Source organism: Rhinoderma darwinii, chromosome 5, assembly GCF_050947455.1.
Source record: "Rhinoderma darwinii isolate aRhiDar2 chromosome 5, aRhiDar2.hap1, whole genome shotgun sequence".
Classification (NCBI taxonomy): Eukaryota; Metazoa; Chordata; class Amphibia; order Anura; family Rhinodermatidae; genus Rhinoderma; species Rhinoderma darwinii.
Genome location: NC_134691.1, coordinates 91,394,168 through 91,682,525, shown reverse-complemented (window position 1 = coordinate 91,682,525; position 288,358 = coordinate 91,394,168). Strand labels below are relative to the sequence as shown.

Sequence of the window (288,358 nt, the reverse complement as noted above, 5' to 3'; positions counted from 1 at the left end):
GGCATGCCGGACAAGGATCTCTTCGCATCATGTCTCAGCCACAAGGTTCCATCCTACGTGGCCAGATCAAAGTATTCCCATATGCACTGATTTATTATTGTAGTTATGGTTGTTGAGGTTTACCAATTTTCTGTGTTTTTGGACTGTTTCCATCTTGTCCCTTTTGCTCTCTCATACAATTTTAACTTTAACTGTGCTTTTTGATATTACTACTCTTGTTTGATGATATATAATAAATATACTTGTTGGGCATTCTATCCTTTTTTTTGGATACATATGTAGGTTTTGCTGTTTGTTTATGAAGGGTCCTCTACGGTTTAGGCTAAGTCCACATCTCGTTTTGTATACACGTTTGTGGTATGCGACGACGTATGCGTTTTTAAAGTTATAAAAACTTATGCATTTGTAACATATGCTTACATTTTTTGTGGTATACGTCTTATACGTTTTTATAAGTTTATGTCCGTTCTTAAATATAAAAACTTAAGTTTTTTTTGTTCTTTATATACGGTTACAAAAACGTATACACTTTACGTATGCGAACGTAGGGTATAATATTGCATACGTCGTCCATTTGTCGCCATTGATTTCAATAAAAAAAAACGTATACGTTTTGGAAAAGTACTGAAAATCGTAGAAGAAAGGATACAACGTAAGCATACAAAACGTAAGCACAAACTACACTATTAGGGCATCCGTCCTGACCATAGAAATCAATGTACACGCTGTGGTACACATTTTGACACTGTTTTCTCATGACAAAATGTGTACGTCAGACATAGAGTAAAAACGAGACGTGAACTTAGCCTTAGGCCTCATGCACACGAGCGTGAATCATGGCTGTGTGACGGCCGTTAAGACAACGGCCGTCACACAGACTCATGCATTTCAATGGGGCCGTTCACACGACCGTTGTTTCAACGGAGCGTGTGAACGCTCCTTTGAAAAATAGGACATGTTCTATTTTACTGCGTGTCACGCATCCCTCCATAGCCTGTAGTCTGTGGGGGATCCATGACAACGCGTCCCGCACGGGTCCACCTCGGACGTAGAAAACTGCAGTTTTTCACGTCCGAGGTGGGCTACGCTCGTTTGAAGGAGCCCTTAGTTGGAGGTAATTTGTAGGTTATGCATTTATTGCAATCAGGCCCTGATCTGGGACTTGGATTGTCTTCGCTAAAGGGTAAGTTCTATGCTCTCTCCATTCTATCCCAGCAGGCCTTGGCCTTAAATAATCAAGTGAAAACTTTCCTGCAGGGAGTGGCCATCAATCCATTCAGACAACCCACTTAGCCTTAGGATCTCAATTTAGTCATGTATTGCTCCCTTTGAACCCTTGCGGGATGTTTCGTTTCTTTTACTCTCCTGGAAGGTGACCTTCCTGATAGCAGTCACCTCCATCAGAAGGGTTTCCAAACTAGCTGCCCTATCATGCAGGTCCCCCTTTTTGGTAATCCACAAGTATAAGGTGTTTTTTTTATCCTGTCCCTTCCTTCCTCCTGAAGGTTGTCTCGGCCTTCCATATCAATGAAGAGATTGTCCTTTCGTTTTTGATCAAAGGGAACAGGCTTCACATTGCTTGGACATGGTGAGAGCAGTCTGTGTCTATTTGGCCACAACAGAGTCGCTTTGCCGCTCCAACTCCTTTTTTGTTCCTGAGGGGCCAAGAAAGGACTCGGCGGTGTCCAAGACCATCAGTGCACTTTGGGTCCGGTCTGTGATATTGGAAGTCTATCTGTCCATGGGTAAAGTTCCTGTCCTTCAGGTCACTGCCCTAAGGGCTGTTGGTGCCTCTTGGGTGGTCAGGCATCAAGCTTCATTTGCTCAGGTATGCAAAGCTGCTACCTTGGCTTCGGTGCACACCTTTACCAAATTTTACCAAAACCGTTCTTTGGCCTCTGCTGATGCCAGTCTGGGTCTCAGGGTGATGCAGGTGGCTCACATAGCTGTACTTTTATTTTATTCATACCCTTGGGGACTGATTTAAGACATCCCATGGTGCTGTGTCTCCCAATGATATAAATTAAAAAACTTAATTTTTGTACTCACCGTAAAATATTTTTCTCGTCTAAATCCATGGAGGACAGAGATCCCACTCTCATTTTTGGTTTGTTCCAGGCCTGGGACCGGTTGTCATAGCTTTTCAGTTGTTTTTTTCTCCCGGGACCATGAACATCTTTTTGTAGGTTTTTTGTTTTCTCCTACTGCTTCTATACAAACTGATTTAGCCAGTCTCTGTGGGAAGGGTATGACCTGCCTGGGCGGAGCCAAGAATTTTCCTACCTAGTGCTGTGTCCCCCAATAAATTCAACAAGAAGAATATTTTACAGTGAGTACAAAAATCCTATTTTCCTCGCTCGTATCATTGGGAAAACAGAAGACCATGGAACGTCCTAAAACAGTCCCTGATGGAAGGAACAAAAGAACATCACCCACACAGCCACGAAAGCCACTGCAACCTGCAAATACTTGACGTTGGGAAAGAAACATCCAAGGATGCAAGTATGCACATTATAGAAATGACAAAGATGTAAAGACCCGATAGTGAAAGTAAAGGTACCAAGAGAGGCTACAAGGAAAGGGCCCCTGAAGTGTGGAAAATTTACGGAAATGCAAATGAATGAATATTGTCATTATCAGGGTGAAGTTAAGTGGTGTGACATAACAGGACTGATATCATTGCAATTACCACAGTTTCTGGATAGTCATAAGGAAGTTTATAGGCGGTTGCTTGAATTCTACTTGTGATGGCCGTGCATTACCCGTTTTGGGCCATTTTTTCCGGCCAGTTTGCATCCATTCCGGGCCGTGTTGCCGTTTTTAACGGCTGATTTTGACCCGTTTTGCATCCGTTTTTTTCCCTGTCCGTTTTAAAATGGATGAATTTCATTTAAATTTGTTGCCGCACACAGCCCTCTGTAGATAATGCCACAGCCCCCCTGGTAGGTAATGCCACACAGCCCCCTGTAGGTAATGCCACCCAGCCCCCTGTAGGTAATGCCACCCAGCTCCCTGTAGGTAATGCCACCCAGCCCCCTACAGGCAATGCCACCCAGCCCCCTGTATGTAATGCCACCCAGCCCCCTGCAGGTAATGCCACCCAGCCCCCTGCATGTAATGCCACCAAGCCCCCTGTATGTAATGCCACCCAGCCCCCTGCAGGTAATGCCACCCAGCCCCCTGCAGGTAATGCCACCCAGCCCCCTGTAGGTAATGCCACCCAGCCCCCTGTATGTAATGCCACCAAGTCCCCTGTAGGTAATGCCACACAGCCCCCTGTAGGTTGCAACCCCCCCCTTCCAGGAGAAGTCACTGAGTTCAATGTACATATATGGACAGAGTACTCACTGACTTCTCCTGGAGAAGAATTCCCGGCCACAGGGTCGGGGATTCCGCTTCAGAAGTGAGTGACGTCACTGTGTTCATATATGGACAGTGTAGTCACTCACTTCTCCTGTAGCGGAATCCCCGTCCACAGGGTCGGGGATTCCGCTTCAGAAGTGAGTGACGTCACTGTGTCCATATATGGACAGTGTACTCACTGACTTCTCCTGGAGAGGAATTCCCAGCCACAGGGTCGGGGATTCCGCTTCAGAAGTGAGTGACGTCACTGTGTCCATACATGGACAGTGTAGTCACTCACTTCTCCTGTAGCAGAATCCCCGTCCACAGGGTCGGGGATTCTGCTTCAGAAGTGAGTGACGTCACTGTGTCCATATATGGACAGTGTAGTCACTCACTTCTCCTGTAGCGGAATCCCCATCTACAGGTTCGGGGATTCCGCTTCAGAAGTGAGTGACGTCACTGTGTCCATATATGGACAGTGTAGTCACTCACTTCTCCTGTAGGAATCCCCGTCCACAGGGTCGGGGATTCCGCTTCAGAAGTGAGTGACGTCGCTGTGTCCATATATGGACAGTGTAGTCACTCACTTCTCCTGTAGCGGAATCCCCATACACAGGGTCGGGGATTCCGCTTCAGAAGTGAGTGACGTCGCTGTGTCCATATATCGACAGTGTAGTCACTCACTTCTCCTGTAGCGGAATCCCCATCCACAGGGTTGGGGATTCTGCTTCAGAAGTGAGTGACGTCGCTGTGTCCATATATGGACAGTGTAGTCACTCACTTCTCCTGTAGCGGAATCCCCGTCCACAGGGTCGGGGATTCCGCTTCAGAAGTGAGTGACGTCGCTGTGTCCATATATGGACAGTGTAGTCACTGACTTCTCCTGTAGCGGAATCCACAATACCCGGCCGGGGATTGGGGATTCCGACTCCTACAGGGAGCAAAAAAAGACCCTCCTCCTCCTCACATGCACTCTGCACTGTGAGAAGGAGAGAGAGCGCGAGCGACGGAAGACACGGCCATCACTCGGGACACATTCTGGTGATGGCCGTGCATTACCCGGTCCCATAGACTTCTATAAGAGCCAGGCGGCCAGGTAAACGGCCGAAAATAGGCCAGGTTTCCCGGGCTGTCAAAAAAATCCGTTGTGTGAATAGCCCCATTATGAATAGCCCCATTCCTACTGCAGCCGTGTGACGGCCGTTTTATGAACGGCCGTGACCCGGCTGGGAAACCCTGTCGTGTGAATAAGGGCTTATTCACACTACAGGGTCCGAGTGTCGGCCGACAAAATCGGCCGGTTTGCATCCGTTTTGCATCTGTTCCGAGCCATGTTGCCGTTTTTAACGGCCGATTTTGACCCATTTGGCATCCGTTTTTTTCCCTATCCGTTTTAAAATGGATGAATTTCATTTGTACATTTTTGCCACACACTTCCCTCTGTAGATAATGCCACACACTGCCCTCTGTAGATACTGCCACAGCCCCCCTGTAGGTAGTGCCACACAGCCCCCTGTAGGTATTGCCACACAGCTCCCTGTAGGTAATGCCACACAGCCCCCTATAATGCCACACAGCCCTCTGTAATGCCACACAGCCCCCTGTAGGTAGTGCCACAGAGCCCCCTGTAGGTAGTGGCACACAGCCCCCTGTAGGTAGTGGCACACAGCCCCCTGTAGGTAGTGGCACACAGCCCCCTGTAGATAGTGGCACATAGCCCCCTGTAGATAGTGCACACAGCCCCCTGTAGGTAGTGGCACACAGCCCCCCTGTAGGTAGTGGCACACAGACCCCTGTAGGTAGTGCCACACAGCCCCCTGTAGGTAGTGCCACACAGCCCCCTGTAGGTAGTGGCACACAGCCCCCCTGTAGGTAGTAGCACACAGCCCCCTGTAGGTAGTGGCACACAGCACCCTGTATGTAGCGGCACACAGCCCCCTGTAGGTAGTGGCACACAGCCCCCTATAGGTAGTGGCACACAGCCCCCTGCAGGTAGTTCTACACAGCACCCCCCCACAGATGGCACCCCCCCTACCTGTCTGTAGATAGCGGCACCGTTCCAGGAGAAGTCCCTATATGTCCATACATGAAGATAGGGTCGGGGATTCCGCTTCAGAAGTGCCTGACGTCACTGTGTCCATATATGGACAGTGAAGCCAGGGACTTCTCCTGGAGCGGAATCCCCGTCCACATCACCGGGGATTCCGCTTCAGAAGTCCCTGACTTCAATGTCCATATATGGACACAGTGAAGTCAGGGACGGAGCGGAATCCCCAATCGCCGGCCGCAGAATTGCCGAAGCTCTTACAGGGAGCAAAAGACATACCCTCCTCCTCACATGCACTTCACACTGTGAGAGGGAGGAGAAAGCGAGTGACGGAAGACACGGCCGTCACTTGGAGCACATTCAGATAGTGGCACACAGCCCCCTGTAGGTTTTAAAAATGGATGAATTTCATTTGTCAATTTTTTTCCACACACTTTCCTCTGTAGATAATGCCACACACTGCCCTATGTAAATATTGCCACACAACCCCCTGTAGATACTGCCACCACACAGCCCCCTGTAGATACTGCCACAGCCCCCTGTAGATAGAGCCACACAGCCCCCATGTAGGTAGTGCCACACAGCCCCCTTGTAGATAATGCCACACAGCCCCCTTGCACATAGCACCCCTGTAGATGGCGACCCCCCAGTGTGACAGCCGTTTTGGCCGAGAATCCCTGTCATGTAAATAAGGCCTAAGACTGCATGTTTATCATTATTTTACCGCTGTTCTAAGTTGTTTGCAATTTCTGCCTGAGTAAAAGGAAGGAGAACCGTTATATCTGCTTCTGCCTCCATTTTCATTTCTATTACACAGGCAAAAGATAAGGGCCACATGTAGGGTGTTTCTAAAACCAAGAAACACAGCATAAGGCCTCATGCACACGAACATATTTTTGTCCTCCCGTAAATACTGGCATAAATACGGGTCCTTGGTCACACGTATTCGACCCGTATTGCACCAGTACTTACGGACCTGTGCCCGTAAATACGGGTCCGGTGTCACCAGTATTCCCCCCGTATTTACGGGCACATTTTCGCGGAAAAATTGCACTGCACTAATCGGCAGCCCCTTCTGTAAAGGATCTGCCAGGCACAGCTTCGGGGTCAACGCCCATAGATAATCAGTCTGCACCTGCTTCTATGTCTGTGAGACTGACTCCATCTTCCACCACTCAGGGTGGCAGGCTTAGGAGTGGGAGAACCTATCACAGCCTGGCCAGACGGAGCTAGCTCCCGCCCTCTGTCTATTTATACCTGCCTTTCCTGTTCCTCCTTGCTTGTGATTCTTCTCGTTTGGTTTCCTGGCCCTGCTGCAGCTTCTTGAACTATTTGTCCTTGCTTCATATTGACCCCAGCTTGCTGACTACTCTCCTGCTCTGCGTTTGGTACCTTGTACACTCCTGGTTTGACTCGGCTTGTTCACTTCTCTTGTTGCTCACGGTGTTGCCGTGGGCAACTGCCCCTTTCTCCCCCTAGCTCTGTGTACCCTTGTCTGTCGTGCACTTATTGAGCGTAGGGACCGTCGCCCAGTTGTACCCCGTCGCCTAGGGCGGGTCGTTGCAAGTAGGCAGGGACTGAGTGGCGGGTAGATTAGGGCTCACTTGTATGTCTCCCCACCCCCGTCATTACATAATCATAAGCCCATACCTAGTCTACCCTGGTCCCTGACACCACTATGGTTCCCTTTGAGACCCTGGCTCAGCAAATGCAGGGTCTCTCCCTACAGGTCCAGGCCCTGGCTCAGAGGGTCAACCAGCCTGATGCTACCATGGTAGTCCCCCTCACCTCACCTCTTGAACCCCACCTCAAGTTGCCCGACCGGTTCTCAGGGGACCGGAAGAATTTTCTCTCCTTTCGGGAGAGTTGTAGGCTCTATTTTCGCTGAAAGCCCCACTCCTCAGGTTCTGAGAGCCAGCGGGTGGGTATAATTATGTCCCAGCTCCAGGAAGGGCCCCAAGAATGGGCCTTCTCCTTGGCTCCTGACGCCCCTGAACTTTCCTCCGTTGATCTTTTCTTTTCTGCTCTCGGACTCATCTATGACGAGACTGACAAGACTGCTTTTGCCGAGAGTCAGCTGGTGAACTTACGTCAGGGTAAGAGACCTGTTGAGGAGTATTGCTCTGACTTTAGGAAGTGGTGCGTAGCTTCTCGGTGGAATGACCCTGCCTTAAGGTGCCTGTTTAGGTTGGGTCTGTCGAACGCCCTGAAAGACCTGCTAGTTAGCTATCCCTCTTCTGACTCCCTAGACCAGGTTATGGCTTTAGCGGTACGACTTGACCGACGTCTCAGGGAACGACAACGTGAACGTTTATGTGTTTTCTCCTCTGACTCCCCCATGATGCCTCCCGAGGTTCCGTTACTTCGTTCCTCCCCGGAAGACTCGGAGGTACCTATGCAACTCGGGGCCTCCGTGTCCCCCCAACAACGTAGAGGTTTCAGCGGGAAGAATGGTCTCTGCTTCTACTGTGGGGATGACAAGCATCAAGTGAACAACTGTCCTAGGCGTAAGAATGCAGCCGGAGAACTTCCGCGCCTAAGTGATCATCGGGGAGGTCACTTGGGCGCACAGGTATTTCCCGTAAATATGAAACGTAATAAAATCTTGCTTCCCTTTCAGGTCTCTTTTGGTGGTAGGTCTGCTACCGGCAGTGCCTTCGTGGATTCAGGGTCTTCTGCTAATATCATGTCTGTGGAATTTGCTATGTCTCTAGCTATGCCTTTGATTGATTTGCCTAAACCTGTCCCGGTAGTGGGTATCGACTCCACTCCTCCTTGCTAATGGTTATTTTACACAGCATACCCCTGTTTTTGAACTCCTTGTTGGCTTCATGCATTTGGAGCAGTGCTCTGTACTGTTAATGCAAGGATTATCGTCCGATTTGGTTTTAGGCCTTCCCTGGTTGCAGTTGCATAATCCCACGTTTGACTGGAATTCTGGGGACCTTACCAAGTGGGGTAATGAATGCTTGACGTCATGTTTTTCTGTTAATTCTATTTCTCCCCCTGAGGAGGTGAACACGCTACCTGAGTTTGTTCAGGACTTCGCTGATGTTTTCTCTAAGGAGGCCTCCGAAGTGTTACCTCCTCATAGAGAATATGATTGCGCAATCATTTTGGTACCAGGAGCTAAGCTCCCTAAGGGTAGGATATTTAATCTCTCTTGTCCCGAATGTGAAGCCATGAGAGAGTATATCCAGGAATGCCTGGCCAAGGGTTACATTCGCCCCTCTACTTCTCCGGTAGGTGCTGGCTTCTTCTTCATAGGGAAGAAGGATGGTGGTCTTAGGCCATGCATTGACTACCGAAGCTTGAATAAGGTCACTGTAAGGAACCAGTATCCCCTTCCTCTGATTCCTGATCTCTTTAATCAGGTTCAGGGGGCCCAATGGTTCTCTAAGTTTGATCTACGGGAGGCTTATAACCTTATCCGCATCAAAGAGGGGGATGAGTGGAAGACTGCGTTTAATACGCCCGAAGGTCATTTCGAATACCTCGTCATGCCCTTTGGGTTGTGTAATGCTCCCGCGGTCTTCCAGAATTTCATAAATGAGATTTTAAGAGACTACCTGGGGGTATTTCTTGTAGTGTACCTTGATGACATACTTGTGTTTTCCAAGGACTGGTCCTCCCACATTGAGCATGTCAGGAAGGTGCTCCAGGTCCTTCGAGAAAACAAACTGTTTGTGAAGACCGAAAAATGTGTGTTTGGGGTGCAGGAGATACCATTTTTGGGCCAAATCCTCACTCCTCATTTATTCCGCATGGACCCTGCCAAGGTCCAGGCTGTGGCGGAATGGGTCCAACCTGCATCCCTGAAGGCGTTACAGTGCTTCCTGGGGTTCGCTAATTATTATAGGAGGTTTATTGCTAACTTCTCGGTCATCGCTAAGCCTCTTACGGATCTCACTCGCAAAGGTGCTGATCTCTTCCACTGGCCTCCTGAGGCTGTCCAGGCTTTTGAGGTCCTTAAGAAGTGCTTTATCTCGGCCCCGGTTCAGCCCAACCAAATTGAGCCATTTATCGTGGAGGTTGACGCGTCCGAGGTGGGAGTGGGGGCTGTCTTGTCCCAGGGTACCAGGTCCCTCACCCATCTCCGTCCCTGTGCCTACTTCTCCAGGAAGTTTTCACCCACTGAGAGTAACTATGATATTGGCAACCGCAAACTCTTAGCCATTAAATGGGCATTTGAAGAGTGGCGCCACTTCCTGGAGGGGGCTAGGCACCAGGTAACGGTCCTTACCGACCACAAGAATCTGGTTTTCCTAGAATTTGCCCGGAGGCTAAACCCGAGACAAGCTCGTTACCAGATTCAACTTTGTGGTTACCTATAGGGCTGGGTCTAAAAATGTTAAGGCTGATGCACTATCACGTAGCTTCATGGCCAGCCCTCCTTCGGAGGAAGATCCTGCTTGTATTTTGCCTATAGGTATAATCATTCCCGCTTCTGATTCTGATTTAGTCTCTGAAATTGCGGCTGATCAAGGTTCAACTCCCGGGAACCTACCTGAGAACAAGCTGTTTGTTCCCCTGCAATTCCGGCTAAGGGTACTTAGGGAAAATCATGACTCTGCACTATCTGGCCATCCAGGCATCCTGGGTACCAAGCACCTCACTGCCATAAACTATTGGTGGCCTGGGTTGCCTAAAGACGTTAAGGCCTACGTCGCCGCTTGTGAAGTTTGTGCTAGATCCAAGACTCCCAGGTCCCGACCAGCGGGCTTACTATGTTCTTTGCCCATTCCCCAGAGACCTTGGACCCATATCTCCATGGATTTTATCACCGATTTGCCTCCATCTCAAGGCAAGTCGGTGGTGTGGGTTGTAGTAGACCGCTTCAGTAAGATGTGCCATTTTGTGCCCCTCAAGAAACTACCCAATGCTAAGATGTTAGCTACCTTGTTTGTCAAACACATCCTGCGTCTCCATGGGGTCGCTGTCAATATTGTTTCTGATAGAGGGGTACAATTTGTTTCATTGTTTTGGAGAGCCTTCTGTAAAAAGTTGGAGATTGATCTGTCCTTCTCCTCTGCCTTCCATCCTGAAACTAATGGCCAAACTGAGAGGACTAATCAGTCTCTAGAACAATATTTAAGGTGTTTTATCTCTGACTGTCAATATGATTGGGTCTCATTCATTCCCTTCGCCGAATTTTCCCTTAATAACCGGTTCAGTAACTCGTCAGGGGTCTCCCCCTTTTTCTGTAATTTTGGGTTTAATCCACGGTTCTCTTCCGTTTCACCTGGTAGTTCCAACAATCCCGAGGTAGAGGTCGTTCATCGAGAACTGTGCACAGTCTGGGCTCAGGTTCAGCAGAACCTAGAGGCGTCCCAGAGCATACAAAAAACTCAGGCAGATAGAAAACGTTCTGCTAACCCCTTGTTTATGGTCGGGGATCTGGTGTGGCTATCATCTAAAAATTTGCGCCTTAAGGTCCCGTCCAAGAAGTTTGTTCCCCGGTTTATAGGGCCGTACAAGGTCATTGAAGTCCTCAATCCTGTCTCCTTCCGACTGGAGTTGCCCCCATCTTTTCGAGTACCTGACGTGTTCCATGCCTCCCTCCTTAAACGCTGCTCCCCGTCCTTCGCTCCCTCGAGGAAACCTCCGGTCCCTGTTCTCACCCCTGAGGGGGCAGAATTAGAGGTGGCCAAGATTGTGGACAGCAGGATGGTCCAAGGCTCCCTCCAGTACCTGGTCCATTGGAGACGATATGGGCCTGAGGAGAGGACTTGGGTACCCGCTCGGGATGTTCACGCTGGGATATTGGTCAGGAGGTTTCACCTTCGTTTCCCCAGTAAACCAGGTCCACTTAGAAAGGGTCCGGTGGCCCCTCAAAAGGGGGGGTACTGTAAAGGATCTGCCAGGCACAGCTTCGGGGTCAACACCCATAGATAATCAGTCTGCACCTGCTTCTATGTCTGTGAGACTGACTCCATCTTCCACCACTCAGGGTGGGAGGCTTAGGAGTGGGAGAACCTATCACAGCCTGGCCAGACGGAGCTAGCTCCCGCTCTGTCTATTTATACCTGCCTTTCCTGTTCCTCCTTGCTTGTGATTCTTCTCGTTTGGTTTCCTGGCCCTGCTGCAGCTTCTTGTACTATTTGTCCTTGCTTCATATTGACCCCGGCTTGCTGACTACTCTCCTGCTCTGCGTTTGGTACCTCGTACACTCCTGGTTTGACTCGGCTTGTTCACTACTCTCCTGCTCTGCGTTTGGCACCTCGTACTCTCCTGGTTTGACTCGGCTTGTTCACTTCTCTTGTTGCTCACGGTGTTGCCGTGGGCAACTGCCCCTTTCTCCCCCTAGCTCTGTGTACCCGTCTGTTTGTCTGTCGTGCACTTATTGAGCGTAGGGACCGTCGCCCAGTTGTACCCCGTCGCCTAGGGCGGGTCGTTGCAAGTAGGCAGGGACTGAGTGGCGGGTATATTAGGGCTCACTTGTCTGTCTCCCCACCCCCGTCATTACACCTTCACTCTATCAGTGCAGGATAGAGAGAAGGGGCAGTCCTTTCCAAGGTAAAATTAAAAGAAATTCATACTTACCCGGCCGTTGCCTTGGTGACGCGTCCCTCTCTTGACATCCAGCCCGACCTCCCTGCATGACGCGGCAGTCCATGTGACCGCTGCAGCCTGTGATTGGCTGCAGCGGTCACATGGGCTGAAACGTTATCCGGGAGGCCGGACTGGAGGAAGAAGCAGGGAGTTCTGGGTAAGTATGAACTTCTATTTTTTTACATGTTGATTTATATTGTGATCGGAAGTCACTGTCCAGGGTGTTGAAACAGTTACTGACGATCGTTTAACTCTTTCAGCACCCTGGACAGTGAGTATTTACTGACGTCGCCTAGCAACGCTCCTGTAATTACGGGTGCACACACGTAGCCACCCGTAATTACGGTGGGCCCCATAGACTTCTATGGGCCTGCCCGTGCCGTAATTACGGCCTAAAATAGGACATGTTCTATATTTTTCAACGGTCCGGGCACCTTCCCGTAAGCATACGGGGAGGTACCCGTGGCCAATAGAAGTCTATTACGGCCCGTGATTACGGGCGTTTTTACGTTCGTGTGCATGGGGCCTAATACTGTATTTAGAAAGCTGTCTTTTCACATTGGCACACGCTGGGCAAAACATATTAGGCACCAAAATGGCATATCTGTGGAGAAATGGCAATTTTCACTTTGCACCATCCGCTTCTTATTAATATTAGGAAAACATTTGTGGGTGTCAAAATACTCACTGCACCCCTTGATAAATTCTTGGAACTTTTTGACACCACAGGAATTTACCCGAAATAAATGCCCAGTGGATGAAGCAAACTAAAGATTGCCATTTTTCCACTGATATGCCATTTCAGTGCCCAATATGTTGTGCCCAGCTTGTGCCATAGGCGACACACACCCCATACATGGGAGCAGGTATGGGGGGTGCAGAGGTAGCAGTAGCTCCCGGGCCCTGTAGCTTGAGGGGGCCCAAAAGCCCCACAGCCGCATAAGTAGACATCAGTAATATAAATAATATATCTGTAGGATCTGTAGGACTCCGTAAGGAGGGAGCACCATTTGACTTTTGAAGCATGGATTTTGCTTGGTAGTAAATTGTGCGTGGAGAATATTACTAATGGAGGCCCTTAAGTTCTGTCATCTTTGTCCCCCTATTAAAGTAAAACTTAAATAAAGTTTTTTGTAATCCCCAAAAATTATTAAAGTACATTTTTTTCCCCTACAATGAAAAAAATAAATATAGATGGAATCACTGCATCTGAACTATTCTAATAAAACTTTATTTATCCCACATAGTGAACCGTTAGATGCTGTAGAAAAAAAAAAGGTCAGAATTGCTGTTTTTTAGTCACCTTGCCTCCCGAAAAAAAATGAATAAAAAGTGATCAAAAAGTTACATGTGATCAAAAAGTTACATGTACCCCAAAATGGTATTAATAAACACAAGTCCTCAAACAGCTCCATTGAAGGAAAAACAACAAAATTATGGGTCTGAAATATGGGACACAGAACAATTTTTTTTACAAATTGTTATTATTTTATAAAAGCAGTAAAACATAAAAAAACTATATACATTTGGTATCGCCGTATTTGTATTGATCCGCAGAATAAAGTTAACATATCATTTTTACTGCAGGATAAACGCAGTCAAAATTGAAACCGTTATTTTCTCATTTCACCACACAAAATAATTTTTAAAAGTTTCTTAGTACATTATATGGAACATTAAAGAGGCTCTGTCACCAGATTTTGCAACCCCTATCTGCTATTGCAGCAGATCGGCGCTGCAATGTAGATTACAGTAACGTTTTTATTTTTAAAAAACGAGCATTTTTGGCCAAGTTATGACCATTTTTGTATTTATGCAAATGAGGCTTGTAAAAGTCCAAGTGGGCGTGTTTAAAGTAAAAGTCCAAGTGGGCGTGTATTATGTGCGTACATCGGGGCGTTTTTACTTCTTTTACTAGCTGGGCGTTAGGAATGGGAGTGTATGATGCTGACGAATCAGCATCATCCACTTCTGTTCGTTAACGCCCAGCTTCTGGCAGTGCACAGACACACAGCGTGTTCTCGAGAGATCACGCTGTGACGTCACTCACTTCCTGCCCCAGGTCCTGCATCGTGTCGGCCACATCGGCACCAGAGGCTACAGTTGATTCTGCAGCAGCATCAGCGTTTGCAGGTAAGTAGCTACATCGACTTACCTGCAAACGCTGATGCTGCTGCAGAATCAACTGTAGCCTCTGGTGTCGATGTGTCCTCGCTCGTCCGACACGATGCAGGACCTGGGGCAGGAAGTGAGTGACATCACAGCGTGTTCTACCTACTCTTGCTACTCTCCGGCCACTGACTGACAAGGTGGTCGGGAGCTATGGAAACAGTGTAGCTCGCCATGCTACACTGTTTCCGTAACTCCTATTCACTTCTACGGGAGTTAAGAATCGGCTCAGTGAGATCGGCTGTTTCCATATTCCCGACCATCTCATGTTCAATGAGGGTATGCCTCAAGATATGCCTGAAAAAATGTTAGCTGAACACCTACAAACATCTGCCCGTTTAATTCAAAGGGAAAAATGGCCTTTCATTCAGAAGGGGCTTTTTTTATGCTGCCGTTTTAAAAAACCGGCGTGTAAAAAGAAGGAACATGTCACTTCTTGAGCCATTTTTTGGAGTTGTTTTTCATTGTGCCAATGGAAAAACGGCTCCAAAAAAAAGCCTCAATTTTTTTTTTCGGCTACAAAAACGGCTGAAAATCAGAGGCTGTTTTCCCTTGAAAACAGCTCCGTAATTTTCAGTCGTTTTTAATTTTGCGTGTGAACATACCCTAAGACTGCAAGAGGCGGTAGGATGGGAGTCAGGGGGCCCCGTTCTAGATAGGTCCTAGAGGTGGGGGCCCGCATCTAGTGAATATTGTCTAAGATGAGAGTACACCTTTAAAAAATAAAATAAAAAAAAGTTTCAAGCTTTATTAACACTAAGAATGTCAAAACAACTGATGAGGTTTTAGAATTACTATTCCGTACATGGAAAATCTCATAAAATTTACTTGGACTAAATATTAATTGAGAATTAAAATAGAGTTGGACTAAATATAATTAGTAGAGAATTAAAAGAGATTTTAACTAAATATGAATATTGAGCAAAGTAAAAGAAAACTCTGGAGAATGCGGGCATCGATCCCGCTACCTCTCGCATGCTAAGCGAGCGCTCTACCATTTGAGCTAATCCCCCTGCACTGCACGCAAGACTATCCCATACTTCCTTTACTTTAGTGCCTCCATTATAATAAAAAACCAAACCCTGAACATAATGTAACTTATTCACCGATCACACTTATAATGATCAGCCTGCATCCCGCCAGTCACCACTCTGCAGGCTCCGTGTAGCGGAGTCATCGCCACATTTTTCTGCAGACGGAAATGACGCCTCCCGGTAGAGGGCGTTGAACGTGCTGACATCAGCTGCGTGGGCTCCGGTGCTCGGCGGCGGAGAAGATGGCGGTGAGCACAGGTTGGTGGTGTAGTAGAGGCTGGGGAATGGTCTCAAATGCAGGAAAACTTTTAATGCTGGTCGGGACTCTCCATCGTGGTCTGGGCTGTGTAGCTGTCCCGGTGACCTCTGCTCAGTGCCTCGGCTGCGGTCGTCTCCCCGCCAGAGGTTTCATCATTCATTTCAATGCTCCGTCATGTCCGCTGTCACCTCTCCCTTCCACCTGTGAGCCCTCCACTGTCCTATATCCGATATATATCGTCCTGATCTCTATAGCTGTGTGTATAGTACTGTACTTAGACTGCCCATAGACATCCACATTTTAGGCCAGTCCAACGGACGAGTTCTTCTCATCCCAATGTCTTCATGTCCGTACAATGAGGTCTATGTCAGCCATGCTTCAGAAATATTCAGTTATTGCTAGTTGTACTTGCTGATATAGTCGGCCGACATTTCCTCATGTGCCCCAATACAAATATTCTGTGTGTTTGTATGAAGCTTCATGGAGAAGCGTTTTATTGTGTAGATCAGCGTATGTCATGTATTCATAGATATTCCATGTATTAGGCTACGTTCACACGAGCGTGACAGATTTACGTGCGTAAAAACGCATGTTAATCTGTCCATGTGCGTTGCGTTTTGCCTCCGTGTGCTTTGTGTGTGGTGTCGGTTTTTCACGCATATGCCACATTTTTTTTTATCCAATGTAATTGATGCGTGAAACACGGACAGCACATGGATGTGCGTCCGTGTTCTGCCAGAGAACATGCGGTGAGTTTCACGCATTGGATAATCGCTGCATGAAAACTCCCGCATGTGTGAATAGCCCCATTGCTGTGGGTTGTTTCAATGCACAGCACATGGACGAGAATCACACTCGTCTGAATGAGCCCTAAAACACCATTCACATTGGTGAGGCCTCCTGTTTCAGACCCCTTATTGTTTTATTTGAAGTGGGACTTGTTAATCTTGGGATATGAGGACACGCATAACGGCGGCTGAAAACCACGTGCGGTGGCTACGGATTGTAAATTGATCGTGTTTGCTGCACAGTTTTGCGGGTAAAACTGCGGTATTACATGCTAAATTGTGCACCCATTAACTATCAATCTGCAGCTGCCGCTAGGTGTGTCCTTGCCCTTAAGGGTATGTTCACATGTGGCAGATAGGCTGTGGGTTTTCCACCCGGAGTTGCGAATGGAAAATTTGCAGCGTATTACAACTGCAGCAAAATGGATGAGATTTTACCAAATTTGCTGCCGAAATAGACCTGTGGTGCAGATTTTTAAGTCAATTTATGTTGCGACTTATCGTGGATTTCATTCTTTTCAATGAGCGGTGAAATCTGCAATAAAATCTGCATCTCTAACATGCAGATTCTGCTGCGGAATTGTCAGATTTGCGGTGAAATCTACAGTTAAATTTTCTGTCATGTGGATGTATCCTAAAGAGGCAATATGAACTGTTGGCTCGTTCTTCCGCAGTTACTTCCTCCTATCTCCTCCATATATATATATATTTATTTCAATAGGGAGAGAACAATCTGCTGACCGTCTCCTCCAGCAGCAATTTATCTCCCGCAGGAACAGGAGAGGGCATGCAGAAATCCAACGTGCCGATCCTTTTGTCTCCCGACCACTCCATGTACATGAGATTGTTGGGTAATCCTTCTGAAATCCGAGGGTTCAGTCGACTTTTATCATGTCTTTCTAGCTTTAGATACAAGTGAGACGTTGACATTGGTGAAATCTGTGGCCTCGGACCAGCGCTGATTTCAAGAACGAATGTCCTCTATAGAGCTGTTAACCCATTTTCACACTTCTCATAAGTTATTGTGTAATCTGACAGAAAATTCTAAGCACAGAGACATTAAACCACTGACGTGTGCTGAGACTTCTGTCAGATTTTCAGAAATTGAGGCCAATAAGGGAAAATTGTAGCAAACGGACAGATTTTTGATGCCAGAGGCATGGCCGCATAGGTTGTCTATCAGTGTAATAATAATTTGGAATACTATATATTCTATGTACTATACATTCTATACTATATGGCTGAGTTCACATGGGGCAGATACGCTGCGTAAAAGCACACAGCGTATCCGCCCTGTGCGCCACAGAGAATTCCGGGTGGAAAACCCGCACCAAACTGTGGTGCAGTTTTTCCCCCCCGGAATGTCCGCTGCGGAAAACTGCAGCACATAGCCGGCCTGCTAGCATGACGTTTCATCCCAGGAGACCGCTGCAGCCTGTTATTGGCTGCAGCGTGGTCACATGGGATAAAGCGTCATTCCAGGAGGCCGGCCCTCTGACATCATCCAGGCTGGCCTCTTGGGATGATCTTTCATGTCATGTGACCGCCGCTACAGTCTGTGATTGGCTGCAGCGGTCACATAGGATGAAACGTCATCCCAGGAGGCTAGCCTAGAGGAAGAACCAAAGACTCCTGGGTAAGTATGAGGCTGGGTTCACACGAGCATGTTACGTCTGTAATCCCTTCATAAATACAATGGACTCCTGAATATGAGTCCACATGTATTCTTTATTCGCTTCTATTAGAAAAATGGCACTATATTTTTTTTGTGCTAATAGTACAGCGGATCGGTCATTCTACTATGCTGGCAGCAATGTATGGTGACATATATCTACTTTTAATAAAGTTTAATTAAAAAACAAACAAACAATGGCCCCTCCGCACAAATATATAATAAACCAATTATTCAGGAAAAAAATCTTTAATTGTTTAAAAAATATGGTATCGACACAATCGTAACAACCCCATAGTATAAAGTTAATATACTACTTATACCGCACATAAATCCTTTTTTTTTTTTTCACTCTTCCTCACAGAAAAACGTTTGTCAATCGTTAAATGATATGTACCATGAAAAAACTGTTACTCGTCTTACAGAAAAATGGCTACATCGATGGAAAAATTAAAAACTTATTGTGCAGATTTACTAAAAAAAACCAACATGCATACAAACTTGGTATCGCCGTAATCAAACTGACCGGTAGAATAAAGTTAACACATTATTGATACCAATCGTTAAACATTGAAAAAAATGGCAAATAAAATTGGTGGAATTTCATGGTTCTATTTTTCCATACGTTCCCCAAAATAATTATTAAACCAAAATGGTACCAATAAAAACTACAACTTGTCCCGCAAAAAACAGGCCAACTTGCAGCTTTGTTGACAATAAAATAATAATAAAGTTATGTTTCTTGGTATACGAGGAAGAAAATTCTTTCAAAAAAATCGCTTGGTCCTCAAGGCCCAAATTAGGCTGTTCCTCAGGGGTTAAAGGTAACCTGTCAGCAGCATTTCACCTATTAAACCAGCAATACCTGGTGGTAGTGGGTGAAATATAATTTCTATATAACCTATAATTGTCTTCATAGTCGGCTCGGTAGCTTTAGTATTCAGTCTCTTAGTGTTCCTACACCGTATGCAAATGAGCAGAAAAGAGTCAAATCTTCATTTGAAAAGAGTCAAATCTTCATTCCTCAAGTCTTTCCGAGTTTTTCCCGCCTCCTTACTTTTGATGGACAGCTCCTCGCCTTTACCCAGCACACTAAATCCCGCACTTGTGCATTGATGTCCTCTTCTGGTGTGTGCGCACAAAGGAACACCGGATTATTACGATAAAATGCGCAAAATGTTTGCAGACCGTTATTTACAGTCGGAGGAGGAGTTTAGGAGAGGGGATAACGGCAATGAACTTTTGATAGCAGCGGCCAGCGAGGGATAAGTAAAGTTCAACAAGTGAAATGCCGGTGACAGGTTCCCTTTAAACACTAACTTCTACAGCAAGAGGCCATTAGATTTTGCCTTTGTCATCCTCCTTTAGAGCTGGGTTAAGTTCTGATGATTATATATCTGCGCACATAACACACATAGCTGAAATACATCCCATTCCACAGCAGCCAGCCGTTACTTGCAGAGGCCTGATGGAAATCCTTACCTTTTCTTTACATAATATCTACAGTTATATTTGGTGCCTATCACAAATAGACAACGTATGCCTCCGTTTTATATACTTTGGCGCTAGACACCGCACTTCACCTGCCCAGCTTCCTCTCTAGTGCCCTCCGAGTCATTACGTTACAGACAGTAAAGAATAATGGACTATAGAACTGGGATGCTCTTTGGCAAAAAACGAATGGAAAGGTAAAGGGTGTTTTTTAAATCGTTGCGTGATGAATAGAAATACAATATTAGGTACATTGCTATAATTGAAGCCAAACAATGGGGCAGATTTATCAATCAGAACAATCTTTATGTATACAGTAAAAAGTATGGCATTTGAAACCTCCAGAATATTCTCCATTCGTGGTCTGTATGCTGTCATAACCGCTATGCTGGATCAGTTTTCGAGTAGATTCCTGCAAAGTCTTGCCTCACACGGCCATGTCCGGTCTATGAGATATTGACAGTCTGTCGGCCTATTTCCCGGAACGAACGCCATTCAGGGAGCCGGAACTCCTAGCAACGTAGTTGTCTATGATGACAGGAGTCCCTGTTTCCCTGTGGGATACTTTCCTCTACTGTAATCACGTATTCTGTACGGGACGGTAGTCCCACCGGGAAGCAGTGACTCAGTATCATGGCTGACTACGATGCTAGGAGTCCAGCTCCCTGAACTGTGTTCGGTCTGGGAAATATGTCCAACATACAGTCTGTATCTTACAGACCGAACATGGTCATGCGAAGAAAACCAAAGTCTGATGGATCTCTGACTAATTATGGGGATGTTTGGGATGCTGTATTTTTTTGATGGAAAGAGCGAATTATACTCAGTTATTATTGGCAACAAAAATACCAGAATCCCAGATGAAAACCATAAAATGCACGTGTGAACGAAGCCTTATTTGCTTGTTCTTTGTGTTCGTCTCTCCCAGGTGCTAATGGAATATTTTTGTATATTTACTAATCGTTCTGATGTCTGTGCTGGATTTTTTGTATCTATGAGGTGGTGGTCTGACCATATATATTGGCCCTCAGGTGTGAGAGTGACTGTTGCCCATAGCAACTAATCAGGTTCCAGTTTTTATCAAGTCATATGATTTGTTGTTTTTTATGAGGACACTTCTTATGCATAAGGGCCATTGTCCGGTAAAAACTGTTCCAGCTGCTTCTTGTTTTTAAGCAGCGTGATAATGTGACGTCCATAGTAATCTCCAATGAATGCTTTGCTGTGGTGATTCCTTCGTTGTAATCGCTATGGACATGTTGTAGTTTTGCTTTCAAAACAATAAGCAACAAATCTTAACCGGTGACTGGTATTGGCCCGTAAGTGCATTATCTTGGTATTTTCATCTTTTGGGTTAATTAAACCGTAGTTTTGCTCCTCGTGAACCCACAGCGATCTCCAGATCAGGGGTCTTCCAACCCCATCCCACCTGGTGAGGCAGCTACTGACTGTCACATCCAGGCTGAAGACGAATGGAGAGAGAGCTGGAATTTTAGAAACAGCCGAGATGACCAAGCTCTATTGTTTCTGTAACTCTCATTCACTTCTATGGGATTTATGGAAACCGCATAATACAGCGAGTTTGACTGTTTCTGTAATCCCACCCACCTCTCCATTCGTTCTCGACTGGGTTGGGGGATCCCCGTTATGGAGATAGTTGCGAGTCCTAGAGGTGGGACCAACATCAATCAAACATTTCTGGCAAATTCTGTGGATATGCCATACATGTCTGTGATGAGAATACCCCTTTAACTGCACATAGAGGATGTTTTGTATGATGCCTAACTTCTTCCTTTTTTTTTATTAGTTACAGTTCCTCGTAATTTCCAATTACTGGAAGAACTTGAAGAAGGGCAAAAGGGAGTTGGAGATGGTACAGTTAGCTGGGGCCTTGAAAATGATGAAGATATGACCCTTGCTAGATGGACCGGAATGATAATTGGGCCTCCTCGGGTGAGTTGCTATACACATCACACAAACCACTATAGATCTACTGGATTAAGGTTCTGAAGATCTGCTGTAAAAACCCAATAAGTGTTGGCCTCCAATAAAAAGAGCACCCTGAGCCTCGAGGCTTGGAGGGTGGAAGATGGGCAACCTTCCCTCCTGTCCACGCTCCTGTAGACCCAGCATGCCTTGTATTAGTTCAACACTGCAGAGTAAATTGTCCACTACAAAGTAGCCTAGCTCACCATATGCCTTTCGCCCGTCTACGATCAACGTGTTGCTGAGCCGGGTTCTAATTTATTCCTTATTTGTGTGTTTGTTGTTGACAGGCCTTCACTATGCCCACAGAGCTCCTGGCATTCATGGCTAGTCACTACCTACAGTTTCTTTTTTCCATACACCAGTTTGCTACTTCTGGAGGTTGTAATGACACTATTATATATTCAAATGCTTTTTTTCACACTGTGCTGACCAGTTTGACTGTGTGGTATAGCAATATCATTATCTGTATTCGTATTATGTTCACTTTTTTCAGACAAATTATGAAAATAGAATATACAGCTTGAAAATAGATTGTGGACCCAAATACCCCGAAGCCCCTCCGACAGTTAGATTTGAAACAAAAATAAACATGAGTGGTATAAATAGCTCCAATGGCATGGTAAGTTTTCACAATCTTGGTTGAATCTTTTGGGATGGAAATGTCTTTTAGACTCAATTATATGTTCAAAGTTAAAATCTACATTAAAGTGTGCCTACTGTAGCACGCAACGTAGAGGACCTTTTTTTATTAATGAAACCATTAGCCCATTAAAGAGGCTCTGTCACCAGATTTTGCAACCCCTATCTGCTATTGCAGCAGATAGGCGCTGCAATGTAGATTACAGTAACGTTTTTATTTTTAACAAACGAGCATTTTTGGCCAAGTTATGACCATTTTTGTAGTTATGCAAATGAGGCTTGCAAAAGTCCAAGTGGGTGTGTTTAAAAGTAAAAGTCCAAGTGGGCGTGTATTAGGTGCGTACATCGGGGCGTTTTTAATACTTTTACTAGCTGGGCGCTCTGAAGAGAAGTAACATCCTCTTCTCTTCAGAACGCCCAGCTTCTGACAGTGCAGATCTGTGACGTCACTCACAGGTCCTGCATCGTGTCGGCCACATCGGCACCAGAGGCTACAGTTGATTCTGCAGCAGCATCAGCGTTTGCAGGTAAGTCGATCTTACCTCCAAACGCTGATGCTGCTGCAGAATCAACTGTAGCCTCTGGTGCCGATGTGGCCGTCACGATGCAGGACCTGTGAGTGACGTCACAGATCTGCACTGTCAGAAGCTGGGCGTTCTGAAGAGAAGAGGATGTTACTTCTCTTCAGAGCGCCCAGCTAGTAAAAGTAGTAAAAACGCCCCGATGTACGCACATAATACACGCCCACTTGGACTTTTACTTTTAAACACACCCACTTGGACTTTTGCAAGCCTCATTTGCATAACTACAAAAATGGTCATAACTTGGCCAAAAATGCTCGTTTTTTAAAAATAAAAACGTTACTGTAATCTACATTGCAGCGCCTATCTGCTGCAATAGCAGATAGGGGTTGCAAAATCTGGTGACAGAGCCTCTTTAAGAAAGTAATACTTTACCAAATATATGTAAATAAAACAAATGTGTATATACAGACTTTCTTTATGTGAATGACCCATCTCTCCGCAGTAGTCCAGTCCCAAACTTTCTTATTTTGGTGCTGTCGGCATTCGCTGCGACTATCCACTCCAGTCTCAGAACGCAACATCTCGCATTTTGTGAAAAAGAGCTGTATTTACTGTGCAAATACAGGAGTTACCGATCGTTCTATACTGTACTAATATAGGACTTACTGATCATTAACTCCTGTATCCATGCTTACCGATCGGTAACTGCTATCTTAATACAGTATATATAGCTTTTACACAGGCTAGACTAAAGTGTGCCATGGGGAATTGTTGGTACTCGCAGGGGATGTCGGAAGCATCTAAATAAAGAAGTTCAGGACCTGACTCTTGTCGAGAATCGGGTCATTTGCATAACAAAAGTAGATCTATACTGAGGTTTATTTACATTTGTGTTAATTACATATATTTAGGACATTCCGATAATGCCGGAAGTGCCGATTCCGTTGAATGACGTACACCATCGGCGCCCGACTTAACCCATTGACTTTAATAGGTTCCATTGTGTTTCCATCGGGGTGTCCGTGGTTTTACTGGAAACAATAACGCAGAATGTTGCGCGATTATTTCCAGTATTTTTGTCTGGAGCTGTGACAGAGGCCCCTAACGGTGTCTCCAATGCAGATGTGAACTAGGCCTAAGGGGCTAATTGTTTAATTTTTTTTTCATTTAAAAAAAAAAAAAAAAAGACCCTTATGTGCCGTGATAAGTATACTTCAAATTTTGACAAAAGTTAAAAATATTTCTCTTTACTTAAAGGGGTTGTCCGACTATTAAATGTTATTGCAATATAATTCAGCATTAAAAAATTAATTTGTTTTGTAATTTACCTTCGGTTACAAAACTTCTCCAATTGCGAGAGATTCCCTTTACTTAATTATAATGGCACCCCCTGGTGTTCAATCCCTATATTAATGTGCACGTGCTCCTACTGAGCTGAATGAGGGAGGATGCACATGCTCTGTTCCACTCTCTACCTTCTCTACTAGTCAGAAAAGAAGTAGAGAAGAAGCTTCTATTCAGAAACACAGCTTGTCATCTTTAGTTATTTAGGGCTGGGCTCTCCCTCTAAAAAGACATGTAATGGGGGCATTTGTAAAGCTTCTCCTAGAGAGGAGGCAGGGGCTGTGAAACAGAACATCTGCCTATACAAGCTATGATAAAGGGGGAGGAGCTGCAGCAGAAAGGACACACCCCTGAGCTGCCAAGAAGAAAATCTAGCAGAGCAATGAATGGGAAGATCTCTAGATCCATGTAAGATACAGGGCTGATTCTAGTTTTGTTACATAGAGATTTGTATGCACTATTTATTGCCTGTTTTTTTGATTATTTATTTTTCATTCTGGGAGAACCCCATTAAACGACTTACAAAAAAAAGGGTCTCCCCCACCCCAGGAAAGGGCCATGAAAGTCCATTGACGTGTCTGATGTTGCAGTTCATTAACCAACTATACCCCTTGTTCCCTTTTTTTTGTACACCTGTCGGTGTACGTAATATGGAGCTTCTCTGGGTCTGTCCTGTTCATTACACAGACCACCCTTTGATATGAATTTGCACCCCTGTTGCAGTGCTCCACTGCAAATTGAACACTTACTGCCATGTGTCCCCACAGGTTCTAGGTCATCACTGTGGATCCCAGCAGGGGGACAATTTATTTTCAGCTTATTGTCAAGGGACCCTTCTAACAAGTAGAGATTGTACATAGCGGAGAACCCGTAACCTTTTTTTGATGTAACTCCCTAAAGAGGTTTTTCACTTTCTGAAAACAGATGATCGTCAGTATATGATCGGTACGTGTCTGACACCCGAACCCTGCACCGATCTGGCTCTCCGGCTGCCTCCAGGCGCCGGACGATGTTGCTGGAAGTAGATGGCTCCGGTCAAAGAATAGGAGCAGAGCTGCAAATCCGCCGAACGGCTGCTATGCAGTGGTCGGAGCCATCTGCTTCCGTCTCCAACTTAGCGCATCCCGTTCCAAACATCCGGTGCACGGAGGCAGCCAGAGTTGTGGATCGGTGCGGGGTCCAGATGTCACACGCACCGATCATATACTGATGACCTATCAAGTGGTTAGGTCATCAGTTTTCAGAAATTGGAAAACCCCTTTAATGACCAGACCTATTTTGGCCTAAATAAGCAAACGTTCTTTTTCATTGTCGCGTTCCAAGTGTCATAACGTTTTTAGGTTTCCATCTACATAGCTGTATGAGGGAATTGAAAAAAACAACTATTCTTTATTGCTTTTCATGTTTTTAATTTACGCTGTTCACTGTGCAGTGTAAATAACATGTTACCTTTATTCTATGGGTCAGTACGATTGTGGCGATACCACATCTGTAGAGGTTTTTTTTATGTTTTACTAAATATTAGTATTTTGCATCTGCACGTTCCAAGAGCCATAACGTTTGTGTTTTTCTGTGATTAGGCTGTGTTCACATCTGTGTCAGGGCTCAGTTACGACGTTCCGGAAATCAATGGTGATGGAAACGGAAACCTTTGGTTTCAGTTTGTGTCAGTCAGAGCCCTGACGCAGATTTAAACTAAGCCTTAACTGTATGTGGGCTTCCTTTTCGGGACGACGTGTAGTTTTCATTGGTATCATTTGGAAGTACATAGGACTTAATGATTAACTTTTATTATATTTTATTTTGGGGGGAGGGTGTGTTTTGTCCATGGGTCGTGTCTGGCATTGCAACTCGCCATCACTCAGTGTAAAAACCTCAAAATTATGTGCCAGAATGTACCCGTTGATATTTATGTAAAAGCCATTATCTAAGACTACCCCGTGATTAAAAAGGTATTCCAGCCTAATGCATTTTTCACCTGTCCACTGGATAAGTGATTAATGCTAGAACAGTGATGTCCTAGCAGTCGGACCCCCACCGATCTAGCATTTATCACCTATCCAGTGGATAGGTGACAAATGCTTTAGGCTGGAATACCTATTTAATCACGTGGCAGTCTTCGATCATGGCTGGAATACCCCTTAAAATAAATCTGATCCCATGTACTCAACAGAATATGAAGTCTATGGTAAATGTATGTCTTTTGTTCCATTTATAGTTTCCATTTCTTTTTTCCTTTTACTTTAGGTGGATTCACGATGCATACCTGTTTTAGCTAAATGGCAAATCTCCTATAGCATTAAAGTTGTTCTCCAAGAACTTAGACGCATGATGATGTCCAAAGAAAATATGAAGCTCCCACAGCCTCCAGAAGGACAAACCTACAACAATTAATTGGTGTGGGAATATTTCCATACTTCCTCCTAGCCCCCGCCACGAATTTCTAAAAGGCCTGCAATATGTATTGTTGCATGCCTTTTGCCTCTCCAGCTCTAAGAGGGAAAGCCCTTTCAGCCCTGACCACTATAAACTGGGCACAATTTGCACATGACTCCTCATTGTTGGCTTGGATGTCTCCTAGTTTTGACTCCCATTGGTCTTGGACATATTATGCAACGTGTTTTGCAGTAAAACCCCCATACACCTGCACAAAAGAAAAAACAGGAGTGTAGGGGCTTCAAATAAGTTGTTTTTTTCTGATGTAGTGTTGCTTGATCATTGGGATTTACACATTCATTTTATTTTTATGTCTTTAAAGGGTTATAGGGTTCCTTTCTCTGAGATTTGTAGTGTGACATTTAAAAGTGTCAGATACTCCTTAGCAACAGACTACATACTGCCAATGGGTCAGCATGTACTTCTATTACACAGTATGTAGACTGTTTCTAAGGACCATCTATCAGAATTTGAAATCTGTCTATTTATGAACACAATTCTGCAGGTAATATATAGATTTAATCTACATAAAGAGTACATTTGTAACCACATTTTATTACTTGTATTCATCCTGAGATGTATTTTAGTCCAGAGCTGCATTCACAGTTCTGCTGGTGTTTAATGGAAACAGTCAACATCCCTAACCGCTTACCTGAGTTACTATAATGGCGTTAGTTTTTTCTTGCATTGGGCAGCGCTTGATGTAAAGAATACACTTCCTAGAATGTAAATCACCAAGGTAAATTCTTTGCAGAAACTGAGCTTGAAGTACATGCCGGGAGATTTCAGCTCTGAAGCCTGCATAATTATGAATGTAGCTCTGGACTATAATACAAGCTGTAAAATAATTTTATATGTAAAATAGTGTTCACATTAAATGTCATGCAGGAAATCTCAGCATAAGGAAAGTTTTTCTAGGTGTAACCGTAAACATAGGCTTATAATAATCATGCCGAAATGATCTGAATGTACTTCTGAAATAAAATTCTCCTTGCTAGCGCCTGATATTCTCCCAGCTGTCACAGGAATGTTTCATTCAAAGGTGATTATATTCTGAGACGTGTATCTCAGAAGACTTTCAGCCATGAAGCAATGTGAATGTGTAAAGCGGGTCATAGCCAACTAGATTCCTCAACAACACTTACTGTCAGCAGATGAGACGTCTGTGCATCCCCATAGATTCTGTCTGAGAAAAGGGTGGGATCTCTCTATAGCTTAGAGACAAAATGCCCTATACTCCAAAAATACTCAGGCCCAATTATCGACCCTTGGATTGGGCGCATAAATTGTGCCGTTTATGACCAGCTTAAGTTCTTTAGCATGTTTTACAATCTGGCTAGCTCATCCATTTAAATAAAAGATCATTTTGAACAGGAATTCTTCAACTATTTTTGAAACATGAAAATGCAGAAAATTGCATCACTCTTTTTGCTTAACTAAATTCAGCTACTTCCCTCATAGATGTTATACGGGGCCAAGTATAGAATATTGTTTAAATGTTATTGATTTGGTCATGTTTGAGTGTGCAGTATTATACTGGGCTATGGTTGGCATTATTTGATGATGGGGGTCATTCGCTTCAAAGTGTAAAGTGTTACAACCCACATCGGGCATTTGCTGGTTCGTTTCTATGGGTAATTGCACTTCTGCACATTGTCAATAAATAAACCCTGTTGTGTTATATTCATTTACAGGGGCTTCGAGATGAGCACGGCATGAATTATTTCTCAATCTTACATGTAAGGGATATTTGTCACATGCAGGGCAGATAGCCAGGGCTGCACATGTTGATTTTCCTGTTCCTAGGGCAGTGTTAGAATGTGTTTTTTAATTTGCCTCAAACTGTCATGCATATGTCACAAGAGAAAAGCATGAGGATAGACTGTAGTCACACGGAGGTTAATATGGATCTCGCTGAGTCAAAGATCTGAGAATGAAAAAAAAATTCTCTATACACCCTGCTCGGCAAAGGGAATGCTATCTTAAGTACATTGCAGTGGGAACACATGCTAGCGTTTTTTTTGCGAGCGGCACAGAAGCAGATGAGGAGACTGTTGTGTCAAAGTGTGTTCAATTTGTTCATTGAATTTGACATGGGTAACTGTAAAGCAGCTCCTGTTTGTTACTGCTAACAGACAGCAAACACTTGTTTACAGCCTTTATTCCAATAAACTGCATTCTTCTACTGCAGATGTATATGAAAAGGAGATGGATAATGTGACCCGAGGCTGCAGCTAGTCTTACAATGTAAATAAAGTGTTGAAAGTGTTAGAAGAGTCTTGTGTTTTTGTTAAAATGAGGAAATCTTCTCATATGACCTATATATATATATATATAATGACCTCATAGAAGGGAGTCCTCCACTCATGACCCCCCTGTATGAGCCACAGCAAAGAGCTGTTAACAAGCAGCGGTTCTAGTTCTGGTGCCCCCAGTCCATCCGTGTATTACATGGACGGCCATGCATTTGAATAGCCACATGCAATGCTATATTTTTCCTCTAGGGGCTGATGAGCATGTGACGGCAACGTCCATCTTGGTAGACAGATGCTCATATTAAAGGGTTTGTCTGATTTGACAACTCCTTTTAAATATGTTGTCCGCTGTAGATCGTTCCTTGGACGATGTGTAAAAAAATAATGATATGGAATAGCGTAGCAGACTACACTATACCTTACAATAGAATCGCGTAAAATTATGTATACAGCAAGGTATATACTTTTTTTTTTTTTTAACAGCTGCTGGGTGACATGCCACTTTATGGCACACTTCACAGGCATCCGTATAATGTATATTTTGTGAGCTTATATTGACGTATACGTTAAAAGGATGCCACTGTTAAGCATACAGTACGTCACAGCCTCCACTTTACGTATATGTTGGGAGCTTTTCCTGATTGTATACGCTAAACATGCTAAAAAATGTGATGGGAATAGGGCATAAGGCCTCATTGACGTTGCATTCTTGAAGCCAAAACCATGAGTGAAACAAAAACAAAGTATAATAGAAAGATTTTCACCTCTTCCGTGTGTTGGATCCACTTCTAGTTTTGGCTTACAAATGCTGATACAAAATACTGACCAAAATATGCAAGTGTGGATAGGGCCTAACAAATAGAGAAGGTCCCTTGCTTTGTCTCGCTCGGTTAGCTGAACTTGATTTTAGCATGCCCCTTGGAGGATTGACCAACTTTCAATGCAATCAGTGGCTTCCACAATAGGCCCTGAAGATGGTGGCTTTTAGAGGTGGAGGTATTCAGGGTGTTTGATAATGACTTGTGCCTTCTCTCATCTAATGGGGGCAAAGACAAATTATTCAATGTTATTTAGTTGATGTGTAGGTTTTATCAACAATGTACACTGGGCAAGCACAGAATAACGGACTGCAGGAAGATGTTCAGGTCCCAAAACTTGCATAAGCAGGGTGAGCTTGAAGTCCTTCGGTAAGGGGCACAGGATAGATGAAGCCAGTCCAGTGAAGAGCAGGAAGATGGGTAAAAATTCTCTCACGTTTTCCCTGGTTTACAACTAGGCTGCAGTGGAAGGTAATGTTTAGTGGGAACAGATAATTGCTTTGAGTATGTCTGATGCCTGAGGTGAAAATGCAACTGTCTGGCCCCTTACATTTCTATGGGTGCTATATTACCGTTCTGTCGGAGGTTGTAGGGAGCCCTAATACGGTCCTATACATAAGCCCTTACATTTGCAACTTGGCCTTGAAAAATCATGATAGGAAAACAATTTAGTCAATCAAGTCATTTTCAAGGAACTTTTAACCCTTTCCAGTGTCAATACTTTGTTTTTGTTTTTTAAATATAATTTATATTTTTTTTTTCTTATTCAAAATTTTTATTGAGTTTCAGAACACAAAATTTACAAAACATAGTGGAGGGGAGGCCTCCACACCTTAAATAAAAACAAACAAGGTCAGTGGACCAAAGCAAAAACAAACAAAACACCAAAAGGAAAATCAATAATGTGCATCACATCTCAACATGAAAAAGAATGGTCGGTATAGAACAGTAGCATGAGTAATCCTAGAGGCATAACAACAGGAGGTACAGCGAGACCACTTAATTCAAACAGAGAAGAAGAGGCACATTACCCTAGACAGGGGAAGAGAAAGTATAGAAAAAGGCCCCAAGAGAGGGAGGGATAGGAGGGAGGGAGGGGAGGGAGGGGAGGGAGGGGAGAGGACAAGGGGATCCTGGACTCCAGTTCCGGCGTATTCTGAATGAAAATCAGCAGCGAGCAAAAGCCATAGTACATTTCACAGGGGCATAGGCCGACTCAGGTTACAGCCGTGAGGTAGGAAGGAGAAGAAAGAAACACTATCCAAGGAGACCATGTAGACGTGTATTTTACCACAGCTGCCGGGGAGTGAGCCACCAAGTGTTCCATTCGCTGTATCAAGGCAACTTCCCGAAACCACTCATCTAATGTTGGGGGTATGGCCGTTTTCCACTTGCGCGGGATCACTGACTTTGCCGCCTGAAGGAGATGTCTAGTTAGGGAGCTTTTATAAACGTGTATTGGCATCGGGAACATGAATAAAAGAGCTGCTTCCGGAGAGTTGGGGACATAGACTCCAGTAACCTCCAATATTAATTTAAGTACCGCATCCCAAAAACTCCTCAACAAGGGGCAACTCCACCAAACATATGACATGGAGCCTCCCGCAGCACCACACCGCCAACAATTGTCAGGCACAGACGGATACCATTTATGAAGCGCAGCCGGGACCCTATACCATCTAGAGACAATTTTGTAACTAGTTTCCTGGGCCCTAATGGCTATAGAGGCTTTTTGTGAGAGGGAGAAACCCCGCTTCCATTGTGCGTCAGTAAATGTATGTAATTCTCTCTCCCAGGCCCTGCAGAAGGAGGGGAGTTGTTGGGAACGCTGTGAAAGGAGTAATTTATATATTGTGGATATGGTATGGGTAGGGGGCTGGGAGGAGACACATAGGCGCTCAAAGTCCGTCAACAACCTGTGAAGATGTGCGCGTCGGTTAACTGTTCCATAAAAATGTTTTAACTGGGCATATTCATATATATGGCGAGTGAGGGGCATGGCATCGGGGCAGATGGAGGTTAGAGGGAGAAGAGAGGAAGCGGAGAGGACCTGAGCAAAATACATGGGGCCGGTGGACGGCCTGCCTAGGAAGGAGCGACCAGCTTTACCAGCAGGAAAGTCTGGATTATCTGTGATAGGAGTTAAAGGACCCAGGGGGTCTATAAGCGTACTTCCAGGCCCTAAGGACCTCAACGCCATGAGGGTATGGTAAACAACAAAGGAGGCTTGAGTCGGTCTGTTCCCGGACAGGATCCACGGCAGGGATGATAGGGTACTGGGACATAGTTGTTGAGCCAAACGGACCCATAATTTTGATTCACGGTTATGAAAAAAAATCTAAAACACGTGCGTGAGTTGATGCCAGATAGTAGAGCCGACAATCCGGCAGACCAACCCCACCCGTACCCCTGGAACGAGTCAGCAGAGCCCGGCTCAGACGTGGATGACCAGTTGGCCAAATGAAGGAGCCGAAGCATCGCTGAAGCCGCAACCAATAGGAGGATGGAATAGAGATGGGGATCGTCTGCAGGAGATAAAGTAAGCGGGGGAGGAGAGACATCTTAATAATATTGATACGGCCAAACCAGGAAAACTCAGTCTTATGCCAGGAATTAAGATCAGTGCGAAACTTGGCCAGTAGGGGGATAAAATTATTTGTAAACAATTGTGTAAGATCCCCACTTATACGGGCACCCAAATATGTAATACCTCTGGAGGGCCATGAAAAGGGGAAATTACTTTGGAGAAGCGATACTAACGGGCCTGGGAGAGAAACATTTAACGCCTCAGACTTAGAGAAATTGATTTTGAAATTAGACCATGTTCCAAAACGAGACAACTCGGACATCAGTGAAGGAAGAGAGACATGAGGGTCTGTGAGATAGACCAATAGGTCATCAGCAAATGCCGAGCACTTGTATTCCTTCCCTCCAATGTTAATACCCTTAATATCCGTGTTGCTCCAAATGGAGGCCATGAGGTGTTCCATAACCAGGACATACAACAGGGGGGATAGGGGACAGCCCTGTCGTGTGCCATTGTAAATAGGGAAAGGTGCCGAGAGGGAGCCATTTATTTTTATTTGGGCCGAAGGCGTGCGATACAATGCCATAATTTTTGCCAAGAGAGAGGGTCCTATTCCCACATGCCGAAGGGTTTGGTAAAGGGCAGGCCACGATATTCTGTCAAACGCCTTTTCAGCATCTAGGGACAGGATCATGAGCGGGATTCGGTTAGTCTGGGCGTGGTGAATGATATCGAAAGTTTTAAGGGTGTTGTCACGGGCCTCCCGACCAGGCACAAACCCCACCTGGTCCGGGTGGATTAGATCAGGCAGATATTTATTCAATCTATTGGCGAGCAATTTAGCGTAAATTTTTAGGTCTACATTGAGCAAGGAGATGGGACGATAACTGGAGCATAGTTGAGGGTCCTTACCCGGCTTAGGGATAACCACGACATGAGCCAAGGTGGAGCTAGGAGGAAACAGGACCTCCGGGGAAATAGAGTTAAAAGCTAACAACAAAAGCGGTAGCAACCGGTCCGCCAACACCTTGTAAAACTTGGCAGTGTAGCCATCTGGGCCAGGACTCTTTCCTCCAGGAAGCTCGGTTATAACCATGAGGAGCTCCGAGGAAGTGAAGTCCGTATCAAGTTCCTCAACTATCTCCCCAGACAACGGTGTGAAGGGAGATGAGAAAGAATCCCGGTCCGGCGGATGGGAGGGGGCGGGGGTGGGAGGGTCAAGGTTGTAAAGATCAGAGAAAAAGCTATGGAAGCACTCCGCTATCTCTGGGGTCGTGTGAACAACTTGGCCAGAAGGAGCCTTAGTATTTGGGATGTGTGACTGGGCAATTCTAGTTTTTAAAGCTCTGGCCAACATACGTCCGCTCTTATTGCCAAACTCGTAGAATTTACTGCGACAGACTTGGAGAGCGCACTGCTGGGCAGAGTCCAACAGCCGTCTGGCGTCCTGTCGGGCAACCTGTAACTCCCGTAAAATCGGAAGAGACAGCGCACGTTTGTGAGCCAGTTCAAGAGCGCTAATTTTTTGGAGAGCAATTTTAAAGGAGTGGGCCCTTTCTCTTTTAAGGCGCGCCCCGTGTTTTATGAGGACCCCCCCGAGAATGCATTTAAGGGCTTCTCACCGTACCAAGGGGGACGTGTCATCCTGGCATGATCAAGTGTGAAATGTTCCACCGTTTGAAGCAAATCAGCCTGGCACACCCCATCCAGGAGCAGGGACTCATTCAGTCTCCAAGTCCAGGGGCCTTTAGTGATGAAGGGGAGATGTAAGGTACAATATACCGGGGCATGGTCAGACCACAGGATACTGCCAATGGACGTAGAGGCTACCCAGGGGAGAGCATGTTGCTGAAGGAAAATGTAATCCAAGCGACTGTAGGTGCCATGCGGATGGGAGTAAAAACTATAATCCTTATCCGTGGGATGTTGAATGCGCCATGCATCACACAGTTGAAGTTGTAGGAGAGCACATCTCGCCCGCCTAATAGCACCGTATGCAACACTAGAGCGACCAGTAGAATTATCCACCGTCTGATCCAGAGTAAGGTTAAAGTCTCCGCAGAGCACCACAGTCCCCCGGACCACCGGAAGGGCGGTTTCTATAAGATGAAGAATGAAGGGCACCTGACCCTGGTTAGGAGCATAAGCGTTAATCACCGTGAATTCCCTCCCACCAATATTAAGCACTAAGATGAGGTATCTCGCATCGGGATCCACAACAAGATTGACAACCTGATGGGGGAGAGACTTGTGGAGGGCTATGGCAACTCCACACGATCTGGAAAGGGGATTATTACTGAAATGCCACGTAGTGTAGTGTTTGTGCTTGATAGTAGGGGTATGTCCCTCCTTAAAATGTGTTTCCTGGAAGCATGCGATGTGTACCTTACGCTTGTGTAGATGGTGTAAGATTTGCGCCCGCTTTTCAGGAACATTCAGCCCCTTCACGTTGAAGGAGGCAATAGTAAGGTCAGCCATGGATGCAGACTAAACGGCTCGCTGAGGTATGCCGGGTAGCGCACGAAGGATCGGAGTCCAGGATCTCCAGGAGGGAAGCAGAGGAGGGAAACAAGCTAGGAGTAAAGAACAGAGCATTAGAGAAAAACACAGACATAAAATCAAACAAAAAAGGCAGTACGAAAACAACTGCCGCACAAGCTAAGCGCACAATTGCGGAAGACCAAAAATTCGGTCCAAAACCTACAGGGGGAAGGTGACAACTACGCATAAGAGTTATCCGCACTCCCTAGCGTACAATAATATAAGTATTAACAGCTTAACATCATTTGCACACTTCAAATAACGAGAGAGGAAGACATTGGAAGGCATCTGAAGGAAATACTCAGAGCAACAAGCAATCTTGAAATCAGACAGCAAGTAAGTAAGTAAAAGGAGGAATTCCAGGAGCGGCAGTCCGGGTCATCATGCCGAACGGGCGGTCTCCATGGGTGGAGTAGGGTCACGTTCTTGTCGGCGTCTAGATCGTCTGCGAGGTCCACGCGGAGGACGACCCTCCACCACAGCTAGGGGCCCAGAGAACGGGCGTCTCCCCCGCGATCCCCCACCAGCAGAGGATAACAACGAGGGCCACTCCGGTAATGCAACATGAGGAAGGTTCAAGTCCTGCAAGAAACCAGGCAGGTCGGCCGGGGATCGCACAGTATAGGTACGGCCCTCCTGTCGGACCATCAGGGAAAACGGGAAGCCCCACCTGTAGATGATGTCCCGGTTCCATAATTTGTATTTTTAATTATATTACTAACTATACATACTCGATTTTTATAGTGGCATGAGCCCTAAAGGATATCTCACAAGTCACCACTCTGAATATAATATATTCATGACGTTTCTTCTACTCCTGCATATTCACGTTCTTTAGATCCAGTCATGTATTTTTATGTTGTACACAAGTCTGGTATAAGACTTCTCAAGCGCAATCAACCAAAAATTATTTACTAATTTTCCAAGATTAAAGAGCATTTCTGCCCAAAAATAATTTATGCATTGGTGTGTATGAGACTTTTTGGGGGAAAAAAGTGACTTGCTTTGGACAATCACTTATTTTTGTTAGAAGGGCCCTCGACAGTTAGGCTGGGTTCACACACACCCTATTTACGGCCGTAATTCGGGCGTTTTAGCCCAGAATTATGTCAGAAAATACGGCTCCAAAGCGGCAGCAAACATCTGCCCATTCATTTGAATGGGTTTTACGATCTTCTGTGCCGACGGTCATTTTTTTTTTACGCGCCACTGTCAAAAGACGGCGCGTAAAAAAGATGCCCGCGTCAAAGAAGTACCTGTCACTTCTTGAGATGTATTTGGAGCCGTTTTCCCTTGACACCATAGAAAAACAGCTCCAATTACGTCTGTAATGGACGCAGCGAAAAGCGCCTGCACATGCCATTACGTCTGAAATGCCTGAGCTGGTTTCTCCTGAAAACCGCTCCATAATTTCAGACGTAACGGAGGCTGCCGTGTGAACATACCCTTAGATTATCATAGGTTCTCCTCCTTGGATTTGTAGTGATCAACTATAATCTGTAGAGGAACCTGGTAGGTCGCAAGTGTTCAGCGCCTTGGCACCGCTGCACGGGAAATTAAACATTATGCTATGACCAGTGAAATCAATGGAACGTCTTTGTAATACGTGTTGTGTTGGGTTCTCCGGAGTGAGACTCATTGGAGCCACTCTCTGCTCTAGGCTATATTCACACTTGTCAGATTTGCCATAGGCAAATCCGAAGTGAATTTTTTTTAAAGAATCCGTGGTAGAAATCCTAGGCCTTAACTCGGGTTTCTTCTTCTTTTATATATATTTTTTTTTTAAAGGTAATGTTATTAAGACCTCATAACAAACAGTGGTACAAGTATAAAGGCCGAAAAGCCTGAATAATACATAGAGGAGATAATGCATTGGTACCAATAGTATAAGGTCAGTTATCAATTAAAACATACAATATAATTTTGGACACATCAATATGCATAGAGAGTAGAAAACAAAACCTTAACAAACAGTCTTTCCTCATCAAAAAACAAACATACAAGAAAGCATGGTGAGTACCTGTCAAGGGAGAAATGCAGTAGAAGAGTGGGGCACCCAAAGAGACGGCAGCAGCCTCTAGATCCAGATATCCTGGACAAAAACCATTTAAGAGCTAGTATGGGGGTTGGCCATCCAAGCGGTCCATATTTTCAGAAATTTGTCAGGACATCCATGCACTTCATGTGTAAGTTTAAAAAATGGCAGGGTAGAGTTAACCAACACAATCCATGCGCGTACCGTAGGAACCTTAGGATGTTTCCAGTGTAGGAGTATAGTTTATTTTTTTTTTTTGCATAAAATAAGTATCATGACAGATCTGACAACTACAGTAGGTATATTTTCTTCCACCAGCAATAAGAGATAAATTCTAGGGTTCAGAATATGAGGGAGTCCTAGTTTAAAGAATTTGGCAGGAGTGTAATAAATTTAATGGAAAATTTTTACATAAGTAAGCCTGTCTCTTGTAGCTATTGAGGGACCTGTCAGAGCTGATAGCATTTCTTTATGATCATCCACCGATATAGAGGGAAGAGTCTGAGACCATCGGTCCAATACTCTATCAAGTTTATTTGAAGATACATTAAGCAACTGCCGATAATGTATGGATAATGGTTTAGCCAATGCCTCCTGTGTCACCAAATCCTCCACCGGGGATGTACATAGTCTGACATTATATCCTGCAAACTGTGACCAAGGAGCGTGTCTAAGCTGGAAATATCAGAACCTGAGAGGAGTCAGAATCTGGTGTTTGGATTTAAGCTGTAGGAAAGTGGCAATCTTATCCTCCTCCACCACCACATCCTACAAGGTCAATATACCCAGGGCTGCCCACTCACTAGGGTTAGGGAATCTTCTGAGTTTTTGTAAAAGCGGGTTATACAAGAGGGGTGTCCTAGGTGACCAGGATTCCTCCTCTGACTTAAAAGCATTGATCTCTGCCAAACCTTTGGAGTAGTCTGCTTTAGGTGTGTGTGTGTAAATAGAATTCACTAGGGCTTTATAGGAGCCAAGAAGTGAAGCCTCCAGCTCAGTGCAAGGGTTAAAATGCATATAAGTAAACCACAACCAAACATACACCAGTTTGCTGGCGAGGAAGTAAAGATATAAATTTGTGAGAGCCAATCCCCCCTGCTCAGTGGAGATTTAAAATGTGCCCAGATCAATCCTAGGAGTACCCCCTGCCCAAATAAAAGATCTGAGGTCTTTATCGATATTAGTGTACAGAGATAGTGGTAGCCACACTGGAGAGTTATGAATAAATAAAGAAGCAAAAGGCACGGCGCCACATAGTGCAGGTCAATCAGACTAAAAATAAATGTATAACGTAGTTAATATGCTCACCACGTGGTAGTAGGTAAAGGCAATATATAACTCCACTGTGCTGCTGCCAGGATCCAAAACCGGTGAAAACGAATGGTCACCGCTAATTGAAGCAAACGAAGGAAGAAAAAAGGAGGATCCTATAGGGCGCTGCTACGTGGTTGTGGTGGAAAGTCAATGAAAAAATAGAAGATATATAATAATTATTTATTGAACAATAGATGGCTACGCGTTTCAACACTGAACTAGTGTCTTCCTCAGGCCATTAAAAACATATACAAAGGGGTTCCTTATATACCTATAGATATTAGACAAACAAGAGTCAGAGGTGGGAGAGGTCAGGAAGTTAATTAGAACGTCATGATTAACAGCTGTATCAAAGGGCTAACTTAGAAAAAATCATTAGCACATAAAATAACACTTGCACAGGGGAAAGAAAAAAAGCGGGAAGCATACCCGTATTAATTTCATAGAATAAATGAATGAATTAATACATAAATAAATGTTGAATCCATCATACACAACATTGAAATAGTGTATAGACAAATATACATGTAAAAATATCATTAAAAACAAAGAATGCATTACATTAAATAATGAATTGACAGAAAAATAAATATATATATATGAGCGCGTATAGTTTGATGCAGTAAATGTTTTTTAGTGTCTCTAATATTATTGTTAGATGATGTAAACAATAATAAAGAAAATAAAATATATAAAAATATATATTTTAAAAACCATCCGATGTATAAAACCGGTGTACAGAAACGCAAAGTGTCAATAGTAGCCAAATCAGCTTTACATACGATTTTATAATCAGAAAAAAACACAATAATGGTTAACCATTATTATGTGACAAAACGAAAAGGTAGGGACTATAAGTATAAACAGAATTTAACAAATATATATATATTAGAAAAAATAAACACCTAAGGGAATAAATAGACATTTTTTCTAGAACACATACATAAAAGCCGCAATGGTTTGATAATAAGGACAGTTCACATTACTAACCCCATTGGTAGCATGCAAACCGACCCATTCGTGTAAATCATAAGTCATTAATATTTGAAATATTACTGCAGAAATATCTGTCACTTACGAAGCAGAAATTTAGAATGTCAGACACAAGCGCTAAAATGTGCCGTATTAAAACGGCATTTATACATAGCAGTGTTGTCAAAGTGACAAAGATAAAGAAAGATTGACAAAATGCCAATCTTTTATTAGTAACAGAATCACAAAAAGCTATCAGCGAAGTGCAAAATATTAGAAGGAGTAAACAATATAACTATAAGCAACAAAGGAAATAATCAGATTATTAAAAAATGATCCTAGTATAATGCATAATATTTGTGTTTAAAATATAAATATAAAAAGAAAAAAAAGAATAAATAGATGACACATAGTCAGCCATATTTAACGGTATTTATGGATGTCTTATATTGTCCACCCATAATTTGAAAATATTAAATATAGTAGTCAACAAAGTCACAAAGGGCAATTAATGAAGGGCAAATTTTTAGAAAAATAGTTATTTAAGGGCAAACAAACAATGAATTTTCGATTAACCAACAAGAATTAACGGGTTATTAAAATAGTATGTGATATTATCTCCGTAGTTAAGCAACCAAAAGGATCGTCAACAATATTACAGAATCCCCAGGGCCAGTGTTCAAATTCAAAGGGGACACGTTTAAGGGGTCAACGTTAAATCTATTCATGTAAAACAAATGTATATATTCGAATGTATATCGAATCAATAACCTTTGTAACCTATAATAATAAGACTAAATATAAATATCTATATAAAATTAATTATTTTAAAAAATTTTTTTAAAAATTGAACAACATTATACGATAAAAATCTGTATGAGTTGAGAGGTCAGTAGGACATCAGTCCAAGGAAGATTCTGAAATATCATTAAGACCTCGTGGATTCAATGTCTGTAATTTAAAAATCCAATAGTTCTCCCTTTGTTTCAATTTATAAAATCTATTAGGGACATCACATGAAATGTGTTCAATAGGAATAATATTTAATGTGTCAAACTCTCTGTTGTGAAAAGAGGCACAATGTCGGGAGAGACTGTGTTTCAGAAAACCAGTGTTGACGTTGAATCTATGGTTATTCATTCTAGTACGTAGGCATTGCGTGGTTCTACCAACATATTGCAAGTGGCAAGGACATTCAATCAGGTATACTATATATGAACTGCCGCAGTTAAGAAAAGTTTTAATTTTAAAAAGTTCCTTTGTGACTGTAGATGTAAAAGTGGTTTGTCTATGAAGGATGTTATTACAACACAGGCAACGTGGGTGACCACATTTAAAAGCGCCACAAATAGTAGGAAACAATTTAAAACTTGGTAGTTTAGATTTGCGTACTCTGCTAGGCGCAAGGATGTTTCTCAAAGTCTGTGCCCGTCTAAAAGTAATTTTTGGCATATCTGATAAATCGTTAACCAGATGAGGATCATTTTTTAAAATATTCCAATGTTTGGATAAAATAGTTCTAATAATTTTGTTCTCACTGTTAAAAGTCGTAATAAAATTAGTATTTCTATAGGTAGACTCAGTTTTCTTACGGATATGGTTAATACAAAGCTCTTGAGACAGCTTAGCGGCTTTGCACCGTGCTCCCTTAATCAGATTAGTCGGGAAATTCTTTTCCCTAAATCTTTTTTCAAGGACCGTACATTCTCTATTAAAATCACTGTCCTTGGTGCAATTTTTCCTAACCCTTCGGAATTGTCCGAAGGGCACATTTTTTATCCAAGGGGGATAGTGCGCACTTTTAAAATCTAAATAACTATTAACATCAACTGACTTAAAATGTGTTTTGGTGTTAAAAACATGGTTAGTAAGGTCATAACTGATTGTTAGATCTAAAAAGTCAATTGATGTTACGGAAAAGGTGTGTGTGAAAGATAATCCAAAATTATTATCATTTAAAATCTCCATAAATTTAAAAGCCCCATTCTTATCACCTTTCCAAATAAAAAAGAGATCATCTATGTAACGTTTGTACAATAAAATGTTATCTTTAAAAGGGTGGTCTCCATAGATGTATTCTTCCTCGAAGGCTCCCATATATAAATTCGCATATGATGGTGCAAAGCGTGTGCCCATGGCACAACCCTTGATTTGATTAAAAAACTCATTCCCAAAGGTAAAAAGGTTGTGTGTCAGAATAAATTTAATACAGTTACTTAAAAAGTTAGCCTGCGCTGTTGGAATCGCCGTGCTAGTTGCTAAAACGGAATTAATTACTTCTAGGCCCTTGTTATGTGGAATATTACTATAAAGGGCATTCACGTCAGCTGTTAGGAAATGTATTGGAAATATATCTAGATCAGTGTTCAGATTTAGTAATTCTCTTATTAACTGATCAGAATCTTTTAAATAAGAGGGTAAGTTATGCACAAAGGGTTGTAAATGTAAATCTACAAAGTGGGAGAGATTACTTGTTAATGAACCGATTCCAGAAATGATAGGGCGTCCAGGGGGATTAGTAGGAGATTTGTGTATTTTCGGAAGGTGATAAATAAACGGTATGTTAGGAAAGGGAACATGTAAAAATCTTTTTTCTTTTTTTGTAAGTAACCCGTTATTATCAGCTGTGTCAATTAGAACTTTATATTCATGTATGTAAGATGTCAAAGGATTAAAAGATAATTTATGATAAAAAGTGTTATCGGTTAAAATAAGTGAAGTTTCATTCAGATATTTACTTTTATCCTGAATAACAATACCGCCCCCTTTATCTGCGGGGCGGATTACGATGTCTATGTTGTTACGTAATGATTTAACAGCCCTTCTCTCATGTCGTGTAAGATTATCTGTAGGAGTACGGGGATTATCCAATATTCTAAAATCATTACCCACCAGAGTGGAGAAGGTATCAATAAAAGAACCTTGGTGGTGTAATGGATAAAAATCTGATTTTGGACGCACATCTACTGGAACAAATACAGAAGTGGTATCAATCATATTCGGATCAATGCTATTAGAAGGTAATGAATGAGATTTTAAAATAGAAAAATGCCTCATTAGTGTTAGTTTTCTAACAAACCTATTAAGGTCCATGAAAAGTTCAAAAGAATCCGCTGATGTAGTAGGGCAAAAGGAGAGACCTTTATTCAATAAACTTTCTTCGTGTATACCTAGATTATAAGATGATAAATTAAATATTTTTATAGTTTTGTGCAATTCCTCTTTGTGTTGAATGATATTGATTGATTTACGTCGTTTCTTTCCGCCTCTTCGTCCTCTGTATCTAGTTTTCTTTTTGTTGAGATACGTTGGATTTTCGGAAAGAAATGAGTTATGGACTGAGCTTTGGGGCTCATGAGATAGGGGATCAACAGTTCTTGGCTGGTCACTACAGGTGTAAGAGGTGACATTAACAGCTGGGAAGGGAGCCCTAAAAAAGAGACCGTAGAGTGAGTAATATCCGAGGAAGAAGTGGGATAATCCGATTTGGGGTAAGTAGTTATACACCTTTGTTCTTCAAAATGAGAAAAAACTTGACTATTACTAGAATTAATGAACAATGGGTCTTTTAATGATGAAGATTTAGACAGGGGCGAAACTGAGAGAGAGGAGGTGTCATGTGTAGATAGCTGTAACAGAGACATCGAATTTGCTTCAATCGAGTCACTCAAGGGTGAAGTGAGTCGATTTATTATAGGGGTCACTTCCATTTCATCTGGTATTAATTGTAATCGGAGAAGATGAATTTCCAAATCAGACGATTTGAAAGCGTTCATGGGTATAATATGATCAAGGTGGGATGTTATTGGTAAGGTAACTGGTTCAATGGTAGAACATAAAGGGGGATTAGGACCCCTATATACAGGTTTAGGTTTAATCGGCAATGTAGTGATCAGACCGTTTTCCGTAACAGTATTAGGGAGAGAATTTACCGTTTTTCCCTTATTAGTTATATTAGGAATAGGTCTATGTTTAGAGCTATTCCTAAATGATCTACTATAGGTAGTCACATCATTCAATGGCAAGTTGGGTTCTGGATGACTCACTTTCTTGGGTTTTACGTAAGTATTAGATTTGTACGGAGTGTTAATATCTTTGACCAAAGTAGGACGTACATCAGACCTCCAATCACCCAGGGGGTTAATAGTATAATCCGCTCGATCTCTTCTTAGTTTATTCGCTTTTTTTATAATTAAATCCCTTTCATACTTATTCAATCTATTATTGGTGGATAATTCTAGTTGTGGAAAATCTCTATGATCAGAGAACAGGAGTAACTGCTCTCTAACTGCAGATATCTCCTCAATGAGTGATTGACTAAGAGAGGTTCTTTTGTTAAATAATCTCTCCAAAAAACCCATATGACACTGTTTGATATAGGTATTCCAATCAAGACTGAAAGCTGCATCCACGGGGTAAGGGTTATTGAAAAGTAATCTCAAACCTCTGGGTGCAATATTCTCCAAAATGTAAATCTCTAAAAAGCGACAGTCAATATTCTGAAATGCTTCTTTTTTGAGGGTATCCTCTAATGTTAAATAAAGGTCCGTCATTTGTTTCAACAGTTCAGGAGCATGATCAGTACTCACTGCTTCGGAAGTCCTCAAGGCTATGTCCTTTCCAATTAATTGTTGAATAAGAAGTCCACGTAGGTTATCTCTTTCATCGATGAAATCCAACATCTTGTATATTGAAAATGACTCAAAAAACGGAACTTTTGACAGTCAAATTACGAGAACGTAAAGTCTAATCTCGATGTTATGAAGGACGAAATAAATCAAAAGGACCTGTAGAAAAGCGGCTGCCACTGCAAGGGAGGCTCAGTAACCAGGATAACACATGGGAAATCGACCGGGAAACCACAGAACTCCCAAAGCGGAACAATATCTCCGATTGGAGAGGAAAAGGTCCGACCTATAAGTAAATAAAGAAGCAAAAGGCACGGCGCCACATAGTGCAGGTCAATCAGACTAAAAATAAATGTATAACGTAGTTAATATGCTCACCACGTGGTAGTAGGTAAAGGCAATATATAACTCCACTGTGCTGCTGCCAGGATCCAAAACCGGTGAAAACGAATGGTCACCGCTAATTGAAGCAAACGAAGGAAGAAAAAAGGAGGATCCTATAGGGCGCTGCTGCGTGGTTGTGGTGGAAAGTCAATGAAAAAATAGAAGATATATAATAATTATATAATAATTATTTATTGAACAATAGATGGCTACGCGTTTCAACACTGAACTAGTGTCTTCCTCAGGCCATTAAAAACATATACAAAGGGGTTCCTTATATACCTATAGATATTAGACAAACAAGAGTCAGAGGTGGGAGAGGTCAGGAAGTTAATTAGAACGTCATGATTAACAGCTGTATCAAAGGGCTAACTTAGAAAAAATCATTAGCACATAAAATAACACTTGCACAGGGGAAAGAAAAAAAGCGGGAAGCATACCCGTATTAATTTCATAGAATAAATGAATGAATTAATACATAAATAAATGTTGAATCCATCATACACAACATTGAAATAGTGTATAGACAAATATACATGTAAAAATATCATTAAAAACAAAGAATGCATTACATTAAATAATGAATTGACAGAAAAATAAATATATATATATGAGCGCGTATAGTTTGATGCAGTAAATGTTTTTTAGTGTCTCTAATATTATTGTTAGATGATGTAAACAATAATAAAGAAAATAAAATATATAAAAATATATATTTTAAAAACCATCCGATGTATAAAACCGGTGTACAGAAACGCAAAGTGTCAATAGTAGCCAAATCAGCTTTACATACGATTTTATAATCAGAAAAAAACACAATAATGGTTAACCATTATTATGTGACAAAACGAAAAGGTAGGGACTATAAGTATAAACAGAATTTAACAAAGGTTCTTTTATTGATACCTTCTCCACTCTGGTGGGTAATGATTTTAGAATATTGGATAATCCCCGTACTCCTACAGATAATCTTACACGACATGAGAGAAGGGCTGTTAAATCATTACGTAACAACATAGACATCGTAATCCGCCCCGCAGATAAAGGGGGCGGTATTGTTATTCAGGATAAAAGTAAATATCTGAATGAAACTTCACTTATTTTAACCGATAACACTTTTTATCATAAATTATCTTTTAATCCTTTGACATCTTACATACATGAATATAAAGTTCTAATTGACACAGCTGATAATAACGGGTTACTTACAAAAAAAGAAAAAAGATTTTTACATGTTCCCTTTCCTAACATACCGTTTATTTATCACCTTCCGAAAATACACAAATCTCCTACTAATCCCCCTGGACGCCCTATCATTTCTGGAATCGGTTCATTAACAAGTAATCTCTCCCACTTTGTAGATTTACATTTACAACCCTTTGTGCATAACTTACCCTCTTATTTAAAAGATTCTGATCAGTTAATAAGAGAATTACTAAATCTGAACACTGATCTAGATATATTTCCAATACATTTCCTAACAGCTGACGTGAATGCCCTTTATAGTAATATTCCACATAACAAGGGCCTAGAAGTAATTAATTCCGTTTTAGCAACTAGCACGGCGATTCCAACAGCGCAGGCTAACTTTTTAAGTAACTGTATTAAATTTATTCTGACACACAACCTTTTTACCTTTGGGAATGAGTTTTTTAATCAAATCAAGGGTTGTGCCATGGGCACACGCTTTGCACCATCATATGCGAATTTATATATGGGAGCCTTCGAGGAAGAATACATCTATGGAGACCACCCTTTTAAAGATAACATTTTATTGTACAAACGTTACATAGATGATCTCTTTTTTATTTGGAAAGGTGATAAGAATGGGGCTTTTAAATTTATGGAGATTTTAAATGATAATAATTTTGGATTATCTTTCACACACACCTTTTCCGTAACATCAATTGACTTTTTAGATCTAACAATCAGTTATGACCTTACTAACCATGTTTTTAACACCAAAACACATTTTAAGTCAGTTGATGTTAATAGTTATTTAGATTTTAAAAGTGCGCACTATCCCCCTTGGATAAAAAATGTGCCCTTCGGACAATTCCGAAGGGTTAGGAAAAATTGCACCAAGGACAGTGATTTTAATAGAGAATGTACGGTCCTTGAAAAAAGATTTAGGGAAAAGTATTTCCCGACTAATCTGATTAAGGGAGCACGGTGCAAAGCCGCTAAGCTGTCTCAAGAGCTTTGTATTAACCATATCCGTAAGAAAACTGAGTCTACCTATAGAAATACTAATTTTATTACGACTTTTAACAGTGAGAACAAAATTATTAGAACTATTTTATCCAAACATTGGAATATTTTAAAAAATGATCCTCATCTGGTTAACGATTTATCAGATATGCCAAAAATTACTTTTAGACGGGCACAGACTTTGAGAAACATCCTTGCGCCTAGCAGAGTACGCAAATCTAAACTACCAAGTTTTAAATTGTTTCCTACTATTTGTGGCGCTTTTAAATGTGGTCACCCACGTTGCCTGTGTTGTAATAACATCCTTCATAGACAAACCACTTTTACATCTACAGTCACAAAGGAACTTTTTAAAATTAAAACTTTTCTTAACTGCGGCAGTTCATATATAGTATACCTGATTGAATGTCCTTGCCACTTGCAATATGTTGGTAGAACCACGCAATGCCTACGTACTAGAATGAATAACCATAGATTCAACGTCAACACTGGTTTTCTGAAACACAGTCTCTCCCGACATTGTGCCTCTTTTCACAACAGAGAGTTTGACACATTAAATATTATTCCTATTGAACACATTTCATGTGATGTCCCTAATAGATTTTATAAATTGAAACAAAGGGAGAACTATTGGATTTTTAAATTACAGACATTGAATCCACGAGGTCTTAATGATATTTCAGAATCTTCCTTGGACTGATGTCCTACTGACCTCTCAACTCATACAGATTTTTATCGTATAATGTTGTTCAATTTTTAAAAATTTTTTTAAAAATAATTAATTTTATATAGATATTTATATTTAGTCTTATTATTATAGGTTACAAAGGTTATTGATTCGATATACATTCGAATATATACATTTGTTTTACATGAATAGATTTAACGTTGACCCCTTAAACGTGTCCCCTTTGAATTTGAACACTGGCCCTGGGGATTCTGTAATATTGTTGACGATCCTTTTGGTTGCTTAACTACGGAGATAATATCACATACTATTTTAATAACCCGTTAATTCTTGTTGGTTAATCGAAAATTCATTGTTTGTTTGCCCTTAAATAACTATTTTTCTAAAAATTTGCCCTTCATTAATTGCCCTTTGTGACTTTGTTGACTACTATATTTAATATTTTCAAATTATGGGGGGACAATATAAGACATCCATAAATACCGTTCAATATGGCTGACTATGTGTCATCTATTTATTCTTTTTTTTCTTTTTATATTTATATTTTAAACACAAATATTATGCATTATACTAGGATAATTTTTTAATAATCTGATTATTTCCTTTGTTGCTTATAGTTATATTGTTTACTCCTTCTAATATTTTGCACTTCGCTGATAGCTTTTTGTGATTCTGTTACTAATAAAAGATTGGCATTTTGTCAATCTTTCTTTATCTTTGTCACTTTGACAACACTGCTATGTATAAATGCCGTTTTAATACGGCACATTTTAGCGCTTGTGTCTGACATTCTAAATTTCTGCTTCGTAAGTGACAGATATTTCTGCAGTAATATTTCAAATATTAATGACTTATGATTTACACGAATGGGTCGTTTTGCATGCTACCAATGGGGTTAGTAATGTGAACTGTCCTTATTATCAAACCATTGCGGCTTTTATGTATGTGTTCTAGAAAAAATGTCTATTTATTCCCTTAGGTGTTTATTTTTTCTAATATATATATATTTGTTAAATTCTGTTTATACTTATAGTCCCTACCTTTTCGTTTTGTCACATAATAATGGTTAACCATTATTGTGTTTTTTTCTGATTATAAAATCGTATGTAAAGCTGATTTGGCTACTATTGACACTTTGCGTTTCTGTACACCGGTTTTATACATCGGATGGTTTTTAAAATATATATTTTTATATATTTTATTTTCTTTATTATTGTTTACATCATCTAACAATAATATTAGAGACACTAAAAAACATTTACTGCATCAAACTATACGCGCTCATATATATATATTTATTTTTCTGTCAATTCATTATTTAATGTAATGCATTCTTTGTTTTTAATGATATTTTTACATGTATATTTGTCTATACACTATTTCAATGTTGTGTATGATGGATTCAACATTTATTTATGTATTAATTCATTCATTTATTCTATGAAATTAATACGGGTATGCTTCCCGCTTTTTTTCTTTCCCCTGTGCAAGTGTTATTTTATGTGCTAATGATTTTTTCTAAGTTAGCCCTTTGATACAGCTGTTAATCATGACGTTCTAATTAACTTCCTGACCTCTCCCACCTCTGACTCTTGTTTGTCTAATATCTATAGGTATATAAGGAACCCCTTTGTATATGTTTTTAATGGCCTGAGGAAGACACTAGTTCAGTGTTGAAACGCGTAGCCATCTATTGTTCAATAAATAATTATTATATAATTATTATATATCTTCTATTTTTTCATTGACTTTCCACCACAACCACGCAGCAGCGCCCTATAGGATCCTCCTTTTTTCTTCCTTCGTTTGCTTCAATTAGCGGTGACCATTCGTTTTCACCGGTTTTGGATCCTGGCAGCAGCACAGTGGAGTTATATATTGCCTTTACCTACTACCACGTGGTGAGCATATTAACTACGTTATACATTTATTTTTAGTCTGATTGACCTGCACTATGTGGCGCCGTGCCTTTTGCTTCTTTATTTACTTATAGGTCGGACCTTTTCCTCTCCAATCGGAGATATTGTTCCGCTTTGGGAGTTCTGTGGTTTCCCGGTCGATTTCCCATGTGTTATCCTGGTTACTGAGCCTCCCTTGCAGTGGCAGCCGCTTTTCTACAGGTCCTTTTGATTTATTTCGTCCTTCATAACATCGAGATTAGACTTTACGTTCTCGTAATTTGACTGTCAAAAGTTCCGTTTTTTGAGTCATTTTCAATATACAAGATGTTGGATTTCATCGATGAAAGAGATAACCTACGTGGACTTCTTATTCAACAATTAATTGGAAAGGACATAGCCTTGAGGACTTCCGAAGCAGTGAGTACTGATCATGCTCCTGAACTGTTGAAACAAATGACGGACCTTTATTTAACATTAGAGGATACCCTCAAAAAAGAAGCATTTCAGAATATTGACTGTCGCTTTTTAGAGATTTACATTTTGGAGAATATTGCACCCAGAGGTTTGAGATTACTTTTCAATAACCCTTACCCCGTGGATGCAGCTTTCAGTCTTGATTGGAATACCTATATCAAACAGTGTCATATGGGTTTTTTGGAGAGATTATTTAACAAAAGAACCTCTCTTAGTCAATCACTCATTGAGGAGATATCTGCAGTTAGAGAGCAGTTACTCCTGTTCTCTGATCATAGAGATTTTCCACAACTAGAATTATCCACCAATAATAGATTGAATAAGTATGAAAGGGATTTAATTATAAAAAAAGCGAATAAACTAAGAAGAGATCGAGCGGATTATACTATTAACCCCCTGGGTGATTGGAGGTCTGATGTACGTCCTACTTTGGTCAAAGATATTAACACTCCGTACAAATCTAATACTTACGTAAAACCCAAGAAAGTGAGTCATCCAGAACCCAACTTGCCATTGAATGATGTGACTACCTATAGTAGATCATTTAGGAATAGCTCTAAACATAGACCTATTCCTAATATAACTAATAAGGGAAAAACGGTAAATTCTCTCCCTAATACTGTTACGGAAAACGGTCTGATCACTACATTGCCGATTAAACCTAAACCTGTATATAGGGGTCCTAATCCCCCTTTATGTTCTACCATTGAACCAGTTACCTTACCAATAACATCCCACCTTGATCATATTATACCCATGAACGCTTTCAAATCGTCTGATTTGGAAATTCATCTTCTCCGATTACAATTAATACCAGATGAAATGGAAGTGACCCCTATAATAAATCAACTCACTTCACCCTTGAGTGACTCGATTGAAGCAAATTCGATGTCTCTGTTACAGCTATCTACACATGACACCTCCTCTCTCTCAGTTTCGCCCCTGTCTAAATCTTCATCATTAAAAGACCCATTGTTCATTAATTCTAGTAATAGTCAAGTTTTTTCTCATTTTGAAGAACAAAGGTGTATAACTACTTACCCCAAATCGGATTATCCCACTTCTTCCTCGGATATTACTCACTCTACGGTCTCTTTTTTAGGGCTCCCTTCCCAGCTGTTAATGTCACCTCTTACACCTGTAGTGACCAGCCAAGAACTGTTGATCCCCTATCTCATGAGCCCCAAAGCTCAGTCCATAACTCATTTCTTTCCGAAAATCCAACGTATCTCAACAAAAAGAAAACTAGATACAGAGGACGAAGAGGCGGAAAGAAACGACGTAAATCAATCAATATCATTCAACACAAAGAGGAATTGCACAAAACTATAAAAATATTTAATTTATCATCTTATAATCTAGGTATACACGAAGAAAGTTTATTGAATAAAGGTCTCTCCTTTTGCCCTACTACATCAGCGGATTCTTTTGAACTTTTCATGGACCTTAATAGGTTTGTTAGAAAACTAACACTAATGAGGCATTTTTCTATTTTAAAATCTCATTCATTACCTTCTAATAGCATTGATCCGAATATGATTGATACCACTTCTGTATTTGTTCCAGTAGATGTGCGTCCAAAATCAGATTTTTATCCATTACACCACCAAGGTTCTTTTATTGATACCTTCTCCACTCTGGTGGGTAATGATTTTAGAATATTGGATAATCCCCGTACTCCTACAGATAATCTTACACGACATGAGAGAAGGGCTGTTAAATCATTACGTAACAACATAGACATCGTAATCCGCCCCGCAGATAAAGGGGGCGGTATTGTTATTCAGGATAAAAGTAAATATCTGAATGAAACTTCACTTATTTTAACCGATAACACTTTTTATCATAAATTATCTTTTAATCCTTTGACATCTTACATACATGAATATAAAGTTCTAATTGACACAGCTGATAATAACGGGTTACTTACAAAAAAAGAAAAAAGATTTTTACATGTTCCCTTTCCTAACATACCGTTTATTTATCACCTTCCGAAAATACACAAATCTCCTACTAATCCCCCTGGACGCCCTATCATTTCTGGAATCGGTTCATTAACAAGTAATCTCTCCCACTTTGTAGATTTACATTTACAACCCTTTGTGCATAACTTACCCTCTTATTTAAAAGATTCTGATCAGTTAATAAGAGAATTACTAAATCTGAACACTGATCTAGATATATTTCCAATACATTTCCTAACAGCTGACGTGAATGCCCTTTATAGTAATATTCCACATAACAAGGGCCTAGAAGTAATTAATTCCGTTTTAGCAACTAGCACGGCGATTCCAACAGCGCAGGCTAACTTTTTAAGTAACTGTATTAAATTTATTCTGACACACAACCTTTTTACCTTTGGGAATGAGTTTTTTAATCAAATCAAGGGTTGTGCCATGGGCACACGCTTTGCACCATCATATGCGAATTTATATATGGGAGCCTTCGAGGAAGAATACATCTATGGAGACCACCCTTTTAAAGATAACATTTTATTGTACAAACGTTACATAGATGATCTCTTTTTTATTTGGAAAGGTGATAAGAATGGGGCTTTTAAATTTATGGAGATTTTAAATGATAATAATTTTGGATTATCTTTCACACACACCTTTTCCGTAACATCAATTGACTTTTTAGATCTAACAATCAGTTATGACCTTACTAACCATGTTTTTAACACCAAAACACATTTTAAGTCAGTTGATGTTAATAGTTATTTAGATTTTAAAAGTGCGCACTATCCCCCTTGGATAAAAAATGTGCCCTTCGGACAATTCCGAAGGGTTAGGAAAAATTGCACCAAGGACAGTGATTTTAATAGAGAATGTACGGTCCTTGAAAAAAGATTTAGGGAAAAGAATTTCCCGACTAATCTGATTAAGGGAGCACGGTGCAAAGCCGCTAAGCTGTCTCAAGAGCTTTGTATTAACCATATCCGTAAGAAAACTGAGTCTACCTATAGAAATACTAATTTTATTACGACTTTTAACAGTGAGAACAAAATTATTAGAACTATTTTATCCAAACATTGGAATATTTTAAAAAATGATCCTCATCTGGTTAACGATTTATCAGATATGCCAAAAATTACTTTTAGACGGGCACAGACTTTGAGAAACATCCTTGCGCCTAGCAGAGTACGCAAATCTAAACTACCAAGTTTTAAATTGTTTCCTACTATTTGTGGCGCTTTTAAATGTGGTCACCCACGTTGCCTGTGTTGTAATAACATCCTTCATAGACAAACCACTTTTACATCTACAGTCACAAAGGAACTTTTTAAAATTAAAACTTTTCTTAACTGCGGCAGTTCATATATAGTATACCTGATTGAATGTCCTTGCCACTTGCAATATGTTGGTAGAACCACGCAATGCCTACGTACTAGAATGAATAACCATAGATTCAACGTCAACACTGGTTTTCTGAAACACAGTCTCTCCCGACATTGTGCCTCTTTTCACAACAGAGAGTTTGACACATTAAATATTATTCCTATTGAACACATTTCATGTGATGTCCCTAATAGATTTTATAAATTGAAACAAAGGGAGAACTATTGGATTTTTAAATTACAGACATTGAATCCACGAGGTCTTAATGATATTTCAGAATCTTCCTTGGACTGATGTCCTACTGACCTCTCAACTCATACAGATTTTTATCGTATAATGTTGTTCAATTTTTAAAAATTTTTTTTAAAATAATTAATTTTATATAGATATTTATATTTAGTCTTATTATTATAGGTTACAAAGGTTATTGATTCGATATACATTCGAATATATACATTTGTTTTACATGAATAGATTTAACGTTGACCCCTTAAACGTGTCCCCTTTGAATTTGAACACTGGCCCTGGGGATTCTGTAATATTGTTGACGATCCTTTTGGTTGCTTAACTACGGAGATAATATCACATACTATTTTAATAACCCGTTAATTCTTGTTGGTTAATCGAAAATTCATTGTTTGTTTGCCCTTAAATAACTATTTTTCTAAAAATTTGCCCTTCATTAATTGCCCTTTGTGACTTTGTTGACTACTATATTTAATATTTTCAAATTATGGGTGGACAATATAAGACATCCATAAATACCGTTAAATATGGCTGACTATGTGTCATCTATTTATTCTTTTTTTTCTTTTTATATTTATATTTTAAACACAAATATTATGCATTATACTAGGATAATTTTTTAATAATCTGATTATTTCCTTTGTTGCTTATAGTTATATTGTTTACTCCTTCTAATATTTTGCACTTCGCTGATAGCTTTTTGTGATTCTGTTACTAATAAAAGATTGGCATTTTGTCAATCTTTCTTTATCTTTGTCACTTTGACAACACTGCTATGTATAAATGCCGTTTTAATACGGCACATTTTAGCGCTTGTGTCTGACATTCTAAATTTCTGCTTCGTAAGTGACAGATATTTCTGCAGTAATATTTCAAATATTAATGACTTATGATTTACACGAATGGGTCGGTTTGCATGCTACCAATGGGGTTAGTAATGTGAACTGTCCTTATTATCAAACCATTGCGGCTTTTATGTATGTGTTCTAGAAAAAATGTCTATTTATTCCCTTAGGTGTTTATTTTTTCTAATATATATATATTTGTTAAATTCTGTTTATACTTATAGTCCCTACCTTTTCGTTTTGTCACATAATAATGGTTAACCATTATTGTGTTTTTTTCTGATTATAAAATCGTATGTAAAGCTGATTTGGCTACTATTGACACTTTGCGTTTCTGTACACCGGTTTTATACATCGGATGGTTTTTAAAATATATATTTTTATATATTTTATTTTCTTTATTATTGTTTACATCATCTAACAATAATATTAGAGACACTAAAAAACATTTACTGCATCAAACTATACGCGCTCATATATATATATTTATTTTTCTGTCAATTCATTATTTAATGTAATGCATTCTTTGTTTTTAATGATATTTTTACATGTATATTTGTCTATACACTATTTCAATGTTGTGTATGATGGATTCAACATTTATTTATGTATTAATTCATTCATTTATTCTATGAAATTAATACGGGTATGCTTCCCGCTTTTTTTCTTTCCCCTGTGCAAGTGTTATTTTATGTGCTAATGATTTTTTCTAAGTTAGCCCTTTGATACAGCTGTTAATCATGACGTTCTAATTAACTTCCTGACCTCTCCCACCTCTGACTCTTGTTTGTCTAATATCTATAGGTATATAAGGAACCCCTTTGTATATGTTTTTAATGGCCTGAGGAAGACACTAGTTCAGTGTTGAAACGCGTAGCCATCTATTGTTCAATAAATAATTATTATATAATTATTATATATCTTCTATTTTTTCATTGACTTTCCACCACAACCACGCAGCAGCGCCCTATAGGATCCTCCTTTTTTCTTCCTTCGTTTGCTGGAGAGTTATGAAAAATGTATAAAAACCTGGGCAGGGACTTCATTTTGAGGGAGGTGTTTCCGTCTATCAAGGTCTAAAGAGATTGTACCAATGGAGTGATATTATCTGGTATAAAGCTACAAATATTGGGCCTAATTATGTAACTGGTAAGGAAGTGCAACCCTCCCAGCATCATCATCTATCGCCATCACCAAGGACTTTGACCAATTCACATGAAGTCCAGAGAAGGACGCAAATAAATCAAACAAAGATAACATTGCTTGCAGAACTGGACCCGGATTATTAAGGAATAGAAGCACGTCGTCAGCATAGAGAGAGACACGCGCCTCCCTTCCACCCATCTCAAAGCCTTTAATGTGAGGAGAAGCCCTTACAGCTAGCGCAAGAGGCTCAATATCTAGTGCAAAGAGGGAAGGCGAAAGTGGGCAACCCTGTCTAGTCTCTTGGGCTAGTGTGAATGAGGGGGAGATGTGACAATTAGTTTCAATACTGGCTATAAGTTGGGAGTAAATAAGCTGTATCCATCGGATAAATCTGGGTCCAAACCCAAATTTACCAAGTACAGACCACAGATAAGACCACTCTACCGAGTCAAACGCCTTTTCAAGATCTAAAGAGACAACAATTCTGGAGCCTCCAGAAACCAACAGAAGGGAACATATTAGTAAATTGCCTTCGAAGGTTAATATCAGTGGCTTTCCTGGGCATAAAACCAGACTTATCTGGATGGATAATATGTGAAATAATTTTGTGCAGACGCATCGCCAAAATCTTAGCCATTATTTTTATGTCACAGAAATAGGCTGGTATGAGCCACACTTTTTAGGATCTCTACGGGGCTTGGGGATCAGTAATACATGAGCCTCCCTCATTGAGGGGGGGGGGGTATAGCCCCCATCAAAGGATTGAAAAAGGTTAAACAAATGAGGGGCAATTAAGTCAACATGCATTTTATAAAAACTCTATGGGCAGGCCATCCAGACCCGGGATTTTCCGGTTCGGAAAGGAGCTAATAGCCTCTGTAATTTCTTCTAGAATTAGATCAGCTTTGAAAATACTAACATCCCCTCTATCCAGGGTAGGGAAAACAATATTATCTAGATATGTCTCTAGATCAGAAGGGGTAGTGGAAAACTTAGAAGAGTATAGGTCAGAGTAAAAGGGAGCAAATACTTCATTAATGGCCAAGGGGTCACTAACAGAAATCCTAGTACAGGATGTTATTTCCAAAATAGTGTTCGGGGTAGTGTCCTCTCTAGCCAGATAAGCCAGAAAAAGAAAATTTTGTCTCCATGTTCAAAAACTCTCTGCTGAGAATACAGTGGTTTTTTTTCTTAGTAAGTTCAGTTAATAAAAGATTATATTCTCGTTGTTTTGCTGAGAAGGTAGTAAAGGCTGAAGGTTCCTTAGTCCTGAGATAGTCTTCCTCTACCACAACCAACTCAGCTTCTAAAACCGTACGCTGCTGAGTTAGCCCCTTCCTATACGAGGACTGAACTAGGATTTCTGCTTGGGATGTGCCAGCGGATCCACATCCAGATTAGTCACAATGAATTACAATCGTGGCTCTTTGAATGCAGAAATCATACAAAAAATGAACATGCTGTGGATTTTAAAATCTGCAGTATGTTCATTATTCTGCACTGATTTTTTTCTGCTGCATGTGAAGGGGGTTACAAAAACCCCATTCTCTTGCACTGGATGGGTAATGTCAGCAAATTTGGTGCGGATCTTCGACAAATCCTGACCGTGTGAACATGACCTAATAGATGATCTGAACAGCAGAACTTCCTAACAGTGATTTAAAATAGGTTTTCCAAACCAACCACGTAAATGTGACATCGGCTTTACATTATAGAAAGATGCATGATTCCAATTTTTTGGCAAAGTAAATTAAAAGGATTCTCTAGTTCAGGCAACCTTACTTCAGATGGCCTATTAGGGCATTTTGAGATAATAGGCAGGGCAGGGACCACCCCATTTGAGAACCCCCTCTGTTAAGCTTTATTCAGATGAACGTGTGTGAAATCGACCGTGAAAAACACTTTTCACTGCCGATCTGCACCCGTGTGGGACCCATTTTCAAGGATCCCTCATAGACTCATAGTCATGTATTTTATACACACAGATAAGTAGCAACATAGATGAATATTTAACGCATATTATGAACCAGAAAAAAACAAATTAATACACTCGTGTGGTGTTTTTGCCACAAAAGTGGCATGTCGACTCGCTCCTGACATCAAAAAAACCTTGGAGCCCACGATTCAGGCCTCCTTCTCAAGACTTCAAAGTGAAGTGAGCCAACAGGGTAGTCGTTTAGATGAAATGGAACAGAGGATTGCTCTGCTGGAAGACGAAAACAAAACGTAGATCATTGGCGGAAAATAAACGCCTAGAAGACAAAATGGAGGCTGTGGAAAACAGGTCCCGCCGAAACAACCTTAGAATGGTGGGCCTTCCTGAGAGATTTAAATCATCTGACCTGCAACTACTATGCGAGAAGGTACTACCAAAAGCCTTGGGTTTGGAATTTTACTGCCGAGTGGAAAGAGCTCATCGTAGAGGTCCTGACCCCACGTATCACATGGACAAACAGGTGGCTCGCTCACAATGACCGAGACAAGTTATTAGGAAATTGTTGGATTTCAACGATAAGGTCTCACTGCTAAGAGCATACTGCAAGAAACTACAACCACTGGAGCTTCGGGGTTCCAAAATCCTACTCTTTGAGGACTATTCAGCTGAAGTTGCGAAAAATAAACGAACATTCAGCAAATTCTGCTCCATCCCCTACCAGCTCAAACAGTGTTTCCAGTTACAGTACCCAGCTGTCCTGCATGTCTTCCTTCCAGATGGACGAACGAGAAGATTCTCCTTCCCAGAAGAGGCCGAGGAGGCTCTAACTAAGTCACATTTACAGGGCAAGAATTGTAACCGGTCTCCAGAGGAAAGGCAACGGCGTGAAGATGGAGAAGAAGGGAGTGGCCCAAGGAGACACAGGGAAGGTACATCATCCGAGCCAGCACCTAGAGAACGGCGATCGCCACGTTCCTCTCGGACGCTTAGGTACCCGGACTGATTTCCTCTAAATGGACTATTTGGACAATTGGTGCTGGTGGTGAGTCACGGACATGACTATGATCACAGCACTGACACTCACATAAGCCAATCGCCACACATAATAATCATACACGACCAAAATAGAAACTGTCGTTATAAGGGTATTGGGTACAAAACACACTCTATTCCATAGGCTTAGGGGCAGAGGAGGCGTTGCTACGCAGGCGTCACCTCTCCTGTTAAGTTCCCAATGCCTCAAATACAGGGGACGACGATCTCCTCTATATGCTGTAAAAAAATGAAGTCCAGATACAGAAGGGAGTGTGATACATTTGATTTCTTTATTAAATTCACTGATGTGCAGGCCCACAAGGGGCAACATTAACAAATGTTTCTACAGTTACTGTATTGGAATGTTCACAGTTTCCAGTAATTTTTGCCATTTACGATAATGATATGTTGGTGTACAGATGCAGTTTGGGACCTCTCAGACATGCTCACTCTCCTATTATCACAATGGTTCCCCTATTGCTCAGTTATTGTGAGAATCCAAAACACTCAGACCATTCTTGTAATTCTCTTGTAAAGGATCTGCCAGGTACTACGTCTGTGTATACTCCCGGGATTAATCAGTCGACACCTGAGGCCAGACCTCTTAGACTGACACCGGCTCCCACCAACCAGGGTGGCAGGCTCAGGAGTGGGAGAGCCTATCGCGGCCTGGTCAGTCGGAGTTAGCTCCGCCCCCTGTCCATTTATACCTGCCGTGTTCTCTTCCTCAGTGCTTGTTATTCTTCTTGGATTCCTGGCCCCACTGCTGCCTTGCTCCAGCCTGCTTCTGCCGTGCTTCTGCCTTGCTTCAGTTCCGCTGATCCTGCTTCGCTTTGCCCCTGGCTTGCTTCCTGCTCCGTGCTCTCGTTGGTATACTCCACTACATCCTGATCCTGACTGGCTCATTCACCGCTCCGTTTCCTCGCGGCGTTCCGTGGCCTACTGCCCCTTTCCTTGCGTGTTCCCTGTTTGTACTCCCTTGCACTTAGACAGCGTAGGGACCGCCGCCAAGTTGTACCCCGTCGCCTAGGGCGGGTCGTTGCAAGTAGGCAGGGACAGGGCGGTGGGTAGATTAGGGCTCACTTGTTCCCTTCACCTCCTTCCTGCCATTACATAATAACAAGCCCATACCTAGTCTACCATTTCTCCTACGCTGACGCTATCATGGACCCCCTTGAGACCCTGACCCAGCAGATCCAGGGCCTCTCCCTACAGGTCCAGGCCCTGGCTCAGAGGGTCAACCAGGCTGACGCTGCCTTAGTAGTACCCCTCACCTCTAGAACCCGACCTCAAGTTACCTGACCGGTTCTCAGGGGACCGTAAGACTTTTCTCTCCTTCCGGGAGAGTTGCAGACTTTATTTCCGCCTAAAACCTCACTCCTCAGGTTCCGAGAACCAGCGGGTGGGTATCATTATATCCCGACTCCAGGAAGGGCCCCAAGAGTGGGCCTTCTCCTTGACTCCTGACGCCCCTGAACTTTCCTCCGTTGATCGTTTTTTCTCTGCCCTCGGACTCATTTACGACGAGACTGACAGGACTGCCTTAGCCGAGAGTCAGCTGGTGACCTTACGTCAGGGTAGGAGACCTGTTGAGGAATACTGTTCTGATTTTAGAAAGTGGTGCGTAGCTTCTCGGTGGAACGACCCGGCCCTAAGGTGCCAGTTTAGGTTAGGATTATCTGACGCCCTGAAGGATCTGCTGGTTAGCTACCCCTCTTCTGACTCCCTAGACCAGGTTATGGCCCTAGCAGTACGACTTGACCGACGTCTCAGGGAACGTCAGCTTGAACATTTCAATGTTTTCCCCTCTGACTTCCCTGCGATTCCCCCCGAGGTCCCGTTTCCTCGCTCTTCCACGGAGGACTCGGAGGTACCTATGCAACTCGGGGCCTCCATGTCCCCTCGACAACGTAGAGAGTTCCGCAGGAAGAATGGTCTCTGCTTCTATTGTGGGGACGACAAGCATCTACTGAACACCTGTCCCAGGCGCAAGAATAAACAGCCGGAAAACTTCCGCGCCTAAGTGATCATCGGGGAGGTCACTTGGGCGCACAGGTATTTCCCGTTAATATGAAATGCAATAAAATTTTGCTTCCCTATCAGGTCTCGTTTGCTGGCCGGTCTGCCACTGGCAGTGTCTTCGTGGATTCTGGCTCATCTGCTAATACCATGTCTGTGGAATTTGCTATGTCTCTAAAAATGCCTTTTATTGATTTGCCTTATCCTATCCCGGTAGTGGGTATCGACTCCACTCCTCTTGCTAATGGTTATTTTACTCAGCATACTCCTGTTTTTGAACTCCTTGTTGGCTCCATGCATTTGGAGCAGTGCTCTGTACTGGTGATGCAGGGATTATCGTCCGATCTGGTATTAGGTCTTCCCTGGTTGCAGCTGCATAATCCCACGTTTGATTGGAATACTAGGGATCTCACCAAATGGGGTAGTGAATGCCTGATGTCATGTCTTTCGGTTAACTCTATTTCTCCCCGGGAGGAGGTAAACACGCTTCCTGAGTTTGTTCAGGACTTCGCTGATGTGTTTTCTAAGGAGGCCTCCGAGGTGTTGCCCCCTCATAGAGATTACGATTGCGCCATCGATTTGGTGCCTGGTGCCAAGCTTCCTAAGGGTAGGATATTTAATCTTTCATGTCCTGAACGTGAAGCTATGAGGGAGTATATCCAAGAATGCCTGGCCAAGGGTTTCATTCGCCCCTCGACTTCTCCTGTAGGTGCTGGCTTCTTCTTCGTGGGGAAGAAGGATGGTGGTCTTAGGCCGTGCATTGATTATCGGAACCTGAATAAGGTCACCGTAAGGAACCAGTATCCCCTTCCTTTGATTCCGGATCTTTTTAATCAGGTTCAGGGGGCCCAATGGTTTTCTAAGTTCGATCTACGGGGGGCATATAACCTTATCCGCATCAAAGAGGGGGATGAGTGGAAAACTGCGTTCAACACACCCGAAGGTCATTTCGAATACCTGGTCATGCCCTTTGGGTTGTGTAATGCCCCTGCCGTCTTCCAGAATTTTATTAATGAAATTCTGAGAGATTACCTGGGTAATTTTCTTGTAGTGTACCTTGATGACATACTGGTGTTTTCCAAGGACTGGTCCTCCCACGTGGAGCATGTCAGGAAGGTCCTCCAGGTCCTCCGGGAAAATAATCTGTTTGCGAAGACCGAAAAATGTGTGTTTGGGGTACAGGAGATACCATTTTTAGGTCAAATCCTCACTCCTCATGAATTCCGCATGGACCCTGCCAAGGTTCAGGCTGTGGCGGAATGGGTCCAACCTGCCTCCCTGAAGGCGCTACAGTGTTTTTTGGGGTTCGCTAACTATTACAGGAGATTTATTGCCAACTTCTCGGTCGTCGCTAAGCCTCTTACGGACCTTACTCGCAAGGGTGCTGATGTCCTCCATTGGCCCCCTGAGGCCGTCCAGGCTTTTGAGACCCTCAAGAAGTGCTTTATCTCGGCCCCCGTGCTGGTTCAGCCCAACCAAAGGGAGCCATTTATTGTGGAGGTTGACGCATCCAAGGTGGGAGTGGGGGCCGTCTTGTCCCAGGGTACCAGCTCCCTCACCCATCTCCGCCCCTGTGCTTACTTCTCTAGGAAGTTTTCGCCCACGGAGAGTAACTATGATATTGGCAACCGCGAACTTTTAGCCATTAAATGGGCTTTTGAAGAGTGGCGTCACTTCCTGGAGGGGGCCAGACACCAGGTAACGGTCCTTACTGACCACAAGAATCTGGTTTTCCTAGAATATGCCCGGAGGCTTAATCCTAGACAAGCTCGTTGGGCACTATTCTTTACCAGATTTAATTTCTTGGTTACCTATAGGGCTGGGTCCAAAAATATTAAGGCTGATGCACTGTCACGTAGTTTCATGGCCAATCCTCCTCCCGAGAAGGATCCTGCTTGTATTTTACCCCCTGGTATAATCGTTTCTGCCACTGATTCTGATTTAGCTTCTGACATCGCGGCTGATCAAGGTTCAGCTCCCGGGAACCTCCCTGGGGACAAACTGTTTGTCCCCCTGCAATACCGGCTAAGGGTACTCAGGGAAAACCATGACTCCACACTATCTGGTCATCCTGGCATCTTGGGTACCAAACACCTCATTACCAGAAACTATTGGTGGCCTGGGTTGCCTAAAGACGTTAGGGCTTACGTCGCCGCTTGTGAGGTTTGTGCTAGGTCCAAGACCCCTAGGTCCCGACCTGCGGGCTTACTACGTTCCTTGCCCATTCCCCAGAGACCTTGGACCCATATCTCCATGGATTTTATCACCGATTTGCCTCCATCTCAGGGCAAGTCGGTGGTGTGGGTGGTAGTAGACCGCTTCAGCAAGATGTGCCACTTTGTGCCCCTTAAGAAACTACCTAACGCCAAGACGTTAGCTTCTTTGTTTGTTAAACACATTCTGCGTCTCCATGGGGCCCCAGTCAATATCGTTTCTGACAGAGGGGTACAATTTGTTTCCTTATTTTGGAGAGCTTTTTGTAAAAAGTTGGAGATTGATCTGTCCTTCTCCTCCGCCTTCCATCCCGAAACTAATGGCCAAACGGAAAGGACTAACCAATCCCTGGAACAATATTTAAGGTGTTTCATCTCTGACTGTCAATTTGATTGGGTCTCATTCCTTCCCCTCGCCGAATTTTCCCTGAATAACCGGGTCAGTAACTCGTCAGGGGTCTCCCCGTTTTTCTGTAATTTCGGGTTTAACCCAAGGTTCTCCTCCGTTTCTCCTGGTTGTTCCAATAATCCCGAGGTAGAGGACGTTCATCGGGAACTGTGCACTGTCTGGGCCCAGGTTCAGAAGAACCTAGAGGCGTCCCAGAGCGTACAAAAGATTCAGGCTGATAGTAGACGTTCTGCTAACCCCCGGTTTGTCGTCGGGGATCTGGTCTGGTTGTCGTCCAGGAACTTGCGCCTTAAGGTCCCGTCCAGGAAGTTTGCTCCCCGATTTATTGGACCTTATAAGGTCATTGAAGTCCTCAACCCTGTATCCTTCCGTCTGGAGCTGCCCCCATCCTTTCGCATACATGACGTCTTCCATGCCTCCCTCCTTAAACGCTGCTCCCCGTCCTGGTCCCCCTCGAGGAAACCTCCTGTTCCCGTTCTCACCCCTGAGGGGGTGGAATTCGAGGTGGCCAAGATTATGGACAGTAGGATGATCCAGGGCTCCCTCCAGTACCTGGTCCATTGGAGAGGATACGGGCCGGAGGAGAGGACTTGGGTACCTGCTCGAGATGTTCACGCTGGGGTATTGATCAGGAGGTTCCACCTTCTCTTCCCCACTAAACCGGGTCCTCTTAGTTAGGGTCCGGTGGCCCCTCATAAAAGGGGGAGTACTGTAAAGGATCTGCCAGGTACTACGTCTGTGTATACTCCCGGGATTAATCAGTCGACACCTGAGGCCAGACCTCTTAGACTGACACCGGCTCCCACCAACCAGGGTGGCAGGCTCAGGAGTGGGAGAGCCTATCGCGGCCTTGTCAGTCGGAGTTAGCTCCGCCCCCTGTCCATTTATACCTGCCGTGTTCTCTTCCTCAGTGCTTGTTATTCTTCTTGGATTCCTGGCCCCACTGCTGCCTTGCTCCAGCCTGCTTCTGCCGTGCTTCTGCCTTGCTTCAGTTCCGCTGATCCTGCTTCGCTTTGCCCCTGGCTTGCTTCCTGCTCCGTGCTCTCGTTGGTATACTCCACTACATCCTGATCCTGACTGGCTCATTCACCGCTCCGTTTCCTCGCGGCGTTCCGTGGCCTACTGCCCCTTTCCTTGCGTGTTCCCTGTTTGTACTCCCTTGCACTTAGACAGCGTAGGGACCGCCGCCAAGTTGTACCCCGTCGCCTAGGGCGGGTTGTTGCAAGTAGGCAGGGACAGGGCGGTGGGTAGATTAGGGCTCACTTGTTCCCTTCACCTCCTTCCTGCCATTACAGCTCTCTTTATGAAAATAATTTCCAGGAATGTTAAGGGCCCTTTAATCGCCCAATAAAATGATCAATATCCTGAGACATGTGAAACGGCTTAAACCAGATCTGGTCTTAGTGCAGACATGGGGATGCGTGAAAATGGACAAAAATAGGACATGGCCTCTTCACACGGTCCGGTAAAACAGCGGCCGTGTTAATAGCCCCACAGAAATACATACAGCCATTAAAAAAAAGGCCAGTCACACGGACAATTTACGCGTTTGTCTGAATAATGCGTAACCAGAGTAGATAGCAGATGAAAAAATCAGCTATCGCTGTAGAGGACATTCCACATCTGTGGATTACAGATGGGCCTTTTATTTCAATAGGTACTTTGTTCCCAGACACCATTGTTGCCACAGGTTTATTTGCGTTTTTTTTTTTTAAATGACAGGAACATATACCCTGTAATTTCTGCAAAAAAAGTAAATGTGGCAAAAACACCACACGAGTGTATTAATTTGTTTTTTTTCTGGTTCATAATATGCGTTAAATATTCATCTATGTTGCTACTTATCTGTGTGTATAAAATACATGACTATTTTAAAAATGCAGCATGTCCATTGAAGTCTTTGGAGAGTGTATAAAATATGGATGTACCGAAATGTTATCCAGGTTGAATCAATATGGCGTCAGCATTCCAGTTGTATTTCAAAGAGGCTAGAGGATGGCCCATCAGTATTACGAATCAGTAATACGATGCATTATGATCCATAACATAGATGTATTGCAGATCTGTATTACGCATGTTTACAAATACGCTTGTGTGAAACTGGCCAAAGGTCTTATTCACGTGAAGGTATTACTCATCTGTATGCTGTCCATTTTAAAAATGAACAGCACACTGACCCATGCAAGGTAATAGGGCTATTCACACATCCATTTTTTTCAACGGCGTGTGTGTCTATTGCTAGAAAATCACAGCATGCCCTATTCTGGTCCGTTTTTGCAGAACCAGACTTGCCCATTGTAGTCTATGGGTGCGTGAAAAACTGGACAGCACACAGACAACACGCGTGTGCTGTCTGTTGTTTACGGATCAGTTTCTGAAGAAATGCAGATAAAAAGAGGAGAAAAACGCAAACCACGCAGACACAATGCGGAAATTTATATGGATGAAAAATGGTCTGGTTTTTGCAAACGCACGCATTGGACACGCTCGTGAAAATGTATAACAAACTCATGGATGTGTCTACACATGCTCGTCAAGATACTGTGTACAACAAATTTAGCTATATTTTTGTGCCACTAATTGACTCCGTTTGTTCTAGAGAGCAATATTAAAATTGAAGCATTTCCAGTAGTAATATTGCACATTTGATGCTTTTCTTGTAGCATGGTCAAGCCTGAAAAATTATAAATGATCTCTTGGTGTGATATCATGTCCGCTTGTAATGATTCCAAATATTGTTAGGAGAACAGATAAAAAGCAATTAATGCAATTTAAAAATAAGTAGAGACAAACTCTCATAGGGTGTATTCCCACGAACAGGTTTTTATCAGGTTTTATTTATGCAGTTTTTGAAGTCGAAAGCCAGGGATGAATTCAAATAATAGGAGAAATAGTATCTGTCCTTTATCATTTCGTTCTCTTTATGAACCGCACCTTGTTTTGGCTACAAAAACTACAAAAAAAACCCTGAACTAAATCTGATCAAAACCTGCATGTGTGATTACACCCAAACTCTTGCTTGCAGACAGTGACATCTAGCTTTCAAATTAAATGTTGCACTTGTCTTTTACAGACATGCCAAGTCTAGTTACTGTATAGGCTAGTATTTATTATGTATTTATTTCCCATTGCTTATATAGTGCCAACATATTATGCAGTGCTGTATAGAGATTCGGATCACTCATGGGACAATCAGGGCTCCCAGTAAGGGCTTATTCAGATGAACGGGATATACGTCCGTGCAACGCGCGTGATTTTCACACGCGTCGCACGGACCTATATTAGTCTATGGGGCCGTGCAGACATATGCGTGATTTTTACGCAGCGTTGGTCCGCTGCGTAAAAGTCACGACATGTACATTCTTTGGGCGTTTTTCGCGCATCACGCACCCATTGAAGTCAATGGGTGCGTGAAAACCACGCATGCCACACGGAAGCACTTCCGTGCGACCAGCGTGATTCGCGCACCAGCTGTGAAAAGGATGAATGAAAAAAGAAAAGCACCACGTGCTTTTCTGTTTACAAACATCCAAACGGAGTGTCATAATGATGGCGGCTGCGCGAAAAGCACGCAGCCGCGCATCATATGCTGAGGCCACACGGAGCTGTTAAGTACCTTTTGCGCAGGAAAAACGCCGCGTTTTTTGCGTGCGCAAAAAGCACACGCTCGTGTGAATCCGGCCTAAGGCTCATTATCTAATTTCCCTATCAAGTAGGCCACATCTCAAGGCATGTTTGTCTTTAAAATGTTTGTCTGCCAGCATCCAGCAACCTCTTCAGCCTTCCCATTGTCCTTCCCTGAATGTTCTCTTATTCCCACAGTAACGTCAGTGCCTACTTACCATATAAATACATACACTGTTCAGTTTATTCATATGTAAATGTGCCTTTTTATCAAGTACCCTCCCCCGGGACCACTAATAGGCAGAGGCAGAGGGGTTTTTCCATTAGAGACATTTGTCACATATCCACAGGATATGTTATAAATGTCAGATAGATGCAGGTCTCACCTCTGGGACCCGCACCTGTCTCTAGAACCGGTCCCCCTAAACCCCTAGTACTCTGTGTTTCTACTGCTCTGTGTTTTGGCTGAAGCGCGTGATTTCTGACCATGAATTACGGAAACAGCGTAGCTCTGCATCACAGGCTTGCTTACTGCAATCACTGCCTCTATTGTCCCTATGTACCGTTACCTGCTGCGTAGCAGGGAAAAACCAAGCTCTATTAGCAATACTGCTGACATGGCGGACATGGTACCTAACAGTCCAGCTTCACAAATGTGTGACTCCATCCGGAGAGACCTGGATCTGGATCATGGGAGGGAAACCCAAACCAGGACGAAGCCTCCCTGATAGACTATAGAAAGTTAACCATAGAAGTGTCATGTCGACTCGCTCCTGACATCCAAAAAGCTTGGAGCCCACGATTCAGGTCTCCTTCTCAAGACTTCAAAGTGGAGTGAGCCAACAGGGTAGTCATTTAGATGAAATGGAACAGAGGATTGCTCTGCTGGAAGATGAAAACAAAACGTAGATCATTGGCGGAAAATAAACGCCTAGGAGACAAAATGGAGGATGTGGAAAACAGGTCCCGCCGAAACAACCTTAGAATGGTGGGCCTCCCTGAGAGATTTAAATCATCTGACCTGCAACTACTATGCGAGAAGGTACTACCAAAAGCCTTGGGTTTGGAATTTTACTGCCGAGTGGAAAGAGCTCATCGTATAGGTCCTTACCCCACGTATCACATGGACAAACAGGCGGCTCTCTCACAATGACCGAGACAAGTTATTAGGAAATTGTTGGATTTCAACAATAAGGTCTCACTGCTAAGAGCATACTGCAAGAAACCACAACCACTGGAGCTTCGGGGTTCCAAAATCCTACTCTTTGAGGACTATTCAGCTGAAGTTGCGAAAAATAAACGAACATTCAGCAAATTCTGCTCCATCCCCTACCAGCTCAAACAGTGTTTCCAGTTACAGTACCCAGCTGTCCTGCATGTCTTCCTTCCAGATGGACGAACGAGAAGATTCTCCTTCCCAGAAGAGGCCGAGGAGGCTCTAACTAAGTCACATTTACAGGGCAAGAATTGTAACCGGTCTCCAGAGGAAAGGCAACGGCATGAAGATGGAGAAGAAGGGAGTGGCCCAAGGAGACACAGGGAAGGTGCATCATCCGAGCCAGCACCTAGAGAACGGCGATCGCCACGTTCCTCTCGGACGCTTAGGTACCCGGACTGATTTCCTCTAAATGGACTATTTGGACAATTGGTGCTGGTGGTGAGTCACGGACATGACTATGATGACAGCACTGACACTCACATAAGCCAATCGCCACACATAATAATCATACACGACCAAAATAGAAACTGTCGTTGTAAGGGTATTGGGTACATGACACACTCTATTCCATAGGCTTAGGGGCAGAGGAGGCGTTGCTACGCAGGCGTCACTTCTCCTGTTAACTTCCCAATGCCTCAAATACAGACGACGACGACGACGATCTCCTCTATATGCTGGAAAAAAATGAAGTCCAGACACAGAAGGGAGTGTGATACATTTGATTTCTTTATTAAATTCACTGATGTGCAGGCCCACAAGGGGCAACATTAACAAATGTTTCCACAGTTACTGTATTGGAATGATCACAGTTTCCAGTACTTTTTGCCATTTACGATAATGATATGTTGGTGTACAGATGCAGTTTGGGACCTCTCAGACATGCTCACTCTCCTATCATCACAATGGTTCCCCTATTGCTCAGTTATTGTGAGAATCCAAAACACTCAGATCATTCTTGTAATGCTCTCTTTATGAAAATAATTTCCTGGAATGTTAAGGGCCCTTTAATCGCCCAATAAAATGATCAATATCCTGAGACATGTGAAACGGCTTAAACCAGATCTGGTCTTAGTGCAGGAAACTCACTTGTCCGTCCCAGATTTTTAACGCATGGGTGGGATGTGTCTGTGGATCCCCGGCAGCCAAGGGCAAGGCAGGGGCCATGATTTTGCGCCATAGAAACTTTAAATTTAAAATCATCTCTCAAGAAGTAGACGCGTAAGGCAGGTGGATACAGTTGCTCATAGAAAGCAATGGGGAAATTATGAGCTTATATAATATCTATGGGATAATAATGCCTTCTATCAGACCTTGGGTCTGAAAATTCAACAAGACCAAAATGTACTGAAGATAGTGGGTGGGGATCTTAATATGGTGCTACACATGAAAAACAGATAAAAACAAGGACATTTATACAAAACCACCGAAAAAGGCCATACTTACAAATGGACACAGCCAGGTCAGAAACGCTGATGAAGGCGAGTGAGCAAGTGCTTTAAATAATAATAGCCACTCCCACTAGTCTTAAAGGGAGTGGTATGTGGTGCATGGGATGTGTAGTAAGAAATAATAAATGAATAGTGTATGTGCAAGTGTAATAATGTAAGTGAAATATAGGGGGCAGTAATGAGTAAAGTGCCTAAAAAATAAATGAATAATGGGATGCAAGTGTGTGAAACATGGAGGGATAGTGTGTAAGTCATGAGGCGCAACGTGTGTAGCCAGGTAGAAGCCTATTTGTGACGCCTTGATAATTCATAGAGCGGGCTACCCTGCTTGCTAGGCCAAACAACAACACACCATGCTCTCCCAGCATCAAAGACCCGGCTGTGTCCAAAAGAAGCGAATATAAGTAATAATGAAAAATACCTGGGGTATTAGTGATCATTTTGGCCAAAAGGACGCAAGCTCGCAATCCACGACAAGGATCCCCAGACTTGCGAGTCCCTAACTCCCTAACTGGAGCGAAAAGCTCCTAATGTACAGACAAAACAGATAAAAACAAGGACATTTATACAAAACCACGGAAAAAGGCCATACTTACAAATGGACACAGCCAGGTCAGAAACGCCGATGAAGGCGAGTGAGCAAGTGCTTTAAATAATAATAGCCACTCCCACTAGTCTTAAGGGGAGTGGTATGTGGTGCATGGGATGTGTAGTAAGAAATAATAAATGAATAGTGTATGTGCAAGTGTAATAATGTAAGTGAAATATAGGGGGCAGTAATGAGTAAAGTGCCTAAAAAATAAATGAATAATGGGATGCAAGTGTGTGAAAACATGGAGGGATAGTGTGTAAGTCATGAGGCGCAACGTGTATAGCCAGGTAGAAGCCTATTTGTGACGCCTTGATAATTCATAGAGCGGGCTACCCTGCTTGCTAGGCCAAACAACAACACACCATGCTCTCCCAGCATCAAAGACCCGGCTGTGTCCAAAAGAAGCGAATATAAGTAATAATGAAAAATACCTGGGGTATTAGTGATCATTTTGGCCAAAAGGACGCAAGCTCGCAATCCACGACAAGGATCCCCAGACTTGCGAGTCCCTAACTGGAGCGAAAAGCTCCTAATGTACAGACAAAACAGATAAAAACAAGGACATTTATACAAAACCACCGTGTCCATTTGTAAGTATGGCCTTTTTACGGTGGTTTTGGTGCTACACATGGGAGAAGATAGGAAGCGAACCACCCGAGAATCAATCTCCCGAGAGCTTCGGACGGTCTTACTCTCATTTCTACAAGTAACGAATCTGAGGGATGTCTGGAGCGAAGCCCACCCAGATTGCAGAGAATACACACATTTTTCGCATGTACATCATTCCTGGTCACGTATTGATTATATTTTCAGCAGGGCCCAGCAGTCGGGGAGGGTGGTGGAATCCGACATAGGAGAAATAGTAAACACTGATCATGCCCCGGTCTCTTCTAGAAGCTCACCTGAGGGGAAGTGATTACCTGTTTCCCTCTTTTTTGACCAAGGATGACGCCTTCTTAGGAAGCATGAGGGGTTGGTTGATAGAGTTCGAACACACTAATGCGGTACATATGGATAACGGCTAAAGCGGTTCTGCGAGGTAGGCTGTTAGCATACTTACGCACACATAAGAAGAAGGTGACCCAACAATATGAGGCAGCTAGTGAACGCCTTAGAGCTACATAAACCACCCAACTGGCGTCACATCTGGACTCAGATAGGGAAACCTGGAACGCGGCCAGGCAATATTTTGATGTCTAGCTGGAGAAAGGAGAACAGATGTCTAGAACAAACTTTGAAAGTGAAGTGTTCCAATATGGAAACAAGTCGGCCAGTCTCTTGGCCACACTGGCCAAGGGCAGAATCACGGTCTCTCACGTCATAGCCATAAGAGACACTGAAGGTAGGACCCAAAAGGACCCTAAGTGTATCAACTCTGTATTATGTGACTGCTATAAAAAACTGTATAAGGATGACAATCGAGAATCTCGAGAAGGGGGGGCTTCCCTTGACCTCGTCAATCTCCCATTTCTTACATTAGACCAACTAGACCAGCTCAATGCAGATATCGCTCTGGAAGAAATTAGCAAGATCATAAAGAATCTTCACAATGGCAAATCACCGAGGCCAGATGGGTTCACGGGGAATTCTATAAGGCCATGTTGGAACAAATTACCCCTTTATTGCTGAATTACTATAACACAGTACTGACTACTGGCACTTTACAGGCAGGGTCAAATATAGCATACATAAAGGTCCTGCCAAAACCGGGGAAATATTTGCTGAATCCAGGCTCGTAAAGGCCCATCTCACTCATTTACCAGGACTTAAAGATCCTCACGAAAGTTATGGCGGATAGATTGGCGATTCTGATGCCTGCTCTGGTGGGTTTGTCGTAGGTAGGATTCATCAAGGGGAGGTCTGCGGTGGATAACATCTGCAAAGTACTGACGGTTCTCGATAGGGTTAGGCATTGTCCACAGCCAGACGAATCAACAGCTTTACCTACCTTAGAAGCTGAAAAGGAATTTGACAATGTAAAGTGGCGCTGGCTGGGGATGGTAATGGACAGAATGAATATAGTACGAACTTTTAGAGTACTCCTGAAAGGCCTTTATGATTCTCTGAGGGCTAGGATACACACCCCAGGCTTTGTATCAGAGGCTTTCACACGAAAAAAAGGAATTTGTCAGAGATGCCCATTATCCCCCCTACTTTTTGATCTAGCGCTAGAACCCCTGGCTGGACTATGGGAATCAGGTACCATTTTCAAGGGTATGAAGGTAGGGGACCAAGAGGTATGGCTCACACAATTTGCCGATGATATCCTGATCTTTATGTCACATCCAAAGGGTCAATTAAGTCAATTGCTAGATAAAATCAATGCCTTCGGAGTGCTCTTGGGGTATAAAACGATATCACAAAGAGTGAATTACTGGAACTAGACCATCCCCATTCAAATGAATATTGGTCCGACATAGGGATTCCCATAAACACAAGCTGCACACCATATCACCTACTTGGGCAACAAAATTGGGAGGACACCGAATACACTATACATTTTGAATTATAACCCCATCATAACTAAGTATCCCTAGAACTACAGAAGTGGCAACATTTCCCACTTACAATTTTGGGTCGCTGCCTTCTAGTGAAAATTATGAGCTTCCCAAATCTCCTCTACCCATTACAAACTCTCACAATCCTGTTTTAGCACGCAGACACGAGGCGACTTAACACGGCCTTCTCACACTTTATCTGGAATGGACAGAATTTATGTACTGTGAAGCGGAGGGCAGGATAAACTTCCCCAACATAAGAGGCTCCTGATAAGAGGCTCCAATAAGTGCCTGTTCTGTCACTTATTGGACTGGATGCATGGCACTAGTCATGACTGGCCTAAGTTGAGTCATGTAATATTTTACCTACTAAACCTATTCACCCCCTTTTCCTGCCCATCTCCCAATAACGACACATGACAACCGAGGTTGGATATGAAATGGCCACAGCAGCCGTTTATTTATTTACATAATTTAAATGCAATTTAATCCGAACCATTCGGATAGCTCCACCTCTAATTCACATGACCCAACATGGGTCAGAATCAGAATTAACCATAAACATTTTTTAATACTTTAACAGAGCAGGGGAAGTCCTTGAAGCCATTTTAACCCCTTAATGACCGCCGATAAGCCTTTTGACGGCGGTCATTAATGGGCTTTATTCTACAGCGCCGTCATTCTACGGCGCTGCTGTAGAATAAAGTAAACAGAGCAGGGAGCCGTCAAATCTCCCTGCTCTCAGCTGCCAGAGGCAGCTGAGGGCTGGGGGCGTCCCTGCTCTGCCGGGTGAGATCGATATTAGTATCGATCTCACCCATTTAACCCTTCAGATGCGGTGCACAATAGCGTGCACCGCATCTGAATGGTTTTGGAGAGAGGGAGGGAGCTCCCTCTCTCTCCCACCGACACCCGGCGATAAAATCTCCGAGTGTCAGTGTCTTCTATGGCAGCCGGGGGTCTAATAAAGGCCCCCAGGTCTGCCTGGAGCGAATGCCTGCTAGATCATGCCGCAGGCATGACCTAGCAGATGCCTGTCCGTTTTAAACGGACAGGCAGTAATACACTGCAATACAAAAGTATTGCAGTGTATTATAATAGCGATCGGAGGATAGTGAAGTCCCCTAGTGGGACTAGTATAAAAGTAAAAAAAGTTTAATAAAGTTAATTAAAAAAAAAAGTGAAAAAAAAATAATGAAAAACCCACTTTTTCCCCTTACAAAATGCTTTACTATTAAAAAAAACTACAATAAAGCAAAAAAGTTACACATATTTGGTATCGCCGTGTCCGTAACGACCCCAACTATAAAGCTGTTACATTATTTAACCCGCACTGTAAACGCCGTAAAAAATAAAATAAAAAACAATGGAAAAATTGCTGTTTTCTGTTAATCCTGACTTAAAAAAAATGTGATAAAAAGTGATCAAAAAGTCGCATCTACTCTCAAATGGTACCAATAAAAACTGCAAGTCGTCCCGCAAAAAACAAGACCTTATACAGCTATGCCGACGCAAAAATAAAAAAGTTACAGCTCTTCGAATGTGACAATTGAAAAATGTAAAAAATGGCTTGGACATTAGGGCCCAGAATGCAAGCAGGGGGAAGGGGTTAAGACCGGATTTTCCTTTAAGTTAGCCATCTGCAAACCACCACCAACTCTTTACCTCCAGCCGTAAACCAGCTCGGAGGCACCGCTCACCTCTGCAGATGGCTCCAACCATCAGAAGACCACTTCAAAGGGATAACACCCTATGAAGTCTTCAAATGATATACCTTTTTGGGGGACGCATACCCCCGATGCGAACCCCCCACCATTTTGTACTGACCAACCTCAAGGACTCCCCCCGCCACAGCGAAACAGGCCTTGACTACCTTAAGCCTGTGAGTTCCTCCAAACCACCACCGCCCTCTCAATTCCTTCTGCTAAGGCCAAGCTCCTGAGATCAATTCCAACCTCGGTCAAATGCACCCCATCACTACGTCAATAGTTCCTAACCCCGGACTCCAGATCCCTGTGACGAACACAAATGCCCCCATTCTTGGCAACGAATCGTGACACCGCCCGATTCACCTTAATGCGGGCCTTGTTAACCCTCTCCACCGACCTTGCCAGGCACCAAGCCTTCCTCGGAACTATGTCCGACCAAACAATCATCAAGGACGGATGAGACGCCCACAGACACAGCAAATCATGCTTTATATCCCGCACTAGCTCACGAAAGGGGCGTACCCCTAGATCGTTCCCCCCAACATGTAACACCAAAACCTACGGGACTCTATCCAGGCGAGCATATGTTTGAAACTCGGCCAATACCCGGCTCCATAACATACCTCGAAATCCCAACCAATGTAATACCGCATCCCGACGCGGAATGCGAAGCTGGCGGCCATCCGGGCGCACGTCCACCCGCAGTGCCCCCCAGTGCACAAAAGAATGTCCTAACAGCCAGACTAAACATGGGTGATGATCTGAAAGAAAGGACAAGAAACTCACAGAAAATCATAAGAAACAACGTACAACTCATAACAAATGAGGGCGCACGTAAGACCTAAACCTATTGGACTCCCAGCGGCCAATGCGACGCACGCCCTCGTCATCCAACCCCCAACGCCCAGCTTCCGTAGCCACGCCAATTCTAAACGAGTGAGACGAGTAACACCCGTCCCCCACACCAACCACAGGCAAGCATTTTTTGAATATTGCATCAAATCGACACTTAGACAGAAACGCGCCATTCTCATGACGGAGCAATGGCGCCTCCGGCACCTCGCCCAGTGGCCTGAATGCACCCATGCAAGCGACCGGACACATCGTCGATCCCGGGAGAGCAAACAACACTATCCGCTTACCTCGGCCCAACTGATCGGTCTTGGACCGCCGCACCAACAACTCGAGTCTATCCCCGTAAAGACCAACATCCGCCTGTCGCAACCCCCCAGCCTTAGCCTTACTAGGGGAGACCAACTCCCCAATTCGGAGTGCCCCAAAAAACGCGAGGGAAAAGGCCAACCTAAACAAATCTACCTCATAAGGTGAATTACAAACAGCCCCCAGCGATGCGCCCAGTGAACCAAGGAGGGCAAAAGACACAGGTCGCCTCTGATCTGCTTCGGCCCTACCTCTACGCAATCCTTTCAAAGCTTGCTTTACTAGAAAATGCTTGGATACATCCTGGAAACCCCGTAATTTGAAACCGAACGCCAAACCAGCAACGAAACGATTCACCTTAGCCAGCGAAAAACCCGCCTCCCACGCATCACCCAACCAATACAACAATGCTACCAACCTGTCTTGCTCCGTGCAGACGTTGCCCAATACTCTTACCCAATCCTCCCATTGCTGCCAACAAGCCGAATAAGCGTTCCAAGTCGCCCTAGCCAGCGACCGTTCAATCAACCCTTCCACGTCACCGAAACCAGCTCCCAGAGATGTTCCGGGCAAGCCAAGCCGGACGCATCCGCTCCCGGTGCCAATTGACGAAAACGATCCCACTGCGAGCGAGAAAGAGCATCAGCAATACAGTTGGACACCCCTGGCACATGCACCGCCACCACCCACGCGTTTAGCGACAAACACAATAACTAGGTGACGCAGCAACTGAACCACCGGTAGAGATGATGCCGATAAGTTGTTAATTGCTAACACCACTCCCATGTTATCACAGTGGAAACAAACCTTTTTATCCCTGAGCCTGTCCCCCCAAATGGTCGCTGCAACCACGATGGGAAACAGCTCGAGCAGGGCCAGATTTCGCGTAAGGCCACTGACCACCCAGCTGTCCGGACAGCTCCCCGCACACCATTGACCCCCCGCATATGCGCCAAAACCCCCGGACCCCGCCGCGTCAGTAAACAACTCCACGTCACTCATTTCTTGCACCGGGGACATCCACAACGATTTACCATTATACTGCCCGAGGAACTCGTCCCATACCTGCAGATCTGCCTTGTGTTCCAAACCAAGCCTCACAAAATGATGGGAAGCCCTGATACCCGACGTCGCTGCCGCCAAGCGCCTACTAAAAATTCTACCCATTGGCATAATCCTACAGGCAAAGTTCAACTTCCCCAGCAGCGACTGGAGTTCGCGCAAAGTGATCTTTTTTAGTCGGCAGGCCCGCCTCACCTCCTGTCTCAATGGTAGTAATTTATCCTCAGGCAGCCTGCACTCCATAGCAACCGAATCAATTGCGATCCCTAAAAAACAAATGGTGGAAACTGGGCCCTCAGTTTTACCCGGCGCCAACGGAATTCCGAAATCCGACGCAACCTTCTGCAAGCAATACAATAGGTTACCACAAACAGGAGAACCGCTAGGGCCGACACACAAAGAGTCATCCAGATAATGTATCAACGAGTCCACCCCCGCTACACCCTTCGTCCCCATTCCACGAAGCTACTAAAAGCCTCAAAGTATGCGCACGAAAGAGAACACCCCATTGGAAGACAGCTATCGACATAGAACCCCCCGTTCCAGAAGCAACCCAACAGCCGTTGGCTTTCTGGATGTACAGGCAGCAAACCAAAAGCCGCCTCAATGTCTGTCTTCGCCAACAACGCCCCTTGTCCCGCCCCTCGCACCAACGCCACCGCTTTATCAAATGACGTGTAAACCACTGAACATAAATCGTGATCTATCCCTTCATTTACTGACGCTCCCCTGGGAAAGGACAAATGGTGAATCAAACAGAATATATGGGGCTCCCGCTTCGGCACAATTCCCAAGGGGGATACAACCAAATTCACAACAGGCGGCTCGACAAAAGGACCGGCCATGCGCCCCAGCGAAACTTCCTTTAACAGTTTTTCTGACACAACCGCCGAGTGCAAATAAGCCGACTTAAGGTTACGTCGCGTAACCGGAACCTCGTACGGAGGAGGGGGAATAACAAAACCAAACGAAAACCCCTCAAAAATTAACTCGGCTGCAACCCTATCCGGATATTCAGTTAGATACGGTGCCATTCTTTCCACCCTCACCGGAGACCGACCCTTGGCCAACGGAGGAGGACTGAGGACCTGACCGCTTCCCTTTCCGCATACATTTTGCAGCCCCATGAGAGGAGCCGTTACACTCTGAACAGACATGTTTAAATTTGCATGAGGCCCCGAACTTACACTGGCCATCATTGAACTGCCAGCAGAATCCAAGTTTTGAACCGGAACCCTGTCCGGACTGACCCGACTGACCTTCTTGGCCAACACTCCCGGGTAAGGACTGCTTAACCGGGGCCGTAACCCTTAGCGCAATATCTTTTTGATCCCACCGAATCGCCGGTCGTACCGCTTTTCGCTGGCGAAATTGCTCATCATACCGCAACCACGCCTGCCCACCGTACGCTCTATATGCCTCCCCGATGGCATCTAAATAACAGAACAACGCCGAGCAGTTTTCCGGCGCCTTTTTTCCGATCACGCTCGCCAAAATAGCAAAAGCTTGCGACCAGTTCACGAACGTCTGCGGAATAAGCCTATACCGCCGGCGTTCTTCTTCCTCTTTTTTACTCTCATCCCGCTTGCCTTTATTCAGATTGAACTTAGCAAGCGGCAGAAGAGAAAATATCTCCACGTATTCATCTTTCCAAATACGGTCCCTCACCTCCTGCTTCAGGTGAGCAACTAATGGACCCTCAAAACAGACATACACCCCCCCCCGAGCGCGATCATCCAGCCTAGTTCTATCCCCATCCTTCTGCACCTCCGTTTGAACCGACACTGCTACTACTTCTCTTGAAACCCCCGAAACATTACCACCCACGGACCGCGGCAATACATCACGATGACCTTCCCATACCACCGCCGGGGACACCGCAGGAGCGCTTGCTACCCCACCCTCACAACCCGACATGAAAATTGCTGGATACGGTAACGTGGTTGTTACACACTCACCAGGCTGCCCAGGCGCTGTATTCCCGCCTTCTTCCAAATCCTATCTTGGTGCCGACTGGTGCTCACACCGACATCTACGACATGGGGGCCCCGACATGCTGACCGAGGGGCCGGCCACCTGCCGCCCGAACGTAGGGATCCAAACCTCCGACCGGACTTGTTGCCTCGACGTCGGCGTTGATCTTGTCGTCCTCCCCGACGATCTCGAGGAAGCCTGCCCCCTTGCCGGCACATCACCATGCGGAGCGGCCGTGGATTGCACACTGCATACTGCGGCTGACGGCGGGGGTGTGATCGGGAGCCCGGCCTGCGACTCCCTGTTAGCCGCCAAGCCCCGTCGCGGCTGGGGATTCCTGCCAGGACGCAGGCCCTGGAAGGAGGCGCCTGTCCCAGCAACCTGGCCTGCAGCGTCCTTGGAAGGGCTCCCCCTGCGACGCCGGGCCTGCGGGGCCATGTCTGGGCTCAGACGCTCTGGTGGACGGGACTGCCGGGAGCGGCGGGGTGACCTGGCCTGAGCCACCGCTCCCGACGACGCCCCCTGCTTTATTGTAGCAGGGGCCGCAGGGATCATCTCTCCCCCTGCTGCAGAAACACTAACGCCCGTGAAGAGGGTGGGGGAAGGGGGCGCCTCTATGCCGGCTGCCGACACAGAGCACGACGGGCCTGCCTGAGGGATCCGGGCTAGCACTGCCACTGTTTCCTCCAGCCAGCCCGGATCGTGAAACGCCGCTGCAGCCTGCAGCTGCTCGAACATTGCGGCCAGGGAAGCCATACTAACACTGCCACGGGAGGTAAGTAAATCAATTCTCACTGAGCAGCTCAATTTGCTACCTGTTGTTCCTCCCGCTGGTTCCGGCTCAATGCCGAAAACAGCGGGAGGAACAGATAACTCCCCCCGTCCCCTCCCCTATACGTCCCCTCCCTTTCCCCAACTATCCCTTCTCCTATTGGTTCTCTTCCCTCCTATGGCAGTCATGGAGGCTTCCCCTTAAGCCCTCCGCGCTGCCGTCCAGCCTCGTCTTTTCTCAAACTAGGAGTTAGAAAAACAGCTAACAACTCCACGGAATCCGCTGACCTTACTGCACACTAGATATGCCAAGCTTCCAAACCATGCAAAATGTCTCAATTTTACTCATACCATAATAACATGGAAAAGTTCAAATGGAGAGGCAGCACAAAGATCCCATTGAGACGGATCGAAACGTTGCCTGCCTGTGGAGTGAATAAAACACATCACATTTTTTCACCAATTTCCTTGGAGTGCTGCCTCTTCATTAGAACTTTTGTATTCACAAGGGTTCTTAGCCTCAACCCAGGAGGTTTGCACCCACTGCTATAGATGTGCTGCTTTTCTCTTTTTCTCTTTTTTTCATAATATCATGGAAGATCAGAAAATTATTCAGATTACCATTCTTACTATCCAAACAGATGCTGCTTTGGGACCATCCAGAGTTTTCCCAGGGTAGGGACAACAGTCTTTTCAAAGAATGGAAGGATAAAAATATTATGGTAGCCCAACACTTGATGCACTCAGACCACCCGAGATGGCTTACTTAATATAAATTCACTGATAGAGATAATTTCCCCATTGTACAAATTATGACATTTTCTAAAAACAGACTGCAATCATTCCACACAGAGACGGGAGACCCAGACATAGGTAATGTCATACTTAAGGGTTGGGAGATAGTACATAAGGAAGTACATAAGGAAATCATAGTACTTAAGAAAATCATGAATGAAAGATGGAGGGAATCTTATTTCAAACTTTTTCATAATGCAATATATGGATTCAATATACCAGTCTCGACCTCAAATCACTGCGTGCCCTGTAGTGTCCACTGCCGTGGACTGTCGTGATTACTCACCCCCCGACAGCCGCAGCCATGGATCTGTGAGCGCTGGCCCGCATCTCTTCCCCAGGAGACGCCAGCGCTCACTTCCGCTCCATTCTGCTGTGTCCCGTAGGGTGCGTGTGCACGCTCGTGTCCGGCCTTAAAGGGCAAGCGTGCGCACATCAAGATATCGTCAATTAACCCATGATCACCCTGGACTATAAAAAGGGGCTCTGCCATTTCTCTCATTGCCTGAGCGTTGTTGTGTTTACCCATGCTAGTCTTAGCAAATGGTCCCTTAGTGTTATCCTGTTCCCGTTGTTCCCGTGCCCTGCTACCTGTATCCTGTATCCCGTGCTATATCAGTTCCTGTGCCTTAACCTGTTGGAGTCGTGTTGTGCCCCAGGTCACGCCTGCTGATATACACCACGTCTGGTGTCTACAAGTTCATCTGTGCCGAACCTCCATTACTGTCTGGACTATTAAAGGTACTATTGTACTAGGACTGTTGTTTGGCTAGCTGCTACTCTGCTACGGTGGTGCGGCCTAGTGGGTCCACATACCCACAGATCGTGACATGCCCTAAATGTAACATGACCCAGTCTGATATGTGGCACGGTAGCTGGGAATGTCCGGCTACTCTAAAGTTTTGAGAAGCAACAGGCTGATTGCGTCCTTCTGGTCGTACACCCTACCATCATCACAGTGAAGTATGCTATTTCACCAGGTGAGGCCCTCTGATGAGGAAACCTCCATTACTCCAAAAGGAGTACCCTTGATAGTTCATGTCACCCTAATGGTGGCAAAGAGATGTCTGTTGCAAAATTCCGGACGGTCACAGAGATAATTATCCAGCTGAAAAAGCTCCTACATATAGATCGCCTTGACACTGAGAGACATAAGGAAAAGGTGGCAGACCGCTTTTTTAAAAAGTGGAAACAATTTATCACAACTCATTTGAACAGAGCGGAGATCAAAGACTTGGTGTCTTCTTTTAGACATACAACATGGTATGCAAAAGAGTCACTGAACGGATCCCTGGGACCACTGGATATTTCAGGGAGGGGATAAATCCTGAAGGAGATAAGATATAGACAGATCTCTTGAGCTGATTGCCCGAGGGCCCAATAGGTTTGGTTGATATCTATAATTAGCAAGGTGACAACAAGTATGGGTATATACATCCTTTACTCTGTATATTACTTGAAACATGTCATTATTGTCTAATAATGTCCTGTATCCTTGGGCTGTGACCCAGCGGAGAGACGACACTGAATAGTATGTACACCAAATGGATCGTCTGCATTATAATTCCTGTGTCTTTGTCACATATGGCAATAGTGTAATTTGGCAACGTTATTATGTTTTGTTTTTTCTTTTTGTTTGATCAAAAAAGCAAATAAAAATTATGTTTAAAAAAAAATAAAAAAATAAAAGAGGTTAAAATGCACGTAGCCCTCTTGTGGCAGACAGAGCAAATGCATATACAATTTTCTGAGTTATATAAACAGTAAGGCTGGGTTCCCACACAGCTTAACCCATACCTCCCAACTTTTAAGTATTGCAAAGAGGGACAACCAATTTTTTCCCCTTTTAAGCCACTCCTCTAACCCCGCCCAATCCCCGCCCATACACACCCGGTTCAGTCCACACAGTATCATTCTCCCATAGTGCCTCCCTTCAGTACAATGCCCCCATAGAACCCCCACACAGTATAATGCCAATTATCTGCCCCCACACAGTATAATACCCCTATACATTATAATGCCCCCATAGATGCACCCCGGGCCGGCCTTAGGATAGATGGTGCCCCGTGCAAAATGAACTTTCAGCGCCCCACCCCCATCATTAAAAAAAAATGCCCCATAAAAAAATTATAATGTCCCTTTAGTGCCCCCGTACAGTATAATAATATTTAATAATATAATATATTACAACCCCTTCAAGGACACAGTATTTTGTCCTCTAATTGTGCCCACAGTATTATGCCCCCTGTAGTACCCCTACACAGTATAATGTCCGCTTAGTGGCCCCCACACAGTATAGTGCCCCCTGTAGATTTTGCAATACAGCCTCCCTGTAGACAGTGCCATAATCCCTCACCTCCTCCTTGTAGATCATGCCATACAGCCCCCCACCTCCCCCTTGTAGACTGTGCCATACAGTCCCCCACCTCCCTCTTGTAGACAGTGCCCCCAAACAAAAACAAAAATTTTACTCATCTAGGCCCCGTTCCCATGACGAACTAAGCTGCTCCACAACGGGATCCTTGCATAGCACGGTGTGATCCTGTAGCGTAGTACAGAGTTTCCCAACCTTTTCGGACTTGTGGCAGCACTGGAAAAATAAAATTTTCTCAGGGCACCCCTACCAAAAATTGTTTAGAGAAAGACTAAAAACAATCACTACACTCGTAGGGTATGTTCATACACGTATTTTGTAAGGCAAAAAAAAGTCTGCCTCAAAATTCCTTTAGGAATTGACAGCGTTGTTTGACCTTTTTTTTGTTTTTGCGTTTTTTCTTAAGCCATTGAAGCGAATGCAGAAGACGCAGGCAAAAAAAGCTCCAAACAGGCGATGCAGGTATTTTCTGCCTCCTATTAAATTCAATTGGAGGTCAGAGGCGGAAACCACTTGAAGACCATCAGCCCCCCACTCACAGTAAAATGACCATCAGCCCCCCACTCACAATAAAATGACCATCAGCCCGCCCCTCACAGTAAAATGACCATCAGCCCGCCACTCACAGTAAAATGACCATCAGCCCACCACTCACAGATTCCCCCTGAAGGTAGTGCCACACAGCCCCTTGTAGGTAGCGCCACACAGCCCCTTGTAGGTAGCACCACACAGCCCCTTGTAGGTAGCGCCAAACAACCCCTTGTAGGTAGCGCCACACAGCCCCCTTGTAGGTAGCGCCACACAGCCCCTTGTAGGTAGCACCACACAGCCCCTTGTAGGTAGCGCCAAAAAACCCTTGTAGGTAGCGCCACAGATCCCCCTTGTAGGTAGCTCCACACAGCCCCCTAGTAGGTAGCGCCACACAGCCCCCTTGTAGGTAGCGCCACACAGCCCCCTTGTAGGTAGCACCACACAGCCCCCTAGTAGGTAGCGCCACACAGCCCTCTTGAAGGTAGCACCACACAGCCCCCTTGTAGGTAGCGCCACACAGCCCCCTAGTAGGTAGCGCCACACAGCCCCTTTGTAGGTAATGCCACACAGCCCCCTTGTAGATAGCGCCACACAGCCCCCTTGTAGATAGCGCCAAACAGCCCCCTTGTAGTTAGCGCCACACAGCCCCCTTGTAGAGAGCGCCACACAGCCCCATGTAGAGAGCGCCACACAGCCGCCAGTAGAGACCCCCCACAGCCCCCTGGTAGGGAGCGCCACACAGCCCCCTGGTAGGGAGCGCCACACAGGCCCCTGGTAGGGAGTGCCACACAGCTCCCTGGTAGGGAGCACCACAAAACCCCTGGTAGGGAGCGCCACACAGCCACCTGGTAGGGAGTGCCACACAGCCCCCTGGTAGGGAGTGCCACACAGCCTCCTGGTAGGGAGTGCCACACAGCCCCCTGGTAGGGAGTGCCACAGCCCCCTGGTAGGGAGTGCCACACAGCCCACAGCCCCCTTGTTGGTGGTGCCACACAGCCCCCTTGTAGGTAGCGCCACACAGCCCCCTTGTAGATAGCGCCACACAGCCACCTTGTAGATAGCGCCACACAGCCCCCTTGTAGATAGCGCCAAACAGCCCCCTTGTAGTTAGCGCCACACAGCCCCATGTAGAGAGCGCCACACAGCCGCCAGTAGAGAGCCCCACACAGCCCCCTGGTAGGGAGCACTACACAGCCCCCTGGTAGGGAGCGCCACACAGCCCCCTGGTAGGGAGCACCACACCGGCCCCTGGTAGGGAGCACCACACCGGCCCCTGGTAGGGAGTGCCACACAGCCCCCTGGTAGGGAGCGCCACACAGCCCCCTGGTAGGGAGTGCCACACAGCCCCCTGGTAGGGAACGCCACACAACCCCCTGGTAGGGAGCGCCACATAGCCACCTGGTAGGGAGTGCCACACAGCCCCATGGTAGGGAGTGCCACACAGCCCCTTGGTAGGGAGTGCCACACAGCCCCCTGGTAGGGAGTACCACAGCCACCTGGTAGGGAGTGCCAGACAGCCCACAGCCCCCTTGTAGGTAGTGCCACACAGCCCCCTTGTAGATAGCACCCCCCTTCCTGTAGATAGCGCCACTGTAGCGCTTATGGACAGTGACGTCATTGGCTTTTCCTGGAGTCGGCAACGCTGTGGATGGGGATTCCGCTGTGGATAGGCCACACAGGGATTCCGCTCCTTCAGGGAGCTACAGTGGCGCTAGTAGATAGCAGAGCAGGGAGATACCTCCCTGCTCTGCTATAGTGCCATCGCTACTGCTGTAGCAGCCGCAGCAGCTGCTAGCGGTGCCACTGCCCTCATTCCCGGTGTCGCCGCTAGCAGCCACTATGGCTGCTACAGCGGTAGCGATGGCACTGAGTGAAGAAGCGCCCGGGCGGAAAGGCGACTGCTGCGTGGGCGCTTCTGAAACAAGCAAGGGAAGGGAGCCAGCGCAGCGTCCCCCTTCCACCGGCTGGAGGGATGCGACCTGTGCGAAGTGAAATCATTTCTTGTTTTTTTTTATTTTGCCAGTGAGTATGTATGTGCGGCTCACTGGCAAATTAAAAGACAAGAAATTATTTCACCCCAATCAATGTGCAATGTGTACTTTGTTTTCTGTACTATTGATCTGGGCCCCTACACGTGCACCCTACAATTCCTGGTGCTGACCGAACTGACACAAAACACATACCACCTCAGTGCCCACAAATTACGACAGTGCCCACATATAAAGTGCCAGTGCCCACATAGTGCCACAGTGCCCATGTAGACGGTGCCCATATAGTGCCACAGTGCCCATGTAGATAGGTCCACAGTGCCCACATAGTGCCACAATGCCCACATATAAAGTGACAGGACCCACAATTAAAGTGCCAGTGCCCACAGTGCCTATATTGATGGTGCACATATAGTGCCACAGTACCTATGTAGATAGTGCCACACCCCCTTGAAGATAGCACCACATTCCAGGAGTGGAATCTCTGGCCAGATCGTCGGCAACTCTCTGGCCGGGTATTCCACTTCAGGAAGAGGCCATGATGTCACTGGGTCCAAATTTTGGGTTGCCTTTTATTCCTGTATTCCTTCTAAAAATGAAAAATGTTGAGCTAAATCTATATATTATTGGATAAAATCTAGATTTAAATTTTCACTGCCCAATTCTAATAAAATTTATAAAACACCTGTGGGGTCAAAATGCTCATTACATCCATAATTTAGTTACTTGAGGGGTAAAGTCTCAAAAATCGAGTCACATCTGGGGAATTTCTGCTGTACTGGTACCTGAGGAAGCTCTGCAAATTCGACATGGATCCCAAATTCCAATTCAGCAAAATATGCGCTCAAAAAGCAAAATGGCACTCCTTCCCTTATGAGCCCTGCCATATGTACAAACGGCAGTTTGCGATCACATATGGGGTATTCCTGTACTCGGGAGAAAATTCTTTTCTCCTATAGTCCTTGTGAAAATGAAAAGTTTTGAGCTAGAACTACATCAAAATTGTATTTTTTTTTTATTTTCACGTCACAATTCTAATAAATTCAGCAAAAACTTGTGGGGTCAAAATGCTCAATATACTCCTAGATTAATTCCTCAAGGGGTGTAGTTTACCAAATGGACTCACCTTTCAGGGGTTTTCACTGTGCTGGTACCTCAGGGGCTCTGCAAATGCGACATGGTGTCAAGAAACCAATTGTTAGGGATCTGCCAGGTACTACGTCTAGGTATACTCCTGGGATTAATCAATCCACACCTGAGGCCAGACCTGTTCGACTGACACCATCTCCCACCAACCAGGGTGGCAGGCTCAGGAGTGGGAGAGCCTATCGCGGCCTGGTCAGTCGGAGTTAGCTCCGCCCCCTGTCCTTTATTACCTGCTGTGTTCTCCTCCTCAGTGCTTGTAATTCTTTTGGATTCCTGGCCCCACTGCTGCTTGCTCCAGCCTGCTTCTGCCGTGCTTCTGCCTTGCTGCTGTTCTGCTTAACCCGCTTGCTTTGCCTCCGGCTTGCTTCCTCCTCCGTGCTCACTTGGGTATACTCCACTTCATCCTGGTCCTGACAACTCATTCACCGCTCCGTTTCCTCGCGGCGTTCCGTGGGCTACTGCCCCTTCCCTTGCGTGTTCCCTGTTTGTTCTCCCGTGCACTTAGACAGCGTAGGGACCGCCGCCCAGTTGTACCCCGTCGCCTAGGGCGGGTCGTTGCAAGTAGGCAGGGACAGGGCGGTGGGTAGATTAGGGCTCACTTTCCCTTCACCTCCTTCCTGCCATTACATAATTACAAGCCCCTTACCTAGTCTACCATTTCCCCTACGCTGACGCTATCATGGACCCCCTTGAGACCCTGACCCAGCAGATGCAGGGCCTCTCCCTACAGGTCCAGGCCCTGGCCCAGAGGGTCAACCAGGGTGACGCTGCCGTAGTAGTTCCCCTCACCTCACCTCTAGAACCCGACCTCAAGTTACCTGACCGGTTCTCAGGGGACCGTAAGACGTTTCTCTCCTTCCGGGAGAGTTGCAGACTATATTTCCGCCTTAAACCCCACTCCTCAGGTTCCGAGAACCAGCGGGTGGGTATCATCATATCCCGACTCCAGGAAGGGCCCCAAGAGTGGGCCTTCTCCTTGGCTCCTGACGCCCCTGAACTTTCCTCTGTTGATCGCTTTTTCTCTGCCCTCGGACTCATTTACGACGAGACTGACAGGACTGCTTTAGCCGAGAGTCAGCTGGTGACCTTACGTCAGGGTAGCAGACCGGTTGAGGAGTACTGTTCTGATTTTAGAAAGTGGTGCGTAGCTTCTCGGTGGAACGATCCGGCCCTAAGGTGCCAGTTTAGGTTAGGATTATCTGACGCCCTGAAGGATCTGCTGGTTAGTTACCCCTCTTCTGACTCCCTTGACCAGGTTATGGCCCTAGCAGTACGACTTGACCGACGTCTCAGGGAACGTCAGCTTGAACGCTTCAATGTGCTCCCCTCTGACTTTTCTGCGATTCCCCCCGAGGTCCCGTCTCCTCGCCCCTCCACGGAGGACTCGGAGGTACCTATGCAACTCGGGGCCTCCATGTCCCCTCGACAACGTAGGGAGTTTCGCAGAATGAATGGTCTCTGCTTCTACTGTGGGGACGACAAGCATCTTCTGAACACCTGTCCCAGGCGCAAGAATAAAAAGCCGGAAAACTTCCGCGCCTAAGTGATCATCGGGGAGGTCACTTGGGCGCACAGGTATTTCCCGTTAATGTGAAACGCAATAAAATTTTGCTTCCCTTTCAGGTCTCGTTTGCTGGCCGGTCTGCCACTGGCAGTGCCTTCGTGGATTCTGGCTCATCTGCTAATATCATGTCTGTGGAATTTGCTATGTCTCTAAAAATGCCTTTTATTGATTTACCTTATCCTATCCCTGTAGTAGGTATCGACTCCCCTTGCTAATGGTTATTTTACTCAGCATACTCCTGTTTTTGAACTCCTGGTTGGCTCCATGCATTTGGAGCAGTGCTCTGTACTGGTGATGCAGGGATTATCGTCTGATCTGGTATTAGGTCTTCCCTGGTTGCAGTTGCATAATCCCACGTTTGATTGGAATACTGGGGATCTCACCAAATGGGGTAGTGAATGTCTTATGTCATGTCTTTCTGTTAACTCTATTTCTCCCCGGGAGGAGGTAAACACGCTTCCTGAGTTTGTTCAGGACTTCGCCGATGTGTTTTCTAAGGAGGCCTCCGAGGTGTTGCCCCCCCATAGAGATTACGATTACGCCATCGATTTGGTGCCTGGTGCCAAGCTTCCTAAGGGTAGGATATTTAATCTTTCATATCCTGAACGTGAAGCTATGAGGGTGTATATCCAAGAATGCCTGGCCAAGGGTTTCATTCGCCCCTCGACTTCTCCTGTAGGTGCTGGCTTCTTCTTTGTGGGGAAGAAGGATGGCGGTCTTAGGCCGTGCATTGATTATCGTAACCTGAATAAGGTCACCGTAAGGAACCAGTACCCACTTCCTTTGATTCCGGATCTTTTTAATCAGGTTCAGGGAGCCCAATGGTTTTCTAAGTTCGATCTACGGGGGGCATATAACCTTATCCGCATCAAAGAGGGGGATGAGTGGAAAACTGCGTTCAACACACCCGAGGGTCATTTCGAATACCTGGTCATGCCCTTTGGGTTGTGTAATGCCCCTGCTGTCTTCCAGAATTTTATTAATGAAATCCTGAGAGATTACCTGGGTAATTTTCTTGTTGTGTACCTTGATGACATACTGGTGTTTTCCAAGGACTGGTCCTCCCACGTGGAGCATGTCAGGAAGGTGCTCCAGGTCCTTCGGGAGAATAATCTGTTTGCTAAGACTGAAAAATGTGTCTTTGGGGTACAGGAGATACCATTTTTAGGGCAAATCCTCACTCCTCATGAATTTCGCATGGACCCTGCCAAGGTTCAGGCTGTGGCGGAATGGGTCCAACCTGCCTCCCTTAAGGCGTTACAGTGTTTTTTAGGGTTCGCCAACTATTACAGGAGATTTATTGCCAACTTCTCAGTCGTCGCTAAGCCTCTTACGGACCTTACTCGCAAGGGTGCTGATGTCCTCCATTGGCCCCCTGAGGCCGTCCAGGCCTTTGAGACCCTCAAGAAGTGCTTTATCTCGGCCCCCGTGCTGATTCAGCCCAACCAAGAGGAGCCATTTATTGTGGAGGTTGACGCATCCGAGGTGGGAGTGGGGGCCGTCTTGTCCCAGGGTACCAGCTCCCTCACCCATCTCCGCCCCTGTGCTTACTTCTCTAGGAAGTTTTCGCCCACGGAGAGTAACTATGATATTGGCAACCGCGAACTTCTAGCCATTAAATGGGCTTTTGAAGAGTGGCGGCACTTCCTGGAGGGGGCCAGACACCAGGTAACGGTCCTTACGGATCACAAGAATCTGGTTTTCCTAGAATCGGCCCGGAGGCTTAATCCTAGACAAGCTCGGTGGGCACTATTCTTTACCAGATTTAATTTCTTGGTTACCTATAGGGCTGGGTCCAAGAATATTAAGGCTGATGCCCTGTCACGTAGTTTCATGGCCAATCCTCCTTCCGAGAAGGATCCTGCTTGTATTTTACCCCCTGGTATAATCGTTTCTGCCACGGATTCTGATTTAGCTTCTGATATCGCGGCTGATCAGGGTGCAGCTCCCGGGAACGTCCCTGGGGACAAACTGTTTGTTCCCCTGCAATACCGGCTAAGGGTACTCAGTGAAAACCATGACTCCGCTCTATATGGTCATCCTGGCATCTTGGGCACCAAACACCTCATTACCAGAAACTATTGGTGGCCTGGGTTGCCTAAAGACGTTAGGGCTTACGTCGCCGCTTGTGAGATTTGCGCTAGGTCCAAAAGCCCTAGGTCCCGACTACGTTCCTTGCCCATTCCCCAGAGACCTTGGACCCATATCTCCATGGATTTTATCACCGATTTGCCTCCATCTCAGGGCAAGTCGGTGGTGTGGGTGGTAGTAGACCGCTTCAGCAAGATGTGCCACTTTGTGCCCCTTAAGAAGCTACCTAACGCCAAGACGTTAGCTTCTTTGTTTGTGAAACACATCCTGCGTCTCCATGGGGCCCCAGTCAATATCGTTTCTGACAGAGGGGTACAATTTGTTTCCTTATTTTGGAGAGCCTTTTGTAAAAGGTTGGAGATTGATCTGTCCTTCTCCTCCGCCTTCCATCCCGAAACTAATGGCCAAACGGAGAGGACTAACCAGTCCCTGGAACAATATTTAAGGTGTTTCATCTCTGACTGTCAATTCGATTGGGTCTCATTCCTTCCCCTTGCTGAATTTTCCCTGAATAACCGGGTCAGTAACTCGTCAGGGGTCTCCCCGTTTTTCTGTAATTTCGGGTTTAACCCAAGGTTCTCCTCCGTTTCCCCTGGTTGTTCCAATAATCCTGAGGTAGAGGATGTTCATCGGGAACTGTGCACTGTCTGGGCCCAGGTTCAGAAGAACCTAGAGGCGTCCCAGAGCGCACAAAAGATTCAGGCGGATAGTAGACGTTCTGCTAACCCCCGGTTTGTCGTCGGGGATTTGGTCTGGTTGTCGTCCAGGAACTTGCGCCTTAAGGTCCCGTCCAGGAAGTTTGCTCCCCGATTTATTGGGCCTTATAAGATCATTGAAGTCCTCAACCCTGTATCCTTCCGTCTGGAGCTGCCCCCATCCTTTCGCATACATGACGTCTTCCATGCCTCCCTCCTTAAACGCTGCTCCCCGTCCTGGTCCCCCTCGAGGAAACCTCCTGTTCCTGTTCTCACCCCTGAGGGGGTGGAATTCGAGGTGGCCAAGATTATGGACAGTAGGATGGTCCAGGGCTCCCTCCAGTACCTGGTCCATTGGAGAGGGTACGGGCCGGAGGAGAGGACTTGGGTACCTGCCCGTGATGTTCACGCTGGGGTATTGATCAGGAGGTTCCACCTTCTCTTCCCTACTAAACCGGGTCCTCTTAGTAAGGGTCCGGTGGCCCCTCATAAAAGGGGGAGTACTGTTAGGGATCTGCCAGGTACTACGTCTAGGTATACTCCTGGGATTAATCAATCCACACCTGAGGCCAGACCTGTTCGACTGACACCATCTCCCACCAATCAGGGTGGCAGGCTCAGGAGTGGGAGAGCCTATCGCGGCCTGGTCAGTCGGAGTTAGCTTATTACCTGCTGTGTTCTCCTCCTCAGTGCTTGTAATTCTTTTGGATTCCTGGCCCCACTGCTGCTTGCTCCAGCCTGCTTCTGCCGTGCTTCTGCCTTGCTGCTGTTCTGCTTAACCCGCTTGCTTTGCCTCCGGCTTGCTTCCTCCTCCGTGCTCACTTGGGTGTACTCCACTTCATCCTGGTCCTGACAACTCATTCACCGCTCCGTTTCCTCGCGGCGTTCCGTGGGCTACTGCCCCTTCCCTTGCGTGTTCCCTGTTTGTTCTCCCGTGCACTTAGACAGCGTAGGGACCGCCGCCCAGTTGTACCCCGTCGCCTAGCGTGGGTCGTTGCAAGTAGGCAGGGACAGGGCGGTGGGTAGATTAGGGCTCACTTTCCCTTCACCTCCTTCCTGCCATTACACCAATCCAGCAAGATCTGTGCTCAAAATCTAAATGGCGCACCTTCCCTTCTGAGCTCTGTCGTGTGCCCAAACAGCAGTTTATGACCACATATGGGGTATTTCTCTACTCTGGAGAAGCTTTACAAATGTTGGGTTACTTTTTCTCCTTTATTTGTTGAGAAAATAAACAATTGCGAGCTAAAGCTACATCTTATTGGAAATTTTTTTTTTTCATTTTCACTGCCAAGTTCAAAATGCTCACTACACCCCTAGGTGAATTCCTTGTGGGTGTAGTTTCCAAAATATTTGGGTATTTTATATGTATTTTCTTTGTTTTGGCACCACAGGACCTCTTCAAATCTGACATGGTGCCTAAAATATATTTTAATAAAAAGAAGGCCCCAAAATCCACTAGGTGCTCCTGAGGCCTGTGTTTCAGTCCATTAGCATACTAGGGCCACATGTGGGATATTTCTAAAAGCTGCAGAATCTGGGCAATAAATATTGAGTTGTGTTTTTCTGTTAACACTTGCTGTGTTACAGAAAAAAATGGATTAAAAAAAAAATTAATTTGTAAATTTCACCTCTACATTGCTTTAATTCCTGTGAAGCATCTAAAGGGTTAAAAAAAAAACTTTCTAAATGCTGTTTTGAATACTTTGATGGGTACAGTTTTTAAAATGGGCTGATTTATGGGGGTTTTCCAAAACATAGGCCCTTTAGCTGGCTGTGTTTTTACGGCCAGCGGTCAGGGTCCTTAAAACCCGAGCCCTAGACTTTTTACGGCTCGGGTTTTAACTTGCTGCCCGCGCGATCGGGCAGCTGAATGTCGGGTCTCCGGCTGTCAGTGACTGCCGGGGACCCCGAGGAGAAGATAGAAGCAGCTTTCGCTGCTTCTGTCTTCTCCGATCACTTGTACACAGCGCTCAATGAACACTGTGTATAGGAGTAGAAGCAGCGGCTGATCACATGATCGCCGGGTGCTGTTACTGACTGACTGCTGCTGGGTCTTACTAAACCCTAAATCATTGTTGTAACGCTAGCGCTGACCCAATTACCCTAATATAGACATGTAATATATTAAAATTTACGGTAGACAATGACGATCACAAATAAAAGGTCTATTTTAGGGTAAAACTATGTTATTACCAAAAAAATAGCTGAAACTTAAAAAAGCTTATTTTTTTACTATTATTTTCAAACTTTATGAATAAAAATTCTAAAATAGCAAAAAGGATGTGTATAAAAATGATAAAAAAAAAAGAAACCTGCATTGTCTATGGAAAAAACGTCGCAAAAATCACGTCGTTAGCCCAACAAATAAAAAAGTTACAGCCATTTAACTAACACGTGCTAAAAAGGGCTAAACGGTGTCTGGTCCTGAAGGCTCAAAATAGCCCGGTCCTGAACTGGTTAAAGCTACTTCAGAACTTAACCGGACACTATAAAAGTAGGTTTTTTAAATTTTCTTGAAAATGTGAGAAATTGATGCTAAATTTATGAGCCTTGTAACGTCCTAGAAAAATAAAAGGATGTTCAAAAAATGATGTCAACATAAAGTAGACATACGGGTAATGTAACTATTTTGTGGGGTATAACCATCTGTCTTACAAGCAGATATATAAAAATTTTGAAAAATGTTAAATTTTTGCACATTTTGGTATTTTCTCTACATTATTGACCTAATTTTACCCCTGACATAAAGTACAATTTGTCACGAGAAAGCAATCTCAGAATCGCTTGGATAGGCGGAAGAATCTCAAAGCTATTACCACATAAAGCGAAACATGTCAGATTTGAAAAATTGGGCTCTGTCAGGAAGTCCAAAAGTGGCTGCGTCGAGAAGGGGTTAAATATTGCAGAATTTCTGCATCCGTATTTTGTGCTAGAAAACCGCAAGTGCACAGAAAATTTGCTATAATCAATGATTTACACTAAATTTGCAGGTAAAACCACTGCGGAAAAGTTGCAGTGTTTCTTCAGCAATATGCGCAGTGAAAATTAGCTATTTGCGGCGGATTTCTGTGACTGAATTGCCTGTGTTTTTTTTAAAGATTCCGCTGCAGATTTTCTGTTGCAGAAAATCTGCAGTGCATCCTGCCTGTGGGAACATGAAATGGTTTTATTTTTTCCACCCCGTTAATTCTATATAGTAGTTGAAAAATCAGTGTGACAGTGCAGTTCTGCATTTCTATAGGTTTTTGTTGGTGATTTGCTGCAGTGCTTTCATTTTGCTACAGATAAGTTCAGTGGGGAACATTGCACAACTAGTAGAAGTGACAACATCTGTCACTGAGGGACCTGAAACATGGCATTTACAGTAAACATATGGTGATTTTCCTGTTTTTCCAGATTAGAAGAGATTTATACGATAGTTACAAGAATAGGGCAGCATCAGGGGCGTAACTAGGAAAGACTGGGCCCCATAGCAAACTCTTGACCGGGGCCCCCCTAATAAATAGTGCTCCCTGTAGAATGTGCCATACAGCCCCCTGTGGACAGTTCTATATAGCCCCGCCTATAGACAGTGTCACACCCCATTTGTAGATAACGCCCCCACCACCCCCTTGTAGATATGGCCCTACAGCCCCCCTGTAGATATGGCCATAAAGCCCCCACTGTATATAGCTCTATACAGCCCCCCATAGTAGATAGTGCAGCACAGCCCCCCCTTAGTAGATAGTGCCACACACAGACCCCTGTAGATTGTGCCACACCCCTCCCCCTTGTAAATAGTGCCATACAGTTCCCCCATGTGTATAGTGCCACACAGCTCCCCCTTGTGTATAGTGCCACACAGCTCCCCCTTGTGTATAGTGCCACACAGCTCCCCCTTGTGTATAGTGCCACACAGCCCCACTTTGTGTATAGTACCACACAGCCCCCCCTTGTGTATAGTGCCACACAGCTCCCCCTTTGTGTATAGTACCACACAGCCCCCCCTTGTGTATAGTGCCACAAGGCAATGGCGCATCTGAGAAAGTTGTATCAGCCAGGGAGATGTCAATCAAACATGGAAAGGTGGGTTTGGAATCAGTACTATGTGACTCTTCAGGATATAAGATTAGGAAGGGAAAAGGGATTGGATAGGTATGTGGTCAATTAATATATAACTTTTATTATTTAGTTAAAATGAACAAATTTTATTAAAATGCCTAAAGTGCAAATAGGTATGTGTGAGTGACCCCAACCTCACTTACCCTAGGGCCAATGAAGTAGTGTAACAAGATTGTAGTAAACCACAAGAATTATTGAGCTGCTGCCTGCGTTAGTTGAGCTGCACTGTCTATGAAAAGTTAGTCTCCTAACGTGGCACACTATAGTTAGAGTGTGGCAGCATATTGGTGAGTCTCGTCTAGGGCTGGTGTGTGTTATCACTAGGACCTTATGTACACTGCAGCGGTGCCTCAGCAAAATAACTGAGGCAGCGATGCAGGACAGCCGTGCGTTGAACAGCTGTGGTCCAAATAGTACTACCTGGCTAATGCGCTCTGACTAAATGAGCAAAGCGAGGAAGCGGCTAGCTCCACCCGGCTTGCGGTGTAGAGCGAGACAACCTCGGATTGTCCACTGACCAGATGGGCTACTGCAACGGCGTCCCCGGTTGTCAACGGGGCGGCGAAGCAGGAAAGACCGTCCCGTGTAGCGAACAAAGAAGCGTCCACAGGCGTGTAGCCAGTGAGCGCTAAGTCTCACTCTGCTGTTAGAGCGAGGCACAGCGAGGTTGCGAATAGTTTTCGCGATACCTCGCTAGTGCACTCGCGATGCAGCTAACAGCCCTCGATGTAGGACGAGTTCAGCCACAGGTAAGCAATTGTTACACTGCACATATAATGGCCATTGTATTGCACCTAGGTAATTTGAAAAGTACTAAGCACCCGACGCGCGTTTCGCCAGCATTCTGGCTTCTTCTAGTACTGTTTGGACCACAGCTGTTCAACGCACGGCTGTCCTGCATCGTTGCCTCAGTTATTTTGATGAGGCACCGCTGCAGTGTACATAAGGTCCTAGTGATAACACACACCAGCTCTACACGAGACTCACCAATATGCTGCCACACTCACTATAGTGTGCCACTGTAGGAGACAGTGCAGCTCAACTAACGCAGGCAGCAATAATCAATAATTCTTGTGGTTTACTACAATCTTGTTTCACTACTCTATTGGCCCTAGGGTATGTGAGGTTGGGGGTCACTCACACATACCCATTTGCACTTTAGGCATTTTAATAAAATTTGTTCATTTTAACGAAATAATAAAAGTTATATATTAATTAACCACATACCTATCCATTCCCTTTTCCCTTCCTAATCTTATATACTTATCTAGGTGGTGCACACCATTGTGGTCTACTTTTCACACATTATTTGTGTGATAGGTGGCCTCTCATTTATTACTGACTCTTCAGGATAGTGGCACCGCCCCATGACCCTCTAATGCAGGGGTCTCAAACTCGGCCGGGTAAGTGGGCCGCATATAGAAAAAATGGGAAGTTGACGGGCCGCATTACTTTCAAATTTGATACAATACAAAATTATTGTTAATCAATTAGTTATTTGAACTACTATAACACTACATTACTATAATAATACCGCTAGGTTTAAAATTTGAGATATTTCTCCACGTGCTTATTTCAACAATCCAGCTTTCCAGTTTAAGTGTCGCCAAATGCAGTCCGGCGGCTCAGTTAGCACACATGTCAAGATTGGGCAGCCCCTTTTTAGATAGTGCCGCAGTGCCCTCTGTGGATGCTGCCGCAGTGCCCTCTGTGGATAATGCAACACACCCCTAGATAAGGCCACAGTGCCCTCTGTAGATAAGGCCACAGTGCCCTCTGTAGATAAGGCCACAGTGCCCTCTGTAGATAAGGCCACAGTGCCCTCTGTAGATAAGGCGACAGTGCCCTCTGTAGATAAGGCCACAGTGCCCTCTGTAGATAAGGCCACAGTGACCTCTGTAGATAAGGCCACAGTGCCCTCTGTAGATAAGGCCACAGTGCCCTCTGTAGATAATGCAACACACCCCTAGATAATGGCAGTGTCCTCTTCAGATACTGTCACACACCCACTTGTAGATAACACCACAGTGCCCTCTGTAGAGGCTGCCACAGTGCCCTCTGTAGAGGCTGCCAAAGTGCCCTCTGTAGAGGCTGCCAAAGTGCCCTCTGTAGAGGCTGCCAAAGTGCCCTCTGTAGAGGCTGCCAAAGTGCTCTCTGTAGAGGCTGCCCCAGTGTCCTCTGTAGAGGCTGCCCCAGTGCCCTCTGTAGAGGCTGCCCCAGTGCCCTCTGTAGAGGCTGCCCCAGTGATGTCAGGGGCTTGCCCAGAGCTGGAGTCCCAGGCAGAGCGCTAGTAGGCTCTTCCTGGGACTCCAGCTGTGCTCCTGACATCACTGGGACTCCTGCTCTGGGGAAGCCCCTGACATCATTGTCGACGTATGGACAGCGATGTCAGAGGCTTCCCCAGAGTCCCGGAGCAGAGCCAATAATAGCGCTCTGCCCGGGACTCCGCTCTGGTGAAGACCCTGACACACTGTCCATATATGGGCAGATATGTCAGGGAATTCCGCAGAGTCCCGGAGCAGAGCCTATACTAGCGCTTTGCCCGGGACTCCGCTATGGGGAAGACCCTGACACACTGTCCATATATGGGCAGCGATGTCAGGGAATTCCACAGAGTCCAGGAGCAGAGCCGACACCAGCGCTCTGCTCCGCTCTGGGCAAGACCCTGACACACTGTCCATATATGGGCAGCGATGTCAGGGAATTCCACAGAGTCCCGGAGCAGAGCCTGTACTAGCGCTCTGCCCGGGACTCCGGCTCTGGGGAAGCCCCAGACATTGCTGTTCATATGTGGACAGCGATATCAGGGAATTCCACAGAGTCCAGGAGCAGAGCCGACACCAGCACTCTGCTCTGCTCTGGGCAAGACCCTGACACACTGTCCATATATGGGCAGCGATGTCAGGGAATTCCACAGAGTCCCGGAGCAGAGCCGACACCAGCGCTCTGCTCGGGACTCCGGCTCTGGGGAAGCCCCAGACATCGCTGTTCATATGTGGACAGCGATGTCAGGGAATTCCACAGAGTCCAGGAGCAGAGCCGACACCAGCGCTCTGCTCCGCTCTGGGCAAGACCCTGACACACTGTCCATATATGGGCAGCGATGTCAGGGAATTCCATAGAGTCCCGGAGCAGAGCCGACACCAGCGCTCTGCTCGGGACTCCGGCTCTGGGGAAGCCCCAGACATCGCTGTTCATATGTGGACAGTGATGTCAGGGAATTCCACAGAGTCCCGGAGCAGAGCCGACACCAGCGCTCTGCTCGGGACTCCGGCTCTGGGGAAGCCCCAGACATCGCTGTTCATATGTGGACAGCGATGTCAGGGAATTCCAGAGTCTCAGAGCAGAGCCGATACTAGCGGCTCTGTGTCCCGCGGGCCGCAGATGACAGCCCCAGGGGCCCGAATGCGGCCCGCGGGCCGCGTGCTTGAGACCCCTTCTCTAATGAGTAATTAGCATATAGTGTGTGCCGTTTCAAAAGTTGATTTTAAAGATTTTGCTGCATCTGAAAAAAACATACAAGGGAATGTTTGGAAATATTGTCAGGTCATGTATTACCGCATAGTGTCGGTTCAAGGGGTTAAAACTACCTGATAGATTCCATTAAATATACAATAAATTGAGAACAATTCCATCTGCCCTGCATAATCCTATATAATTACAGATCGAGAACCAAGCTCTGACATATATACAGTACCAGAACCAAGCTCAGTACATAAATACAGCACTATGTAGATAGTGCCCCCATAGCCCCCTGTAGATAGTGACCCCCAAAGAAGTCCCTGTAGATAGTGTCCCACATACAGCCCTCTGTAGATAGTGCCCACATATGGACTCCAGAGCTGCAAGGGAATAGTGCTAACCACTGAGCCACCGTGCTGCCCTACATATAGCTTCCCCTATAGATAGTGCCCTACGTATAGCCCACCTCTATAGATAGTCTCACATATAGCTCCCCCTGTATATAATGTCCCACATATAGCCCACCCCTGTACACAGTCCCCTAAATATAGCCACCCTGTAGCTAGTGCCCCACAGGGAAACCACCCCTGTATTTAGTGTCCCACATATGGCCCAGCCCTATAGAAAGTGCCCTAAAAATAGCTCCCCTATAGATAGTGCTCTACATATAGCCCACCCCTGTATAGTGTCTCACCTATAGCTCCCCCTGTATATAGTGCCCCACATATAGACCCCCCTGTAGATAGTGCCCCACATATAGACCCCCCTGTAGGTAGTGGCCCACGTATAGACCCCCTATATATAATGGCCCGCATCCCCCACATATAGATCCCCCTGTAGATAGTGCCCCACATCCCCACATATAGACCACCCCTGTAGATAGTGCCCCAAATCCCCACATATAGACCCCCCTGTATATAGTGGCCCACATATAGATGACCCCCCCTGTAGATAGAGCCCCCACTATAGATAATGCCACTCACAGTTTCATTAGGAAAAAACAAAAAACTTTACATACTCACATGATCTCGTTCCCACGTAGTCCGATGGCAATGCAGACCTTCGCTCTTCTGACGCTGATTGGCGGGGCAGAATGACTTGCCCTGTCAATCAGCACCTTTCAAGCACAGAAGCGGCGCGATGACGTCATCGCGCCGCTAGTGTTGTTGAAAGGCGCTGATTGGTAATTACTTGCCCCGCCAATCAGCGTCATTGTAAGGCGCTGAATGCATGTATTTGGCTGTCGGGGCCCCCTCCGGTGCTTGCAACGGTGCGGGGCATGAGGGGGTCTTTGTCGCCCGGCCCATACTTGTTGGAGGCTCGACGGCGCGGGCCCCGTAGTAGCGGCGCTACCACTGTAGCAGCCACAACGGCTGCTAGCGCCGCCACCGGGCATATGGGGGAGGGTCGTGTCGGCTGGAGGGCACGAGCCCCCTCGAGCCGCGGGTTGCTACCGCGGTAGTTATGCCACTGGGCAGCATGTTGTTCATGAGGAAACACATACGGCTAAATTATCTTTGGCCCAATGACAGACTAGAGCAGAAGATGTCATGTCAGGTTCTTCAGCCATGTGCTGCCGTACAGGCTCGGCCGGACTCCATGTATATGGAAATATTCTCCCTTAGAAGCAGTGATTCTAAGGGAGAATACCTCACTACATACAGAGTGTAGGAGCCTGTTCACATCAGTGTTTGCCTTTTATTTCTGTTCTATCAGAGGAACAGATGAACGGATAGACAAACGGAAAGTATAATTTCCGGTGCAATACCATTGTTTTGAAAGGTATTTTTTTGGTTTCAGTTTGTTTCAGTTTGTCACCGTTTCTGTTTATTTTTTTCACTGGAACAGTTGCGCAGCACACTACGCTATTGTTTCCATGAAAAAAAAAAAGAAATTTAGCAGAACGGAGACAAACTGAAACCAAAATAATACCATTGAAATCAATAGTATTGCAAATGGAAGCGTTACTTTCAGTTTGTCTTTCCGTTCATCTGTTCCTCTGATGGAACAAATAACGGAAAGCCCAAACGGAAGGCATGATGTGAACAGGCCCTAAGGGAACGTGTCATTTTTTTCTCTCGGATTTGGATGGAATCTGAGAAAAAAAACCTCTGTATGACTACGTATGAAATCTGAGGCTTACGGAGGCACAGTACAGTAGAGGGCTTACGCACTAGAATGTGTGTGTTATTATGGCTCCATACAAAGTGGAGCAGCGTGACGGCCATGTACATGAGCCATTATACAAATCATGTAGATCACCATATCTATCAATTTTGACGAGACAACTATGCTTAGCCTGATGCTTTATTTTAGTCCTTATGACTCACATATGCAGCAGAGCTGAGTTTTTCGAATAGAACGACCTGCAGTAATAATAATGTTGATGTAGTTTTGTGCAGGTGATATCTGATTATGTTCTTTTTTTGCTACTTAGATGTGATAGTTTACAGGTGAATCCTGCGTGACTGACGGATTCAGTAAATAGGATACAGGTCTGCGGGACTGATGCATTCAGTAAGTAGAAAATGATACAGCTGCTCTGTATTGAGAACACAGAGCAGCTGTATCTAAAAAAGTAAAAATAATTTTTAATAAAAAGTATTGACAAAGTTACACAAAACACTCTGGGACACCTTTTTGACAATTTTTTTTTTTGCCTTTCAAAGATTGACATAGCCTTTAAGATAAAGATGAGGCAGGGGGAGTGTGCTGTAGTTTGCATTAGTATGCTGGGGAGGGGAGTAATTGCACGAGTGCAGGTGTTTCTCTCTGTCTCCTGTTATGACTGTAAACAGGACAAAATAAAACTTAGTTATTTTTTTTTACCCAGGAGAGCTGCTGTTGATGGAATAACAGAGTGGGCTACACAATACTGTTTTCAGAGTGGACAAACACATCATCTCACAAGGAACGCTTCGAAAAAGTATTATTGCACAGGGAAAGGGGTCATTTTAATTTATCCTACACATCATGATTTCAGGTAATGATTATATCATATAGCATGTGGAAATTAAGTCAAGCTTTACTATCCTTTACAATGGGTTACAATTCCAAGATGTTGCTCCCAGTGTGAGTACTTGTGGGGGGCACAGGTTGGGTAAGTATATGTTGCCAAATATATGTGACTGTTCCAATTCACGTATAATATCTGTAAACACCTGTATATTTATTTTTTATTTATTTAATGTACGAATCATACTATCTTATCTGTAATATATACAGTGTGAATCAGACAAAGCTGAATTTGTTGTTATTTTTTGGGGTTACAATTTTTGTGCATCATGATAACGAGTAGGTTTTCCTGCAGTCCAAATGTAAAACCCACAGATAACATATACTAATGTCACAATGAGTTGTGCTCAATTACAAACTCTACATCTGTATATGCGCCTTTTCTGTATGTGGGTTAGAAAATATCTTTAGAAAGATATATTTTGATGATTTTTATAAAATCTCTTTTACATATCATATGACCATTCTGGTTGAGGGAATGAAAGCCACTATAACAAAAAAAACATAACCAAGCCCTTAACATACCCATTGTCATTTAAAACATGTTCAGTGCTAGAAAATGGTCAGGTCAGGAGAGTAACTTCACGTGACATTAGGGTGACCAGTACCTCATTATCTTTGTATACTGTGGAGTCAAGGTGAATTACATTGAGTATCAGTAACTGGCTGCTGTGTTATATGTAATCATAGGTGTGTCAGGGCATCGAAATCGATTACACAGATCTGTTGTGTTTGAATACATACGGATATTGATAAATAATACGACCAAGTATGATTAATATAAAGAGAGATTGAATAAGAACAGACATATAAAGAACCTTCACCAATGCACAAAGTTAATATGATAACATAACTAGTAGAAAGCAACAACTAGTTTTTATGTGTAAACCTTTATTTTTTGGACCCGAGTGTCCATGAATTGTTCTAATTTTAATTAACTTGAGCTTTAAAATCCACACTAAATCCCTTTTCACTCCTACGCGATGCTTTTTGGAAATGGTTTCTTTCCCCCAAATTCAGAGAACATGTTCCTGGTGACAGGGATGAAGCTATGATTTATTTATTTATTATTTATTCAGTGCAAATAAAAAGTATGGTGCCCCTTCCCAACAAACAAAAACATAACTACATGCTTTCTTTTTATGTGGCCAGGCAAAGTAACAAAATCCACCCACAACTGACCAATTATCGGTCCCACAGTACGGATTAAATATTTCCAATTACCAAAGTTCCTACTAGTGCAGTTCCCATACAATAGTGCCAGCAGTGTTTCTATGCCCATAAAATAGTGACAGCCAGAGTAGTGCCCATTAATGGTGTCAGCTACAGTACTCATTAATACTGTGAGACATACATACTCAATGTATACTTTCACGTATAATGCCCGTATTGATACTTCCATCAACATTGCCCTTAAAAATGCTGCATACTCTTTCCAGCAGCTCCGGCTAATGGAGCGGATGTAATAGGGCATATGGACAGGGTTGTCCAGTTGGGTTATACCCTTTAATGCATCCTGCTGGTGCCAGTGGTAGCGCCTCACATTTTGCACACCGGGTATATGCCCCGTCAGCCCCCACTGCTGCGCCCCTGGCTGGTGTTAGGTTGCTGTCTGGGATCAAGTTAAATGACCACATGTTTTTGGAAATGTTTAAACAGTGTAATGTAGAGCCATAACATGCTGTGCAAGGTGCCTTATATAGAATGAATAGAATTGCATTGAAATAAGAATAAAACGTTTGTTGACATACTTACATAGGTTGAAAAAAGACACAGGTTTGTCAAGTTCAACCTTTCTCAATAAATTACATGTCATTCATTGCTAGATTAGTTATAACCCTCAATGACATTCGTCAGTAAATAAACATCTATCTTTTTTTTAAAAATGCTGACATAGTATCTGCCATCACTACCTGTAGAGCATTCCATAGTTTGACTGCTCTTACTGTAAAGAACGCTTTCCTATATTGATGTCTAAAATGTCTTTCTTCCACATGCAATGAATGTCCCCTGATTCTTTGTAAAGTCTTTGTAAAGAACAAATCATGTGCTAGTTCAATGTATTGACCACACATATACTTATACATGTTAATAAGATCACCTCCAATGCATTTATTCCAAGCTGAACAAGCCCAATTTTTTTTAGCCTTTCATTGTAAGAGAGACCTTCCATCTCATTTAATAATCTAGTCACCAGTCATTGAACCCTCTTCAGCTCTTTTATAGCCTTTTTACAATGTTGAGCCCAAAAATTAATCCCATATTCAAGATGTGGCCTTACAAGGGATTTATAGAGGGGTAATATTACATTTGATTCCTGGATTTTTATCTCTTTTTTTTTTCAAATAAAACATAAAATCTTATTTACTTTTGCAGCTGCTGCTTGACATTGAGTACTGCTGCTTAGCTTACCAGAGTACCCAGGTCCTTCTCTTGTTCTGTTATCCCTAGTTTTGTTCCATTCAAGGTATATGCATTAATACTATTATTTCATCCTAGGTGTATTACTTTACATTTATCAACATTAAAATTAATCTCCCAAGTGTTTGCCCATGCTGCCAGCTTTTCTAGGTCTTTCTGTAATATTTTACAATGAGTTTTAAGTATCCTACAAAGTTTTTTTATCGTCAGCCAAAACTTGTTGATCAAAAAAATGTTGATCTATTGAATACTCCTGATTTAGTAGCAATCAGTACTCCACATTTTGTAAAATCTCTCCTTGATCTTGTGGTACTTCCCTTATATTATTAAAATGGTAAAGGTCTTAAAGGTGGTTGTCTCATTAATCTTTTATAAGTCTGGCTTCTCTAATCACATCTAGGCATACATTTAAATGGTCTTTCATGACATTTCCATATGATACCCATAATCCCTTAATAGGGTATATGGACAGAGGTGGTCCTCGTGAGACAACCACTTTATATACTATGCAGAGTAGATTTCATTAGATAACAATTACTTATTACTTATATACAATTACTTATTTTCCATTGCTAAATCAACTGTAGGAAATCGTGGAATGCTGAACTTATGGTTTTCCCCTGCAGCTTGCTGGAGGTCTGGATATACTCGAATAAAAGACTCCTACCCATCAACCCAGTAAGTTTAGTCTAGTACTATAACCCAGTAGTTAGGGTAAGTGTGAGTAAACTCTTTCTCTCTAAATGTTCTTCCCGCGGTTACCATGTCTCTTATCTTATGATCAGTCACATCCGTCCCAGTTGTGCCACTTGATTGAATAGCAATAATATATTTTATATTAAGGACTTTGACATTGATAATTAATAACTTTTATATGCTAAAGCTATGCTCTGTGACTAGTTGTCACTTTGTTTTGCTTGGCAGGTGATAGAAACTGTATAACTTACCAGGGGTGATAGTGAACACAAGAGAAACACATCACAGGGTAAATATAATGTGAAAATTCTAGTTAATCCTTAGGCATAATAGGAGTGAAATTCTAAATAAAATGTTATTATCAATTTATGACTGTTCTTTAAAGAAATATTCTCATCTCGACAACCTCTAGCTGGCTAGGTCTGGATAGGGAAACCCCTGGTGATTCGTTTTTATTGCCAGGTAAAGTTGCTGTAGTAAGGGGTAGTCTTTATGACATCCATGTGCCCTAATAGGATTATCCCGATGAGTCAATCCATTTAACTGTGGAAGGAATTAAAATTTCACATGTGAAACTATGATCTTTAGTAAAACAATTTATGATATAGTATTTTTACATAAACTTTTTCCTACTTTAGATGGCAACATTTCTGATTCAGAGCAATGTGCCCAAAACGGTGCTAATGTGAACAAAGCCAAAAAGGTTTAAAAACATTATAGTATGAAAGGACTTCAGCAATGTATGAACCAATGTATGCCTTATATTGTATGATACACAAACAACACCAAGATAGTTGAACACACACACACACACACACACACACACACACACACACACACACACACACGCACACACACACACACACACACACACATCCTTACAGTAATGTGTTGCTGATGCAAAGTAAAGTGTCAATGTAACATAACCGGAATGTATAACTAGTTTCATACTTAAAAACCCATGCCTAATATTAGGAAGAACTGTTTATGTTTTGTAGTTCTACTGAAAGAAAGAAAATCATAATGTTCTTAATGTCTTATCCATTCACACTAAGAGGGGTTTTCCAATGTGATTTCTGAAATTCTACATGCATAACACATCTCCATTGGTACCACCAACCGGGACCCACTGGGGATCCAGGTGTCAGACCGATAAAAGATAAAAGTCATTAATGGAAAAGTTCCTAAAGCCTTTTGCTTTGTACCTTCTAAAGAACATTTCTACCTAGAATAAATAAATAAGTTGCTCTACACACTTGAATTGATTGTCCATTGACCTGAGTAGACGATCATTTTGGGCACCCTGCTCAAAAAATTAAAGTAATACTAAGTGTTTCAAGAAAATAACTATAGTACTCACCTGGCCTCTGCTCCCTCACAGCTCTTCTTCTGGGCCGCTTTATCAGAATGGTGTGGGTGGGCAGGCACTAGAGAGTGGCATCATCAACTGTGCCCATCCACTCCATTCACTTAGGCTGATGTGTATTACAGGTGCCATCACAGTCTTAGACTACCATCTCCCCATATTGCCACTGGAGGGAAACAGTAGACAGAAAGTCAGGGTGACATACCTTACCATGATTACCACCAGGATCCTAGTGAATAAAAGATGTCAGGGCTGAATATAGCTATTAAGCCCTAACATCATATCTAAAATGTCTGTCCCAACATAAAGTCGCTTTAATTTTTTTTTTGTAATTTCTTAGTAAGAACTGATTCCCATGATTACCTACACTGGATAAAATTGTATTCATTTATAAACTGAGAGCAGGACTAAATATGTACAGTTTTCTTTGGATTTAAACAAGATTGGTTTAATCCACTGACAGCAAAGTCTGGACAAAGATTAACAATTGAAACACAAAATATATTAGAGAGGTGCAAAATTTTTAATTATACCGTTTTCTCCACTACCAACATTTATCACCTATCCAAAGAAATGATGATAAATGTTACATCCCTGGGGGACCCTCAGATAAGACCACCACGATCAGTGGTACAGACGACCCCTGCTCCTTCTCACTTTTACATCAAAAGTCAGAAGGGCTTGCATGGGTGTTATAGGTATCTCCCATAGAGATATGGGAAGCAACAGTATGAATGGTTGACAGCCGATCAGAGATTCTCCTCACCACGATCATACTGGCTTGAATCCCACATACTAGTGATTGGTGGGGCGCCAGTGATCTAACATTTGTTAGTAAGAAGCACCTTTTGAGCTTTACTTGCATAATACTGAGAAATCCCTTTAATTGTTTTTAAAATGATTACCTTTTTTTTCAATATATCTGTTACATTTCTTCCTTTGTTCTATGAATTTGCATTTCTGGACAGGGAAGCACATCTTACTAAACACAACTCACGAGGTGAGCCAGCCGGTCTGGGTGAGATATACATACATTTTGGGCTTGTTACATACGAAAGCAAAACAATAATTTCCTGGTTTACAGTAAACAGTCTGTATCCTTTTATGTTGGCAGTATGGTGACTATACTGTTAAGTGCCATTCTCTGCAGAAACTGCATAGTTAAACCTGAATTAGAAAAAAGGCTGTACAATAGTAGCAGCGTAATATGCAGAAGATGTAAAAACGTTCACGTTATAACTCAATGAGAGATAGGAGAGAGAGTATTAATAGAAATATGGGTAAGTATCAGAAGATAAGCCAGGAGCCACGGCTTTTTTATCTGAATTAAAATTTGTGTTAAGTAGAAATGAACACATTTTAGATACAGGCATGGGCAGACTAACATTTATCTAGCACAATGCAAGCAGAAATAAAAGAGGGCTTGAGAAAGCGTTGTACGCGAAACGGCTGTTGCCTGACACTGTCTTGGTTTTCCCCCACACTATTTTTTTACAAAGCATTAAAGAATTTTTCTACGTCAGACCAGGTGAGTGTGGCTTTTTTTTATCTCTACTTGCATTGTGTTACATATGATCTTACCTACGAAGCCCAGCACCTCCCTAGACTTATACCGCAGCCCCTGTTGCGCCTCCATGGGCAGTGTACTGACGAATGTCCAGAAGAACTACTGGTCCCAGCGGTGCCGACTGATTCTCTTGTACATAATAACATTTACCTAGCTACCACCGTCTGGTGGTACACGGACCCCCTATAACTTTGCACTACAGAGCCGTAGGCACTCCATTTACTGCTGTATTGCGTCCAGCGGAGAATATCTAATACAGCATCTGATGGAGTATGTCATGATTTTTTCCTGTTGGTTTCTGTATAAATCTGACACAAAAAACTCTGCATATGCATGCAAACTATCAGAGGCATATTGAGGTACAGTATAGATGCTGTATTATGGCTGTATTTTGTGGCAAATCGGTTGTACATCTGGTAAAATAAAAAAATAACAACATACAGTAATTCTAACATAATAAAAGTAATAACTGTGATAATAACTTTACCGTAATATTAGGTCCAGTAGTGCTGCTGTACAGAGTCCATGCACATACATTTGTTGTGTGAATGAGTCCACACGGGACCACGGGACCATCAACTCTGGAGTGGCAGTGGGTATAAGAGGGGGTATAACAGGCGAGTATGGGATTTTTTGTTATTTTGACAGATATGCCACCACCAGAATTTTTGTATGCATCAACCCTGTACGGCGGCACACTGGGCCCCTACCAGTTCGTAATATGGTAGCAGTATTATAACGGTTATTACTATTAACATGTTATGGATTCTAATAAATTAGTTATTAATTTGTTACGCTGTTTTCGTAACTCCCATAAAAGTGAATAGGAGTTATGAAAACAGCGAGTTACGTAGCAAGCACGCCTTTTTCTGAAAACCGGTCCTGCTGGGCACTGATGCCAGTTGACGCCTCATCAGGATGAACATAGGTGCGGATCCCAAAGGTTGAACCTGCATCTATTAGACATAAAGGTCTGTCATGATACAACCCCTTTAAGCCACATTAAGAAGTAAGGGCTTGTTTAAAAAGAACCTTGTCACAATTACAGAAAGGAAAACAAAAACTTAACAGTAAAACCATTTTATTTTAATGAATTACATGCATTTTTTTCCCATTGGAGAAAAGCAAAACTAAATACCACACATAGAACATGTCACAATTACAAATAAACAAAAAAGGAAACGGAATGCGACATGCAAAATGTAGTTTGTGATTGAAAAATCATGTTTTCTCATTAACTCAGAGCCAAAGTCCGACCCCTACAGTTTTTACTGTTACAGAACACTGTACAGAAATATGCCACCACAGAGCCCTTTGTGAGCCAGACCTAACAAAGCATTCCTATATATCTGTTATTGCCATGTTACTATTTCTCTAATAACTTTGCAGCCTGTGTCTAGTTATTTTAAAATTTGTGACTACTTTTATTTGCTGAATATAATATTTTTTTTCCTACTATGATTGATGTCACAGGATTGTTAACAAAACTTGAGGACAAAATTATGTGTGTGCCTAAGGTCTCAGCTGTAGGTCTCCATAGGGAGCAAATACTTTAAGGTAAAAAATATTATTCCAACATCAGACCCTGATATAGAATAGCGGTGCTAAGACTCAGCATGACCACCAGCATATTACAGTCTAAACAATAATGAGATACAGTAGTGTTCAAAAAAATAGCAATGGGTTTAAAAAAGCAAATAAAGCACGAAATCCAGGGGCGTAGTTAAAGGCTCATGGGCTCTGGTGCAAGAATTCAGCTTGGGCCCCCCTACCTTTCCCCAACACCACAAGACCCCTGCCGCGCCTATGGCCAGCCGCCTTGCCCAACAGCCCCCTCAGTATAATTCCCCCCATAGCCGCCCCCAAACAGTATAATGATCCCCGTAGCTGCCTCCATACAGTATAATGCTCCCCATAGCTGCCCCCATACAGTATAATGCTCCCTGTAGCTGCCCCCCCCACACAGTATAATGCCCCCATACAGTATAATGCCCCCATAGCAGACTCCATACAGTATTATGCCCCTCATAAATTCCCCCATGCAGTATAATGACCCCATAGCAGCCCCATACAGTATAATGCCCCTCATAGCTGCCCCCACACAGTATAAAGCCCCCCATAAAGTATAATGCCCCCATAGCAGCCCCATACAGTATAATGCCTCCATAGCTTCCCATACAGTATAATGCCCCACATAAATGCCCCCATACAGTATAATGCCCCTCATAGCTGCCCCCATATAGTATAATGCTCCCTTTATCTGCCCCCACACAGTATAAAGCCCCCATAGCTGTCTCCCTACAGTGTAATGCCCACATAGCTGCCACCATATCAGCCTCCAGACAGTATAATGCCCCCATAGCAGACCCCATATGGTATAATATCCCTCATAGCTGCCCAACACAGTATAATGCCCCCATAGCAGGCCCATACAGTATAATGCCCCTCATAGCTGCCACCATATCAGCCCCACATACAGTAAAATGCCCCACATAGCTACTACCATATCAGCCCCTCATACAGTATTATGCCCTTCATAGCTGCCACCATATCAGCCCCCTCCTTATACAGTATAATTCCTCCATATGTGCATAATAGAAAAATAATAAAGTTACTTACCTATCCCCGTTCCCACGACGGGTAGAGGAGGAGATCCTTCTCCACCTTTGCCCTGTGTTATGAGTGACTCGGCGCAGACAGGCGCGATGACGTCACTAAATCACGCCTGTCTGCGCCGAGCCGCTAGTAGCTCACGGCACAGTGAATGCTGGAGGAAGGAGCCGTCAGCTCCTTGCTCCAGGATTAAATTCAACTGGATCTGCGTCCTGAGGACGCAAATACAGTTGGAAGCAGGACCTCGGTGAGGGGTTCGCGACCCCCCGGAGGTCTTCACACGACCAACACAGGGGGAGTGCGACCCACAGTTTGTAATGTATTGTGTCATGCAGTTTGTGTTTGCGGTGGAGAGAGGAGAGGGGAGGCCTGTAATTTAAAGCCCCCCCTCTCCTCTCTCCACCGCAAACACAGACAGTACAATACAACATACAGTACAATACAATACAATACAACACACATACATTACGGGCCCCCTTTGCAGCTCACCTGCAGTCTTCCATGCTCTTCCGCATTGGCTGCACAACAGTGGCTGGAACGCCCCTCACGTGACATCATGGTCACATGGTACACTGAGTGTACCATGTGACTGTGACGTCTAAACAAACCATGCCCGTAACCAGGTAGTGCCGGCATCACAGCACATACAAAGTTTGTATTAGCGCGCTGCGTGGCAACGAGGGCCATGTGGGCCCCCCAGGCTTGGGGTCCCGGTCGCAACTGTGACCGCTGCGACCCCTATAGCTACGCCACTGATGAAATCATTATAATAACTTTTATTTGCCTAAATGTAAATGCACTGGAAATATTACACATTCAATTCCAAATCAAATCCATAACAAAATGTATCCAGTTTGTGTTAATCCTTTACAGAAAGTAAAGAAATAGGAATATTAGGCTGTTCAAAAATATAGCAGTGCCAGCATTTTTCTTTAAAAAGCCTTTAAAAATGTGTAAAAATGTAATGTATAAACTGAATTTTTTTTTCAGATTTCACTTTACTGAACTAAAATTTAGTGGCATAACCATTGTTTCTGAAAACTGCTTGACATCTGTTTTACATGGCGTCGACCAACTTCTGGCACCTGAAAAAGTATCCAGTCCAGGAAGATTAGACGACATTCCACAGTTCTTCTGCATTTTTGGGTTTTACCTCATAAACCACATTTTTTATGTCACCCCACAAGTTCTCTATGGGATTGGGGTCAGGGGATTGGGCTGGCAACTTCATTATCTCAATCCTATTTGTCTGTAACCAAGATGTTGTTCGCTTACAGGTGTGTTTTGGGTCATTGTCATGTTGAAACAACCATTCCAAGGGCATTTCTTCTTCCACATAGGGCAACATGATCTCCTCAAATATTTTGATATATTCAAACTGATCCATGATCCCTTGTATGCGATAAATAGGCCCAACAGCATGGTATGAGAAACATGCCCATATCATGATTTTTGCAGCACCATGCTTTACTGCCTTCACAGTGTACTGTGGATTGAATTCAGTACTCGGGGGTTGTCTGACATACAGTCTGTGCCCAGTAGACCTAAAAAGACAAATTTTGGCTTTCATCAGTCCACAAAATGTTGCGCCATTTGTCTTTGAGCCCGTCAATGTGGTCCTTGGCAAGTTTTAACCTATTCAGGACATGTCTTTTTTTCAACAACGGGACTTTGCGGGGAGTTCTTGCTGGTAACTTGGCTTCACTTAATCGTCTTCTGATTGTAGCAGTACTCACTGGTAACTTCAGATCTTCTTTGATCTTTCTGGAGGTGATCACTGGCTGAGCTTTTGCTATTTTGGATATTCTTCGATCCATTCGAACAGTAGTTTCCCCGCTTCCTTCCGCGTCTTTCAGGTTTTGGTCACCACTTCAAGACATTTGAGATAATTTTAGCTGAGCAGCCTACAATTTGCTGCACTTCTCTATATGTTTTTCCCTCTCCAATCAACTTTTTAATCAAAGTACGTTTTTCATCAGAACAATGTCTGGAACGACCGATTTTCTCCAGTATTTCAGATTGAAATGCACTATAACCAACATGTGCAGCATTTGCCACCCTCGTACCTTAAATAAGGGCCACAATTGATACCTGTCATTCCACAGAATGAATGACTTCACCAATTTAACTCCTTTAACTCCTCACTGCTATTATTTTGAACAAGCCCCTTTCAATTCATGATTCAATTACTCAGAATGAGCATGTATGGCCTAATAATTGGCTCTCTTTTTTTTCTACTACACTTACAGGTAAATTATTTGCTATGTAGAAGTATCACTTCTACCAAAATCATTGATTTGAACACTGCTGTACATACCATTTACCTTGTTATGTCTAGCTCTGCCTTTTTCTATTTCATTTTGCTTACCATGTATACTTGGACATTTACTCTTCCTGTTAGTTAGATTATTATTGATCCTTCTATGTAAATTTACATTATTTTCAAGATATTAGGCACTGTTCACATCTGCATTGTGGCTACTGTTTATAACGGAAGCCACAACGCTGTGACGGGGGGCCATCGGGAAGGCAAACCAGCAGCGCCTGATAGGACCCCTGCAACACTATTTTTTACTATAAAAAATTACAGAAAATGCAACAGAGGCTCTGATTGGAACCTCCAACGCAGATGTGACCACAGCCTAAGGGTATGTTCACACGTAGTCAACAAAAACGTCTGAAAATCCAGAGCTGTTTTCAAGGGAAAACAGACCCTGCTTTTCAGACGTTTTTTTACCAACTCGCATTTTTCGCGGCGTTTTTCGCGCCGTTTTCGCGGCGTTTTTTACGTCCGTTTTTGGAGCTGTTTTCATTGGAGTCTATGAGAAAACAGCTCCAAAAACGTCCAAAGAAGTGTCCTGCACTTCTTTTGACGAGGCTGTATTTTTACGCGTCGTCGTTTGACAGCTGTCAAACGACGACGCGTAAATAACAGGTCGTCTGCACAGTACGTCGGCAAACCCATTCAAATGAATGGGCAGATGTTTGCCGACGTATTGGAGCCGTATTTTCAGACGTAAAACGAGGCATAATACGCCTCGTATACGTCTGAAATTTGGCCGTGTGAACATACCCTAAGGCCGGGTTTACACGAGCGTGTGCGTTTTGTGTTTCAGCCCCGTATGATGAACGGCTGCGTGATTTTCGCGCAGCCGCCATCATTATGACACTCAGTTTGGATGTTTTTAAACAGAAAAGCACGTGGTGCTTTCTGTTTTCGTTCATCCTTTTCAGTGCTGTTGCGCGAATCACGCTTGTCCCACGGAAGTGCTTCCGTGTAACATGCGTGGTTTTCACGCACCCATTGACTTCAATGGGTGCATGATGCGCGAACAGCGCACAAATATAGAACAGGTCGTGAGTTTTTCGCAGCGGACTCACGCTGCGTAAAAATCACGCCCCTGTCTGCACGGCCCCATAGGCCCCATAAATCACGCGCGTCGCACGGACGTATAACACGCTCGTGTAAACGAGCCCTAAGTTTGTAGAGTGAAAAAGAGCATTCTCATTCACAGAGGCTGCAAACCGTACATACCTAGTCCCCCTTTCAGTTGATAAGTGGACACAGTTAGATCCAAACTAGGCAATGCTCTGCAAGCTAACCATCCTAGACTGGAGTGTATCTATTTCTCAGCTGAGAAAAGGAGTAGGAATATATCGGTTTGCTGCCCCAAGTATATTCTCATTCACTGACAGCAAATAACTATCTTGAAAATGGTGAGGAATTGAAACACAAAGTATATTAGAAAGTTGTAGAACTTTTTTAGTATAGAATAAATTGAATGGAAAAAGAAGAAAAAATAAAAATTATTTTACACCTTGATTGATGAATTTGGGAGTATGTGAGCATGCACTGAATACGGCTAAGTCAAGGTTACATCTGACAGAAGCCATTAATTATCGTACTAATAACTATTTTACATTAATAGTATAAAGCGCTGATCAAGATAAAACAGAAATGGCTGGTGTGTTCTAGTAACACGTAATGAAAACAAATGTAGCCAATCCCTGTGATGAGTAAGACTTCATTTTTGGTTCTGATGTTCTTCTTCTGATTGCTAGTCTAGGCAGCTGGGACTTTGGGGTATTTTCTTCCTTAGTTGTGACCGGCTTGGATTCTTCCATGCGGATCTGCTAGCCAATTCATTACTGCTACACGGATCAGGACAAATAGTTCTCTTTTTTTTTTTTTTAGTAGCCTTGCTTGTGGCATTAAGAAAATTATGTCTTTGAAATCCAGTAGAAAACAGAAAGAAAAACCAGAAGATGTTGAAGATGGAACAAATGACAGGCTTCCCTCCAGGATGAAGAAGGACCTCTCGGGAATACATGAAAGCCTGGACTACTTACCTTCCCATAGTGAAGTCTATAAAACATGGCGAAAACTGAAGCCCCACAGGTAACATCAATACTACAATAAGCTGAATTAGAAATTCCCACGGTATAATTGCATGTTTTTTTTTTTACATGAAACATTTTAGTACTACTAAGTTGACTGAATGAGAAGCATTTCCTTCCTTTACTATGGTATATTTTCTTATTATAGTAATTTTTTATATTAACAATTGAACAGCTATGTCACGTAGACACACTCATATTCAAGCTAAAGTGAACTTTAATTTTTTTCTCTAAGTCTGAAGTCTTCATTATTATTATTATTTTATTTAATTTGAGCAGTGAATTAAATGGAGGGGGTTCAACTGAACAGGCCAAAAAAATTGTAAAATTGTCATTGTTTTACTGTACAGAACTTCTTATGCTACAATGTATGTATCTGCCCATTTATCCTTTACACCGACCTCGACTTAATAAAAAGATAAAAGTTAACTTTATCAAATTCAGTATGATAGTTGTTTACAGATGATTCTGGTGACCACAGTCTTCCTGAACTGCTGTGTATGGCTCATAAAACGAAAATATCAAAATTAGAATTCTTACAAAAAAACAATTGTGATATTATGCTCATTATCTAATTCCCAATACTATTCTGCTCATACAAGGCCTTGTTCACATGGCGCTAAATAAAAACGACATGTAAACGCGTAAAAACTGCTGGCGTTTTTGCAAATCGCATATAAAGTACAGGCGTTTTTTGTGATGTTTTTTTATGTGTTTTTGGCACATTTTTGGCTGCGTAATTAGGACTCCTATTGACTATGAGAATTAGGCGAATTTTTGGTGCATTTGACACTCCAAGAATTGACCGGAATGCTTGTTTTTTACACTACACGTTTTTTAAACAAGCGAGCGTAGGAAAACCACGTCGTATACACTACAATGCGTTTTCCCATTGATGTCAATGGGAAGCTTAAAACAAGCGTTTTTGATGTGCGTTTTTCAGCGCACAAAGTGCGACAAAAACTAATCAAATACACGCCGTGTGAACAAGGTCTTCTTAAAAGATATATGGACATCATGGAGGTGATCCTCTGCTTGAAGTCTTCTATTATCTATCTAATACAACCCCATCCGTATAAGAAATCATTGTACTTGTTGTGGACTCCATTTCTATTCAAAATAGTGTCGACTTTGAATAACCTCTATATACATGTCCTATTAGGGTATGAGGAGTTAATGGAGAGGGGTCCCCAGCTCTATCTGGTGTGGAAAACTTGGAATAAGCCTGATGAAGATGCTGTTAATTTATACAAATAATGATACTATAATTCATAACGCATAGGTGGAAGGTACCTAACAGTCTTTAATGATAAGTCACATCCCGCAGCTCCATGTCTGGTATTCTTTGTAGACCTATAAACATCTTATCATTTACTAGTATTTACATAGTATTACCGGCTCCCTTTCTATATGTGCAGGTAAAATGCTCTTGTAGTATGAATTACTCATACTAATTAAAGTCTATATACAGCTTTGAAATTGTTATTTTTTTATTTTTCTAAAATTGTGCATCAGTGTAATTGGTGCTACCTCCTCAAAACATTTTAACAAAAATAATTTTTACTTTTTGAGATACAGCTGCTTTGTTTTCTGTATACAGAGCAGCTGTATCTTGCGCTGAGACCTGAATCTGTGAGGTCCGTGGAACTGAGGGGTTCAGTGGCAGCGGATCCTGCGTGGATCCACCTGTAATCGATCACATCTAAGTTATGAATTTAGATCTGATCGATAGCAAATTGATCCTGTGTGTCAGAGACACGCAGGATCCGCTGACACTGAACAGGATTCAGCGCAAGATACAGCTGCTCTGTATACAATATACAAAGCAGCTGTATCTCAAAAAGTAAAAATATTTTTTTATAAAAAGTATTTAGGAAGTTGCACCAATCACATTTGTGGACAATATTATTAATTAAAAAAACACGATTTCAAAGGCGTACATAGCCTATAAGGATAGTAAACTATTACAGTATATGACAACATAGTGAGATGTTATTACACACCTTGATTTTTATCCATAGGTCAGACTGGGATCGCTGGGTGATGATGGCACTTATTGGGATTGTAGTGGGCACAGTGGGATTCTTAATGCATCAAATAATAGATACCTGTTTTGAAATGAAGTGGGAACTTGTAGAAAAGTATATCAGGGTAAGTTATTTCTCATTATATAGGACTAATATTTACATGTGACTTGTATTAATAATTGTACTTGCACTTTATCCTTTGTATGTACTGTATATACTTTAATATAATGAATTCACTAAGCTACAAATTATCAAATTAATCAATTACTGATCCAAAGTATTACTCAAATCACTTCAGTTTGGATATGTCTATGGACTTATGTAGCCTGCAACCAATGCTGAGACCCGGGGGCGTAGCTAAAGGCTCATGGGCCCCGATGCAAAGGTTCTTCTTGGGCCCCAACTTCTCATGGCCCATAGCCCGCAGCTTTCAGTTGCATCTCTGGTTCTCCTAAGTGACCCAACGATGCAGCTCTAGCAGCCAGGGGCGTCGCTAAGGTCTTGAAACGTCAGGGGAAATAGCCCCAATACATATACCCCCCCAAAAAATGTGTGTGCGTGTATCTATATGTGTATATAGGAGACAGCACATCTATAGCACTACGGCTCTATAGCTATGGATAGGATTAGATACGGTGGCTCAGCAGACAGTATTACACATGATAAGATTAGATATAAGACCCAGCAGACAGTATCACACATGATAGGATTAAGTTAAAAAATCCTGCTTGAGAAAGGCCCATGTGGGTTGAAACGTTGCACTGACGTATGAGTGAATAAACCTTTTTTTCACTGAATTGGAGTCCTGTGTAGCGCTGCCTATTCGTTTGGAAACATGATAGGATTAGATACAGTGGCTCAGCAGACAGTATCACCCATAATAGAATTAGATATAAGGCCCAGCAGACAGTATCTCACACGATGGGATTAGTTACATTAGCTCAGCAGACAGTATCACACATGATAGGATTAGATATAGGGCCCAGCAGACAGTATCACACATGATAGGATTAGTTACAGTGGCTCAGCAGACAGTATCACCCATAATAGGATTAGATACAGAGGCCCAGCAGACAGTATCACCCATAATAGGATTAGATATACGGCCCAGCAGACAGTATCTCACGCGATGGGATTAGTTGCATTAGCTCAGCAGACAGTATCACACATGATAGGATTATATATAGGACCCAGCTCGCTGACATTGCGGCTCCAGCGAAAGGTAAGAATAATAATTGTTTTGCTTTTTTATGTGTTACTAATTATTTTTGTGTGTTTGTGTTTTTTTTACAAGTTCGGTTGTTGCACTACCTCGGATTCGAGGACTACTTCGATGACGGCGTTTTTTAAAATCTCAATAAAATGGATAATGAGTGTTGTGTGGGATTTTTATTTCAATAAAATATATATTTTTTTTGTCTTTGTATTTTTCTAAACTTTATTACTACTACCTTAGTAATAGCTGCTGGCTGATTGACAACGTCCATTACTAAGGCGAGGTTTAATGTTAGACATGAAGAGGCTATCACTAACCCCCATTATTACCCCGGTACCCACCGCCACCAGTGGTACGGGAAGAGCTGGGTACGATCCAGTACCCGACCATCTGTAGTGATGGCATTATTAGACTGGGAAAGCCCAAAAACAGTGGCCTTTCCCACCCTGGTAATGCTAGCCTGCTGCTGCTATGTTGTATCTGGCTGGTTATAAAAATGGGGGAACCCCACATCGTTCTTTCCAATTATTATTTTTTTCTTTTTTAAATGACGTGGGGTCCCCCCCATTTTCGATAACCAGCCCAATACAACACAGCAGCAGAAGGCTAGCATTACCAGGGTGGAAAGGGCCACTGTGTTTGGCCTTTCCCACCCTAGTAATACGAGCCTGCGGCCGCCCTAGTGGCCGACCATCACTACAGATGGTCGGGTACTGGATCATACCTGGCTCTTCCCGGTACCCCTGGTCGCGGTGGGTACCGGGGTAATAATAGGGTTTAGTGTTAGCCTCTGCACCGGCTAACAATAAGCCCTGCCTTAGTAATGGACGCTGTCAATCAGCCAGCAGCTTTTAATAAGGTAGTAGTAATAGTTTAAAAAAATACAAAGACATAGAAAAAACAGGTTTATTTAAATAAAAAACCCCCACACAACCCTCATTAACCATTTTATTGATAATAAAAAAAAAGTCGTCATCTAAGTAGTCCTCGAATCCGACGTAGTCCAACGACCGAACCTGTAAAAAAACACAAACACACAAAAAAAAACATTAGTAAGGGCCTGTTCACATCACCGCTGCCCTTCCATCGGAGGTTTCCGTCGGGTAACCCCTCAACGAAAAGGCAAACTGAAACCTCAGCTCCCGTTTCCCTCAGCATTGATCTCCATGGTGACGGAAACATTGCTAAAGTTTCCTGTTTGTCAACGTTGGGACAGGGTTCCGTTGTTTTGACAGAATCAATAGCGCAGTCGGCTGCGCTATTGGTTGCGTCAAGAACAACGGAACCCTGTCACAACGGTAACAAACGGAAACATGGAGATCAATGGTGAGGGAAACGGAAGCTGAGGTTTCAGTTTGCCGTTCCGTTGAGGGGTTACCCGACAGAAATCTCTGACGGAACCCTTCAACTGAAGGGCAACGGTGATGTGAACACAGCCTAACACATATGGTAGGCTTAGATACAGGGCCCATGTGCATGTGTGATACTATTTGTTGGAGCCTGTATCTAATCTTAAGGTAGGCTTAGATACAGGGTCCATCATAGAGTAATCTTATACAGTATAAGATTACGGTCTGCTGGGGCCCTGTATCTAAGCCTACCACATGGTAGGCTTAAAAGTGGTTGTCCAGTCCCTAAACATTGATGGCCGGGTTGGGGTCCGACTCCCAGGACCCCGACAATCAGCTGTTTTGAAGGGGGTGCAGCGCTCGTACATAACGTTGTGACGTCATGTGCTGCGTACAGCGCTGTGAAGTCAGGACCGCCGCTGCACTCCGGAAGGAGGAATGTAAGTACTGTCAGTTACCATAGTAACGGGGCCCATGTAGTTTATTACATAGGCCCCAGTTACTATAGTAACTTTTCATTGATGTGGTGCCTGGGGCCACGGGCCCCCTGACTTCGGGGCCTGGTAGCAATTGCGACCGCTGCGACCCCTATAGTTACGCCACTGCCTACACCAACTTCGGTGTCATGCACCGCCCCCTTAGGCTCTGCACTAGGAATTACACAGTGTAACATTTTGTCTAGAGGAACTAAATTTTAAATTATTTTCACTATGTATAAAGAAACCTAACAAAAGAGAAAAATATATTTTCTCATAAAATGTAATCACTTATTTTTTCCAGCACGGTGATTTCTTCACAACATGGCTTTTTATACTTGGTATTGGCTTTGGCATGGTCCTTTGTTCATCTGGATTAGTATTGGTAAGTAAAGTTTCTTTAATATACTGATGAGGAAAATGTTATTGTCATTGATGACTGAATATAGGTATAACAGTGTTTAGGTCCAAGATTACCAACTTTTTTTTGTTGTATTCTTAATTTTTTGCCGCCTTGCCTCAAAAGGGTGATATCAAGGCTTCCTACTAAATTGAAGAATCCGGTGCATTTTTCTTCAAAGTAAAGTGTTACTTTACTCTTCAAACTGTAAAGTTAAGGAACGTGCTCCCGCAGGAACTAGGATTAGCTTAGTGTGGAGAGATTTAAAAAAAAAAAAAAAGGGTTAGACATCTTTCTTGTAAAATGTTCAATATGAGTAACATAATATACATGAACCAGGTTACTGGGGGAACAATGTAGAATCTTAATTCAGTAATCTTTATGATTCCAGTAGTGGCTGAGAATGGGATATTTCACTCTATGACAAAATGGTCCATGACATTCACAGGTGTTTTTTAATTCTAGGAGATGAGATTTGCAAAAAAAAAAAATTCCTTGCATTTCCTAGCTTGTCTTGCAATTTTGAAGATTATATACCATGTTAGTCCAGCGGATTCCTTGACGTGATTCCTTTGTCCTTACTACTCATTTCCATTATATCAGACAGAAAGTCAGGGACAATCAGACAGAAAGTCAGGGACAATTGACACCTTCATTTCAATACCTCCCGGAGAAACCTTCAATCACATACATTTTTGTGCATTATTCTCTAGTTGAAATCCTTACAGGCTCTGCTGATAAGATGAACTTAGACTCCCTGTCACATTATGAGGCCCCATTCACACAGCTGTATAACAGATCCATACCAGTGTGGTACGAATCTGTAATACAGTGTTAGCCTATGGAGGTTTCCGTTCCACCTTGTGACATCATAATTTCACTTGGATGTCTTCTTTTAAAATATGAAGTCCTTGTACTGCCATATAAAATAAAATCTTGGCAGGCTCCATGAGATGCTGATGGACATTTATTTTCCCCGTAAAGTAAATGGACACGGGAAAAATCTGATCTGTGTATAGAGGTCCATAGGAAATCTATGTAGGGTACCATATGAATACAGTATTTTTTTAATTTGAAATAATAAGTAAATTCATAGGGAAAAAAAATTTGTGAACAATTTTTCTTTGTGTGTTTTTATATGGTACCAATATGGAACAAATACAGTACCCTTACTGAACACCATTCAGAATACAAAAATAGGGTGCACCCAGGGGCTAGCTAAAGGCTCATGGGCCCGGGTGCAAGAATTCAGCTTGGGCCCCCCTACCACTCCCCAACACCACCATCATCATCATCAGACCCCTGCGTGCGCCTATGCCCAGACACCTTGCCCAACAGCCCCCATAGTATAATGCCCCCACACAGTATAATGCTCCCATAGCTGCCCCCACACAGTATAATGCCCCATAATGTATAATGCCCCCCATAACAGCCCTATACCGTATAATGCTCCCCATATTAGCCCCCCATACAGTATAATTCCCCCATATCAGCCCCATGCAGTATAATGCCCCCCATCTTATCAGTCCCCATGCAGTATAATGCCACCCCCACAATATTAGCCCCCATACAGTATAATGCCCCAATATGTGCATAATATAAAAATAGCATAATTACTTACCTATCCCCGTTCCCACGTCGGGTGGAGGATCCTTTGTCTCCTCTGGTGTGTGCTATGAGTGACTCAGCGCAGGCAGGCGTGATGATGTCGCTACATCCCGCCTGCCTGCGTCGAGCCGCTCAGGGCACAGTGAATGCTGGATCAAGGAGATATCAGCTCCTTGCTCCAGGATTGAATGGAACCGGGACCTCGGTGAGTGACTCGCGACCCCCCGGAGGTCTTCACATGAACCCCCAGGGGGACGCGACCCACAGTGTAGGGATGTCACGATACCAAAATTTGGACTTCGATACCGATACTTCGTTTACTTTGCCAACAGTAATAAAAAAAAAAAGTTCTTTCGTTTTCTGATGTGAGGCGCGAGGTATGATGATGAATTTTGAATGTGCCTCATATTAATAGTAATTAACCCCATCATGTTTCTCAGTCATAATGGGTTAATATGTAAGGTACATGATGGGGTTAATTACTATTAATGTGAGGCACATGGAGGTTAAATTCATCATCGCACCTCGTGCCCCACAATTTTATTTTTTTACAGCGTACACATCATAAATGATGCAAAAAAATTGTTGTGCAGGTTATTACGGACGCGCCAATACCGATTATGTGTATATTGTATGTATTGAGACTTATTTTAATGTTTATTGTAAAAAAGGTGTATGTGTATTTTTTTATTTAACATTACTTTGTTTTTACTTTATTTTTAAACTTTAATGTACTCGCATATACTGTATCTATACACTGATAGTACACAGGCATATATCTATATGCTAGTATATTAGCCTGTGTACGGATAGTACACAGGCAGTTGTTAGGACATACTTAAGTATGCCCTAACAACAGGAAATATGGTAAGACATCCCTGGGGTACTTCAATGGACCCTGGGCTGTCTGCCCATATATAGTATGTCCCTCAATCATGTCACAGGGATTCCTGTGATGCGGTCCAGGGGCATCCCTCCTTCTCATTTTCCCCTGAATGCTGCAGTCAGCTTTGATTGCAGAATTCAGGAGAATAGCGGCGGAGATGAGAGGTTTCTCTGATCTCCGCCGTTATAGAGCGGGGCTGCGGCTGTGTAATACAACCATTGTCCCGCTCCTGACAGGAAGTGCGCGTGCGGTCAGTATGAGGTGATGCGACCGACACTGCACTAATGAGCGGCAGGGGTGTTTTGTAGTGCGCCCGCCACGTTCTGTCTTCAGTGATTCAGTGAGGTGATGCGGCCGACACTGCACTAATGAACATGGGGGTGTTTTGTAGTGCGCCCGCCACGTTCTGTCTTCAGTGCCGCAGATCATTAGTGCAGCGCCGGCCGCATCGCATCATCCTGACGGCGCGCACATGTCAGGACTCAGGAGTTGGGCAATGACTGTATTACACAGCTGCAGCCCCGCTCTCATAGTCATGTGTTACTATACAGTATTGTGTTGTATTGTGCGGTTTGCGGTGGAGAGAGGAGGGGGCTGTGATTTAACGGGCCCCCCCTCTCCACCGCAAACAGCACAATACAACACAATACATTACAAGGCATCACAACACAACACAATACATTACATTACAGACTGCAGCTTACCTGGAGTCCTCCGCACCGACTCTTCCACTGCTCTGTCTGGAAGACGTGTCACGTGACAACAAGGTCACATGGTACACTTAGTGTACCATGTGACCGTAACCAGGAAGTGCCGGCTTCACGGCACAGAAGATTTATTTAGGAAGCATGCTGTATGGCAACGGGGGCTCGTGGGCTCCCCAGGCTTAGGGGCCCGGTCGCAACGGCGACCGCTGCGACCCCTATAGCTACGCCACTGGGTGCACCATTCAGAATTTCTTGTGCTAGTGTATTTTTTATTCTGTCGTGTGCATGAGGCTTAATGGTGTCATGAATGGGCTAAGTCCCACTGTGGTCACATGTCATTTATGGAAAACAAACCGGGGCCATGCAACATGGACATGGATAACAATAGAAATATCCCTCCAATGAAAGCAAATATTTCTACATTTTTTTTGTATGTTTACTGTCGTGGTCAAGTTTGGTATTATTAAACAATGCAGAAAGGAGAAGGATTACAAGCCCCTAAAATCTCAGTAGCCTGAGATATTTATAATAGGAACACTTAACATACTCCTACACATAGTACTGTAAAAAAATCAAATAAATGTTTCATTGAAATATTTTTAGAATATTTTTTTGCATGTTCATTCAATAAAGATTATGTCTGTTGAAAGTAGTTCATCCTTTTCTAGTTTTTATGTCCAGCTGGATCTCCAAGTGGCCTTCCTGAAGTCATTGGCTATTTAAATGGTGCAGCAATGAGACACATCTTCAACATAAGAACATTTATTGGAACTTTCTTTTCTTGTGCCTTAGCTGTGTCAGCAGGACTTTTTTGTGGACCAGAAGCACCAATGATCCATGTAGGGTAAGATTATCTATAGATACAGTTCTGGTTTTAACATATTGCGACACATTTTAAACCTAAACACTATAGTGGTCAGATGAGATTTTCTTTATTGTATATTATATATTGGTAATGTACCTGGAATCTGCTACTCCTAGACTATCATTGCACCATAACTATCAGGGTATGTTCACACGGCAGCGTCCGTTACGGCTGAAATTACGGTGCTGTTTTCCCTGAGAAAACAGCACCGTAATTTCAGCCGTAATGGCATGTGCAGGCGTCTTTCGCTGCGTCCATTACGGACGTAATTGGAGCTGTTTTTCCATGGAGTCCATGGAAAACGGCTCCATTTACGTCTGAAGAAGTGACAGGCACTTCTTTGACGCGGGCGTCTTTTTTACGCGCCACCTTTTGACAGCGGCGCGTAAAAAAAATGACCGTCGGCACAGAACATCGTAAGACCCATTCTAATGAATGGGCAGATGTTTGCCAACGCTTATGAGCCGCATTTTCGGACGTAATTCGGGGCTAAAACGCCCGAATTACGTCCGTAAATAGTGTGTGTGAACCCAGCCTCACTCTCAATATTTTATGTCTTGAACCTGTTTTGTAAAACCTATTAACTCAGATTCAGAAACACTGTAATTTGCTGCTCTCTACAATTTTTATCTTCTTTGCTCCTTAAATCCACCCTCCGGTCCCAGGACTAAATTATAAATTGTGATGGGGTATATAGCGTTATATTTATTGGTGCCCTCCAGTTGCTCTCCTCTGCTGTGGATCCGCCGCTGTGTGGTCCACCCTGTGTTGTCCTAAAATGGCCACAGCGCTTCACAGACGGAGTCTAAGACACTCTCTATGTTTGTGGATTGGCCAGAACTGCTCATGTGAGGATCTCTGGCCAGTAAAGGAACAGTGGGAGTGTCTCAGACCCGTAGTCTAAGAAGCGCTGCAGCCGTGTTGGGACAACACAGAGAGAACCACAAAGCGGCAGATCCACGGCAGAGGGGTGCAAATGGAGGGCACCAAGTAATGTAACTCTATATACACCGTCATATTTAAAATGTTGTCACGGGACCGGAGGGTCGCTTTCAGGAAATATATATTGCACGTATAACATTGATGTGTAATATCGGAATCACATTTTGTCTACCACATTTTTCAGGTTATACAGTGCAATATGTACACCAATAATTGCTGTAAATATTCTAATCTGAAAAACCAATTATTTTCCAGAGCTGTGGTTGGATATGGTTTGAGCCAGTTTAAGTCTGACACCCTGCGTATAAATCTTCCATTCTTTACAAGGTTTCGGAATTCAGCAGATAAGTAAGTACAGCCCAATTATTTACTGTCTGTGGTGGGGAAAACTGTAAATCACATATTAGACCTTGGGATAATATTAGTATGTACACTCCCTGATATGTTCTTCTCTACTTTTGGTTAGGATGTTATCAATGATAGTTCTGTAATGAGTGATTGCACTTTTCAGGTGTTTCAAGAATACTCTCGGGGGGCTTACAGATTAGTTGGTGTTGTGACCTAGGTCCTCAGGGGATGGAATTGTGAGGAATTTGCATACAAGCTCAGGTGTTAAGCACACAATATATTTGTTTGCTGTGTTAAGGCACTTTTTCCTGAAATCAACTTTGCAGTTGCCTATCAATGATGCTGATGATGATGAACAGTCCCACCTGTTTCAGAATAGTCCACACATTTACACCTGTAAAATCCTGAAAATAATTGGCCTAATTAGACAGATGTCACAAGATGATAAAGCTATAATGCCTCATGCCCACTTCAGTTACTTTTTTCAGGGTCTTAACCATTTTTTTAACGGATAGCACACTGACACATTCATTTCTATGGGGCCTTGCACACTTCTGTTGTTTTAACGGAACCTTGTGGCCGTTCTGACAAAAATAGGACAGGTCCTACTCCTGTCCGTGTTTGACAGAACAGTCTCAGCCATTCCATACATTTGGTCTGGTGAATCGATGGACTGCACACGGAAGCCATTCATGTGCGATCTGTGTTACATGGATCCTTCATTAGTGGCCGTACGACGGGCAACGGATGTGTGCATGAGGCCTAAGTTGTCTGTACCTGTGGTAGAAAAATCAGTCAGTGAAACAGAAAAACTCAATTTTTGGATATATATAATGGGGGAGATTTATTAAGACTGGCGTTTTATATACCAGACTAAATATAAACATCGCTGGAGTGGGATGCACCTAATTTAGTGAATTAGGTGATTCTTTGACTGTGCATATGCCAGAAAGTCAACCTTGCTACACCCCACAGAGTGAAATCTACACCAGCTAGGAGGTGCCATATATTTTCCCTATAATTTAAATTGTAATACATTTATCGGACCGTGTTGACCACACCCCTTGACAAGCCACGCCCTTTCCCCAAAAGTGGCAAGGACCATGTCAAATGTCCAAAAGTGGAAATTTTAACTCAAATTGCTACTTTTGGGCCCTTTTCTAGGCCAGAAAACTGTAGTAGATAGGTTGAGAAATTCCCTATGTTTACAGCACAAACTGTTAATACATTCAAGGAAATAAAGACTGAATGCATGCATATATACCGTATTCTACTTTTTAAGACAGAGGCCCCAAACGTTATCTATGTGAGAGCCCCTTTCAAATATGACAAATGGTATTGAGCCACCATGCATATTAAAAGGTAGAAGGTGTAATAAATATATGACTTAGTCACATGGCTCTTACCCCATGGTTTTGACCCTAGTGCCAAGCTTCAGTAATAATATCACATACATGGTGCCAAAAGTGCACAATAGTAGTTAGAGCTGCCACCAGACTGGGAGCCACATGCAGGGGGCCTGAGAGCCACATGTGGCTTCTGATCCACTGGTTGGAGAGCACTGTTTTAAGGGACCAGCTTAGTCTAACAGATGTATTATATTACAGGCGGCAATTTATTACAGCTGGTGCGGCAGCCGGTATAGCTTCTGTGTTTCGGGCTCCAGTTGGCGGACTTCTCTTTGCTCTAGAGGAGGTGGCATCTTTCTGGGACATTAAGCTTGCTTGGCAGACATTCTTTTGCTGTCTAATAGCATCCTTCACTACAGAGGTTTTCTCTTCTTCATTTGGCGGATTTATATATAACGGTTATTTTGGATTTTTCAAAGCTGAACAGAGAATCATATTCTGGGTATGTATTGATTTATACAATCAAAACAAAAGAACCATTGCTAAAATGACATAGCTGTGATATATTTGACTTCCTATTATTTTATCTATATATTAAAGGGTTTCTTTGGGTCATAATAAATAAAGTTTAATAAAAAGAGTATTGGATGTGCTTACACTTTGTGACTTATTATCTGTAGAAATTCAGCCCCAAATGTTAATCCTGGAAACTACCCCTACAGGTTTTTCTGGGTTGTTACAGAACAGACATGAAGATGAAATGCGTATAAAGCTGTGTACACATTCTTAGGACTCCTAACGTGCCAATTAATTGACTCCCCCAGATTACATACATGTTTTTGCAATGCTAATTTGACAACTAGGACCCTTGGGCCCTGTTTGCATGGATTTGCTATAGGCAAATCCGCCGTGGATTTTCTAGAAAATCCACGGCAGATAACCGCAACTAAAACTTGGATTTCCTCCAGAGATTGGCCAACGGATCCGTATTGTTTAACCTGTTCCTTATGTCCTGCCAACATAATACTGCTGCTGCTCCTCCCATTTGCAGACACTCTTATTATACTGCTCCTCCTTCCCCACTTTCTCACCAGGATAGACCCCTTTAAATAAGAGAATCTACCCAATCAGTCTGAGAGGCTTAGTTGCCAATTGGCACATATTAGGTGAAAAAAAGTGGGAAAGTGTACATCAGGCATTTATAGCATGCCACAGCAATATTATGACCCTTAAAATAGTATCTAATGTCTCTATAACTGAGCCAGCCACATTGCCCCATAAAATTTCAAGCCAGTATGCCCCCATAAACTCCCAGTGTGCCTCAATATAAGTCTTGCCAGATTGCCCTCATAAACGCTGCTTCTTCTAACATCTGAAGACACTACTATCATGTTATTCTCATTTTACTGGATCTTAAGGGGGTTGTCCGGGCATGGGGTGGTTTTTCAGACTGATGACCAAACCACAGGATAGGTCATCAGTATATGATCGGTGTGTCCATGCCAGAAGCAGATGGCTCTGGTCACAGTATAGCCGTTTAAGAGAATCGGAGCAGAGTTGCAGTTCTGCAGCACGGCCACTATGCAGTGTACTGAAAAATTTGCTTCCAACAGCGGCCACTGCATAACATCCGGTGCCCGGGGGTAGCCGGAACAGCTGATCGGACCCTCCGGACCCCCACCGATCATATACTGATGACCAAACCTGTGGATAGGTGATCAGTATGAAAAACCGCCCCATGTCCGGACAACCCCTTTTATTTACAAATAGCACCTATTGATGTGCTTCCTATAGAGCATTTAATAGATTAGCTTACTTAAAGGAACACTTAATGGAAAAATGAATGATAAGTAAAGATTACATAATCTTGCTCCCATTGTTTTTCAGTCTGCAGGATTTTCTACATGTTCCTGAAAAAACAGTCTGTAGAAATCCAGCAGAGAATGTCTGAGGGGCTTAGCAAAGGGGATATTACAAGAGTCTGCGGCAAAGCCTCCTATATACTCCACTGCTTCTACAATAAAAACGTATTTACTTGCCAGATCTTTGTACTGACCATTGAGATGGCTGATTAAGTAAAATTGTTTATTATGAGAAGACTAAAGAAAGCTAAATACACTATCTGGCCAAAAGTATGTGGACACCTGACCATCACACCTATCTGAACTTGATGGACATCCCATTCCAAAGTCTTCACTCTTCTGGGAAGGCTTTCTACATGATTTTGGAATGTGTCTGTGGGATTTAGTTTCCCTTCAGCCAAAAGAGCATTTGTGAGGTCAGACACTGATGTTGGACGAGAGGGCCTGGTTTCCAATCTTTGTTCTAGTTCACCCTAAAGGTGTTTGATGGGGTTCAGGTCAGAGATCTGTTTAGTCCTAGCACCAATGTTTGTTAATGGAGATTGCATGGCTGCGTACTAGGGGTGGACACGGACAACTGAGGACCTCTGTGCTAAAACCAAACATGGGCCTTTTTTCAATAACATGCTCACAACTTACATTCTCATATTTCAAATAAATAGTGACTGTAAAAAATATGTTGTTTATTGTTATCTATCTGGAAATCAAACAGATAGTCTTATTTTTCCCTGCAGCGATGGGTAACATCCCTGGTGGTCTATGGCAGTGAAGGGGTTACTTATAACATCAATGGTGGGCTAGGGCACTGAGGAAGATAATGGTAACAACCCAGGTGGTCTAGGGCAGTGAAGGGGTTAATGATGACATCCTTGGTGGTGTATGGTAGTGCAGTGTAAGGGGTAACTACCTACTAAACTTACCTACTACCTCTTGCTAGATCTCCTCTTACTACTCCATCTGTGACTTTCCATACACACGGGTACAACATCATCGGCCAACAGCCAATCACAGAGCAGCTCGGACATGATAAAGTGTCTGTGTAATCAATGAGAAAGTGTGATTGGGGGAGGTGACACAGGAAGCAGAATACTTGTTTTAAACCCTCTATAGCCAGAGTGGACACCCCCCCCCCCGAGCAACTGTGCAGCTAAACAGTCTGCACAGGCTATAAGTACGCCCCTGCTGTGTGCTTGATTTTTTTTGTACACGTGTCTGAAAAACGTACTCAATAATTAGGAGGAGGGTCCACATACTTTTGGCCATATAGTCTATATTGTATACTTTTATGTGCCGGCAGTTTAAATAAAAATAAATAAATAAATCTGTGTTTTGTGAAATAATTGCCTACAAAGCATATCTAAAGTTAAGAAGGTTGCAGACCTAGAGCTCTGCGATTTAATATTACACAGGTCTATTGACGTTGGAGTAACAGCCTTTCTTTTTGTTCATCTGAAGGTGAAGGACCTATTGGATTTGAGTGTTCTGGCCTTTATCCCCTGTATTATCATTGGCATTATTGGTGGTTTACTGGGTGCCCTGTTTGTGTGTCTGAATGTGAAGATCAATAAATTACGTCTGAAGCTATTTAATTCAATTTCTCACAAACTTGTGAGACAGCTGAGCAAGCTCCTTGAGACTTTGTTACTGTTGGTAAGTAGAATAAGATACTTCAAAAGACATTATGTGTGTGCTGTTAAAGTTAAACTAAGGAAAATTAAAGGGGTTGTCTGGTTTAGAAAAACTATTTTCAAATATCCTGTTAGTGTATTCTGAGTAAATTCATGGGATCCCCCCGTTCAGGACCCTCAACTATCAGCCGGATTGTGGCTAAAAATTGAACCTCTCTCTTTCTTTGAAGTTCCATGCATTACACGAGCAGCTCGTTGATTTCAATGGAGACCATGTAATACTTAATTTATCCTGTGGTGGCACTGCAGGAGTTCCACAGCACATTACAGTTGATCACTTGGGTGCTGGCTGTGAGACATCATGTGATCAGCTTATTTTCAAGGGACCCTTCTGGATGTGATCTGGTTAGGGTCACTAAACTACAAATTGTATAAAAAGAAAACTTATAATAAGAATTGCTAGTATAATTCACAAATATGTACAGTATGTAGGTTTCTGAGATCTTAAAGATATGTGGGTAGACTTTTTCTAGACTCTCTGGACTCAATTATTTCTACAGGAACATTTCAGTCAGGGTAAGTCATGTTTTCCTAAACAGGTGTTAGGCTATGTTTACATCTGCGTCAGGGCTCCGTTCCGACCTTCCGTCTGAGCTTTCCGTCGGAATGGAGCCCTGACTGACACAAACAGAAACCATAGGTTTCCGTTTCCATCACCATTGATTTCAATGGTGACGGATCCGGTGCCAGTGGTTTCCATTTGTCTCAGTTGTGCAAAGGTTCCGTCGTTTTGACGGAATCAATACTGTAGTCCATTTGTGTAGTTCCGACAGAGCCCTGGCGCAAATGTGAATGAAGCCTTAGTCGGCAGGTGCACACAGTTAAGCTCCTTGCACACATTTTTGAGGGTTTAATACATTTCCTTAATGGGGTTATCCAGGACTTTAAACTGGCAGCAGGGCAGGGGATGGTGTACACTACGCTAATGCACTGTGCGAACACCAACCCCACGCATTTCACTATTGCTTTGTCAGGAGGAGTCTATATGTGTATCTGCCCCATACAAATGCAATAGACAAGCTACAAATACTAGAAGGAAACCATTAACAATTGGTAAAACTTATAATAATAGCAATGCAACCAAACAGCAATGATGATCATTGTTTAACTACTGCTGTTTTGTTTATATACTTTAATATACATTTCCATAATGGGCTGGGTCATTTCATTGCCACCTCTTTGTAATGTACATGAATGATAAAACCAATGCTAATTAAGGCTTTTATTATTCCAGGTAATAACCATGAGCATAACAGTCTATCTGCCATATTTCTTCTCATGTACTTCAGATCCAACATTCTCCCATCTTACAAACTCATCTCACAAGTAAGTATATACTGTTATTTGCCATTTATTATATCAGAAAAGTAAACAAAAATACATTCAGACTTGTTTAAGATATACACACATGAACAATTAACTTGCCTAAATAAGTGCCATGTACAGGCCTCCCATGTGCAATTTCCAAACTACAATTTTTTTGTATTTCAAAAAGCTTTTGGAAATGTGGGTATAACTGATCAGACTGTGTCATGTTTGGGGTAAATTGTTGGTAGATCTAAGTCCCAAGTTTCCTACACAACATGGATATATTTTACAGCTAACATTTTGTCTCTAATGACAAGAGCAGGACCTGGGTTTTCTGGTTACAAATAAGCTAAGTAGCAGTACTCAAGGTCAAGCAGCAGCTACAAAAGCAAATAGGATTTTAGGGTATATAAAAAGAGTGCTAAAAACCTGTGATTCATATGTAATATTACCCTTCTATAAATCCTTTGTAAGGCCACATCTTTAATATGGGATTTAGTTTTTGGCTCGGCTCCAAATTGAAAAAATGATATAGGAGAGCTGGAGAGGATTCAAAGGTGGGCGACTAGATTATTAAATGGAATGGGAGTTGTCTCTTACAATGAAAGGCTAGAAAAATTGTGCTTGTACAGTTTGGAAAAAAGATGTCTTAGAGGTGATCTTATTAACATGTATAAGTATATGTGTGGTGAATACAAAGAACTAGCACATAATCTCTTCTTTCCAAGGACTCTACAAAGGACATTGCATGTGAACGTAAGACATTTCAGACATCAATATAGTAAAGGGTTCTTTACAGTTAGAGTAGTCAAACTATGGAATGCCCTAGAGGTAGTAAAGGCAGATATTATGTCAGCATTTAAAAAAAGGCAAGATGATTATTTACTGACAAATGTCATTGAGGGTTATAATTAATCAAGCAATGAATGATGGGTAATTTATTGATAATATTGATAAAGGTTGAACTTGATGGACTTGTGTATTTTTCCAACCTATGTAACTAAAAGATGAAACATATCTTTAGTACAGCTTTTCTTATAGTTACATAGTTAGTACGGTTGAAAAAAGACACATGTCCATCAAGTTCAACCAAGGGATGGAAAAAGGAAGGGAAAAATGTATACACATTGACATAGGAGCTGATATTTTAATAGTTCAAAGGGAAAATGTAAGAACAGACATAATTTTTTTGCAATGATCCCCTTTTACATTGAATGCATTTGATTTTGTTGATATGACACTAAAAATAACAATATTTCATGGCATTTACATGACTTGCTGTGATATTATTCTGATCATTTCCTTCAGGTCAGCACAATATATGTGCAATACCACAGCTAACCACTAGTGGGCAATGTTTGACAGCTTTTGACATTGATATACCATCTCTAGAGTTAGTTTAAACAGCGATGTACAGAGATAGGTTTGAATTTTTTTTTTTAAAAGTGATGGTCATATAGACTGTCTAAACTTTCAGAGCTTAAAGAGAAATACATTTATTGAAATAAATGTGGTTTTAGTATAGTATTTGTAATTAAACATTATTTATTGAATATTTCCAAATTCAATACTGTTATATGGGGGTGCCCCTCATACATGAGAAGACAACAGTATGAAACAATGGCACATTCAGTGGCGTAACTACCGCTGTAGCTGCCGTAGCAGCTGCTAAGGGGCCCGCAGCATGAGGGGGCCCGCTTCGCCCGCCGGCACGGGTCCCCCCTCCCATGGCCGGAGGCTCTGCTAGCAGCCGCTACGGCTGCTACAGCGCGACGCCACTTAAGAGGTTGTTCAGATGTGGGATCGCTGGGGCGCCTGAGATCAGGCATTCAGCGATAAGGAGAACAGGGGACCAAAAGTCCCTTGAAGTTCTCCATGACAGACCTCGGACTTCCGGAGTCTGTCGGCAGCTCCATAGAAGTGAATTGTGCACCGGTCGCGCTTGTGCGCGTGCGTGACCAGCGCTCCTTTAATTTTTATTGAACTGCGCAGACCCTGGAAGTCCGAGGTTTGTCATGGAAGAACTTCGGGGGACTTTCGGTCCCCCGTTCTCCTTATCGCTGCCAGTGATCACACATGTATCTCCTGTCCTGTGGATAGGGGATGCATGTCTTTTGTAGGACAAGCTATAGGCCGTCTTTCTTTTTTGGGGGGGGGGGGGGGGGGGCGCTGCTTGGCGTTACCTACAGGGGGGGTTTAGGGCTGTATGGCGTTATCTCAAGGGGGGGGGGTTTGGGGCTGTCTGGCGTTATCTACAGGGGGGCTGTATGGCGTTATCTACAGGGGAGGCTGTATGGCGTTATCTGCAGGGGGCTGTATGGCGTTACCTACAGGGGGGCTCTATGGCGTTATCTACAGGGGGGCTGTATGGCGTTATCTACAGGTGGGCTGTATGGCGTTATCTACAGGGGGAGGCTGTATGGCGTTATCTACAGGGGGGACTCTGTATGCCGTTATCTACAGGGGGGCTGTATGGCGTTATCTACAGGGGGAAGCTGTATGGCGTTATCTACAGGCGGAGGCTGTATGGCGTTATTTACAGGGGGAGGCTGCATGGCGTTATCTACAGGGGGAGGCTGTATGGCGTTATCTACAGGGGGAGGCTGTATGGCGCTATCTACAGGGGGGCTGTATGGTGTTATCTACAGGGGGGGCTATATGGCGTTATCTACAGGGGGGCTATATGGCGTTATCTACAGGGGGCTGTATGGCGTTATCTACAGGGGGGGCTTTATGGCGTTATCTACAAGGGGAGGGTTGTATGGCATTATCTACAAGGGGGCTGTATGACGTTATCTACAAGGGGGCTGTATGATGTTATCTACATGGGGGCTGTATGGTGCTATCTATAGGGGGCACTGTGTGGCACTATCTATAGGGGGTGCTGTGTGGCGGAATCTATAGGGAGGCACTACCTACAAACGGGGGGGGGGTTGTGTGCTACCCAGGGTAGGGGGGCCCCAGTCAAAAGTTTGCTATGGGGCCCAGTCTTTCCTAGTTACGCCTCTACGTCTACAAACTAATTTCCTAATATATGTTCTGAGAATGAAGAGGTACATTCATGCAAATGATAATTGTTATGTGCCTTATATTTATGCAGCACACATGAATTCTGGGATGTCTCTGAATATAATTGTCCAGCTGGGTCTATTGTTCTTGGATCAGACGGGTTTTTGAATTCCAATCGTACTATTAATCAAGGTAATGCATTCTACACCAAACCATATTCTGAGTGGTATATTAGATCCATTAGGCTACATTCACACGACAGTGAAAAAATGGGCATTAAAAAGTGATCAACTGTCAATTTTTCATGGCCGTTTTGTATCAGTGTGTCTCCAAATTTTCATCCATTTCCAGTCCCTTTTAATGGCCATTTGTCATCCGTTTGCAATCCGTTGTTCATGGCCGTTAAAAAAATGGATTTTACGTGTCAGGGTTTTTTTTATCCTAACCCCCTGAAAACACCACAGTGCCCCTAGATAGTGCCACAGTACCCACTGTAGATAGTGCCCACATAGATAGTGCCACAGTTTCCACTGTAGATAGTGCCACAGTGCCCACATAGAGCCACAGTAGACATATATAAAGTGCGATAGAGCCCACATATAAAGTGCCAGTGCCCACACATAAAGGGCTAGTGCCCACATAGTGCCATTGTGCCCATGTAGATAGTGCCACACACGGTGCCCCTGTAGATAGCGCCACAGTGTCCCCTGTAGATAGTGCCCATGTAGTTCAACAGTGCCAAACCCGCCTTGAAGATAGCACCCCCCCGTAGCTAGTGCCACACACCCCACCCTGTAGATCACTCATACCCTAAACTGTAGATAACGCTACCCCCCTGTAGATAGCGCCATTGGGGCCCTCTAGGACATATATAGACAGTGATGTCAATGGCTTCCCCGGGCTCAGTGCTTAAAGTAGCACTGTGCCTGGAGAGTCCTCTTGTGAGGGCTAGGATCAGTTTTTAACAGCCGTCACAAGGATTGATTCCTGAAAAATGGTAGTTAAAGACTGATCCATTGAGTTCTATGGGGACCATATGGCAGTGAAAACGGACAAAAATAGGACCTGTCCTATTTTTTGATGGCCCGTATTCACAGAATACAGCCATAGAATTGTGAATACAGCCATAGAACTGCATTCTTCTGAAAACGACCGTGTGACCCAGTTCACACAGAGTATTTTGACGTGGAAACCGCGACAAAAATCATCCGAATCTGCCTCCCATTGATTTCAATGGGAGACAGAGGCGTTTGTTTTTCCCGGGCGTTTTTTTTGTCCTTTCTTGCCACGGTTCCACCTCTGACCACCCATTGAAATCAATGGGAGGCAGAAAAACCTATGGCAAGAAAGTGCAAGGAGGTCAGAACCTGCCTCAAAATTCTTGATGGAATTTTGAGGCAGATTTTTTTCTGCCTGCAACATACTCTGTGTGAACTAGGCCTTACTCAGGAACAACATAGATCCAGATCTCTGTGCTAGAGCATTTGAGAATCACAGAAGCCTAGAAGGAACATAGGGCTATATAACTATATCATTAGAGGCAACAAGTCCATCTTAAGTAGGTGCACTTTGGTATACGGCATACAGGTATCTTATGAAAGCAGAGGAACATTTTAGCTGATATTCCCCATTTAAACATATTGTGCCCAAGGATGCACTATTAAGGATGCACTATTAAAAAAAATATTTTTTAGAAAAACAATTGCACATTATAGCATATTTTATAGTCGTTTTATGAAATAAATGTCACCTCTCCTGACATGTCTATTTTAGTAAATACGTGTATTCCCCCGTGAAATGACAATTCTGGACCATCTTTTCCCAGAGCTTTGCGTTGTGCCGTTCTTCTGTTATTCCTTCTAGAAGTTTATGAATAAATTGACAACTGGGTGTTACCATTCCACTTGTCAAAGGGGTGTGTCCCTCCACAGTATCACTCTGTCACCACTGATTGGACAGTCTGAATCTGTGTAGGGACACCCCCCCAACTTGTAACACCCACTTGACAATTTATTCATAAATTTTTCAGAGGAATAACAAAGAAACGTTACGACGCAGAGTTCTTAGAAAAGATGCTCAATAATTGTTATTTAATGGCGAATACAATTGTTTACCAAAACAGACATGTCAGGAGAGGTGGCAGGTCCTCTAGGACTAGAAGCAAGAGGTTTGAGACGTGGAGACGGAGAGAAAGGTGAGGGGCGAAGAGAGAGCAAGGAAGTATGTATTTACCCTGAGTGACTGGGTGACTAACTCATCTGTATGACTTCAAAATGGTTGACTATGGTTACAACTTCCTGCCCTCAGTTATAATTGAAGTTAATGGTGCTATATTTCTATAGCACCATTATATGTCTTCAGTTTCCTGCCTCACCAAGCAACCTGGAACTGAGGAGGAAAAAGTAACTTGTTTGGCACACTGCCCTTTATCTGTTATTACCTGTTTTTACTGGAGCTAACCCTTGAGATTCTTGGTTTAAAACTGGGGTTCCACTGAACCAATTCTGAGAAACACTGTTATAAACGAATGATACTGATCCCGACACCTCTAGCAGTGACTTATTTGTCGCAGTAAAAAAGGTAAAACATGTTAAAATCCAACCGGTGCATTTTACCCCAGACATCTGCTCTCAGGGGGTGGGGGGGGGGGGACGGGACAGAAGGGAGACCACCATACACATAATGCCCAGTTCTACTGTAAAATAATTCAATGTATTTTATATTTATTTTATTTGTTATCTGTTGATGATTTGCATATTTTTTTTTTTGCTAAGGAAATAATATTCACTCCCATTTGTCTTGTTTTATAGCTGCTGCTCTGTTAGTTAAAAATGGGAAACAAGGCATCATGCTTCTGTTCCAGCGTGGAACTCATGAAAAATTTGGATTTCCTGCCCTGTTTATCACCCTGATATTCTATTTTACTATATCCTGCTGGACTGCGGGAACTGCAGCTGCAACTGGGCTTGTAGTACCCATGCTGTAAGCAAACTATAATTCGTATAATGTTATCTATGCTGTAAACCTTTAATTGTTGTCTAGTGAAAATCGGGGGTCTTCATGTTATATATAGCTCCACTGAAATCAATGGATCTTCTTAGAACTATAGCTGGATGTTGCTTCATTTGAGGAAAAGGTTCAGTTTGGTGCCTGTCCCAACCTAAAACTTTACAAGCATTCATAGGGGAGAGTGGCTAGTTGGCGCACAGAATCCCTAGATACACCCCTGGCTCTTCCAAAGATATTCCTTGACGACCCCCAAGAGAATTTATCTGCTGCCATTGTCGAGGTATATTGTTAATTGGTGGGGGTGCCAACTCATGGACCCTCAGCATTTGTTATCTTCTGACAATTTTCTTCGACATATCAACAGATAACTTTTGGATTTTCCCTTTAAATGTGAAATATCACTTTTGACCATCTCTGAGAGCCATTACATATATATCTTGAAAGGATTAACAGCTATGTAAAGAAACACAGTTTGACACGTTGGTTTATTCTTTTTTTAAATTTTTATTAGTGATGATGCATATGGTTTTATTGGGAACAAACAAAAAATAAATAAAGAAAACATTTTATTTTGAATTTTAATTTAGCTGATTGCAACTTAAAATATCTGGTTGCGCCTTGATCAATTTTTAAAAAAAAAAAACATCAGCCAATTTTATGTTAAATTAAATGGTAATGCAATAATTAAATGTTTCATGCCAACAAATGATTTGTAAAGTGTTATGATTTCTAAATCGACATAATTAGATCTTGGTCCTGTCAAATACTGGCATTACTAAATGTATTCTTAGGTTTATGAAAATTGGCAAAAAAAATACTGCTCTGAGATGTACGAAAATAATAGCTGCACTGATACATACAGTAATAAGGACAACAATTACCGGGGCAACGTGGGAAAATGTCATATAGTATATTATAGGCACAGAGCTCCAAATTATAAAATAAATATAGACATCGCATAAATTTGAGCAATTACATTTACTTTACAAAAAACATAAAACAATTTCACATATAAGCCTCATTTTGTTGGATCTAAATAAATACATTTTAGCTAATATTATTGTCTAAAATTATGTTAGTCTTGCATATTTTGTGCTCATACTTTGCCATAAACAATATGGTAAATTCAAGCTAAGGACGAAGGTAGAGAGGGAGCAACGACTGTAGGTAACAACGTCTGGGCTTGATCTACGAACAAAAGCAAGCAAAGATAGTGTCCAGTTATATCCGTGCTCATGACTCTAAGGGTATGTGCACACGGCAGCGTCCGATATGGCTGAAATTACGGGGCTGTTTTCAGGAGAAAACAGCTCCGTAATTTCAGACGTAATTGCTTGTCCTCGCATTTTGCGAGGCGTCATTGACGGCCATAATTTAGAGCTGTTCTTCATTGAATTCAATGAAAAACGGCTCAAATTACGTCCAAAGAAGTGTCCTGCACTTCTTTGACGAGGCAGTCGTTTTACGCGTCGTCGTTTGACAGCTGTCAAACGACGACGCGTAAATTACAGGTCGTCGGCACAGTACGTCGGCAAACCCATTCAAATGAATGGGCAGATGTTTGCCGACGTATTGGAGCCGTATTTTCAGGCGTAAATGGAGGCCTCGTTTACGCCTGAAAATAGGTCATGTGAACCCAGCCTCAGAGTTAGCAGCTCCATCCATACAGCCACAAGCTCTGCTCCATATCATTAGCTCTTCTCCTTGTATATAGTATTGCAGTCTATCTATCTATCTATCTATCTATCTATCTATCTATCTATCTATCTATCTATCTATCTATCTATCTATCTATCTATCTATCTATCTATCATCCCATTCTCTATTTATGAAATTATACAATTGATGCACAGGTTATCTCACATCACAAATCCTTTTTGCAGGTACACTGGTGCATTGTTCGGCAGGATTGTTGGGTTGATTATGGTGTACTTGTTTGGAGTCCGAACTGATGAGTATGGGGCATGGATTGACCCTGGGCTGTTTGCAGCAATTGGTTCAGCTGCTTATTTTAGCGGTGTTTCCAGACTGACCATTTCACTTACTGTTATTATGGTAAGTATATATAGGCTTTTGCTCTTTGCAAAATAAATTGATAATATACTATTCTGTCATATATTTGAAAAAAATAACTGTGATCAGTAATTACTTAAAATGTTTTAAATAAAGTGAAGTCCTGATTTAGGGCCACTTTTTATAATTTATATTTTCTACAGTGGCTCTGCAGACCAATGAGCAGAAAAAGTATTGGATGTACTCCTTGGAGGCCTATAAGCACAAAAGCTCTAGCGCCATAATAAAGCAACTCTAAAACCATAAATCATGACCCTAAGGAGATGTTCACACAGAGTATTTTGCAGAGTTTTTTGACGCGGAAACCGCGTCGCAAAACTCGGCAAAAACGGCCCGAGAACGCCTCCCATTGATTTCAATGGGAGGCGTCGGCGTCTTTTCCCCGCGAGCAGTAAAACTGCCTCGCGGGAAAAAGAAGCGACATGCCCTATCTTCGGGCGTTTCCGCCTCTGACCTCCCATTGACTTCAATGGGAGGCAGAGAGAGCGTATTTCGTGCTGTTTTATGCCCGCGGCGCTCAATGGCCGCGGGCGAAAAACGGCGCGAAAATCACCGCGAAAAACGGCGTGCAGGGAGAGGAAAATCTGCCTCAAAGTTCCAAACGGAATTTTGAGGCAGATATTCCTCCCCCAAAATACTCTGTGTGAACATAGCCTAAGGCTATGTTCACACAGAGTATTTTGCAGGAGGAATATCTGGCTCAAAATTCCGTTTGGAAGTTTGAGGCAGATTTTCCTCTCCCTGAACGCCGATTTTCACAGAGTTTTTCGCTGCGTTTTTCGCCCACGGCCATTGAGCGCCGCGGGCATAAAACACCGTGAAATACGCTTTCTCTGCCTCCCATTGAAGTCAATGGGAGGTCAGAGGCGGAAACGCCCAAAGATAGGGCATGTCGCTTCTTTTTCCCGCGAGGCAGTTTTACTGCTCACGGGAAAAAGACGCCGACGCCTCCCATTGAAATCAATGGGAGGCATTTTCGGCCCGTTTTTGCAGAGTTTTGCGACGTGGTTTCCGCGTCAAAAAACTCATTAAAATACTCCGTGTGAACATAGCCTTAGGCTGTGTTCACACTGAGTTTTTTGCAGGAGGAAAATTCCTCCTGCAAAAACTGCTCCATAGAGGTTTTTGCACAGTGGTTTGTCAAAAACTCGTCAAAACACTCGTCGAGGTTTTTTTTCCCTCTTTCTGACTGATTGAAATGGGGTTTTGGAGGCGGAAACCACGTCAAGATGGGTCATCCCGCTTCTTTTTACCGCCATGCGTTTTTTTTATTCGCGGTAAAAAAACTCGTCCAATTCCCATTGAAATCAATGGGAGGCATTTTCGGGCGGTTTTTGAGGAGTTTTTTGGCGCGGTTTCCGCATCAAAAAACTCATCAGAAAACTCTGTGTGAACAGGGCATTAAGCCAATTAACCTTCAATGGAAAAATTAGGATAAAAAGATGTTCCTTGGAACGGTCGCTCTGGCGTGAATGGTTCACTAATTCCACGTGGTCGTGGGTGTAAAACACAGATTTATATTAAGTACAAATATAAAAATGATAAAAGATTGTGCTGCAACGCGTTTCAACCTCGCACCGAGGTCTTCGTCAGGCATGTGAAATTTACTACAAAACATCCTCTTAAATAACCCGGTTGTATGGTTCACGTCCAGGTCAAACTGTCAGGGTTAGAGTTCGTTGTGGGAGTTTCATTACAGGTTTGTGTTGATTTTTTTCCTTTTAAAAAGATTCCGAGTTATCTAAGTCTGGTATTTCAATTTTTTTCATTCAGTTTGGTTTAAAGTCTACACTAATGGCAATGATAGTATTCACTTTGCCGTCTTTATTCTGACAAAAAATGCTTTTTTATATAAAATGAAGATTTGTATGAAAGATAACTGGAAGTATACTAGTGATATAATGTAAAACTTTGTTCACAATTGGTATCTCGCATTCATATCGTATACTTATATGTAGGTTTATATTATGTAATCCTTTTATTTTGTATTAAGATGGATTGCATTTTTATGTTGCTGTGAAGATCACAGCTGTCATTGTTCTTACTAGTTCACATTCGTTGGTTTTTAAATTGCCTGAAAAGTCGCTCTAGCATTTGTCTGCACATCAAAAGGAGGTGTTTTTGTTTAAACGTTCATAGTTTTATCTCTGCCAACTAATTTGGTTTAGTGTATTCTTCTTTTAGGATCTAGATGTTATTAGATAGTTTCCTTTAAAGAGCGGTATTTGTGTGTTAGTAAATATCGGTCTATGATTTTTATTTTATTCTGAACCATTCATAGATTCTGATTTTTTTTGTTCTAATTTTTCACTTTCTGCGAACACATGAAGTTGATTTTTTATATTCTACTATTTTGGTTTAAACCAAATCTAATTTCTCGTTAAGTCCATTTGGACTCAGAGATTCAAATTTGAAAATCCAGAAAGATTCACGTTTGTTTAAAGTGGACATTCTGTTATGTATTTTTGGATTTATTTGTTCAATTGGAGAAATTCTTATATTATTGAAATTTGATTTATGATTATATAGCAAATGTTTTGATAGACTATGTTTCAGAAATCAGTTTTTGGCATTAAAATGGTGACCATTCAATCTACTTCTCAATGTCTGTGTGGTTCTCCCGATGTATTGTAATCCACATTCGCTTTCGATCATATATATCACATGAGATAAAGGTGTCAATTTGAAATGTTTCTTTCGTTAAGTTCGACATAACTTCTGTCTTACCTGCATTTATGCTTAAAAAGCATAAGCAGTTTCTTTTTCCATATCTAAAAATACCTGTGGGTTTCGGTGGATGACTGGAGATGGAGATAGAGGTATTTGTCCTCAATCTGCTTGGTGCCAGTATATTTTTAATTGTTCTCCCTCGACGGAATGTTATACCTGGTTTTGAGGGTATGATCTTATTCAAGATTGGGTCATTTTGAAGAATGTTCCAATGTTTTTGTAATGAACCTCGAATAATATTGTGGTCATGATTAAAAGTTGTGATAAAATTACTGGAATAGTCTTTCATCGGGATTTCTTTATTTTGTTTTGAATGAACCTTTTCTATAAGGCATGTTTCTTGAGAAGTACCCAAATTTTTTTGGTATGCATATTTAATAAGATTTGAAGGATAAATAATTTCTATAAATAAACGGCCACCATTGAAAGTCAATAATTGTCTGACAGTAAAAGTGAAGTACAACTAAGTTTTCAAACTCTTTGATTGGGACTAGTCAGACATATTACAATATACATCTGCAGCATAGAACTATATTACATGCAGTGGCGTGACTACCACTGTAGCAGCCATAGCGGCTACTACGGGGCCCTCGACATGAGGGGGCCTGTGCCGTCCGCCATCACCAGCCACCCCCCATGCCTGGTGGCGCTACTAGCAGCCGCTATGGCTGCTACAGCGGTAGCGACACCACATTCAATGGTAATCCATAACATTTATGGGCCGGGCGGCACGCGCCCTCATGCTCGGTGGCATCGCTAGCATCAGAGGGGGCTCCGATGCTAGTGACAGCCACATTCACTTGTATCTGCGCCCTCAGGAAACTCCCTGTGCAGGCCGGCGTGATGATGTCACTGCATCTCGCTGGTTTGCGCAAGCGTCCCTCCCGCTGTATCTCAATTTACAGGGGGGATTGCTGTGTATCACTATATACAAAGGGGGGATTGCTGTGTAGCACTATATACAAGAATGGATTGCTGTGTGGCACTATATACAAGGGAGGGGGTGCTGTGTGGCACTATATACAATGGGGAGCTGTGTAGCACTATACACAAAGGGGAGATGTGTGGCACTATATACAAGGGGGGAGCTGTGTGGCACTATACTAATGGGGTGATGTGTGGCACTATATAAAAGGGGGGCTGTGTGGCAGTGCGGCACTATTCTAAGGGGGGCTGTATGGCACTATATACAAGGGGGGCTGTTTGCCACTTTACTAAGGGGGGGCTGTATGGCACTATAAACAAGGGGGGGCTGTGTGCAACTATACTAATTGGGGGCTGTATGGCACTATTTACAACGGGAGGAGGGCTGTGTGTGGGGCTATCTACAAGAGGCTGTGTATTGCGCTATCTACAGAGGACTGTGGGGCACTATCTACAAGGGAGGGCTGTGTGACACTATCTACAAGGGAGGGTGCTGTGTAGGCACTATATACAAGGGAGGGGGCCGTGTGGCACTATATACAAGGGAGGGGGGCTGTGTGGCACTATATATAAGGGAGGGGGCTGTGTGGCACTATATACATGGGAGGGGGCTGTGTGGCACTATATACAAGAGGGGGGCTTTGTGGCACTATCTACTAAGGGGGTGCTGTGTGGCACTATCTACTACGGATGGACTGTGTGGCACTATCTGCTAAGGGAGGGCTGTATGGCACAATCTACAGGGGGCACTATCTACAGGGGGCACTATCTACAAGGGGGAGTTGTGTGTGGCACCGAGTGGAGGGGGGCAGTCAAAAGTTTGCTATGGGGCCCAGGCTTTCCTAGTTATGCCCCTGATTACATGTATATAATGCTTGAATGGAGACCCACTACATGAACTATAATCTAATATAATTGGTCACACATAGACACTGGCCTTTTGTGCCTTATATTACCCACATAATTGCAGATTATTATCATAACCTTCATAAAGCTAGAGATAGCATTTGTCCCAATAATTATATTTGGGAATTGCTATTTATGCATGTGGATGTCCTTCCAATGCTGTTGTGAAGTCCCGTTCCATACATTTTTACTTGTTTCTATTTCTTATATTCATGGAATTTTAACAGGATTATCATCCTATATATATTTGGCAAGGACGTGGTGTCCGAGACACAGTTAGCTCCACACACAGCCCGACCTGCAAGAAGCCTGTGATGAAGGAGATGTGAGTGCTCAGTCTGTCTGTTGTTTGTGCCTCTATTATCTGTGTGTCTCTGTGTTTGTGTGTGTATAAGTTCCAGTATGCGTGTATTTGTGTGTGTGTGTATTTGTGTGCCTGTATATGTATCTGTATGTGTATATATTTCTGTGTGTGCATCTACCACATTATCTGTACTCAGAGTTATCATTGTGTGTTATCTGTGGTGTTACATAGGACTGCAGGTAACATCTACTTTATCTGTACTCAAAAAGTTATCACTGTGTTATCTGTGGTGTTACATAGGACAGCAGGTAACATCTACATTATCTGTACTCAGAGAGTTATCACGTGTTATCTGTGGTGTTACATAGGACTGCAGATAACCTCTACTACATTATCTGTACTCAGAGAGTTATCACTGTGGTATTATCTGTAGTGTTACATAGGACTGCAGGTAACATCTTCATTATCTGTACTCAGAGAGTTATCACTGTGTTATCTGTGGTGTTACATAGGACTGCAGGTAACATCTACATTATCCGTACTCAGAGAGTTATCACTGTGTTATCTGTAGTGTTACATAGGACTGCAGGTAACATCTTCATTATCTGTACTCAGAGAGTTATCACTGTGTTATCTGTGGTGTTACATAGGACTGCAGGTAACATCTACATTATCCGTACTCAGAGAGTTATCACTGTGTTATCTGTGGTGTTACATAGGACTGGAGGTAACGTCTACTACATTATAGGCTAACAAACGGAAGGAGGTCCACGTCCTTTACCCTGGGTGAATAATCTATTATTCAGCAAACACTTCCGCATTTTTCTTAGGTTTAAAATTTTTGTAATTAGGCTTTAAAATACACTTACGGTGTATGATAATTATCATCATTCCTTTTGCTAGCAAACCCGTGTAACGGGTTTTCTATACTAGTATAGTATGGTGGGTTTATTATTATAGAGATCAGGACAGATGTTTCTGGAGCAGAACATTCTGATACTTGTAGTTAGCTACCTTCCACAGAATCAGGAGGTTGCTCAATCCAAGCCTAGATGAAAGCTAAAATCACAGCTTCAGGTAGATATATTACAGGATGAATTACCCAGTTAAATTCCTAGTAGTCATATTGTTGCTTGCATTTTGCCATTGGCTCTACAGCTAGGTTCCAACGCTATAATAAATGACAGCCCCAGAGAAAACATGTGTTACTTTTTGGCTGAAGTGTAGAAGGTTGTGTTATGGGACAGAGGATTTAGATGTGGCAAACATCTCTTAATAGGACGTCTGGTGCATACATATTATCCATATTTGCTAACTGGGTCCAACAATCTAGTTATTCTTGGCTTTTAATTTATAATCTTCCATTTGGAAAGAACCAATGTAAACAATCTGAAAGACATTGTGTGAGAGGAAATAGTCAGATATTTATTATACGTGATAGATGCATTTTGTATGTGGTGTTGAAGGACATTTTTCCAAATCATACATAACTATATCAAAACACAATTATTCATGTTATTTGATTATAGTACAACACATGAGTAAAAGCAATGTCAATGCAATATAAACATAGTTTTTGCTCTGAGGAGCTTCTCTGTATTTTCTGAGCATTGTTTGGTGCTATGGCAATTCATAAGTTGTGCCTGAATGTAGGATTTAACTCTATTTATAATCATTGATGTTCTTTCATAGAGGTTAAAAGGAGAGATGGATGTTCTTTATTGCATACAAGTTATAGATAGCATAGAGACAACCCGTGCAAGTGCTTTGGGTTGGCATACTCTTGTCTAGGGGTGGTGAGAACAAACAAGGAGCTGTAGAACAGAGGAAGGATAAGATATGTTAATGCCCAAGGCAAAATTTGCCTAATTGAACTGTCCCCACATTGTTCCCCATAGTTAGCCTAACCTGTTAGAGTGCCTTAGACAGTGCTCTGATACCTTCAAGGTGTAATAGTCAGGCTGGATTCACACGAGCACATTACGTCCGTAAAGGACAGAACGTATTTCGTCCGCAAGTCCCGGACCGAACACACTGCAGGGAGCCGGGCTCCTATTATCATAGTTATGTACGACGCTATGAGTCCCTGCCTCACTGCTGGACAATTGTCCCGTACTGTAATCATGTTTTCAGTACGGGACAGTAGTTCCACGGAGAGGCAGGGACTCCTAGCATCGTACATAACTATCCCTGCACTGTGTTTGGTCCGGGACTTGCGGCCGAAATATGTTCCGTCCATTACGGACGTAACATGCTCGTGTGAACCCAGCCTAACAGTTTTGCCATTAGAGTAATAGTTTCACAAAAAGAGTGCAGTCCACCAGAAAATTAGTCAGTTCCCCCATAATTGTGTTGATTACAGTGCCCCCAAGGTATGTAAGTTACAGTGCTCACATAACTCAAGAATGCTATGTGAGTATATAATGAAATTGTACAAATAATAATTGAAAATAATAATGTGTGCCACAAAGACTCGCATTAAATTGCAGGTACTTTGACTAAAGCATACTTGCCTGCCTAATGCCCTGCCTTTGGCTTACTGAAATCTGCTGCTGTGCCCATACAGTTTAAGAAAGAAAGTCTACCTCTGGCATTATGGGTTATTTTGGTGTTACCCAATAAACAATGCAGCTGTTAGTGCATATCCCAATCTCTTTGAATACACTTTTAGTATTTTTTTTCACAATAGACTCCCCATCCTATCTGAAGATACAATCTGCCCCCGCCCCCGCGGATCCTCATAATATTAGAGTGATCAAATACCAACTTCTGAAGATGCTTATTTAAACAACAGTGATGATGCGGGTTGCTTTTAGAATAAAACAAATCTAATCTAGTGGTAACAAATTAATACAATAAATAAAACTCCCTGACGTGCCCAACTGTTAATATGTATGATTCTTCCTTTCTTTGTGGCAAGGGTATAACAAATCTCATCACTTCACCCTTTTCAGTCATGCTCAATGGCTACGCAGCATTATAAACCTGGGTGGCATATTTAGTAATCTATTTTTCTACCAATGATGTACCCGTACGGATTTCAGTAACAGCAAGTTCAACATGGCCTCTACTCCTTGAGGGCCATGCGTCACTATTACTATATAAGATGCAAACTGATGCAAAGAGATATTACCATTATAATAGTTACTATATGTAAGAAAGCATTTCTCAGAACTGAGCACAAGACTTTTACTTCATTTATTATTATTTGTATAGAAATTTCTATGGTTTCCAATTTAATTTTTTTTCATGAATTATGTTAATTTATGTATATATGATATAATCCGTTCAATCAGGATGAATGCAGATGGCACTGTGAAAATACCTGTAATCCTTAATAGGGAAATAAACAAGTGTCCAATCGAAATGGAATTCTATTAAATTCTCAAATTAGAGCAAAGTATGAATTAAATTTTCTCGTAAAAGAAACTGCGTACATAGATCTATTCTTAATTAAATGAACTTATCAAGCATATAAACCATTCTAATAAGACAGCAAAAACAAATAAATATAAATCTAATGAATACTTAAAATGATCCCAAAGCAATTTTAGTCTGCAAAGACAGCAGTGGAAGCAAACATGTTGGCTAAATAAAAAAAATAATATGTAAACGGCCATATTTAAAGGCAGCTTAGGAATTCTAAGCTCTTAGAGAGAAAAAATTTCCTCTGAATTCTGGTAGCGGGTGATTCCTTGTCTACTTAGGTCTCGTCTAGCATTTAAAGGGTATTTGACTTTTGATGAGTTCAGTAAAATCATGCAGAGACCTCATTGGGAGGTTTTCTATACCTATATAACCCTTTATAACCATATCTCGGGCTGTGTATAACCTAGATCACAGTTATAACTGTGACAGAACTAGAGATATCACCAGCTGAAACACACAGTCAGGTATGGAAGCTCTATACTATATGCATATACAGCTCCCATTCCCGACTGTGCCACCTGAACCACTGTTCTAGGTGGTCCACTGCCCGATATATAGTTATTTAAAGTGAGCCCTCTTCCCTCCAGCCTCAGTCTCTCACAGTCTGTCTCAGCTTCGATGCTGCTAAAGACGGATCTGCCTTAGCAACAGTGAGTGGACAGCAAATGACAAAGAAGGGAGACCTCTAGTGGCAGGGATTTCATCCAGGTTTTATAAATGGAAAATTAAAAATTGTTTAATTAAAGTGATTTGCTGATTTGTTCAGGATAGGGTTCACACACCCTATTTGCGGACGTAATTCAGGCCTTTTAGCCTCGAATTACGTCCAAAAATACGGCACCAAAGCGTCGGCAAACATCTGCCCATTCATTTGAATGGGCTTTACGATGTTCTGTGCCGACGGTCATTTTACGCGCCGCTGTCAAAAGACGGCGCGTAAAAAAGACGCCCGCGTCAAAGAAGTGCATGTCACTTCTTGAGACGTAATTTGAGCCGTTTTCCATTGACACAATGGAAAAACAGCTCCAATTACGTCCGTAATGGACGCAGCGAAAAACGCCTGCAACATGCCATTACGTCTGAAATTCCGGAGCTGTTTTCTCCTGAAAACAGCTCCGTAATTTCAGCTGTAATCGACGCTGCCGTGTGAACATACCCTTAAATATACAATGATTTCAGACTAAGTTGTCCCAAAAGTTAGTGGCCATTTAAAGACTTCACTACAAAGAAGATACAAGTAAACGAATGAAGCCTTCCTTGCATCCATAGATGCCAAAATCTACTCTTTAAAATCATATTTTAACAGCAGATTTCAAAGTAAGGAGTGTTTTTTTTTTAGCCCTATTCATAGTAACAAAAGTCTTTAACAATTGCTGAATTTGTGGCCTGGGAAGTCAAGTTTCTTTTATTCAGACCAGAAATTATAGGAATAATAGTAATTACTCAGGGGTACTTTTAGCCGTTTTGGAAAAAGTGAAATGGCATCACCCATGATGAGAAGGTACAGGGATGGATTGTATATCTGCCAAAATGCTGCAGTCAGGAAAGGATGTCGCCTTCTGACTTTTTGTCTGACATTATTCATGTATATTTCGCCCCAAAAGTTCTTTGGTATTACTTTCCACAAAACAAGGTACCGGCAATAACATTGGGTAACTCTCTAGTGTGTGGATCTCAAACAACCCTCACACCCAATCATTTTCTTGAACTTTAAGAATCTCTTTTTCAGATTTTGGAAATGTGGACAGAGAATGATGACCAAAATTTGTTTTCGGTCATTAGTGTATGGAATTCTCTGACTAGCGTCATTAGTTTTTTACATTTTGAATGCTACTTTTTTATGACAGTTTGTAGTTTATTGACAGCAGTAAACTGTGACTTCTAGTCCACAATCCCTGTATTCTGCACGTGTATTGTTGGTATGCTCCTGAGGATAAAAATATACAGTATTTGGGAAGTGCATATGTAGCAATTTGCAAATATATTCTATACAAAACCGTAGAATTCATCCGTAATTGCGGACGGTAATAACGGTCTGCAATTATGGACCCATTCATTTCTATTGACCACGGACACCTTTACGTATATTTATGGGAATGTGTCTGGGCCATAGATAGCCTCCGCAAAAGATAGGACATGTCCTATCTTTTGCTTTTTACGGACCGTGGCCCCATACTTTGTATGGGAGCACGGGCTGAAAATGCGGGTGGCTGTCTGCTGCCGCCAGTGGCGTGCCATGCCCGTAATCACAGACCATGATTATGGGCACGGCCGCGTGCATAGGGCCTAAACAAATAATTTAGAGCAGCTGTTAGGAAATCAAAAGAATATTCTATGCTATGCTGCTGCTCTTCCTTGCACCATCAACAGAATCCAGACACCATTTACAGTATTCAGGACTGGCTCCAGGTATATGTGAGCCCTTTGATAAGGGACCACCCTGACTACCCCATACTTGGCTTGATCACCTTGTGCCCACTAACCTCAGGGGGCCTAAAATGTGCCTGGTACTGACTTGTATTTTGTTTGCACATCACAGCATCCCCTATCCTCTCTGAATTGTTCCGGCTGTGAAAAGGAACAATTCAGGTAATAAGATTATATAAAGGAATTGTAGATGTATGTTTTATGTGATAATACATTTTATGGCTAGGCTTAGCCTAGTATTGTTTGTAGTTGTGCCAAGTCAAATAAAAATACATAAAGGAATGGAACCTTGACGGATTATATTTATTTCTATAGGACACACAATGTTTTTTTTCAGTCCAGTCAGGACCTGTTTTTGCGGATCCCTCTGAACTTATCATGCTATGTCTTTGGTCTTTGGGTTCTGGAAATACAACTGTGTAAAAACGGATGTTTTACATACAGTTTTTCGAAAGTGCAAACAGTGCCGCAATCAGGAATTTCTAGACCCCATACAGCCAAAATTTCCACTATTACCGAGGGTTGGGAAACGGAAAGTGTGGCACTCATGTTTGTACATTATACGGATTAACTGATTTTGGTGAAGATGTCAATTACAGTAAACGAAACCATGGAACAGGCAGTGACCGGTTAAAGGGGTTATTCCATGAGAGACATTTATGACATATTCACAGGATATGTCATAAATGTCAGATAGATGCGGGTCCCACCCCTGGAACCCGCACCTATCTCTAGAACGGGGCCCCGAAACCTCGTTCTAGCTTTGTCTGATCTCGCTGCCTCCCAGCCACTTCCTGGTTATATGGTCGAGAGTTACGCTACGCTGTTTCCGTAAGTTCCATAGTAGTGAATGGCAGTTACGGAAGCAGCTGTTTCCGTAACTACCATTCAGTTCTATGGGACTTATGGAAACAGCATAGCTCAGCAAGCTACGCTGTTTATGTAACTCACAACCATGTAACCTTTTTCATGGTTGGAATTCACCTCATTCAGCCACAACACAAAGCGGCTGAATGGGGTTTAGGGGGCCCCGTTCTGGAGATAGGTGCGGGTCCCAGTGTCACGTAGGGTTCGTGGACCCACTGGGCCGTACCACCTTGGCGGTATGGCAGCTGGCCAAAAGGGTGCAGGTCACAGTCTATAGTTCATATAGGGTACCTGTGGCAGCTCGGACAGTAGCAAGGCAGGCTTGGCTGGGACTAGGCAGCAGGTAGACGTCAGGCGTGGAGTAGCAGGACAGGCGTGGAATACAGCACAGCACGACCTCAGCACTGCACGGCACTTGACCAGGATAGCACGGGATACAGGATACAGGAACAGGGAACACTGGGAACTGGAAAACACTAGGAGACCATTTGCTTAGACAAACTAGGATACGACAAACAATGCTCAGGCATCGAAGCAAGGGGCTGGGCCCTTCGTATAGTCCAGAGCACTCATGGGCTGATTACACATTAAAGTCTGGTGCGCGCGCTGCCCTTTTAAGAGCGGGCACGGCCGAGGTGAGTGGAAGTGAGCGCTGGCGTCTCCTGAGGAGGAGACTGGGGCCAGTGCTCGCAGACCCATGGCTGTGGCCGTCAGGAGGTGAGTGAACCTGACGGCCTGCAGCCACGGACATGATACCTAGAGGTCGGACCCGTATCTATCTGACATTTATGACATATCCTGTGGATATGTCATAAATGTCTCTCATGGGAAAACCCCTTTAATGCTCTGGATTTTGATCTATTTAGCCAAAATGTATCCCACTGTATGGCATACATCGCCCGGGGAATGGCACTGGGGAAACTCCTGAAGTCACTATCCATAAATAGACAGTGATGTCAGGAGCTTTCCCAGGGCTGAACTTTCTCCTGGTACTCTGCCCAGGGACTCTGCCCAGTGACGTCAGAAGCTTTGCAAAACCTGAGTCCACAACCAGAGCATCGGCAACGCTCTGGCCAGGGATTCCCCCCTGAAGCCACTTTACATATATGGACATATATGGAAAACCCCATTCACATGAGTTAGGGTTTATTTAGATGAACGTGTTAATCGTCCGAGTGAAGGACGTTTTTTTGACGGCCGTCACATAACGGCATGTATTTCTAAGGGGCTATTCACATGGCTGTTGTTTTAATAGACCGTGTGAAGGGCCTGTAAAAAAATAGGACATGTCCTATTTTTGCCCATTTTCACAGATCCCTCAATAGACTCAAGTCTATGAGGGATCTGTGAAAATGGGTCCCGCATGTGTGTAAATCGGCCACAAAAAAGGGCCATTATTCACAGCTGATTTTGCAAACGTTCGTCTGAATATAGCTTTATATTGTAATTTGTAGAGAATTTTAAGTGCGCAATCCGCACCAAAAATAGCAGACTGTGTATCGGCCGTATTTCCCAGACTGACCACAATTGATGGAGCCGGACTCCTAGCATCACAGTTATCTATGATGCTAGGAGTCCCTACCTCCCCGTGAGAATACTGTCCCCAGTCCTGTACTGAAAACATGATTATAGTACAGGATAGTATTTCTGCGGGGAGGTAGGGACTCCTAGCATCATAGATGACTGTGATGCCAGGAGTCCGTCTCCATGAAATGTGGTCAGTCCGGGAAATACAGCTGATACACAGTCCATATATCACAGACCGAACACGGCTGTCTGAATAAGGCCTTAGTCTAGTTACACAGTGCGGTCAAATCCCATTTTTTTGCACAATTTTTGCAACATCGCGGCAAAAAAGTGAATTGACCGCACTTTGACAACATAGCCTAACAGCACTATTTTTTCATGTTTTGTATCCTTTTTGTATGCTATTTTCGTAACCGCAGCAAAAAATGCTAGGGAAACAAAAAAAAACAAAAAAAAACATTTTAACATACTATATTTTATATATTCTACAAGTGGGGTCAGAAGGAATGGGAAGCAGGATGGAGAGGGGGTGACACTCACCAGCCTGCAGTTCCAGTCGGCTGTCTAGAGAAGGACGCGTGTGGTGGGCAGAACTTCTGCTTTTATGCAGCATCTTCCCCTTCTGTAAGTCTTCAAAGGGCCCCAGCATAAGTTACTTATACAAGTGCAGTATAAGTATTACATTGCAGGGTCCATTCCTTTCTCCAAGTGACTAACGCTGGGGCCCTCATTCAAATGTTTAAAGTTCTAAGAAGCGGGCCCCTATTTTTCATCATTGTGGCCGGGGCCCTGACGACAGTACTAGTAGTACTGCCCTGATGGCAGCCCTGCGTGCAAAAAGCAAACTACTAACGTGAACCCTGCCTTATATATATTCTAACAAATATCTCCAGTGGGGAGCTTTACTTTAAGGTAACAGTAATGATTATTTGTGTGCTGTTGCCCGGGCTATACTGTAGTCCTGTACCCTCTTCACCACTTGGTTGTGCTAGAAAACCAGTATAGCAGCATTTAGGGCATCTTAACAAGGCAGTGTTAACAGGAAAAGAACAAAGACAACAATCGGCCGCCATCCTATAGTAAAGTGAACTTCAATCATTGAAGGTTCAGTGATTGAACTGATACAAATGTATTTTCTTTTCCTTGACATCTAGTGAAATGTAATGGAATACATGACCCATTGAGTTTCTTTTTTTAACACATGCTGAGAGAGCCTTGTGAATAGATACCTTGATTTACTGCATATCCAGCATTGTTTTATGGACAGCAAAGGTGGATGTGAGGAATGGCTGAGCAGAATAGCACAGCGAGGCACTTTATGAAAATCAAGTCATTTAAACAATGCAACCAATGATAGGAGACCTGTTATGGCTGAAATGTGTTGTCAAAGAGCTTAGATTTAATACTTTACAAAGTTTCATGTCGGAGAGAAAGCATGGGGCCTTCCAATAATCCTTGTAGTTGTCAGTTCAGGGTCCCCAACAAATGTCTGGCACGGGGATAGGCTGCTTTATATTACATCTGAAATGTGTTGTGTCTTTTTGTATATAGCATGTTAAGAATGACATTTTAGACAGGAATAAGTTTGGATTATATTGATTCAGGAAAAAAAAACAATTCAGCCCTCATGGTATTTGTGACTGTATCTATGCTTGTGTACACCCATCCTAAATAAGAATGCACATCTTATGGGTGTACCATTGAGATTTCTTAGTGAGATCCCAAATTGGTAATCTAGATGCAGAGGCAGGCACTTTATGGGTTGGCACAGGAGATTTAATGCGCACCTGTAGTTTCAGGTGACTTTTCAGAATAAGCTATGATATGTGTGTACATGAGGAATAACACTATTTCTGGCCATCATATCACTTGTATTCTGCATTTTTTTGTGGTTTTCCCTTATGCATGCTCTGTCTCTAATTCTCAGTTTTCTCTGAGCTAGTGAGAGGAGCCTAACAGCTATTATGTCTTCTTTACACTGCATACATAGAAGAGGAGAATCCTGCTCTCCTATCTCTATCTATCACATGTATATCATCTCCAGCAGCATGGAGGATATTATACAGCATTATGGACAGTGTAGGTGTGAATTTAGCACCGGGGTGAGATATAACACTTGAAGCTGCAGCAGCATCTCTGTGTGTCTCTCCCACTCTGCTCCTTCTACATCCTCTCCCTCCCCTCTCCATAGACTTCTGTGGGCAGCATGTACTGTAACTAGATCCTTCAGTGAGCTTAAAATTTGTCTTGTCTTGAGGAAACGGAAAAAGCAGTAAATTCAGAGTGAGTGAACAGTTAGGAAGTGGTGGAGGAAAGTAGCCTGATATGTAAAGAAAAAGGCATTTTACTCTACTAAAATATAGATGTTTCCACCCTTACATTTGCTTGAATTTAGTTAAGGGCTCCAATTTCTCATGAAACAAATTCAAAACAATATTGCAACATGCTAGTAAAGCCCTTGACAGGCAGCAACCCATACCACAACCACTAGGTGGCTGTACATACAGTATATAGCATAGACATCATGACAGAGTAACGCAAAATCCTAACTTATTTTCAAAGCTGGTCATCTCGGGCCACACATCTCAGGATATGTTGAGATATGAGGAAAGGTAAGGAAGGACACATTTGTATATTACAAAGTTTCTTATAGTAGCTTGTACTATTGATTTATGCAAAGTTTGTTCAAAGTGCAGTGCCAATTTAGGAATTCTAAATTGTACTTCAGGCCCTGGTTGTCATAGTGACATCTGTACCCAGCTGTAAACTTTATATGGTTGATAGGCTATTTTCTCCATAGAACATTAAAAAGCTAAATGTTTTTAATGTGTTTGCGCCTCAAAGACATTATATGGAAAATTGGCTAGACATACAAAAAAATCTGCCTCAAAATTCCTTTAGGAATTTTGAGGCAGATTTTGACCTGCCTGCACTTTCTTGCCGCGGTTTTTCGCTGCGTTTTTCGGCGCGTTTTTTGCCCGCAGCCATTGAGGGCCATCTGTTACGATTAGCAGCAGGACTGCTGCTAATCATTGATTTATTTTATGTCTGTGTTTAGTATCTCTGTATTTAATCGTTGCTAGGTAATGCCTTTGGTCTGAATCTGGATTTGGTTATTACAAGCCACGCCAACTTCTGGCAGCTGCCCATGCTTCTGAATGGACGGCACCATGGTTTTGGAGGGAGCTGCAATCCCTTTCCTGTTCTAGATGCTGCACCCCCCTGCATTACTTACATCACTTCCAGCAGATTTTCCATTTTACCCTGACTTGGATGCTGTACACATGTGTGTAGGCCCTTCTATCTTGTTCATTTACTACTAATATGGCACATATGTGTTTCACTTGCTGTCATTGGCCAGACCCTCCTTAGATATCGACCCATTAGAAATTATGGTTGAGACCCAAACGAAGCAGTGGTTGAAACACATGTTGGGGATCAAGATTCCCTCCTTGGGTCTGTATTCTTTCCTCCTATCTCTATGTGCCTATTTATGTGTGCTAATTTGCCCTTCATTGCAATATGTGTTTTAAGGCTGCTAGCTTTTTACAGATTGGCACTAGCACTTTAATTGACTGTTTCATGTTTATATGTATGTAGGAGGACTTTTGTACTTTTCTGGAAGGATTTTGTTTATCATTGGCCTGTTGTTTTACTTTATGTCTTATGTTATTACATTTTGATCCATAATAAAGATTTATATTATTTTTATCACATTGATTTTCCTACCTGTTTTTTTTTATGTTGGAGTTTATTATTTAGCTTTGCCTGGTTGATTATGGTGGAGTACCTTTCTTGGGCCTATATACACTTGAGGCCTGGATTACTCAGGTGCTGGTTATACTGTTTCTGGCATGTGTTAACTCTTTCCAGATACTTGTTTGTGACTATGTTCCTCGTCTGGCTATTTGTTTGTACTGTGTGACCTGTTGGTCCTCTGAGAGATCTAGTTTTTGTATAGTGGTTTAATGTCTATCCTGAGATCAGTAGTTCCACTAGTGGGTTTGCATTTCCTGTGTGTTTGGTCTGCAGCCAAGCAGTTGTCTTACCCTTCTGTGGGATAATATTCAGATAGGTTCAGTTAGTTCTGTATATTCTTGTCCACTATTCGTCTGTTAACTGCTTGCATGCTATTCATGCGCCATCCACTCCGTTTATGCATTGTCTCCAGCTTCTACTACCCTTGGTGTTCGTTTCGGTTCGTCCACTGGTGAGTTACTTATGCCTTCTAGTGAGACACATGAGATGTGGGCTAAAGAGGGCTCTCATACTAACACTGCGTTTAACTGATAAACCATTACCTTGAAACAAGCAAGTCGGGACCAAATGTTAAGTGTGTGCTACAAGGTCACCTAACGGTCCACTCTGTATTATTTAGCATGCTCCGGTGCGTGCTTCTCTGCCTGTGTACCTGATCAATGTGTTAACAGGTGTAACGTCTACCTTTTTTAACTTTCTGTTCTTGATGGGAAAGAGATAGAAAACATTATTTGGAAAGATATTTGGAGATGCATCTGTATTACAGTACTAATGAGGTCTGACAATCCCATCAAGATTATCTCTGACATCTTCAGAGATGCAAAATTTATGAGCTAGAATCCGAATGCGGTTGCTTCTTTCTTCTACTGACTGGTCGAGCTCCTCACAGACTGTTGATCATATTTATGAAGCCTTCTGTGGCACTTTTCCTACATGTGAGACTGTGTTGGGAAAAAGTGGGCGATGCTTCAGAGTCTTCGGCGATGTTAATATTTTTAAAAGTATCCGTGGCAGAAATCTAAGGACGACAATCAGATTTTATGCCATGGTTGTGCCAGAGGATCCACACATGGATTAGCCCCATTGTCAATCAATGGAAAGAATGAGCATGTGACTTATAAAATATACCATTCACTTGCATTAAATGTGGAATGTGAGTGGATTTGATAAGGGTTTAGGCACAAAATCTGAGCCAAAATACTCAGAAAATCCTAAACGTTTGTACATAACCTAACTGAGTGGAACTCATTTATTAACAATCTTCCAGTAGAAAAAGTGGCGGAAAACAACAGCAGATTTGACCTGCAGTTTTTAACCCTGTGCCACATTGATCTACAGGCTGCATGCTCCATTTGGCAATCGTGCCACAGGGGGGAGTTACAGCTTGCAGGGTGCGTCAGTATTAATAAATGTTTCCCAATATGTATACAAGGATTTACTGTAAGTGTACTTACATCCTCTATATTTCATTTTTTTAACGTCTTTTTATTGAAATTTGACATCTTTCATAGAAACATAAGACACAAAATACCATGATAATAGCAGGCATGAATCACAGTTTACAGAGGTAGTAACAGTGAAAACATTATATACAGTGCAGTGAGCGTTTCATGAGCCTTTATTTTTCGGCTCTCTAAACACATTTCACTTTTTCAAGTCCCCCAAACCAGCCCTCCCATCCCACGGATCTCATTTGGATGACGTCTATAAAGTATCTAAAAAGTCATACCTTTCAGGTAGCATAAGTGCTCTCATATATCTCACACTAGGGAATACAAAGTCTTCCTAGATCCCCTTGCAAATCAGAAGTCAGGTGTCACTATATTTTATTTTAATGCCTAACTCTTCAAACAAGCAACTCTACTTGGTTGATGTTAAAATATTGAGGATGAGGACTGATATTATAATGTACGGTCATGGTAATTGTTTTTTTTCCTATGGCTTTACATATTTCTTCCGTAATTGCGGTTTGTCAGTAATTTTCTATTATGTGTGAAGGAGATGAATCAAACACACTATACATTCTTATTGACACAAAAGGGTATTTAATATCTGAGGTCTTCTGAACTAACAGAAGGTCTTCTTGACTAAATGGAACATTCCCATAGAGTAACCAACCACACACAAAACTCTAATTTATTTTCCCACTGCACTTTTTATTCCTGAAATATTTCCTATTTCCCTCCCCATGTACTGATCTCAGACTCTATGGTCCAAGAGTAAAGTTGAAAACTCTCAGTTTCAAGGTCCTAAATAAAACTGTACCATACACCATCGAAGGAGATTTACTGAAGCAAAGATTTTTGGGCATTTTGAAAACCCACAATATTACTTTTTTATGGAGCTGATTTTGCACTGGCATTTTCCCAGCTGAATGTAAAAGAATATTTATGTTGTTAAATCAAGCTGTCTTTAGCTAAGGAGTAAAGCTGGAGAACATCTTTGATTAATTCTCCTAAACCTCCCCAAAAGAACAAGTCGTTAATTTAATTCATCTAACAGATGCTTGGGAGCTTTTTTCATTCAGAACAGCAGTTTATATGAATTTTAGCCTCTTACACGGTAGCTTTTTGCATTTATAGTGGCCACAAATATGTGGTTAATGAAAATCTGCATAGTAAATTCTCACTATAAAATTCGGATTCTGTTTTACACTTGTGCATAGAAGATATACCAAGCCTTCTCGTCTCCGACTTTTGAACACTTTCAGGACAGTCAATTTCTAGCATTTATTGGCACCGCAATGTGATATGTGAAATATATACAGGGTAATAGCACTGGTTGAGACTCCTATATTGAAGGTGTACAATCTTTACTGGTGACATTGTCAGATTATACCACTTCCCTGGGCTGCAATAAAACCTAAAGGGACATTCCCATCTGAGACATTTATGACATATTGACTGCATATGCCATAAATGTCTTATAGGTGGGGGTTCCACTTCTGGGACTTGCATTCATCAGGAGAATGCATGTCCCCTGCTCCCCTGTTTGCCACCCCAGGAAGAGCAGATAAGTAGGGCACATATGCACGCTGCTACCTCCATTCTAGTTTATGGGAGTTACAGAAACAGCTCAGCATTTCACAACTCCTATAAACTACAATGGAGAGAGCTGCATACATGCAAGGCCACCTTTCCATCTTGTCTCTTCCTCGCTGCAGTACTTAACCAACCAGGCATTTATGGTATAGCTTGTGGATATGCTATAAATGTCTCAAATGGGAATACCTCTTTAAATGAGCAATCTGAGTAAAATTGATGGTCATGGTCTGCACAGTAACAGTTTTGTATGGATTGCTCCTTAAAATAGAACTTTTACAGCCCGACAGTACCACTCATAACAGTGTCAGCCCCACAATATTCCCTACATTGGTGCTCGCCACACAGTGTCCCAACGACAATGCCAGCTACTCAGAGTCCCTATAAGAGTACCAACCACACTGTGCCCCCCATTAATACTTACCTGACCCTCCCTCACCACACCTCTTCTCTCTGACATAGAAGATACATGTAAGCTCCACTAGAGGGCCATCACATATATCTTTGAAGTTATGCATTGATATATCAGTGCAAGAAATAGAGAGCAGAAATGTACTCCATTCCCTGCATCAGTAGGACGCAGTTGTCCAAAGATAGCCTTGTTTTTCTTAACTACCAGGATACTGACAGGTGCGTCTGTGTCTTGATGGCCGCAAAGAACGGCATTGTGTAACAGTCGCAGACCCCTTTAATCCTGCCGACGTCTCCTCCCCGAGGATGCCAGCACATGCGAATGTCCTGTCCTGCAGTGACCACTAGGGTGTGCGCACAAGCTCATTCCCGGCTTTAAAGGGCTAGCATGCACACATGTTATGAATTGACTAATTACTCCCAGATCACCCTGGGTTATAAGAAGGGCCCTTCCCCTTCACTCATTGCCTGAGCATTGTTGTGTTTTCCTATGTTAGTGTAAAGGATCAGCCAGACACAGCTTCTGTGTCGACGCCCGTGGTTAGTCAGTCTGCACCTGCTCCTAAGTCTGATCGAGTGACCCCTCCTTCTACCAATCAGGCTGGGAGGCTGAGGAGGGGGAGAGCCTATCACAGCCTGGCCAGACGGAGCTAGCTCCCGCCCTCTGTCTATTTATACCTTCACTTCCTGCTCCTCCTTTGCCTGTGATTCTCCTGTTTCCTGGCTCTGCTGCTGCTGCTTGAACTATTTGTCCCTGCTTCATATTGACCCTGGATTACTGACTACTCTCCTGCTCTGTGTTTGGTACCTCGTACACTCCTGGTTTGACTCGGCTCGTTCAATACTCTCCTGCTCTGCGTTTGGTACCTCATACACTCCTGGTTTGACTTGGCTCGTTCACTTCTCTTGTTGCTCACGGTGTTGCCATGGGAAACTGCCCCATTTCCCTTAGCTTCTGTGTAACCATGTCTGTTTGTCTGTCGTGCACTTATTGAGCGTAGGGACCGTCGCCCAGTTCTACGCCGTCGCCTAGGACGGGCCGTTGCAAGTAGGCAGGGACTGAGTGGCGGGTAGATTAGGGCTCACCTGTCTGTCTCCCTTCCCCGTCATTACAGTTAGTCTTGATAATGGTCCCTTAGTGTTATCCTGTTCCCGTTGTTCCCGTGCCCTGCTACCTGTATCCTGTATCCCATGCTATTTGTTCCTGTGCCTCAAACCTGTTGGAGTCGTGTTGTGCTACCGGTTCTGCCTGCTGTGTAACACCACATCTGGTGTCTGCTGTCAAGGTCCCACCTGTGCCGAGCCTCCATTACTGTCTGAACCACTACAGGCATTCTTGTGCTTGGACTATATATATATTGACTTGGTACTCTGTCTGCTATCCCGCTACGGCGGTAACCCCTGTGGGTCCACATACCCACAGATCGTGACACATCACTTTGTGCATCCCTTTTTCTATAAGAACCCCATGCATGGTAACTTCTCTGTAGCCTGTGAAAAGGCTAGAAAGTTGATTTTTAGTGTGGAGAGATTGTCAATGTTCATGCAATGGCTGTTATATTTATTAACTCCATTTAAAGGCTATGTAAACCTTTGAAAGTGATTATATATATATATATATATATATATATATATATATAAATGGCAGTCAGTGTGATTGGTGCAACTTTCAAATTATTTTTTATTAAAAATGATTTGAACTTTTTGAGGTACAGCTGCTTTGTATCCTGTAAACAGAACCGCTGTATCTTGCACTGAATCCTGTATCCATCAGGTCCACCAGACCTGCAGGTTCAGTGTCAGCGGGTTTTACGTATCTCTAACATGCAGGATCGAGCTGTTACCGATCACATCTAATTTCATAACTTAGATGTGATAGATTACAGGTGGAGCTTGTGTGTCAGACATGCAGGACCCGCTGACACTGAACCTGTCATGTCCGCGGGACTGACGGATTCAAGTCTTAGCGAACTATACAGCTGCTCTGTATAGAGAATACAGATCAGCTGTATCTTAAAGAGAAATTTTATTTTTTTAATAAATTTAATTTAATAATTCACATCTACGTCAGGGCTCCGTTCATGGGTTCCGTCTGAGCTTTCTGTCAGGGGAATCCATGAACGGAAACCAAACTGAAACAATTGGAAACCATAGGTTTCCGTTTGCATCAGCATTGAATTTAATGGTAACGGATCAGTTGCTAATGGTTTCCGTTCGTCACTGTTGTGTAATGGTTCCGTTGTTTTGACGGAATCAAAGCATAGTCGACTACGGTATTGATTCCGTCAAAACAATGGTACCCTTACACAACATTGACCACCGTTTGGTTTCTTTTCGTGGGTTCCCATGATGGAAAGCTCAGACGAAACACATGAATGGACCCCTGACACAGATGTGAACGAAGCCTTAGAAAGTTGCACCAATCACACTGGCTGACATTTTTATTAAAAAAAATAAGTAAATCACTTTCAAAGGTTTACATAGCCTTTAATATACATGTAAGCAGTGGTTGCAGTAAGTATGGATGGCCATTTCATCCTGGCTTTATTTGGTTTGTGTTTATACTTTAACAGGACAAGCTCAGATATTCTTTAGTTTCTTACAACATATTGAACCAATTAAAACATAAAGGCAAACACTACTAATTGTTTACCTTTAGTTTTATAGCCCTGTTTGAAATTGGCCACATTAGTGATGTCAATATTTACAGCATGTGACAACTGCGTCCAGTGATTCACATGTCGGTATAGCACGTCATTGCAGCAGTCTAGTAAATAAAGACTGTTGTGGGACCATGTGGTCATTGGTTCTGGAGCAGCGGGTGATTTAAATGTTGTGTATGTGCAGATTTGTTGTTTTAGGCCATACAATTTTTATATGTGAAATGAAGACCATAAAAATGGTATAAACATTCTACTGTACAAGGAATAGAGCAGCTTCACTTGTCTGTATAGAGATTTTAGACCAAGCAAGCTGTGCACTGTGTGTGGCTGCAGTTAATTCTATTTACCACAATGAGATGAATGCTTTCACACTTCATCCAAAGCCACGCTTAGGTTAAATGTTAACTGCAACTCTTTACGTGTGCGTCTAGTCAATGCAAAGCTGATTCACATCAGGTTTTTTCTTCATCGAAGCAAAGCCAAAAAAGCACTTACTGTGAAAGAGGGCAGATGTTTTTGTTTCATAAAATCAGTGGTAAATGTTTGGATCAACTCCCTGTTTTGCTTTCCCAAGAGAAAATGCCAAAAAAGTACATTCTTCACGATTGTAGTTTACAAAAGTCTTATTGAAGTAAATGAGCCGAACCTTTAGAAACATAAATAGAAATTGAAGCTTTAGTGTTTTTCTGAATTACTTGCTGGATTGTATCTGGAGCACATATAAACACAAGACACAAGTGACATTGTAGGAAACAAAAGGTTTGTCAAAATTGTTCTTTTTTTTAAACTACATTGAAGTTTCGTAACAAAAATAAATCATAGTGGCTTGTAGTAAAAGATGGCATCAGATCCAAGTAAAAATATATTTTTTAAATACTATTTTTGAACCTTTAAGAATGCAAAAAACAACCTGTCTACCATAGGTGTTACTACCAGGGTAGAAGGCATAGCAAGGCGCCCAGAAGCCAAAGGAGCCCCCATCCATTCATCATTGAGTTATAGTTAGTGGTCAATGTGGATGATGGAAAGTGACAGTGGGCTCTAAAATATTGAATATAAGTCTTTGAGAAATAAAGAAGTAATAGACAAAATGGAGACTAAAATAATCATGTCTTGAATCGACATGATGCTGAAGGTGGTCTTGGTGAAGTGGGGCCCCATGTAAAGTTGTTACTCTCCTGCCTATGTAGGGGCGGATTAAGTGTACCATGGGTTCCGGGCAGTTCACAAAGTGTTCCCCCCACCGAATTCTGAAGACACTGTACCGTATATTTGCAGATTTCTGTTTAGGCGGCCACAGATCTGGCACAGTTTTGAATTCGCTGTAAAATCAGAATGAGTCATACAGAAGAGAAAAAGCCGAATACTGAGACCCTAAAGAGGTCAGGAGCTTTAAATGTGTGGTTTCCGGGGAAAAAAAATCTGCTGTGCGTGAATATAATTTTAAAGAATCTGTCTCTGTTGTTTAACCCCTTAAAGTCCAAGCGATTTTTTGTTTTTATTTTCATTTTCGTTTTTCACTCACCGGCCTTCCTACAGCCATAACTTTTTTATTTTTACGTCAATGGAGTGGTTTGTGAGGAATTATTTTTTGCGGGAGGAGTTGTAGTTTTTATTGGCACCATTTATAGTACCATATAATGGGTGAATTGGAACAAAAACTGTCATTCCTCCTTGTTTTTTTGGGTTTAGTGTTTAATGTATATATTTAACATCTACTTTTACCTTAAGACAAGGTAAATATATACAGCCCTAGAACCAAGCCCAGTACATATATATATATATATATATATATATATATATATATATATATATATATATATATATATATATATATATATATATGTATATATACAGCCCCAGAACCAAGCTCAGTACATAAATACAGAACCAAGCTCAGTGCATAAATACAGTACCAGAACCAAGCTCAGTAAATAAATATACAGCCCCAGAACCAAGCTCAGTACATAAATACAGCCCCAGAACCAATCTCAGTACATAAATACAGTATCATAACTAAGCTCAGTACATAAATACAATGCCAGAACCAAGCTCAGTACATAAATACAGCACCAGAACAAAGCTATGTGCAGAAAAATAGCCCCAGAACCAAGCCCAGTACATATAGTGCCAGAACCACACCAAGTACATATATACAGCATCAGATCCAAGCTCAGTACATATATACAGCAGCAGAACCAAGCTAATTACATATATACAACACCAGAACAAGGTTTAGTACATATATACAACACCAGAACCGGGCATAAACCCCATGAATTAAATTTTGTCAAACACTGTAAAGTAAAACACCACACACACTAACAAAGCCCCCTCAAGATAGCGGCAGTCACAATGCCCCCTGTAGATAGTGCTAGTCACAATGCCCCCTGTAGATAGCGCCAGTCACAATGCCTTCTGTAGATAGTGCCAGTCACAATGCCCCCTGTAGATAGCGCCAATCACAATGCCCCCTATAGGCAGTGCCAGACACAATGCCCCCTATAGGCAGTGCCAGTCACAATGCCCCCTGTAGATAGCGGAAGTCACAATGCCCCCTGTAGATAGCAGAAGTCACAATGCCCCCTGTAGATATTGCCCACAATGCTGCCCACTGAAAAAAACAAAAAACATTCTCACTTGTCCCCATTCCCGCGCCGTCCTCCAGCGAAGTAGGACTGGTCAGAGATGTCATTGTGCCGACTGCGTCATTACTAAAGTCCCGAATTGCGAGAAAGGGGACTGATAGTTCCCTGTCTCCCCAGCACTAGAGTAAGCAATTGTATCCGCATTCTAAGGACGTGGATACAATTGGGTGAGAGGTCCCGCTTCACCCCGTTTCTCTGAACCGGCTGTAATTTTAACTGCTGGTTCAGGAGAAGCGGGGTGTACTGGGCCCCCTTTCAGCCTCGAGCTCTGGGCATTTGAGCAGATTGCCCTCATTATAATCCGCCCCTGTACCTATGCCATATTGACATTTTTCTGTGGCGGCTGTAGGGCAATTCACTGCTGCCAAGGGTTGTTATGCCAGTGACATTTAAGCGGCTGCCTGTTCCACATTAACATATAGAGGAAAAAAATGCTTTGAGAGGTCTGTGAGAGGATAAATTGTTATTAGGTATAATGTATGTATTAAATGTAAAGGAGATATGGAGCAGACATTATAACAACTCATTAAACAAAGTTTGGGACTAAAATATGTAAACGATCCAACCCTTCCAGAGTTTCTGAACTTCTTTGATAGGACTCCAAACATATTGTAGAAAAGTTCAATGTAGTTGAATGTGTAGTTTTTCACACAGAGGAATTCCATGACTGAAGGATTAAAGAATTTCAGACTCATAAAGCCAAACTTGCAGATATAGTTTGCAGGTATATTTTTCTAAACTTGACACAAAGTATGAATTTCTATGGTTTTGAATGTAAACCATGGAATGAGCTAGTCTTTTATTGGGATCTTATATATTGAAAGTGGACATCCAGTAGAAATAAAAACATAAAAGAAAAACACCAGGTGTGTGTTACCTAGTATATGGTGAACGTGTAATGTTTTCTTAACCTGTATTTGAGTTCTTTGTTCTAAGTTGTCAGCTCTGCTCATTTTTGCAGACATTGTAATGGGAATTATCTAGGTACTACCCTGCTGAGAGGAAAGGGGAGGGGGTGGAGTGCTCTGACAACATGAGATAGTCAAGCAGATTTGTAATATGAAAAAAAAAATACCAGAAGACCATACTCCAGCTCACACCCTTCCTGATTTTGAATAAAAAGGCGTTGACAGATCTGGAAAAAAAATTAGAGCAATTTAAGAAAATTTAGAGCAATGGACTTTGTAAATGTAACTACACATGGATTCTGGAGCAATGTAAAATTTTAATTTGGGCCTAAGGCACCCCTTAACTTTTATATGCAACATGTAACATATTAGAGGGGATGCTTCACATATAATTCATGTAATAACCTCTACTGACTAAGTCCTACCATTTTTGGTAATACTGGTTTATGTTTCGTTCTAGGTGGAAATAACAAATGATGTGCAGTCTATCCTGCTGATAATGGTGGCTGTGATGATTGGAAAAACAGTCGGAGATTACTTCAACCATTCCCTTTTTAGCTCTTTATTACATCTTAAGTGCATCCCACATTTAGAGGCAGAGCCCTATGTTGTCCATGGCAAAAACAAGTAAGTGTTTGCTGCGTTGCTTATGTACGGTTATTCTAATGAAAAATACAAAGCAGTGTTGTCTCTATTACATCTCTATTACATCCATACCATTAAGCAGGAAGGGTGAAAGTTATTGTCACCAGTTTATATGCACACTGCAATATACCAGTAGCTGCACAGAAAAGTAGACAGGGCTGGGAGAAGGGTAAGCGATCTAGTGGGGTACATCAAAATGCCCCCCAACATGATTGACAGAAGCTTTCACACACACACACACACACACACACACACACACACACACACACACACACACACACACACACACACACACACTTCTTCAGTTTATGTTAATCACTATTAGAGATGAGATAATCAGTTATAATATGCTTCAAGGGCATTTCATTAACAAATTTCCTATTACAGAGCTGTATTTGCTGCATATAAGACAATGGAGACTGAAATATGAATCATCAGTTATAACCGCCATTGTCTTTAATTCGGCATACACTGTTCTGTAATAGAAATTTGTAGGTCGCTCATCTCTAGTCACTATTTTCTGGTTATTACTATTGTATGAGCATTATGGATAGTACTGTTTTAGGCCCGATGCACACGACCGTAGAATTCGTCTGTAATTACGGACCGTAATTACGGACCCATTCATTTCTATGGTCGATGGACAATTTCCCGTATATTTATGGGAAGGTGTCCGTGCCGTAGAAACCTTCCGTAAAAAATAGGACATGTCCTATTTTTTTTATTTTACGGACTGTGCTCCCATACTTTATAATGGCAGCACGGCCCGCAAATCTGGACGGCTGTCCGTGGCCGGCCGTGCCGATTACGGGCACCGTCGTGATTGAAGCTATGGATGGTATAAATTAGTATTTTAAATGATTTTATTAAATGAGAACTATGGCAGTATTCTGGGCTTTGATGTGAATGCTATTATAGGGACAGTGATTAGGCTTTACATGGAATATGGAAACTTTTAGGGCTGGTACAATAATAGATATACTGATATATTTTGTACCGACACTAATATGACTAGAATTATATGGGCACTAATTTGTCTGGTAGTATAATGTGAGTGGGGCGACTCAGTTTGCTAAGTTTGCCTTGGGCACCAAAAGGGCAATGAAAATGGACATATGTATACACTTCATATAGAGATGTGTCCACTCTTGCTTTTTATTTTTCTGCGTTGTTATACAATTTGTTATGCAATGTTGTGCAATCCTGTAAAAAAACATATATGTTAAACATATACATTTTTTAACATGGGAGTCTATGGGTAGCGGATGCCATCCATCGTCCATTCGTTGTTAAAAAACGTATACGTTTAACATATAAGTGTCTTCTCTGTCCACCAAGACAACATTTGAGAACTGACCTGCTAACAACTTAAGCGGTGAGCTGATTGCCAAACGCCTTGTGTGGGTTATGCATAATACTGACATACATAAGCCACACAATCACATGGCTTATCACATTGTCAAGTCCCATAGTGGGACTAAAAAATATTGTAAAAATTAAAAAAGTGTACAGTGTAAAATTGAAAAAAGTGTTCTGAAATAAAGTAAATATAACAAAAATACAAAACTGTTTTCCCTCCTACAAAATGCTTTATTAGGGATTTAAAAGAAACAAAAAACTATACAGAATTTATATTGCTACATCTGAAATGACCAATAAAATGATCATGTTATTTATCCCACACCGCTATAAAAAAACAAAAAAACAAAAAACAAATAATGGCAGAATTGCTGTTTTTTTTCTTCCCGCTTCCCAGTGGAGAGGTAGCCAGGAGTACGGAAACAGCTGAGCTTGCTGTGCTACACTGTTTCCGTAACTCCCATTCACTTTTATGAAAGTTACGGAAACAGTGTAGCTCAGTGAGCTTGGCTGTTTCTGTAATCCCGGGCACTTGGCTACTGAGCCTCCGCCAGGGTGCATCGTCCAGAGCTGGGACCTGCATCTTTCATACATTTATGGCATATCCTGTGTATATGCCATAAATCTCTGAGATGGGAATAGTCCTTTAAGGTCCAAAATATGCCTTGTCTTTAAAGGATTAATACATACACTTTTGTGCTCTGTATTAGCACATCATATAATTGTCATGCATTGTTACTTCTTTATTGTTATATGTTTTTTTTTTGGTTTGTGCTTTTAGGGTAGACCTGGAACTCTTTACAGCTAGAGATGCCATGCAGCCTTGTACAATTATTCACTTACGGGAACGTGTCTTCATGTTGGCAGAGCTTCTTTTTAACACGAGTCACAATGGCTTCCCAGTTGTCTACAGCCCTGCAGAAGGACAGGGTGAGGTGTTTTTAGGAACAATTACTAGGTATGCAGAAAGTGATTTCATCCATGTTCATTCAAAGTGTTTTTCATAAATATGAACTAAAATGGGAAAGCAAATATTGGGCCTCATGTATAAAATGTCTTTGAGAATAAATGGCCTTATTGGTTGCTGTAACCAAAAAGATACCTTTTTATTTGATCATACACTTATAATGTGTAAGGCCAAGTGTATGGGTTTTAACGCTAATAATTTTTTCCACGTTTGAATATATTTATATGAATTCATGTTAATATTGCTTATGATAATATCTTGAAAATCCTCTTTTATTGTTTTAGTTGATGATTTTGCCTACAGTTTCATTGCTTCACATGTATTTAAAGGTGATTAGGAAGCCATACTGATTGGAAACGCACACTGAAAACAGTAATTTTCCATTCTAAGCATTTGTTAGGGAGTTCTATGGAATACTTTTTTGCAAGCAAAAACCCTTCTAGACAGCGTCAATGAGCATGGGTAGCAGCCAAGCAACAGTCAGAGGTGGTCACAATATATCTGCATGCTCTTATAGAGACCATTGTGATGGTCTTCTATGTTATAGACATAAGTGACAGGGCTGCACGAACCATGAGATGAGGTGAGAACTTCAGAGAACATCCTTCCCTAAATTAAGGGTGGCCACAATTTGGTAGATATACTGTCCACCTCTGCACTTTCCCATCTTCAATATGGGAAAGTGGTGGGGGCGTCATTTCTCTTTCCACCTATTCTTACCATCGTATGTGGCACCACCTGAAAAGGCTAGTAGCACCCATGGTAGTGAATACCACCATAAGTTATTTTGCTTGTATTGTGCAGATGAAGGTGGCCCCCAAATATTGTGGAGATAATTTTTTTTAAATTTGTTTTTGTAATTTTTTAGCTGTGGCTAGTAATTTTATATGTAGCTTTAAAGGGTAACTAAATGTTCAACAAACTTCTGACATGTCATAGTTACATGTCAGAAGTTTTGATCGGTGGGATCGGTGGGGGTCTGAGTACTGAGACCCCCACCCATCACTAAAACAAAGCGGCAGAAGTGCTTGTGTGAGCGCTGAGCCACTTAGTTTCTGTTCGGCTTTTCTCGGAAAGCCGATGTAGTAGTGTACGGACTCAATAGAAAGTCTATGAGCCTGTACACCATTACATCGGCTGTCTGGAAAAAGCTGAACAGAAACAAAGTGGCTCAGCGCTCACACAAGCACTTCTGCCGCTTTGTTTAAGCGATTGGTGGGGGTCTCAGTGCTCGGACCCCCACCAATCAAAACTTCTGACATGTCACTATGACATGTCAGAAGCTTGTTGAACGTTTAGTTACGCTTTAACATTTACAGTATACGTTGACATCTTGACAACATTTAAACTAGAACTAAAAGATAAGTAAACTTTTCACACATGAAATTTTGCAAGTGTTTCAACCTCAATGTAACCAAAACATCACTGGTTGAATTTATATTTAAAAACATTACCCCTTGTGTACATGGCCCAAGACGTGGATTTACCAGGAAATGGTAAACATGAGCTGAAGTTAAATATTAGTATAAAGAAGCTCTTCACTTTTTTAGTATTTCATCTGTTTGCAGCTGCTACCACTGTCTATTTTCTGGTTATATTTCTTTGCATATAATCCTGCCTGCCACAACACAAATAATGATGGATTCTTACAGTACAGATTGTAGTAACAAAACCCATGTGTGAATCAATCTGTCATCCCAGAATGGGAAAGTTAAGTGATTTACACTTTGCATAGATTTTCAAATATGGTTCTGGGTGGTAGACTTCAAGACATTTGGCTGATGTTGTTGTGACATCACACAGAGTTACTTACTCATAGTCTTCTTGTTGTTGTATTATTTCACATACTTGTTGGGCCTATGAATATTTGACAGTGTGCTGCTTTTGTTATAGGCTTTAGTACAGGTTGCTGGAGAAAAATAGGATTTTGGTGAACCTTCCAAATGGCTGGCTGAAACTTTGTAAACTTTTCCACCTTTGTAAAAGGTGGAAAGACGCACGCACGCACGCACGCACGCACGCACACACACATGTCAGAGTCCTGCCAGGAAAGGATTTACTTTATTTGGCAAATTTGCTGCAATATCTAAATGCAGCAGCGGAATAGCTTAAAGTGAATGTCCACTCTTGAACATTATTTTCTTTTTAAATCAAAATAGGTCCAAACTCTGCACTGATAAATATCTGAATATATCTCTATGGAAGCCAGAGCTCTATTTTTCTGATACACAGAGGAAATTAAAATATCTCTGCCTTTAGCTATCACTAGGGGAAGCTGGATCATACTGTATATGAATTAGACTCAGCAATATAACAGTATGTAGTATGCTCCTAAGCTTCTCTAAAGGAGGCAGTCAGAACTTTAGCATACAGTTAGGTCCAGAATTATTTGGACAGTGACACAAGTTTTGGTATTTTGGTTGTTTACCAAAACATATTGAATATACAGTTATATAATTAATATGGGCTTAAAGTGCAAACTCTCAGCTTTAATTTGAGGGTTTAGGAATTACAGCTCTTTAATATGTAGCTGCCTCTTTTTCAAGGGACCAAAGGTAATTGGACAATTATCTCAAAAGCTATTTAATGGGCTGCATGGGCTATTCCCTCGTTAATCCATCATCAATTAAGCAGGTAAAAGGTCTGGAGTTGATTCCAAGTGTGGCATTTGCATATGGAAGCTGTTACTGTGAACCCACAACATGAGGTCAAAGGAGCTCTCAATGCAAGTGAAACAGACCATCTTTAGGCTGAAAGAAATGAAGAAATCCATCCGAGAGTTAGCGCAAATGTTAGGAGTGGCCAAATACACAGTTTGGTACATTCTTGAAAAAAAAAAAAAGAGCGCACTCGTGATATTGAGAACTCCAAAAGGCCTGGACGTCCACGGAAGACAACAGTGGTGGATGATCGCAGAATCCTTTCCATGGTGAAGAAAAACCCCATCACAACATCTACCCAAGTGAAGAACACACTCCTGGAAGTAGGTGTATCAGTATCTAAGTCTACCATAAAGAGAAGACTTCATGAGAGCAAATACAGGGGGTTCACCACAAGGTGCAAACCATTAATCCGCCTCAAAAATAGAAAGGCCAGATTAGACTTTGCCAAACAACATCTAAAGAAGCCAGCACAGTGATGGAAAAGCATTCTTTGGACAGATGAAACTAAGATCAACCTGTACTAGAATGGTGGGAGGAAGAAAGTATGGAGAAGGCTTGGAACGGCTCATGATCCAAAGCGCACCACATCCTCTGTAAAACATGGTGGAGGCAGTGTGATGGCATGGGCATGCATGGCTGCCAAAGGCACTGGGTCACTAGTGTTTATTGACGATGTGACTGAAGACAGAAGCAGCCGGATGAATTCTGAAGTGTTCAGGGATTTACTTTCTGCTCAGATTCAACCAAATGCAGCAAGGTTGATTGGACGTTGCTTCACAGTACAGATGGACAATGACACACAATATACTGCGAAAGCAACCCAGGAGTTTTTTTAAGGCAAAGAAGTGGAATATTCTGCAATGGCAAAGTCAATCACCAGATCTCAACCCGATCGAGCGTACATTTCACTTGCTTAAGACAAAACTTTAGGCAGAAAGACCCACAACCAAGCAACAACCGAAGACAGCTGCAGTAAAGGCCGGGCAAAGCATCACAAAGGAGGAAAACCCAGTGTTTGGTGATGTCCATGGGTTCCAGACTTCAGGCAGTCATTGCTGCAAAGAATTCTCTACAAAGTATTAAAAGAAAACCATTTTATTTATGGTAATGTTAATTTGTCCAATTACTTTTGAGCCCCTGAAATGAGGAGGATGTGTAGAAAAATGGTTACAATTCCTAAACGTTTCACAGGATATTTTTTGTTCAACCCCTTGAATTAATCATGAAAGTCTACACTTCAATTGCATCTCAGCTGTTTCATTTCAAATCCAATGTGGTGGCATGCAGAGCCCAAATCATGAAGATTGTGTCACTGTCCAAATAATTTGATTTGGAGTGGTATATTAGAAAAACAAGGCTCGTAGGGAGACGTTATGTTGATATATTAAGAAATTCGATTCAGCACAGAATATTGGACCTAAGAATAGCATAGTGTTAAGGTATGTGCACACACACTAATTACGTCCGTAATTGACGGACGTATTTCGGCCGCAAGTACCGGACCGAACACACTGCAGGGAGCCGGGCTCCTAGCATCATACTTATGTACGATGCTAGGAGTCCCTGCCTCGCTGCAGGACAACTGTCCCGTACTGAAAACATGATTACAGACGTTATGTTGATATATTAAGAAATTCGATTCAGCACAGAATATTGGACCTGTAAAACATGATTACAGTACGGGACAGTTGTCCTGCAGCGAGGCAGGGACTCCTAGCATCGTACATAAGTATGATGCTAGGAGCCCGGCTCCCTGCACTGTGTTCGGTCCGGTACTTGCGGCCGAAATACGTCCGTCAATTACGGACGTAATTAGTGTGTGTGCACATACCCTAACATTACTACAGTGTCCTGATAATGAATACACATGAAATCCAGCCTGGACGTCATGTGTACTCAGAATCCTGACACTTCTAACTCTTTTCTGTGAGGTTTACCTCGTAATCTCGCGAGATTTCTAATCTATGGCTCACATAGCTGTACTTTTATTTTATTTTATTCATACCCTTGGGGACTGATTTAAAGGGAATGTGTCGTTAGAAAAATTATTTTTTTTTTTTAGTTAAACAGTTTGTATATAAATGATTACACATTGTTATAATTTTTTTAATTTTTTCACAAGTCAGGAAATATTATAAATTAGATTCTAATTTATAACATTTCCATGTGCTGGTCACTAGATGGAGCAATTCCCAAAATTGCAGCATTGCATGTGGTAAAGCAACCACATTGCTTTATGCTGCAAAATTTGGGAAAACTCACTCGCTCTAGTGAGCTCTCAGAATCCCCCCCTCCTTTATCCTGGCTAGTGCTGGGAGAAACGAGGGGATTGAACGGTCAAACCTCCTACACTGTGTGTCGCCATTTTTTGAGCTAACACACAGTGTAGTAGGTTTACATACACTAGTAAACACACAGTAAAACACTTACATACACAGAAATCACTTACCTTTGCGATCTTCTGATTGCAAATATAACGCTTTGATATACTTAGTATACCAAAGCATTATTGCCTGTCAGTTTAAAACTAACAGGCAATCTATTAGGGGCATGGCCTAATAGGCAGTTGCTGAGGGCAGACCTCAGGGCCTTTGTTAGGGTATGTTCACACAGAGTTTTTTTTGCAGTCAGAAAGTTTTGATCTGCCTTCATGCCGTTTGGCGCGTTTTTCTAGGCGTTTTTCACTCGCGCCCAGTGAGCGCCACAGGCAAAAACGCAGCGAAATATGCTTTCTCTGCATCCCATTGATGTCAATGGGAGGTCAGAGACATAAATGCTCGAAGATAGGTCATGTCGCTTCTTTTTCTCGCAAGACGGTTTTTCCGCTCGCAGGAAAAAACGCCTCCGCCTCCCGTTGAAATAAATGGGAGACATTTTCGGAAGTTTTTTGGCGCGTTTTCCAACGTGCTTTCCGCGTCAAAAAACTTATAAAAAAATCAGTGTGAACTGACCCTTAGGCTCCCGGCTGCCATGGAAATCCATCTGCGCCCCGCGATCTCGTCGCGGCTTTGCCGATGGGGTGACAGAGGGAGCTCCCTCCCTCTGTCAAACACATTACATGCCGCTATCCCTATTAACAGTGGCATCTAAGGGGTTAAACTGCCAGAATCTGAGAGCTGTTTCATTACGGCATTTGCAGGAGGAGCCTGGCTATGTATACAGCCGTGCTCCTGCCTCTAATCTCGTGGGTATAGTGGCAGTGCCCATGAGATCAGAGTGACGGATATATCTGTCTCTATGCGATAACTAGCTCCTGCTTGTGACGGATATATACGTCATTTGTCTTTAAGGGGTTAAGTAAAAAAAAAAGCCTGGTCATTAAGGGGTTAAAGGAGAGGTTTAATATAGCTATATATTTGTCTCGAACTGCTTTATCTCTTTGATGTGATTTTGTCATAATCTCTCCATATTACAGAATCTGGTGACACTTGAATAAGTATAAGATTAATAATTTGAGTTTTGTTTGAAAAAGCAAAGTCTATTGTTTCTGTTGCAATCAATGTGACTTCAATACATGTTGTCACCTTTGTAAGGCTTCGTTCACATTTGCGCCAGAGTCCCGTTCCGACGTTCTATCGGAGCTTTCCGTCGGAACAGGACCCTGACTGACACAAACGGAAACCAAAGGTTTCCGTTTCCATCACTATTGAGTTCAATGGTGACGGATCCGGTGCTAATGGTTTCTGTTTGTCTCAGTTGCGCAAGGGTTCCGTCGTTTTGCCGGAATCAATAGCGTAGTCGACAAACGGAAATCTATGGTTTCCATTTGTGTCGGTCAGGGCTCCATTCCCACGGAAAGCTCCGACATTCCGTCGGAACGGAGCCCTGGCACAGATGTGAACGAAGCCTAAGAATGGCCACCACAACCCAACAAGACAGAAGAATTGAATTATATCTCTAAGTAAAAGAAACATAATTATTAAATCTTTGCTGCGGCCTTAAAGGGGTTGTCCACTACTGGACAACTGATGACCTATAGGATAGGTCATCAGCAGGGGCGTAACTAGGAAAGACTGGGCCCCATAGCAAACTTTTGACTGGGGCCCCCCCTCCCATGGGTGGCACACAACCCCCCCCTTGTAGATAGTGCCTTTTTTACAGCCCCCCCTGTAGATAGCTACAAAGGGGGCTGTATGGCGTTATCTACAGGGGGGGGGGGCTGTATGGCGTTATCTACAGGGGGGCTGTATGGCGTTATCTACAGGGGGGGCTGTATGGCGTTATCTACAGGGGGGGCTGTATTGCGTTATCTAAAGGGGGGCTGTATGGCGTTCTCTACAGGGGGGGCCGTATGGCGTTCTCTACAGGGGGGGCTGTATGGTGTTATCTACAGGGGGGACTGTATGGCGTTATCTACAGAGGGGGCTGTATGGCGCTAATGCCATACAGCCCCCTGTAGAGAACGCCATACAGCCCCCCCTGTAGGGAGCGCCATACAGGCCCCCCTGTAGGGAACGCCATACAGCCCCCCCCTGTAGGGAACGCCATACAGCACCCTGTAGGGAACGCCATAGAGCCCCCCTGTAGGGAACGCCACACATCCCCCCTGTAGGGAACGCCATACAGCCCCCCCTGTAGGGAACGCCATACAGCCCCCCCTGTAGGGAATGCCATACAGCGTCCCCCTTCCCAAAAAAAGTTTGACCTACAGTGTGTCCTACTAAAAGACATGTATCCCCTATCCACAGGATTGTGGTAGTTACGCCACTGGTCATCAGTACATCATCTGTGGTGGTCCGACACCCGTGAATAGGACATACAACGGCAAAAGTACCAAGTGAATAGGAGCAGAGCTGCAGTTCGGCAGCACGGCCGCTATACTATGTACAGAGCCAACTGCTTTCGGCTCCGTACATCGCATAATGGGCAATAAGATCCGGTGCCTGGAGGAAGCCGGAGCGGCTTAATGGTGCAGAGTCCGGGTTTTGCACCCGCACCGATTAAATACTGATGAGCTATCCGGCTGATTTACCAATATCTGGCAACGTTGTCAAGTCGTGAGTGGAAATCCTCTTTAAATGTAATTCTACCTTATACGTGTGTTAGAACGGTGTCTATGTATTTGAAAAATTAGCATATACAGTACATATACTTAGTTACAAGTCTTTTTGGATGATTAGGTTGTCACCATCAGTTGCGTCCTCCAGAAACCTCAATGCACTTATCATTTATACATTCTTGACCAAAGCAGAACAACCTCAACAGTATTGAGGTACAATCCCTGAAATATCAAGGCAGACAGCTTACAAAATGTAAACTCTCAGCAGCACCAGTCCATAGTAAAATAGTTAATAGTCTTTATTTGCCGGACACAGGCAACATTATAGTAACATACGACCGCTACCAAGTCAATGGTCCAATGTGGTGCTGTTAACTTTGTCAAAGTTGTTGTTAAGATATAATCATTCCGTATTACATATATTAAATACGGGAAATAATCGCATGGATATAGGTGAACTGTATATTCAGTGATGAAGATTAAACATTATTCATTCAGCAAAGATACATTACTTCATAGCTGAAAGAAAAATATCACATTCTTCAGATGTGTTGGTGCTTTGCTGTACGGAAGTTATAGAAAGACCAGTCAAGTGTTATTCTATAGATTGTGGCAGACCAGCCCAGCAAACACAGGGTAAAGCTTTCAGGAACTCCAGCCAGCTTTGAAATTGTCTGTTTCTTTCTTCATGCGCTTGTGACCTTCTTCTCATTCCTGAAAACCTCAAATTATATTGCTCCAGGGCTAGACTACAAGTCACTGAGGCAATGTAAAAGAGGAATAAATCTTTCATCTTTATATATTTGTGAAAATATATATCACAGAATGGAAACAAGGCAGCATCCAAGGATGTGAGAGCTTATTATATATCCAGGAGATTTACTGAGAACCTCCACATTGATTTCTATTCTGTTTACTATTTGTTTGAATAACTGCATACTTACACATTTTCCGTCTTTTTAACCCTTTTTTAACTAATCTTTTTACCTTTTTTAATAATATGTGATCACCTTGCAGAGAGAGATGGGGCATCAAGTGGACTGACTTTAGGAAATATGTTAAGAATCATCGTACTATTAAGACTAACAATTTATACCACAAGGGTTTCTAAGATGTAAAGGTACCTCAAAATTAATTGAAGTTTTTTTAGGCTATACTTTTCTTCCAGTAAAAAAAGATAAAATAATTTTGCAGGTAGAACAACTAACTAGGATATACCTCACATATATGTGCTCTCCCCGATGTGAATATCATTGAAATAGTGGTCACTACTTTTCTTTCATCATAAATTATTTTATTTTAGGTTGAATGTCTTTAGAATGTGGCTACAATAAAGTTCTGATGATTTTAAAATATGATCATAATTTGTTTCAGGAATATTTTATGTTTTAAAGGGAACCTGTCAGCAGTTTTGAGGTCTCACAGGGTGATATAGGGAAGGGAAAGGACATTTTTGAAATGCACCTTTTTTCTCGGTCATGCAAGTTGCATGACCAAGAAAATGATGTTTAAATCCCCCAGCCCGCCGATCACAAGTGCCACTGAGGCAGGACTTGATGTGCAAGTGCTCCAGCACTGCACACTACAAGCCCCACCCCTCTGTTCTAGCTGTTTCCTGATTGGCAGCTAGAGCTGTAACTCAGAGCAGAGAGTGGCACTTGCTACCACTGTTTCGGGGAGTAAAACATCGCTTTCTCGTCATGCAACGTCCATGACCGAGAAAAAAATCACCTTCAAACTGCTGACAGGTTTATTTTAATCCCTTCCCGCCGCAGCCCTTTTTCAGATTTTCATTTTCGTTTTTTCCTCCCCACCTTCCAAAAGCCATAATGTCTTTATTTTTCCGACGATATAGTACTATGAGTGCTTGATTTTTGCGGGACGAGTTGTAGTTTTTCATAGCACCATTTATTTTGCTGTATAATGTACCAGGAAATGGGGAAAAAAATATTTGTGGGGTAGAAAATGAAAAAAACAGCGATTCCTCCATGTTTTTTTGCGCGACGTTTTTACGGAATTCACTGTGCAATTAAAACAACATGTTAACTTTATTCTGTGGGTCAATACGATTACGGCGATACCAAATATATATAGTTTTTTCTATGTTTTACTACTTTTACAAGTAAAAACCTAAGTGTAAAAAAGAAAATTTATTTTGTTTCGCCAAATTCTGAGAGCCATAACTTTTTTATTTTTCCGGCGATTAAGTGGTATGAGGGCTTATTTTTTGCGGGATAAGCTGTAGTTTTTAATAATACCATTTTGGTGTACATGCGACGGTTTGATCACTTTTTATTTCATTTTTTGTGGGAGATTAGGTGACCAAAAAATAGAGATTCTGGCGTTTACGATTTTGTTTTTTTACGACGTTCACCGTGTGGGTTAAATAATGATATATTGTAATAGTTCAGACTTTTACAGACGTGGCAATACCAATTATGTTTATTTATTTATTTTTTTACTATGCTCTAGGGGGGGAAATGTTGTTTTTTTTGAACTTTTAATATTTTTAATTTTTTTTTCCACAAAACAAAACTTTATTTAACTCATTTTACTTTTTTTTTATTAGTCCCCCTAGGGGACTTCAACCAGCGATCGTTAGATCGATTGCACGATATACTGCAATACTAATGTATTGCAGTATATCGTGATTCTGACAGGCATCTATTAAGCCCTGCCGGAGGCAGGGCTTAATAGGTGCACAAAGATGGCGGATCTGGGGGCCTTCATTAGGGCGCGATGAGCTGTTTGAGGGGGTCGCCCCCCTCTTTCTAACAATTTAATACTGACCGCAGCATTTAACGAGTTAAACGAGAGGGATCGCGGTTGAGAGCAATGCCGCTTGTTACTCTGAAGCCGACACCCGCATCGTATGGAGCGGGTTCCCTCCGTGAGCCCGCTCCATACTTCCTCTACCCGACTTTGGCGTATGGATACGTCAAATGTCGGGAAGGGGTTAAAGAAGCATTTTTTTTATCTTTTTCTAGTGGGGCCTCACCAGCCAGAACATGATGATGTTTGGGCCTCCCCATTGGTAGTAGTCCATGCCAACATTTTTATAATCTATCTCAATTTATCTTAAAATTTGTGTAATGACGGGGGTGGGGAGACAGACAAGTGAGCCCTAATCTACCCGCCACTCAGTCCCTGCCTACTTGCAACGACCCGCCCTAGGCGACGGGGTACAACTGGGCAACGGTCCCTACGCTCAATAAGTGCACGACAGACAAACAGACAAGGGTACACAGAGCTAGGGGAAGAAAGGGACAGTTGCCCACGGCAACACCGTGAGCAACAAGAGAAGTGAACAAGCTGAGTCAAACCAGGAGTGTACGAGGTACCAAACGCAGAGCAGGAGAGTAGTCAGCAAGCCGGGGTCAATATGAAGCAAGGACAATAGTACAAGAAGCTGCAGCAGGGCCAGGAAACCAAACGAGAAGAAATCACAAGCAAGGAGGAACAGGAAAGGCAGGTATAAATAGACAGAGGGCGGGAGCTAGCTCTGTCTGGCCAGGCTGTGATAGGCTCTCCCACTCCTAAGCCTGCCACCCTGAGTGGTGGAAGATGGAGTCAGTCTCACAGACATAGAAGCAGGTGCAGACTGATTATCTATGGGCGTTAACCCCGAAGCTGTGCCTGGCAGATCCTTTAAAATTTTACCAGTCTAACATTAAAATAAACAGAAAATGAGTCAGTTATGTTGCTAAACCAGAGAAAGGTTTGTGCAGTATAAAATAATTTCTGTCAAAACTGCTGCGGCTTACCAACAACTGGGGGGGCCGCCTCACTGTTTGAGAAGAACTGTTTTAAAGGAATCCGCCACCATACAGACCTACTATAGGGAATCTACAATGACACACAATAACTGGATCTCTAAAGTACTTGTTGTTAGGTCAAAATAAATAACTTCCTATGTACGGAGACTTGACAGAAGGAAGCAAATCTAGTAACTCTAAAGATGTCATTGTCAGATCTGTGAGCTTTTTGTTTTTTCTATTAAGCATTTCTGCCATGTCAGTCAAACAAGTCAGAGTGGTCCCACTAGTGTCCACAACAAATCAGCTCTAGTACTTAATTTAACAGCAAAATGATTTGGTCACAGGGGGATTACATAAGCAGGGTTGGAGTGGCCCACCAGAGTACCAGAGCATGCTTTCAGTGGGCCCAGGCCTTAATTGTCCAACAGAAGACCACTCCCGTTAGAGATGCCTTTGAAGACAATCACTTGCCCCCAGGGTCTTTTTCATATGGGTTGATTCACAAATAACCTATTTGACTTTATTGATATGTCCTGTGTGTGCAATGACGATAAGAACGAGTACCATTAAATTAACAGTGGACATACGCAAGTTCTGTATAGATGGAAGGATGGAAGGAATTATTTCCTCTGATACTGAAATCAATAGCGATTATGGAAACCTACAAGTTAGAGCAGCAGCTGGTGCTCATAACTTCCATTGATCGTGAACAATGGACTTACAGTGCGACAGCTGTTTTCTGCCATTGATTTCTGTACCTTTATGAATTTGTGAGATAATGTTGTTAGATATATAGGATCTCTTCAAAACTGCCAGTTCTATAAATTTTTAATCATTTCCCTTTGACAATTTGCTTTGTTGATCATTTTTTTACTCGACCACATTAACCCCTTTAGGATACAGCCTGTTTTGGCCTTGTGGACACAGATGATTTCTTCAAATCTGACACGTGTCACTTTATGTGGTAATAACTCCGGAACGCTTTTACCTATCCAAGCGATTCTGAGATTGTTTTCTCGTGACATATTGTACTTTATATTAGTGAAAAAATTTGGTCGATAAATTCAATATTTATTTGTGAAAACTTCAAATTTTAGCAAAAATTTGCAAAAATTAAAATTTTTCTAAATGTAAATGTATTTGCTTGTAAAACAGATAGTAACACCACACAAAATAGTTACTAGTTAACATCCCCCATATGTCTACTTTATGATTGCATCATTTTTTTTCACATACTTTTATTTTTCTAGGACGTTACAAGGCTTAGAACTTTAGCAGCAATTTCTCATATTTTCAAGAAAATTTCAATAGGCCATTTTTTCAGGGACCAGTTCAGTTCTGAAGTGTCTTTGAGGGCCTTCTTTATTAGAAAGTCCCCATAAATCACCCCATTTTGAAAACTGCACCCCTCAAAGTATTCAAAACCACATTCAGAAAGTATTTTAACCCTTTAGGCGTTTCACAGGAATTAAGGCAAAGTAGAGGTGAAATTTACAAATTTCATTTTTTTTGCCAAAATTCATTTGTAATAAAAAAAATCTGTAACACAGAAGGTATTACCAGAGAAACGCAACTCAATATTTATTGCCCAGCTTCTGCAGATTTTAGAAATATCCAACATGTTGCCCTAGTGTCCTAATGGACTGAAGCACCGGCCTCAGAAGCAAAGGAGCACCTAGTGGATTTTGGGGCCTCCTTTTTTTAGGAATATATTTTAGGCACCATGTCAGGTTTGAAGAGGTCTTGTGGTACCTATGCAGTCGAAACCCCCCAAAAGTGACCCCATTTTCGAAACTACACCCCTCAAGGCATTTTTCTAGGGGTATAGTTAGAATTTTGACCCCACAGTTTTTTTGCAGAATTTAGTGGGGTCACTAAAAGATGAAAATCACCTTTTTTTTGTGGAAACATGGAATGTTTTCATTTTTACAAGGAATAAAGGAGAAAAAGCACACCAACATTTGTAAAGCAATTTCTCCCGATTACGGCAATACCCCATATGTGGTCGTAAACTGATGTTTGGACCCACAGCAGGGCTCAGGAGGGAAGAGCGCCTTTTGGATTTTGCAGCTCAGATTTTGCTGGATTGGTTTTGCCATGTCGGGTTTGCAACGCCCCGGAGGGACCAAAACAGTGGAAACCCCACAAAAGTGACCCTATTTTGGAAACTACACCCCTCAAGGAATTTGTCTAGGGGTATAGTAAGCATTTTGACCCCATAGGATCTTTTTTAGAGCTAAGGTGACCAAAAAGCAGCGATTTTGGCACTTTAAATTCTTTATTTCTTACAGCGTTCACCGTGCGCAATAAATTACATTTTACTTTATTCTGCGGGTCGGTACGATTACGCCGATACCATATGTGTATAGTTTTTTTTAAAGTTTTGCAGCGTTTGCACAATAAAATTCAGTTTCTATAAAATAATTTATTTCTATTCTGAGCCGTAACGTTTTTATTTTTTCGTCAAAAAAGCTGTGGAAGGTCTTGTTTTTTGCGGGACAGTTTGTAGTTTTTATTGGTACTATTTTGGGGAAAATGCGATTTTTGATCACTTTTTATTCTATATCTTGGGAGGGTTGGTGACCAAAAAATAGCGATGCTGACATAGTTTTCCATTTATTTTGTTTGCGGCGTTCACCATGCAGAAAAATTAACATTATAGTTTCATAGTTTGGGTAGTTACGAACACGGTGATATCAAATATGTGTACTTTTTTTTAACGTTTTCATTTTTTCCCTATAATAAATGACTTATTATAGGAAAACAAAAACTTTTATTTTTACACTTTTATAAAACATTTTTATTAACTTTTTTTACTTTTTACACTTTGACCTGCAGCTTTGATCGCTGCTAGAATACATTACACTACCTAGGTAGTGTAATGTATTCCAACTGTCAGTGTGACGTCACAGTCACTCTGGCAGTTAGTCTACGAGGGCCAGTCAGCGGCTGGTCCTCATAGGCTTCCATAGATTGCAGACCCGGAGGCCGTTGCCTGTACTCCGGATGCCATCACAAGCATCAGCAGCCCCCATGATTGCATGTGGGCTGCTGATGTGCTACAAATCCCCTATATGCGGAGATCACAATCGATCCCCGCATGTAATGGGTTAATTGCCGAAATCAGCGTCGATGAACCGCTGATCGGCAACACTGGAGTGTCAGCTGTCAGGGACAGCTGATCTCCAAGTTCCCGATGCACACCTTGTCGCCGACAGTGTGCATCGTGAACGACACAGTGACTTCCTGTCACTCTGACAGGAAGCCTATCAGGACCAGCCGAAGGTTGGTCCTGATGGGCTTCTGTCCATGGCAGACACGAAATCCATTGTTTGGAAGCCATACTAACTATCGGCACACCCCGCGATTTCAGACCGGGGTCTGCCGATATGTTAAAAACCCCTAAAATTTGGCGATTGCAACCGATCGCCGAATTTAAGGGGTTAATTCACCGAATTCAGCGGCAAAGGACCGCTGGCCGGCAAGAGTGGAGTGTCAGCTGTCGGCGACAGCTGACCTCCCGGTTCCCGGTGCACACTGTCGCCGACAGTGTGCACCGGGAAGAACTCAGTAACTGTACGTCCTCGTGCGGGAAGTAACCTCCCGCAACGATGTACAGTTACTTACTCGTGCGGATAGGGGTTAATGTACAGAGTTTCCTCTGGTAGTATAGAGTTTCCATATACATCTTTAATAGGTAATCACTGTAGAAGTTTCTTGTGTTGTACACACATTACTGTATACAGTCTAGTTCCTCTCTCTTTCCCGGTCTGGATTTCATAGATGAAAGGCTATTTAAGCAGCTACTTACGCATAGACTTCTCATGCCTTCATTCCAGCACACATTTCTTTTATTAGTTGTAACATTTTCTTATCTGTATAGTGTGTTAGTGAGAACCGCAGGAAAATACTACTATGAATCAATTTAATGAGTGTAATTGAGTAAAATGAAAATGGTTCAGTTGTTAATTTAAATTAAAAGAGATTAAAATAAGGTGTCAAATTCCCTAATAAATGTAGAAATATGAACAAATACAATTATTAAGTAATTAAGATAAGCCTAAAAGTATTTTTTCATGAACATTTGCATATTTAAATGGAGCCAGATACAAATGTTTATTTTGTAGCTAATGAAACAAAAGTTTTAATTACTGCAAATCGTTAATTGTGTAAATATTTCAGATTTTTTTAGTCATTAAATTGTCTCTGCATAGAGTGTACATGATAGTGAACTTCTGGGGGTAAGGCACTAGCATTGGGATAATTGACCTCTATAGAATTTCATGTATAAGACATCAAATATATAAAAACTGATACAATAAGGTTAGAAAACATGGTGGACGGTCAATTAGCCATATATATATATATATATATATATATATATATATATATATATATAAACTAAGCAGCAATCCGAATATTTTCGGTCTGAGTCTGTGGCTATTGGTTGATATCAGTGGACCTCTAGGCTCATGCGATGATCTAGCATTGTAACACATTGGAATGGCCGCAGCTGAATAATGATATCCTTCACCATCACTTCAGTTTTAAAGGGGAAAAGGGGTATTAACTAACAGGAGACTTGGTGTCTCTTGAATTTTTATTTAATCTTATCGGGCTTATGGTACTATTTTAGGGTACATGGGACTTATTGATTAACTTTTATTAAATTTTTTATGGGGGGAATGGGAAAAAATGAATTTTTCCCATGGGAGACATTTATGACATATCCACAGGATATGTCATAGATGTCAGATAGATGCGGGTCCCACCTCTGTGACCCGCTTCTATCTCTAGAACGGGGCCCCATAATCCCTATTCTGCCGCTGTGTTGCGGCTGAATCCCGACCATGAAGAAGGTTACATGGTCTTGAGTTACGGAAACAGCGTATCTCGCTGTACTACGCTGTTTTTGTAAGTCCTATAGAACCGAATGGTAGTTACGGCAAAAGCGTAGCTCGCATGCTACGCCAATTCCGTAACTGCCATTCACTACTATGGGAGTTACGGAAACAGCGTAGCTAAGTGTGCTACGCTGTTTTCGTAACTCTCGACCATGTAGGAAGTGGCCAGGAGACAGCCGCAACACTGCGGCAGAATGGGGATTAGGGGGCCCCGTTCTAGAGATAGATGCGGGTCCTAGAGGTGGGACCATCTATCTGACAGGACCGGGCTATTTTGCGCCTTCAGGACCAGACACCGTTTAGCCATTTTTAGCACGTGTTAGTTAAATGGCTATAACTTTTTTATTTGTTGGGCTAACGACGTGATTTTTGCGACGTTTGTTCCGTAGACAATACAGGTTTAATTTTTTATACACATCTTTTTTGCTATTTTAGAATTTTTATTCATAAAGTTTGAAAATAATAGTAAAAAAAGAAGGTTTTTTACGTTTCAGCTATTTTTTTTGGGGTGGGTATTTTATGTGTATTTATTATTTAATTTTTTTTGCACTTTACTTTATTATTTTTTTATTACTATGGTCTGTCCCCCAAAGGTCAAAAAAGACCTTTGGGGAACTTTATATATATTTTTTCTTTCTTTTACACCATGTTTTTCCACTGTAACTGGAGCTGCACAGCAGCCCCAGTTACAGGGGAAATCAGCCCTCTCATAGTGACTATTGTCACTAATAGGGCTCTGCTGGGTCTTATAAGACCCAGCAGCAGTCTGTCAGTAACGGCACCCGGCGATCATGTGACCAGTCACATGATCACCGGGAGGAATAGAGACAGCGCCGCTGCTGCTGTCTCTATTCCTATACACAGCGTTCATTGAGCGCTGTGTAAAAAGACATCGGAGAAGACAGAAGCAGCTAAAGCTGCTTCTGTCTTCTCCTCAGGGCCCCCGGCAATCACTGACAGCCGGAGACCCGACATTCAGCTGCCCGATCGCGCGGGCAGCAAGTTAAAACCCGAGCCGTAAAAAGTCTATGGCTCGGGTTTTAAGGACCCTGACCGCTGGCCGTAAAAATACAGCCAGCGGTCGGGAACCAGTTAATGACATATCCTGTGGATATGTCTTAAATGTCCCTGATGGGAAAACCCCTTTAATGTGTTAAATTTATTCTTTGATACGAAGAACACAAAGTATCACAGCACTGGATATGTAGATAAAGTGGCTGCAAGTTTCAACAGGACTTGATTCAAAGTCCCCTGCTGTAGAATTAAAAAAAAAGAGACAATTGGCAGTACATCCAAGAGAAAGGGAACTTTATTCAACCAAAGCATGCTTGAGAAAGGCTCTATTTAGCTGAAACGTCGCACGTATGGGTGAATAAAGTTCCCTTTCTTTTGGATGTGCTGCCTTGTCTCCAGTGGCGGATTAAGAAGACCATGGGCCCTGGGCTGTTACCCAAACTTGGGCCCCCCTTCTCCACCACCACCCTGCCGCGCCGTAACTATTGCTAACACTACCTAAACACTAGTACACAAAGTAGGCACATTATGCACAAAGTACACACAGTACGCACATTATGCACAAAGTACGCACATTATGCACAAAGTACACACAGTACACAAAGTAGGCACATTATGCACAAAGTACGCACATTATGCACATTATGCACAAAGTACGCACAGTACACAAAGTACCACATTATGCACAAAGTACGCAAATTATGCACAAAGTACGCACATTATGCACAAAGTACGCACATTATGCACATTATGCACAAAGTACGCACATTATGCACAAAGTACGCACATTATGCACATTATGCACAAAGTACACACAGTACACAAAGTAGGCACATTATGCACAAAGTACGCACATTATGCACATTATGCACAAAGTACACAAAGTAGGCACATTATGCACAAAGTACGCACAGTACACAAAGTACCACATTATGCACAAAGTACGCAAATTATGCACAAAGTACGCACATTATGCACAAAGTACGCACATTATGCACATTATGCACAAAGTACGCACATTATGCACAAAGTACACAAAGTACGCACATTATGCACAAAGTACCCACATTATGCACAAAGTACACAAAGTACGCACATTATGCACAAAGTAGGCACATTATGCACAAAGTACACAAAGTAGGCACATTATGCACAAAGTACGCACATTATGCACAAAGTACACAAAGTACCACATTATGCACAAAGTACACAAAGTAGGCACATTATGCACAAAGTACGCACAGTACACAAAGTACCACATTATGCACAAAGTACGCAAATTATGCACAAAGTACGCACATTATGCACAAAGTACGCACATTATGCACATTATGCACAAAGTACGCACATTATGCACAAAGTACACAAAGTACGCACATTATGCACAAAGTACCCACATTATGCACAAAGTAGGCACATTATGCACAAAGTACACAAAGTAGGCACATTATGCACAAAGTACGCACATTATGCACAAAGTACACAAAGTACCACATTATGCACAAAGTACACAAAGTAGGCACATTATGCACAAAGTACGCACAGTACACAAAGTACCATATTATGCACAAAGTACGCACATTATGCACAAAGTACCCACATTATGCACAAAGTAGGCACATTATGCACAAAGTACGCACATTATGCACAAAGTATGCACATTATGCACAAAGTATGCACAGTACACAAAGTACCACATTATGCACAAAGTACGCACATTATGCACAAAGTAGGCACATTATGCACAAAGTACGCACATTATGCACAAAGTACGCACATTATGCACAAAGTAGGCACATTATGCACAAAGTATGCACAGTACACAAAGTACCACATTATGCACAAAGTACGCACATTATGCACAAAGTACGCACATTATGCACAAAGTACGCACAAAGTACGCACATTATGCACAAAGTACGCACAAAGTACGCACATTATGCACAAAGTACGCACAGTACAAAGTACGCACATTATGCACAAAGTACGCACAGTACACAAAGTACACACATTATGCACAAAGTACACAAAGTAGGCACATTATACACAAAGTATGCATAGTACACAAAGTACACACAAGTATGCACATTATACACTAAGTAGGCACATTATACACGAGTATGCACATTATACACAAAGTACACCTTGTAAACACATGAATATGGACATTAAACACACATGAATATGGATATTAAACACACATGCACTTACCTTTTATGTCTTCACTGCAGCTCTTCTCCTGCTCACAGCACAGAGCCCGCCGACAGTCTCCCCTCCCCCATGTCCCGACAGCTAGCAGCAGAGATGTTTAGAGCAGGGAAGGGGGGCTGGAGGGGGAGCTTCTAAAGCAGCACAGACCACGGCTGCTAAGTAGAAGCAAAGCTCCCCTCGCCTGACAGGTGCGGTCCTGGCACCGGGGCTCCCTCCGGTGCTAGCGACGCCACTGGGCATGAGGGGGTTCGGGCGGTCATAGGCTCCTTGGGCCCCCTGGCAGTCTTGGGCCCCGGGCGACCGCCCGAAACGCCCTAATGATAATCCGCCACTGCTTGTCTCTCTTTTGAACTTTATTCTTCGAGTCGTTACAGTCTCGGTGATACCATATATGTATATGTGTTATTTTTTTTTTTACACTTTTACTAAATAAAAACCACTTTTTATGGAAAAAGAGTGGTTTTATTTTATTTGTACTGTAATCTTGTTTTTAATAAACTTTATTTAACTGTTTTACTTAAATTTTTTTAGTCCCACTAGGGGACTTCACTTTGCGATCTTCTGATTGCAGATATAATTCTTTGTTATACTTAGTATATCAAAGCATTATTGCCTGTCAGTGTAAAACTAATAGGCAATCTATTAGGTCATGCCTCTGGCATGGCCCAATAGGCAGTTGCTGAGGGCTGACATGAGGGCATGATTAGTCAGTCAGTAGTGATTGACCAATAACAGCATTGCAGCATGGTTACCTGGCAAAAACAGCCAGGGAGCCAATTTACTAGCTGATAGGCTGTTGGAAACAGGAGGCCTAACAATGGACTCCTGTCTGCCAAGTACGGAGACCTGTTACGCCCCGCCCAGAGGCTTCCGGCCGCAAACGGAAGATGGCGACGGGCTCAGACGCTTAAACTGCACAATCAGCCGCGGTTGTCAGTTGTATGTTAAAGCTGTTACCCTGCTGTAACAGCAGGGAATGGAGATAGCTCCGATCCCTGCTATTAACCCCTTAGATGCCCCGATCAAAAGCGATCGTGACATCTTAGTGGCTTATGGCTCATCGGCATCACCGCGATGTGATCGTGGGGTTGTCGATAATTGCTATGGCAACCGGAGGCCAACAGTGGCCTCCTGGTCTTCCACGTAAGGAAGCCTAATGGTCTTCCCAGAGACGGGGCCTAATAGGCTTACTGTCAGTGAATAACTAACCGCTCTAATGCATTGCACTACGTGGGTAATGCAATGTATTAGAGTAAAGATCAGAGGTGCAGGCTTTCAAGTCCTCTAGTGGGACTAAAAAAAGTTATAAAAATGTTATACAAAAGTGTGAAAATAAAAGTTACAAAAATAAAAACTGCATTTTCTTTATAATAAGTCATTTATTGAAGGTAAAAATGAAAACGTTGAAAAAAGTACACATATTTGGTATCACTGCATCCATAATTACCCAAACTATAAAATTATAATGTTATTTTTCCCGTACTGCTAACACTGCGAAAAAAAGAAATAAAAAATAGTGCCAGAATAATTATTTAGTCACCACCCCTCTAAAAACATGGAATGAAAAGTGATCAAAATGTTGCATGTACCCCAAAATAGTAGCAATAAAAACTATAACCCATCCCGCAAAAAAAGCAAGCCCTTACACAGCCTTGTTGAAGCCAAAAAAAAAAAAAAGTTATGGCTCTCAGAATATGGTGACACAAAAAATGTATTATTTAAGAAAAAAGTCATTTTATTGTGCAAACGCTGCAAAACTTAAAAAAACCAACATGCAAAAAAAAGTAAAAATGTCATTTATAGCGCACAGTGAACCCTGTAAAAAAAAGAATAAAAATTTTAGGTTTTTGGTCACCTTGCTTGCCAAAAAATTGAATAAAAGTGATCAAAAAAATCGCATGTACCCCAAAATGATACCAAGCAAAACTACAGACTGTCCCACAAAAAAATAAACCCTCACACAGCTTCGTTGGCGAAAAAATAAAAAAGTTATGGCTCTCAGAATATGGCGGCACAAACTGTGCAAATGCGAATAAGATTGGCACCATTTTTCAGTGCGACACCGGCCACATATCTATGAATTATTATTTATTTACCACATTATTATACCCTCTTATTATGCCCTGATGTACTCCGCACAGCTTACAAACACCCCAAAATTATAAGCTGAAATGCCAGCAAAACCCCAAACAGAACTATGAAAAATGTAGGTATAGGGAGAGAGGAGGAAAGGTAGAGCATGGTGGACAATGTCGCCTTCAATTTTTTATTGATACCGACTAGTGTAGTAGGAGAAGGATTATACTATGCAATGTCCCCTTTATTGCCACATTGTGTGGTATTTTGATTAAATTATTGCACAGTGTGATTACAGCTTTAAACAAATTCCACTGGGTAGGGAGCTTGTTGGCCCTACTACTCAGGTGGAAATGAACGAGGTGGTGCTGCAAGGGTTATTTTTGTATCTGTAAGATACCTTGCATATGCACACTACAGGAGGTTGTGTTCAAACTCTATGAGCAACTGCCTGATCATTGACTACCTTTTAAGCGTTGCCGCTCCAAACTTTTGGTGAGTAGCAGCGCAAAAGGATTAAAATTTTTGTGTCAATGAACAGTTGATTAGTCTTCAGATTGTGTTGTATTTGTTCTGTTACCAGCGTTGCTGTTCCATTCCTGGCTCAAGCAGCAGCTCGGCCAGCAACGCGGACAGAAAGCAATCTATCTCAGTGAGCAGCTAGCTGGTCACCGAGTGCGTTTTGTGTTCTCAGCGTTGCCGCTGCGGTTCTTCCGGGGGGCCCCCGGAAGAAGCTGACTCAGTTCAGTGAAACGTACGTCGGGACATACCGACCCTGACAGTAGGGAAAGATTACAGATTACACAGGGCAAGATTGGAGCCATGAATAATAATTAACTAATCCTGCCGAATTCAAGTCCGCTCCAGACAGCTGGAGGGAACGGACGTAGTGGCGACACTTGAGACCAGTGTGTTGTTGAGTGCCCATGACGTCGCGGCACTCACAGCCAATACTCTGAAACAGCCAGCAATCCTTACAACTGCACGAACCAGTAGTTTTCACTGCTAACAGGCAGGCTGTCTGTTTGCCTAAACACAGCGTACGCTGCTGTCTCTGTATTGCCGCCGAATTGTGTATCGCAGCGGCAACGCTGAGAACACTAAATAAAACACAACAGGCAGTTTGTCTCTCTGCATTGCCGCATAATTAAGAACCGCAGCGGCAACGCTGAGAACACAAAACGCACTCGGTGACCAGCTAGCTGCTCACTGAGATAGATTGCTTTCTGTCCGCGTTGCTGGCCGAGCTGCTGCTTGAGCCAGGAATGGAACAGCAACGCTGGTAACAGAACAAATACAACACAATCTGAAGACTAATCAACTGTTCATTGACACAAAAATTTTAATCCTTTTGCGCTGCTACTCACCAAAAGTTTGGAGCGGCAACGCTTAAAAGGTAGTCAATGATCAGGCAGTTGCTCATAGAGTTTGAACACAACCTCCTGTAGTGTGCATATGCAAGGTATCTTACAGATACAAAAATAACCCTTGCAGCACCACCTCGTTTATTTCCACCTGAGTAGTAGGGCCAACAAGCTCCCTACCCAGTGGAATTTGTTTAAAGCTGTAATCACACTGTGCAATAATTTAATCAAAATACCACACAATGTGGCAATAAAGGGGACATTGCATAGTATAATCCTTCTCCTACTACACTAGTCGGTATCAATAAAAAATTGAAGGCGACATTGTCCACCATGCTCTACCTTTCCTCCTCTCTCCCTATACCTACATTTTTCATGATTTAATAGGTGGTGTACACCAGAGCATGGAGGGATAAATTTAACAACTTATAATATAAATTGGAGGTCTACTCTACCAATTTCTTTCCCAAACAGAACTACTACCAAGCTAAATCCATGTTCCAAAAGCCAAATTGTGCTCCCTTCTGAGCCCTACAGCATGCCCAAACAGCAGTTCACTTCCACATATATGGCATCGCCATACGCAGGATAACTCGCTCAACAAAGTATGAGATATTTGTCTTCAGTGGCACAAACTGGGCACAACATATTGTAAACTAAAATGGCATATCAGTGGAAAATTGAAATTTTCCCTTTGTACTATCCACTGTGCATTAATTTCTAATGTAAACACACCTGTGGGGTCAAAATGCTCACTACACCCCTTAAAATGCCCTAAGAGGTGTAGTTTCCAAAATAAGTGTCACTACTTGGGGGTTTGTTTTACTATTTGACCTCAGAGCCCTGCAATTGTGGGCCCATGCCTTTCTGAGCCCTGCCGTGTGTCCAAACAGCAGTTTATGACCACATGTGGGGTATTGCCGAATTTGAAAAAAATTGCTTTACAAAGGTTGGGGTGCTTTATCCCTGGTCAAAATGAAATAATTCTACAATTTAATGGAAATTTTTTTTAGATTTTCACGGCCTAATTCCAATGAATTCTTGCAAAAGATCTGTGAGGTCTAAATGCTCACTATACCCCTAGATGGATTCCTTTAGGGGTGTAGATTCCCAAATGGTGTCACATTTTGGGGATTTCTACTCTTTTGGCCCATTGTGAAAATGGAAAAATCTGAGCTAAAACTAAATTTTATTAGAAAAAACGTAGGTTTTCATTTTCACTGCCTAATTCCACTAAATTCAGAAAAACACCTGTGGGATCAAAATGCTCAATATACCCCTTGATAAATTTCTTAAGAGGGGTAGTTTCTCAAATGGGGGTCACTTTTGGTGGGTTTTCTCTGTTTTAGTCTCTCAGAGGTTTTGCAAATGCGACATGGCACCCGAAAACCATTCCAATTAAATTTGAGCTCTAAAAGCCAAAATGGTGCTCCTTCCCTTCTGAGCTCTGTTGTGTGTCCAAACAGCAGTTTATTACCACATATGGGGTATTGACTTAATTGGGAGAAATTGCTTTTCAAATATTGAGGTGCTTTTTCTCCTTTATGTCTTGTAAAAATATTAAATTGCTACGTTTGATTTTTACGGCTTAATTCCACTAAATTTGATAACAAGTCTGTGGGGATAAAATGCTCACTATATCCCCTTATACATTTTTTAAAGGGGTGTAGTTTGCCAAATGGTGTCTTTTTTAGGGGTGTTTCCACTGTTTTGGCACCACAAGACCTTTTCAAACCTGACATGGTGCCTAAAATATATTTTAATAAAAAGGAGGACAAAAAATCCACTAGGTGCTCTAATGCTTCTAAGGCCGGTGCTTCAGTGCAGTAGCACACTAAGACCACATGTGGGATATTTTTAAAAACTGCAGAATCTGGGCAATAAATATTGAGTTGTGTTTCTCTGGTAAAACCTTCTGTGTTACAGAAAAAAATGGATTAAAACAGATTTTCTGCAAAACAAATTTAATTTGTCAATTTCCCCTCTACTTTGCTTTAATTCCTGTGAAACGCCTAAAGGGTTAAGAAACTTTCTAAATGCCATTTTGAAAACTTTGAGGGGTTCCGTTTTTAAAATGGGGTGATTCATAGGGGTTTTCTAATATATAGGGCCCTCAAAACCACTTCCAAACTGAACTGGTCCCATAAAAAAGGCTTCTGAATTTTTTTTGAAAATGTGAGAAACTGCTGCTAAAGTTCTAAACCTTGTAACGCCCTAGAAAAATAAAATGATATTCAAAAAACGATGCCAACATAAAGTAGACATATAGGAAATGTTAACTAGTAACTATTTTGTGTGGTATTACTATCTGTCTTACAAGCAGATAAATTTAAATGTATATAAATGCACATTTTCTCTACATTTTGGTGTTTTTCACAAATAAACACTGAATGTATCGCATTTTACCACTGACTTAAAGTACAATGTGTTACAAGAAAACATTCTCAGAATCGCTTGAAAAAATAAAAGCATTCTAAAGTTATTACCACTTAAAGTGACACATGTCAGATTTAAAAAAAATTGGCCTGGTTCATAGGGCCAAAACAGGCTCAGTCATTAAGGGGTTAAAATTGGACAGAAACATAAGATAAATTCCTGTCGAGCCAGTCTGTTTTTCATGATTGTTGTCTATTAATTGGCTTAATGACTAATAATCATGTCACAATTTGTATTTATTGTGTTTGATCTATTTTTTCATAACCTAAAATTTATGATACAGTAAACAGATCAACGGCTCCTCAGATGTTTTTTTTTTCCTTTTCCACTTCTTGCTGCATCTGGTCACCTTTGACTGTGTATAGTCTTAAATATTTGAAGCGGTCCTCCATCCATCTGTTGGTGGTTTAAATTTCATGGCTGGCTTAACACTCCTTTCATGCACAAATTAAAACAATGAATAAAGCATTCAAGACAATGATGTAAGATTGGTGATGGAAAAGAGTGCCCAGAAGGAGAAATCTGAGGGCTCAAGCTTTGTGGAAAGATAGATATAAAAGGGGATGAGGGAGAAGGACATGGGTGCTAATCCTCTTTGGTGTTAATGTCAGTACTGTCCATGATGTTATAGTCCCCAAGCAGGCTGTGGATAAGCCTGCATAAGTCCAAGACAGGCATACACTTTTGTGGGTTCTTGGCAGGGACCTAGCTATGGGTGGTGCACAGTGTTGACCTGGAGTACCTTGGGCTCACCAGAGAAAATCATTCTTGGACCCCACCCTTTAGCTATATAGAAATAATTCAAAACCATTTTTTATTGTGTAGTACAACGTGTGTAGTAAAATAAAGACCAATATTAACACCACAGAGTGACCAGATTGTGGTAGATACTAGTTCTACACAGGCGCTCTGCAGACCATATAAGTGAATACATTACAGTTAAATCCAGTGACTCACAGGTGACATCTCCTCTGATTGGAGTAATTTACTTTTCCTTTTCTTCATCAGCAGGCCCAGACCGCCATGACAAATTTATTCAGCCACGAATCATCCCTGCAGAATTTGCAATACAAACAGTTTTGGTTCCTCGCTTTTCCAGCACCCTCCCCATCTATACCCCACCATCTACAAAAACTCACCATCCATATTGCCCCAGACAGAAATAATGATTTTCCTTGTTGCCTCACACAGTAATAGTACCCCCTTTTCTGCTCCACATAGTAATAGTCTCCCCTTTAGGTGCTGCACAATAATAGTGCTCCTCTTATTGCCCCACACAGTAATAGTTCAACCAAACAGTAATAGTGCCCCCTTTAGGCCCTCCTTCATTAATAGTGCTACTTTTTAGTTCCTCACACTGTTATAGTGCCCCCACACAGGGGCCCCTTTGTGCTTTCTACACAGCAATGCATCCTTATGTGCCGCCACACAGTAGTAATGGCCCGTGTGTGCCCCATATAGTAGTTAGGTATACAGTTGTGCCCTTTACACAATAGTAGTCCTCTTTTATACTCCTATATAGTAGTTGTCCTCTTTTGTGCCCCCATATAGCAGTTCGGTCCTCTTTTGGCCCCATATAATAGTTAGGTCCACATTTGTGCCCCCATATGGTAGTTATCTCCCCTTTGTGTATCCATATAGTACTTAGGTCCCCCTTTGTGGGCCCCATATATTGGTTAGGTTCTCTTTGTGTCCCCATATAATAGTTAGTTCCCCTCTCTGCTCCCATATAGAAGTTAGGTCCCCTTTGTACCCCTATATAGCAGTTAGGTCTCCTTCATGCCCCCATATAGTAGTTAGGTCCCCTCATTAATAGTTCCCCTTTAAACCAATGAAAAAAAAATCTCACCTAACCCTGTTTCCACAACGAGAAGCTGGGTCTTCTTCCTGCTTCCTGCAGCCTACTGTCCGTGGCCCAGTGCAGTGAAGTTATCACACCACCTGTAGTGGGATGCTGATGCCCTTTGCATCCACAGAGGTAACAGTATCACCCAAGTTCTAGTGCCTGAGGTGGCCCAAAGATCCCTCTGACACATAAGAAGACACCAGTATTATAAATGATACATGGTAGTTGTGGGGTCATGTTACAGATTATGTAATAGGGCCAAGGAATGTGAAGTTATGCCTCTGGTTCCTGGCACACGAAACAGCAACCTTAGTTCATAAGGCACCAAACCTCATGAATAGCTCCAAAATTATGGTTCCCAAGGAATAGTCCGAAAGGACCAGTTAGTACAAATGGCACATAATCTCTTCCAGAGCGTCCTATAGGCCCTGTGCAAACTGCTAAAATAGGTACAAACATTCACATGGGCAGTACCATGGTCCACACCAGTTACCAATTTGCCATATTTAAGATTCATAATGAAGTTGGACTACTTAAATGGTTCAACAATGGAATATTTTATATTTGTCCATGGCAATTGCGAACTAAATAGCCTGTCAGGAGTGTTGTTTTAAATAACCGTGTGAAGTATGCCACAACCTTGCTGTATAAGCTAGTTCAGGGTTGTCCATCTTCAGTGTGGAGAGATACCTAAACAATGCTCAGACATTCCATGTCAGCGTGACATATTCTTTATTTTGCTAGTTGTGCTTCATTGATTCTTCGTCTGGACTTTCATCCTGTTAGTGGGCAAAAGACCCAGGCAGCACATACCAGCAGTCACCTATTCCTTGCTAGTCGTCTACTATTTCCTGTTTCCCCATCGACATTTTTTTGGGGTCAGAGCTAGCAGCTTGCTATATGCGATAGCTGTGAAGTGCATGACTACACATCCTAAAATGTCAGTAAACAGAACATGTTCTGAATAGACAAACCGAACAAGCAGGGCATCCCGAGAGATATGAGTTCATTTGCCAGCACAAATGTGAATGAAGTTCTAGATAAGAATTTGTTATGAGATATGATGTAGTCCGTCCTCTTAGACTTACGTATAAAAATAACATAAATAGTTATAGAACCATCCAACGTTTCTCATCACGTTCTACTTATTTAAATTTCTGCAAGTTGTTTGGCTATTTTGACGTTGCTTACTTTTTATTTACTTGGTTGACTTGTCGACAACAAAACTTTTGCTGAAGCCACAATATATGGTATCACTGAGCATATAACATGTAATGTTTGTCATCGTGCACAAGCGTGCGAGATGGCCCAGCAGCTGTTACTAGTAAAAGTAATGACACTGTTGCTGAAGCAAACATTTCCATGATGATCCATGAGAACTCTGGATCCAAACCACATTGTTTAATAATACATGCTTTCTCGGCAGTAAAGAGGGATGTCACAAAGCAATAAGTAAATCTTAGTGCTTACAGTTTAGAAAATATGACATAGCTTGAAACCTTAAAGCTGGTTAATACTGTAACGTATCTGACTTCTAGCAACAATTGAAATCAAGTAGTGTATATACTATATTTTATGGAAGTTTATTGGGTTGGTGTTTCCTCTGTTCATTGACACAAATACCATTCTTGAGACGTCACAGGGAGAGGGGAGAACATTGCCTGGAATTGAATTTTACAATATTTTTGTATTAGGAAACTCTTTTAACCCCTTCAGGACCAATCTCATTTTGGCCTTCAGGACCAGACCCATTTTTTCAAATCTGACATATTTCACTTTATGTGGTAATAACTCCGGAACGCTTTTACCTATCAAAGCGATTCTGAGATTGTTTTCTCGTGACACATTGGACTTTATGATAGTGGAAAAATGTGGTCAATAAATTCAATATTTACCAGTGAAAAACACCAAAATTTGGTGAAAAATTGCAAAAATTAGCATTTTTCTAAATGTAAATGTATCTGCTTGTAAGACAGGCAGTTATACCACACAAAATTGTTGCTAATTAACATCCCCCATATGTCTACTTTAGATTGGCATCGTTTTTTGAACATCCTTTTATTTTTCTATGACGTTACAAGGCTTAGAACTTTAGCAGCAATTTCTCACATTTTCAAGAAAATTTCAAAAGGCTATTTTTACAGGGGCCAGTTCAGTTGTGAAGTGGCTTTTAGGGCCTTATATATTAGAAACTGCCAAAAAGTCACCCCATTTTAAAATCTTCACCCCTCAAAGTATTCAAAACAGCATTTAGAAAGTTTCTTAACCCTTTAAACGTTTCACAGGAATTAAAGCAACGTAGAGGTGAAATTTTTTTTGCAGAAATTCATTTTTATTCTATTTTTTTTGTAACACAGAAGTTTTTACCAGAGAAACGCAACTCAATATTTATTGCCCAGATTATGCAGTTTTTAGAAATATCCCACATGTGGCCCTAGTGTGGTAATGGACTGAAGCACCGGCCTCAGAAGCAAAGGAGCACCTAGTGGATTTTGGGCCTCCTTTTTATTAGAAAATATTTTAGGCACCATGTCAGGTTTCAAGGGCTCTTTCGGTGCCAAAACAGTGGAAATCCACCAAAAGTGACCCCATTTTGGAAACTACACCCCTTGAGGAAATTATCTAGGGGTATAGTGAGCATTTTGACCCCGCAGGTTTTTTGCAGAAATTATTGGAAGTAGGCCGTGAAAATAAAAATCGTCATTCTTTCAAAGATTATGTAGGTTTAGCTAATTTTTTCTAATTTCCATGAGGACTAAAGGAGAAAAAGCACCACAACATTTGTAAAGCAATTTCTCCCGAGTAAAACAATACCCCACATGTGGTTATAAACGGATGTTTGGACACATGGCGGAGCTTAGAAGGGAAAGAGCGCCATTTGGCTTTTGGAGCTCAAATTTAGCAGGAATGGTTTGTGGAGGCCATGTCGCATTTGCAAAGCCCCTGAGGTACCAAAACAGTGAAAACGCCAAAAAAGTGACTCCATTGAGAAAACTACACCCCTTGAGGAATCCATCTAGGGGTGTAGTGAGCATTTTACCCCCACAGGTGTTTCATAGATTTTATTAGAATTGGGCAGTGAAAATAAATAAAATCCTTTTTCTTCAATAAGACGTAGCTTTAGCTCCAAATTTTTAATTTTCTCAACAAATAAAGGAAAAAAAGAACCCCAACACTTGTAAAGCAACTTCTCTGGAGTACGGCAATACCCCACACGTGGTCGTAAAATGCTGTTTGGGCACACGGCAGGGCTCAGAAGGGAAGGAGCGCCATTTGCTTTTGGTGTACAGATTTTGCTGCATTTGGTTTCTGGTCGCTATGTTGCATTTGCAAAGTCCCTGTGGGACCAAAACAGTGGATCCCCCCCAGAAGTGACCCCATTTTGGAAACAACACCCTCAAGGTATTCACCTAGGGGTGTAGTGAGCATGTTAACCCCACAGGTGTTTTGCAGAAATTCGTGTGCACACGATGTGGGAGAATGAAAATGGGAATTTTTCCTTAGATACGCCAATATGTGGTGCCCGGCTTGTGCCACCATAACAAGACAGCTCTCAATTATCATGCGGTGTTTCCCTGTTTTAGAATCACCCTACATGTGGCCCTAATCTTTTGCCTGGACATTCGACAGGGCTCAGGAGTGAAAGAGTACCATGTAAAATTGAGGCCTAATTTGGCGACTTATAAAGTATTGGTTCACAATTGCAGAGGCTTTGATGTGAAATAATAAAAGAAACCCCTGAGAAGTGACCCCATTTTGGAAACTGCACCCCTCAAGGCATTTATTAAGAGGTGTAGTGAGCATTTTCACCCCACGTGTCTTTTCCATAAATGATTGCGCTGCGGAAGGTACAAATTAAAATGTTTCCCTAGATATGCCAATTCAGTGTCAAATATGTCATGACCAGCTTGTGCCACTTTTTTTTTTATATACACCGTTCACCGTACGTTATAAACTACATGTTACCTTTATTCTGCGGGTCAGTACGATTCCGGCGATACCAAATTTATAGAACTTTTTTATAACTTTTTGCACAATAAAATTACTTTTGTAAAAAGAATGTATTTTTTCTGTCGCCAAGTTGTGAGAGCCATAACTTTTACATTTTTTCATCGATGGAGCTGTGTGAGGGCTTGTTTTTTGCGAGACGAGGTATAGATTTTATCGGTACCATTTTTGGATACATGCGACTTTTTGATCACTTTTTATTTCAATTTTTGGAAGACAGTGACCAAAAAAACAGTAATTATGGCAGTGTTTTTGAGTTTTTTTTTTACGGCGTTCACTGCGCTGGATAAATAACATAATATTTTTATAGTTCAGGTCGTTACGGTCGCAGCGATACCAAATATGTATGGCTTTATTATTTTTTTCAATAATAAATGACTTGATAAGGGAAAAAGGGCGATTGTGTTTTGTGTTATTATTTGAAACTTTTATTGTATGTTTTCCAACTTTTATTTTTACTTTTTTTACACTTTTTTTTACACTTTTCTTTAGTCCCGCTAGGGGACTTGAATGTCCAACTGTTTGTTTGATGTTCTAATACATTGCACTACCTATGTAGTGCAATGTATTGGAACTGTCAGTTGTTCACTGACAGCAAGCCGATCAGGCTCCGCCTCTGGGCGGGGCCTAATCAGCTTACGTAATGGCAGACAGGAGTCCATTGTTAGGGCTCCTGTTGCCATGGTAGCAGTCGCCAGCCTTGCCATCGCATGGCAAGGCTGCCGATTTTCTACAAACCTCTAGGATGCAGCGATCACAATGGATCGCTGCATTGAAGGGGTTAATGCCAGGAATCGGAGCTAGCTCCGGTTCCTGCCGATAGATCGGGGTGTCCGCTGTAACATACAGCGGACACCCACTGCTGATGACGCCGGCTCAGCTTCTGAGCCGAAAGCTGAGCCGGCGCCATCTTGCCGATGTTACCGGAAGCCTCCTGGGCCCCGCCGACGATGGGGCATAGGAGGATTCCGTTACAGGCTGATCGGGAGGTAAGCATTAGCCCTCCGATCGCCTTTGCAGCCACCGGCAACCCAGCGATCACGTTGGGCACACGGCAGGGCTCAGAAGGGAAGGAGCGCCATTTGCTTTTGGTGTACAGATTTTGCTGCATTTGGTTTCTGGTCGCTATGTTGCATTTGCAAAGTCCCTGTGGGACCAAAACAGTGGATCCCCCCCAGAAGTGACCCCATTTTGGAAACAACACCCTCAAGGTATTCACCTAGGGGTGTAGTGAGCATGTTAACCCCACAGGTGTTTTGCAGAAATTCGTGTGCACACGATGTGGGAGAATGAAAATGGGAATTTTTCCTTAGATACGCCAATATGTGGTGCCCGGCTTGTGCCACCATAACAAGACAGCTCTCAATTATCATGCGGTGTTTCCCTGTTTTAGAATCACCCTACATGTGGCCCTAATCTTTTGCCTGGACATTCGACAGGGCTCAGGAGTGAAAGAGTACCATGTAAAATTGAGGCCTAATTTGGCGACTTATAAAGTATTGGTTCACAATTGCAGAGGCTTTGATGTGAAATAATAAAAGAAACCCCTGAGAAGTGACCCCATTTTGGAAACTGCACCCCTCAAGGCATTTATTAAGAGGTGTAGTGAGCATTTTCACCCCACGTGTCTTTTCCATAAATGATTGCGCTGCGGAAGGTACAAATTAAAATGTTTCCCTAGATATGCCAATTCAGTGTCAAATATGTCATGACCAGCTTGTGCCACTTTTTTTTTTATATACACCGTTCACCGTACGTTATAAACTACATGTTACCTTTATTCTGCGGGTCAGTACGATTCCGGCGATACCAAATTTATAGAACTTTTTTATAACTTTTTGCACAATAAAATTACTTTTGTAAAAAGAATGTATTTTTTCTGTCGCCAAGTTGTGAGAGCCATAACTTTTACATTTTTTCATCGATGGAGCTGTGTGAGGGCTTGTTTTTTGCGAGACGAGGTATAGATTTTATCGGTACCATTTTTGGATACATGCGACTTTTTGATCACTTTTTATTTCAATTTTTGGAAGACAGTGACCAAAAAAACAGTAATTATGGCAGTGTTTTTGAGTTTTTTTTTTACGGCGTTCACTGCGCTGGATAAATAACATAATATTTTTATAGTTCAGGTCGTTACGGTCGCAGCGATACCAAATATGTATGGCTTTATTATTTTTTTCAATAATAAATGACTTGATAAGGGAAAAAGGGCGATTGTGTTTTGTGTTATTATTTGAAACTTTTATTGTATGTTTTCCAACTTTTATTTTTACTTTTTTTACACTTTTTTTTACACTTTTCTTTAGTCCCGCTAGGGGACTTGAATGTCCAACTGTTTGTTTGATGTTCTAATACATTGCACTACCTATGTAGTGCAATGTATTGGAACTGTCAGTTGTTCACTGACAGCAAGCCGATCAGGCTCCGCCTCTGGGCGGGGCCTAATCAGCTTACGTAATGGCAGACAGGAGTCCATTGTTAGGGCTCCTGTTGCCATGGTAGCAGTCGCCAGCCTTGCCATCGCATGGCAAGGCTGCCGATTTTCTACAAACCTCTAGGATGCAGCGATCACAATGGATCGCTGCATTGAAGGGGTTAATGCCAGGAATCGGAGCTAGCTCCGGTTCCTGCCGATAGATCGGGGTGTCCGCTGTAACATACAGCGGACACCCACTGCTGATGACGCCGGCTCAGCTTCTGAGCCGAAAGCTGAGCCGGCGCCATCTTGCCGATGTTACCGGAAGCCTCCTGGGCCCCGCCGACGATGGGGCATAGGAGGATTCCGTTACAGGCTGATCGGGAGGTAAGCATTAGCCCTCCGATCGCCTTTGCAGCCACCGGCAACCCAGCGATCACGTTGCTGGGGTGCCGGTGTCTATAAACTCCTCACATGCTGCGATCTCTATTGAACGCAGCATGTGAGGGGTTAATCGGTCGGATCGGAGGCTAGCTCCGGTCCTGGCCGATACCTTAGGGTGCCAGCTGTAACATACAGCTGTCACCCGGTGGTGATGTCGCTGGCTCAGCTCCTGAGCCAGCTTCATCTCCATGACGTACATTTACGTGAAAAGGCGGTAAGCCACCGATTTTAATGACGTTTATATACGTGATCCGGCGGGAAGGGGTTAAAAGGAACCTGTCTCAAGAAAATTTTACTTTAGATTAGGTGATCTATACAATGCCCTATCAAAACTGAACTAGTGAGGACAATTGCATTTGTTAAAAGAATTCCCTAAAGTTTGGGCCTGCTCTTAGTCTGCTAACTGAATGAAAAATACTTATTAAGGTAAGAAATATACTGTATGTGGCAAGCCATTTCTATTTATTGTAATACAATTTACATGACAATAGCATAATACCTAATCGTTTTTATCTTCTTCCCAACCCAACCAACCTCCGCATGTCCCGGCTGTGTCAATCACATTAAATATTATACAGTAAATGTCCAGACAATTTATCCTTCACCTTTTCTGTGAACATGCTGTATATACAATAAAGCTACCCTCCTAATCTTGAGGATTATTCTCCTAATCTATACTGGGACACTGTAAAGACAGTAATTTGAGGCCTACAAAAAATAAATGTAAGATTGAAGCCTGCAGGGGATATGCCGAATTCAGTAATAGGTTGAGGGTAACATACAATCAATTATCAGCATCATCCTCCAAGGCAAACAAAAATGAATGGACATTGGCGAAGCAAGACTATCAAATCTGCTTAAAGAGACTAGAACCCTCTGTCTGGAACCAAACTGTGATTAAGCACTATTAAGTACGGAAGGTACAGAAACAAAACAGGCAAATTATTGGCAAAGTTGGTGAAAGATAAAAACCAGACACATATTCAAACCATAAAAGGTGATAGAGATATACCGCATACAGATCCTAGCAAAATTAATATTATAATTTGTAACTTTTATAAGGATGTATAAAGCAATAGTATCGACAGGAGGGTAGAATAAAAGCTTTCCTCAAAATGATTAACCCCGCACAATTTAGATAAGGCACAATTGGATATTTTTTATGTAATTCCAACAAAGAAAGAAACATAGAGGGTTATAAAGCAGCTCCAGGCTGATATGGATATTCATCAGAATTCTATAAAGTCCTATAGGAAGAAATTACCCGACTTTAGAAAATGGAAGATGCAGAAGTATTAACCACAAGCATGATAATTCCATCTGGTAATATAGACTACATTGAAATACTCTTGAAGCCGGGAAAAGATGCCACTTTGCCAAGCTCCTATCGTCCTATAGCATTGATAAAAAAATATATTAAAATCTTATCTAGGATAAAGGCAGCTTTCTTACCTGATAGGAAATCACCATGTAGGTGTTATAAATAGTTGTACATCAATGTCAAACATTCGTAAGGTTTTGGCGGTGATTGATCAGTAATGAACTAGAGCTGAAAAAATGTCCTTCTCTGCTCGATATTGATGCAGAGAAGGCAGTTTATAATGTTTGCTGGATATGGCTAAAAACTGCTCTGGAGAAATTTGGAATAAAAGGGCTCTTTCATAATTTCGTGTGATCAATTTACACTACAAAAGCTAAGATCTATACTCTTAGGTTTTTATCCAAATCATTTAATATAGAAAAATGCATGAGACAGGGCTGCCTCTATTAAAAAATATGGTGGACAGCTGAAAGAGATAGAAGTTACCCATGTCGTTTATGGGCAAATCATATATGATGAAAATGTCTAGCTCCCCAAAGGTCCTATATTTAAACCATTCCTCTTTAGTGAATTATTTTACACCGATCCAATATCCTATATAATTTTTTGGGCTGAAGATAAAATGTAAAGACTATGTACACCTCTGAACATTAAATTAATGTGTTTTGTGTTTTTAACAACATTTCTACTTTACTTTGATTAAAAGTATTGTTTATGTTTTATGATACAGCTTTTTTGTATCCTGAATGCATTGAAGCTGCATCTTTCTCTCTCACTTGATTCTTTCAGTTAAGCTGAAATGACGGCTCGGCTGAGAGTGGGTCTTGCGTGTCTCTGACACACAGGGTGCACATAATATAAATCACATCTAAGTTATGAACTTACACAAGGGGAGGGGAAGCTGTGTGGTACTATATACAAGCAGAGGGGAGAGCTAGTTGGCACTATATACAAGGGGAGGGCTGAGTTATGTGGCACTATATAGAAGGGGAGGGGAGAGCTGTGTGGCACTATATACAAGGGGAAGGGGAGCTAAGTGGCACTATATACAAGGGGAGGGGGAGCTGTGTGGCATTATATACAGGGGGAGGGGGGAGCTGTGTGACACTATATACAAGGGGGGTTGTGTGGCACCATATAGAAGGAGAGGGGGTAGCTGTGTGGCACAATATACAAGGGGAGGGGGAGCTGTGTGGTACTATATACAAGAGGGGGGCTGTGTGGCACTATATAAAAGGGGAGCTGTGTGACACTATGTACAAGGGGGGCTGCGTGGCACTATATAAAAGGGGAGGGGGTAGCTGTGTGGCATTATATACAAGGGGAGGGGGAGCTTTGTGGCACTATATACAAGGGGAGTAGCTGTGTGGCATTATATACAAGAGGAGGGGGAGCTTTGTGGCCCTATATACAAGGGGAAGGGGATCTGTGTGGCACTATATACAAGGGGAGGGGGGAGCTGTGTGGCACTATATACAACGGGAGAGGGGAGCTGTGTGGCACTATATACACGGAGAGGGGCAGCTATGTGGCACTATATACAAGGGGGGCTGTGTGGAATTATATACAATCGAAGGTGGAGCTGTGTGGCACCATATACAAGGGGAGAGGGAGCTGTGTGGCACTTTATACAAGGGGAGCTGTGTGACACTATATACAATGGTAGGGGGAGATGTGTGGCATTATATACAAGGGGGGCTGTGTGGCACTATACACAAGGGGAGAGGGAGCTGTGTGACACTTTATGCAAGTGGGTGCTGTGTGGAACTATATAGAAGGGGAGGGGGTAGCTGTGTGGCACTATATACAAGGGGAGGGGGAGCTGTGTAGCACTATATACAAGGGGGGCTGTGTGGCATTATATACAATCGGAGGTGGAGCTGTGTGGCACTAAATACAAGGGGGGCTGTGTGGCACTATGTACAAGGGGAGGGGGTAGCTGTGTGGCACTATATACAAGGGGAGGGGGAGCTGTGTTACAGTATATACAAGAGGGGGCTGTGTGGCACTATATATAAGGGAAGGGGTAGCTGTGTGGTATTATATACAAGGGGAGGGGGAGCTTTGTGGCACTATATACAAGGGAAGGGGGAGCTGTGTGGCACCACTATATACAAGTGGAGGGGGAGCTATGTGGCAGTATATACAAGGGGACGGGGAGCTGTGTGGCACTATATACAAGGGTGGGGCTGTGTGGTACTATATACAAAGGGGGAGCTGTGTGGCATCATATCCAAGGGGGGAGCTGTGTGGCACTATATACAAGGGGAGGGGGGAGCTGTGTGGCACTATATACAAGGGGGGGGCTCTGTGGCACCATATACAAGGGGAGAGGGAGCTGTGTGGCACTTTATACAAGGGGAGCTGTGTGACACCATATACAAGGGTAGGGGAGATGTGTGGCATTATATACAAGGGGGGGGGGGCTGTGTGGCACTATACACAATGGGAGGGGGAGCTGTGTGACACTTTATACAAGTGGGTGCTGTGTGGCACTATATAGAAGGGGAGGGGGTAGCTGTGTGGCACTATATACAAGGGGATGGGGAGCTGTGCAGCACTTTATACAAGAGGGGAGCTGTGTGGCACTATACACAAGGGGGGCTGTGTGGCACTATATACAAGGGGAGGGGGATCTGTGTGACACTATTTACAAAGGGGGCTGTGTGGCACTTTATGCAGGGAGAGGGGGTAGCTGTGTGGCACTATATACAAGGGAAGGGGAGCTGTGTGACTCTTTATACAAGGGGGGCTGTGTGGCACTATATAGAAGGGGATGGGGTAGCTGTGTGGAACTATATAGAAGGGGAGGGGGAGCTGTGTAGCACTATATACAAGAGGGGAGCTGTGTGGCACTATACACAAGGGGGGCTGTGTGGCACTATATACAAGGGGTGGGGGATCTGTGTGACACTATTTACAAAGGAGGCTGTGTGGCATTTTATGCAAGGAGAGGGGATAGCTGTGTGGCACTATATACAAGGGAAGGGGGAGCTGTGTGGCACTATACACAAGGGGGGCTGTGTGGCACTATATACAAGGGGTGGGGGATCTGTGTGACACTATTTACAAAGGGGGCTGTGTGGCACTTTATGCAAGGAGAGGGGATAGCTGTGTGGCACTATATACAAGGGAAGGGGGAGCTGTGTGGCACTATATACAAAGGGTAAGCTGTGTGGCACTATCTACTAAGGGGGGCTTTGTGGCACTATATACAAAAGGGAGGGCTGTGTGGCGCTATCTACAGGGGGCTGTGTGGTGCTATCTACAGGGGGCTGTGTGTGGTGCTATCTTCAGGAGCTCTGTGTGGCGCTATCTGCAGAGGGTTGTGTGTGGCGCTATCTACAGGGGAATCTGTGGCGCTATATACAGGGGGCACAAAGTGGGCATTATTACTGTGGGGGCACAAAGGTGGCACATTTACTAATGAGGCACTTTTATTGTGTTGAGCACTGGGGGATCATTATTACCTGGGGCACTGTGGATTACGAGCTTGTTTAGAGGATGGGGTACAGGTGTGGAGGGTGTTGGAAAAGCGAGAAATCAACATGTCTGTGTGTCAAATTCTGCAGAGACAAGTCATGGCTGGAATAAGTCGTCACACTGGTCTGGGCCGGATGGAGAAAAAAAAGGGAAAGTGAATGACTCTAATCAGAGAAAACATCACCTGTGAGTCACTGTATATAAATGTGCTGTAATCACTTATATAGTCTGCAGTCATACACTTCTCATTGTTCCAGCCCAGCTTCTTTCACTGCACAGAAGCTGGGCTGGAAAGATGAGAAGTGTATGACGCTGGTTGGTCAGCGTCATACACTCCTCTGTACAACGCCCAGTTGGTAAAAAGTAAAAACACGCCCAGCTGTCTATTAAGAAACAAATTAGCATAAATCTAAAATTTTTCATAACTTGCTCAAAAATTATAGTCTTTCTAAATAAAAACCACTGCTATTATCTACATGACAGCACCTATCAGATTATGTAGGAGATAGGGCATTTATAATCTGGTGACAGCGCCTCTGTAAGTAGTCAGACACCCCTCCCCTTGAAGTAAAATAGTTACTGAAGGCTGTATGGGGGGGGATTATATTCCAAGGGGAGGTCAGATTGTCTGACTGACTGCTGGGGGCTCTATTGGGGGTCTGAGTGTCTGACTCTGACGTCTCTGTGGGGGGGAATATCCCTCCCATAGAGTCCTCAGCAGTTAGTCGCTCAGACCCTCTATAGAGCCCCCAGCAGTCAGTCAGACAATCTGACCTCCTCTTGCAATATATTAGTAACTACCGAGGGCTCTATGGGAAGGGGGGGGGGGATTATACTGAAAGGGGGGTCTAACCATATAAGTGACTGCACAGGACTCTATGAAGGGGGGAATAATCCCCCATAGAGCCTTCAGTATTTATTATTCAGCAGGGGGGGTTGAGCGTCTGACTGGTGAGTTCTCTATGGGGGAAATTATTATCGCCCCATAGAGCCCTCTGCAGTGGGTTAGATGAACCTCTCCCTTGCTGTATAATTAATCCCTCCCTAGCGGCAGCCGATCAGTTTAAAGTTGGCTGGGGAACAAGGCGAGTACCACACTAACTTCACCGCATGACCTCTGGCTTGCTCTCCAATTCCTCTCTGGAGGTGTGTGCATCGTCATAGAGGCATGTTCTCACTTCTACCACTGGCAGACGTGCCTATCGTGACGCACATCTGCTAGCCCTATCCTGCCCCTGCAAATATTGTCCCTCCCAAAGGCCGATTTGAGCTTTTTTGCTGCCTGAAGCGAAAATGTAAATGGAGCCCCTAGATTTTGATTGACATCCCCCTGGCTGTGCTACATCACTAGCGCCGTTGCCTTGTACTGGCATGCGTGGTGCAGCCGGGCAGAGTACACCTCGCTGGACGGTGCGTGCCCAAGTAGTACAAGGCAAGGCACATCCGAGAAAGTTGGAGGAGACTGGTAGTGATGTATAACAGCTAGAGGGATGTCAATCATGCATGGAAAGATGGGTATGGAGGCATGACTATGTGATTCTTCAGTATAGCGGCACTGCCCCATGACCCCTTAATGAGTTTATAGCATATAGTGTGCGCCGTTTTAAACGTTTATTTTATAGATTTTGCTGCATCTAAAAAAAAAGTACAGGGGAATGTTTGAAAATGTTGTCAGGTCATGTATTACTGCATGGTGGCGGTTCAAGGGGTTAAAACTACCTGACAGGTTCCCATTAAATAGACAATGAATTGAAAACCATTCCATCTGCCCTGCAATTTTGTTATTATAAATATATTCTACATAATTACAGCATCAGGACCAAGCTCTGACATATATACAGCTCCAGAACCAAGTGCTGACATATATGCAGCCCCAGAACCAAGCCCAGTACATATATACAGCACCAGAACCAAGCTCAGTACATATATATGTCTCCAGAACCAAGCTCAGTATATATATACAGCACCGGAACAAAGCTCCGTATACATATCTACAGCACCAGAACAAAGCTCAGTACATATATACAGCACCAGAACAACGCTCAGTACATACATACACCAGAAGAAAGCTCATTACATATATACAACCCCAGAACCAAGCTCAGTACATATATTCAACACCAGAACAAAGCTCAGTACATGAATACAGCACCAGAACAAAGCATATATACGGCTCCAGAACCAAGCTCAGTACATACATACAGCACCGGAACAAAGCTCAGTATACATATCTACAGAACCAAGCTCAGTACATCTATTCAAGACCAGAACCAAGCTCAGTACATGAATACAGCACCAGAAACAAAACATATATACGGTTCCAGAACCAAGCTCAGTACATATATACAGCACCAGAACAAGCTCAGTACATACAGTGAAGGAAATAAGTATTTGATCCCTTGCTGATTTTGTAAGTTTGCCCACTGTCAAAGACATGAACAGTCTAGAATTTTTAGGCTAGGTTAATTTTACCAGTGAGAGATAGATTATATAAAAAAACAAAATAAAATCACATTGTCAAAATTATATATATTTATTTGCATTGTGCACAGAGAAATAAGTATTTTATCCCTTTGGCAAACAAGACTTAATACTTGGTGGCAAAACCCTTGTTGGCAAGCACAGCAGTCAGATGTTTTTTGTAGTTGATGATGAGGTTTGCACACATGTTAGATGGAATTTTGGCCCACTCCTCTTTGCAGATCATCTGTAAATCATTAAGATTTCGAGGCTGTCGCTTGGCAACTCGGATCTGCAGCTCCCTCCATAAGTTTTCGATGGGATTAAGGTCTGGAGACTGGCTAGGGCACTCCATGACCTTAATGTGCTTCTTTTTGAGCCACTCCTTTGTTGCCTTGGCTGTATGTTTCGGGTCATTGACGTGCTGGAAGACCCAGCCACGAGCCATTTTTAATGTCCTGGTGGAGGGAAGGAGGTTGTCACTCAGGATTTGAAGGTACATGGCTCCATCCATTCTCCCATTGATGCGGTGAAGTAGTCCTGTGCCCTTAGCAGAGAAACACCCCCAAAACATAATGTTTCCACCTCCATACTTGACAGTGGGGACGCTGTTCTTTGGGTCATAGGCAGCATTTCTCTTCCTCCAAACACGGCAAGTTGAGTTAATGCCAAAGAGCTCAATTTTGGTCTCATCTGACCACAGCACCTTCTCCCAATCACTCTCAGAATCATCCAGATGTTAATTTGCAAACTTCAGACGGGCCTGTACATGTGCCTTCTTGAGCAGGGGGACCTTGCGGGCACTGCAGGATTTTAATCCATTACGGCGTAATGTGTTACCAATGGTTTTCTTGGTGACTGTGGTACCAGCTGCCTTGAGATCATTAACAAGTTCCCCCCTGTGTAGTTTTCGGCTGAGCTCTCACCTTCCTCAGGATCAAGGATACCCCACGAGGTGAGATTTTGCATGGAGCCCCAGATCGATGTCGATTGACAGTCATTTTGTATGTCTTCCATTTTCTTACTATTGCACCAACAGTTGTCTCCTTCTCACCCAGCGTCTTACTTATGGTTTTGTAGCCCATTCCAGCCTTGTGCAGGTCTATGATCTTGTCCCTGACATCCTTAGAAAGCTCTTTGGTTTTGCCCATGTTGTAGAGGTTAGAGTCAGACTGATTAATTGAGTCTGTGGACAGGAGTCTTTTATAAAGGTGACCATTTAAGACAGCTGTCTTTAATGCAGGCACCAAGTTGATTTGGAGCATGTAACTGGTCTGGAGGAGGCTGAACTCTTAATGGTTGGTAGGGAACAAATACTTATTTCTCTGTGCACAATGCAAATAAATATATATAATTTTCACAATGTGATATTCTTTTATTTTTTTTATATAATCTATCTCTCACTGGTAAAATTAACCTAGCCTAAAAATTCTAGACTGTTCATGTCTTTGACAGTGGGCAAACTTACAAAATCAGCAAGGGATCAAATACTTATTTCCTTCACTGTACATACACCAGAAAAATGGTCATCACATATATACAACACCAGAACAAAGCTCAGTACATATATTCAACACCAGAACAAAGCTCAGTACATGAATACAGCACCAGAACAAAGCTCAGTACATAAATACAGCACCAGAATAAAACTCAGTACATATATACAGCCCCAGAACCAAGCTCAGCATATAAATACAACACCAGCACAAATACAGCTCAATTTAGTGCAACCCCTGCCCTATAGGTTTGTAGGGCATAAAAATACAGCTCCCAGCATGACCCGAACAATGGTAGAGATATGCTGGGAGTTGCTGTTTCCCCCAAAAAAATAAAAAATCATACCACGCATCATCTCGCTGCAGATCATACATTGTCTACAGTGCTGATTAGAGGCAGAATAAACATTTACATTAAGTGACTCACCGGTGACATCTTTTCAGATTCTAGTTGCTCTTTTTCTCTTTTCTTCTCCATCCGATCCAGACTACTATGATGACTTCTCCTGGCCACAGCCCATTCCTGCGGTTTGACGCTTAGATGTCTTCAGCTTCTCAACATTTTTGCACCTATAAATGATGACATCATTACGCCACTAGCATTGATGAAAGGCTCTGATTGACAGGGCAGAATGACTTGTCCCGCCAATCAGTGCCTTTCAACAATGGAAGTGGCGCGATGATGTCATTGCGCCACTAGCATCGTTAAAAGGCGCTGATTGGCGGGGGAAGTCATTCTGCCCTGCCAATCGGCGTCATTGTAAGGCGCTGAATGGTCGGGTACGGAACGTTCCTGGCCATTCAGCGCTTATACATGTAATTGTATCTGCATCCTATAGATGCAGATACAATTAGTGCAGGAGGGGGTGGCGGCGGCTGGTTTCAGTTGCGACGCTGCCCCCTTAGAGAGGTAGCAGACCCGATGGCGTGGCCCTGCCCTCCCTATTATCAGTGGCTCTATTCCATCCCAGCCTGCACCTGCTATTGCTCTCCCTGCCCCTCCTCCCCATCAGCAGTGGCGTGCATCCATTAGCAGCCATTAGCGGCACTAGCGCACCCCCCACACAGCATAATGCCCCCATAGCTGTCCCCACACAGCATAATGCTTCTATAACTGCCCCACACAGTATAATGCCCCCATATCTGCCCCCTTACAGTATAATGCCCCCATAGATACTCCCACAAAGCATATTGCCTCTATACCTGCCCCTATACAGTGTAATGCCCCCATAGCAGCCCCCACATAGTGTATTCCCCCAGAGCTGCCCCCACACAGTATAATTCCCCTATAGTGCCCAATAAAATAAAAAATTACTCACCCATCCCTGTTCCCACGACGAGTGGAGGAGATCTCTCTGTTCCTCTGGCATGTGCTATGAGTGGCTTTGTGCAGACAGGCAGGGTGACATCACTGCATTGTGCCTGGCTGTGCTAAGCCGCTCACGGCCGTCTTAAGCAGGGAGCTGATGGCTCCTTGCTCCAGCATTGGGTTCAACTGTATCTGTGTCCTGTATGCCACCGAGGCCCAGTCCCTGGGGCCTATCATCTCAGTGGGCCTGGGGCCACCGCCACCCCTGACCCCTGCCAGCTGCGCTTCTGATCAGAGAGTTTCCTCTCAAATGTGGGGAGGGTCATTGTTGCTTAACAAGAGTCATGTGCTAGACAGGCAAATACTGTTTATTGTAAATGTTCCTACGAGCAAAATTTACAGATTATATTTTAGATATACACAATCAATCAAAGATCAACAAAAAATGATAGTTTTATTGTTAATCATTGATATTTTTGTGCATTTATACTAGGCAGTTATAATGATAATGTCCAGTGTAAACAGACCATAAGCCACCAGCACTGAAATCATAAAACGAAACCTAATTTCCACAAAAAAAATACAAAACCATTAATTTGAATAATCACCCAACAGGTTTTACAGCGTTATAGTTTAGTGTTCAGGAATAGAGTACATAGTGCTGCTTCATATTCTTAATTAAAGGATAATAATAATGAAAATAATAATATTAATAATAATAATAATAATAGTAATAAGATGCCCCAATAAGAGTTCTTGGTTCATGAGTGCAGCCTTATCTCTTTCTGAAGGCTTCCATTGTATTGCACGTATCGTAACCTGGTGCAGACTACAAGATATTATAGTAATCTGCATCAATGAAGCAGGAGGAACTCATTTCAACTGGATGGTTGGTCCAGTAATGTATCATAGTGTAGCCTAGGACTAATATTGGAGGTCTGTGTTCACTATTTAAATTACATATTTATCCAGGTGTGTAAATATGTTTGGTAGACTTGCTACACAACATGAAACAATTAAAATAAAAGGGCCCTGAAGACTCATAGTTTTATTAAGTGCTGCATATTACATTTTGTAAGATTTTAACAAGGTACGTAGTGTAAAAGCAAATGTATTGAATGCAATGTTATTAACTAAAAGGCTAACAGGGATAATTATTAAGTTATTGCCAGTAAAGAGACAAACTTATTAAATCTGCAAGCGGTGGGTCGCTATTGCTGCAGTTCATGAATCTGAAGAATCTAGCACTATTTATTTTTAGGACTATTTTCTCTCATTAATACAGGGAAACATATTTGGAAAACGAGCTTTCTAAAGGTTGTGCTATTTGAATTCGCTTGTAATGATGTTGGGGACGTCACATTGTCACTAATTGGGTTGTTACTCACGCAGCTATTAATATTTATACTTAGATCTTTTATTCTACACAGTAATACATTGTCCTCTTTGGTGATTTCGAATATACTGTATATCTATGATTCACTGTCATTGGATAGGTGACATTAACATGATATTATAGATCAATAGCACTAAACCAATTTTAGCTAGAAATCTGAGCGCCAATGAGTTATCCTGGAACCATAAGCACATTGGTGTTTTTCTTTGCTCCAAAAATCTGATCTTAAAGAGAAAAGCGGTTTCTGCTATGTGATGTTTCTCGTGAGATCACACAGTCTTCTCATCACTGACTGACAGGAGCGGGAGAGAGGAGGAGAACTTCTCCTCCTCGGCTGTGGTGTGCGCGCGCGCGCTCTCCTTCTCTCTCTAGCTCCTGTCAGCCAGTGATGAGAACAACAACCTAAAAGCACAAAAGCAAGGGGACAGAACACTCCAGTAAATAGTATACCACGAATAGCAGCCACGTATTGTAAAAGAATATGACTTTATTGGTAAACAATACACGGTATCACATAGAATGTATTAAAAATACAAATGGTCACATGGAGAGCAGCAGCAGTAGGTATATCGTTAAATATACCAAGAGGTTAAAGAGGCTCTGTCACCAGATTTTGCAGCCCCTATCTGCTATTGCAGCAGATAGGCGCTGCAATGTAGATTACAGTAACGTTTTTATTTTTAAAAAACGAGCATTTTTGGCCAAGTTATGACCATTTTTGTAGTTATGCAAATGAGGCTTGCAAAAGTCCAAGTGGGTGTGTTTAAAAGTAAAAGTCCAAGTGGGCGTGTATTATGTGTGTACATCGGGGCATTTTTAATACTTTTACTAGCTGGGCGCTCTAATGAGAAGTATCATCCACTTCTCTTCAGAACGCCCAGCTTCTGACAGTGCAGATCTGTGACGTCACTCACAGGTCCTGCATCGTGTCGGCACCAGAGGCTACAGTTGATTCTGCAGCAGCATCAGCGTTTGCAGGTAAGTCGATCTTACCTGCAAACGCTGATGCTGCTGCAGAATCAACTGTAGCCTCTGGTGCCGATGTGGCCGACACGATGCAGGACCTGTGAGTGACGTCACAGATCTGCACTGTCAGAAGCTGGGCGTTCTGAAGAGAAGTGGATGATACTTCTCATCAGAGCGCCCAGCTAGTAAAAGTATTAAAAACGCCCCGATGTACACACATAATACACGCCCACTTGGACTTTTACTTTTAAACACGCCCAGTTGGACTTTTGCAAGCCTCATTTGCATAACTACAAAAATGGTCATAACTTGGCCAAAAATGCTCGTTTTTTTAAAATAAAAACGTTAATGTAATCTACATTGCAGCGCCTATCTGCTGCAATAGCAGATAGGGGTTGCAAAATCTGGTGACAGAGCCTCTTTAACAGACCTAACCCATCTCAACGTGTAACGTCCTGTATATAGTAAACCCCACACATGATATACGGTAAAGAATAATGTATGTGCAAAAAGGGGGAACTGCCAAACCAAATAACGCTATAAAGGCTGCATAGTGTGTATAAAGCAATAAATTAAGGTATATAGTAAGACCTATGAATGTAAATAAACACGATGGCAGCAATAGCAGCAAGATCTAGGAATAACGATGTCTAAGCATACCTAGAGACATGGTAGGGAAACAGAACGTGATGAGATGTGGCACAAGGACAGAAAGCCAGTGATGAGAAGACTGTGTGATCTCGCAAGAGACATCACCCAGCAGAAGCCACTCCGACACTTTCCGCATCTGATTGGACAGTGTCAGAGCTCTGACTATCATGCCCCTGTCCTTTCCATGTCCAGGAACGCCCCACTAACAGTACAGGGGCAAATTTATATATCGGGCACCAATAATAAAGGCACCGATATCTCCAGAACAGCGAAGGCTAGACAGGTAATTCAAAGTGCCCCAGGGTCCATGCAGCAGTGCCTATAACATAGTGCACTCAGCTGCACATGTATGGGGTAGGTAAAGGTCCTCTTTAAGAGCTTGTATGGCAGAATAGCAGAGTCTGAAACCCAATTTAGGGGCAATCACTTTATAACTGTCTCTCTTGGTTTCATATGGATAGTTCTATTGACGCTCATTGATGTTGCCATAATGTTTCTGGATTGTATGATCTTGTGTGCGGTCATGTACAAACCAGGTGAACATGGTCTTATCAGGTCACCAGATGACAAGCCCCACCTTGACCAAATTCATGTTTTAAAAATGTTAATGAATGTGGAATTCAGGGCCAAGAGTAAGATTACAATTTTTACAATGGGCTGGGCAGCTGGGAGGAGAATATTTCATTGTTAATCGATCATAACCCTCATATCATAATCCCTCATCATACTGTACTTGGCATTACATTTTTTGCCAGGTTAGAGGTTAGCTATAATTTCGTTTGGTTAACTTCACATAAAAATCCATTAGACAAGAGCAATGTCGTAGATGTGTAGATAGGTGATAAGAGTTTAAAAAAACACTCAAGGCAAATTATAGACACTGTCATGTCTAGTACAGTTCCTGTTGGGTGGTGCATGGCACTGTGATAAAAAAAAAAAAGATAAAACAAGGACAGAATCCGTGTCATGCCCACTATGCATAAGTTTTGCCCATACATTAGTTTTGCTCAGAGTGTTCCTTAAAAAGTTCACCTAAAAGAAACAAAATGTTGTGCTTTCGCTTTGGCTGTCCCAGGATGTCTGGCAGCATATTCATAAATTGGTTGAGGATGAAGAATGAAGAGGTTTCATCCAGATATAAATGTGATACAGGGCATGGAAAGGTGGAGGGGGCACAACATATGGTAATATGAATGCATAGCATGTCATTATAATCAGTAAGCAACACATCATCTGTCACTGGAATCTTTGGGAGCCTCCTGGAAAAACTCTCTAGGCTCCTCAGTTAGGAACAAGGTAATTAGAAAAGATACAGGAGAGAGGTACTTTTCATGACTGACAGTTTAATAGACTGGATGTGAAAAATTACATAACACAGGCTATTTGGTCGATACATGAATAATGAAATTTAAATGACAACAGTCATATCCCTTTGGTTGCTTGCTTTGAGTTCAATATTTTATACTTGAAATTATGGAAAAACGAATCCATTCTTTTCTCCAAAATACAAAAACAAAACTTGTCTAGGAATTTAGTGTTAGGTTCGGGCAACTAGGAAAGAAAGTGTTGCTGGTGGCTATAAATAAGCACCACTCGCCCTTCTGGCAAATATTAAAGGTGCTGTCTGCGTTGGACAATCTCTTTTTATTAGGAGTGTCCTGCTATTGGACCCTCACTGATCAGATGTAACCAGCGCCTCCACGGGGGAAATTCTGTGTAACGTGATTGGGAAATTAATTATTACAGTCAGTCAAATTACATCACTTATAGTCATCATCATAGACAATATTTTACATAGGGACCTGGGAGATTCTACACATGAATCTAGAAGCAGTTAGAGAAGCTAGTCCCCAGTCTTTGGCTAACTTAGGAAGATATGTGGTTGCCCTAGGGGTTGGGATGCAGATAAATAGACATGTAGAAAGAAAAAGTGATAATGTGCATAGAGCTAGGGTTTTGTTTAATTTGTAAAGGGTGTGTTTTTTTGGTGTGGAATTAGGCTGTAATTCAGATTGACCAAAAACTGTATTTAAACTTGTGTTTTCTAAACCAGACAACCTGCCACAACTCCACAAGGGATCCTGCATTGTCCCCAACTGGACTTGTCATCTGTTACTTAGTGGTGGCCTGGAAATAGTCACAGAATACAGGCTAAGCTGCAATATACCTCAATTGCTCCCTCTTGTAGGGATTCTGTTTATAGCTAAATATTTCTGATATATTGGCCCCTAAGGTGGAGCTTTAAGTATAATGATGACAGCCCTGTCCATATGACCTGTTAGGGCATTTGGACATCATAGAGGGAGTCCCCTGCTCAGAACTTTCCCCTGTCTGCCTGGATGCAGCCTACCCCAGCAAAAGTAATAAGGCAACCCCTTTAACTATAAAATAGATAAAATAGAGAAATTCTGTATTAACAAAGTTTCAGTGTAAACATCAGGTGCTAAATCATGTAAATAACCTACATGAAAAATAATCTGAAAATTACTTGGACAAGCCTGGATCTACCCACGGATCAAATACAAATCTGAACTTACTGTGATAATCACTCATATGTTGGTAATATGCCACTAGAGATGAGATAATATTTTAGATTATAACACTTATTGCATTTAACTAAAATGTGGATTATTATTTCTGTTTAATTATGTTTAATATTACTGGTCCAAGCATCATAAAACAGCAAATAGATGATTGTTGCAACAGTAAACCACAGAGCAGCGGTTATATGAGTGAAATAGGACCTTGATTAAAAATATGCGGCCACACAGTATGGTTTCCTGCCCAGCTAACAATCATGAATGGAGCTTTAAGACGTGTATTTCAAATTTGCTTAAATTTCATAAAAAACAAGGATCAGGCCGATGTTTGCTTGCTATAAAAACGAACTAGGTGGTCCAGAACATTAGCATCTCGGTCAGTTAATATTACTGTAATTTCTGGAGTGGTTTATGGAGGTTCATATACAGGAAGATCGCAAGCACAAAACAGGTGCAGCACCTGAGAATGGCCAAATCTATTTACAGCTTGCTATAGCATAAGATTGACGTTAGTGAGGTCATTATTAAGAATTGCTGAGTATTGTTGTCATCACTTCATTATTTTTACCAGCACTGACATATTTAGTGGGATACCATGATCTCTATTAATATATACAAGTAGTTACATTACAGAAAGTACACTAATATATGTCAGTTGTAATTTATTGATTTGTAATGGGCTATTACAGAAGAACTCTAAGGGTATGTTCACACGGCCAAATTTCAGACGTATACGAGGCGTATTTTGCCTCGTTTTACGTCTGGAAATACGTCTCAAATACGTCGTCAAACATCTGCCCATTACTTTCTATGGGTATAACGCTGTATTGTCCACACGACGCGTAATTTTACGCGTCGTACGGCAATTACGACGCGTAAAATTACGCCTCGTAAAAAGAAGTGCAGGACACTTCTTTGGACGTTTTTGGAGCTGTTTTCTCATAGACTCCAATGAAAACAGCTCCAAAAACGGACGTAAAAAACGCCGCGAAAACGGCATTAAAACGGCGCGAAAAATGCGAGTTGGTCAAAAAACGTCTGAAAAGCAGGGTCTGTTTTCCCTTGAAAACAGCTCTGGATTTTCAGATGTTTTTGTTGACTACGTGTGCACATACCCTTACAGCGAGACAAAAGGACCTCTGTAAATTCTCAACAGACTGGCTCCAAAATCATGTAAAAAAAAGAATAAAACACACTTTAAAAAGCACTTACTTTGATTTTCAGGCTTTGATGCGTGGGAGCTGTTTCCACCTTGCTCCAACTGTGATGCTGGAGCATAAATAACTTAAATTTCCATATGGTTGTGGGGACCAGAATGTGACGTTTATGTACTGGAGCGTGCGTTGTTGAAGGGGATGTACTATATGCAGGATGCTTTTTTTCTTCTTCTAGAAACAGCGCCTCTTTTGTGCATGGGCTGTAACTGGAATTGCAGCTCATCACCATTCAACATTCAATGTAGAGGAGACCTACTGGATAAAAAAAAGGATAAAAAAAAAAAAGGCCATATAGTGTACATTAGTGTACCTTGCGTAAAATCAAACCACAATCCACAGCAATATCTACATCCTAACTGACCTGGATACTTTCCCATATACAGTATGTATATGTGTTATCACTACTAAAGTAACTTTGCAAATATATTGCTTTACTTATCTTGTGCTTCTTGAGTTACACTGATTCTCAGTTACATTACATTCTAGAGCTGCATTCATAATTCTGCAATTCTTCAGGGCTGAAATCTTCCAGCATTCCTTTCTGGCTCAATGTCTGCGAGGAGCTTGTTCTGGTGATCTACATTCTGTGAAATGTCATCTTCTGTCTGGTTGCTTCAGTCTGGGGGTTTATCAGGGCTGCCATCAGTACAGTACAGGTGGTACTGTAGCCAGGGGCTTCGTCCAAAAGATGTCCCTATATTTGCCTGCTGCTGTCACAGACCTCCTAGGAATCACTGCATAGGGGGCCCTGACTATTTGATTGTATGGGGTCTGGATTTTTTAAATAGTGTCCCGAAGATTATAACTCTCTGACCTTGGCACTAAACATACATACTCAACTAAGCATGCATTTATATGGGGAGTTGGGGAAAATAGATGTAGGTGGATTGACAGATATGTCAAACCAGCTAACTGTACCCACTGCAGCATAGCTGATCTGTTAGCAATATGTCTGTTATTTAAAGGGTTGTCCAGCCATGGACAACTGAGGACCTATCCACAGGATAGGTCATCAGTATATGATCGGTGGGAGTCTGACACCTGGACCCCGCACCGATCAGCTGCTCCGGCTGCCTATGGGCACCAGATGTTATGCAGGATATGCAGTATTCGGAGCCGGAAGCAAATGGCTCCGTACACTGCATAGCGGCCGTGCTGCAGAACAGCAACTCTGCCCCTATTCACTTGAATACTGCAGCTCGGCCGCTATTTTGTGACCAGAGCCATCTGCCATCTGCTACGGCATCGACAACCGGTGCCTGGAGGCGTCGGGCCAGGTGTCGGACCTCACTGATAATATACGGATGACGTATCCTGTAGATAGGTCATTAGTTGTCTGTGCCCGGACCACTCCTTTAACACTTATGTAGAACATAATATGTGCTATATTTTATGTGTTATTATATAATATAGATTATATTTAAATATAAAATTATGTTACATAGGAACATTTACTTGAAGGAACATTAAACAGTCACACATTTTTCTTTTTTGTATGCATTATCATTACCATGTAGATTGTGATAAAGTCAAATATTCAATTGAATTATTTTAATGTATTTCTTTCAAATCCGCTCACCATTTCTCTAATAATCCAGTGAAACTATAACTACTCTAAAGCTTGTAGCTACTTTAGTAAATATGTAATTTAACTGTATATCTAGCCATCTGTGATATATTATTAGGTATTATACCCAATAATGTCCTGTGGTCATATGAGTAATTATAGCTAGAAGTCTAGTGGGGGGTGGGGGGTTACGTTTCTCAGCAGGCTACAGGCCCTATTTTTTAATCCATGTAACAAAAGTGATGTAATTATTATAATATATTATAATATTAAAATACGTTGTCATATAGCATTTAAGTTAGAAGTTATCTACCAATGAATTGAGGACAGGTGCTGAGTAGATCGGGGGTGTTTCTTTAGTTGAAAATGTTGAAAAGGGGCCCAGGTTCATCATGGTATGCCCCTAAAAGGAGGAGTCTCCTACTAACTCCTATACTCACCCTCCCACGGCAGGCAAGTTACTGCTGGTGCAGGTTAAGCAGGAGGGGGCAATAAGGCACTCTGATGGCACTGTTAACAGGGACACTCTAATGGCACTTTAGCATGGTCTACTTTTATATTTATCATAGTAGATCTCTATATCTCCAAGGTTGCATACCTCTTCTATAGGCCATGTACAATGCTCATCTTCATTTCCACATACAGCATTCGAATAAAAGGTATATTATGCATGAACATGTAGTGATCGAGTGTTAGATGGGAATATAATAGTTAGGTTTGCTGTACATTCCCATATCCAACACAGAGACCTTTATTTTCATACCGGTTTACATTCTCATCAAGCCGGTTTCTCATTAGGAGGTTTTTCTATACAGATGAAGTTTTAAATTAAAATATATATATATTTTGTAAAGTAGAAACATCCGACTTCCTCAATTAATGTCCTAGAATATAGTGGAATACATGTGCTAGTGCATTACTATGTCACATGATAGATGGGCTCAGGAATAGTAATTATGTAATTATCTACATTTTTTGTGAACGTGGAACAACTTCGAACTTATTTCTAAGCCATCAAAGTAATGGAGCTCATGAGCAAAATGCCTTTCATGTTTACTAGAACAAAACAGAGGAAGCAAATGTCACCAGAGGGACCTAAATCCTAACCAAAGACCCAGCATTTAAATATATCACAATGATGTGTCACTCATATATTATATGCCATATTACGCTGAAGATGGGGTGAGTAGGATTTTGATGATGTGAAAACATTACATGTGACATTGTCAATGTAATAATTAAAGATCTGAAATTCCTTGACATTAACCCAAAAGTAACAGATCCTTCTAACCGTGGTGCAGCGTGACATTCTTATATTTCTATCATAAATATTCAGTTTCCTTTTTATGTTTGCATATGCTTTTATGAGTAGCCAAAATGTGCTTGCGTTTCCTAAAACACTTTAGGTAATTCTCAGTGGAAGCCGCTTAGAGCGCTGCACTTCATTACCAACCAACAAAACTGCTGAAGCAAGTAACTGCTGTTTCAAACTATTTTCCTATCAAAAAAAGTTACATCTCTATGATGTGTTCAGGCTTCATAGAAGAGAAGTTTGTGGGGCATGGAATACAAACTTTCCCAGCTCTTTTGCTCCGGTCTCCCAATAAAAGGTGTCACATCCCATAAAAGTCCCAAGTTTACAAGATGTTCTTGCATTTTCACTATATTACAGATGATGGAAATATCTGTCGGTCAAGCTATAAAGGGTTTTAGGACTGTGATATTTTATGATAAAAAACGAGGATCAAGGTTTAGTGTGAGTGAAATGACTTTATATTCTGTAATGCACATGGTGCACTAAATGGAAGTTAATGCTTACTATCTGAACGGGAGATGCCAGATTCGGATCTAAATTGGGAATTATGTAAGATACATTCTAAGCATTTTCTTAGTATATGTGTGAGAAGTCTCAGATCCAGTGTATCGTATGCAAATACATTGTTGTAAATGTAAGGCTGGATTCACAAGAGCACATTACCTCCGTAATGGACGGAACATATTTCGGCCGCAAGTCCCGGACCGAACAAATGGCAGGGAGCCGGGCTCCTAGCATCATAGTTATGTACGACGCTAGGAGTCCCTGCCTCTCCGTGGAACTACTGTCCCGTACTGAAAACATGATTACAGTACTGGACAGTTGTCCGGCAGCGAGGCAGGGACTCCTAGCATCGTACATAACTATGATGCTAGGAGCCCGGCTCCCTGCACTGTGTTCGGTCCGGGACTTGCGGCCGAAATACGTTCCGTCCATTACGGACGTAACATGCTCGTGTGAACTCAGCCTCAGGCATAATGTTACCTGAGATTAGGAATAGGGAAATCATATATATATTTGGCAAGGACGTGGTGTCCGAGGCACAGTTAGCTCCGCCCACAGCCCGACTTGCAAGAAGCCTGTGAGGAAGGAGATGTGAGTGCTCAGTCTGTCTGTTGTTTGTGCCTCTATTATCTGTGTGTCTCTGTGTTTGTGTGTGTATAAGTTCCAGTATGTGTGTATGTGTGTCTTTGTGTGTGTATTTGTGTGTCTAAGTGCCTATATATGTATATATATTTCTGTGTGTGCATCTACTACATTATCTGTACTCAGAGTTATCACTGTGTGTTATCTGTGGTGTTACATAGGACTGCAGGTAACATCTACATTATCTGTACTCAGAGAGTTATCATGGTGTTATCTGTGGTGTTACATAGGACTGCAGGTAACATCTACATTATCTGTACTCAGATAGTTATCACTGTGTTATCTGTGGTGTTACATAGGACTGCAGGTAACGTCTACTACATTATAGGGTAACAAACGGAATGCGGTCCATGTCCTTTACCCTGGGTGAATAATCTGTTATTCAGAAAACGCTTTCGCATTTTTCTTAGGTTTCCAATTTTGGTAATTATGTTTTAAAATACATTTATATTTTTTTATAATATTTTGTAAAAATACTTATCATCATTCCTTTTGCTAGCAAACCCATGTAACAGGATTTCTATACTAGTGTTTATATATTCTTAAACTTGGGGCTATGTGAGTGACTTTGTATTTGCAACATTGTTCGGACCATAATCCAGAGTTAGGCTGGGTTCACACGACCTATTTTCAGGCGTAAACGAGGCGTATTATGCCTCGTTTTACGCCTGAAAATAGGGCTACAATACGTCGGCAAACATCTGCCCATTCATTTGAATGGGTTTGCCGACGTATTGTGCAGACGACCTGTAATTTACGCGTCGTCGTTTGACAGCTGTCAAACGACGACGCGTAAATTGACTGCCTTGGCAAAGAAGTGCAGGGCACTTCTTTGCAACGTAATTTGAGCTGTTCTTCATTGAACTCAATGAAGTGCAGCTCAAGATATACGAGCGTCAAAGACGCCTCGTATATTACGAGGAGGAGCATTTACGGCTGAAACGACGGAGCTGTTTTCTTCTGAAAACAGGCTGTCATTTCAGCCGTAAAAGCCAGCTAGCGTGTGAACATACCCTAACAGATCTGGTTATCAGGAGGAACTGACATGGTTTTTGGTCATGCTATGTCTTATTATCCAATATGGTATTTAAGCACAGATGTCTGCCGTAATGTCCGGCTAATCATCGAATCGTGGCAGCTATAGGAGCTTTCACTTGATTTGAAAGGACTGACTGAGATAATTTCATAAATGTAAATTTAGAAAGTGTTCAGTTTTTCTTTACTTGACCTTCTTGTACACCTATGGTCAGAGCCAAAACTTGAAGATCATAGGCCCTAATGAAAAATCTGTCACAGGTTAGTTTCTTCTTATGTGGCTGAAGGGGTTTTGGGTCCCCTCAGGCACCAGGGCCCAGGTGTAACTGCTACCTCTGCACCCCTTATAGCTATGTCCCTGCTTACTGTCAAGAGGGAAAACTTCAGACACCTGCCTTCTTTTTGTGGGTCAGGAAGTAGTTTTTGGATATCTATTATTGTCAGCAATATTAGCTCTCATAGCTCTGCTTTTCCTGTCACCCAGTCACCCAAGGGGTCTTCACCCTCACTCATTCGTGTCTGCCTGTAAGTCAATTGTGTGGAGAGCAGGAAAATTTTGTTTATGTCTGCAGACCCGGAAAACCCTTTGGGGTACCATTTCATAGCTTGCTCTACACCAAGAGATATTAATGGCAGTTACTACAGGCCACAGCCGCATGTATAGCCCATAAGGTTACTATTAATATAAGGTACAGATTTGTTTTTTTTAGCAAGTTTAAAAACTAGGAATCCTAGGTGGTGTAGTTACATTAGATGGGGAGAAAGTAGCTGTATTCTCCTCTCATTTGGATTTCAAAAGAATTCAATATCGTTAGCAATTTGGTTGTTAATGAAGTTTAGAAGTCAATGAAAATTAAGGTAAGGCGTAGGATTTTTAACAAACAATGATTTTAAGGATTTCGTTCTGTTGTATGTAGTTTAAGGTGCACCTGTCTCATGATAGATGTTACCACGGGCAGGTAATTCTATGGACAGGTCATGTACTTTGATTTCTATGTCCTTGGCTTATCTATAGAGAAAAGTGCATTAGTCCTTGTTTACACAGGGTTCCAAAACAGAAGAATTACTTAAGGATAGACTTCTACTTATTCTATTTTGATCAAATCTTTGTTTTAGTTGTAAAAATTTATCAAAAAGTGCATCAAAACTGCACTATGTGAACTAGGCCTAAGTGAGTGTATACAAAACAATAAATACTTGCAGCTCATAGAACGCTGTCCCAAAGATCGATACTCAAAAACTAAACTTTTAAATGCAATACACTGTAAAGTGACTTCACATTGTGAGACAAGCTTATCAAATGAAACCAGATAGAAAAGTGGTATATCGAGTGTTAGAAAAATAGTGCAAGTGACATGCGCCATATTTATAAAAGAAATGGGAAGAAGGAAAGAGGCTGGCACTACCAAAACCGCACAGTCGGAATAGGAGTTGAAATATGGCTTGCTTACTGTTGGATGATTGCAGGTAAATTGCCACGGAGTTGCTCTTCGAAAGAATAGCACAAAAAGCTGGATATATATGTAGAGGAATGATCGAGGCACTCACCGAAACTGGCAAAAAATTCGTTCTTTATTACAAAAGAGGATCTAGGTCAGGATGTGGAAATGCCTTGAGAAAGCGTGTACCAGCACGTGAAACGGCCGTAGGCATTTCCACATCCTGACCTAGATCCTCTTTTGTAATAAAGAACGAATTTTTTGCCAGTTTCGGTGAGTGCCTCGATCATTCCTCTACATATATATTTATAAAAGACTTGTGCAATTTTTTCAATCTTGTTCTGGGTGTCGTGTAACAGATTGGAAAAATGATGCAGGAAAGAGGTGATAGTAAAAATGCACAATCATAACGTCAAATGTATTATGGACTTGCACTATTATTCGGTGCAAAATACTGATGTACAGGTATGACAGCCATGAGGTGGTATAAGTGTGTCTAAGGGTATGTGCACACGAGAACTGTCTTTTACGTCTGAAAAGACAGACTGTTTTCAGGAGAAAACAGCTGCGTCGTTTCAGACGTAAAAGCTCTTCCTCGCATTATGCGAGGTGTCTTTGATGCCTGTAATCTTGAGCTGCTCTTCATTGACTTCAATGAAGAACGGCTCAAATTACGTTGCAAAGAAGTGTCCTGCACTTCTTTGACGAGGCAGTCATTTTACGCATCGTCGTTTGACAGCTGTCAAACGACGACGCGTAAATGACAGGTCGTCGCCACAGTACGTCGGCAAACACATTCAAATGAATGGGCAGATGTTTGCCGACGTATTGTAGCCCTATTTTAAGGTGTAAAACGAGGCATATTACGCCTCGTTTACGTCTGAAAATAGGTCGTGTGAACCCAGCCTAATAGGTCATTAGTTGGCTAAACATGTAAAAAAAAATTCAACCAATGGTCCTGATACCATATAGTTTATATGTTGTTTCGTTTTTCTAGATATTCTTCAATGTGTCCTACCCTAAACACCATGTGAGCATCCCAAGCATGATTTAAATGGTTGTCCGTTTTGGACAATATCTCTTTGTTAGAAGGGTCTCCAACAATAAGCTGATTGCATGGTGTTCAGCTACTGCAACCCTAGCAATCAGATTTAACCTCTTAATGACCAGGCCATTTTGCACGTTAATGACCAAGGATTGTTTTTTGTTTTTTCACGGTTGCATTCCATGAGTCGTAACTTTTTTTTTATTCCGTCGACATAGCCGTATAAGGGCTTGTTTCTTGCGGAACGAGTTGTATTTTGTAATTGTACAATTTTTAGATGTTTATAATGTATCGATTAACTTTTATTAACTTTATTTTAGGAGAGAATTGAAAATAAGCAGCTATTCCAGCATTGATTTTCACGTTATAAATTTACGCCGTTTACTATGCAGCGTAAATAACATGTTAACTTTATTCTATGGGTCGGCACGATTACGGGGATATCAAATATGTATAGGTTTTATATGTTTTCCTACGTTTGCACAATAAAAACCCTTTTAGAAAAAAATTACTTGTTTTTGCATTGCCGCTTTCCAAGAGACGTAATTTTTTTATTTTTACGTTAATGTGGCCGTATGTGGGCTTGATTTTTGCGGGCCAAGGTGTAGTTTTCATTATTACTATTTTGGGGTACATAGGACTTATAGATTAACTTTTATTTAATTTTGTATGGGGGGAATGGGAGAAAATAGAGAATTTTGCCGTTGTTTCTTGCGTTTTTTTTGGACGCCGTTCATCCGGCGGTTTAATTTTAACAGGCCTAACAGGCATTTGCTGAAGACAGACCTGGGGGCCTTTGTTAGGCCCCCGGCTGCCATGGAAACCCGACAGCGCCCCGCGATTTATTTGCGGGGGCGCCGATGGGATGACAGAGGGAGCTCCCTTCCTCTGTCAAACACATTAGATGTCGCTGTTGCTATTGACAGCGGCATTTAATGGGTTAAACTGCCGGAATCGAAGCGTGCTTCGGTTGTGGCAGGAGCCAGGCTGTGTATAACAGCCGTGCTCCTGCTGCTGATGGCGTGGGTACACTGGCAGTCCCGCGTGATCAGAGGACGGATATATCCGTCCTCCTGCACGAACTAGCAGCTGCAGAGGACTGATATATCCGTCCTTCGGCATTAAGAGGTTAATCTGAAGAAGAACCTTATTGCAAATGTCCAATTCCCTTGTAGTGCCACCACAGGAGAAATGAAGCATTACACTGTTCCCATTAACATCAATTGACTGTCTGTCTAATACAAAAAAATGTGCCACGTCCTTCAGTGGAAGAGACAATCTTTGTAGATATGCTCCGCTCTAGCTATTAGATGAGGGTCCTGAACACGGAACCCTCTTTTATCAAGTCAGAATTCCCTAATAGACAATATAAAAATAGGTTTACGAAAACCAGACAACCCCATATCTGGTGATCCTTCGTTAGATAGTTTATATACATTTTAAATACACGAAATTTAACACTTTTGCATTTTTCATTTGCAGTATATACTTTGCTTTCTTTTGGGCAGGATATTGAAATAATTGCTTGACTTATTTTCCCCACTTGTTTGCAATTGACTTAATTTCAGTGGAATTACCATAACATAAGTTAGAGTTTAGTAGAAAACTAGAGCCTAGCAATGTGTCCCCATTAAAAGCAGGTCTGGTATCATTGCATTAAAATGCAAATTCCACAGAACTCCATAACATATTCTCAACTGAAGTGAGAGACATACAGCATCGTGGGCAATTCTCTTCTTCCAAATGTTATGCGTTTAGGTAACAATTACATGTAATAAATATTTAAAGCAAGTTTGTTATAGCTGCACATAAGTAAGATTGTTTTCTGAACAATTAGGGGGATCAAATTGTATAATATGAAAAATATGGTTTACGTTCCATAACAGATGTACATAGATAGAGAACATACACTAATTAGACAATAATTGGTCTTTATAATCTACAATGATCATGATAAATGAATAGCATTTTTATAGAACGTGTGAAATAGAGGTTTGGTTTTTTATGAAGGATTAGATGTGCCCTGTAATAATTCATTCAGTTTGTCATTTTGATGTTGGTCCATATTAAAAAAAATGGCATGTTATACCGTGATGGTCTATTGAAAATAAACACTTTATGAACTTGCTTGAACCAAGACCAATAGTTAGCTCAACATTATGTGACTATTTACTTGTATTGTCAGAATGTTTCATGCTGTTTTATAACATTTTTTGCATTGTACCTTTTTTTTTTAACAGGTTGGAGCTGTACATGATTCTTTCCAACAGTCATATATTCCAAACACAGGAGGATAATAATACATGCACAGATGTACTCAAGTACCAAGAGGTTAGTGAGTGAATTCTACAAAGTGATAAAGCCTATAAAATGTTTCTAGTATCTATTTTTTCCTCCATGGGTCCATGTTCCCGTTCTCTTCTTACTGCTGCTCCTCACTCCAGGCTGCATAGGGTTGTGTGTGTAAAGATGGTGAACATTGTTCTTTATAGTACTGTTCAAAAGAAGATGCTATGAATAAAGATTAGTATATGAGTTGGCTCATTGGCCACGAGAAGAGGTAACTGGCCAGTGAACTATGACAGAACGTTTGTGGAAAATGTACAGAGGGAGCATACTTGTAGTCATTCAACAGGAATTTTTTATTGTATATTTCTATGGGCTAAAAATCTGTTCTGATCATGTGGCGGACACACAGGAGCATGGTTTGTTACAGTTACATTACAGTTACTAGAGCTGTGCATTGTAACAAGCTGCGCGCCTGTTTGTCCATCACATGACTTTGAGATTTTTATCCTTTGGAAATATACAATAATGGCTCTTATTAAATGTCATGAAGCAAAGATTTTGCAAAACATTAAGAATTGATAAAGTATATTAGAAAATTATATAACTTCTTATTATAGAAAGAATAACATTTTTTTTCTGAAACATAAATTCTTCTTTAATGTGACTAACACCGTAATCTCTCCTCTGCGTCTCTGGACTTTTTTTTGGGCAATTTCTCAGGGCGGTATCTATTATATAACCGAGAAGGACGTGGTTTCCGAAGCTCACATAGAGCTCCGCCCACAGCCCAACCGCCAGTTAGCTCCGCCCACAGCCAGAAGAGATGTGAGTGATTAGTGGCGTAGCTATAATGCCCCCTCCCATACACAGTATAATGCCCCTCTCCCTCCCATATACAGTATAATGCCCCCCTCCCTCCAATAAACAGTATAATGCCCCCTCCCTCCCATACACAGTATAATGCCCCCATCTCCCTCCCATACACAGTATAATGCCCCCCTCGCATACACAGTATAATGCCCCCATCTCCCTCCCATACACAGTATAATGCCCCCATCTCCCTCCCATACACAGTATAATGCCCCCCTCCCATACACAGTATAATGCCCCCATCTCCCTCCCATACACAGTATAATGCCCCCATCTCTCTCCCATACACAGTATAATGCCCCCATCTCCCTCCCATACACAGTATAATGCCCCCCCTCCCATACACAGTATAATGCCCCCATCTCCCTCCCATACACAGTATAATGCCCCCATCTCCCTCCCATACACAGTATAATTCCCCCCTCCCATACACAGTATAATGCCCCCATCTCCCTCCCATACACAGTATAATGCCCCCATATGTACGAACCTTTTAGAAAAATAATAACATACATACTTACCAATCCCCGTTCCCCCGCCGGGTGGAGGATCCTTCTCCTCCTCCGGTATGTGCGATATGAGTGACTCGGTGCAGACAGGCGCGATGACGTCACTACATCGCGCCTGCCTATGCCGAGCCGCTCACAGCACACTGAGCACAGTGCAGAGGAGGCAAAGGATCCTCCACCCGTTGTGGGAACGGGGATAGGTAAGTATGTATGTTATTATTTTTCTATTTGGTCTGTACCTATGGGGGCATTATACTGTGTATGGGAGGGAGGGGGGCATTATACTGTGTATGGGAGGGAGGGGGGCATTATACTGTGTATGGGAGGGAGGGGAGCATTATACTGTGTATGGGAGGGAGGGGGGCATTATACTGTGTATGGGAGGGAGGGGAGCATTATACTGTGTATGGGAGGGAGGGGAGCATTATACTGTGTATGGGACGAAGGGGGGGCATTATACTGTGTACGTGAGGGAGGGGCATTATACTGTGTACGGGAGGGAGGGGGGCATTATACTGTGTACGGGAGGGAGGGGGGGCATTATACTGTGTACGGGAGGGAGGGGGGCATTATACTGTGTATGGGAGGGAGGGGGGCATTATACTGTGTATGGGAGGGGGCATTATACTATGGGGGCAGCGATGGGGAGCATTATGCTGTTTGGGTGCAGCTATGGGGAGCATTATGCTGTGTGGGGCCAGCTATGCGGGGCATTATACTGTGTGGGGGCAGCTACAGTGGGCATTATGCTGTGAGGAGACAGTTATGGGGAGCATTATGCTGTGTGGGGGCAGCTATGGGGAGCATTATGCTGTGTGGGGGCAGCTATGGGGATATTATACTGTGTGGCGGCAGCTACAGGGACATTATATTGTGTGGGCGCAGCTATGGGAGCATTATACTGTGTTTAGGAAGCTATGGGGAGCATTATACTGTGTGGGGGAAGCTATGGGGGCATTATACTGTGGGGGCAGCTATGAGGGGCATTATACTGTGGTGGCAGCTATGAGGGGCATTATACTGTGTGGGGGCATCTATGGGGGGCATTATACTGTGTTGGGGCATCTATAGGGGGCATTATACTGTGTGGGGGCAGCTATGGGGAGCATTATACGGTTTGGGGGCAGCTATGGGGAGCATTTATATATGTTAATAGACCACTGCATTCCTTTTGCTAGCAAACCCGTGTAACGGGTTTTCTATAGTAGAGATATATTAAGCAATGTCCACACGTTCATTTGACTACCACTCACTCATAATAACTAAATTAGACACAGTACTTCATTCTACTACTTATACATACCATTATTCTCCATATCTCCTGACAACAGGAGATTGTGGTCATTACATCTTCTATAGAGATTGTCACCTATGGAATGGCTAAATAGTTTATTCTTCCAGGAGTATGGAATATATAGGTGACAACCTCAATAGGAGCTATAAAGGTTGCCATTTCCAGTTTTCACACTTGTAAAAGGATTGGTTCTTGTAAAACAGTTCAGTATGAAACATCCTGAAACTCTGGATAATAAATAAGCTCCTTAGACATTATTTATCCACAAATATCTTGTCATAAACACTGACAAATCTCTTTTAGGGCATTATAAAGATCATGTTATTGTGTATGATTCATCATATGTCAACTATATAACCTTTCCTTGATAAAATACTCAGTTCTGCGAGACTCTTATGCATTTCACACATAGTAGACAGAAGATATCTGTGGACAATACCTCTCATTGTGAAGTCAGCTTGTATCAGAATTTTTAAGATGGATTTGTAGAACAATGTGAAAGCCAGTTTACTAGGGACACTGTAAGTAGGGCATGTTTCACTGTTTGATATTCAGATTCTGATTTTGATATTTTTGTTTGCCCCTGGCTACAAGAGAATGAACTGTAGAGGGATACATTCTGTATAAAAAGCAATGTTTTTGTTTTAAACACAAGGGAAATGTCAAAAAGAGTGGAAGACATAGTAAATGATCAGTCGAAAACTCATACAGATATTTTCCTGAGACTTGGCTGAAATGATTGAGAAAAGTCTTCTACACCACATACTAAGTCATCCTTGTTTCATGTTTGTACTGATGCTGTACTGAAATATCAGTTTTATGGGTTAGGCATAACGTGGAGCACATAAATTGGCCTATCTTAAAGGGGTTGTCTCATGAAGACAACCCCTCTCTATATGGGGGTCCCCAGGTCTATCCGCCCACCGAAGGGAAAACGTCCGTCTGGCTGCGGCAAATCATCATTGTGATGTCCTAGGGGTTGTCTCTGTTGGTGAACTGTGCACCCTGCTACTGACATTAGCCTTGTATGGTCTTCAGACTGACTTCACTGTCGTCAACTGTAAAAAGAAGATATAATCACAATTACATTATTGTTCTAGACAATCTAGAAAATTGATGGAAGAAATATTCACATATTCTATAATTGCAATCTTTTTACAACATATATGCTCCTTTTCTACTCATAAAAAGGATAAATAATTGTTATAGTTACCCCAACTTTTTCTTATAATTCAGTAGGACAGAAGTTCAAATAATAGTAAAAATTTTTTAGTAAAATGTTGTGATAGACGGCATTGATCTGCTCTGAGAAAAAACAAGACATAAAAGCCCTGGGCATTTTGACCTGAACACCATATTTTCCAGTGTTTTCTTAACCCAGACAATTGGCGTAAATACACTGGTAAATTTACCACATAGTGCTCCAAATCTGCTGCATACCTTCACAGAGCTTATGTGAAAACTCTGGTTTCTGGGGCTACCACTAGAGGGAGCTCGGTGCAAATGTATTTATACAGAGCTGTAATAACCTCTATGCTGGAGGACCCTCTGATGGTGGCTGTCTGAAAACCTATGACAGTTCTTGGAAGCAGGAGAAGCAGTTCAGTACTAGATCCTCTCGCACCACGTGGCCCATAGCAGTTGCATGGCCTGCCTTTATGGTTGGTATGCCACTGACCTGTAGGGTGGCACACAGAGTCATACAGTCTGTACTATATAATTGCAGGCACTCTGTGTGGTGCTGCATCATGCCCCCATATGGCACCCTATTTTGGAGATATCCTTTGTAAGATGGCATCTGTTGGAACATGCCACATATATTTCTGTTGGATTCTCTATGACTTCTTAAAAAAAATAAAAAATCTGTTACCTTGTAGAAAATCAGAGGCACATTGAGGTACAGTAGGCCATAGACTTCCATGAGTGCCGTATTACGGCTTTGTACAATTCTGAGTTAGTACGGACCTGTAGCCCAGCTGTGTGCATGAGGCTTTAGGAAATGTCAATGTAACTTACATCTACAGTGAAGGAAATAAGTATTTGATCCCTTGCTGATTTTGTAAGTTTGCCCTCTGTCAAAGACATGAACAGTCTAGAATTTTTAGGCTAGGTTAATTTTACCAGTGAGAGATAGATTACATTAAAAAAAACCTGAAAATCACATAGTCCAAATTATATATATTTATTTGCATTGTGCACAGAGAAATAAGTATTTGATCCCTTTGCCAAACAAGACTTAATACTTGGTGGCAAAACCCTTGTTGGCAAGCACAGCAGTCAGACGTTTTTTGTAGTTGAATGATGAGGTTTGCACACATGTTAGATGGAATTTTGGCCCACTCCTCTTTGCAGATCATCTGTAAATCATTAAGATTTCGAGGCTGTTGCTTGGCAACTCGGATCTTCAGCTCCCTCCATAAATTTACGATGGGATTAAGGTCTGGAGACTGGCTAGGCCACTCCATGACCTTAATGTGCTTCTTTTTGAGCCACTCCTTTGTTGTCTTGGCTGTATGTTTCAGGTCATTGTCATGCTGGAAGACCCAGCCACGAGCCATTTTTAATGTCCTGGTGGAGGGATGGAGGTTGTCACTCAGGATTTGACATGGTACATGGCTCCATCCATTCTCCCATTGATGCAGTGAAGTAGTCCTGTGCCCTTAGCAGAGAAACACCCCCAAAACATAATGTTTCCATCTCCATGCTTGACAGTGGGGACGGTGTTCTTTGGGTCATAGGCAGCATTTCTCTTCCTCCAAACACGGCGAGTTGAGTTAATGCCAAAGAGCTCAATTTTAGTCTCCTCTGACCACAGCACCTTCTCCCAATCACTCTCAGAATTATCCAGATGTTCATTTGCAAACTTCAGACGGGCCTGTACATGTGCCTTCTTGAGCAGGGGGACCTTGCGGGCACTGCAGGATTTTAATCCATTACGGCGTAATGTGTTACCAATGGTTTTCTTGGTGACTGTGGTCCGAGCTGCCTTGAGATCATTAACAAGTTCCCCCCGTGTAGTTTTCGGCTGAGCTCTCACCTTCCTCAGGATCAAGGATACCCCACGAGGTGAGATTTTGCATGGAACCCCAGATCGATGTCGATTGACAGTCATTTTGTATGTCTTCCATTTTCTTACTATTGCACCAACAGTGTCTCCTTCTCACCCAGCGTCTTACTTATGGTTTTGTAGCCCATTCCAGCCTTGTGCAGGTCTATGATCTTGTCCCTGACATCCTTAGAAAGCTCTTTGGTCTTGCCCAGGTTGTAGAGGTTAGAGTCAGACTGATTAATTGAGTCTGTGGACAGGAGTCTTTTATACAGGTGACCATGTAAGACAACTGTCTTTAATGCAGGCACCAAGTTGATTTGGAGCGTGTAACTGGTCTGGAGGAGGCTGAACTCTTAATGGTTGGTAGGGGATCAAATACTTATTTCTCTGTGCACAATGCAAATAAATATATATAATTTTGACTATGTGATTTTCTGTTTTTTTTTTTAAATATAATCTATCTCTCACTGCTAAAATTAACCTAGCCTAAAAATTCTAGACTGTTCATGTCTTTGACAGTGGGCAAACGTACAAAATCAGCAAGGGATCAAATACTTATTTCCTTCACTGTATTTGGTTGGTGTTCTAGCATAGGAGAGACCTCCCATGATTCTATGCAATACCAAGGTGGATTATAAGGAAATATGAAAGAGGACAAAAAGCAGACAGATCTTTTTTCCTTTGTCAGTAATTTTGCAGCTGTCTGAGGCTTCGAAATGCCCCAGTTCATTTCATACAATACCCATAAGATCGCCTTGTGAACGGTCATTTATCTTTTGTAGTTTGCTGCTTTGCTTTGAATGCTTTGGGATGATGACCATTCTTTTCTGCTTCTCAAACATATCTTATCTGGACTTCTCCAGGTAACGGTGGAAAAGCTGCGTGATGAGGCTCGGATGAACACATTGCTTAACAAATACTCTACAGACCCTCAGTATCAGCAACTCTTCATCAATCTGGTAAGGACGGAGCCAAATACAAAAACAAACATTTCCTCTGTGAACAATGTGTTTGTTATATTTAAATCATTTGTTTATGATGGCTGTGTCAGCCGCACTGATTTACATAAACATTGCCAATCCTGAGACTTTACATTTTCAACAAAAGTAGCTGAGTACAAACAGCATTCCTGGGTTTTAATTCATATTGTATAAACATAACAGATGTTGATAAAATGAGCCAGCAAGAAAATACAACAAAGAAGGTTATGAGAGTTCCTTGTCTATTAAATGCATTCCAGATTGACATAGTGATAGCAGCTTTGTAGATCGCATATAGTTTACATGTCATTTCTGTCTGCTTTGGTAACGCTCCCAAAATATGCAAAGTGTAGATCTTTTTTTTTTTTCTTTTTTTTTAGCAAATAGATACTTTCTGGCGACCTTTTAAATCTCAATAATGTCCTTTACAGTTAAGGTTCGTTGCAACATGCCTAATTCTGACTACACATATAGCCAATTGTCCAAATATATATACAGCAAATAGTCTAAAAAACAGAATAATGTCTGCTCAATTGTACATTATTCATATATACGTTTGGTGGATGCATTAGCTCATATCTCCCTGCATGTATTGATAAAATTGTGGGGGGGGGGGGGGGGGGGGGGTCTAACAAAAGGGCAACCTATGCAGCTACACAGGGCTTCAGCACTATAGAGGGCGTACGGCTACCTAAAATAGGACTTCTATTCATTATTATGCATGGAAGGGACTATGCTAATATGTGTCATCCAAAATTATTAGTAGATAGACCATAAAGGAGGCACACGTATGCTGTTTTGTGCAGGGCCCTGTGTTCCCTGGTCTCTTGATTTCAGAATACTGTAGATTTCTGTAAATTATAATAATAAGATGACCCTTACACTTCAAGGCTAGGTATTGTAGTGTGTTGTGCAACTTTGTACTTTATTTTTATTAAACAAATATTTTTACTTTTTCAGATACAGCTTCTATGTATCCTGGACACATAGAAACTGTATCTGAAAAAGTAAAAACATTTTTTTTAAATATATAAATAAATTACAAAGTTGCACAACACACTAAAATACACACTTGTAGTAAAAAAAAGAAAAAAAGGGTTCAAAGGTTTACATTAGCCTTTAAGCATATAACCTTGTCTATTATATTATATGCTTTTGCAGCATACAAATGTTATATTCACATGTACAATCAGAAAATACAACTGAGATGTGTCATTTGCAATTTTTAAAGGGTAACTAAGCGTTCAACAAACTTCTGACATGTCATAGTGACATGTCAGAAGTTTTGATTGGTGAGGGTCCGAGCACTGAGACCCCGAACAATCGCTAAACAAAGCGTCAGAAGCGCTTGTGTGAGCGCTCAGCCGCTTCGTTTCTGTTCGGCTTTTTCTGGAAAGCCATTGTATGACTCATGACTTTCTATTGAGCCCGTATTCCGATACATAGATTTCTGGAAAAAGCCGAACAGAAACGAAGCGGTGCTTCTGCTGCTTAGTTTTAGCGATTGGTGGGGTCCCACTGCTCAGACCCCACAAATTAAAACTTCTGACATGTCACTATGACACGTCAGAAGTTTGTCAAACGTTTAGTTACCATTTAAAGTGCGCTCCAACTCAAAAATAAAACGTTACCAGAAGGCACTGATGGAAGATTTTCTTCAACTGTTTTAGGCTTCGTTCACATCTGTGTCAGGGCTCCGTTCGTTGGTTCCGTCGGAGCTTTCCATCAGGGGAACCCATGAACGGAACCCTGACTGAAACAAACTGAAACCATGGGTTTCCGTTTGCATGACTATTAATTTCAATGGTGACGGATCCGGTGCAAATGGTTTTCGTTTGTCACTGTTGTTTAAGGGTTTTGTCGAAATTAATACCGTAGTCGACTGGACTATTCATTCTGTCAAAACGACGGAACCCTTAAACAACGGTGACAAACGAAAACCATTTGAACAAGATCCGTCACCATTGAAATTAATGGTGATGCAAATGGAAACCTATGGTTTCCGTTTGTTTCAGTCAGGGTTCCGTACACGGGTTCCCCTGACGGAAAGCTCTGACGGAACCCATGAATGGAGCCCTGACGCAGATGTGAACAAAGCCTAAGATAAACTTTTGTCTTGTTTTTCTAGTCTCATACCATAGTCCTGCCTCTTGTGCTCCTCAGGGTGACTGGGTTTGTCTGCCCACTGTGTATTCTCCCTGGAGATCTGTGAAGCTTTTTGCAGGTGCTCTTTTGGTGATCCTTGTGGCCCACAGTCCAGCTAGGAAAGAAAAGAGACTCTGATAATCACGGCAGCATAACCTACACCAGGGAGGCAGCATAAATCCCATTGTGGAATCGCTTTCCCATGCAATCCCTAGTCATATTCCTCTGTAATTCTTTAGTACAGATTTCTTCAACCAGTGGCCTAGAAGCCACATGTGGTCCACGGGCCCCCTGCATGTGGCTCCCCAGCTGTTTGCAGCTGCTGATACTATTATGCAATAATAGGATTTTATAGCATTACTATAATTTGGTACCAGGGTCAAAACCATATTGCTGCCAGTTTACACTACGGTAAGAGGCAGATCGCTTGGTTTTATCTTTAATAGACATTTTTCATGTGAATATTTAGCGTGGTTCAACATCATCTGGGGTATTTTAAAGCATCTTGCGACCTACAAAAGGTTGGGGATCTCTGCTTTAGTATTTCACTGCCACATCGCTCACACATTCAGTTAATTGGAGAGAGGGGCCACTAAATGCATCCCAGGGCCATCTAATGCTCAATTTGCTAATCATCAGATAAAAAACAAAACGGTTTGCAAAAGTTTTAAAAGAAATGAAATATATTACAAAATATTTAAACATTTCTGTGTGAATTATATTGTATTGTAATTTGTCAGATTACAATTCTTTTTATCTCTTTTCATGGCAGAATTTTTAGTATGGGAAAAAACTGTTTCTGTCTGTTCTATTTACATTCGTATATCAGTCCTGGTTGCATACTTACAGTAGGAATGTTGCTGTCTGGATGTACATTGTTCAGGTTTCTTAATTCTCACAGCCACCCACATCCTTCAGCACAGTATACTTTACTATCAAGGAAATGAAATAGACTGTAAAGTGGTTTTAAACATATAATGTACTACTGTCATAGAAAAAAAAATGTCTTGATTTAATTCTCAATTTTAATACTTGGATTCATTCCAGTCACAATAGCTGAAGGTAAGCCTGTGGTATATGGTTTAACAAACCTTGCTTTCAGCACTTCATTTCACAGTTTGATTCACAGCATAGAAGGTAAGGTTTCATCTATTCTCATGGGGACATTCGGCTTGGTAAGGTTGCAATGTGCATGTATTAGACTATTTCCCATTACTATTGACAAGGATTTTTCAGAATAACACGACTGTCGCAAGTCAATTATCATTTATAAAATGTCAAGATATTTTGTTAAACTGTACAAAGTTGAATACATTCTTTCCATCTAGGAAAGTCTAAGGGTCTTTTTAAATGTTATGCGTTACTGGTAATTAATAAATTGGCTTACATATGAAGAATTGTAGTTTTGAGGAAATTGTTGTCACTCCAAGTAGAGGGAAAGAAAGAGTGCCACTCACCCAATTACTTTTTCTTTTAGTCTTTATTTCTTAGTAGAAAAAGCGGGAGGCAGAACAGAGGCAGGACCAGGGGCGTAACTAGGAAAGACTGGGCCCCATAGCAAACTTTTGACTGGGGCCCCCCTCCCCTGCGTGTCACACAACCCCCCCTTGTAGATAGTGCCTTTTTTACATCCCCCACTGTAGATAACGCCATACAGCTCCCTGCAAATAACGCCATACAGCCCCCTGTAGATAACACCATACAGCCCCCCTGTAGATAACGCCATACAGCCCCCCTGTAGATAACGCCATACAGCCCCCCTGTAGATAACGCCATACAGCCCCCCTGTAGATAACGCCATACAGCCCCCTTTGTAGATATCTACAGAGGGGGCTGTATGGCGTTCTCTACAGGAGGGGGCTGTATGGCGTTCTCTACAGGAGGGGGCTGTATGGCGTTCTCTACAGAGGGGGCTGTATGGCGTTCTCTACAGAGGGGGCTGTATGGCGTTCTCTACAGAGGGGGCTGTATGGCGTTCTCTACAGAGGGGGCTGTATGGCGTTCTCTACAGAGGGGGCTGTATGGCGTTCTCTACAGAGGGGGCTGTATGGCGTTCTCTACAGAGGGGGCTGTATGGCGTTCTCTACAGAGGGGGCTGTATGGCGTTCTCTACAGAGGGGGCTGTATGGCGTTCTCTACAGAGGGGGCTGTATGGCGTTCTCTACAGAGGGGGCTGTATGGCGTTCTCTACAGAGGGGGCTGTATGGCGTTCTCTACAGAGGGGGCTGTATGGCGTTCTCTACAGAGGGGGCTGTATGGCGTTCTCTACAGAGGGGGCTGTATGGCGTTCTCTACAGAGGGGGCTGTATGGCGTTCTCTACAGAGGGGGCTGTATGGCGTTCTCTACAGAGGGGGCTGTATGGCGTTCTCTACAGAGGGGGCTGTATGGCGTTCTCTACAGAGGGGGCTGTATGGCGTTATCTATAGGGGGGCTGTTTGGCGTTCCCTACAGGGGAGGGGGCTGTATGGCATTATCTACAGAGGGGCTGTATTGCGTTTTCTACAGGCAGGGCTGTATGGCGTTATCTACAGAGGGGGCTGTATGGCGCTAACGCCATACAGCCCCCCCCTGTAGAGAACGCCATACAGCCCCCCCCTGCAGAGAACGCCATACAGCCCCCCCCCTGTAGAGAACGCCATACAGGCCCCCCCCTGTAGGCAACGCCATACAGGCCCCCCCTGTAGGCAACGCCATACAGGCCCCCCCTGTAGGCAACGCCATACAGGCCCCCCCTGTAGGCAACGCCATACAGGCCCCCCCTGTAGGCAACGCCATACAGGCCCCCCCTGTAGGCAACGCCATACAGGCCCCCCCTGTAGGCAACGCCATACAGGCCCCCCCTGTAGGCAACGCCATACAGGCCCCCCTGTAGGCAACGCCATACAGGCCCCCCCTGTAGGCAACGCCATACAGGCCCCCCCTGTAGGTAACGCCATACAGGCCCCCCCTGTAGGCAACGCCATACAGGCCCCCCCTGTAGGCAACGCCATACAGCCCCCCTATAGGAAATGCAGTACTGCCCCCCTGTAGGGAACGCAGTACAGCCCCCCTGTAGGGAACGCCATACAGCCCCCCCCTGTAGGGAACACCATACAGCGTCCCCCGAAGTTCTCCATGACTAACCTCTGACTTCCGGCGTCTGCACAACTCAATAAAAATTAAAGGAGCGCTGGTCACGCATGCGCACAAGCGCGACCGGCGCTCCATTAATTTCTACGGAGCTGCCGACACAGACCCCGGAAGTCCGAGGTTTGTGATGGAGAACTTCAGGGGACTTTCAGTCCCCCGTTCTCCCTATCAATGCCAGCGATCACACATGTATCCCCTATCCTGTGGATAGGGGATACATGTCTTTTGTTTAATGGCAGAGCGGGGAGATACCTCCCTGCTCTGCCGTAGTGTTAAGTGGCGTCGCGCTGTAGTAGCCATAGCGGCTGCTAGCGGAACCTCCGGCCATGGTGGGGGCCCGTGCCGGCGGGCGACACGGGCCCCATCATGATGCGGGCCACGTAGCGGCTGCTACGGCGGTAGTTACGCCACTGGGCAGAACATCATAGTCAGATGGATTGTTTAATTGCCAGACCATCATTTACAAACAGCGATTTGGGGATCTTACAATCAAAATATTTAGCATATCTGAATATGTCACGATCTAAAGTGGTTGCCTACGAGCAGGGCCGGCCTTAGGATAGATGGCGTCTCATGTGAAATAAACTTTCGGCGCCCTACCCCATCATAAAAAAAATGCCCCATAAAAAATTATAATGCTCCCCACAGTATAATGCCCCATATAGTGCCCCCACACAGTATAATGCCCCTTTAGTGCCCCCTATACAGTATAATAATATAATATATTATAACCCCTTCAAGGACACAGTATTTTGTCCTCTAATTGTGCCCACACAGTATTATGCCCCCTAAGTGCCACACTTAGCATAATGCCCCCTGTAGTACCCCTACATAGTATAATGTCCACTTAGAGGCCCCCACACAGTATAATGCCCCTCTCTCCTGGCTGCCACACACAGCCCCCCTTGTAGATAGTGCCCCCCTATAGAATGTGCCATACAGCCTCCCTTTAGACATAATCCCCCACCTGCCTCATGTAGAGAGTGCCATACAGCCCGCCGCCTCCCTCTTGTAGACAGTGCCCCCAAACATAAAAAATTGTTTCCCACGACAAACTGAGCTGCTCCACGACGGGATCCTTGCGTAGGCCAGCGTGATCCTGTAGCCTAGTACAGAGTTTCCCAACCTTTTTGGACTCGAGGCAACACTGGAAAAATACAATTTCCTCAGGGCACCCTACCAAAAATTGTTTCGAGAAAGACAGAAAACTGCTAAAAACAAGCACTACACTCATAGGGTGTGTTCACACTGCGTTTTTTGTAAGGCAAAAAAAAATCAGCCTCAAAATTCCTTCAGGAATTTTGAAGCAGATTTTGAATTGACAGCGTTGTTTGACCTTTTTTTTTTTGTGCTTTTTTTAAGACGTTGAAGCTAATGCAAAAGACACAGGCAAAAAAGCACCGAACGAGCGCTGCAGATATTTTCTGGCCCCTATTAATTTCAATTGGAGCTCAGAGGTGGAAACCACTTGAAGACTTTCAGCCCCCCACTCACAGTAAAATAACCATCAGCCCCCCACTCACAGTAAAACGACCATCAGCCCCCCACTCACAGTAAAACGACCATCAGCCCCCCACTCACAGTAAAATGACCATCAGCCCCCACTCTCACTAAAATGACCATCAGCCTGCCACTCACAAATTCCCCTGTAGATAGTACCACACAGTCCCCTGTAGATAGTGCCACACAGCTCACTGTAGATAGTGCCACACAGCCCCCCTGTAGGTAGTGCCACACAGCTACCTACACAGTGGACTGTGTGGCACTACAGGGGACTGTGTAGTGCCACACAGTCCACTTGTAGGTAGTGCCACACAGCCCCCTTGTAGGTAGTGCCACACAGCCCCCTGTAGTTAGTGCCACACAGCCCCCTGTAGGTAGTGCCACACAGCCCCCTTGTATGTAGTTCCGCACAGCCCCCTTGTAGGTAGTGCCACACAACCCACAGCCACCTTGTAGATAGTACCCCCCTTCCTATAGATAGCGTCACTGTAGTTCCCGAAGAAGCGGAATCCCCCTGTGGCCGGGGATTCCTCCTGGAGTGCGCCGCTTGTTGTCTTTGTCCATATATGGACAGTGACATCAGGGGTAACTCCTGAAGTGGAATCCTCGTTCACAGCGTTCACGACCCTGTGACCAGGGATTCCACTCCTGGAGAAGCCCCTGTCGTCTGTGTCCATTTATGGACAGTGACGTCACTGGCTTTTCCTGGAGTGGAATCCCCGGTCACAGTGTTGGGAACGCTGTGGACGGGGATTCCGCTTCAGGAGTTACCCCTGATGTCACTGTCCATATATGGACAGAGACATAAAGCGCTCCGTCCACGAGCCACACGGGGATTCCACCCCTTCAGGAAGCTACAGTGGTGCTAGTAGATAGCAGAGCAGGGAGATACCGCCCTGCTCTGCTATAGTGGCATCGCTGCTGCTGTCGCAGCCGCAGTGGTTGCTAGCAGCGCTGCCGGTCATGGGGGGCTGTCCTAACCGGCAGCACGGATGCCCTCATGCCTGGTGTCACCACTATGACTGCTACAGCAGTAGCGACACCACTGAGTGAAGAAGCGCCCAGCGGAAAGGCGGCTGCTAAGTCACCGGGCACGGGCGCTTCTAAAACAAGCAGGGGAAGGGAGCCAGCGCAGTGCCCCCTTCCACCTGCTGGAGTGATGCGCCCTGTGCAATGGCACAGGTCGCACACCCCTAAGGCCGGCCCTGCCTACGAGCGTCTATATGTTGATTGTAAACGATAATCAAAATTAGTTGAATTATAAACATTTTGAAAGGCACCTTTACTCACTGACAAAAATAAGTGCATAGATATAATTTCTGTCAGGAAAATTCCAGTTTTGTAGTCTACATAACTTTTGTTTCCGTGAAAGAAAAAGGAAACCTAGTGAGCGGAGAAAAACGGAAAGCAACTGAAATAAAAGAATTACCATTGAATTCAATGGTAATTCTAATGGAACCGTTGCTTTCCGATTAATCTTTCGATCCTCTCTTCCTCTGACGGAAGAGAGGTAAACGTATACTAACGGTAGTGTGAACTTTTACACCTGCCGACAATTGGCCGATCCAGCGACCGCCGATCAACGAGACATCGTTGATCGGCACTCGTTTGCTTCTGACACACGGAGCTATGTATGGGGACGAGCAGTCATTACTCCAATCGCTCATCCCCATACATTATTATCATGTCGGCAGCGCGTTTCCCTGTTTACCCAGCGAGATTTGCTGCCGACAACGATAATCTTTTACTTTTTTAAAACGATACTACCAGTAGATGATCGCTGCCCTTTTTACATAGGGCAATTATTGCCAACGAGCGGTCTATGAACGCTCGTCTGTCTGATAATCGTCATATGTAAAACCCCCTCCCTTTTTTGCATTAGAATTACTTGCTATATTTTATAACCTTATTGACTTTAGAGGCAAACACTTTATCTACCAATTCAAAGTGTACTCAATGTTCAGAGGAACTTTGTCTAAAATATTAACCCCTTCTCGCTGCAGCCACTTTTGACCTTCCTGACAGCCTCATTATTCAAATCTGAAGTGTCTCACTGTATGGAGTAATAACGTTGAAATGCATTTACCTATCCAAGCGATTCTGAGATTGTTTTCGCGTGACACATTGGATTTAATGTTACTGGTAAATTTTGGTCAATACATTCAGTATTTAATTGTTAAAAACACCAAAATTTTGAGAAAAATTAAAAAAATTGCATTTTTAACATTCTTAATATATCTGCTTGTAAGACAGATAGTTGTACCACTTAAAATAGTTGCTAATTAACATTTCCAATATCTCTACTTTAGATTGGCATTGTTCTTTGCAGAAATTCAGAGAAATGCAACTCAATATTTATTGCCCAGATTCTGCAGTTTTTAGAAATATCCCACATGTGGCCCTAGTGTGCTAATTTACTGAAGCATAGGCCACAGAAGCAATAGAGCACCATGTCAGGTTTGAAGAGGTCTTGTAATGCCAAAACAAGGGAAACACCCAAAAAATACCCCATTTTGTAGTGAGCATTATGACCCCACAGGTTTTTCATAGATTTTATTAGGATTTGGATGTGAAAATGAGAAATGAAATGTTTTTTCAATAAAATTTCGTATTAGCTTAAAAAACAACAACAATTTCCACAAGGAATAAAGAAGAAAAAGCCCCCCAACATTTGTAAGGCATCTTCTCCAGAGTATGTAAATACCCCATATGTGGTCATAAACTGCTGTTTGGCCACATGGCAGGGCATAGAAGGGAAGGAGCGTCATTTGGCTTTTGGAGCACAGATTTTGCTGGATTGGTTTCTCTGCACTATATCACATTTGCAAAGTCCCTAAGGTACCAGTACAGTGGAAACTCCCCAAAAGTAACTCCATTTAGGAAACTACATCCCTTGAGGAGTTCATCTAGGGATGTAGTGAGCAGTTTGACCCCACAGGAGTTTCATAGTTTTTATTCTAATTGGGCAGTGGAAAAAAAAAAGAAAATTACTTTTTTCAATAAGACGTAGCTTTAGCTCAAAATTTTTATTTTTTTAACAAATAAAGGAGAAAAAGAACCCCAACATTTGTAAAGCAACTTCTCCAGAGTACAGAAATACCCCATATGTTGTCATAAACTGATGTTTGGCCACACGTTTAGGGCTCAGAATGGAAGGAGTGCCATTTGGCTTTCGGAGCGGAGATTTTGCTGGATTTGTTTCTTGGCACCACGTCGCTTTTCCAAAGCCCCTGTGGGACCAAAACAGTGGAAACTCTCCAAAGTGACTCCATTTGGGAAACTATACCCCTTGGGGAATTCAACTAGGGGTGTAATGAGCATTTTGACCCCACAGCTGTTTCATAGATTTTATTAGAACTGGGCAGTGAAAATAAAAATTTTATTTTTTTCCAATAAGATGTAGTGCAAAATTGTTCATTTTCTTAGCAAGTAATGGAGAATAAGCACCCCAACATTTGTAAAGCAACTTCTTCAGAGTCAGGAAATATCCCATATGTGGTAATAAACTGCTTTTTGGGCATATGGTAGGGATGAGAAGGGAAGGAGCGGCATTTGGCTTTTGGAGTGCATATTTTGCTGGATTTGTTTCTGGTCGCTATGTCGCATTTGTAAAGCCCCTGTGGTATCAAAACTGTGGAAACCTCCCAGAAGCGACACCCCTCGAGGTATTCACCTAGCGGTGTAGTGAGCATGTTATTCCCACAGGTGTTTTCCATAAATTAGTGTACACTCGATGTTGCAGAGTGAAAATGGCAATTTTTCCATAGATATGCCAATATGTGGTGCCCAGCTTATGCCACCTGAAAATACAGCTCTCTAATAATTATGCTGTGTTTCCCGATTTTAGAAACACCCTACATGTAGCCCTAATTTTAGTGCTTGGACATTAGACAGGGATCAGGAGTGAAAGAGTACTATGCGAGGTTGAGGCCTAATTTGGCGACTTACACTGTATTGGTTCACAATTGCAGGGTGTCTGATGTGAAATAATAAAATAGAGAAATGACCCTATTTTGGAAACGACTCCCTTCAAGGCATTTCTTAAGTTGTGAAGTGAGCATTTTCACCCCACAGGTCTTTTCCATAAATAATTGCGCTGCGGATGGTGCGAAGTAAAAATTGGAATTTTTCCATAGATATGCCATTTCAGTGGTAAATATGTCGTGCCCAGCTTATGCCACTGGAGAGACACATCCCAAAAATTGTTAAAAAAGTTCTCCCAGGTCTGGCGATGCCATATATGTGGAAGTTAACTGCTGTTTGGGCACACTAGTGCTCAGAAGGTAGGCAGTGTCATTTGGATTTTAAAGCGTGGATTTTGCTTGGTAGTAGTTTTGTTTGGAGTTTTACTGGTATTTCAGTTTATAATGTGGGGGTACATGTAAGCTGGGCAGAGTACATTAGTGCATAATCAGGTAGTATAATAATGGGGAAAAAAAAAACAACAATAAAATAATCCATAGATGTGTGTTACGTTGTGAAGCAATCCTTTATGCACAGGCCAGTGTCGCACTGATAAATGGTGTCGTTTCTTATCCCCCTTTTGGTACACACTCTGCACCTTTGCAGTTTGGGGAATTTTGCTGGGAAGTGTTGTCCTGGTAAAAATGCGGGCGCCCTCGTTTCCAGCAGATATGTTTGGGCCCTCCCATTCCTGGTTCCCTAATTTTAGGGCCTTGATAAATCACCTCTTGAAACAGAAGAAATGTACCCCTCGGGCCTGCACAACTCCATATTTTTTCTTTCCTGACTTATTGGAGCCTTAACTCATTTTATTCTTTCATAGACATACAGTAGTGGTATGAGGGCTGTTTTTTTGCGGGACGAGCTGTAGTTTTTATTGGTACCATTTTGGGGTAAATGTTTGCTCACTTTTTATCCTATTTTTTGGGAGGCCAGGTGACCAAAAAAACAGCAAATTCTGGCATCGTTTTTTTAGTTTTTTTGTTTATACAGCATTCACCATGCGCTATAAATTACATGTTAACTTTATTTTGCGGGTCAGTACGATTCTGGCGATACCAAATTTATATAGCTTTTTTATGTTTTACAACTTTTTGCACAATAAAATTACTTTTTGTAAAAAGAATGTATTTTTTCTGTCGCCAGGTTTTGAGAGCTATAATGTTTTAATTTTTTCATCGACGGAGCTGCATGGGGGCTTGTTTTTTGCAAGTTGAGTTATAGTTTTTATGGCTAGCATTTTTGGATTCATGCAACTTTTTGATCACACTTTTTTTCCAATTTTTGGAAGGGAATGCGACCAAAAAACAGCAATTCTGTCATTGTTTTTTAGTTTCTTTTTTTTACGGAGTTCACTGCGTGGGATGAATTACATAATATTTTTATAGTTCGTGCCGTTAAGGACGTGGCGATACAAAATATGTTTGTTTTATATATTTTTTCAATAATAAAGGACTTAATATGGGAAAAAGGGAGATTGTGTTTCATTTTATTACTTGAAACTTTTATTTTATTTTGTACTACTTTTTTTTCACTTTTTTTTCTAGTGACACTTTGGAACTTGAAAGTCTAACTGTCTGATTTATGTTCGAACACATTGCACTACCTATGTAGTACAATGTAATAGAACGGTCAGTCGTTCACTGACAGCAAGCCGATTAGGCTCCAAATCCGGGCGTGGCCTAATCGGGTTCCGTAATGGCGATTTTGTAGCTGGGGTAGAGAATGGCTAAAAAACACCTTAAATGCAGCGGTCGCTTTTGACCGCTGCATTTAAGGGGTTAATGGCGTGGATCGTAGCTAACTTCGGTCCCCTCCATTACAGCAGCGTGTCACTCCTTCTGCTTCTGAGCCTGTGCCATCCATTTGTCGTATGGATAGCAATTTGCGGGAAGCAATGGCTTTCCATGACGTATCCATACAACACATGTTGGGAAGGGGTTAAAAAACTGCATTATGTCCTAATATGTACGTTATGAGGGAGACTCATAATTTGTGTTAAAAGCAGATTCAAATAAGCAACCCAGAACATTGAGAAGATAAGCAGCGCAAGAGCAATAAGTGATTGTGAGGAAGGGGGTACATGTATTCTGGACATTTTTCCGTTTTTCACAGAATAACAATTCTAGAATTTGACCATATTGTAGTTATTTAATATTTTAGCTAAATATATAGGGAATCCGACACATGTAATGTGGTACAATTTCCATCATTCATACATACCGATCAGCCATAAAACTAAAACCACTGACAGGTGAAGTGAATAACATTTATTATCCCATTACAATGGTTTCTGTCAAGGGGTGGGAAATACTAGGCATCAAGTGAACAGTCAGTACTTGAAGTTGATGTGTTGGAAGCAGGAAAACGGACAAGCGTAAGGATCTGAGCAACTCTGACAAGGAAACGATGTGATGGCTGGAAGACGGGTCAGGGAATCTCCAAAAAGGCAGGTCTTGTGGGGTGTTTCCGGTATGTAGTGCTTAGTACACTAGCAAAAGTGGTCAAATGAAAGACAACCAGTGAACCAGTGACAGGGCCATGGATGCCCAAGACTCATTGAAGCACAGGGGAAGTGAAGGCAAACCGACTACTCCGAACCCACACAAGGGCTACTGTAGCACCAATTACTGAGAAAGTAAATGCTGGCCATAATAGACAGGTGCCAGAACACACAGTGCATCACAGTTTTCTGCATAGCCGCAGACCGTTCAGAGTGCTCATGCAGCCCCCTCTTCACCGACAAAGCGCCTATAATGGGCACGTAAGCATCAGAACTGGACAATGGAGCAATGGAAGAAGGTGGTCTGGTCAGAGGAATCATGTTTTCTTTTACATCATGTCAATGGTTGGGTGCGTGTTTGTTGCTTACCTGGGGAAGAGATGGAAACAGGATGCACTATGTTAAGAGGGCAAGCCAACAGAGGAAGTGCGAGGATCTGGGCAAAGTTCTGCTGGAAAACCTTGGGTCCTGGCTTTCATGTGGATGCTTTGACAATGTACCACCTACCTAAATATTGTTCCAGACCAAGTACACCATGGATCGGACTAGTTTTTCCAGCACATACCACAGATGCTTGATCAAATTTACATCTGGGGAATTTGGAGGCCAAGAATGGATCCGCTGCTAATGTCTTGGTGACGCTTACCACTGGACAGCTTCAGAGGTCTTGGGGAGTCCGTGCCTCGACAAGTCAGAACTGTTTTGGCAGCATAAGGGGGACCTACACAATATTGAGTAGGTGGTTTTAATGTTATGGTTGATCAGTGAATGTGTACATATGCTATACTTGAACATTCTGGATTACTGGACAGTCACAGAAAAGGATATGTTATTTTAATAGTTATTTTTATTACAAACTTGGATTACATTTATTAAGAAAAAAAAAATCGGAATTGTGATTGAAACATTGTTGATAACAGGAACCTTTTGGCACTAGGCATCAGTGGGGGAACTAAGGTCACAATACCCCAGTGAAGATATTCTTTAAGTGCACATCATACATGTAATTGGAATACGCCGCTGAATAATACGCAGATCATCAGTTATAAAGATAAGCAGATGTTAGTACACTTTATACCATGTAGGACATGATACGATAAATACCAATATCCTATAACTTCTCTTTTCACAGGAGCCATATATTAATAAATCTGCCGTGTCTGTTCAAGCTCATTTCTCACTTCAAAGGGCGTACATTTTGTTTCGAACACTGGGACTTCGCCATCTCACGGTTGTAGATCTTCAGAACCGGGCAGTTGGAATGATCACCAGGAAAGATCTTATATCTCTGAGGCTGGAGAAGAAGTTGATTAAACTGGACTCTGGAAAGCTGGAATCAGACGAAGAGTTGTTACAATGAAAATAAATATGAGGTGTTCTGAGGACACAGTGAATGAAGGGGAAAGTAAAGTGATATTGGCATCATTCGCCTGTAGCCTCAGTTACTGTACCTTCAGAATAGAAGGTTAATGGAATGAAACAGTGGCTACAAATATGGAGTAAGAATGACACTACTATTTTTTTTATCACAGAAAGAAAGGAGACATCTTCAGACTTATTTTATCTGATTCAAATCATTAGTGAAAAATACAGTATAATGAAAATGTATGCTGTGCAATAAATATAGGAAATCTTTTCAACAGCATAGTTAATTTCTTACTGCTCTCATAAAATTAATTAAAGGGGTATTCCGGGATTAAAAACATAAAATTTCAGCTTCATATGGCATAATTTAATAAAAAAAGCCCATACTCACCTTTTAAATCCCCTGTCGCTCCATGGTCCTTCTGGTCTGTGTTTACATTTCAGAAGCTGTAATGTGCCAGTCATCGATGTGCCAATCAACGATCCTGTGCCGTATATACTGACAGCATCACTGTGATTGGCCATTGTGACAAGGGTTTAAAAATGGTGAGTATGGGCTTTTTTCCATTATTTCATGCCCTATTCAGCTGCACATTTATTTTTTTTAAGCCTGAAAAACCCTTTTAGCTTTTATTAATTTTAGCGTTTTAATAATAATATTTATTTTCTTGCATCAGAGTATGGATTGATAGTATTACCTATTTTTCATGGTTAAAGTAGTTGTATTCTCTCCTGCTTTTGCTGCAGTTTAGGGACTATTTGTGGACAATTTTCATACAACTAATGTATACAAACTAACCTGCAGGATTACCAAACATAGTAATACAGTATCATAGTAAGGCTGAAAAAAAGACATAAGTCCACCTAGTACTACCTATTTACTACCTATTCACTTTCAATGTTGATCCAGAAGAAGGCAAAAAAACATAAGTCAGAAACCAATTTTCTTATAGAGTTTATAGTCTCTCTGCTCCTGCAGCAAAGAAACTTTGTTGATGTTTTAACCCTCTTTGCTCTAGACATAGTGGATGTCTCCTTGTAACAGGAGTGATTTGGTATGTTCCAGTGACCAGATGTGCAGACCTACGGCTATGAACCAAAATTCAATGCTTATTCATCTTCTTACAGTACCCACTAGTGTATTCTCCGGACTTCAGATTACCCAGTGACCATTTGACTCCATGTCTTGGTGACTACTACTGTACTTAAGCACATATAGCTACATGTACTGAATTGGCCATAGGAAGTTCTATCCAGTAATTTCCCACCTATTTACCACAGACGAATTCCTGACAAAAAAACAATTTCACACAAGGAACCGCTATAACTACCCCATTCATAATGGAGAGGTGACATCTCTTGCTGTTGCTCTTTTCTGGGGAACCTTGAACCAGTTTCCAAGGAACCCCAGAGTTGCAGGGAAACCTGGTTGGGAAACCTGGTTGGGAAACACTGGACTAAGCAATAGGTGCTCTCCGTACTTCACAGGCCAGAAGCAGAAGAAGAATTTCAACATTAATCGTGGAGATTTGGGCTATAAAATACATAAGACAAAGGCAAATGAAGATTTAACCCCTACAATGAAATGTTCACATGATTAGTGACATTTTTGCATAATCATTTACTATTTTATATGGTAATGATGACGAATAATTTGTTGTCAATTCTTTAATAAAAAAAATAGTTTATAGAAAGGTAGAATGTTCAAGGACTAACCAAACATATTTTTCTTTCTTATGCTACAATGGGAACATTATTGACTCCTTTAAAGGGGTCTTCTGGGAAAATGACAATATTTGGCTCCTTGAATATGTAAGAGCGTTTATTTCATATAAATGGACGCTCCGGCGGTCACATGCGTCACTCTACCCTGTTTCAACGTTATCATCACCAATCACGTGATTACCTCAACCATGCCTCATCAGTAGTAACGACCACCGGTCCCCTATAGCTCCGTGCTAAACACACCCCCAGTGGTCGGTGCATCATACCATAATGTGGCCAAATACATCTTCCTGCTTGTGAGCTGCAAGATTTAAAGGAGGAGAGGGAGGGGTTGAGGTGTCATGATGGAGAGGAGAGGGAGGGTTTCAGGCTGGCTGTGACATTCTTGGCCCCCCCATTTTGAGTGTCCTCCCATAGAAAACCGGTGCTTGGTGATCACATAACTGGTGCTAATGGTAGAATGGGGCGGAACGGCGCATCCAATTGCCAGGGTGTCCATCTATATGTAAGTAACGCTGACTTACATATTAAAAGAGCCAACACTTGTATTTGCCCGGAAATACCCTATAAGTATCATATATATGCATGATTAGACCACACATATAATGAAAGCCTTGATTAAACATATCCAGAAATCTGTGTAAATATATTGATCAAGTCTGTAACTTCCTTTCTTTTTACTTCTCAATAAACTTCTGCTGGCTACATTCAACATCTAATGATATCATTGGCTTTGCTTATTGCTAAAATGCTGTATAAAAATTGTATTGTATAAAAAATAGATAATTACTGATACTCAAAAAACTGTGTGGTGTTAGATACTTATGTTGTAAACAACAAAAATAGAAGGGAGTAAGGCTTCGTTCACATCTGCGTTGGGGTCCCGTTCTGTCAGAACGGGACCCTGAACAGACACAAACCGACAGGAACGGAAACCAGAGGTTTCCGTTTCCATCACCATTGATTTAAATGGTGACGGATCCGATGCCAGTGGTTTCCGTTTGTGTCTGTTGTGCACCGGACCCGTCGTTTTGCAAGAAGCAATAGCGTAGTCGATTAGGCTATTGCCCTCCCGCAAAACGACGGGTCCGGTGCACAACAGATCTGTATTGCAGAGCCGAGTACAGACCAGAGTACTGACCCCAAAATACATATAGACCCCAGAATCGATACAGACCCCAAAATAAAAAGACATTAGGCCCCAGAATACAGACCCCAGACTAAATTCCACAATAACTACAGACAAACACACGCACGCACGCACGCACGCACGCACGCACGCACGCACACACACACACACACACACACACACACACGCTCTCAGCTCTTCTGACATGTATGTTCTAGTAAATGCTAGTATTCCTCATTAAATAATAATGCTGTAGCTTATTTTTTGACACGGTCAGCACTGATTGGGCAATGACACAGTGTGTAAGGAGGGAATTTTGGCAGAAAAAACAAATTGTGGTGCAGTTTTTCATCCGGAGTCAACACACTTTCGTAACAGTCAACACACTTTATTAATTGAATTGGCCTCTGTTTGTGTTACTCCCAATGAAGCAGATACTTGCTACATCTGTATTTTTATGTTTGATATAAGGCAGAGTTTTCCAACCAGTGGCTCCAGGACACATGTAACTCTCAGACCTCCTGGAAATGGCTCACCAGATATGGTTGGGATTATTAGTACCAGAAATGTCAAATTTAACACTTGGCACCAGGTAAAAGCCATATGACTGCCATTTAATACCAGGCCCAGAAGGATATTGAAAGAAATGGGATGGGAAAAGCACAAAACCGTCACATCACGAATGTAACAGACGATCTAAGTTTCTGTCAGATCTTTGATAGACAGCTTTTTCGCTATCGTCTCATATGACTCAAAACCACCTGTCAAAGTTTAGGAACTTCAGACCTAAGAGTAGAAGAAAGCATTACTGTATCATACTAATAATATTGTTACACAAAAACAATCTGTGAGTCATATAAAGTGTCACGTAGGGTACGTGGACCCACTGGGCCGTACTGCCTTGACGGTATGACAGCTGGCCAACAGGACACAGGTCAAAGTCTATAGTTCTAACAGGTGTACCTGTGGTAACTTCAGACAGTAGCAAGGCAGGCTCGGACAGGACTTTGGCAGCAGGCAGGCACCAGGCGTAGTGTAACAGCGCAGGCGTAATACTCAGTGCAGCACGACTACGACACGATACGGCACTCGGACCAGGATAACACGGGATACAGGTTACAGGTAGCAGGAACGGGAACACTGGAAACTGGAAGACACTTAAGGGACCATTTGCTGAGACGAACATAGGTAACGACAACAAAGCTCAGGCAAGGCAGAAAGGGACAGAGCCCTACTTATAGTCCAGGATCATGGTCTAATAAAATAACAGATTCAGGTGCGCGCTGGCCCTTTAAGATTGGGGACGAGCGTGTGCGCACACACCCTACGGGACACAGCAGAGTGAAGCGGAAGTGAGGAAGTGATAAGGGCCAGCGCTCACTGATCCATGGCTGCGGGCCTCAGGGGGTGAGTAAACCTGACGGCCCGCAGCCATGGATGTTACATAAAGTAAAGGATATGGTCTTTATTATTAGTTTTACTGACTACAATATATAAATTATAAGAGTACCGTAAGTAATGTTTTATTATATTACATTTATCATTTTTCTAGGATTTGCTTACAAATGATGTACTTTATCTCTAATGTCATTTCAGAAATGAAGTTGAGTTTAAGTCATGGCCATTACACTACCCCGACATTTCCCCTGCATGATGCACAAATAACAACTCATAACATTTGTCTTTCTAGCGTCTCAAAAATGTATTTTGTAACTTTCTGCTTATAGCTTCATTACCACTCAATCTATTTTATATTTGTCCCTCTGGCAGGGATCACTTTTTGCTGCGGTCGATGCTTTCAGATGCACATCATGTTATTATAGTTTAGATTTTTTTTACCGTCTTCTGTTTCTTTAGTGACAATTGACTTTAACATAAATACCGAAATCTCATAATTTATTATCTTGCTGTTGAAGTTTTGAATGCTTGATCCTGGAAGCCATTCATTTTTTTTTAAAAATAGTACAAAACCCTTAGCTCTATGCTACTGGATACCATATTCTTCCTTGCCCTCCAATGTGCTGCACAGGATTACTACTAATTCCCACAGGTATTGTGCCTATTACAATTGATTCAGGGGTGGACAGAGACATCACAGGGCCCCAGTGCAAGAAGATTATATGGGCCCCTTACTCTCCAATAGTTTATTGTAGTGTACTCCCTTATGTCTCTCTAACAATCCACCAGTAACTGTGAGCCATTATCATTAGACCAGTCCTTTACATGCAATCTAATAGACAGTAAAAAGCTGCTTTACAGGTGGCAGTAGGCCCCCTTATTTACTGTGTGTTATCTGTGATTTCACATAGGACTGCAGGTAAAGTCTACTACATTATCTGTACTGTGTATATATGTCTGTATGTGTATATGTGTCTCTGTACATGTATACAAGCTCCTGTATGTTTATATATGTGCCTGTATGTATTTTTATATGTTCCAGTATGTGTATATTTATGTGCCTGTGTGTGCGTGTATATATATTTGCCTGTATGTCTAGATATGTACCTTTATGTATGTACAGTATATATGTGGTTAACTTTTGGTTTGTGGAAGGCAGCAATAGATGCACAGGGTGCCATCCAACCAGGTAAGGTATGTATTATTTTACCATGTATGTCCCAGTCCCCAGGTCCGGAGGGTTGCTTCAATTGTATCTGCGTCCTTAGGACGGAAATACATTTGAAAGTGTAGGCGGCGTGATTACGTCATTGCGCCCCACACCATCGTTCCACTGGAGCAGGCCTGATCAGAAAAGACCAGGCCTGCATCAATGGCAACGGCAAACGCAAATAGTGTTCCCGGGCCGACTCTAGTAACTCCTAGTGCGGGGCTCCTTTGTTTCTAAAGGAGTCCCTGCACTGGGTCCATAGTGGCGCACGCACCCGAGATGCGCCAAATTTTGGCGCATCTCGGGTGATCCTGCGCCACTTACAAGGCTCAATAAACTAAGCAATTTTAAGTTGTAATTGGTTAGTTTGCATTTTGTGGTGGCCGGTTACCTCAGTTCAATGGCCTACTTTTGAAAGTAGGCCAATGAACTGAGCTAACCAGGGACCACGTGATGCAAACTAACCAATGACAGCTTAGAGCTATCACTGCATAGTTAACTGTCACGGACCCAAGAAGGTAAGTATAATAATTGTTTACATTTCTTACTTATTAGTGTTAATAATGTTTTTTTTTGTGCAGTTTAAAAAAACAATTAAAAACTAATAATAATAGTTATTGAATTGTTTTTTTCATAACCAGCCAGATACAACAACGCGGCAGCAGGTTAACATTACCAGGGTAGGAGGGGCCACGGTTTTAGGGCTTTCCTAGCCTAACAATACCAGCCTGCGGCCACCCCAGTGCCTGGCCGACAATTAAGATGGTCGGGTACTGGATCGTACCCGGCTTTTCTTGGTACCGCTGGTGCCGGTGGGTACCATGGTAATAATGGGGTTACTGCTAGTCTTTTCAACGGCTAACATTAATCCCCACCTTAATAAGGGACGCTGTCAATCAGAAAGTGGCCATTACTAAGACAATAGTAATATAGTTAAAAAGAAAAAATATTTTTTTAAATAAACCCCCACACAACTCTCTTTAACCATTTTATTGAAAATGAAAAATGCCATTATGAAGTAGTCCTTGAATATGAAGTAGTCCAACAACCGAACCTGTAAAAAAAACACAAACCAACACAAAAAAATAATTAGTAACACAAAAAAAAGCAAAGCAATTATTATACTTACCGTACCTTTCCAGGGTCCAGCGCTGGTGCCACAATGTCAGTGAACTACGCTGTTTCCGTAACTTTGGGAGTTATGGGGGGGGGGGGGGGTGTCAGCACTAAAAGTGCCTAGGGCAGCAGCAACTCTAAATACAGCCCTGACTGGTAGATAAATACCTCTTTGTACTGCACTAGGCCATGTAATGTCATAGAAATATTAACTATGTATGGTCCTTATTCCATAATATAAATGTATTTCAGGTAATGTTAAGTTTATTTCCATAGGTGTGTAATCTTATAGAAAAGAGAGGCCTGTGGTACCTGTAGACCCCCTGAGTTTAAATCTGGTACTGCTCAGGCATGTTAAGGTCTTATATTATTTATGTAAATTTCTTTGGATAAATATAATTTAAAGAATAGATTTAAAACATCTGTTTTTATGTTAGCTTTACCCCGTCATGACCTGATACTAGATGGTATTGAAGCATTGATCTATTTATCAAGAGTTGTTCATGCAGAGCCGTGCAATCAATGTATTCATCTTCCCTTGAGTAGTAAGAAGAGACATAGGAATTTAGAGTATGGTAGCTGTTATTTAACCCGTTAGTGCTTGCCAATATGACTTTTCACGGCGGCCCCTGACATGCTTTATTTCGATATATACGCTTTTTCACGGCTCTGCATCGGAATAAATAAACAGAGCAGGGAGCCATTAAATCTCCCTGCTCCCAGCTACCTTCAGTAGCTAAGGGCTGGGAGCAGCCCTGCTCGAATGGGCGAGATCGATATCGCTATCAATTTCGCCAGTTTAACCCGTCAGATGCGGCGCTCAATAGCGGCCCCATATCTGAGTGGTTTTGGAGAGAGGGTGGGAGCCCCCTCTCATCCCACCGGCATCCTGACTAAGATCGCAAAGTGCCATTGTCTTTTATGACAGACGGGGGGACCTAATAAAGGCCCCCAATGTAATGACGGGGGGTAGGGAAACGGACAAGTGAGCCCTAGTCTACCCGCCACTCTGTCCCTGCCTACTTGCAACGACCCGCCCTAGGCAACGGGGTACAACTGGGCGGCGGTCCCTGCGCTCAGTAAGTGCACGACAAACATACAAGGGAATACAAGCAAGGGAAAGGGGCAGTTGCCCACGGCAACACCGTGAGCAACCAGAGTGGTGAACGAGCCGAGTCAAGCCAGGAGTGTGCGAGGTACCAAACGAAGAGCAGAAGAGTAGTCAGTAAGCCAGGGTCTGTATGGAGCAGGATCAAAATAGAAGGAGCTGTAGCTGGGCCAGGAAACCACACGAAAAGAATCACAAGCACCGAGGGACAGGAAGGGCAGGCTTAAATAGACCGAGGGCGGGAGCTAGCTGAGTCTGGCCAGGTTGCGATAGGCTGCCAGCCTGAGTGGTGGAAGCTGGAGTCAGTCTCAGGGATGTAGATTCAGGTGCTGACTGATTAATTATGGGAGTTAACCCCGAAGCTGTGCCTGGCAGATCCTTTACACCCAAGTCTGACACTAGTTATGCCTGCTAGGCCATGCCAGAGCCAGCAGAGCCTAGCAGATGCGTGTCTGTTTTACACGAACAGGCAAGTAATACTTTTGTATTGAAGTGTATTATAAAAGCGATCGGACGATCGCATAATGAAGTCCCCTAGTGGGACTAGTAAAAAAGTTTAAAAAGTTGAATAAAGTTAATAAAGCAACATATAAGCAGCGTTTACTTAAAGACAATTGACATACTGCGGAATGAATTTACACACCAAAGGTCAATTTCTGAGCTGTATTTCCGTTCAGTATTTAGGTATTTAGTCAGTGGCGTAACTACCGCCGTAGCAGCAGTAGCGGCTGCTACGGGGCCCGCGGCATGAGGGGGCCCGTGTCGCCCGCCGGCACGGGCCCCCACCATGGCCGCAGGCTCCGCTAGCAGCCGCTATGGCTGCTACAGCGGGACGCCACTGAACACTACGGCAGAGCAGGGAGGTATCTCCCCGCTCTGCCATTAACTGGTTCCCGACCGCTGGCTGTAATTTTACGGCCAGCGGTCAGGGTCCTTAAAACCCGAGCCATAGACTTTCTACGGCTCGGGTTTTAACTTGCTGCCCGCGCGATCGGGCAGCTGAATGTCGGGTCTCCGGCTGTCAGTGACTGCCGGGGACCCTGAGGAGAGGATAGAAGCAGCTTTCGCTGCTTCTGTCTTCTCCGATGTCTTTTTACACAGCGCTCAATGCGCGCTGTGTACAGGAATAGAGACAGCAGCGGCGCTGTCTCTATTCCTCCCGGTGAACATGTGACTGGTCACATGATCGCCGGGTGCCGTTACTGACAGACTGCTGCTGGGTCTTACTAGACCCATCACAGCCCTATTAGTGACAATCGTCACTATGAGAGGGCTGATTTCCCCTGTAACTGGGGCTGCTGTGCAGCTCCAGTTACAGTGGAAAAACATGGTGTAAAAGAAACAAAAAAAATATATAAAGTTCCCCAAAGGTCTTCTTTGACCTTTGGGGGACAGACCATAGTAATAAAAAAATAATAAAGTAAAGTGCAAAATTTTTATTTAATAATAAATACACATAAAATACCCACCCCAAAAAAAAAAACGTTCCCCCCCGCCAATCATTGTTGTAATGCTAGCGCTGACCCAATTGACCCTAAGGGTATGTTCACACGAGGACGTCCGTAACGGCTGAAATTACGGGGATGTTTCAGCCTGAAAACATCCCCGTAATTTCAGCCGTAACGGCATGTGCAGGCGCTTGAACGCCGCGTCAATTACGGTCGTAATTGGCGCTGCTATTCATTGGAGTCAATGAATAATGGCTCCAATTACGCCCAAAGAAGTGACAGGTCACTTCTTTGACGCGGGCGTCTATTTACGCGCCGTCATTTGACAGCGGCGCGTAAATTACGCCTCGTGTGAACAGACAAACGTCTGCCCATTGCTTTCAATGGGCAGATGTTTGTCAGCGCTATTGAGGCGCTATTTTCGGACGTAATTCGGGGCAAAAACGCCAGAATTACGTCCGTAAATAGGCCGCGTGAACATACCCTAATATAGACATGTAATATATAAAAATTTACGGTAGACAATGGCGATCACAAATAAAAGGTCTATTTCAGGGTAAAACTATTTTATTACCAAAAAAAAAATAGCTGAAATGTAAAAAAGCTTATTTTTTTACTATTATTTTCAAACTTTATGAATAAAAATTCTAAAATAGCAAAAAAGGTGTGTATAAAAACGATAAAAAATGAAACCTGCATTGTCTACGGAAAAAACGTCGCAAACATCACGTCGTTAGCCCAACAAATAAAAAAGTTATAGCCATTTAACTAACACGTGCTAAAAATGGCTAAACGGTGTGTGGTCCTGAAGGCGCAAAATAGAGCAAAAGACATGTATCCCCTCTCCACAGGACATGTATCCCCTCTCCACAGGATCTCCACAGGACATGTATCCCCTCTCCACAGGATCTCCACAGGACATGTATCCCCTCTCCACAGGACATGTATCCCCTCTCCACAGGACATGTATCCCCTCTCCACAGGATCTCCACAGGACATGTATCCCCTCTCCACAGGATATACACAGGATAGGGGATACATGTGTGATTGCTGGCATTGATAGGGAGAACGTGGGACCGAAAGTCCCCTGAAGTTCTCCATCACAAACCTCGGACTTCCGGGGTCTGTGTCGGCAGCTCCGTAGAAATGAATGGAGCGCCAGTCGTGCTTGTGCGCATGTGTGACCAGCGCTCCTTTCATTTTTATTGAGCTGCGCAGACGCCGGAAGTCAGAGGTTTGTCATGGAGAAGTTCAGGGGACTTTCAGTCCACCGTTCTCCCTATCGCTGCCAGCGATCACTCATGTATCCCCTATCCTGTGGAGAGGGGATACATGTATTTTGTAGGACACACTGTAGGTCGCATTTTTTTGGGGAGGGGGGACGCTGTATGGCGTTCCCTACAGGGGGGGGGAACGCTGTATGGCGTTCCCTACAGGGGGGGGGGGTGGCTGTATGGCGTTCCCTACAGGGGGGGGCTGTATGGCGTTCCCTACAGGGGGGGACTGTATGGCGTTCCCTACAGGGGGGGCTGTATGGCGTTCCCTACAGGGGGGGCTGTATGGCGTTCTCTACAGGGGGGGCTGTGTGGCGTTCTCTACAGGGGGGCTGTATGGCGTTATCTACAGGGGGGCTGTATGGCGTTTTCTACAGGGGGCTGTATGGCGTTCTCTACAGGGGGATGTATGGCGCTATCTACAGAGGGGGGGCTGTATGGCGTTATCTACAGGGGGGGCTGTAAAAAAGGCACTATCTACAAGGGGGGGGGTTGTGTGACACCCAGGGGAGGGGGGGCCCCAGTCAAAAGTTTGCTATGGGGCCCAGTCTTTCCTAGTTACGCCCCTGTATTTAGTATTTTGTTCAATCTCATCCACTTTGCTTCTACTGTATTTGCTGCGGATTTTCCGCAACAAATTCCGGTGCGGAAAATCCACAGTATTTATGCAACGTGTGAACTGGCCCTAAAAGTGATGTATCTGCAGACTGCAGTTGGGTCTATTAGTGGTAGTCATCTGAAAACATTAAAGAGGCTCTGTCACCACATTATAAGTGCCCTATCTCCTACATAAGGAGATCGGCGCTGTAATGTAGGTGACAGTAATGCTTTTTATTTTTAAAAAACGATCTATTTTTACCACTTTATTAGCGATTTTGGTTTATGCTAATGAGTTGCTTAATGCCCAAGTGGGCGTATTTTTACTTTCGACCAAGTGGGCGTTGTACAGAGGAGTGTATGACGCTGACCAATCGGCATCATGCACTCCTCTCCATTAATTTACACAGCAGAATCGCGTTCTTACTAGAACATGATCTGCAGCCACATACACAGCGATTAACGTTAATCAAGTGTCCTGATAATGAATACACATGACCATCCAGCCTGGACGTCATGTGTATTAAGAATCCTGACACGTCTGAATCTTTTCTGTGAGATTGCAGCAAGCCACGCGTAATCTTGCGAGATGCCCACTTGGTCGAAAGTAAAAACACGCCCACTTGGGCATTAAGCAACTCATTAGCATAAACCAAAATCGCTACTAAAGTGGTAAAAATAGATCGTTTTTTTTAAATAAAAAGCATTACTGTCACCTACATTACAGCACCGATCTCCTTATGTAGGAGATAGGGCACTTATAATGTGGTGACAGAGTCTCTTCAAAGGGGTTGTCCAAGATAACATAATATTTTAAATAACACCATTAAATCATTTAAGTTAAAAAAATAAATACATTTGTAATATACTTACGTTTTCCAAAGTGGCCCCGTTTCGATATCCTACCGTCGGGAACTTGATTGTTGACGTCTCTCTCTGCTCCGGCTCTGCCGCGTTGTTGATCTTGAATTCTTGCCGGGTACACGACACGTCACTTGTGACATGGTGTATATCGGCTTGTTCTGTTGTAACGCGCATGCGCGGCCCCTGCTGTTATCTCGAGAACAGCAGGGACCGCGAGAACAGCAGTGACAGCGCATGCGCGTTACTGCATGTGAAGCAGAAGAAGCCGATATACACCACGTGACAAGTGACGTGTCGTATACCATTCGAGGTCTCTCTGGTGCGAGACCATGTGATCGGGATACGACACAAGAGTGGAGGTGGCTGAAAAGGTGACGTCAGAGCTCAAGTGACCAGAAGGAAGAAGCAGCCAGAGCGGAGAACAGAAGCAAGATTGCACAGGTAAGTATATTATAAAATTTTTAATATGTGTAATGTATTTCTAAATGTACTTAAAAAAAAAATCTCGGACAACCCCTTTAAGCCCTTTAGGACCAGGCTATTTCGAGTCTTTAGGATGAAGCGTCTTTTTTCATTTTTTCATCATCGCATTCCGAGAGCTATATGTTTTTCTTTTTCTTTTGATGTAACTGTATGAGGGCTTGTTTGTTGCGGGACGAGTTTTCAATAGAACCATTTTAGGGTACATTTAGATTATTGATTAACTTGTATTAGCTTTTTTTTTGGGGGGGGGAAAGGATAAAATAGTAATTCTGCCATTTTTTTTTTTGAATTTTAAGTGTTTGATCACTGGCAGTCCCAACGCTCTACTCGGCTATCTCCAGCAGTCCCGTAGAGAATGAACAGATAAGCAGCTCGCATGCGTGACCTAATGCTCTGTTCATACAGGGGACTCGGGAGTCCCGTTCTCTGGGTCTGTGGGGGTCCCAGTGTTGGCACCCCCAGTGATCAAGCACTTATCACCTACACTGCATAGTTTTGGTGGGATATCCCCTTTAACTTTTATTATTCCATTGCTCTCTTTTAAAAAGATGTTCACGCCATTCAATGTGTGGTTTAAATAATTTGTAAACTTTATTATATGGGTCGTTACGATCATGGCAATACCAAATATGTGCAAATTAAAACCAATTTTTCTGGAAACATTTTATTCATTTTATTTGTACTGTGAACACTTTTTTTTCTTAATTTTTTAAAACTGTATTTAATTATTCCCATCTTTTGATCGCTTCTATAATACTTTGGTATTCTTAGTATACCAAAGCATTATTGCCTGTCAGTGTAAACGCCAAACGCAATATTGTGCTGTGCGTTTGGCACTGTCTAATAGACATAAAGATATGGCAGGTCTGGGGGACTTTGTTAGGCCCCCAGCTGCCATGACAACCATCAGCTACAAGCGTTCACGTTGTGGGGTGCAGATGGGGAAATAGAGAGAGCACCCTTCCCTCTGTCAATCTCCTTAGATGTCGCGGTCGCTATTGGCCGTAGCGTCTAAGGTGTTAATCAGTCGGGATCAGAACTATCTCCGATCCCGGACGTTGCAGAGGGATGTCGGCTGTCCAGTACAGCCGGCACCCGCTGCTGATGGCGTGCGTACAGAAGTTGTGCCTGCGCCATTAACGCAACATAATTGTCGTTAGTTCTCACCACGATGTACAGTTACGTTGTGGTGTGAAGGGGTTAAAGATGCCTCATCTCGGGACCATCGCTTCATATGACCAAAAAAGTAGTAAACTATTAATTAATTCCTGCTGAGATTCTAAACATCATAACATATTTGATTCCTGATTCCAGGCCTTTGGATCAGAGGGGTATACGAGTAATTATTCATGCAGTTTGCAAGTTCTGCCTTTACATTTGCTTCCATCTGGTTTAGATTTGTCTGACCGGTATGTATTAACTTTTGCGCAGAAGTGTTTTGTATTTGCTTATATTTTTTGGTCTTTTTCTCTTTTTGAAGTACCATCTATTTTTCTCTATTCATTGTGTAAACTTTGCTGACTTTTGGCTATGTCACTAATTTGATTCTGCTAGTTTTAGACCACAAGTTATATATTTCCAGTTTGATTCTCTATTACTATGGAATATTTGGTGAATTAAATAAAATGATGCCAACATAGAATAGACGCACCTGTCATGAATAAACATGCCACATTCAACGTTGCCAAGCTTTCCTCTTTTGACCATTCTTACATGTAATCCAGTTGGATCCAATAACTGGTTTACATAATTCCGTGATGTGACTAATTGTTTGACCATTTTCAAAAATGCACGGGTATAAACTTGCCGCTGAGATTTCATGTATAGATGTAGCAGAACTGAGTTCAATGCATTATCTGTGGTATTATATAAGACTGCAGGTAAATCTATTGCAATGTCTTTAATCAGAGATGCAGCTTTATATAGTATATATACCTGCAACCTGCTTGTCATGCCACTGCTCCTGCTATTTGTGGCCAATTTCCATGATATATTTTACAATAGAACACTTTAGAGTGAAGTCCTTCTATCTGTAAAATAATCATCTTGTAAGTAGTATTTATAAGCTAGTTATAAAGAAATTATTAAAATAGTTCCTTACCGTCTTTGAATATTAAAAGTTTATCTATGAAACATACAAAAATCCTGCATGATTGGGCTTAAAATATGTAGACTAGCTTAGTTGGCACCAGGGGCAGAGCTATAGGTAGCGCCCAGCTAGCAGTCGCACCCGAGTCATGCTTCTTGAAGGAGCGTCTCTGACACATAGGAAGACAACACTATTATAAATGGCACATGGTAAGTGGGGGCCTGTAAACAGATAATTTCAAGATAAGCCTCTTTATCACCTTAGTATATGTTATACTGTTATGTTAAGAGTCAATCATATATGTCCACAACAAGTGCAAAACTTGATAATGTCCAAGTTGCCATTTCACAGCCAAAACAGCTTTGCCCCTTTATTTGGTAGTGCCCCTTTGCACAGGGTCTGTTGGGTGCCATGGAACAGCAACTCAAATGCTCTGTACCTAGGAACAGCCTATCCTACCATTCGTTACTTTATGGACTATTTTCTGGGAACCATACTGTTGGGGCAATCCAGGAGGACTGGCGCCTTATGATGTTTTAAGTAGGCTATATGGCTGGCCAGGAATCGCCCTATCTTGAGAAGGGAGAGCATGTCCATCCTGGACTGCCACCGCCTGATCTACAGACTGCTAACGGACTAATCCATCTAGGACAACCCAGACATCATTGAAGAACAGGATTAGCACCCCTCACCTCCCCTTTCTCCCCTTATGTGTCTTCTCTCAATAAAGCTTTGGGCTTGTGATTTCCTATCCCCTTATTCCCACTCCCCAACCCACAACACTGTCTGCAATGCTTTATTGTTTGGCTTGTTATAGTCAAAGGGGTTATCCGAGAGTGTAAGAAGAACAAAACTAGCTGAAGGAAATGTGATAAAATAACAAATCAAACATTAGTTTATTTTCTTATACTCTTGAATAACCCCTTTAAAGGGAATGTGTCGCTAGAAATATATATATATTTTTTAGTTAAACAATTCGTATTTAAGTGATTACACATTGTTTTAATTTTTTTAATTTTTTCACAAGTCAGGAAATATTATAAATTAGATTCTAATTTATAACATTTCCATGTGCTGGGCACTACAGGGAGCACTTCCCAAAATTGCAGCATGGTCAATGTGGTAAAGCAACCTCATTGCTTTATGCTGCAAATTTGGGGTAGACACACTCTCTAGTGTCCTCACACAATCCCCCCTCCCTTATTCTGGCTAGTGCCAGGAGAAGGAGGGGGTTTGAATCGTCAAACCTCCTACACTGTGTGCCGCCATTTTCTGAGCGACTGCACAGTGTAGGAGGATTAGATACAGGGCTCAGCAGACAGTATAACACAAACATACACGAACATAATACACACATCACATACACGAACATAATACACACATCACATACACAAACATAACTTACCTGCTCCTGCCACCGCTGCCGCCTCCGCTCCTCTGCCTTGCGCCTTCACTTCCTTGAACATATGGCCGGAAGCCACGATCGGAAGTCGTCATCTTACTGTCCGGCCGCGGCTTCCGGTCCACATGAAAATAATCGACACATACAGAGATGAAAAAAAATAAATGGCAGCCCCCATAGAGAAGTAAAAGTAAGAAAAAAGTAAAAAGTAGAACACAAATAAATAAAATGTATTTTAATATCATACCAAAAGCAATATTATAAAATAAAAAATAAAACATTTCATGACACCTTCCCTTTAAGTTTACCATAATAACAGTGTAACATGTGGATGTATAAGTATAGGGAAACCCATTCTGTATGTTATGTACGATAATTGTATTTATTGGTTATTGCTTTGTAGCTTGAGTCGCAGTAAACTGTATGACAACTGATTGTTAATAAATTATTTGCAACTAAAGAAATTATTATGTTGATCAGTAAATATACCTCCCATAGAATAGCCATGGATAATCTTGACTTTAGTTTTAAATGAGTGTAGACAATGGGAAATTAGATGAATATGTTATGACAGTCTACTATTTTATTCCAGCAGGAGTAAAAGAAAAATTAGACTCTGCACCAAGCTGAGTTTTAATAATTATTATTCGCAGTGCTGTCAGTGTGGATGATTCTCATTTTTCTTGTATTAGTGGCATAGTATTAGTGGCATAGTAAGTGTTACCTTGCACTGGATGCTGACGCTCCTATTCTCTCAGTACACTAGATGTCACTATTGTTTTATGCTCCTGAATGAGTTCTGACTGCGAACAAAAAAAGATCTGTTACAACTCCACAGAGAGCGTCTCTTTTATGAATATAGAGGCGTTCAACCCCATGGTGATGTCATTTATCTTCTTCAGTGAAATTGTACCCATTTCTCTAGGGCAAGCTACAAATATACAGAGTATAGTATGTAATATCAAACACTTCACCTACACACGGCCATGCAATTATCTAAAAGGAATTAGAGGTACAGATGGTGCTTTTAGAGGGTCACCCCTGACTTACTAAAATGCAATGCAATTTGGTAAATTCCTGTATCTCTAGCATGATATTGGCCAAAATGGTAGATTCACATTATAACTGTTTATTAGTTTCTTTAGCGGTGATCCTAATATGTTCAGGTAATTGCTTAGACAACTGAAACTGTGTCTATCTATCTATCTATCTATCTATCTATCTATCTATCTATCTATCTATCTATCTATCTATCTATCTATCTATCTATCTACTCATACACACACACACACACGCACACACATGCACACACACACACTTTTCACTGGATATGAAATTATATAGCTCCAATTCAACTGAGCTATAAGTGAAAACCTTGGCTACGAGTCAGAAATGTGTTATCTTTGATCTTGGGAAGAAAAACTGGCCAGGATTGGAGGTCTTGAGTTCAACGCTCACACAAAGCCATTAATAACCCTCATTTTGGAACCATGAATAAGATGACGATTTTTGTACATGAATTTCGTGTTGAACTATTTCATGCAGGTGCCATAGGAGTTATTTTAAATCTTTACCCTGTGACTTACATACAGTATTCATTTATTTTCAGACTTCTGATAGCCACAATTTTATTCTGTAAACATGACGTCTGACAGCCCACTTTTCATGTGGTTGAGTTCAGTTATCATATATAGAAAACTTAAATACTGAGCGCATATTGCATCGTAATTTCCAGAGGGAACATCCCTGAGACATTTTTATATGACTCACACTATTTTTATAATTCACCTGCACATCCCAGTAGTTTTGGCCTTGATACAGTTGTTATTTCCCTGACGTTTTGCAGTGGTGGTGTTTTCCTTGTACACTGGTAGCTAAGGTGCTTTTGTTCTGGTTTATGTCGACCATTTATTAGTGTGAATGCGCCCAGAGATAAAAACTGACATGATCAAAACATTGAACTGCAGGCTATGATGCAAGTGTTAGTTTTTGCCACAGTCTAATGACTATTGTACTGTACTGTAGTTTTGTTTTATGCTGGACTGTATTTATATATATATATTTGTAACATTAACTATGCAGGTAATGTACAGTGCATGTAACAACGACAGCTAAATTTACCTAGATGTTAGACTATGTGAACAGCATTGACAGACTGGCTTACATTTACCATGTATATTACAGTATAGGTTTCGCATTAGTTGCATGAGGTTTTCTTTCCATTCTATATTAACTATCTAAAAATCTGCCCCCATAAAAGGAGCGCGTATTCTCTTAACATCTATACATACATTCATCTATTTTGATAATTCTGGGAGTAACAGTTAAGCAACAGACTGGCTGATCCTACGAATCTACCGCATGATATTGGAGGTTGGTTAGTTACTAGGGGCAAGTGAATTTTCAGAAATGTAATCAAATTGGCCCTCTGATTTAATTCGATCCGAATAAATTTTACGTGAATTGAAGTACCCCTATTGCACTGAAAACTTGTGTCCGACTCTCTGATGTCTTTTTAAGACTGTATCCAACCTCTGTAACGCCAAGCCAACATTAGTAATGCCACCCACCTCATAATTGGCTGTGCTAAAAGGGAGGGATATCGCCTCATGCACACGACCGTGTGCGCTGGCCGAGTCCCGTCAGTGATCCGAGGAAAGATAGAACATATCCTATCTTTCCTCGGATCGGAGACTCAGATCATTTTTCACGGACCTGATTCACCTGCTAAAGTGAATGGGTCCGTGAAGATGAAGGGTGCCACTCGGACGCCATCAAAAACGGCCCGAGTGGCACAACGGTCGTGTGCATGAGGTCATGTGATCCTCTTTTAAATCTGTAAAATGGCTGGCGGATAGAGAAGACGACTAATTGTTACAGAGCTGCTACAGTGTATATATATATATATATATGTAAAATTACAAAAAAGGTGTTTTTTTTCGCATTTTTGTGATTTTTCTGCTCATAATTTTTTTTAAAACATTCAATTAATTTAACTAATCTAGAAAATGAAAGCCTCATAAAGCTTGTGAAAAACAAAGTAAAATAGTTGTGATATTCAAAGCGGTTACAAAAGATATTATCGTTTAAAGAAGTGCATATCAGAAATGGAAAATTTGACATGGACACAGGGGTATCAATGATCCTCTATTCACACAACAGGGTCCATGTGTCGTCCGATTAAAATGGCCGTTTTGATCAGTTTTTCTCGGCCGTTTTGCATCCATTCCGGGCCGTGTTTCCCGGTTTTCAATGGCCGATTTTGACCCGTTTTGCATCTGTTTTTTTCCCTGTCCATTTTAAAAACGGATCAATGTCATTTGTACATTTTTTGGCACACACATTCCTCTGTAGATAATGCCACACAGCCCCTAGTAGATACTGACACAGCCCCCCTGTAGATAATGCCACACACTGCCCTCTGTAGATAATGCCACACAGCCCCTAGTAGATACTGCCACAGCCCCCCTGTAGATAATGCCACACAGCCCCTTGTAGATACTGCCACAGCCCATCTGTAGATAACGCCACACAGCCCCCTTTAGATACTGCCACAGCCCCCCTGTAGGTAGTGCCACACAGCCCCCTTGTAGGAAGTGCCACACCGCCGCCTTGTACATAGCACCCCATAGATGGCACACCGTATATGGTCCCCCTGTAGATGGCACCACCCTCCACCATATATGGCACCCCACTTCCTGAAGATAGCGCCACTGTAGGGGACCGCTCCAGGAGAAGTCCCTGACTTCGCTGTCCATAACACTGCAAACAAGGTAATAGGAAACTGAACCAGTGGAATGAGACGCCAAACCACTGCGCATCATGGACTGAGACACTAAAACATTGAGTACCAGTGACAAGGACAAAGAATGCACCTAAAAAACTGATGCTCTATAGGTATTCACTAGAGAAACAGTTTCCTTACTTGTGAGAAGAGCTCTTTTGCATACCTTTTCTGAGTGAGCATTGCCGTTAAGACTCTCTACTAGAGATGAGCAAATTGATTTGCCACAAATTGAATTTGGTCCAAGTTTCCCAAAAGTTTGGGCTTTGCAAAATCTAAAACTATTAGGGTTTGCGGCGCACAAATCTTCATATTTGCAGCCACCAGTGAGCGCTGGCTGCCATTTTACAGATTAGAGAAAAAAAAGAGGGGAGAAGATAAAAAAAAAATCCATACTCACCTTCCCCCTGTCTTCCATAGCGATGCGTCCCTGCCAGCCTCCTGAGATTATGTTATTTTGTCCCATGTTACTGCTGCAGCCAGTAATTGGCTGGAGCCGTCACATGGGACAAAACGACATCATTTCAGGAGGTCAACACGTGAGATGACATCGTATTGCACCATGTGACTGCTGCAGCCTGTGATTGGCTGGAGTGGTCACATCGGACAAAACACATCATCACAGGAGGCCAGCAGGGACGCGTTGCTACGGAAGACCAGGGGAGGGTGAATATGTTATTTGCCCTGATTGACTCTCTGATTTCTTCTAGGACAGTATCCAACTTCGATATAGTCCTAGAAGACATCAGAGAGTCAGACAAGGCAATCGGGGCACCTACGATACGCAACAAATTTATTCGCACGGAATCGCAATTTGGGAGTTTTGCTCATATTTACTCTCCACAAGCAAGGAGAATCATTACCTTACTAGGACACTCATTTAGATCTGATATATAGGTCTATGCTAATGTCTAGCAATCACCAGTTTTATTTATCACCCTCTACCCAACATTTCGAAATTAACCTAGAATAGGTCCAACTAGTAATTTAATGCAGCTCAGTAAAAAATAGCATTATTAAGTGAAATGCCTGTACAAATGATTCTATCACTACAGCTGCTTCTTCATATGGGTTACGGCCATGGCAAAACCTTTTTGGCATTATCTACAGGGAGAACAATTGTACAAAGGTGTATACTGCTTATGAAGTGATTTGTTGATTATATTCTCAGATTACAAGTAATAGAGATCTAATGGTAGCGGAGTATAACTTTCCTTGCCACACATGGCAGTGAGTGTCACAGAAATCTCTTAGCTTTGGCAGAAGATTCACACAGGTTAGAAGAGTGTACGAGGAGCCAGCGGAAAAACACCATAATCCCAAACTTCTGCATTACGAAACAGAAATTTGGGTGCAATTTTTATTAAGTTCATGTCATATTTGTACTTGGATACATCGGTGCTTATTTTCCAAACATTTCTAAATAGTGAACAGCAGTATAGAAGATGTAAAGACTAAATCGCCTACACCGACTACATATAGGGATATGTTAAAAAACCACAGGATGTCACTGTTTCCAACACATTCATATCAGGTCGTATAATCTTGCTGAGTCACATATTGGGTTAAACATGCAGATAAAGCTGATGTGCGGCCAGTGTAACCTAATGTTTGTTGTCTGAGAAATCACATATCAAATGTTATTAAAGAACAAAAGACTCTGCCCACATATTCAGAATATATCCTCAAAAGAAGATGTTTGTACTTGTATACCTTTGCACAAGCAATGCCTTGTTAGTATTTCTCATCTAAAATATTGAAATTAAAATCCGGAAAGTATGCACAAAGTCAATGGCCATTTAAGAGGTTGACCGACCTGGCGATCAGCTGTTCACAGCAGGTCTGGGGAAAGAGCAGTCGCTGCAGCAGAAATGTTATATTATATGGTGTCCATTTAGATGTAATACATGGTCGCTCTTATTTAGCAACACTCCACTTTGGCTTGTAGAGGGGAGTCCCTCTATGATGTCCGTGTGCCCTCATAGGCTTTGATAACTTATTTTCCCTTTTAATGAGGACAAAGCAAGATTGTAGTTAAATGAGGCCCTAGGAAGCGCAATGACGTTTTTCTCTTCTACTACCCAAAATCCATTATAGTTATCTCCAATCATTATCATGATTGCTAAACCTGTACTTTCTTTTCACAGCAATTGTGTAGGTTTCCCAGTGATGGCCATTTGTTCACTTTCAACATTTGACCCAATAACAGAAGAAGAAGTCTCTAGGCTCCTCTCTTCTTCTCATCCTACTACCTGCATTATTCCCTCACACCTCTTCCAGTCTCTCTCCCGGACTGTCACTAGTTACCTGACTGATATATTTAACCTCTCTCTTTCTTCTGGGATCTTTCCTTCCTCTTTTAGACATGCCACAATAACCCCATTACTGAAAAAGATTATCTCTTCCCCTGCTAACCACCGATCTGTCTCTAATCTCCCCTTCATCTCCAAACTCCTGGAACGCTTGGTCTACTCTCGCCTTATCCACAGTCTCTATGCAAACTCTCTTATTGACCTCTTACAATCTGGTTTCCCCACGCTACACTCTGGAGAAACTGCCTTTATGAAAGTCTCAAATGATCTCCTTACGGTTAAATCTAACAACAACTAAATTTACTGATTCTTCTGGACCTCTCTGCAGCATTTGACACTGTAGACCACTAACTCCTACTTAATTTTCTCCACTCTATTGGCTTTAAGGACAAAGTACTTTCTTGGTTTTTGTCCTCTCTCTCTGACCGCTTGTTCAGTCTACCATTTGCTAGTTCTACTTTTTCTGCTGTCTCTTCCTCTTGCTGTTGCGGTTCCTTAAGGATCAGTCCTAGGTCCGCTCCTCTTTTCTCTCTACACAACCCCTAATAGACAAACCATCAGCAGATTTGGCTTCCAGTACCATCTCTACGCTGATGACACCCAATTATATAACTCTTCCCGTGACATCACCCCTACTCTAATACAAAACACCAGTGATTGACTATCTGCTGTCCCTAATATCATGTCCTCTCTCTATCTGAAACTGAATCTTTCTAACACTGAGCTACTCGTGTTCCCACCATCTACTAACCTCCCTAAACCTGATGTCTCCATCTCTGTGTGTGGCACTACCATAACTCCTAGGCAGCACACCCACTGTCTTGGGGTTATCTTTGACTTGGATCTTTCCTTTACTTCGCACATTCAATCACTTGCACACTCCTTTCACCTTCACCTCAAAAACGTCTCCGCCCTTTTGTTACTGTGGAAAAAGCCAAATCTCTTATTATCGCTCTGATTCACTCTCGTCTTGACTACAGTAACTCATTCCTAATTGGTCTTCCCCTCACTAAACTCTTCCTTTCAATCTATCCCTAAAGCAGCAGCCAGGCCCATCTTTCTGACCAACCGCTATACCAATGCCCTTACCCTGTGGCAGTTACTATATAGTAGTAACTGTGCCAGTTATATAGTATAACTGGGCCAGTTATATAGTATCTAAAGGGGGTTTTATACTGGGCAATTATTGGGCAAACGATCGTTCACAGGACACTGGTTGCCGATAATTGCCCTGTGTAAACAGGGCAGCGATCAGCAGATGAATGTGCAAATGCTCATTCATTGGTTGATTATATAATTTTAAGCGATTGGAGTAACGACTGATCGTCCTCATACATAGCTCCTTGTGACCGGAGCAATTGAGCGCTGATCAACGAGCTGTCTCTTTGATCAGCGCTCGCTGCATCGGCCAAAATCAGCCGGTGTAATAGGGCATTTAGATTGACATCCTCCATAATCTGAACCTTGCACTCCCGTCTCCAAGGTTTTTCTCATGCTGCACCGGTCCTCTGGAATGCGCTACCCCAGAAAATCAGATTAGTTCCCAAACTCCACGGTTTTAATCGTGCCCTGAAAACACATCTTTTTAGGCCTCTCACACTCCATAATCTGTCTCCTTTCCTTGGCCCCACTATTACATGAGTCATCATAACCTGACCCCTTCATTCAGCAGTATCCCCCACACTCCTTGCACCCTAATGCACTTCATGTCTGTCATACACTGACACTGGCTAGGCGACTGTCTCAGGCCGCTTTATGTGTACTAACCCATATGTATAAAAGATGGCTAGACCATTGTGCTAAACAAGTAGATTTTACATTTTGTGTCTCCCTTATTTTCTTATAGATTATAAGCTCTTGCGAGCAGGGTCCTCAATCCTCTTGTTTGAATTGTTAATTAGTTTTGTCACTATTTAATGTCTGATATTGTCTGTACATGTTCCCTCTGAATTGTAAAGTGCGGAATATGTTGGCGCTATATTAATAAAGGATTGAGAAAGCGCATTGATGCAAAACAGCTGTTGCCTGTCTAGTACTCACTGTTTTTACCCGCTTTTTCTATTGAGAAATAAAGATTGAGAAAACGTCATTGGGTGAGTGTCATTCTCTCTTTTTCTCTACTTGGATTTATTGTATGGACTTTTTGATTTCCGAGTTGAGCGGCAATTTCATGCCCTCCGCCTGAAGGACTGTTAACCTATGCAGTGCCGACCCTTACTCTCTCTTGTTCTGTCTGTTATTAATAAAGAGGATTATTATTATCATTATTTGTTAAAATGATCTTCCAAAATGTTGGAAAATAACATCCAGGAACATGGTGCTTTTGTCTTTTCTACATGATTATGTACAAAATGTGCAAAATTGTAAAATCTTATAAAAAAAAATCTTCCTCTGTATGTGTAAGGCCGAGTGCCAGCTAGGGTTAGTCGCAATGATGACAGAGGCCTAGTTGATATGCGATCAGTCTTTTCACTCACAGGTGGATTTAGTTAACAATTCTGTACAAAGTGGGTGGTATACATAACGGCTACAAGGTGGTACAGCACTTCTCTGATTGCGAGACACAGTCTCTTTACCGTTCCAAATAAAAAATAAAAATGGTGGCTCACCAACTTCTCTTGGCTTCTAGGACAGAGCATTCAACTGCTCCCTGATGCTGGAGTACGTCTTCTTGAAAAACCAGGCACTTTTTCTCTCTTCCCTTTTTGAAAGTCACTGTCGTGGGGAGATCTCAGGAAAATTCCACCCACCGGCCAGCAACCTTTCTCATGGTAAGGCGCCTGGCAACCGCATCCAGCTATCTCAACAGGCTCTGCTTGCACAGAGACTCATTGGCATCACCATTAATGGCCCCTTTCCAGCTGCAGGGTCTTCAGTGCCCATAGCTTCCTTCTGCTCTAAGGGCTGTAGCCTGTGCAGTGGTGGGAACAGCCACCTTTTATCACTTAGGCTCCACACCCACGTGAGGCACCCTATTGACTAATGACACATCAAAGATGGCACCCGGGCTATTTCTTCCAGCGCCTGCAATATATAGTGTAATCCACCATTGATGAAACAATATTAAGTAGCAGTGAGCTTTTCTGGCTTGAGGACCTGCACAGCTCAGAACATGTGACCACAGGCCCTGTGCACATGCACATAACATAAAATAATGCAGCCTGGCCACTAGGTGGCAGCATACAAATGGAAATATATACTTAAAACATTAGCATTGGTCTAACTCCTGGCTTGAAACTGAAGGAAAAAAGTTAACACATGCATAAATCTATAAATTTTAAGAGACAGCAGCATTTCTCTGGGGAAAGGCTACTCCACACCATAAAAAATGAGGGGGTGGTGGGTCGGCCTTTCCCACATCTTACATATGGCCATCTTTACCCTCTCTATACTTGGTAGCACTGGTGCAGTAAACACCCACAGTTTATATTGCTGTACAGTTTCTAATATGGTGTGCCCTTTTCTTCTGCATTATAAACCTCATAAACTTGGCTTTTATTTAAATTTTGAATATTTGTATATTGTACAGTATTTGTATATTGTAATACAATGTATATTTGGTGATGCTGTTTAATTTACGAAGTTGAATTGCTCCATACACGTGGCATAAGAGCATGACTTTAAGAGGATGCAGACTTTATTTGACTCTAATTTGCCATCACTGGATTTGCAAGACTAATTATTCTGCCAGGTGGCAATATTTTCCATATTGTGAGTATTCGATAAGGCTTGAAAAAAGAACAGGGGCATGAATAACTAAATCAGTGTAGCTATTCATGTGATGCTGCAAAATAATTAACCATTCATATGAGGCTACACACAGCTTAGACCGGGGGTCTCAAACTCTGCCGGGTAAATCGGCCAAAGATAGAAAAAATGTGAAGTTGACAGGCCGTATTACTTTCAAATTTGATACCAAACTATTGTTAATCAATTAGTTATTTAAACTACTATAACAATACTACATTACTATAATACTACATTACTATAACAATACTCCATTACTATAATACTACTACATTACTATAACAATACTACATTACTATGACACTACATTACTATAATACTACATTACTATAACAATACTACATTACTATAATACTACATTACTATGACACTACATTACTATAATACTACATTACTATAATAATACTACATTACTATCACAATACTACATTAATATGACACTACATTACTATAATACTACATTACTATAACAATACTACATTACTATAATACTACTACATCACTATAATACTACATTACTATGACAATACTACATTATAATAATACTACATTACTATAACAATACTACATTACTATAATACTACTAAATTACTATAACAATACTACATTACTATGACACTACATTACTATAATACTACATTACTATAATAATACTAAATTACTATAACAATACTACATTACTATGACACTACATTACTATAATAATACTACATTACTATAATACTACATTACTATAACAATACTACATTACTATAATACAACTACATTACTATAACACTACATTACTATAACAATGCTACATTACTATAATACTACATTACTATGACAATGCTACACTATTATAATACTACATTACTATAACAATACTACATTACTATAACAATACTACATTATAATAATACTACATTACTATAATACTACTACATTACTATAACAATACTACATTACTATGACACTAATTACTATAATACTACATTACTATAATAATACTACATTACTATAATACTACATTACTATAACAATACCACATTACTATAACAATGCTACATTACTATGACAATGCTACATTATTCTAATACTACATTACTATAACAATACTACATTATAATAATACTACATTACTATAACAATACTACATTACTATAATAACATTACTATATTACTATAATAATACTACATTACTATAACAATACTACATTACTATAATAACAATACTACATTACTATAATAATACTACATTACTATAACAATACTACATTACTATAATAATACTACATTACTATAATAATACTACATTACTATAACAATACCACATTACTAGGATAATAATACTATATTACTATAACAATACTACATTACTAGAATAATACTACATTACTATAATACTACATTACTATAATACTAAATTACTATAATACTACATTACTATAATACTACTACATTACTATAACAATACTACATTACTATGACACTACATTACTATAATACTACATTACTATAACAATACTACATTACTATAACAATACCACATTACTAGGATAATAATACTATATTACTATAACAATACTACATTACTATAACAATACTACATTACTATAATACTACTACATTACTATAACAATACTACATTACTATGACACTACATTACTATAATACTACATTACTATAACAATACTACATTACTATAATACTACTACATTACTATAACAATACTACATTACTATGACACTACATTACTATAATACTACATTACTATAACAATACTACATTACTATAATAATACTACATTACTATCACAATACTACATTACTATGACACTACATTACTATAATACTACATTACTATAACAATACTACATTACTATAATACTACTACATTACTATAACAATACTAAATTACTATGACACTACATTACTATAATACTACATTACTATAACAATACTACATTACTATGACACTACATTACTATAATACTACATTACTATAACAATACTACATTACTATAATACTACTACATTACTATAACAATACTACATTACTATGACACTACATTACTATGATACTACATTACTATAATAATACTACATTACTATAATACTACATTACGATAACAATACTACATTACTATAATACAACTACATTACTATAATACTACATTACTATGACAATGCTACATTACTATAATACTACTACATTACTATAATACTACATTACTATGACAATACTACATTATAATAATACTACATTACTATAATAACATTACTATATTACTATAATAATACTACATTACTATAACAATACTACATTACTATAATAACAAAACTACATTACTATAATAATACTACATTACTATAATAATACTACATTACTATAATAGTACTACATTACTATAACAATACCACATTACTAGGATAATAATACTATATTACTATAACAATACTACATTACTAGAATAATACTACATTACTATAATACTACATTACTATAATACTAAATTACTATAATACTACATTACTATAACAATACTACATTACTATAATACTACTACATTACTATAACAATACTACATTACTATGACACTACATTACTATAATACTACATTACTATAACAATACTACATTACTATAATACTACCACATTACTATAACAATACTACATTACTATGACACTACATTACTATAATACTACATTACTATAATAATACTACATTACTATCACAATACTACATTACTATGACACTACATTACTATAATACTACATTACTATAACAATACTACATTACTATAATAACAATACTACATTACTATAATAATACTACATTACTATAATAATACTACATTACTATAACAATACCACATTACTAGGATAATAATACTATATTACTATAACAATACTACATTACTAGAATAATACTACATTACTATAATACTACATTACTATAATACTAAATTACTATAATACTACATTACTATAACAATACTACATTACTATAATACTACTACATTACTATAACAATACTACATTACTATGACACTACATTACTATAATACTACATTACTATAACAATACTACATTACTATAATACTACTACATTACTATAACAATACTACATTACTATGACACTACATTACTATAATACTACATTACTATAATAATACTACATTACTATCACAATACTACATTACTATGACACTACATTACTATAATACTACATTACTATAACAATACTACATTACTATAATACTACTACATTACTATAACAATACTACATTACTATGATACTACATTACTATAATACTACATTACTATAACAATACTACATTACTATGACACTACATTACTATAATACTACATTACTATAACAATACTACATTACTATAATACTACTACATTACTATAACAATACTACATTACTATGACACTAAACTACTATAATACTACATTACTATAATAATACTACATTACTATAATACTACATTACGATAACAATACTACATTACTATAATACAACTACATTACTATAATACTACATTACTATGACAATGCTACATTACTATAATACTACTACATTACTATAATACTACATTACTATGACAATACTACATTATAATAATACTACATTACTATAACAATACTACATTACTATAACAATACTACATTACTATAATACTACTAAATTACTATAACAATACTACATTACTATGACACTACATTACTATAATACTACATTACTATAATACTACATTACTATAACAATACTACATTACTATAATACTACATTACTATAACAATGCTACATTACTATAATACTACATTACTATGACAATGCTACACTATTATAATACTACATTACTATAACAATACTACATTATAATAATACTACATTACTATAACAATACTACATTACTATAATACTACTACATTACTATAACAATACTACATTACTATGACACTAATTACTATAATACTACATTACTATAATAATACTACATTACTATAATATTGATATAGTATTCTCACTCTGATAACTAAGTTTTCGTTCCGTTAAATTGTAAATATTACTGCCTGAGCTGAACGATTAAAATAAGTTTATTTAGATATGTCTTAAAATGGGCCCTTGAAGCCAAAATAACAGGCTGAATCAAATGGTCAGCAGCAGAGACATAGCCTAGAAGGAAAAATATACTATCCTCCCACAGACCAGTCTCTCCTATTATTATATATTCGCTGAACCCTAATGATTGATTAGTAATAGCGCCGTACCACGCTACACCTTGCGCTCTACTGCGCTAGTCCGGCTCTTAAAGCCACGTATAATGATGTGGTCAGCAATAAGGTCAAGACCTCCAATATTCGGTAACAAGCACCCTGTTGCAAGATCACTGACCAGAATTCACTAAAAGTTTAATTGTTAGTTGTAATGCTATATCGTTAATCCTACGCGTTTCAGAACCACCGTTACTGGTGGAACATCATCAGGGATTATTAGTGTTACACGATAGTATTCAGTATAGCTGCCGGATCGCACGGTTGTGTGCATTCATGAACCTCCCGGCTCGAGCACGATCAAGATATAATGGAGGTTCATGAATGCACACAACCGTGCGTTCCGGCAGCTATACTGAATGGCGGGGATCAAAGCTAATTTCGGTCCCCACCGTTACAGCCGGATGTCAGCTGTAAGATACAGCTGAGATCCGGTGATGATGGCATCGGCTCAGCTTCTGAGCCGGTCCCAAACATTCGGCGTACATGTACGGCAAGATGCGGGAAGTCAATGCTTTCCATGACGTACATGTACGCCAAATGTCGGGAAGGGGTTAAAGTATCACAACAGTTCATGTGTTACCCATACATCAGTGTGTAATGACCCAATATAAGACAGTGTTAAATTATCATAACATGCACTAATATTTATGATAATTTGACACTGTCTTATATTAGGTAATCTACACCCTGATGTATGTGTAACACATGAACTGCTGTGATACTTTAATAGTTTTCTTTTTTTATAGCCCATATACAGCAATTCTTGTTGGGATCTCCTTTGTATTTTATGCTGTTTATCTTTATGATATGTAATAAAAATGTAAATTTTTATATTTTCAACAATGAGTAGTATATGACTCATTGTCCTTTTTGTATATATAAGTTTATAACTTAGACATGATTGTGTGATTGATATTAGCTGGATCTTGCAGGTGCTGCTCTCAGAAGAGCCATCAGTTCAGCTGAACTGCCGGAATCAGTCATACAGTTTCTGTCGTAAAAAGTAAACAATGTTTTTAATAAAAGTCAATTAGAGTGTTGAGTGATTTAAAAACACAACACATTGATTTAATAAACCAAAAATAATCCATTCAAAGGTGTACACAGCCTTTAGATTTGCAGAGCATCTATGTGACATCAATGGTTTCTTTTTAATTCCTTCAGCCGTCTATAACTATTGACCAAAATTGACTAATGTTTATTAACAATGTTTTGTACCTCCCAGCTCAGATCATTGTACATAGTTACAAGGGGTTTTTCTTGGAGGAATAATCAAGTTTTCATGCCTTATAATACCTGTTGTCGTGAGGTATCTTTCACCCTATTGACATGGGTATTGATGATCTTATTGACTAAATCTAAAGCTTTCAATCATTACATTCAGTGTATTTTCCAATTTCCAGTCATTATCAACAATGCACCTTATGCGTAACATCTGACTGTAGGGCAATAGTTTTACCATTTTTTTTCTGGGATTGCAATTATCAAACCTAAGTAAAGATTGTTATCTGTACTTTTTGTAATAGATCAGTGTGTACTTTGTCCTCAACAATTGATATACTGGTTTTCAGGAATTTAACAAAAATATTAAAGTGAATTTAATGTCTGGATTATGCAATTGTAACTCTGTTCCCAACCAAATGAGGAAAATGTCATCTACTGTATGTTTTTCCACCACTTTAGCCCTTTGCTGAAGGGGTGGGATACACAGAGCAACATCTTCTCCATCAAAGAAATATAAATGTTTGCATAAGTTGGCGCAATGTTTCAACCCATCGCGATTCCTTTGAATCATACATAAAAATCATCTCCAAATAAAAAAATAATTACAGGTGAAAATTAAATTGAGTAAGGTTAGAATGAAATCCTGACATTCATTAGAAAATTCGGAATAACTTAGGTTCCCATTACATTGCATTTATAAACTGTGTTTAGCACGTACATTGGGAACACTTACAAAGTACACAATAAATGTGTCCATAGGGCTCCGTTAGCCAGACAGAGGATAAAAGAGTGTCCTTTTGGCCACCGGCAGGCTGGTGTACGTTGGTATACCTTTTGTTTTGAACGATGGAAGAGCATGGTCGACTACGCTATTCCAGTGCTAACCTTAGGGATGTGTGACCTGTGCCAGTGCATAGAGCACTGCAGCCTCCCTACATGTAGGGGGCGCCACTGGGCAGGCCGTTAATGCTTTATATCTTGTGCTCCTGGTTACACACCTGGAGGAAACAGGAGCAGAGGCAGCAGTAGGAGAGGAAGCTCCACCCACGGGGGAGCATGGGAGCTTACTTAAAACTGATTTATCATTGAGTTCAATGGGCATTAATCCATCCTCAATAAGCCGCCACCTAACCGCTGCTGCAGCTGCATCTGGTATAGCAGCTTGTCCTATTCACTTGAATGGACAAGCCACTGTACATACTGTATATAAACATTAAAGGGAAAGCAGCATTTGTTGGAGCGTTATAGCCCCTTCATTGTGCTGATCGTCGGGGGTTCCTGAGGTTGGACTTCCACCAACTAAACATTGATGGCCTATCCTAAGTAATAAATATAACTGACGACAAATCATACAAAGGTGTGTATTGTTATATAATGGTGCACAATATTGTTGGAGGAATTAGTCATTTTAGTGCAGCAAATTATACTTTGCAACATGGTTTTAATGGGTGCAAAATATATACAGATTATTCTAGTGATATATGTTATCTTGCAAAATTGCTAGATATAAACTATATTTTTCTGAAAATGACAGCACATATTTTGCCATGACACAGGAGCAAATAGTAAAGGTAAATAACATCCCCCTAGAGCGGTTAATACGATCTTCCATTTCCAATGCTTCTGACGTATAGAATAAACACAGTAAAAATAATGTGTGAATACTATGTTTCAAAGCAATATATTTTCAAGTAAAAATATAGAAGAAATCGAGGCACTCACCGATTGTAGCAATAAACTTCTTTTTATTTGAGATCATGGTCTGTTTGATGTGGAGCAAGCTTATGGCCGTTTCGCGTGAGCACACGCTTTCTCACCTTCAACGTGCTGTACTGGTTGATGAGCACCGCATGCGCATTATAAAAACCGACCCCATATACAAATACAAAGGCCAGTAAGAATCTCCATGCAGGTATATTGCTGTGTCTGAATTTTGACAGTGCCAGACCCTTTTTCCTACTCCCTTTGAATATATTTCAAGCCTTTCAATCAGGGTAGTTGTCCTCCCACCGATCATATTTGTTCAAAGCTATTAAGTTGAAATTCCAGTTTAGATTTCTAATTGTATTGACGATGTGTCCCACCAGCTACATACAGTAATTTAAATACTTGTGCATTTATGATATTTACGTACATTTAGAATAATTGTGTTTTTCAGACAGAAACATAAATGGTACCCTTCTTTATTGTTCTTTATTATAATAGGATTTATATAGATAGATATTATGCGAATTGTACCTGATCTGCCCTATTATTGAAAATAATCCTCCTTTTCTCTGGATGAATGGCAAGGGTAAAAGATTCAAATATTTAGCAGAATGCGAAACTAAAGGAATTTTATTCTAAACAGTATTTTGCATATTTAGAAGTAGCAGTGCAGAGTTTCTGTTTTTGCAGTATAAAGTCCAAAATTGCACCTTATATACAAGATGAGTATTTTTAAAGGATTTATAGAGGGGTAATATTATATAATACGTTTTTATCTGTCTTCTTATTCACCCTAAAAAGGTTATTTGCTTTACAGCTGCTGCTTGGCATTAAATGTTGCTGCTAAGCTTACTAGTCAAGAGTTTACCCAATTTCTTCTCTTGTTCTATTATCACCAGTTATGTTTCAGTTAATAAATATGAAACATTACCAGTGCATTATCAACAGCATTTTTTTTTCATCCACTTGTTTAGGATAAGTTTCTAGAAGCCTTTATGTAAAATTTCACAATCTGTATTAAGATTTCACAATTACTGTATTAAAAGGGTTGGCCCATCTCCTCGTTTACCTCTGTATTATGGCAGCCTCTTTCCTACATTTCCTGGTTTGCTTGGTAGTTCAGACCAGTGGCGATGTAATGATGTAATCTCATGGCTGGCCTGAACGGGCGCACTACATACAATGCTGCTACATACAATCCCCATAGCAGCATCCGGAGTGTATCAGGTTTCATGCTAGTATCTAATGCGCATATGCCAGGTGGCGGTTATCTAATGCGCATGCGCTAGGAGGCACGCTTTTAAGACCCCTGCCCTCCTCTACAACAGAGGATACCAAGAAAAGGGCGCAAGGGCAGCCATGGCTGCAGGACCACATGGGTGGCTGCAATGCTAGGAAACTAGCAGAAAACAAAGAGTGGGAGCCAAGGTGTGCCAGACCCAATATCTGGAGAAGAGTAGCATCTGGAAAATATAGGTATTTAGTAAAGTTAATAAATTTAGGTTAGTTGCCATTTGACACATAATTAATGAGGTGAGACTACCCCTTTAAATATTTTCCATTTTGTTTGTTTAGAAAAAAGACACTCTATTTTGGCCACAGGTTTTAAAAAAGATTAAATATAAATAGGAATAATAAAAAAAAATTGAGGTTCTCAGCTGCTAAGTTTAGCCCATTTTAGTTGTACACAATTTACAGCTTTTCGTCTTCTGGCACTCTTTAAAGGGGCATTCTCATCTCCAAGATCCAATCTAAGATTGTCCCTTGTGCAAAGATATAAATATTTGTAATTATTCTTCTTTTCCTGTTTTGCAGCATTTCCGAGTCCTCTTCTTTTGATCTGTGGCCGCGCTTGCGCAGATGTGCCTGTGCTTATCGCTAGGTCTAGCTGGAATATTAGGAGGGCGCATTGCTTGCGATTGCGAATGCTCAGATGTTCTTAGCCGGCCACCGCTCTTTTTAATAGAATTGAATGGGTCTAGGACTGGTACTAGGCATTCGCAGTAGTTCGAGACCTGTCCTTAACAGCTGTTTTCGGCAGACAACTACAGCAGAGTCCTTATCAGAGCTTTAACACTGCACTTGCTCTGAAGATCCCTTATCTCTTTGTTGTAAATATAGAGATTTCAAGTTGGGCTTTGGAGCCAACAGACTGTGACTGAGAGCACTTGATTTACACAAGGAGCATACTGAAATGAAGGTCGATATAGAGGAAAGGAAGGTAGAAATTTGGATTGGACGAAATCTATAGGCAGAGCCTCACCTACCATGAGGCGAGTTGAGCCTCTGGCTTCAGGCGGCACACTGCAGAGTCTCAGAGGGGGCGGCATTACAGAGCTGCTGGCCCACGTTTCCACCACTTTTCAACAGCTGCAATATGTGCTGCCTCCTTTAGAGAACATTTCTCCTGTGCCACCTTAATAGCCCCCCCTGCTCTCCACTCTTCTGTCCCTATTGTAACATGATCCTGCTCAGTGGCGGGACGGAGGGTGGTGTGCAGCGTGTCTGCACTGCACTGCTGCCGGCATGTAGAGGCTGAGGGGAAATCCTGCCATGGACTCACCTATCCATATAGGCAGAAGCCTGCACGAAAGGTAAATGTAATGTGTATGTGTAATGTGTACTGTATGTGTAATGTATGTGTGTATGTATATATATATAAATACCAACATAGAACGAAGTAACGGCACCACGGACTTCAAGGCGGATGAAAAACAGGGTGGATTTATTCACCTCAAGGAATCACAGCAACGTTTCGGTTCAACAGGAACCTTTCTCAAGCCATGAACCGAAACGTTGCTGTGATTCCTTGAGGTGAATAAATCCACCCTGTTTTTCATCCGTCTTGAAGTCCGTGGTGCCGTTACTTCGTTCTATGTTGGTATTTATCTGAAAAGAAGGGGAATTGATTCATCCCCTGGTGACGAGCACATGGCCTGATTTCCTTGATTTATGGAGTGCTGTGTTCCTTTGCTTTTGGATCATATATATATATATATATATATATATATATATATATATATATATATATATATATATATATATATATATATATATATGTGAGGATTTAATATGTGTACTGTATGTTTGTATTTGTGTGTATGTATGTACAGTATGGCCTCATGCACACAACTGTTTTTTCGCGGCCGTAATTTATCCGCATATTTGCGGATAAATTGCAGATCCATTCATTTCTATGGCCCTATGCACACGACCGTAGTTTACACGGATCCGTGTGTTTCGATTTAGCGATCACGGGGTGCTAAGTGCTCAGATCCCCAATGATCAAAACTTCTGACATTTTACTATAGCATGTCAAAGGTTTTTTTTTAAAGTTTAATTACACTTTAAATGAAAGTTCTTTTTTTTTGTGTTTTAATTATGAGCCTAATTTTTCTAACTATTTTAATATGTTCCCTAATGTAACTGTATTTATTCATATATTTGTACTAATAAAGATGGGGCAGCCATCTTTATTAGCACCTGTGTATGTTTCTGCATGACACATACACAGGTGCTATATGGCGCACCCAGGGCATAGGGTCGGCTCCCATCCCTACTTTCCTATCTCCTGCTGTAGCCGTTCTAGCTTTGAACTGTGCATGCTCTGCGGCATGTACGGTTCACAGGGACCCACAGCCACCCTCGCTTCTAGGGGGAAGAAGGGTGTCATTTTACCTAAGAGCGACAGCCACTGCAGTCATCGCAGGAGTTGCCTGTCAATTGAATTAAATTGCCAGGCCCTGCCTGCTGTGAAAGCAGGAACGCCCATCAATTCATTTGAATTGCCACCTCTTCCTGCCCCACACCCTTAAAGGGATCCTGTCATCAACATCTTACCTGTTAAATTCGCATGACCCCTCAATGGCCAAAGCTGTCCAAAGTTCGTTCCTGTTCTCTTCTCTCCTGAAGTCCTCCTCTGTCTGTAAATATCGTCGTTTAAAGTCTTTGCGCCTTTTATGGTAATTATTTTTCACTCTGTGATGAAGCTTCTTAACCCGCCCACCGCCGCCACCTGTCCGGCCCTGTCTGGCTAAATCTCATTCAAAACATCACGCATGCGTGCTACACTACGCAGCTGTAACATGACTGTTAAGTGAAGTGTGGTGGAGAGCAATACAGCACAGCAGCAAACACTTACCTCTGCACTGCTTCGTCCATTCTGCTGTCAGGAAACGGGGCCTGGATTCGGAGACGAACCAACGGTGATGACGTCATAGTGAGCGCCGAGCACGTGCAGTAAAATAATAAGAACAGCAGTTTTCGTGTCTCAATGCGCAAGCGCGGGATTTCGTGTGCGTTGCAGTGAGAGGAGCTGTCAATCAAAAAGAAGGAGGCTGAGTCAACTCTGAGACGCTGGAGGAATGAAAATCTGACTCTTTTCGAATGAAGATTTGACTCTTTTCTGCTCACTTGCATACGGCACGGGACCACTGAAAAACGGAATTCTAAAGGTACAGAGTTTACTTAGAACATATTTATAGGTTAGATAACAATGATTTTTCACCCACTTTCACCAGGTATTGCTGGCTTGATAGTTAAAATGCTGGTGATAGGTTCCCTTTAGCCCTTATTCACACGACAGTGAAAAACGGCCGTGTGATGGCATCTACAGGGAGGCTGGTGTGGCATCTACAGGGAGGCTGGTGTGGCATCTACAAGGAGGCTGGTGTGGCATTTACAGGGAGGCTGGTGTGGCATCATGTACAGGGAGGCTGGTGTGGCATCTACAGGGAGGCTGGTGTGGCATCTACAAGGAGGCTGATATGGCATCTACAGGGAGGCTGGTGTGGCATCTACAAGGAGGCTGGTGTGGCATCTACAAGGAGGCTGGTGTGGCATCTACAAGGAGGCTGGTGTGGCATCTACAGGGAGGCTGGTGTGGCATCTACAGGGAGGCTGGTGTGGCATCATGTACAGGGAGGCTGGTGTGGCATCTACAGGGAGGCTGGTGTGGCATCTACAGGGAGGCTGGTGTGGCATCTACAGGGAGGCTGGTGTGGCATCTACAGGGAGGCTGGTGTGGCATCATGTACAGGGAGGCTGGTGTGGCATCTACAGGGAGGCTGGTGTGTTATCTACAAGGAGGCTGGTGTGGCATCTACAAGGAGGCTGGTGTGGCATCTACAAGGAGGCTGGTGTGGCATCTACAGGGAGGCTGGTGTGGCATCTACAGGGAGGCTGGTGTGGCATCTACAGGGAGGCTGGTGTGGCATCTACAGGAAGGCTGGTGTGGCATCTACAAGGAGGCTGGTGTGGCATCTACAGGGAGGCTGGTGTGGCATCATGTACAGGGAGGCTGGTGTGGCATCATGTACAGGGAGGCTGGTGTGGCATCATGTACAGGGAGGCTGGTGTGGCATCTACAAGGAGGCTGGTGTGGCATCTACATGGAGGCTGGTGTGGCATCTACACGGACGCCGGTGTGGCATCTACAGGGAGGCTGGTGTGGCATCTACAAGGAGGCTGGTGTGGCATCTACATGGAGGCTGGTGTGGCATCTACACGGACGCCGGTGTGGCATCTACAGGGAGGCTGGTGTGGCATCTACAGGGAGGCTGGTGTGGCATCATGTACAGGGAGGCTGGTGTGGCATCAT

At 42.3% G+C, this 288,358-nt stretch overlaps 2 protein-coding genes and 1 non-coding gene across 3 annotated transcripts; 2 read left to right on the top strand and 1 right to left on the bottom strand.

Annotated features, from left to right (window-relative positions):
• Nucleotides 1–15,053: 15,053 nt before the first annotated feature.
• TRNAA-AGC (transfer RNA alanine (anticodon AGC)) lies at nt 15,054–15,126 on the bottom strand. Its single transcript has one exon. It is a non-coding gene; the product is annotated as a tRNA-Ala (tRNA).
• A 137-nt stretch (nt 15,127–15,263) lies between these two features.
• Nucleotides 15,264–28,563, top strand: UBE2V2 (ubiquitin conjugating enzyme E2 V2). Its single transcript, XM_075826262.1, has 4 exons — nt 15,264–15,405; nt 21,165–21,310; nt 21,840–21,965; nt 26,101–28,563. Exons 1-4 carry the CDS (start codon nt 15,390–15,392, stop codon nt 26,245–26,247), a joined length of 435 nt encoding a protein of 144 aa, XP_075682377.1. The 5' UTR covers nt 15,264–15,389; the 3' UTR covers nt 26,248–28,563.
• A 41,762-nt stretch (nt 28,564–70,325) lies between these two features.
• Nucleotides 70,326–250,185, top strand: LOC142652472 (chloride channel protein B-like). The gene is made up of 19 exons (XM_075828109.1): nt 70,326–70,449; nt 70,588–70,707; nt 103,095–103,146; nt 112,951–113,109; nt 115,130–115,259; nt 118,481–118,561; nt 122,446–122,621; nt 123,840–123,932; nt 125,540–125,783; nt 128,599–128,793; nt 130,066–130,157; nt 133,240–133,340; nt 135,959–136,130; nt 138,041–138,212; nt 165,235–165,401; nt 167,560–167,736; nt 228,514–228,604; nt 235,148–235,243; nt 249,641–250,185. The coding sequence occupies exons 1-19, from the start codon at nt 70,326–70,328 to the stop codon at nt 249,866–249,868; spliced, it is 2,670 nt and encodes an 889-aa protein (XP_075684224.1). The 3' UTR covers nt 249,869–250,185.
• The last annotated feature ends 38,173 nt before the right edge of the window (nt 250,186–288,358 follow it).

Coding starts and splice junctions, on each gene's coding strand:
- UBE2V2 (XM_075826262.1), top strand. Junction 21,311..21,839: donor TGATAATTGGGCCTCCTCGG/GTGAGTTGCTAT, acceptor CACTTTTTTCAG/ACAAATTATGAAAATAGAAT. Junction 21,966..26,100: donor TAAATAGCTCCAATGGCATG/GTAAGTTTTCAC, acceptor CTTTTACTTTAG/GTGGATTCACGATGCATACC.
- LOC142652472 (XM_075828109.1), top strand. CDS start 70,326: ATGTCTAGAACAAACTTTGAAAGTGAAGTGTTCCAATATGGAAACAAG. Junction 123,933..125,539: donor TTTCGGAATTCAGCAGATAA/GTAAGTACAGCC, acceptor ATTATATTACAG/GCGGCAATTTATTACAGCTG. Junction 228,605..235,147: donor ATGTACTCAAGTACCAAGAG/GTTAGTGAGTGA, acceptor GGACTTCTCCAG/GTAACGGTGGAAAAGCTGCG.